This window comes from Aquarana catesbeiana, linkage group LG10 (assembly GCF_042186555.1).
Source record: "Aquarana catesbeiana isolate 2022-GZ linkage group LG10, ASM4218655v1, whole genome shotgun sequence".
In the NCBI taxonomy this organism is placed as follows: domain Eukaryota; kingdom Metazoa; phylum Chordata; class Amphibia; order Anura; family Ranidae; genus Aquarana; species Aquarana catesbeiana.
In genome coordinates, this window is record NC_133333.1 from 139,168,577 (window position 1) to 139,456,934 (window position 288,358).

General features: G+C 43.7%; 2 protein-coding genes across 2 annotated transcripts in view; both read left to right on the plus strand.

Moving 5' to 3' along the window:
• Positions 1-670: 670 nt before the first annotated feature.
• LOC141110923 (sulfotransferase 2B1-like) lies at positions 671-157,681 on the plus strand. Its single transcript, XM_073602723.1, has 6 exons — positions 671-808; positions 90,292-90,500; positions 96,460-96,586; positions 110,055-110,149; positions 113,836-114,016; positions 156,085-157,681. The coding sequence occupies exons 1-6, from the start codon at positions 673-675 to the stop codon at positions 156,198-156,200; spliced, it is 864 nt and encodes a 287-aa protein (XP_073458824.1). The 5' UTR covers positions 671-672; the 3' UTR covers positions 156,201-157,681.
• Positions 157,682-192,740: 35,059 nt separating this feature from the next.
• Positions 192,741-288,358, plus strand: part of LOC141110925 (sulfotransferase 2B1-like) — a 131,755-nt gene continuing 36,137 nt past the window's right edge. The window contains exons 1-6 of the mRNA XM_073602724.1: positions 192,741-192,870; positions 242,993-243,134; positions 246,769-246,977; positions 252,907-253,033; positions 255,042-255,136; positions 259,049-259,229. Coding sequence (XP_073458825.1) covers positions 242,999-243,134; positions 246,769-246,977; positions 252,907-253,033; positions 255,042-255,136; positions 259,049-259,229 — 748 coding nt within the window. The 5' untranslated portion in view covers positions 192,741-192,870; positions 242,993-242,998. The remainder of the gene's footprint in view (positions 192,871-242,992; positions 243,135-246,768; positions 246,978-252,906; positions 253,034-255,041; positions 255,137-259,048; positions 259,230-288,358) is intronic.

Here is a 288,358-nt window from a genome sequence, read left to right on the forward strand (position 1 = left end):
TCATTTGGTGGAGGGGGAGGGGGGATTATGGTGTGGGGTTGTTTTTCAGGGGTTAGGCCTGGCCCCTTAGTTCCAGTGAAGGGAACTCTTCAGGCATCAGTATACCATGATATTTTGAACAATTTTATGCTTCCAACTTTGTGGGAACAGTTTGGGGATGGCCCCTTCCTGTTCCAAAATGACTGCGCACCAGTGCACAAACAAGGTCCATAAAGACATGGATGAGCAAGTTTGGGGTAGAGGAACTTGACTGTTCTGCACAGTCCTGACCTCAACCTGATAGAACACCTTTGGGATGAATTTGAGCGGAGACTGCAAGCCAGGCCTTCTCGTCCACATCAGTGCCTCACCTCACAAATGCGCTTCTGGAAGAATGGTCAAACACTCCTAAACCTTGTGAACAGCCTTCCCAGAAGAGTTGAAGCTGTTACAGCAGCAAAGGGTGGGCCAACTCAATATTGAACCCTATGGACTAAGACTGGGATGCCATTAAAGTTCATGTGCGTGTAAAGGCAGGCGTCCCAATACTTTTGCTAATATAGTGTATGTGAGGGTGGAGGTCACGTCTGTTATAGGGGCAGGGTTTATATTTCTATAATTGCTGAATGCATTATATTGGAAATATTTCAATGTTTTAACAAATACTACTTTTTTTATAATCCATAGATCCAAATGTCAGTTCAATATTTTACATATAAAGGAGTGAACTTCTCTCCTGGAGCTTACAGCCAAGAAAGTCTCAATTTTGCAGAAAATGAATTCCAAGTGCAAGATGATGATGTCTACATTGTTACATATCCTAAATCAGGTATTGTATAATATGCCATCAAAGACCACATATGCAGTATACTCTACATATATAGGAAATATTTCATCTGACCATCGGTAAATCATCCACACATTCCTAATGGACACACCAAAGGTTCTCAGCATGCATCCAATTGCTTGATAAATCCTGGTGAGGCTTAATACTGTGAGCATTGCTTGTATTGAAGTGTCTGTGGTCACCCTTAAACATACAATGACTATCACTAAGTCCTACTACAATTGGCAAACTCAGGCAAAAGGTGAGATATCATTAAAGCAGAATTCCTGCCACAGAATTTTTTTATTTTTCTTTCCAGGCATGCCCTCACACTGCAGTAATAACACACATATACCATCTGTATATTTGCTAGTGGATAGTAATCATATTTTTTTTTCTTACGATTTTAGATGATCCTCTTCTGGCCGTTGCCACAATGAGTGTGGGCATATGAAGCCCAATTGCAACCTCTTTCTGGATAACCGATTGAGAGGTGCATGCTGGGTAACCAGCATGCACCTCTCGATCTCGCGCATGCGAGATGCTGCAGTGGCCGTAGCGCCGATTGTTTAGGAAGTTGCCATAACAACGGGTGGCGACGGAGGAAGGTCCGCCCTGTTGTTATGGCAACATAAATAGATCCGCCTTAAATCGTGTCATTTGCTGTTGGGGAATAACGCAATTTTTTTCACACAGTCCTGCCCACTGACTCCTGGGAAATGATGACTTACATTTCCCAGGAGCACAGGTGAGGGAGGAAGTGATGCGGAGCGCCGCGGAGCCGAAAGTGGCAGATTAGGAGCCACCACCTAGCAACAGGGCACTTCTGGTAAGTTTTAAAAAAAAGTCACTGCAAATGTTTTTTATTATTAATAAAGGACTGGGAAAATGTGAAAATAGTTTTCAGGGTGGAACTCCGCTTTAACAACTTCAGCCCCGGAAGAATTTCCCCCCTTCCTGACCAGGCCATTTTTTGCAATACGGCACTGTGGCGCTTTAACTGACAATTGGGCGGTCGTGAGACATTGTACCCAAACAAAATTTATGTGATTTTTTCCCCACAAATAGAGCTTTCTTTTGTTGGTATTTGCTCATCTCTGCATTTTTAATTTTTTTGCGCTATAAACAAAAAAAGAGCGGCAATTTTGAAAAAAACACAATATTTTGTACCTTTTGCTATAATAAATATCCCCCCAAAAAATTAAAAAAAAACGAATTTCTTCATCAGTTTAGGCCGATAAGTATTCTTCTACATATTTTCGGTAAAAAAAAAACGCAATAAGCGTACATTGATTGGTTTGTGCAAAAGTTATAGCGTCTACAAAATAGGGCATAGATTTATGGCATTTTTATTTATTTATTTTTTTTTTTACTAGTAAATCTGATCTGCGATTTTTTTTTTTTATCGGGACTGCAACATTGCGACGGACACATCGAACACTTTTGACACTTTTTGGGACCAGTGACATTTATACAGGGATCAGTGCTAAAAATAGCCACTGATTACTGTATAAATGTCACTGGCAGGGAAAGGGTTGACACTAGGGGGCAATCAAGGGGTTAAATGTGTTCCCTGGATATGTTCTAACTGTGGGGGGGGGGGGAGAATGTGGCTGACTAGCAGAGGTGAGAGATCGTTGTTCCTACTTAGTAGGAACACACGATCTGTCTCCTCTCCCCTGCCAGAACCGGGATTTGTGTGTTTACACATACAGATCCCAGTTCTCGCTCTGTCACGAGCGATCGCGGTTGCCCGGTGGTCATGGCGTCCGGCGTGCACGCGCGTCGCCTCAGGGGACACGCTGCAGGCACGTGCCTGCTACAGCATCTTAGAGAACCGAGGTACAGCTATGATGGCAGTGCCATCCTGCTGCAGTATAACTGTGGCGGCTGATCGAGAAGGGGTTAAGGAGCCCCCAGTCCCCAACAGACACAAATAGTAGACCACTCATGGAGAAAAGGATATAAATTGTGTATTTTCTCTGTACATAGCCTTTCGTTCATGTCAGGGTCTAAGATATCATTAGCATTTAAAATGTTTCCTGTTCATTCCTGCCACCAGCTGCTCAGCAGAGACCAGCCAAGATTAAAACCATCTATTGGCAGGCTGATTGTACCCAAGTCGATTCATCGATTGACTTGGATACAACCAGCATGTTGGATTTTTATGGGCAACTATGGCCAGAGGCTATAGCCGTTAGTTGTAATTACAGTGTTCTCTCAGCAGGGACGGCTTCCCATGCCCAGGGCCATCCTTTAGTGATTGTAAAGTCTTGTTTTTTTTTTTAAATAGTAAATATGTTATACATACCTGTTCTGTGCAGGGGTTTTGCACAGAGCAGCCCGAATCCTCCTCTTCTCGGGCTTGCCCCCTCTCTCTTCTGATTGGATAACTGACTTTGACAGCCACGGGAGCCAATGGCGTGCTGTTGTGTCTCAGCCAATCAGGAGGGAGAGTCAGGGATGGCCGGGGGACTCGTGGACATCGCTGGACAGAGATGGGGCTCAGGTAAGTATTAGGGGGTAAAAGTGTATAGGTGTAGAGCTAAAGTGCTAGGGTCAAACAGGCTTATGTCAGCCGACAACGGGGATGGGACCTTGTGGATCCTCCGTAGTTGGAACCTGCGGTATCCTAGGCTTTCATGGGAAATCCGTCTCTCCGGGCTCACAGAATTGTGGATAAGGGGGAGGATCTCCTTCACTAGATCCTCCCCCTTATCCACAATTCCGGGAGCCCAGAGGTGGGGCACTGCTACTGCCAGGTGCTGCTGACACTGTGCAGGGAAGGGGGTGAGCTGAGCTGATGTAAAGTCAATTTGGAGAGATGGATTTCCCATGAAAGCCTAGGATACCCCAGGTTCCAACTACACAATGGTGTCCCTAGGGGGGGCCAGAGGGGGCCCGGACCCCCCCCAACATTATGCTGTGCCCCACCATGTGCCCCCCCCCCCCCCCCCCCCACTTAAAAAAAAAACTTTTTTTTTTTTTTTTTTTTTACAAAAAGGCAATGTCTTTTTGTTTGCATTCGTAGCAGATGCGCCACATCTTACTGGGGCCGCCACTGGAGTAACACAGTCTCTATTGAGAGGTAGAGTGTCCCCAGTCAGCTCCTGCGGTTGATTCCTCCCCCCTCCCTCTGCTCGCTGACACTGCATAATGCGAGCGCTCACACAACTACAGCCACTCGATCTGCTCCTTCCCCTGCATCCGCATTGGCAGGGAGAAGAGCGAGTTGCAGGAAGGACTCCACCAGGACTCTCAGTTACTGAAAAAACAGAATGATTTCTCCTGTCCTTAGGACAGGAGAACTAGCCTGTAAATTCCAAGAGATGCCAGACCAGCGCTGTCAATAGCAGGGGCAGGACAGCAAGAGGAGGCTGGGAAACCCCACAGTGGCAGAACACCAGGGCCCAGTGGCAAGACAACCTTTGCAACCCTGATAGTTTTCCCACTGCTTTGGACCTTATATTTTCTTGGTATGCTGGTGACATATATCTCAGTATACAGTAGGAAGGGAGCTCACTGCAGAACATGCGAAAGGGCCCGTTGTGGGATCGTAGTAAAGGGCCTCAGGATATATAGATAGATAGAGAGAGAGAGAGAGAGAGAGAGATGCATTTTATAGTTGCCCCCCTACTTTTGTCCCTGTCCCCCCATATGCCCCCCCTAAATATGAAAGCTGGAGACGCCACTGCAACTATGGAGGATCCACAAGGTCCCATCCCCGTTGTCGGCTGACAACATAAGCCTGTTTGACTCACAGAACGTATGTTCTTCTGAGTTCAAACCATCCGGTAAGCCTGCATCTACCTCGGTGGTGGCTTAATCACATTGGTGTCTCTAATTTTCATCCACTACATTGGATATTTATGTGGGGATAGAAATCTTCAATCTATCAATTTTATTTTGGACTGCAATTACTTACTACACATTGTGGATTTCTGAGATTTTCACGGACTTAACTATATACTTTGCACTGATTTTTACTTTTCAGTTTTAGTGACATGTTATATATCACATGTGATATTTTTACAAGTCATGTATATTGGTTTATCCATTTAGATTGCTTATTTGATTTATTAAGATATTTTTATATACTTTCCACATTTATGGTAGGGTTGTGTCAATTTACCCTAGCACTTTAGTGCTACACCTATACACCTTTATGATTATAACAAAAATGTCTGTTTGTTGTGTTAGCTGCTATTATTAATTTAGGCAGCGCGGAGTACTTTATTACACTATATTAAGTATTAGGGGGTGTTGGGTTGGCTGCTACATGCCGAAGGTTTTTATCTTAATGCATAGAATGCATTAAGATAAAAAAACTTCTGCCTTTACGACGCCTTTAATAGCAGCATTGGTCCCTTGGCAAAGTAATGCATTGAGGGCCCCTACAAGCCTGCCCCAATTTGCGCACCTTCTCTCAAGAATTAAAGTATAAATAGTTGATAGATTCATTAGATTTGTTATTAGATTATTAGTTTATTGCATTTTACTGCAGCATGCCGAAGCGCAGCCATATGCTATGCTTGCAATGAGAATGGGATTCATAGGAAGCAATTGTTTCCCGAGTGTCACTGAGGTGACAGACATTTTACAATGTAGTAACATCTGTCACGGTATATAGTGTAAATTAGGCTACATTCACACCACATCTAGGGCTGGTGCGAATTGTAGGGGCGGTTCCTCTTGCAGCTGTTAGCAGTTGTCAGCGGGTAGGTGCAGCCTCCAGCCCTGTTCACTATAATGACAGGTCACTGGCAGCTGCACCCATTTGTGGCACTCTGCACAGGCAGTGATTTCCTGTGCTGGACACAGACAAATTGCATGCAGCAGTGATCACTGCAGGTAATCGCTGGCTGTGCAGAGAGCTGCGAATAGGTGGGGCCACCAGTGACCTGCCTTATAGTGAACAGGGCCAGCAGCTGCACCTGCCCACTGACAGCCGCAGGAGGAAATACAATGCGCACCAGCCCTAATCGCTGGTGTGAATGTAGCCTTAGCCCTCAATCAGAGACTCAGTGCAGCAGAAGGAGGGCCACCTGCAAATGTCAAGGTGGGGAGGCAGTTCAGACACACTCGCCAATTATCCAGCCAGGATCTAGCACTATGCACCTGATGGTAGTGTGTGTGTACTCCAGTTTAGAATCTGACCTTCACCCCTGCACATACACACAGGAAGCCCTTTGTCAGACTTGTACGTAGCAGACAGGTGAGCCCGATGTAGCAGGGGGAGGCCTCCCTTACGTATCTGGTTACCGGCCCCTGGTAGTATGGACAGGAGGCACGAGAGCACAGAGTGGTATGAGAGCCTGGCGGGTAGCTGCAGGAAGATCCCGGTTAAGATGGTTATGGAGAACACCAGTCAACTGGAGCACAGGCAGTGGGTGCAGAGCAGGAGTGAAGCGGGTTGGTCGGGTCACAGGCAGAGGTCGGCAGCAGGCGGGCAACGCAGTACAGAGGAGCAGGCAGATTCGTAGTCAGGACGGTCCGGGATCAGTGGCAGGCAGCAAACAAGGAGGAACAGAGACAGGCCGGTGGTCAGGAGATCGGAAACAACAGGAAACAGGAAGCAGGAACACAGGAAGCTGAAGCTCGGACAGCACCGAGCCCCCTGTGCAGATGGCCTAAATAGGCAGGTTGGCGCCAAACACTGGGCGCGCGCGCGCGCCGACGCGCCGCGATGCCCACCAACAGTGCATCTGCCCAAGGGAACTCTCTGACAGTGCCCCCCCCCCCTCAAGGGCAGCCTCCGGATGTCCAACTGTGCCAATTTGGAAGCGTGGGTACTCCTAAAAGACCTCAGAAGCTCTTCGGCATGTAAGTTGCCCTCTGGCTCCCAGGAGTTATCCTCTGGTCCGTACCCCCTCCATTTGATCAAATACTGCAACTGGTTGCGTCTTTTCCTGCAATCCAAAATAGCCTCCACCTCGAATTCTTCCTTGCTATCGACAATTATGGGTTCTGGTGGGTCAGTACTTCGACCAGCAAAAGTGTTGGGTACAACAGGTTTCAACAATGAAATGTGAAAGACCGGATGAATCTTCAGAGTACTAGGTAGATTGAGTTCGTAGGCCACATTGTTAATCCTCTTCTTGACTGCGAACGGACCCAAGAATTTGGGGCCCAATTTCCTTGAAGGGCAGGCCATTCTTATATTGGTCGTGGATAACCAAACCTGGTTGCCAGGTTCCAGGATGAGCTCTCCCCGCCTCTTCCTGTCAAACATCTTTTTATTATACTCTTGGGTCTTAGCCATGGTGTCCTGCAAGAGTTTGTTGTTACAAAGAAAGAAGTCCATGGTCTCAGAGACCGCAGGGATCGCACATTCAGGTAAAGACCTGGGCAGAAAGGACGGGTGGAATCCGTAATTGGCAAAAAACGGTGTTTGCTTAATGGCCGAATGTAGAGAGTTGTTATAGGAGAACTCAGCGATTGGCAGCAGAGAGACCCAGTTGTCCTGAGAGAAAGATGAAAAACAACGGAGGTATTGCTCCAAAGTTTGATTAGTTCTCTCCGTCTGCCCATTAGTCTGGGGATGATAAGCGGAGGAGAGTGCCAGCTCGATTTCCAGGGAGTTACAGAGAGCCTTCCAGAACCGTGAGGTGAACTGAACACCACGATCAGATATGATGTTCGATGGGACTCCGTGCAACCTGACAATCTCTTTAATGAAGACCCTTGCTGTCTCCATGGCCGAAGGTGTGCCCTTCATCGGCAGGAAGTGAGCCATCTTGGTTAACCTGTCTACGACGACAAAGATGGTAGAGAAGCCCTCTGACTGGGGAAGCTCTACAATGAAATCCATTGATATCATCTTCCACGGTCTTTCCGGGACGGGTAATGGCTTTAACAGACCCCAGGCTCTAGTCCGGCTATTCTTGTTCCGGGCACAGGTGGTACAAGATTCTACATAGCTCTTGCAGTCGTTCACTAACAAAGGCCACCAAAATGTGCGCTGCACTAACTCCGTTGTCTTCAGCACACCGAAATGTCCAGCCATCTTATGATCATGGCAGAGCTCCAGCACTGCCACCCTCAAATCTTCAGGGACTACGATTTTACCCTTGTGCCAAAAAAGACCATCCTGGGCCCTCACCACCTCTCCGGAACTTGGGGTCCAATTTAAAGAAGCTTGTTTTATGCGGGATAACAGATCCACTTGAAGCCAAAGAAAATTTCCGGATGAAAGAATGGTGTCCGGATGCTCAGGTTTGCCAGAATCAGGGAACATACGAGAAAGAGCATCCGGCTTGGTATTCTTGGAACCAGGTCTGTACGTTATATGAAACTGAAATCTGGAGAAGAATAGAGCCCATCTTGCTTGTCGAGGTTTCAGTCTTTTGGCAGTTCGGAGATACTCCAGATTTTTGTGGTCCGTATAGACCAGGATAGGGTGTGCTGCACCCTCCAGTAGATAACGCCACTCCTCCAAAGCGGATTTAATGGCCAGAAGCTCCCGATCGCCAACATCATAATTTCTCTCCGCTGAAGAGAGTTTGCGGGAGAAAAAGGCCACTGGGTAGAGAAGGGCCTTTGGGCCTTGCCGTTGGGACAGAACAGCTCCGACTGCGACCTCCGAAGCGTCCACTTCAAGGACGAATGGTAGAGCAGGATCCGGGTGTTTTAAGATTGAGGCGGAGGTGAACAGCTCCTTGAGTTTTTCGAAGGCAGATTGTGCCTCAGGGGACCACTGGAATCGATTCCCTTGTCTGGTTATTTCGGTGATGGGGGCAATTATTGTAGAGAAGCCCCTAATGAACTTCCTGTAAAAGTTCGAAAAGCCGATGAACCTTTGAACCCCTTTTTTATCGGAGGGAGCGGGCCACTCCAGAATGGCAGATACTTTCTGCGGATCCATTTTTATACCATCAACAGAAATGATTAGGCCTAAAAACTGGATGCTTTGAAGTTCGAATTGGCATTTTTCTGGTTTAGCATAAAGTCCATGCTGCCTGAGACGAGCTAACACATTTCTGACATGCCTGCGATGATCTGAAACTGAGGAGGAAAAGATCAGGTTATCATCTAGGTAGACAATAACATAAAGATCCAGGAAGTCACGGAAGATGTCGTTGACAAAATGTTGGAACGTAGCAGGTGCGTTGCACAGACCGAAGGGCATGACAAGGTATTCATAATGTCCAAATCTGGTGCGAAAAGCTGTCTTCCACTCATCTCCTTCTCGAATGCGGATCAGGTTGTAGGCACCACGGAGATCTAGCTTGGTAAAGATTACTGCGGATCCTAATCTCTGGAAGAGTTCGGGCACTAAGGGTAGAGGGTAACGGTTCTTGATTGTTACTTTGTTCAATTCCCGATAATCGATACAAGGACGCAAGGAATGGTCCTTTTTCTCCACAAAGAATATGCCAGCCCCGGCCGGAGAGGTAGATGGGCGGATAAACCCTTTCTTCAGGTTCTCGTCGATGTATAATTTTAGAGTATCCAGCTCCTGCTCTGTCAGTGGGAAAATCCTTCCAAAGGGAACTTCTGCTCCAGGTAATAGCTCGATTTGGCAATCGTAAGGCCTGTGAGGAGGTAAGGCCTCTGCTCCTTTTTTGCTAAAGACGTCCAGAAAGTCCCAATAGGGTGCAGGAACCACCTGTTGAAGCTCGGATTCGGTGTCTAAACAGAGTAATTGGGTAGACTCAGCAGAATTTGTATGTAAGCAGTGTTGTCGGCAGTAATGAGAAAAGAACTTGACTTCTCCACTGGACCAGTCAATGCTGGGGTTATGGGCCTGTAACCATGGCATCCCCAATATGATGGGAAAAAGGGGAGAGGAGATGGCATCCAGGCGCAGAAGTTCTTGATGGTTAGGGCCCATGGTGGCCAACAAAGGAATTGTTTCCTGCGTGACAGGGCCGGAGCGAAGAGAGGAGCCATCTGCGAGATGTACCGAGAGTCCCCGGACTTTGGACTGGAGAGGAATGTGATGGTTGGCAGCGAAGGTCAGATCAATAAAACAGCTGCAGGCTCCTGAATCAATGATGACTGTAGCTGGAATAATCTTTCCTGGAAGCTGTAGGGTGATAGACAGAGCAAGATGATTAACAGGTTTAGAGAAAGCAGGTGCACAAATTGAAGAGATGGGCAGCGACTTAAGCGACTTACGTGTCTTATTTGGGCAAGACCTCACGTAGTTTCCAGGCTCCCCACAGTACATGCAGAGATTGTTAACTCTTCGGCGTTGGCGTTCTTCTGGATCGAGAGAAGGGCGGAATAGCCCGAGTTGCATTGGTTCGGAGGTGTCAGGAACTGATGTGGCCGGTGCCGGGAAGGACTGGCTGGGAGAGCTTGGAACCTTGGGTAGCATCCAGGTAGGGCGGAATTGGCTGGTAGACCTCTCGGAGCGACGCTCTCTGAGGCGTCGGTCGATCTGAATAGCCAGATTGATGAGTTCATCCAAGGTTTGGGGTACACCGACCCGTGCTAACTCATCCTTCAGGGGATCAGACAACCCCATGCGGAATTGATAACGTAAAGCCGCATCATTCCAACCAGTGTCGGAACTCCACCGCCTAAATTCCACCACATAGTCCTCTGCGGCTCTACGCCCCTGTTGAAGAGCGTGCAGGGCGGCTTCAGCAGTCGCTGTTACCTGAGGATCCTCATACAACTGGGACATGACGGTGAAAAAGGCATCAAGGTCGTCCAGTGCTCCAGACTTCTGTTCCAGGAGGCGGTGAGCCCAGGTCTGTGGTTCACCAGACAAGAGGGAGATCACAAAGCCCACCTTGGTCGCCTCCAAGGAAAAAGTGCGAGGTTGCAGGGCAAAGTATAGCTCGCAGGCATTGCAGAAGGCACGAAATTTACTGCGGTCCCCAGCAAATCTTTCGGGTACGGGTACCTTAGGCTCTGGAGGTAGCATAACTACTGAGGGCGCAGATGGCGCTCCGGCCGATGAAGCAGCTTGTGGAAGGGTTGGAGCTGACAGGACCTGGACTTGTTCTTCCAGCCTTGTGTAGCCTTCCTGGAGGCTCTTCACAGCTTGCGTGAGACCCGCCAGGTGTCTACACAGTTCCTCCATGGGGGAGGTTCCCTGCTCGGGCTCGGACATGGCTGTCCGATACTGTCAGACTTGTACGTAGCAGACAGGTGAGCCCGATGTAGCAGGGGGAGGCCTCCCTTACGTATCTGGTTACCGGCCCCTGGTAGTATGGACAGGAGGCACGGGAGCACAGAGTGGTATGAGAGCCTGGCGGGTAGCTGCAGGAAGATCCCGGTTAAGATGGTTATGGAGAACACCAGTCAACTGGAGCACAGGCAGTGGGTGCAGAGCAGGAGTGGAGCGGGTTGGTCGGGTCACAGGCAGAGGTCGGCAGCAGGCGGGCAACGCAGTACAGAGGAGCAGGCAGATTCGTAGTCAGGACGGTCCGGGATCAGTGGCAGGCAGCAAACAAGGAGGAACAGAGACAGGCCGGTGGTCAGGAGATCGGAAACAGGAAGCAGGAACACAGGAAGCTGAAGCTCGGACAGCACCGAGCCCCCTGTGCAGATGGCCTAAATAGGCAGGTTGGCGCCAAACACCGGGCGCGCGCGCCCGCCGACGCGCCGCGATGCCCACCAACAGCGCATCTGCCCAAGGGAACTCTCTGACACCCTTTCACAGTGCTGTATGTGTGCACATCAGGGGGTGGAGTATAGGCGGGCTGCCATGGCAGGCAAAGCAGGGATACAATGGATCATGAGGAGGTGGAGCAGAATCCATGGCCTATTTAACACACTGTGTTGTGCACTAATAATCCTACTCATGTGTTCCTCAATATCTCACTCGCAGGATTTGTGCGAGTGAGTAACAGGATCGGCACAGCACAGTGACAGTCCTATGAACACACTCTTGGTTTCTCCCAGCTGGGCAGCAGGTCAAGCCGCAAAGACCAGCAATAGGCAATGATGACAACTTGGAGATTGCAGGCAGCAGGTGCACGCCACTGCTAACAAAATTACAGTTAGTTAATCTGTGTGTGCAGTGTACCATGCCACCCCAGCACTGCCAGCAGCTTCCCCCTAGATTCAAATGGGCCTGATGGGGCCCCACCACCATGCCACACAAAGCTCCGCAGGAGGGATTGCATAGTTGGCAACATTGAATAAAAAATATGTGGGACACTTTTTTGGCTGTAGGCGGAGTCGTACAATAATTAGGGGGCGGGGCATTCGTTTGTAGGCGTGGCTCAGAAAAATCATAAGTGCGGTGCGCGAAGCGCGCCGCGGCGAAAAATGGGCGTGTCTTGCGTGAAAGTGGGCGTGTCTTGCATGAAAGTGGGCGTGGCTTGTGTGAAAAGTGGACGTGGCTTGTATGAAAAGTGGACGTGGCTTAAATGGGCGTGGCTCAAGAGGGTGTGGTTAGAGTCTGAGATGAATGAGGGATGGAGAGGGAAAGGGGGAGAAGGAAAGGGGGAGAGGGGAATGACGGGACAGCAGGCCCAGATCCTACACAATAGAAATGTGTATTCTAGAAAGTTTAACAATCAGCAGATAAAGATACTCCAAACGCCTGGTGTTAACGCTTCAATCAGCCTGGCACCATGGTTGTTATGGTGTCAGGATGATTGAAGCGCATTATTTCTATTATTACATTGTAATATAAAATTAAATCATTCAACTCACCATAATGCCGAATCAGTGGGATCCCTGAGCGTGTCACTAGCCACGTCGCCTGCCACCAGCAGAGTCTGTCCTTGCATCAGGTGCCCCCGCCAGAGTCTGTCCTTGCATCAGGTGCCCCCGTCAGAGTCTGTATAGACCCCCTCAGTGCAGATCCCCCTCTATTATTGCAGCCCCCTCTATTAGTGCAGACCCCCCCCTCAGTTAGTGCAGCCCCCCGCTCAGTGCAGCCCCCCTCAGTTAGTGCAGCCCCCCCTCAGTGCAGCCCCCCTCAGTGCAGTGCAGCCCCCCCCTCAGTGCAGCCCCCCTCAGTGCAGTGCAGCCCCCCCTCAGTTAGTGCAGCCCCCCCTCAGTTAGTGCAGCCCCCCCTCTCAGTGCAGTGCAGCCCCCCCTCAGTGCAGTGCAGCCCCCCCTCAGTTAGTGCAGCCCCCCCCTCAGTTAGTGCAGCCCCCCCCTCAGTTAGTGCAGCCCCCCCTCAGTTAGTGCAGCCCCTCCTCAGTTAGTGCAGCCCCTCCTCAGTCAGTGCAGCCCCCCCTCAGTTAGTGCAGCCCCCCCCTCAGTTAGTGCAGCCCCCCCCTCAGTTAGTGCAGCCCCCCCCCTCAGTTAGTGCAGCCCCCCCCTCAGTGCAGCCCCCTCTCAGTTAGTGCAGCCCCCCCTGTTAGTGCAGCCCCCCCTGTTAGTGCAGCCCCCCCCTCAATGCAGCCCGGCCCCCGCTCAGTGCAGGAGCAGCCGGTGTTCTGCCGAGAACGTTCCACTCGGCAATGGAGGACCCCCTGTACTGCGCAGGCGCAGCGCTTGCGCAGTACAGGGCTGGGAGCTTTCAGCAAGACACGGCGACGACGCCGTGTCTTCTGCTCGCTTCAGTGGAGAGGGGAGGGGCCGTGCAGCTAAAGAAGGCGCTTCATTGGCTGCACGGAACGAGCCCCCTTCCCCTCTCCACTGAACACTAGAGGAAGAGAGAGCGGCGGCGCCGGCTGCCATTTTGCTGGAGCCCGCTGCTCCAAAAAAACAAAAAAAAACAACATTCCCGATTTTCCTCATGGGAAATCCCGAATTCGGGACACTCTCCAATCGGGACGAGGGTCCCAAAATCGGGATTGTCCCGGGAAAATCGGGACCGTTGGCAACTATGGGATTGCCCCATCAACACTAACTGTGTTAAAGGGGGAATTGAGCAATTTTCTTTCCTGAAGCCCATGGTTGCAAGAAATAAAATCGCATCATCTATGGCCTGCCTTACTTTTCAAAGGAAGAAGCTATAAGGTGGACACACATAAAATCCAATATATAATTGCTTTAAACACTATAATGTTCACAGCCAACAAGCCACAGATTGCTACCAGTTGGTTTGTCTGACACAGCTTGATAAGTATAGCGTTGTTGGTCAATTTTACATTACTTGCTTATTAAAATATATTTTTTTGGGAAAATATGTTTGTTAAAGAGGAAGTAAACTTCCTCTGCAGACATTGACCTATAGGTAAGCCTATAATAAGGCTTACCTATAGGTAGTGCACGGTTAGGAGATATTTACATTACATGCTGCCAGAGACATCACATGCGCATACGCTCTGAAGGAATGGCCACGGGTGCCGTTCCTTCCAAGCCATGTGCCATGAACGGTGGCTCCCATACGCGGAGTGACAGCATCGTGGCTACGGCTACTCACAGCGACAGAGCCCTCGAACCCGGAAGAAACTCCAGGAAAGATGTCAGCTATATCAGCGGTGTGCAGGCGCCGCTGGAGGGCTTCATTCTATGGTAAGTATTTCATAATGAGCTAGTATACGATGCATACTAGCTCATTATGCCTTTGTCTTATAGGTTTTTTTTTTTTAAAGAGTTTACAACCTCTTCAACTATTGTTATACTAAAAGTAGCAGTGTAACTCGAGATATAGCAGTAGCAGCCCACTATGGGGCCCTAGGGTGGGAAGGGAGCACAACTAGGGAGGTTGTCTCAGTTCCAGAAGAACTGAGATCAGATGCACAGGATCATGCTTTGGAAACAACCAGTTGCTAGTCACAGGTCTTTGGTTTGGGGTTTATATACCTTTTTAATTTTTTTTGAAGAGAAGAAAAAAAAAAGTGTTACAGAAGAAGTTTTCACATATAGCAGTAACATATTGCATATATAAACCAGACAGGTAACTTATAATGTTAAACAGGGGGTGGGTGCAGTGCTAGTAATAGTATATATATCCAATAACAAAAAACAGGAATTGTAAAATCACTTTCCTAAGGGTGGGCCTGTGATACTGACGTCATCACATTTTGTCTCTTCGGAGATTGATGGTACAGCAAACAGTAGGCGGAGGAAGCCCAAGGAGACGCCGCTACTCTGATCCATTGTGTTACACTGCGCATATAAGATCTTTGTCCTGTAAGTGCAATCTATTTGAGCGTATTAAATTATTCTCTTAAATACTACACTATGGGCGCATTTCTTGTTTATGTTTCTGAGTGACACTGAGCCAGCAGTTTGGGACATCCATATAGGTTTTTGGGAGACCGAATTCCCTGAGCTTGGTGAGACCGCTTTGGTGGCCATTTTTGCGGGTAAGGAGACTACATACTCACTTTGGGTGCAAAAGCCTTTTGGAGGAAGGGATCTTTTCTTTACGATTTTGTGTTAACATCTTGTCTCCACACCTGCACGGACATTTCTTGGTTCACCTTCCAATTCATTTGGGACTGTTTCAGTTTTACTTTTACTTCTTATTTTTTTATTTTTTATTGTTATATTCTTTTGGGATTTTGCCTTTGTCGTTTTTATAGATTTTTTTTCATCCATGCTTTTGTGAATTTTCTTCATTTATTTATTTATTAATATATACTGAGTTAACTCATATGAGCACTTTTTTAGGTTTCACACAATTAATTTTTGGTGTTTACTATCAATCAATTTTAGTATGTCAGCACATTATTTTGTTGCTATTAGCGTTCACCATCATTAAATTGAGTTTGACACTAACATAGATATCATTTTTATGCAGTTTTTCAATTTTAATGTATTTGAACTCTGCCTTAGTTTTTCCACTTTTAATTTCGGGTTTTTCACCATTTCTGAATATTTGAAAGTAATTTTACAATTCCTGTTTTTTTATCATTGGATATATACACTGTTACTAGCACTGCACCCACCCCCTGTTTTTCACTGATTTGAGTTTTGCATTTAGGACTTCTGGTGCAGGCAGCTTTTCTATTTGATTTATTTCAAACATTTTATTTTTATACCTCTAGCGCAGGTTCTTTTATTTAACTTATAATGTTAAGTTGATACTACTTTTTGTATAGAGCACATCATTCAGTAACATCAACAGAAATCACTGGATTGTTATTATATTTCCAGAAAGGCCACTAAAGTGATACTAATTTCTTGTTTTGTTTAAATTTAAAAATAACAAACATGTTATACTTACCTGCTCTGTGCAGTGGTTTTGCACAGAGCAGCCCAGATCCTTCTCTTCTTGGGTCCCTCTTCAGCCCTTCTGGCCCTTCTCCCCTACCGAGTGCCCCCCACAGCAAGCAGCTTGCTATGGGGGCACGCCGAGCCGCTGCTCTCTGTGTCTATTCAGACATGCCCTGCCCCCTCTCTCTCTCTCATTGGCTTACTGATTTTGATTGAGAACTTCGCTGCTGTCTCAGCCAATCAGGAAGGAGAGTCTCTTGTGCAACATTGCTGGATCGAGATGGGCTCAGGTAAGTATTAAGGGGTTGAGGTGAGATGCTGCACCCAGATGTTTTTTTTTCTTAATGCATAGAATGCATTAAGATGGATAAACCTTCTGCCTTTACAACCACTTTAAGGTGTTGGCCAGATGTTCCAAGTATCAACATTTGTTTTGTATGAATGTGATTGGATTGCCAAGCACTCTTCATATCCTTTATCTAAATTAACCTGGAGTTTAACATCAGTAACCTTAGCCACCCAGTTCCATCTCCATTTACACATAATAAATAATCTTGCAGCAGAAAATATGTGCATGACTACGGTCCTATATTTGTGTGGGAACTTATCAATTCCCAAACTAAGGATGGCTAGGGCTGGGGTGGGAGCCATTAGACACCCTGTTATGTCTGAGAGTAAGGAGAATGTTTTATTCCAAAAGCTGCAAATTTGTGGGCACTCCCGCAAGGCATGGAGTAGAGACCCAATTTGATTGCAACCACACCAGGATGTATTATCTTCTTGGTTAGCAAACTTTACTAGTTAGACTAGAGTAAGGTACCAAATGTGGTGGATCTTTTGGGCTACTTCCCAGTGATTAGTACATTTAATAGAGGTAGAATTATACAGTAATAGATGGCCCGTCACCATTGATCATTTGTAAATTACATGTTTAGTTCTTGTTTCCTTCCCCTTTGTGGAGAGCACTTGACTATTTTATATCTTTAGATTATAAGAGGTTGTATTGTGATTCCCTCTGTGACAGGTGAAGCAGACATGCAGAATGACCATGTCTTTTTGTGTATGTATAGAGAAGGGATAGAGTTTTCCTTTAAATAGGATGACATTTGTCTGTAGCCAAATAGGCCTTGAGATGGTATTGTGTGTGCCCTTGAGAGGTCTGCAAAAGGGGGGAGTAAGTTGTGTTGTAGTATATTTGCAAGAGATGTGGATTTTACTGCTTTCCAAGGGATGAGAGAAAACTGGGGTAAAATAAAATTAAATACCTCAAGGGGGACAGGAGTCATTGCATAGTTGCCAACATTGTAAAAAAATGTTTAGGGACACTTTTTTGGCTGTAGGCGGAGTCGCATTATAATTAGGGGGTGTGGCATGCGTTTGTAGGTGTGGCACGGGGAAAACGTAAAAATGTACCGCGCAAAGAAATGGGCGTGTCTCAAAGGGTGTGGTTAGAGTTTGAGATGAATGAGGGATGGAGAGGGAAAGAGGGGGGGGGGAGGGATGGAGGGACAGCAGCCTCAGATCCTACACCACAATAGAAATATGTGTATTCCAGAGTTTAATAATCAGCAGATAAAGATACTCCAAACACCTGGTGTTAGCGCTTCAATCAACCCGGCACTATGGTTGTTATGGTGTCAGGATGATTGAAGCACATTATTTCTATTATTACATTGTAATATAAAATTAAATCATTCAACTCACCATAATGCAGAATCAGTGGGAGCCCTGAGCGTGTCACCTGCCACGTCGCCTGCCACCAGATGCCATCATGTGCCCCCAGCAGAGTCCGTCCTTGCATCAGGTTTACACTGATTACTACACCACCAACTACACTGATTACTACAACACCCACCACACTACACCACCCACTACAACACCCACTACACTACAATACCACGCTAATTACTACACCACCCACTACACTATACCACCCACTACACTGATTACTACAACACCCACTATACTACAACATGAACACCCACTACACTACACTGATTACTACAACACCCACTACACTACACTACTTACTACAATACCCACTACACTAACCACTGCCTGGTGGAACATGGAAGGGCACCAGCAACATGCTGGGGAGGATGGAAACCCAGTCTGGAGGTCACGTGTAGCAGCTGTGTCCAGAGAATCTTCGGGACAAGCTTAAATCAGGATGAGGGTCCAAAAATCGAGATTGTCCCGGGAAAATCAGGACTGTTGGCAAGTATGAAAATGGTTGCGGCCAGACTCAGTGGAGGGAGATTTTTACAGCATATTTGGCAAGTACAGAATCACAGTATATATAAAATAATATGCAAAGTAGTTGGAGGGACGCTTCAGAATGGCAAATATATTTTTATTACAAATTATGTGAGCAGACTGCAGTTCCTCTTTAAGCTTCATAGCATACCTCCCAACATTTTACAATGGGAATGAGGGACACCTACTAGCAAACGTATGTAGGCATAGGACTGATCTGTGGAACTACAAGATTACACTACATAGTTTCTACCAAGTACTCCAGTGCATGCTGGATCTTGTAGTTCTACAGACCACTAATCTCCTGGTGTCACTAGTATCAGGGACCCCAGACCATGCTGAGTGATGCAATGTCATTATATAGCAAACAAGGTGTGCTGGCTCTTGTAGTTCTTCAGCCTAGTTATCTGTAAATGCTCGTTGTATAGACTAGTTTTCTTTGGATGCTGTCTCTTATACCAAGAACCCTAGATCATGCTGGTTCTTGTAGTTCTATAGACTAGATATCTGTAAATGTGGCAACATTTACCAAGTACCCCGGTGAATGTTGGCTCTTGTAGTTCTACAGACACGTGTCTCCTGGTGTTACTAGTATCAGGGACCCCAGATCATGCTGGATGATGCAATGTCATTATATAGCAAACAAGGCATCTTGGCTTTTGTAGTTCCTCAGCCTAGTTATCTGTAAATACTGTAATCATACCAAGTCCCCCAGTGCATGCTGGCTCTTGTAGTTCTGGAGACCACTTATCTCCTGGTGTCACTAGTATCAGGGACCCTAGACCATGCTGGGTGATACAATGTCATTATATAGCAAACAAATCTTGCTGGTTCTTGTAGCTCTACAAACCAGTTACTGTATCTAATGGTGTCTATGCTGGATAAAATGCTATTTTAGTGTAAAAACAAGCCAGGCATGCTGGCTCTTGTAGTTCCTCAGTAAATTGGTTTACACCCAGGGCAGGCACAAATAATAAAGCCATGGACATAAATACGACAATCTCAGGCAAACATCTCAGAGTAACTCCTTAATAAATCACCTTGGAAATACATGGCTCTTCCAGGAAAGCCACATTGGCATTAACAATAAAAAAAACAAGTATCTAGGCAGGTTAATTAGCATGACATTTTTCCTCACTCACTTTGCTTAGCTTTCTCATATACTGGAAGGAGGATCTGAGCCATCACTAGTAACCTGAAGGGGAGCGGTCACATGTTGCTCCATGGGGGTTGGCGGCGGATGATCTCTTCCTGCTGTGTTCAGTGGAGAGGGGAGGGGTCTCCAATCCCTGCAGCACTGAAGAGAGAAGCATATTGGCTGCCCTCTCCTCTCCACTGAACACAAGGGGAAACAATACTCCTCAGCGGCCATCTTTTTGTAGCCTGCTGCCGTTTTTAGCCCAAAACGATCCCGATTTTCCTGGGGAAGAAAAAACAAATTCCGGGAAAATAATCGGGACAGGCTAAAATCGGGACGAGGGTCCAAAAACCGTGATTGTCCCGGGAAAATCGGGACTGTTGGCAAGTATGTCATTGTAGCGTTGGGGGCACTGCAGCTTTAATTGTTGGGTGAGTTGTCTTGAAGCATGTGTTGGAGATGTAATGGGCATATAGATGGGTATTTAAAGCTCCCTTAGAGACAAAGGGGGTTATTTACTAAAGGAAAATCCACTTTGCACTGCAAGTGCACTTGAAAGTAAAGTCACTGTAGATCTGAGGGGGACATGCAAGGAACATAAAAAACAGCATTTTAGCTTGCACATGATTGGATGATAAAATCAGCAGAGCTTCCACTCATTTCAGATCTACCCCTTAGATTTAAAAGGATTGCACTTCCAAGTGCACTTGCAGTGCAAAGTGGATTTGCCTTTCGTAAATAACCCCCCAAGTTCTGTTCGATGTCTCACCGTTGTTTGCTAAATACGGGGTTAAGCCAGTGTTTAAAGAGTAACTCCACATTTGTTGAGAAAAAACTTTCCCCTCTGGATGATCTATGTACATTGCAAGGATTTTAACAAACTTTGTTGCAGATTCCTACCTTTTGTTATTCTTAAGAAATCTCTGTGTGTTCAGTGAGTCTAATTGGAGTGGTTTCATAATCATCAATCAGCACCTGCAGGACTCTAATGAGGAAAATTGCAGGGTCAGCATCCCTTTTAGATGTGATTTCCTATTGGGAGTATGACATTTTTGTTGCAGGGGATGCCTGAATTCTCACTTGCATCTTAGTGCAGACTTCTGGGAAAATCAGTGAGCCAATCACACAAGCAGGAAATTACATATCTGGGGAGCGTTCTGTACACATTCTGCGTACAGCACGCCTCCAGGTAGCCATATTGCATTGCATTGCATTTTACAGAAAATTACAGAGCTGCAGATTTAAAAGAAAAGGTAATCTTTAATAACATTCTATTACAATATGATTGTATGATGTACGTCGGCAGAATGGCACGGGCAGGCATATGGGTGTACCTGTACGTCCCTGCCTCCCAGCGGGAGGGGGGCCCAATCGGGCCCCCCCCCCCCCCCCCCCCCCCGGTGTCTGCGGCGGTCGGAATCGTTACAGGAGCGATCCGTGCTGAGGGGGAGGCCCCTGATTCATGGCCACCCCCTCGCGATCGTTCCTGACGAATGAAAAGCTTCCTCTGCTTCTGTAATGTAAACAGAAGCAGAGGAAGTGATGTCATCTCTCCTCGTGTCGGTCTTTTCGTTCCGGCGCCGAGGAGAGAAGACATCAAGTAAGTGTGCACCGTCACTACACGTACAGTAGAAAATGTAGGCACACAAATCACCCCCCGATCACCCCCCTGCACCCTCTGTCACAGTGACACCAATAGCAGTTTTTTTTTTTCTTTTACCGATTACTGCATTGGTGTCATTTGTGACTGTTATAAGTGGTAGGGCAGTTAGGCCCCTTTAGGTCTAGGGTTAGGCCCCTTTAGGTCTAGGGTACCCCCCTAACCCCCCCTAATAAAGGTTTAACCCCTTGATCACCCCCCAGTTAACCCCTTCTTCGCTTGTCGCCAGTGTCACTAAGCGATCTTTTTTCTGATCGCCGTTTTAGTGTCACAGGTGACGCTAGTTAGCCAGGTAAGTATTTAGGTTCACCGTCAGCGTCAGGTACCCCCATATACTACCTAATAAAGGTTTTAACCCCCTGATTGCCCCCTAGTTAACCCTTTCACCAGTGATCACCATATAAGTGTTACAGGTGACGCTGGTTAGTTAGTTATTTAGGTTCACCATCAGCTTTTTCTAGCGTCAGGTACCCCCATATACTACCTAATAAAGGTTTTAGCCCCCTGATTGCCCCCTAGTTAACCCATTCACCAGTGATCATCGTATAACTTTTACGAGTGACGCTGGTTAGTTAGTTTGTTTTTTATACCCGCCATTTATTACCCAATAAAGGTTTAACCCCCTGATCGCCCGGCAGGTGATATAAGTTAGGTTTTAGTGTCAGATAGGGTCTGCGTCACCCCAGGCAGCGTCAGATTAGTGCCAGTACCGCTAACACCCACGCACGCAGCATACACCTCCCTTAGTGTTATAGTATCTGAACGGATCGATATCTGATCTGATCAGATCTATACTAGCGTCCCCAGCAGTTTAGGGTTCCCAAAAACCCAGTGTTAGCGGGATTAGCCCAGATACCTGCTAGCACCTGCGTTTTGCCTCTCCGCCCAGCCCAGCCTAACTAAGTGCAGTATCGATCAATCACTGTCACTTACAAAACACTAAACACACATAACTGCAGCGTTCGCAGAGTCAGGCCTGATCCCTGCGATCAGTAACAGTTTTTTTGGAAGCGTTTGTTACATTTGCTGACAGTCTAGAAGCTTTTTTACCTGTGAGTCTCACTACTGTACCAGTAAATTTAGAGCCCAAAATGGCAAATCGAAGGTACAGTAGTGAAGAGGCCTACACGTTTCTGAGCATGACAGTGAAGAGGAAGTCACTCATCTGTCACATTCAGGAACAGAATACGAACCTGTAGACGACAGTAGCTCCATGATAGATAGCTCTGACGACGGAGTTGTGGTCCCTGCCAAGGTCAGGCATACCAGACCCCAATCTTCTGCTGTTGAGGTGCAAGAACCGCAGGGCTCTCGTATGGAGCAGAGAAGTACTAGCGCCGCTATTCCTTATGGTGAACTGGCAAGCACCAGCGGCCTAGTACACCCTGGTCTGTACATCCAGCACTGCAGTAACACGTGGTGACGTGGCGAGTCCCATAAGTGCAGTTCAAGCTGGCGAGGTGGCAAGCACAAGTAGTGTCCCGCTGCCACCAAGAAGACAAAGACAGGACCGTCGTGCCCATAGTGTCCTTCCTGCAGAATTCGCCAATCCTAATTGGGAGCCCACCACTTCTTCAGCACCCGTACTTCCCCCATTCACTGGCCAACCCGTCATTCAGGTGGAAACAGTTGATTATACGTCACTTGATTTTTTTTCGCTGTTCTTCACCGAAGATCTCTATAGATCTATTGTGGACCAAAGCAATTTGTATGCTGGTCAATACATCGCCGCTAATCCCCAGTCCTCCCTGGCCAGAGACTGAAAACCAATTACGGTTTCCGAATTTAAGACCTTTCTGGGCCTATCCCTCGACATGGGCATAAAAAGAGTGAGTTGCGGTCATATTGGTCCACTGACCCAATTCACCATATGCCCGTGTTCTCTGCTTCCATGGCCAGGGCACGATACGAGCAGATTTTCGGGTTCATGCACTTCAACAACAATGAACTCTGTCGTCCTGTGGAGACCCTGGATACGATCGACTCTACAAAATTTGGCCCCTCGTAAACCACTTCAACCAACGTTTTGCAGACTTGTTTACTCCCCATCAAGTTGTCTGCGTTGATGAGTCCCTGATTAAGTTTTCTGGCCGCTTGTCATTCAAACAGTATCTTCTCAGCAAGCGTGCCAGATACGGGGTCAAGATGTATAAGCTCTGTGACAGGACCACAGGCTATACATGTAGTTTTATGGTTTACGAGGGAAGAGATAGTCACACAGAGCCGACAAACTGCCCTGACTACATAGGAAGGGCTGGCAAGATTGTGTGGGACTTGGTGTCACCCTTATTCGGAAAGGGGTACCATTTGTTTTATTGACAATTATTACAGGAGTGTGCCACTTTTTAGTCACTTGTTTGATCTTCAGATTGGAGCATGTGGCACCGTGCGATCTAATCGACAGGGCTTTCCCCAAGGGCTTGTAGATTCCCGTCTTAGGCTGAGGGAGAGAGCCTGCTTGAAGTGTAATAACTTGCTCGCTGTGGAGGGATAATAAGAATGTTTTCGTTCTTACCTCCCTTCATGCAGACACGACAGTCCAAATTACTACGGTGTTGTGGAGAAACCCCTCTGTGTCCATAAATATAACCTCAATATGGGAGGGGTGGACCTCAATGACCAGTTGTTGGCGCCGTACCTAGTTGCCCGTAAGGCCAGACGCTGGTATAAAAAGGGTCTCTATACTTATTTCAATTGGCTTTGCTGAAAACTCATGTGCTATACAGAGCTTCAGGAGGGACTGGATCCTTCCTTAAATTCCAGGAAGAGATCGTCAGAGCCCTTCTGTTTCAAGACGGTGCTCCACCTCACCTTCCCAATCCAAATGCAGTAAGCCGGCTGCATGAGAGGCATTTTCCTTATGTCCTCCCGAGTACCCCTACCCAACAAGCCCCCCAAAGAAAATGTCATGTCTATAGAAAGTGCGGATATAGGCGTGACATCCGCTATTTTTGTCCCTCCTGTCCTGACAATCCTGGTCTTTGCATTGGTGAATGTTTTGAACGCTACCATACACTAGTTGAGTATTAGCGTAGGGTACAGCACTGCACAGACTAGGCACACATTCACAGGGTCTCCCAAGATGCCATCGCATTTTGAGAGACCCGAACCTGGAACCAAACCGTTACAGTTACAGTAATGCCCTGTACACACGGTCGGATTTTCCGACGGAAAACGTGTGATCAGAGCTTGTTATCGGAAATTCCGACCGTGTGTGGGCTTCATCGGACTTTTTCCATCGGATTTTCCGACACACAAAGTTTGAGAGCAGGCTATAAAATTTTCCGACAACAAAATCCGATCGCGTCAATTCCGACCATGTGTGGACAATTCCGACGCACAAAGTGCCACGCATGCTTAGAATAAATTCCGAGACGGAACTGCTCGGTCTGGTAAAATTAGCGTTCGGAATGGATATAGCACTTTCGTCAGCCTGCAATGTTTTAAAATGTTTAATGCAGCGCACTCTTCTTCTTCATAATGCTAGAAGAATGAAGTTGTTTTGCTGCTCATATTCACACAGTGTTCTCACAAACTTCTTTCTTTATTATTTATCGTGTTTTCATCAATATAATATTTTTATTTGTCACATCTACCGAAAAAATATTATTTTTTGGATGTTTTTATCTTAAATTTTTTTTTAGATTTTTTTAAAGCCTAATCTTGTGTTTTTATTTTTATTTATTTATTTATTTATTTTTTTACTCCAGAATATTTTTGGGTGTGTTTTGTGTGTCAAGTTACCACAACACCATTATTATCTTGTATTATTTAATCTCAAGGAGGTTGCTTGGTGTTGGTGTCTCTTGTTAATTTCACATTGTGTTTTTGAAATGTACCTGCCTCTTCACAAACAAACTGTCCTTTTTGAAGGAAAACACACATAGGCGAGTATAATAAATCAAACCAAAAATGTATTAAGGGGTCATAACCAAAGAAAGAGGGAGGCAACGCTGGAGAAACTGCAGAAATTGGTGAAGCCTTTGGCCCCCAGGGCACACATTATTTATTTTACTGCAAAATTGGTGGCCTGAGGAGTCCATATATAAGGGAGTACAATCTGGTCCAGAAGTCCAAGAGATCATGAACAGCAGCAGATGACATGTATGTCCCCAGGCTGTGGTCATACAAGAGCCTGCATCTTTTGTCAGACCAGACTGAACCCAGGCCATCACTCTCTGGTCTTCCTTCCACGCTTCCTTCCACGCTGTGTCTGTGGTGGTGGAGTTGTGGCAGGAGGAGGAGGATGGTCCAACTCACTCAGGTGGGTATTGGGTGTGATTTCGCCCCCTCAACCCCTTATTTAATGTTTTATAAATGAGTTCCTCACACATGAGGCATTGGCCCTCCTGCATGTCCTGCAGTTTTGTGGCAGCCACGGAGGCAAAGGCCTCTTCACGAGTGGGGTGGTTCTGAGGGACACAGAAGCCTCCTGAATCAGCCTGAGTGCTGAATCCTCCACGTTACTCCCCTTCCTGGGTCTTTTGTTTGGAAGGCGGAGGGGAGGGACCTGTGATTCTGTGAGGCTCCTACTGGGCCCGGCCTCCTCCTGGCTACCACTAACCCCCGCCTCCTCCTGGCTGCCACATTCCACAGCCTTCTCCTGGCTGCCACATTCCACAGTCTCCTCCTGGCTGATGTATTCCTGTGTATGAAAAAGGGACATAGTTTTAGTTTTTTCTTCATCAATCACACACAATTTTCAGCTCATGACTGTTGCAAATTGAATGTTAACAAATATAACAGATTCTTGCGCTCCCTAAGATAAGTGCTCCTCAGGCCACCAATTTTGTCTTTTAAATAGGGGATGGTTGCCGTGGGGACCACCGGCTTCACCAACTCCAGCAGTTTCTCCAGCGCTGCCTGCCTCTTTTGTTTATGATTATAATGCGGGTGTTTGACCTGCCATAGACAGGGCAGCACCCTGTACTTGTCTATGAACAGGGGGAGGAAGTTGTGGTCATTGAAGCCATCCATTTTATCTGCAATACACAAGACAAACCCTAATATCAGGCTAAACTCTCCTAATCTTGTCCCAATATAGGCCTCAATCTCTAAGCAGTATAGGCCCAAGTTTAAATGTTACTTTCGTTATCACGATCGGCGCTTACGATACTCCTTCTTCCGCTCACAGATCGTACGTACTACGCACGCGTGTTACGCTTTATATACACTGTGCATGCGTGAAACTCCGCCCGCCCCTGACGTTCTTTCTGGTCTATTCCCCGCCCCTTCTCGTTCAGTGCAGTGGGGAAGAGCACATGGCAGAGACACAACAGGTGCGTGCTAATTACAGCAACGAGGAGGAGGACAGGCCGGAGCCAGAAATGTCACGATCCTGGAGGAGATGATTTAAGGCCTCAAATATGTCCTTTGTAGAGATGGTGGAGATGGTCGACATCCTGAAGAGGGCCAACTATGACGGAAAGTATGGACCTTACCTCAACCCCAATGTCAGAAAGGCCAAGATCATGACTAAAGTTGTGAAGAGTCTGCACTGAAATTTTGGGGTACGTTGATCCAAGGATCAACTGAGGAAGCGGTGGTCGGACCTCAAATTAAGGGAGCATGATCAGTATAGAAGGATCAGGAGAGTGCTTCAAAAAAGTAAGTAGTTGTCCTGTGTTCCTATTCGTTATTTTTATAACGTTCATGCTGCTCCATGTGCTTTTCTTTACTGTTGTACAGTTTAAAATGGCAACTTTCATGCTCATGGACACATTATTCATTCGTAGGAAACATTGTTCGTTCGGCCAATAAAACACCATGTTTTGTCCAGATGCATTTCAATACATTTTTTCTGGCCTACTTCTCTTGAAATAATTTTGGTGTCTAGATGGGGTTGTAACTAGAATGAAATGCAAACTAGATTCTGTGTAAGGAGAGGACACTCAGCAGCTGTTTACACATCTGGACGCTGAAGCACTAGTGTGGGACACCAGAACACCCTTTTTATTAGGGGGCCCACCCAGGTGCTCCAGTGTATACTATATGGGTGACGCCATCTGTGAAGCTTGTACAAAACGGGTAAGTATTCAAGCTGGACAAAGGAAAACAATATTTCTTCATCTTGGAACTCTGCCAAAATAGACAATTGTACCCCACTTCCAAGCAATGTTTCATATTCCTATTTCTGCCATCAACTATCTGTGTGCTAAGTATACTTATTTTTTTTTACATAGGAGAAAAAAGACTCGGAGGACACCACTCATCAGAGGAGACAACAGACCCCCCACCTCAGGAAGAAGGGAAAATCCCCCAAAGCCAAGCAGAGGAGGAGGAGGGAGACGTGGTGAAAATTGTCACCACAACAGGTGAGTGTCTGCGACCACAGGCTCAGGTAAGAGATGGATGCCTGCATATTTATAATACATGGTGTGTTTTTTTCTATATTTTTAGGTGATCGTGATGTTGTGGATGAAGGTCATTTCACCAGTGAAAGTGCCCAGATCCTGATCGAGGAGATCATGGGGTGTAATAGGGACTTGGAAAACATCAAGCAAAACATCAATTATGTTCAAAACAAAATGAAGAACATAATTGATGTTTTAGGGAGAGTTTAAAACCCCTCAAAATCCCTTACTTCTTTCTGCTTTATTTTTTTGAAAAATTTTTGCACATTTTTTTGACAGATTCTAGAAAAGCCAAATTTTGAAGATGCACACAGTGTGTCAACATGTGCTATCTGCCATCATGGGAGATCAATGCATGGGTTTTGGGAGTGCAACCCCTTCCTCAATAATAAAGTAGCTGAGAGGAAGGGGTTGCACCCACAAAACACGTCCATTGATCCCCCATGATGGCAGCTAGCACATGTTGACATTCGGCAATTTGTGTGCATCTTCAAAATTTTGGCTTTTCCAGGGGTGACTTCACCCCATCTGAACGCAATATCAAACAGTTTATAAATACTCATGTCTGATATTGCCTTCAATTTTTACAAAAGTTGAACTTTGTAAGTTCCAGATTTGTGTATTTCTTGTTGGTTTTAAACATGCCTGTTTTACCTTAAAAGGACATTTCTACTTGTAATGTGACCTAAAAGATTGTTATACAACAAACATGTTTATTTTAAAAACCTTTTATAAATGCACATGTGATTGTGCTTTGATAAAAAATATTGAGAATCAACAATGTGTGGCTTCTTCTTTCAATGCTCAAAAGCATTTTTTTGTTGTAAAGTTGGTGTTTTCAGTGGCAATGGGTGTTATTTACTAAAGGCAAATCCACTTTGCACTACAAGAGTAGGCTCAAGTGCACTTGTAGTGGAAAATGTATTTTCCTTAAGTAAATAACACCCAACAGTGCTTTTTAATTTTAGACAATCACGCCATTTTTAGGACTCCCAAAATTTCAGTCAGGGTCAGCTAAAAGAAAGACAAGCAGGAAATCAAAGCAAATATTTGTTCAGTTTAAAATATTTTTTTATTTTAAAAATGTCTCAGACATTGTCTGGCATATTGATGGTCCCCCTACCCACAAAGTATTCCATGTATCTTAGACGGACCTCACGGGCACTCTGGGGGGGCAAGCCAGGACGGCCAGCTTCAAGCGCCGTCAGGGTTGGTTCATTGAGATTAATTCCGGCTTCAGGCCCAACTGAGCCAGCATAGTTCACAGAATTTCTCCTTAAAAAGTTGTGGAGAACACAGCAACACAGGATGATGTGATTGAGTTTATATTCCGCCATGTGTATTGGTGTAAGAAATAGGCGGAACCGGCTGGCCATTATTCTAAACGTGTTCTCCACCACTCTTCTGGCTCTGGCCAGCCGGTATTTAAAAACCCTCTGGTCCGGGGTGAGGGTCCTCATAGGCAATGGCCGCATAAGATGGGCCCCCAGCGCAAACGCTTCATCCGCAACGAAGACGAATGGGAGTCCTTCCGCATTGTCTTCTGGAGGTGGCAAGTCCAAGCTGCCATTCTGCAGACACCTGTAGAACTCGGTGTGGGCGATGACTCCACCATCTGACATCCGGCCATTCTTCCCCACGTCCACATACAGGAACTCTTAAGTAGCCGACACCACCGCCAACATCACAATACTATTGAACCCCTTGTAGTTGTAATAGTATGACCCTGAGTTGGGTGGTGGGACTATGTGGACATGTTTCCTATCAATTGCCCCTCCGCAGTTAGGAAAGTCCCACTGCTGGGCAAAGTGGGAGGCCACAGTCTGCCATTCCTGTGGGTTGGAAGGAAACTGTGGAGTCAAACAAGAAAAATAAATTTATCATTTTCTGCTTAAACATGGAAAGCAGATTAGACACAAAGATTCTTGGCCAACATCAGTATAACATGTATTTTAGGGAGTATTTAAAGACAAAGGTATACGGTCCACCTATCAGATCCCCCCCCCCCCTCTTAAAAAAAATTAGGGGGGGAGATGTTTTGGCCAGGTAACACTCTCCACTTCATTGAGAGATGAATGCCTAAATAATGTGTATTACTTTGGCCAGCCCCTCCTTACTTACACTATTGGCAGCCCACTGGACATGTAAGAAATGTCATAATACAAAGAGATAAATACACACTGTACACATTTTAGCACATTTTTACATTCTGATATTACCTATCAAGATAATAATAGGATACAAAAACTTAAAACAGTACCATTTGAAAGTATTCAGGCAGGCCCTTGCATTACATGCTTTGGGGAATTCACCCATAAATATTACCACAAAAGAGGTGGGTATAGTGTGTATGGGTTTGGGTAAGTCAGCAGATAGAGGATTGAGGATATATATAGGGGATTGGTATCAGCTGAGTTAGCAGTTGGGGGGAGGGAGGGTTCCAAATGATTTTGGGACCCAAAAAAAAGCCTCTGGCACTCTGCCTGAATTTCAAGCACAAATCACATTTTTACACATTTTAGGGGGTGTTTAGGGTAAAGCACTACTATGGAGCTAACAAAATACTTTAAGTGACTACACAAGGTGAATATAGGCCCAGGAGAGCATGCTGGGGAGGTAAGTGAAGGCAAATATGTATGAAGGACAAAAAAAATTACATAAAATTCCAGCATGCATGAGGACAAAGGGGACATTCACAGCATATACAATCATGGTAATTAGGGAATGAGGAAAGAAATACAATATATTAACAAACATTAAATACAATAAAATGTGATGTTAAAGGATAAAAATCTTACCTTAATATAGTCCTTCTGCAGGACCTGGATGATGGCAGAACAGGTCTCTGGCATAATGATCCCCAGAGCCCGGGGGGAGATGCCTGTCGAGAATTTGAGGTCCTGCAGGCTTCTCCCCATCGCCACGTACCACAGGGTGGCGACTAGCCTCTGCTCCGGAGTGATGGCTTGCTTCATGCAGGTATCCTGCCTGCTGATATAAGGGGTCAGCAAAGCCAACAAACGGTGAAATACGGGATCCGTCATCCGGAGAAAGTTCCTGAAATCGTCAGGATTATTCTCACGGATCTCACGGAGCAAAGGCATATGACAGAACTGGTCATGCTGGAGCAACCAATTCTTGGTCCATGAACTCCTCCTCGCCCTGTTCATGGACTGGGCTTGTGTCAAAGTAAGAACCCCAACACCAAGCCCCCGCACAGCACGAACTCTACAATGAATACTTACACGCAACATGGCTAGAAAACGGTCGGCTGCTCAGAACGAAGTAACAGAACGCACTGAAGAACAGCAAGGCCTGTGAAGAGTGACCTGAAAATCAGTAACGAACGAACAAGAACACATTGACAAAGTCAATGGTAACTCGCTGCACACACTGAAGACCAGATACAAACCCACAAGCACAAACTGAACAGCAGAAATAAGATCTGAAAACCACGAGTCTGAAAAAGCGTGAATCGTCTCTCACCAAACTTTTACTAACACAAAATTAGCAAAAGGAGCCCAAAGGGTGCCGCGCTTGGTACTAAACTGCCCTTTTATAGTCTTGTTGTACGCGTTCTTGGCATTCGGAAATTCCGACAACTTTGTGCGACCGTGTGTATGCAAAACAAGTTTGAGCCAACATCCGTCGGAAAAAATCCATGGATTTTGTTGTCGTTATGTCCGATCAATGTCCGACCGTGTGTACGGGGCATTACAGTTACAAATAAAAGTGTAAAAAAAAAAAAAAAAGTAAAAATTAAAAAAAAAACACAAAAAAAATATAAAATAAAAAAAACAAAAATATTTTATTGTTCTCTCTCTATTCTCTCTCTATTGTTCTGCTCTTTTTTACTGTATTCTATTCTGCAATGTTTTATTGTTAACCATTTTTTTGCTTTCAGGTACGCCATTCAGCTGCAGCGTAGATTTGACAGCAACAGCGTTTGCTCCCACGATACATAAAGCCGTGACTCCAGCGCTGTCGGAGGTGATTTCACCACCACAGTTAAAAAAAAAAGAGCATATTTGCTCAAGCATGGGGGCAGCAGGGGTGGAGGAGCGATTTGCTCCTAACTTTTGGGGCAGATGCCCCCATGCCTTGGCATATATATATATTTTAGGAACAGGTCGCGTTAAAAAATGTTTTATTTTTTTTTATGTTTCTTTTTGTATTTGCTTTGCAGGTATGATATGTCTTATTGTTATACTGTAATGCTACTTTGTTTTATTGTTAACCATCATTTGCTTAGCAGGTACGCCATTCAGTTGCAACGCGGATTTATTTATCTTGACAGCAACAGCATTTGCTCCCACGATACATAAAGCCGTGACTCCAGCGCTGTCGGAGGTGATTTCACCACCACAGTTAAAAACAAAATGGTGCATGTATGCCCGTAATTAGAAGTGGGTGGATGAAGGGAGGTATTCTAATGGTGGGCATGCCCACGATCAATCTCTTTTTTCGTTCAGCCCACAGGCTGCATGAAAAAAAAAAAAGATTACAATATATGCCCAACAAGGACCAGCAACGTACTGGTATGTTGCTGGACTTTGAGTGGTTATACCAGAATGATGCCTGCGGGTTTAGGTATCATCTTGGTATCATTCTTTTCAGCCAGTGGTCGGCTTTCATGTAAAAGCAATCCTAGCGGCTAATTAGCCTCTAGACTGCTTTTGCAAGCAGTGGGAGGGAATGTCCCCCCCCCCCCCACCGTCTTCCATGGTTTTCTCTGGTTCTCCTGTCCCAACAGGGAACCTGAGAATGCAGCCGGTGGTTCCGCCAGCTGACCATAGAGCTGATCAGAGACCAGAATGGCTCCAATCATCTCTATGGCCTAAGAAACCGGAAGCTATGAGCATTTCATGGCTTAGATTTCGCCAGATATAAACAGCGCCATTGGGAAATTGGGAAAGCATTTTATCACACCGATCTTGGTGTGGTCAGATGCTTTGAGGGCAGAGGAGAGATCTAGGATCTAATAGACCCCAATTTTTTCAAAAAAGAGTACCTGTCACTACCTATTGGTATCATAGGGGACATTTACATTCCCTGAGATAACAATAAAAATGATAAAAAATATAGAAATGAAAGGAACAGTTTAAAAATAAAATAAAAAAGCAAAAAAAAAATACTTTAAAAAAAAGCACCCTTGTCCCCCCCTGCTATCGCTCAAAGGCAAACGCAATCGTCGGTCTGGAGTCATATGTAAACAGCAATTGCACCATAACTAAAATAAAGTGTGGCGCTGAAAAGACAAAGTGTTCATTATTGAGCAAGACCCACCAAAATATCAGTCTGGAGGTCAAATTTTGCACAATAAAGTGTTTAGTGAAACAGGACATCTACCGATTGTATGTGAGATCTTATATATTGTAATAAGATCCATATATCTGTGAGGTGATTTCCTATGCTGAATATCTAATTACACATAAAGGGACTCAATAATACATAAACTATGAGTCAATGTGTGCGACTCAAAAAAAGGAGAATAAACAGAAATGTAAAACGTTCGTGATAAGATCTATATCTCTGTGGAGTGATCTCATATGTTGAATATCTAATTACACATAAAAAAAAACAATAATACATAAACTATGAGTCGATGTGTGCGACTCAAAAAAGAGAAGAATAATCAAACATGTAAAACATTCGTGTCAATAGTGTTACAATCAAAACTTAAAAAATAAAAATATAATCAAAAGTAAAGTGAAGGTCCATAGAAGGTTCTTGAGACGTGTGTCTAAAGAATTAGCCAATATGACTTGCACTAAAACTTATTATATGGGTCTCCCGTATCAGGGACTGGCTTCAGTGTAGTATGGTGACCAAACTTGTGATGTAGATAAGGACAGGTGAAAATACCCTTACCGGAATCTGTGGACTCACTAGCCAGCGGCTTGAGAGTCAAACAGGCTTACAGAGGAGCAGGGAATGATGGGTGCAGCACTGTGTCCAAAGTAGATGGAAAAACGGTGGAAACACTCACCGATCGGCCTCATCCAATCTCACTGGCTTCCAAACTCCATAGTATGGGACTGTATCGCAATCCAACACTCAATCTTCATGGAGGGGATGCAGGCCCTCAGGTAGAAGGATTAAAAAGAAAACTTCCACATAGTGTGAATCAGCTTTCAAAAAACTTTAATGAAAAGTTTTGCAATAAAAAGCACTCTGGCTCATGGAGACAAAATGGAGACCAGGTACAAAATGAATAAAATAAGCGCTTAATTCAATCGTGGCAAGACAGGCATATCGGATCCAACGCGTTTCGTCCGCTAGGACTTCAACTGGGGTATATGCCTGTCTGCCACTAACATGCCTATATATATATATATGAAATATGATCAAAAACTAACACCAACTGTTTGCGGCATGTGAGGCACCACTTCCGGGTACTAGGAAGATGGCGTCAGTAGTGTGATCAGCCAATCGTGATGGACAAATGTGGTATAGACAACCAGGCCTCGGTTTGGTTAAGCCAATGGGGTGCTACCGCAATACGTCGCGTCGCGCCCGCCCTACGTCAGTGCCAGACATTAGCCCCTCCACCAACCAAGCCTACAGGTCCGAACTCGTCACGATCCCATGTGACCGCCCCGACCACAGGGCCAATCACTGACGAATTATCAGTGGGAACCGTCAGCCTATCCGAGCTTACGCACCCCGCACATCACGTCGAAGGCCGTCCGTCAGGACGGCTGCCGGAAATAGGAGATAGGTCCGAAGTCCTTGGAACGTAAATGCGGTCCACGCCTCGGGATGAGTTATAACAGCGGAAGCTTTGAGACGATCCCCATAGGAACAATATGCATTTAAAGTTTCACATGACGCAAACAATGTTAAACGTACATACCGTCCTAAAACACCAATATTAGAGTCTAGAAAATGGGAAACAGAAACAAGCAATTACAGTTAAAATAATAAAAAAAATAATAATGCTCGTTATTCCCATATAAGGTACAGTTACAAGCAATTACAGTAAAAATAATAATAAAGCTCGTTATTCCCATATAAGGTACAGTTATATTACAAGGGCATAAGAAATGAAAAAATAAAAATATTAAATTGCATAGTTTCACTCTTAAAGGTTACATGAATCACACATAGGAACATCCTTGTGTATGTAGTGATCCAACTAAAATGGAATAACTCAAAATGTTGACTTCACTCATGTATCCTAAAAAAATACAACCATAATCAATAACCAAGGAGAATCCCCTGTGAAGTTGGACATTAATATAAAAAAAATTAATTGAAATATATGTGTGGACTGATCTCTTTTGGTCTGATTGTTGTGTCGGCTGCTTTATACACTTCGGTTGGCGCAGTATTATTATTTTTGGATATTTAGCAATTGCACCATGCATGTGAGGTATCACCGTGAAGGTCAAATCGAGGGCAGTAATTTTAGCAGTAGATCTCCTCCATAAATCTAAAGTGGTAACCTGTAAAGGCGTATAAAGGCTTTTAAAAAAGTATGTAGTTTGTCGTCGTTGCATGTTTGTGCGCAATTTTAAAGCATGTCATGTTTGGTATCCATGTACTCGGCCTAAGATCATCTTTTTTATTTCATCAAACGTTTGGGCGATATAGTGTGTTTTAGTGCATTATAATTTTAAAAAGTGTGTTTTTTCCAAAAAAAATGTGTTTGAAAAATCGCTGCGCAAATACTGTGTGGGAAAAAAAAAAAGGAAAACACCCACCATTTTAATCTGTAGGGCCTGTAAGGCCTTTGCTTTAAAAAAATATATAATCTTTGTGGGTTCAAAGTAATTTTCTTCCAAAAAAATTATTTTTTCATGTTTTTCATGTAAACAAAAAGTGTCAGAAAGGGCTTTGTCTTCAAGTGGTTAGAAGAGTGGGTGATGTGTGACATGAGCTTCTAAATGTTGTGCATAAAATGCCAGGACAGTTCAAACCCCCCCCCCCCCACAAATGACCCCATTTTGGAAAGTAGACACCCCAAGCTATTTGATGAGAGGCATTTCGAGTCTATGGAATATTTTATATTTTGACACAAGTTGCGGGAAAAAGACATATTTTTTTTTTTTTTTTTTGCACAACGTTGTCACTAAATGATATATTGCTCAAACATGCCATGGGCATATGTGAAATTACACCCCAAAATACATTCTGTTGCTTCTCCTGAGTATGGGGATACCACATGCGTGAGACTTTTTGGGAGCCTAGCTGCGTACGGGACCCCGAAAACCAAGCACCGCCTTCAGGCTTTCTAATGCCCTGTACACACGGTCTGACATTGATCGGACATTCCGACAACAAAGTCCATCAGTTTTTTTCCGACGGATGTTGGCTCAAACTTGTCTTGCATACACATGGTCGAACAAAGTTGACGGAATTTCCGAACGTCAAGAACGCGGTGAAGTACCCCACTTACGACTAGACTATAACGGGACAATTCAGTACCAAGCGCGCCACCCTTTGGGCTCCTTTTGATAATCTTATGTTAGTAAAAGTTTGGTGAGAGACGATTCGCGCTTTTTCAGACTCGTAGTCTTCAAATCATATTTCTGCTGTTCAGTTTGTGCTTGTGAGTTTGTATCTGGTCTTCAGTGCGTGCAGTGAGTTCCCATTGGTTTATTCAGTGTGTTCTTGTCCGTTCGTTACTGATTTTCAGGTCACTCTTCACAGGCCTTGCTGTTCTTCAGTGTGTTTCTGTTACTTTGTTCTGACCAGCCGACCGCTTTGAAGCCATGTTGCGTGTGCGTACTCATTGTAGAGTTCGTGCTGTGCGGGGGCTTGGTGTTGGGGTTCTTACTTTGACACAAGCTCAGTCCATGAACAGGGTGGGGAGGAGTTCATGGACCAAGAATTGGTTGCTCCAGCATGACCAATTCTGTCACATGCTTTTGCTCCGTGAGAATAATCCTGACGATTTCAGGAACTTTCTCCGGATAATGGACCCCGTATTTCACCATTTGTTGGCTTTGCTTACCCCTTATATCAGCAGGAAGGATACCTGCATGCGGCAAGGCATTACTCCGGAGCAGAGGCTAGTCGCCACATTGCGGCACTTGGCAACGGGGAGAAGCCTGCAGGACCTCAAGGTCTCGACAGGCATCTCCCCCCAGGCTCTGGGGATCATTATCCCAGAGACCTGTTCTGCCATCATCCAGGTCCTGCAGAAGGACTATATTAAGGTAAGATTTATCCTTTAACATCACATTTTATTGTATTTAATGTTTGATAATATATTGTATTTCTTTCATCATTCCCTAACTACCATGATTGTAATATGCTGTGAATGTCCCCTTTGTCCTCATGCATGCTGGAATTTTTTAACGTTTTTTTTGTCCTTCATGCATATTTGCCTTCACTTGCCTCCCCAGCATGCTCTCCTGGGCCTATATCCACTTTGCCTAGTCACTTAACAATGTATTTTGTCAGCTCCATAGTAGTGCTTTACCCTAAACACCCCCTAAAATGTTATTTGTGTCCTTAAATTCTGGCAGAGTGCCAGAGGCTTTTTTTTTTGGGTCCCAAACTCATTTGGAACCCTCCCTCCCCCCAACTGCTAAGTCAACCCATAACAATCCTCTATCTGCTGACTTTTCCAAACCCATACACACTATACCTACCTCTTTTGTGGTCAGATTTATGGATGAATTCCCCAAAGCATGTAGTGCAAGGGCCTGCCTGAATACTTTCAAATGGTACTGTTTAAAGTTTTTGTATCCTATTATTATCTTGATAGGCAATTGCAGAATGTTAAAATTGTGCTCCAATTTGGACACTGTGTATTTATATTTTTGTATTATGACACTTCTTACCTGTCCAGTGGGCTGCCAATAGTGTAAGTAAGGAGGGGCTGGCCAAAGTAATACACATTATTTAGGCATTTATCTCTAAATGAAGTGGAGAGGGTTACCTGTCCAAAACATCTCCCCCCCTAAAATTTAAACAATGGGCCATCAGAGGGGGTGAGGAATCTGATAGGTGGACCTTATACTTTTGTCTTTAAATACTAAAATAAATGCTTATAGTGATTTTGGCCAAGAATGTTTGTGTCTAATCTGCTCTCCATGTTTATGTGCCAAATGACTAATTTTTTTATTCTGGTTTGACTCCACAGTTTCCTTCCAACCCACAGGAATGGCAGACTGTGGCCTCCCACTTTGCCCAGCGGTGGGACTTTCCCAACTGCGTAGGGGCAATTGTTGGGAAACACGTCCTCATAGTCCCACCCCCCAACTCGGGGTCATACTATTATAATTACAAGGGGTTCAATAGTATTGTGATGTTCGCGGTGGTGTCGGCTACGTACGAGTTCCTGTATGTGGACGTGGGGAAGAATGGCCGGATGTCGGATGGTGGAATCATCACCCAGACCGAGTTCTACAGGCGTCTCCAGAATGGCAGCTTGAGCTTGCCACCTCCAGAAGACAATGCGGAAGGACTCCCATTCGTCTTCATTGCGGATGAAGCGTTTGCGCTGGGGGACCATCTTATGCGGCCATTCCCTATGAGGACCCTCACCCCGGACCAGAGGGTTTTTTATTACCGGCTGGCCAGAGCCAGAAGAGTGGTGGAGAACACATTTGGAATAATGGCCAGCCAGTTCCGCCTATTTCTTACACCAATACACATGGCGGAATATAAACTCAATCACATCATCCTGTGTTGCTGTGTTCTCCACAACTTTTTAAGGAGAAATTCTTTCAACTATGCTGCCTCAGTTGGGCCTGAAGCCGGAATTCATATTAATGAACCAACCCTGACAGCGCTTGAAACTGGTCGTCCTGGCTTGCCCACCCAGAGTGCCCATGAAGTCTGTATAAGATACATGGAATACTTTGCGGGTAGGGGGGCCATAGATATGCCAGACAATGTCTGAGACGTTTTTAAAATAAAAATATATTTGAAACTGAACAAATATTTGCTTTGATTTACTGCTTGGCTTTCTTTTAACTGTCTCCTCAGTTATCTTTTATTAATGTTCTAATTTTTTGGCCTTTTTCTTCAACAGTGCAAACAAAATTTTGTTGACACATGAGGTGACAATCTCTTCTTCGGCTAACTATTATTATTATGTTGTGGGTCTGCTACACATATACCTTGTTTTTTTTGTTAATGTATGTAATACATTACTGACAAAAATATTAATAATTTTTAACACCATGACCGAATTTGGAGAGTCATGAAAATGGCGTGATTGTGTAAAATTAGAAAGCACTGTTGGGTGTTATTTACTAAAGGAAAATACACTTTGCACTACAAGTGCACTTGAGACTGCACTGAAACTGCACTTGTAGTGCAAAGTGGATTTGCCTTTAGTAAATAACCCCCATTGTTACTGAAAACAACAACTTTACTACAAAAAATGCTTTTGAGCATTGAAAGAAGAAGCCACACATTGTTGATTATCAATCTTTTTAATCAAAGCACAATCACATGTGCGTTTCTAAAAGGGTTTTTGAACAAACCAACATGTTTGTAGTATAACATTTTTTTAGGTCACATTAAGTAGAAATTGTCTTTTTAAGGTAAAACAGGCATGTTTAAAACCATCAAAAAATACACAACTCAGGAACTTACAAAGTTCAACTTTTATAAAGTGAAGGCAATATCAGACATGAGTATGTACAAACTGTGTTTGATATTGCGTTCAGCAGATGGGGTGATGTCACCCCTGTAAAAGCCAAATTTAGATGATGCACACAAATTGCCTAATGTCAACATGTGCTAGCTGCCATCATGGGGGATCAATGGACGTGTTTTGTGTGTGCAACCCCTTCCTCTCAGCTACTTTTTTATTGAGGAAGGGGTTGCACCCACAAAACATGTATATTGATCTCCCGTGATGGCAGATAGCACATGTTGACACACTGTGTGCATCTTCTAAATTTGGCTTTTAACATACGTAAAAAAATTTTGTCACAAAAAACTGAAGAAATTTAGGGATTTCTGGGTGTTTTATATTCTCAAAACATCAATGATGTTCTTCATTTTGTTTTGAACATCATTGATGTTTTTGCTTTATGTTTTCTAAATCTCTATTACACCCCATTATCTCCCCGATGAAGATCTGGGCACTTTCACTGAAATGGCATGATCACCTACAAAAAAAACCCACCATGTATTATAAATATGCTGGCATCCATCTCTTACCTGAGGCTGTGGTCACAGACACTCACCTGTTGTGGTGACAATTTCTACAACGTCTCCCTCCTCCTCCTCTGGTTGGGTTTGGGGGATTTCCCCTTCTTCCTGAGGTGGGGGGGTCCCTGGTCTCCTCTGATGAGGGGTGTCCTCCGAGTCTTTTCTCCCCTATGTGAACAAAAATAGGTATACTTAGCACACAGATATTTGATGACAGCAATAGGAATATGAAACATTGCTTGGAAGTGGGGTACAATTGTCTGTTGTTTTTTTTTTTTTTTTTTTTTAAATCTTTATTTATCAAACAATTTTACAATAAATAATAAGACATGTTCCGTCCAAGACATTAAATAATTTTTTACATAACATTATCCAGATCTTATTGAATCGTTGCCATCTTAATTCTTGGAAGAAAGTCCTTTAATATGACCCTCCCCCTCCCCTCCCATCATCATTCACTCCAGCACAATCACACCAACAGAACAAAAAAAAAAAAAAAAAAAAAAGAGAGCCCCTAAAAAGGGGGGGCAGCACCTCCCATTATGTTCCATTATCTTTCTAGATCGACTATAACATCCCCGAGGAGGTCCTAAATTCTTCCCACCTAGCCCAAGTTTAAAGTATTTGCTCTTTTAGCCCTTTTTCCATCACCATTCTTTCTTCCAGGGCACGCATCTCCGTCATCTCACACTCCCACTCTTCCACAAGAGGCATACTTGTGTTTTTCCATTTTCTTGCTATAATAGTTCGTGCTGCTGTCAAGAAATATTTCAATAGTCCCTTTTTTATATTTTTTCACTGATCCCGGGATCATAGATAATATTGCGATTTGTATTTCCGGATAAAATTCAATTCCGGTCATGGCTCTATAAATCTCGAATATTTTTTGCCAAAAAGGTTGGACTTCTGAGCAATAATACCAAATGTGTGACATTGTGCCCTGGGCCTCCTGGCACCTCCAACAAACCTCCTCATTCTCGGATTTATTTTGTGTAGGTCCACAGGACACCTATACCATCTTGCTAAGATTTTATAGTTTCTTTCCTGGTGATTGGCAGACATTGAAAGTTTATGGGTTACGGTCATTGCCTTTTCCCAAGTTTCCCTGGGGATTTCCGAGCCTAGTTCTATCCCCCATTTTTTAATAAATGGTGCTTCTTGTCCTTTATTCTCTGATATTAAGAATTTATATATCTTGGATAGTGTGTGAATAGGTCTCTGTTCTTGTAGAAAATTTTTTTCCAGGGTTGTTAAGGGTCTATCTATTACGGCCACCTTTGTTAGGGAGGAAATATACCGTTGGAGTAGCCCATATTGCATTCATTTTTTCTTATGTTCTCCCCCCAAGGCCTCTAATGGGGGGAGTCTATTCTCTTTCAATGTTTCCACTATCCTAGTGTCTTCACACCTCTTCCATTTAAGAAACGTTTTAGCTTCGAGTGCTAGTGGGAATTCTGGGTTACTAAATAATGGGGTCATTGGCCTATTAAGGTAGATCCACTCTTTCTTTATCATGGTGTCCCATACTTTTAATGTTGACACCACCAGAGAGGGCATATCGCTTTCAAGTGGTCTTTGTTCTTTCTTAATCCATGGTATTGATTTTAGTTTTAATGTCGTGATTGTTTCTTCCAGCTTCACCCATTGTTTACTATCACTGTTGTGGAACCAGTCCATGACTCTAGTTATTAGTATTGCTCTAAGGTATGTTTCTATATCTGGAAGGGCGAGGCCTCCCTCTCTCTTAGACTTATTTAATACTGCTCTACTGATTCTGGGTGTCTTACCTCTCCAGATAAAGTTCCCTATCGCCCTACGTAGTTTTTTCAGGGTACTTGTTGAGGGGAAAATAGGTATCGCTTGCAGGATGTATAATATTTTGGGCAGGATATCCATTTTTATTATATTTATTCTGCCCATCCAGGAGAATATTCTTTTATCATATTGTTGTAATGATTTCATAATTTTTTGTACCATAGGAATATAATTATATTCCTGTAGTTTATTCAGATCCGAGGGGATATAGGTGCCCAAATATTTAATTGCATTTTTCTGCCATTTAAAGGAGAAATCCTTACCAAGGAGTTCCACCATCATGTTTGACAGGTTGATGTTCATAGCTTCAGACTTATTATAATTTACCTTTAAATTACTAAGGGCCCCAAATCGCTTGAATTCTATTATTAAATTAGGTAATGATATCAATGGGTTTGTGATGTATAACAGTATATCGTCTGCATATACTGACATCTTGTACTCCGTATTTCCCACCATAATTCCTTGTATGTTTTTATTTTTTCTATCCGCTATTAATAAGTGCTCCATCACCAGCATGTATAATAGTGGGGATAGAGGACAGCCCTGTCGAGTACCATTTGTTATAGGAATTACCTCTGATATGTTCCCATTCGCTCGAATCTTAGCTGTTGAGTTCTGGTATAAAACCATTATTTTATCTAAGAGTATGGGACCCAGCCCCCATTGTATTAAGGTCTCTCTAAGGAAGTTCCATCCCACCCTGTTGAATGCTTTTTCCGCATCAATTGCTAATAGACAGGATGGGATGGAACCTCTCTGTGCATGTTCTACTAATGTAAGTGTTTTTAGGGTGTTATCCCTAGCTTCTCTACCCTTTTATAAAACCTACCTGATCTAAATGTATATATGCAGGTATTATAGGGGTAAGTCTGTTGGCGATTATTTTAGAGTAAAGTCTGAGATCGATATTCGTTAAAGAAATCGGTCTATAGTTTCCACATAAAGTGTGGTCCTTCTCTGGTTTGTGTATGAGTGAGATGTACGCTTGCATGCTTTGTGAACCGAAGGGCGTTGATGTAGAAACAGCATTAAAGGTCTGCTTCATAATGGGGATGAGTTCTTCTTTAAAAGTTTTATAAAATCTAGAGGTAAAGCCATCAGGGCCTGGGCTTTTTCCGGGAACTAGAGAGTCTATTACGCTTTGTATTTCAGTTACCGTAAATTCTTGATCTAATTGTGTTGTTTCCATCGGTGCCAGTACGGGGAGCGGGTTTTCTGTTACATATTGGTGAATATTTTGTTGGAACCCTTTTGAATCGCCGTTGACTCCATGATTGGGTATGTTATAACGTTTCGTATAAAAAGTCTGGAACTCTTTTAAGATCTCTTTTGGGTCATACTTCATATCCCCTGTTTCTGACTTGATTTTCACAATAGGCGTTACATTTCTCTGTTGATGTAAAGCCCTTGCAAGCAATTTACTTGGTTTATTACCCTGTTGATAGTACAAGGAACGATTTATTGTCCCTTATTCGTAATGTTTGCTCGTTAGTCAATGTTTGAAATTCTGTTTTCAATTCTGTTAACTTTATTAATAGTTTACATATTGGATTTTGTTTATGTTGGGCTTCTATTTTAGGTATTTCTTTTAATAAGTGAATCATTCTATTATTTTTTAACTTTTTTAGTCTAGCCCCGTGTTTTATAAAGAATCCTCGAATTACACACTTCAATGCCTCCCATTGAATCGGCAAGGGTGTGGTATCCTTTATATGGTTATATGAAAAGTCTGTTATTACCTGCCGTATTTCTGTCACACAGGTCTCGTCATATAGCAGATTGTCATTGAGCCTCCAATTTCCCCTAGTGCTTTTATTCTTAAGTGGATCTAACATCAGAAATATTGGCGCATGATCTGACCAGATCAAGCTACCAATATCGGCAGATAGAGTCGCCTCCATCCCTAATTGGTTTACCAGGAAGTAGTCTAGTCTATGGTATGTCCTGTGGACTTTTGAAAAAAATGTAAAATCTTTCTCCGTTGGGTGTAACACCCTCCAGATATCTTTCAACTGGTGTTTTTTCATCATATCTATAAATTTTCTTCTCTTTTCCTTACCTATCTGTAGTAATGGGAGTGCTGTGGTATCTTTTTCCTTATCCAGAACAAAATTGAGGTCTCCCCCAATTATTGTTATTCCTTCTGCTTTTTCCATTAGCTCGGTAATCAGTTGTGTACCTACTTTATGTTGAGTTTGATTCGGTAAATATATGTTGATGAAAGTATACTTTTTACCATATATGACAAGTTTGAGTAAGATTGCTCTGCCATCTCCGTTTCGCCATTCTTCCAACACTTGGTGTGGTATTGTTTTATGTATTGCTATAGAGACCCCTTTTGATTTAGAGTACTTAAAAGAGTCATGATATCATGTAGTGTAGAATCTATTTTGTAGTTTAGGGAAGTGGTCTGCACGGAAATGCGTCTCCTGGAAAAAGATCACTCCTACTTTTTGTTTATGAAGGGAATAAAGAACCTGTGACCTTTTTGTTCCTGAATTAAGGCCTCTAATGTTATATGAACATATTCTCATCGAACTTCAAATTCTGGAAGGGCAATATAACCAACCGCAAAGAGAAAAAGAAAAAAGATACCCCTAAAAATTTGCTTCCGCCCCCCCCCACACACACACACACACCTACCCACCAATTACACTAAAACTATTTGACTTATATAAAGTCTATCTTACTATCTAGTAAGTTCCCTATGAGAGGGGCACCGGATTCTAACGCTCCCTGCCCGCCGCTTTGTCGGTGGCATACACTGCGTTTAAAAAGCTTGTATTCTTATACTTTTACATTGTATATTTTTTTTGAGAGAAAGGAGGAAGAGAGGAGTGAAAAAAAAAAAAAGGGGGGGGGGGAGAGTCCTATAGGCAGGGGGAAATTAAACGCAGTATCTCCAGGCATTAGCTACAATTGTCTGTTTTGGCAGAGTTACAAGCTGAAGATTTTTTTTTGTCCTTTGTAAAGCTTGAATACTTACCTGTTTTGTGCAAGCTTCACAGATGGAGACACCCCTATAGTATCCACTACAGGACCTGTGTGGGCCCCCTAATAAAAATGGTGTTCTTTTGTCCCACACTAGTGCTCCAGCATCCAAATGTGTAAACAGCTGCTGAGTGTCCTCTCCTTACACAGAATCTAGTTAGCATTTCATTCTAGTTACAAACCTATCTAGACATCAAACTTTGATTAATAGAAGTAGGCCCGAAAAACCGTATTGAACTTCATCTGGCCAAAACATCGTATTTTAGTGGCCGAACGAACAATGTTTCCTACGAACGATTAATGTGCCCATGAACTTAAAAGTTGCCATTTTAAAATGTACAACAGTAAAGAAAAGCACATGGAGCAGCACGAACGTAATGAAAATAAAGAATAGGAACACAGGACAACTACTTACTTTTTTGAAGCACTCTCCTGATCCTTCTATACTGATCGTGCTCTCTTAATTTGAGGTCCGACCACCGTTTCCTGAGTTGATTCTTGGATCGTCGTACCTCAAAATTCCTGTGCAGACTCTTCACAACTTTTGCCATGATCTTGGCCTTTCTGACATTTGGGTTTGGGTAAGGTCCATGCTTCCCGTCATAGTCGGCTCTATTCAATATGTACACCATCTGCACCATCTCAACAAAGGCCATATTCGATGCCTTAAATCTCCTCCGGGATCGTGATGTTTCTGGCTCCAGGCTTTCCTCCTCCTCCTCATTGCTGGAATTATCACGCACCTGCTCTGTCTCCGCCATGTGCTCTCCCCCACTGCGCCGAAAGAGAAGGGGCAGGGAATAGACTAGAAAGAACGTCAGGGGCGGGTGGAGTTTCACGTATGCGCAGTGTATATAAAGTGTAACACGCGTTGGTGAAGCCGGTGGTCCCCACGGCAACCATCCCCTATTTAAAAGCCAAAATTGGTGGCCTGAGGAGCACTTATCTTAGGGAGCGCAAGAAGGTCCAGGATTCTATGAGATCAGGAACTGCAGCAGATGACATTTATGTCCCCAGGCTGTGGTACTATGAGAGACTGCGATTTCTGTCAGACCAGACTGAAGTCGGGGAACCCCTCTCAACCCTACCTTCCACCCTACCTTCCACTCTTCCTTCCACCCCAGCTGAGGCTTCCGATGTCCAACCTGGGATTTCCAGCCAGGAAGAAGTGGAGGATCCCAGCTTGAGTCAGGTATAGCATTGTTCTACATATTTCTTAGCAAAACATAAATAATGTTTACTAGATGGTATTATTGAGCAATAATTGCTGATTTAATAAAGGCGTTTACATATCAATAAACAGTAGTGGGCAAAAATAATTTGGACAAGAATGAAAAATGCTGGGCTCAGAATGATAGTGTTTTCTATTTATTAACATTCAATTTGCAACAGTCATGAGATGAAAATTGTGTGTGATTGATGAAGAAAAAACTAAAACTATGTCCCTTTTTCATACACAGGAATACCTCAGCCAAGAGGTGGCTGTGGAATGTGGCACACAGGAGGAGGCTGTGGAATGTGGCCGCCAGGAGGAGGCGGGGGTTAGTGGCAGCCAGGAGGAGTCGAGGGTAAGTGGCAGCCAGGAGGATGCCGGGCCCAGTAGGAGCCTCACAGAATCACAGGTTCCTCCCCTCCGCCTTCCAAACAAAAGACCCAGGAAGGGGAGTAACGTGGAGGAGTCAGCGCTCAGGCTGATTCAGGAGGCTTCTGTGTCCCTCAGAGCCACCCCCACTCGTGAAGAGGCCTTCGCCTGCATGGCTGCCACCAAACTGCAGGACATGCAGGAGGGCCACGCCTCATGTGTGAGGAAATCATTTATAAAACTTTAAATAAGGGGTTGAGGGGCCAAATCACACCCAATACCCATCTGTGTGAGTTGCATCCTCCTCCTCCTCCTGCCACAACTCCAACACCACAGACACAGCCTGGAAGGAAGAGTGGAAGGAAGACAAAGTGATGGCCTGGGTTCAGTCTGGTCTGACAAAAGATGCAGGCTTTTGTATGACCACAGCCAGGGGACATGTATGTCATCTGCTGCTGTTCATGATCTCTTGGACTTCTGGACCAGATTGTACTCCCTTAGATAAGGAGTCCTCAGGCCACCAATTTTGCCTGAAAATAGTTGATGTCTGCCCTGGGGGCCAAAGGCTTCACCAATTTCTGCTGTTTCTCCAGCGTTGCCTCCCTCTTTATTTGGTTAGGACACCTTAATAAAGGTTTTTTTTTTTAAGTAATACTTGCCTATGTGTGTTTTCCTTCAAAAAGGACAGTTTGTTTGTGAGTAGGCAGGTACATTTCAAAAATACAATGTGAAATTAACAAGGGACACCAACCAATCTCCTTGAGATTAAAAAAGAAGATAATAATGGTGTTGTGGTAACTTGACACACAAAACACACCCAAAACTATTCTGGAGATCACCAAAAAATAAAAAAAAAATTTAAAAAAAAGGAGATCTGGATTTTAAAAAAATACAACAAATAATACCAAAACATTTTTTTTTTTTTTTTAAATAAAGAAATTTTTCGGTAGATGTGACAAATAAAAATATTATATTCATGAAATCACGAGAAATAATAAAAAAAGAAGTTTGTGAGAACTCTGTGTGAATATGAGCAGCAAAACAACTTCATTCTTCTAGCATTATAAAGAAGAAGAGAGTGCGCTGCATTCAACAATTTAAAACATTGCAGCCTGACGAAAGTGCTATATCCATTACGAACGCTAATTTTACCAGACTGAGCAGTTCCATCTCGGAATTTATTCTGAGCATGCGTGGCAATTTGTGCGTCGGAATTGTCCACACACGGTCGGAATTTACACGAACGGATTTTGTTGTTGGAAAATTTTATAGCCTGCTCTCAAACTTTGTGTATTGGAAATTCCGAAGGAAAAAGTCAGATGGAGCCCACACACGGTTGAAATTTCCGACAACAAGCTCCAATCGCACATATTCCATCGGAAAGTCCGACCGTGTGTACAGGGCATAAGGGTGTACATTTTTTATTTCACCCCTCACTGCCTATCACAGTTTCGGAGGCCATGGAATGCCCAGATGGCACAACCCCCCCCCCCCCAAATGACCCCATTTTGTAAAGTAGACACCCCAAAAAAAGCACAAAGTTTTGAAAATTGAAAAAAGAAAAAAAAAACACATTTTTCTTCATTTTCAAAAACAAATGAGAGCTGCAAAATACTCACCATGCCTCTCAGCAAATAGCTTGGGGTGTCTACTTTCCAAAATGGGGTTGTTTGGGGAGGGTTTATGCTATCTTGGCATTTTATGGCCTTAGAAACTGTGATAAGTAGTGATGAGTGAAATAAAAAATTTACGCCCTTAGAAATCCTGAAGGTGGTGCTTGGATTTCGGGGCACCGTACACGGCTAGGCTCCCAAAAAGTCCCACACAAGTGGTATCCCCGTACTCAGGAGAAGCAGCAGAATGTAGTTTGGGGTGTAATTCCACATATGCCCATGGCATGTTTGAGCAATATATCATTTAGTGACAACTTTGTGCAAAAAAAAAAAAAAAAGTTTGTCATTTTCCCGCAACTTGTGGCAAAATATAAAATATTCCATGGACTCAACATGCCTCTCGGCAAATAGCTTAGGGTGTCTACTTTCCAAAATGGAACAAAATATTACAGCGCACACATGCATAATGACATTTACCTCCTGCAAGGCTTATTTAAAACACCTAGACATTTTCAAAAAGCATTATCAAAAAATATGGGGATTTGGTCACACCATATTGCTATATGAGGTGTCATTGTGCATGTGTGCGCTGTAATATTTTGTTCTGTTGTATGGTCTTATGGCTGCACCATCTTTAATGCATCTTTTGTGTGCCCCCAAATATCTTGTTTTTAATTTCCAAAATGGGGTAATTTGGGGGGGGGGGGGGTTGTGCTATCTTGGCATTTTATGGCCTTCAAAACTGTGATAGGTAGTAAGGAGTGAAATAAAAAATGTACGCGCTTAGAAATAGTGAAGGCGCTGATTGGTTTTCGGAGCCCCGTACGCGGCTAGGCTCCCAAAAAGTCCCGCACATGTGCTATCCCCGTACTCGGGAGAAGCAGTAGAATGTATTTTGGGGTGTAATTCCACATATGCCCATGGCATGTTTGAGCAATGTATCATTTAGTGACAACTTTGTGCAAAAAAAAAAAAAAAAAAGTGTAATTTTCCCGCAACTTGTGGCAAAATATAAAATATTCCATGGACTCAATATGCCTCTCACCAAATAGCTTGGAGTGTCTACTTTACAAAATAGGGTCATTTGGCTGGGTTTTGTGCCATCTTGGCATTTTATGGTCTTCAAAACTGTGATAGGTAGTGAGGAGTGAAATCAAAAATCTATGCCCTTAGAAATCCTGAAGGCGGTGATTGGTTTTCGGGGTCCCGTATGCGGCTAGGCTCCCAAAAAGTCCCACACATGTGGTAGCCCCATACTCAGGAGAAGCAGCAGAATTTATTTTGGGGTGTAATTCCACATATGCCCATGGCATGTGTGAGCAATATATCATTTAGTGACAACTTTGTGCAAAAAAAAAAAAAAGTGTAATTTTCCCGCAACTTGTGGCAAAATATAAAATATTCCAAGGACTCAACATGCCTCTCAGCAAATAGCTTGGAGTGTCTACTTTCCAAAATGTGGTCATTTGGCTGGGTTTTGTGCCATCTTGGCATTTTATGGCCTTCAAAACTGTGATAGGTAGTGAGGAGTGAAATCAAAAATTTACGTCCTTAGAAATCCTGAAGGCGGGGCTTGATTTTCGGGGCCCCGTACGCGGCTCCCAAAAAGTCCCACACATGTGGTATCCCTGTACTCAGGAGAAGCAGCAGAATTTATTTTGGGGTGTAATTCCACATATGCCCATGGCATGTTTGAGCAATATATCATTTAGTGACAACTTTGTGCAAAAAAAAAAGTTTGTCATTTTCCCGCAACTTGTGGCAAAATATAAAATATTCCATGGACTCAACATGCCTCTCGGCAAATAGCTTAGGGTATCTACTTTCCAAAATGGAACAAAATATTACAGCGCACACATGCATAATGACATTTACCTCCTGCAAGGCTTATTTAAAACACCTAGACATTTTCAAAAAGCATTATCAAAAAATATGGGGATTTGGTCACACCATATTGCTATATGGTGCTTAAGCCCACTTACTGCGACAAAGTACCCCATGATTAGTGGGTCCTACACTATCCATAGACTGGGAGATCCTGCTTCTCTAAACCATGGGAGCAATGCACTCCTCTATATGGGAGAACTTGAGGTCTCCACCCATGACACAGGTGGACTCTGAGAGGCACTTGATGAGGGAGTGGGGTGCTCCTCACCCAAAAAGATTTGGTCAGAATCCATACAATAGACAAACAAAATATTTCGGGGGCACACCCTAAAAGATGCATTAAAGATGGTGCAGCCATAATCACTGGATCTCCCAGTCTATGGATAGTGTAGGACCCACTAATCATGGGGTACTTTGTCGCAGTAAGTGGGCTTAAGCACCATATAGCGATATGGTGTGACCAAATCCCCATATTTTTTGATAATGCTTTTTGAAAATCTCTAGGTGTTTTAAATAAGCCTTGCAGGAGGTAAATGTCATTGTGCATGTGTGCGCTGTAATATTTTGTTCTGTTGTATGGTCTTATGGCTGCACCATCTTTAATGCATCTTTTGTGTGCCCCCAAATATCTTGTTTTTAATTTCCAAAATGGGGTAATTTGGGGGGGGGTTGTGCTATCTTGGCATTTTATGGCCTTCAAAACTATGATAGGTAGTAAGGAGTGAAATCAAAAATTTACGCGCTTAGAAATCCTGAAGGCGCTGATTGGTTTTCGGAGCCCCGTACGCGGCTAGGCTCCCAAAAAGTCCCACACATGTGGTATCCCCGTACTTGGGAGAAGCAGTAGAATGTATTTTGGGGTGTAATTCCACATATGCCCATGGCATGTTTGAGCAATGTATCATTTAGTGACAACTTTGTGCAAAAAAAAGTGTAATTTTCCCGCAACTTGTGGCAAAATATAAAATATTCCATGGACTCAATATGCCTCTCAGCAAATAGCTTGGAGTGTCTACTTTCCAAAATAGGGTCATTTGGCTGGGTTTTGTGCCATCTTGGCATTTTATGGTCTTCAAAACTGTGATAGGTAGTGAGGAGTGAAATCAAAAATCTATGCCCTTAGAAATCCTGAAGGCGGTGATTGGTTTTCGGGGTCCCGTATGCGGCTAGGCTCCCAAAAAGTCCCACACATGTGGTAGCCCCATACTCAGGAGAAGCAGCAGAATTTATTTTGGGGTGTAATTCCACATATGCCCATGGCATGTTTGAGCAATATATCATTTAGTGACGACTTTGTGCAAAAAAAAGAAAAAAAAAGTTTGTCATTTTCCTGCAACTTGTGGCAAAATATAAAATAATCCATGGACTCAACATGCCTCTCAACAAATAGCTTGGGATGTCTACTTTCCAAAATGGGGTCATTTGGGGGGGTTTTGTGCATCTTGGCATTTTATGGTCTTCAAAACTTTGATAGGTAGTGAGGAGTGAAATCAAAAATCTATGCCCTTAGAAATCCTGAAGGCGGTGCTTGGTTTTCGGGGCCCCGTACGCGGCTAGGCTCCCAAAAAGTCCCACACATGTGGTATCCCCGTACTCAGGAGAAGCAGCAAAATGTATTTTGGGGTGCAATTCCTCATATAACCATGGCATGTGTGAGCAATATATCATTTAGTGACAGCTTTTTGTAAAAAAATGTTTTTATTTTTTTTGGTCATTATTCAATCACTTGGGACAAAAAAATAAAATATTCAATGGGCTCAACATGCCTCTTAGCAATTTCCTTAGGGTGTCTACTTTCCAAAATGGGATAATTTGGGGGGGGGGAGTTGTACTGCCCTGCCATTTTAGCACAGTCCCTGAGCGCTAAAGTTGGCAGTCATTAAAAGATCATCATTGTGTCATATCCAAAATTTAAAAATAGTCTGGAATCCAGTGCAGCTGTCAACTTCTAGGACAAGTAAACATTAAAAATACACAGCAGGCAGTGTTCAATGGGGCCAGAGGAATAAAAGAGCTAAAGATATGTAAATCCAAGTTCATTTATTTAAATGCACGCAAAAAATTAAAACACACAACAGTCAAATGAAAAATATCAAGTATAAAAAGACTTGATTAGAAAGCAACAATTTCATTGTTGAAATATACCGAATGAAAATGGTTACAGTACCGCCAGCTGCCAAGGGGTTAATATCGGCAAATATGTTCCATATAATGAGCAAGGAAGAGACTCAATACTCAAAATGTGCAGACGAGGATGTGGAGTGGGGAGCCACTGCTCTCTATACTACAAGTGTTAGTCCGACCACAGATGACACTCACGCAAGAAGGGATGTGGAGCAGCGCCGCTCACTGCACTGCAACAGTGGGATCAGCCACAGGTGTCACTCTCGCTCCGCATCAGGAAAAAGACTGTAGCCAATGTCATCACGGAGCTCACACAGCCGACATGCCAAACTTCCAGGCAGATGACCGGCATCCTGGGAGGCACTCTGGTCCATGGAAGCTGGATCCGGAAACAGGAGGACTGGGTCACAGCTGGAAGCAGGAGATCACAAGGTGCTGGATGGTACGTAGGCTCGATGTTGCCGTGGCGACCGTGACTAACATGTTTCACGCGCCTGCGCTTTGACAAAGTCATGGGAGCCTACGGCAACAGACGAATATAAAGGCATGTAAACATAAAGAGGGAAGTGCTCTCACATTTTGTAATATTAACCCCTTGTATATATTAATAAGGTGAACTGGCACACACATAAGGCATCAGAAGAAACGGATTCCAATACACCCACGCTGATAACTTGATAATACTAAAAAAAAATAAAAAAAGTGAAAATAAGAATAAAATAGAATAGAAATAAAATTAAAATAGAAATGAAATTAAAAATAATAAATAAAAACAATAAAAATGAAAAAATAATAATGATAAATAAATGAAAAAATAATGAAAAAAAATCCAAAACAAAATATAATTGCAATATATTGAAGAGTCAATATCAAAACTCATAACCATAATGAATGTGGATGGCACCAGAGTTGATACTCAATGTGTAATATGTATTGTATTATGTTGATACAAACACATAACGATCTATAAAAAATTATTATGTGTACCAATGAAGCCAAATATCAAATAAATAAATTAATTAATAAATGGAAGATTAAATGGCTCTAAAATTACTCTAAAATGGACAGGACTTAATAACATGTATAGAAATCTGAAAAATTTTAAAGTAAATGAATATATAGAAATTGTGTGTGTGTGTATATAATATAATATATATATATATATATATATATATATATATATATATATATATATATATATATATAGTAATGATACAAATAATATTTAGTGCCAAAAACAATCCACCCAAACAAAAATCTATGTGGACTGTAGTGGCCTTCTGCATATGATGACATATTGTTCCTAGGATAGCTTGCAAAACTGTAAACAAGCAAAACATGCCAAGCCAATACACTGTATTATTGGATCATGCTGAGGACATCAATTTCCTCATTGAGGCCCTTGGGCGAAAGGGAACCTAAACGGTAAATCCAAAAGGTCTCCCTTCGACAAAGAAGGGAGAACCTTTCATTGTCAGTAAGGGTGCTTTTGGGTATTGCCTCAATTGCTTGTACTTCTATCTGACCAAAATCCTTATTGTGTACAAGGCGACAATGGCGCGGGACGCTATGTTTAACACAAGCCTTCTTGGTTAGTCTGCGATGCTCCCCAATTCTCGTATGCAGGGTGCGTATCATACACCCTACATATAGAAGACCACATGAGCAACGCAAAACATAAATAACAAACTCTGTAGAACATGTAATAAATTGTTTGATTTGAAAAGACTTGCCTCTATTGGTTACTATCTCTGAGCAACCATGGGGAATGGATTGGCAAGTGAGACAACCTCTCTTCCAGCATTGAAAAATCCCAATCCTATTGTCAAAGTAAGTTCTAATATCGAACAAAGGTCCACTCTTGGGTTTTGTCAGCTTCCTGGGGGCAATAATATATTTAACCGTACGAGAGCGTCTAAAGGTCACTTGTGGCTTGGGAGGGAGTACAGGAGCCAAAATGTTATCAAGTTGTAAAATATCATAATGTTTATATATTATTTTGGAAATGGCTCTATTTAGTGTTAAATGTGGATACAAATCTAGCCGTATTGGCCATTTCTGCAAGCTTATCCTTATTGCTTTTAGTAGGGTGTGTCTTGTTTGTGAGAAAAGCATCCATTATCAAGTCACTTGGATATCCTTTCTCCTCAAACTTCTGCATATAACAACCTTGTGCCATATAATCATCTGTTTTAGTACAATTCCTTCGTAATCTACGGAATTGACCCTTAGGAATATTGTCCTTCCAGGTGCAATGATGGCAACTATAGTAATGAAGGTATGAATTACCAGATGTGGGCTTGCTGTGATTACTAGTAATCATCGTGTCTTTCTCATGAGACAAAATCAAATCCAGGAACACTAGTTCCTTCAGACTTTTCTCATGAGTGAAAGATAATCTGAATTAATTATCGTTACAATACGCTACAAAGGAAGAAAAAAGATCTATACCGCCACTCCAGATCAATAAAACATCAATATATCATCCATAAAAGACGATATATTGAGAAAACGGGTTGTCAACCCATATGCTAAAGTCTTCCCAGTACCCCATAGTCAGATTTGCATACGCAGGGGCGAAATTCGCACCCATTGCAGTACCTTTGCGCTGGAGATAAAAAAGATCTAAAAATGTGAAGTAATTGTGACGTAAGCAGAAATCTATGCTGGAAAGCAAGAATTCTGATTGTTTTGAATTCATCTCACCGTTTTTACTTAAAAAATACTGTACAGCAGCAATACCTACCTCATGAGGTATTGATGTGTACAGTGAAGCTACATCCAATGAAGCCCACATATAGTCTTCTTGCCAAGAATATTCCTTTAATACGTCAATAACATGGCTCGAATCTTTGATGTATGATATTAATTGACTAACCATCGGTTGCAACAAGTGGTCTATATATATTGATAGACCACTGGTGAAACTATTCATACTCGCAACGATGGGTCTCCCTGGGGGATCAACAAGAGATTTATGCACCTTGGGAAGGTGATAAAAGCAGGGAGTACTACACACCTTTTTCTTTGGTATTCAATAACACCATCTCTATATGCTGCCTCAACGAGATTGACCAGTTCCTGTTTGAAAAGGGGAAGAGGATCGGAGGGAAGCCTCAAATATGTGTCAGCATCTGATAACAACCGCTGGGCCTCTCGGAGGTAATCTGATATTCGTCTGTTGCCGTAGGCTCCCGTGACTTTGACAAAGCGCAGGTGCGTGAATCATGTTAGTCACAGTCGCCACGGCAACATCGAGCCTACGTACCGTCCAGCACCTTGTGATCTCCTGCTTCCGGCTGTGACCCAGTCCACCTGTTTCCGGATCTAGCTTCCATGGACCAGAGTGCCTCCCAGGACGCTGGTCATCTGCCTTGCAGTTCGGGATGTCAGCTGTGTGAGCTCCATGATGACACCGGCTACAGTCTTTTTCCTGATGCGGAGCGAGAGTGACACCTGGGGCTGATCCAGCTGTTGCAGTGCAGTGAGCGGCGCTTTTATCTCCACATCCCTTCTTGCGTGAGTGTCCTCTTTGGTCGGACTAACACTTGTAGTATAGAGAGCGGTGGCTCCCCACTCCACATCCCCCTCTGCACATTTTGAGTGTTGAGTCTCTTCCTTGCTCATTATATGGAACATATTTGTCGATATTAACGCCTTGGCAGCTGTCAGTACTGTAATCATTTTCATTCGGTATATTTCAACAATGAAATTGATGCTTTCTCATCAAGTCTTTTTATACTTGATCTTTTTCATTTGACTGTTGTGTGTTTTAATTTTTTTGCATGCATTTTAATAAATGAACTTGGATTTAGATAACTTTAGCTCTTTCATTCCTCTGCTGCCTGTTGTGTATTTTTAATAAACTAAAAGCTGCGTAAATTCCAGAAAATGTACCCTAGTTTGTAGAAGCTATAACTTTTGCGCAAACCAATAAATATACGCTTATTGACATTTTTTTACCAAAGACATGTGGCTGAATACATTTTGGCCTAAATGTATGACTAAAATTGAGTTTATTGGATTTTTCTTATAACAAAAAGTAGAAAATATCATTCTTTTTCAAAATTTTCGGTATTTTTCCGTTTATATTGCAAAAAATAAAAATCGCAGAGGCAATCAAATACCATCAAAAGAAAGCTCTATTTGTGGGAAAAAAAGGACGCAAATTTCGTTTGGGTACAACATTGCATGACCGCGCAATTACCAGTTAAAGCAGCGCAGTGCCAAATTGTAAAGTCCTCTGATCTTTGACCAGCTAAATGGTCCAGGGCTGAAGTGGTTAAAGGTCCTGTTAGCATGAAGCCAAAAATGGGATGTAATTATGAGAATACAGGTTTGTAGTGGGTGAAAGAAAAAAGTGGTGTACGTGGCGCTACCCTATTGTGCCAAGTGGTGTAAACAGGGTTAAAGGTGAGTAACCTCCCACCAGTGGAGGCAAAAATACCTATGCTATTGGAGCTAGGTTTATGTAAATATCTCCATATGTGGTGAATATAAAAGTGTAGTGTGGCAAAAACCATGCCAAGTGGAAAGAAAAAGGGTGCCTATGTGCACATATAAGCAGATATGTATATTCCGTCAAACAAGAAAGTGGAAAAATATGTAGTATAAAGCCATATCTAATAAACCAAAAATGTGAGCTAACATCATACATATATATTGTATGCCCAGCTAAATGGGTTTCCCCATCCATGCCCAGGTACGGCATGGATGGGGAAACCCATTTAAAAGGGAAGTGTGTTTGCAAGTATTTCTCAGTAGGTTTGTTGATTTGTACGCTAAGAACATTGGACTTGTATGCAGGGGCGTAACTATAAATCACAGGGCCCCGTAGCAAAATGTTGTATGGGCCCACCCTCACCCAGGGGCGGATCCAGTGTCTAGTCTCGGGAGGGGCACTGCCAGAAAATAAGTTTTTTTGTGGGCAATTTATCAGGGAAATGGCTGATGTTGGCGCTTCAATCATCATGGCACCATGGTTATTATAGTGTCAGGATGATTGAAACACATTATTTCTATTATTACATTGTTATAGAAAATGAAATAGTTCAACTCACCATAATGCAGAATCAGTGGGAGCCCCGAGTGTGTCACTTGCCACATCGCCTGCCACCAGATGCAGATTGTCACTTGTCACATGTTGCAGATTATCACTTGCCACGTCACCTGCCACAAGTTGCAGATTGTCCACTTGCCACGTCACCTGCCACAAGTTGCAGATTGTCACTTGCCACGTCACCTGCTACAAGTTGCGGATTGTCACTTGCCACATCACCTGCCACACGTTGCAAATTGTGCACTATTACCTGCCACACATTGCTGGTTGTCCACTTGCCATGTCACCTGCCACAAGTTGTGGATTGTCACTTGCCACGTCACCTGCCACACATTGCGGATTGTTCACTTGCCACGTCACCTGCCACAAGTTGCAGATTGTCCACTTGCCACGTCACCTGCCACAAGTTGTGGATTGTCACTTGCAACGTCACCTGCCACAAGTTGTGGATTGTCACTTGCCACGTCACCTGCCACACGTTGCAAATTGTCCACTATCACCTGCCACACATTGTTGATTGTCCACTTGCCACGTCACCTGCCACACATTGCGGATTGTTCACTTGCCACGTCACCTGCTATAAGTTGCGGATTGCCCACTTGCCACGTCACCTGCCACAAGTTGTGGATTGTCACTTACCACGTCACCTGCCACAAGCTGTGGATTGTCACTTGCCACGTCACCTGCCACAAGCTGCGGATTGTCACCTGCCACAAGTTGTGGATTGTCACTTGCCACATCACCTGCCACAAGCTGTGGATTGTCACTTGCCACGTCACCTGCCACATGTTGCAAATTGCCACTATCACCTGCCACACATTGCTGATTGTCCACTTGCCACATCACCTGCCACAAGTTGTGGATTGTCACTTGCCACAAGTTGCAAATTGTTCACCTGCCACCCATTGCGGATTGTCCACTTGCCACGTCACCTGCCACACATTGCGGATTGTCCACTTGCCACATCACCTGCCATAAGTTGCAGATAGTCACTTTCCTGCTAAGGTGGGGAATGGGGATTGTCACTTCCTGTGTTCCAGTCTGAGTCAGGCAGCAGAGAGATGATGTAATCTCTCTGCTGCCTGCACAGTGAGTGAGGGCGGAACTGCCAGGATGCAGGGCAGGCACCGGGTGGTGAGAGATGATGTCATCTCTCTGCTCCGCCACCCACTGATTGGCCAGTCCACCCACCGAGCCTCCCAGCTGGCAGCTTCCTGTCCATCCCTCCCCCCCACCGAGCCACCCAGCTGGCAGCTTCCCGTCCATCCCTCCCCCCCGCCAACCCACCCAACTGGCAGCTTCCCGTCCATCCCTCCCCCCCGCTGAGCCACCCAGCTGGCAGCTTCCCGTCCATCCCTCCCCCCGCTGAGTCCGCTCGCACAGTCAGTGTGACTGTACGTGCGCCAAACGGGTGATTTGCCGGGCAGCTTGGCGGCTCACCCGCCGCCCACTCACTTACCCGCTGACTCGCCGGGCCCTACTCGGCTGCGGGCCCCATAGCGCCCGCATGGGTCGCTATGGCGGTAATTCAGCCACTGTTTGTATGCATTTATCTTGTAGTAGGAAACAGCTTTAAATAGTTTAAACACTTTACATACCTCTGGAAGGGAAGAAGCCAGATCTGTCAGAGACAATATTATTACAAATTCTGGATGGACCCTCTGCACACTGCTATATACCCTTTCCAGCATACTATGCGAATGAAAAACAGGGATTTTTAGTTCACACATATTGCAATAAATGCTTAAGCTGACCAACTGCGTCAAAGTAATCCCTCCTATGGCCAGTCCTACACTGCTTTGCCAATGCAAATGCTAAGGTGGACACCATGCCAACCTAGGGCACAGAGACACAAGGTGGGGCAGAGCCAATAGGTACAGGTCTGGTCACTGACCTGCGCTACAACACAGAAAAGATATACCTGTTCTCAAATCCCAATAGCTTGTACATGTATTTAAACTATCAGATGCTAAAGGGACGTGACCACATATTAACACTACAAATTCTGGATGGACCCTCTGCACACTGCTATATACCCTCTCCAGCAAACTATGCAATGAAAAGCAGGGATTTTTAGTTCACACATATTGCAATACATGCTTAAGCTGACCTACTGCATCAAAGTAATCTCTGGTAATGGCCAGTCCTACACTGAGTTGCCAATGCAAATGCTATGGTGGACACCATGCCAACCTGGGACACAGAGACACAAGGTGGCCGGGAGCCATTAGGTTCAAGTCTGGTCACTGACCTGAACCTGGTCATAAGAGGAATTACTTTGACGCTGCTGGTCAGCTTATTATAAATTGCTACTACTTATAAGCTACTTATTATCAACTTGTGAGCTAACGTACGAACTGTAGCACTTATTAACTTTGAAGAAGTGAGGGCGTGGCCTAGCGCGGGATGTGATCAGACGTGTTCCTGTGCAGCTCCGGTCTCTCCATCTACCATCCTGCCACCATAGGTGAAAAACTAACATAATTCTCATCTACCCGGGCAAGAACGTTTTCTGCATCCCAGGGAAGCGTTTTGGTGTATGGGAAATCGGCGGGGGAAGAAGCAATCTCCGGCCACGATGAGCATCACTGCCTGCTTCTGCCAAGATGGCCACCGCAACACCATCCATGGGCCTAGCGCATCACCAGCCTCCACTCCTGATCTATTTGGAGACAGCCAGGATGCCTTCCCGCCACCTTCTTCCGAGATCCCGGACCCCCAGCCATGTCCCTGCAAGCGACCCCGGGTGCGCATGTCACGGATGACGGCAAGGGGCCTACACTGTCGGAGGTCCTCACTATCATTAAGGTAAACCATACAGACCTTATGGGGAAGGTGGACGGCCTAAAGATTGACTTAACGATCATGCGGCCGGACATGGAAAAAATACGTGGCAGGGTTACTGAGACTGAGCAACGTATTAGTGACATATTAGAGGACACCATTAACCTCATCCTGCCCACACTCAGTACCTATGGGGGAAGATTGCAACCCTGGAGGATAAGGTGGAAGACCTTGAGAACCATCTCAAGGAATAACCTGCGTCTGGTTGGTCTCCCGGAGCGGGTGGAGGGATCTGACCCCGTAGCCTTCCTGGAAAGCTGCCTTGAACAAGAATTTGGCTGCAATCAACTCTCCCTCTGCTTTGTGATTGAGAGGGCCCACCGAGTCCCTGGTCATCCCCTCCCTGAAGGTCACCCTCCACGTACGATGGTGATTCCCCTCCTTAATTACAGGGATCGTGATTCCATTTGGGGGCAGCCAGGAAGAAGGGAAGTCTTCGGATCAACAATGCTGTGGTGTCCCTGTGTCCTGACTACTCTGCAACAGTCCGCAACCGAAGAGCCAGTTACCAGCATGTCAAGCAGAAACTCCGGGAGCAGGATATCCGATATTTCATTCTGTTCCCTGCTACCCTCCAGGTTACCCACCAGGGGAGAGTTCATTTCTTCCAATCTCCACAGGTTGCCTTATCCTGGTGGGAATCACTAACCCACCCCCCTAAACCACCTGCTTGATGGAGGTCCCCACACTAAGCTGGAAAACCTGAATTATCCTCCTCTCCTTGCCCTTTCCCCTTATCCCTTTGTTACCCACTACCGAAACTCTGTTAACCTCCCTGACGGTAATCCTGAGTGTGGCTCGGGGTTAAAATTCAGTCCCATTAGCGGTAACCCCGAGCCACACTCGGGATTACATTGCATGATCCTGGTGCGGCGTTACTTACCTTGCCCCCAGGATCCTGCAATGTCCCCCGTGCTGTCTGCGGGCTCTGTCTCCTCCGAAGCCTCTCCGTGCCGGGCTCCATTCCCTGAGAGCGTCACAACGCACGGGGGCGGAGCCTGGCGGCAAATTCAAAAAATTGTAAAAATCATAACACATACAGTACTGTAATCTTACAGATTACAGTACTGTATGAAATTATTTCACATCCCTTTTGTCCCCAGTGCTTTGCCCAGTGCCCTGCATGCAGTTTTAGATTTGATATACTGTTCTTTCTGCCTGGAAACTGGAAATTGTCCATAGCAACCAAAAAGTGTCCCTTTACATCAAAAGTGGCTTTAGACCAGATAGAAAACAGCGATAGTAAATAAGAACACTTGCAGAATTGAGCGATAGTGAATCGTGGGAAAATTTATTTTATTATTATTATATATTTTTTTTTAATTATTTATATTTATTTATTATATTATAATTTGTTTTTGTGTTTCAAACTTTATCATACCCAGGATATCTACTAGACTCTTGTTTGGACAGATTTAAGTGTGTTATTGTTAAGAATTACAGGCCTACAATATAAAACGCCAAATTGCCATGCAAAATAATTGTACCGCTTTCAGCACCTAAAATCCGAAATAATCATACCGCCAGGGAGGTTAAGCGAAAGTTTGGTCTACCACACACATCTCCTCTGGGAGAATACCTGGCCTTCAGTGCCTGAGCAGGCCCAAGCTGCCTTGGGGTGAGTTACTTAAACCCCCCTGATTGTTTGTTTAACACTGACTATTTTGTTTTTCTGACATCTTTTTACATTCTGTTGCTGGCCATGCGCCCCACGCGTGGTATAAGTTCAGGGTATAAGCACACTCCCCTTTTTTGAAGCTGGGCAGGGGTAATGCTACCCTCACTGGGTAATGATTATGCTATTGTACATAGTTTTACTGTTGTGTGTATGCTGTATGTGTGGATGTATGCTTGTACAACACTACGAGCCCCATGACCTTCTGTAGCTGTGACCGGAGATGGAGAGCCCTATGTGAGTCCCCCTCCCCCCTTCCTTCCTGCCCTAGAAGTTTTAATATCTACCCTATGTCCACAGTAAACATTTGCTTGTGTAATGTCCACGGACTGGACTCTAAATTTAAAAGAGCATTCGTCTTCGAGGCCCTGAAGCAACGTAAACCACATGTCCTGTGTCTCCAGGAAACTCATCTCATAGATTCTAAGATTCTGGCCCTACAAAAACATTGGGTGGCTCATATCTACCACTTTACCTTTTCTAACTACGCCTGGGGGGGTTGCGATCCTAGTTCGTAAAGGGTTACCATTCACATGCCATCAAGTTATTCTGGACCCTAAGGGGCAGTATATTATTTTACATGTGACTGTGTATGGAATTCCCCCCTCCGGTCATGGCTGCAGTGTTCTCTGAACTCAGTGTGCATTTTGCCTCACCTAGCTGTCCCATGCTCATTCTTGGGGATTTTAACTCTGTGTTGCAGCCTGAACTAGTTAGGTTGAAACCTCTACAATCTGAGTCTGAATTGTTTCGTGTGTGGTGCAATACCTATGGATATGTGGATCTATGGTGCTGGAAATATCCCAGACACAGGGTGTTCTCCTGCCAGTCCAGGTCCTATGCTGCCCTCTTCAGAATAGACTATGCCCTGGCCACGGGTGACCTTTTACCCTGTGTCCAGTCCATAGCATAACTGTCCCAGACAGTGTCTGATCATTCCATAATACTGGTGGGTTTGACTTTGGGCCACAGACCCTCGTTTCGGGCTTGGAGATTCAGCCCTCTCTGGATCTCCACGCCAGAAATCTTGGAGTCCATCCCGATTGACATAGCCAATTTACTGGTCCCCCAACTCTGACTCTGCAGCCGGGGGGCCCTGTCTGGGACACCTTTAACGCGGTGGTCAGGGGCTCATATATCTCACGTATTAAACGGTACAGATCTGTTGGGCAGGCCATGCAAGATGCTCTCCAAAAAGCACTGGATGAGGCATGCTCCCGCCATACGGGTAGCCCTTCCTCCGAGACTCGTGGTATGCTGACAGATGTTCATCGGGACCTGCAGCTTCATATGGTGGATTTGACCAGGAAGCAACAACTGTACCTCTCTGCTCGCATTTAAGAGCATTGGGGGGGGGGGAACGGTAGGCTTCTTGCGTATCTCGCCCACATGGACTTTCAGGACAGTTCGATTGCCAAAATTCAACTATCACTGACGCATTGGCTATCAACCAAACCTTTGCAGAATTCTATAGCAAGCTCTATGAAGATACGACTGTACCTTCAGAGCAAGCCTTTATGGGTTTCTTTGAATCACTTGACTTTCCAGCACTCAGTACCCCCCAGCAACTCCTCCTAGATAAACCTATCACGCTAGAGGAAGTAACTACGACCATTCGCCTATTACCAACCAGTAAAACTCCAGGCCTAGATGGCCTCCCCTCAGAATTGTATCAGGCACAAATAGAGGACCTGGCTCCCAGGCTCCTTAAGACATTCCAGGACTCTCTTAACCACTTCAGCCCGGAAGGATTTACCCCCTTCCTGACCAGAGCACTTTTTGCGATTCGGCTCTGCGTCGCTTTAACTGACAATTGCGCAGTCGTGCAACATTGTACCCAAACAAAATTGACGTCCTTTTTTCCCACAAATAAAGCTTTCTATTGGTGGTATTTGATCGCCTCTGCGGTGTTTATTTTTTGCGCTATAAACAAAAAAAGAGCAACAATTTTGAAAAGAATGCAATATTACTTTTTGCTATAATAAATATCCCCCAAAAATATATTAAAAAAACATTTTTTTCCTCAGTTTAGGCCGATATGTATTCTTCTACATATTTTTGGTAATAAAAATCGCAATAAGCGTATATTGATTGGTTTGCGCAAAATTTATAGCGTCTACAAAATGGGGGATAGTTTTATGGCATTTTTATTTTACATTTTTTTTATTAGTAATGGCAGCGATCTGCGATTTTTATCTGGACTGCGACATTATGGCGGAGAGATCGGACACTTTTGACACTATTTTGGGACCACTGTCATTTATACAACAATTAGTGCTATAAAAATGCATTGATTACTGTGTAAATGACACTGGCAGTGAAGGGGTTAACCACTAGGGGGCGGTGAAGGGATTAAGTGTGTCCTAGGGAGTGATTCTAACTGTGGGGGGGAGGGGCTACACATGACAGGGATCACTGCTCTCGATGACAGAGAGTAGTGATCTCTGTCCTGTCACTAAGCAGAACGGGGAAATGCTTTGTTTACAAAAGCATCTCCCAGTTCTACTTCTCTGACATGATCGCAGGCACCCGGTGGACATCGAGTCCGCGGTCATGGTCACGCTCCCGCAGCACCTCTTCTTAAAGGGGACGTACCTGTACACCCTTTTGCCCACCAGTGCCGTTCTGCCGACGTATATCGGCGTGCACTGATCGGGAAGCAGTTAAGCAGGGGAAACCAAACCTGGCAAAGATAGGCTGCAATGTGGATCCTATTGTCCCATATCCCCCCTAAAAAATGATGCAAAAATTCTAGCAAAGATTCTTGCTCTTAAACTTCAGACGGGTATTCTATCTCTCATACCGCCGGACCAATCCAGTTTTATGCCTGGCAGGAGCACCTTTGATAACATTCGTAGGCTATTCTTGCATGTCCTTAGTGCACCACATGCGAAACATGGTGGATTGGTTCTATTCTTAGACATGTTGAAAGCCTTTGACACTGTGAGTTCGTCCTTCCTATGGGAAGCACGTAGGTCTGCGAGTGGCCTGCGAGTGCACGTAGGTCTGCGAGTGGCCTGCGAGTGCACGTAGGTCTGCGAGTGGCCTGCGAGTGCACGTAGGTTTGCGAGTGGCCTGCGAGTGCACGTAGGTCTGCGAGTGGCCTGCGATTGCACGTAGGTCTGCGAGTGCACGTAGGTCTGCGAGTGCACGTAGGTCTGCGAGTGGCCTGCGAGTGTACATAGGTCTGCGAGTGCACATAGGTCTGTGAGTGGCCTGCGAGTGTTCTGCGAGTGCACGTAGGTTTGCGAGTACCTGTGTATTGTCTTGAGTATTAGTATCAGGAAGCTAGTGGTTATGTAATTTGGACAGGGTATAATCCCCAATCCTCATTAAATTTAATAGGTACGATGCCCAGTGGGTGTGGAGAGGCGACTCTTTGTACATCTTGCGGCATGTATGCGTTCCTTGATCGTCCGATCAAGGGCGAATACTGGTGTGCAAAATGTAAGCACATTGTTTCCCTGGAAGCTCATGTTCTGAATCTGGGGAAGCAACTGTCAGCACTGAGAAGTCCCTCCATACTAAAGGAGAGCCAGGAACGTGCACGGCAGGTGGAGAGAAAGAGGTGCAGGCACTAGCAAAGAGTAGATGGGTGACAGTCAGGAAGGGTAGAGGGGGAAGTGCCAGGGAGGCCGATCCAGGACTGGAGCATCCCAATAAGTACGCTCCATTGAGTGACATTGGTGAAACCAGTCAGGGACCAGCACTGCTGGAGCTGAGGGACTCTCCAAGCTGGCGGGGGAAGAACTCCTCCAGTGAGAGTGGGGGGGCAGCGAAGGGAAAGGAAAGACAGATTCTGGTGGTAGGGGACTCAATTATTAGAAGGACAGAGAGGGCAATCTGTAACAAAGACCTGAAGCGCCGAACAGTATGTTGTTTACCGGGCACTTGGGTTCGGCACATCACGGATCTGGTGGACAGATTACTGGGAGGGGCTGGGGAAAACCCAGCTGTCATGGTGCACATTGGCACCAATGACAAAGTCAGAGGCAGATGGAGTGTCCTAAAGAATGATTTTAGGGACTTAGGAGTTAAATTGAGGAAAAAGACCTCCAAGGTAGTGTTCTCAGGAATATCGGCTATCACTCTTTTATCTGAGGCAGAGAGACAGCTGCAGACACACTTGGCTGCAGTAACCTCTCAAGAGATCTTCACCCCCCTCCACCCTCTCTAATACAGGACAGCACTTTCCCAGGAGGACGCAGACAGGCTGAATAATCTCCCTTTCATCCAGCCAGAGACAGGTCCACACATCCTACAATCCCTTCTCTAAAAATTTAAAGGAGAACACACACACCTTCTACTACCACATAGAACGCTTATACGTGGACTGGTATGGAACACAGAAAACCATATTCCCCATTTCAGGCCATCTTTTCCAACCAGCCATTATGTTGATGTACAGATTTTGGCCTACTGGCCCATAGAGACTGCGCCCTGGTTCTCAAAGGCTCTGATGAAGAGGTTATCCTCGAAACGCATTAGCCAACTCTAAACACCCGCCTCAATATGGGCTCATGATACTTTTAACCCAATTTTATCTTTAAATTTCCATGTTTTTTATATTTTGTTACCTGTTTGTATTGATACGTAGTATTGGCATTATTTAATCGCTTTTATTTGCCTTTTATTGGCTTATTCATTTGAATAAATGTTATACTTTTTTATGTGAGCAACTGATCACGCGCCCTTCATCCATCACTCTCCATATAGCCTTACCTGACCACCCCGGGGTCATTTTCTGGACAGCGGGACATGCAACACCATCTCTTTCAGCTTTGCTATAATTTCACAATACTACTTTTCTCAAACCCAAACAGACCCTCACAAGCGCAGGAGTAATTTTTCCTTGTCCACAATTTGCACTACCAGTACATCGATCCACACCAGAAAGGCAGAGGGAGATTAGGGAAGTAAACAAGTGGCTGAAGAGCTGGTGTATTAAGGAGGGGTTTGGGTTCCTGGAGGACTGGGCCGACTTCTCAGTCGATAACCAGTACTATAGAAGGGACGAACTGCACCTAAATGAAGGAGGGTGCAAATCAGCTGGGAATGAAGATGGCCAAAAAGTTAGAGGGGTTTTTAAACTAGGTGATGGGGGGAGGGTCCAGAGGTAGAGATAGTCATCGCGGAACATATTCCAGAGGGTAGTATTGGGGGCACTAAAGCACAAAAACCCAAGGTAAGTATAGTAGCAAGTCTTAGTTGCAATCTCAGAACACCCAATACGAGGACAATATGCAAACGGTCTAAACTATGTGGCATGTTCACCAATGCCAGGAGCATGGCGGACAAGATGGGTGAACTAGAGATACTGTTGTACGAGGAGGATTTGGATTTTGTGGGAGTTTCAACAGCTCTCATGATTGGCTGGCAAACATTCAATGGTATACCCTTAACCGCAAGGATAGAGAGGGTAAAAAAGGGGGAGGGGTATGCCTATATATCAAGAATAATGTACAAGTGAATGCGAGAGATGACATCACTGAGGGAGCTAGGGAGGAGGTGGAATCCTTATGGGTAGAGCTCCAAAGGGATGAAGCTAAGGGGAAAATAATACTGGGAGTATGCTATAGGCCCCCTAACCTGAGGGAGGAAGTGGAGACAGATCTCCTATCACAATTTGGATTAGCAGCAAGGATTGGAAGTGTTATTATAATGGGGGATTTCAATTATCCAGACATAGACTGGGCGGAGGGAACCGTGCATTCATTTAAGGCTCGCCAGTTCCTTAATGTCTTGCAAGACAATTTTATGGGTCAGATGGTAGACGCACCAACTAGAAATAAAGCATTATTGGATCTACTGATTACCAACAATACAGACCTGATCACGGATGTGGAAATACGGGGCAATTTAACCCCCCTGGCGGTATTCCCGAGTCTGGCTCGGGGTGAGATTTTAGTACCAAAAGCGGTAACCCCGAGCCAGACTCGGGATCGCATCGCTGGATCCTGGAAGACGCGACTCACCTTGTCTCCGGGATCCCGCAATGTTCTCCCGCTGTGTTCGGCGGCCGGATCTTCCGCCCGATCCACTGTGTGCCCTGGCTTCCGTTCCCTGCGAGCGTAGCGACGCAGGGGGTGGAACTGGTGGCAAATTCAAATGTATATAACACAAACACACTGATACATTGTAATCCTATTGGATTACATTACTAAATATAAAAAAATTGACCTCAGATTGCCCCCCAGTGCTTTGTCCAGTGCCCCTGCCTGCAGTTTTACTGTACTTTGTGTCTGGAAACTGCAGAGCGACCATGGCATCCAAAAAGCGCGCTTCAACCTCAAAAGCGACATATGACCTGCTGGAAAACAGCGACAGCGAGACAGAATCGCTTGCAGATGTGAGTGATAGCGAATCATGGGGAAGTTCGTCATCAGGCACGGAAAGCGATTTCAGCGATGATCCTGCGACTTTGCCCAGCGATGTGCGGACTTGGTGCTCGATTGATTGCGGTACAGAGCACACAGCACCCCCAAGATTCCCGTTTACCGGAGCGCCTGGTATAAAAGTGGAGGTTGAAGATGACAGCCCCTTGGGATACCTCCAACTCTTTTTGACTGATGAAGTCATAGAAATAATTGTTACAGAGACCAATCGGTACCAGGAACAACAAGCTGCTATACCGCAGAGGTTTTCAAGGAGCAGAAAATGGGAACCAGTGACCAAGGAGGACATCTGGAAGTTTCTGGGCCTAATTATTCTCCAGGGAGTGGTGGGGAAACCCCTGCAAAAGTGGTACTGGACAACCAACAAAATATTAGCCACTCCTTTTTTTGGCACCATAATGTCGGAATACAAATTTTCACTCATAATGAAATATCTGCATTTTCAAAATAATGACGAATTTGATGAGACTTCTCATCCAGCTCCAAAACTGAAAAAAATTTGGGACTTATATCAAATTATTCAGAAAAATTTCCAGCAGACCTATATACCAGACAGAGACGTCAGTATCGACGAAAGTCTTATGGCCTACAAAGGAAGACTTAGCTGGATACAGTACATCGCGTCTAAGAGAGCACGATTCGGCATAAAATCATTCATGCTCTGTGAAGCCAGCACTGGTTATATATGGAATTCGGTCCTTTACACCGGGAAAGGGACCAAATTCAACGACAGATTCAGTCAATATGGAATGGCAACCGCTTCTGTTCTCACTTTGATTGAGCCATTGTTGAATCAGGGGTACTGTGTAACCACAGATAATTTTTATACTTCTCCAGAACTCTAGGAGTTCCTTCTACAATACAAGACGGATGCATACGGGACTGTTAGAGCTAACCGGCGTGACATGCCGCCAACCTTTGCCAAAAAAAAGCTCACTGCAGGAGAAATAGTTGCCTGGCAAAAAGGCAAAATTATGGCACTAAGATGGCGAGATAAAAAAGATGTGTGCCTAATGAGTACCATTCACAACACCTCTACTGTCATGGTACGTACAAAAGTTGGAAAAGATGTTATGAAACCTCAACTCGTAATGGACTACAACAACACAATGGGAGGTGTTGACAGAGCTGACCAGGCCATGACTTTTTACCCTGCTATGAGAAAGCAACAAAAAAAATATTATAAAAAAATCTTCAGGCATCTTCTTGAACAGTGCCTGTGGAACGCTTTCATTCTTCTAAAAAAAAAGAGTGACAGGCCTGTGATTCATGCAGACTTCGTTTGGAAAGTTGCAGAACTCATATTTCTGAAGCACCAAACACCAACCACTGTAAATTGATCTGGACGTCGTGCTGCTGGCGTTGTGAACCCGGAACGTCTGACAGGTCGACACTTTATGGACCACATTCCACCAACGGAAAAGAAGGCTGCACCCACAAGGATGTGTGTGGTTTGCTGCTCTAAACGTGACGACACGGGAAGGAAAGTCAGAAAAGAAACCCGGTTCTACTGTCCTGACTGTGACGTCGGACTTTGCGCTGTACCCTGTTTTAAAATTTACCATACCCGAGACGTTTACTAAAAGCAATATGACTACTAATATTGCACTCTTGTTTGGCCAAAAAAAATGTCAGTGTTTTTGATTTATATTATTTACTAAAATTTATTGAATAAAAAGTATTATTACTATTATATTATTATTTGTTATTATTTATAGTTATTTATTATATTATAATTTATGATTTTGTGTTTCAAACTTTATCATACCCAGGATTCTACTAGACTCTTGTTTGGACAGATTTCAGTGAGTTTTTCCTAAGAATTACAGGCCTACAATATAAAACGCCACATTTCCATGCAAAAATAATGGTACAGCTTTCAGCACCTAAAATCTGAAATAATCATACCGCCAGGGAGGTTAAGTAAAAGCGATCACAGGTCAATTTGTTTCAGTATAAAGCACACAAATAGGAAACATAAAGGGAATACAAAGACACTGAATTTCAAAAGAGCCAACTTCCCTAACCTACAAACCTTGCTAAAAGGCATAAATTGGGATAAAATATTAGGAACAAAGAACACGGAGGGGGGATGGGTTTGCTTAAAGAGCATATTAAATAAGGGCATTAGCCAATGCATCCCATTGGGTAATAAATTTAAAAGAGTGAACAAAAGTCCTGGATGGCTTAAGTCCAATGTAAAAATGCATATAAAAGCAAAGGAGAAGGCCTTCAAAAAATACAAGGTTGAGGGATCATCATCAGCATTCAGACTTTATAAAGAATGCAACAAGAAATGTAAGGGTGCAATTAGGACAGCTAAGATACAACATGAAAGACACATAGCGAAGGAGAGCAAAAAAAATCCCAAGAAATTCTCTAAAGTGGAGAGCCACCCTAAAATAAAAAATAGCATGAAAAATCTTTTAAAAATTAAAAAGAAAAAAACATTTGAAAAATAAAAAATGTAAACTTACCTGAACCCTTGTTGCTAGGCAGTCTTCCTAATCTGCCTCTTCCTATTCCGTGGCGTGTCCTGCTCCTCGGTGGGCGGCCCTGTTGCCTTCTGGGAACTGTGTGTGTTCCCAGAAAACCACGGGGCCATTCACAGAGCACCGTGCCGCTCGCGCGTGCGCAGTAGGAAACTGGCAGTGAAGCTGCAAGGCTCCACTGCCTGTTTCCCTTAGTTAGGATGGCGGTGCCGGGACCCGAGAGACGGTTCGGCCTCGGGCGGCCAACATCGCGGGCACCCAGGACAGGTAAGTGTACTTATTTAAAGTCAGCAGCTACAAACACTTTAAAAAAAAAAAATTTCTGGCCGGAATCCTGCTTTAAGAATGTAAACAGTAAAAAAGGGAGGACAGACCATATTGGCCCCATAAAGAATGAGCCAAACCAATCTACTAACCTTCTATGAGGAGGTGAGTTGCCATCTAGATAAATGAAGGCCCGTAGACGTGGTGTATCTGGATTTTGCAAAAGCATTTGACACAGTTCCCCATAAACGTTTACTGTACAAAATAAGGTCCTTTGGCATGGACCACAGGGTGAGTACATGGATTGAAAATTGGCTACAAGGGCGAGTTCAGAGGTGGAGATAAATGGGGAGTACTTGGAATGGTCAGGGGTGGGTAGTGGGGTTCCCCAGGGTTCTGTGCTGGGACCAATCCTATTTCATTTGTTCATAAACGACCTGGAGGATGGGATAAACAGTTCAATCTCTGTATTTGCAGACGATGCTAAGCTAAGCAGGGCAATAACTTCTCCGCAGGATGTGGAAACCTTGCAAAAAGATCTGAACAAATTAATGGGGTGGGCAACTACATGGCAAATGAGGTTCAATGTAGAAAAATGTAAAATACTGCATTTGGGTGGCAAAAATATGAATGCAATCTATACACTGGGGGAAGAAACCCTGGGGGAATCTAGGATGGAAAAGGACCTGGGGGTCCCAGTAGAGGATAGGCTCAGCAATGGCATGCAATGCCAAGCTGCTACTAACAAAGCAAACTGAATTGTGGCATGCATTAAAAAGGGGATCAACTCCAGAGATAAAACGATAATTCTCCCACTCTACAAGACTCTGGTCCGGCCGCACCTAGATTATGCTGTCCAGTTCTGGGCACCAATCCTCAGGAAGGATGTACTGGAAATGGAGTGAGTACAAAGAAGGGCAACACAGCTAATAAAGGGTCTGGAGGATCTTAGTTATGAGGAATGGTTGCGAGCACTGAACGTATTCTCTCTGGAGAAGAAACCCTTGAGAGGGGATATGATTTCAATATACAAATACCGTACTGGTGACCCCACAATAGAAATAAGACTTTTTTGCAGAAGAGAGTTTAACAAGACTCGTGGCCACTCATTAAAATTAGAAGAAAAGAGGTTTAACCTTAAACTACGTAGAGGGTTCTTTACTGTAAGAGCGGCAAGGATGTGGAATTCCCTTCCACAGGCGGTGGTCTCAGCGGGGAGCATCGATAGCTTCAAGAAACTATTAGATAAGCACCTGAATGACCGCAACATACAGGGATATACAATGTAATACTGACACATAATCACACATAGATTAGACTTGATGGACTTGTGTCTTTTTTCAACCTCACTTACTATGTAACTATGTAAGCTATGGCACGGATGGGTTTTGGTTGACACTTTGTCCAGTGGGTTTGACTATTATATGCTGACCCGAGGGCGAGAGTCCACACCAACAAAGCTATTTCTGGGTCATTTTCCTTGCAGAGGGGTACAAGGCAGGGGTGCCCTTTCTCTCCACTTCTGTTTGCACTGGCCTTTGGCCCTGGCGGTGCGGCAAACGTCAGAGATAGGGGGCATCCACTCTGGTCCAATAGAAAAGAAGATCTCTCTACGCGGACGATGCCCTTATGTACTTGGATGGTAGAGAGAGCTCATTTACTAAACTGTTGCAGGTAGTGGAGGAATTTGGTGCGGTTTTGGGGCTTCGGGTGGGTTGGAAAAAATCTCAGGCCTTTCCCATAGGCTCTCCTTTTCCTATTGAATATCTACAGGGGTCACGACTCCAATTAACGTTCTCCTTCAAATACCTAGGTATCCAAATACATGGCGATCTCTCTAAATACGAAGAACTCAACATCACTCCTATAGTCAAACAGATGATGGAAAGGTTTCATACCTGGTCGTCACTGCCCCTTAATCTAATTGGCCGCATAAATATATTTAAAATTATTTTCTTACCAAAATTTCTATATTGTTTTAGAGCTGCCCCAGTTTTCCTCCCTAAATTTTTTTTGCAAAAGTAGACTCCACCCTTTCTTCGTTTCTGGAATGGCCGCCAGCCTCGTATAGCCAGGTCCTCATTACAGGTGGCTAAGGACGTGGGAGGCCTGGCCTACCCAAACTTAAGGAACTACTTTCTTGCTTCCCAACTGACCTACGTCCATGCTTGGTTACACTCTAACCCCCAAACTCCCTCCATAGTGCTCTTAACGACCCTCTTTGGACCTTCTACCGCTCTCAGGGACGAACTACATAGGTCAAGGAGATCCAGGGGGCTCCAGATTCTCTCCTGTTGATGTCAGTTTCATGGCTTGGAGGGAGGGGGGAAATATTCTGACACAGTCCTCTTTGGGTATCTCTCCAAAGACCCCATTGTGGCAGAATCCTAACCTCCCTGAGCTCTTTGGTCTCCCGGACTCGACATGGTGGGGTCGATTTGGAATTACTCATCTCTCCCATATAGTTGAGGATAATAGCTTACTACCCTTTGACCCACTCAGACTTAAATACGGTCTGGACAATAAATTCTTTTTTAAATATCTTTTACTAAGACATGCCATTCGGGCACAATTTGGGTCACTGGCCATTGAGCTCATGGAATCGTCTATTGAGGACTTTTTGTCGTTTTTGGAAATTGCCAAGTTGGTGACGACCTTTTATGGTCGCCTCCAGTTGGTTGGGGCGGATCCTTTCCAGAACTCTCATCGCAAATGGCTACTGTCAATGCCTGAGCTCCCTGAGGAGGACTGGGAAGAGGCAACCAAAATATGTTTTCAGGATATAATCAGCACTGCTGACCTACTGATCCAATTTAAGTTCATACACCATCTGCATTACACACCAGCCAGGCTGGTTCGTTTAGGATTGGGCCAGTTTATTGCATGTGCCAGATGTGATATGATTGCTGCTGATTTTTTTCACATGTTTTGGACCTGTCCTGGACTCTCGACCTTCTGGAAGGATCCATTTGCTTTTTTTGACCACAAGCTTCACCTACTGATACCTCATACCCCAGGGGTTGGACTCTTAGGAATTCTTAATGATCATGTTCCTCGTACAACGCCAGGACTTTATGTATACTGTTATTTTATGCACATAAAACCATGTTATTGCATTGGAAGGATGTGGGCCCTCTTTCAGCCCACGCCTTCTTTCATAACGTTCATAACGTCCTCCCCAAATTTAAATTGATATATAAAAGTAGGGCATACCCTAAGAAATTTTCCAAAATATGACAACCGTGGCTGGATGAGGATTTCTGGGGGGATGTCCTTTCCTCACAACTCACTCCGTGAGTCCTCCACCAATGTAACTCGGGAACAGTGATCTGAAGGTTGCCAACACAATAACCAGGGATTGCTTTGTATGGAACTTCCGCTACATCAGGGGATCTTGAAAATCCACTGTTGATATGGGATCGTATGTGTTGTAGGTTTAAATGTGTGTATGTATGAATGTTGTTGGGGTCTTTCTGTTCCTTCACAGACTGCCAGCTCAGTGTACACTAATTAGTACATGACTTGATAGAGTCATATGCACCCTACACACCTGTAATGTAAGTCTGTCTCTGTTTTTTTGTTGTAAAACTAAAATAAACACCTTTAAAAAAAACTTTGAAGAAGTGAAACAAGGTAACGGTAGCAGAGGATGTTTGATGTACCGTTACACATTACAAGTAAAAAATCAAAGGAGAAAAGAAAAAAACGTGCAACTTAGATGAAGTAGCACAAAGAGAGCGGAATTTAATCGTGACTTATAAATTGGGGTAAGTTAGCATGAGATCCATGCTCCAACGGGTGAGCCAGGGCAGAGTAGATAGGCATGTTGCCAGTATATGAGGCATATGTGCACATTTCCTCCGGAGGGTCCACATTTTCCCAGTTGAGCTGTGCCCGGTGACAGATTTGGGTGCGACTAGCTGGTTGTTCTGGAGGGTGTAGTATTTTCCACTTTCTCAGCAGTAGTCGGTTTGGTTTGTTTTGCAGCAGAACGCCTGAACATGTAAGTTCAGACCCAAGCCACGAACTCTAATAAAGTCAATGGGACCCGAGCTTGAAAAATCAAAAGTCCCCATTTTGAAGGCTTATATGCATGTTATTATAAATATAAGTGTAGAGATTGCGCCAACTCATCAACAATATGTATAGTGAAGCAGCCAACACAACAATCTGACTATTGTAGGTATATGAAAATAATAAAGTGTGGCGCTAACAAGTGACAAAATAGGTGTTATTGATCAAATAGCAGTGATATCTAGAGAAGAGGTACCACATCCTGACATGCGTACCTAATGTGTTAGTGATAGTTTTTATGGAAAGGTATACTCTCTTCACAAAACCCCATAAAAACAAAACAACAAAAAAAATAAAAACAATAAAGAGTTAAGTGCACACAACCACATATAGATGATGAAAGGTATATCCTGAACCTATATATCAATTAGGTATGAATAGTATATGTAGGATAACAAAAGTAACTCAAAAGTGCAATATAATAGGTATACAAAATACCACAGTATACTGTGTGTATAACCCAACAAAAATTGTGTTCATCAGGGCAAAACCAGAGTGTGAAAACATAAGTCCATAAGTAAAGTGGGTATGTGTAAATACTGAAAGTCCATTAATAAATAATTGGGGTGATCTCAGTTAACCCCATGACAGTCTGAATACGAGCAGTCTTCATGTAGGGTAAATGGGAACAGTTGGAAGTGTCCTTGAATGTAGGTGGATTCCTCACTCATTAAGATGGTATCAACCCAAAGGAGTAAGCAAAAGAATGCCCTTACCAGACAAGGTGGACTCACAGGCCCTTGGCGGTGAGTCAAACGAGCTTGTACCGTCAAGCGGTGTGGTGCGGCAAGCCGTGTGGTGGTCCTGGACAGAGTCTCATCAGATGTTGTCAGATGGTATGTCTCTGGAGGTGCCAAACCAGAATCGGGTACCTTCAATATTTAGCTTCGGTCATCAGGGGCAATCGCTTCCTCAACGGCCAGTTATATGGATAAGCAAATAAAAAATTTAAAAAAACAAAAGAAAAAAACTTCCTTTTTTTTTTAAACGTAGTAGCGTTTTATTGGTATCAAAATTATTTTCCAAAGATTTTCAAAAATGGGCAGTAAAAACTTGGCTCAAAAAGGCAAGACAATATAAAATTCAGCGCAGTAAATGATGGTAGGGGTATAGACATAAGAACCCGACGCGTTTCGTCCTCAAAGACTTCTGCTGGGGTATGAATTAGCCCCCCATCCACTGCGCTTTATATATTATGAACTCTAATCAAGTAAAACAGCTGATTAGCGCTATTGCACGGCATGACTTCCGGGTTTGGCGGCGTCACAGATGACCAACAGTCATGTGATGTTCCAGCGGCCAATCATATCCCCACAGAGCTGGTCAAGAACCAAGCCTCACTTCTGTTCTCCAATCAACAATGCGTCATTCCTATTCGCCTCTGTAGTCACATCCCGATCATGTGATCTGTTCTATATGGAGTGACGGAGGGCCGCTCATAGCTTGCGTATCACAGGAGATAGGAAGTGGGGGCTCACCAGTCCGAGACCAAGAACGCAAATATTGCGGCGGTCCAGGATAGTAAAATCTTTTTGCATCTGAATATATGTGACCCGGTCAACTTAACGGAAGTCAAATCATTAAATAATTTCATGTTACATATTAATTTAAAAATGCATGTGGCAAAAATGATTAATCTACTCGCACAGAAGGCATACACAAATAGATCTTAATCTAACGCTCCTATATAACTGTAATTAGAGCATGCCAAAAAATAATAAACATAAAAAAAAAATTAAAAGGTTTGTAAAGACAGACCATAATAAACAACCCGTATAGAGTTATAATCATGAAATATATACAAGTATGAGCCATTCATGAAAAAAAATTGGATATCAGAATGATATTCAATACAGACCTTAATAAGAGTGGAAGGAGCGGGGATATATATATTTACTATCTACATCATCACAATCAAAATCCATCTGGAACAAAATTCCAAATCATAGATAAATTCGCTCCGCATTGGAGGGGGAAACCGAATGTGAGGGGAGTGTCTAAACAAGAAACTTTTTGGATACACCTCATAAAATGCTATGTACCGTATGGACTCAACGTTGATTGGGATATCAATGCTTTCATCAATCAATCTTAGGCATTGGTACCCCTCCCATGGTCGGCCCGAGATTCTTTTGGATCACACAGATTTATGATTTCTTTTATCTTTATTTTTATTATATTTGATGTTATTCTTCTCTGCGATCTCCTTTGATCCCACTTTGATTGGGGCTCTGGAGTGCCTTTTATTAAGCCTCTGGCGAGGTCCTATTGAAATTCTATTCTAGCATCGAGGAGTTAAATATCTTCTTTGAACAATTTTATTATTTTTTATTCAGTAGTATAATACCAGTCACTGAGATCACCATATAAGGGAAAAACAAAATCCCTTTTTTTGCTATTCTCTGCATTTTTATCTCCAATTTATATATTCTTCTACTTCTCCTTCTTACTCAATACAATTATAACTTTTTTCTATAACTTTTTTCTTTATCTATAAGATTGTTTGTTGAGTGGTCTGATCGATTCTGGCTGTGATACAGATATATATATCCCCGCTCCTTCCACTCTTATTAAGGGCTGTATTGAATATCATTCTGATATCCAATTTTTTTTTCATGAATGGCTCATACTTGTATATATTTCATGATTATAACTCTATACGGGTTGTTTATTATGGTCTGTCTTTACAAACCATTTAATTTTTTTTTTTATGTTTATTATTTTTTGGCATGCTCTAATTACAGTTATATAGGAGCGTTAGATTAAGATCTATTTGTGTATGCCTTCTGTGCGAGTAGATTAATAATTTTTGCCACATGCATTTTTAAATTAATATGTAACATGAAATTATTTAATGATTTGACTTCCGTTAAGTTGACCGGGTCACATATATTCAGATGCAAAAAGATTTTACTATCCCGGACCGCCGCAATATTTGCGTTCTTGGTCTCGGACTGGTGAGCCCCCACTTCCTATCTCCTGTGATACGCAAGCTACGAGCGGCCCTCCATCACTCCATATAGAACAGATCACATGATCGGGATGTGACTACAGAGGCGAATAGGAATGACGCATTGTTGATTGGAGAACAGAAGTGAGGCTTGGTTCTTGACCAGCTCTGTGGGGATATGATTGGCCACTGGAACATCACATGACTGTTAGTCATCTGTGACGCCGCCAAACCCGGAAGTCATGCCGTGCAATAGCGCTAATAAGCTGTTTTACTTGATTAGAGTTCATAATATATAAAGCGCAGTGGATGGGGGCTAATTCATACCCCAGCAGAAGTCTTTGAGAACGAAACGCGTCGGGTTCTTATGTCTATACCCCTACCATCATTTACTGCGCTGAATTTTATATTGTCTTGCCTTTTTGAGCCGAGTTTTTACTGCCCATTTTTGAAAATCTTTGGAAAATAATTTTGATACCAATAAAACGCTACTACGTTTAAAAAAAAAAAAGGATTCACGCTATGTGGAAGTTTTTTCTTTTGTTTTTTTTTTTTTTTTTTATTTGCTTATCCATATAACTGGCCGTTGAGGAAGCGATTGCTCCCTGATGACCGAAGCTAAATATTGAAGGCACCCGATTCCGGTTTGGCACCTCCAGAGACATAAATAATGTGTGATAGGACCTCTGCGCTACTAAATCAACGTGTTAAATAATCACAAGTGTGTAGAATCATGAAAGTGATGCTGCAAAATCAAATAGTGCTCACCAAATCACCATCAAAGTATATGTTGTGAATAGGATTTCGCGCAGACACATATAGTGAATAAAAATAAATATAGATAGATAGATATTGGCTAATAAATCACATTAGTGGTATACAAATAAAGGTGATTTAAAAGTGTCCAATAGTGATATAAAGTGCAGGCTTCTGATTTTCAATTGGACAATATAGTGAAAGATCAGCTGGATGATAAACTTCCATATATAATCAGTGGTTAAATAAGTTCCTTCCCTTTATAAAAAGTCTCCCATTGCCCTTACCTTAAAGGGCTTAAGATAAAGCCTTAATGTAGATACAGGTGGTTTTCTGGGAGTAGTTGGAAGGTGTCCCCTGGTTGTGATTACTGGTAAGTGTATATTTTAGCCGCTTCTGGTCCGGGCTCCAATCCAGCCGAGCAAGGGAGAAAAAGGAACAAGAGGGCTTCCAATGGTGTAGTTCGTTTAAAAAGATGGTTTTATTATATCAAAAAAAAAACTTTCCAAAACGGTGAATAAAAACATACACACTGTGGATACAGTGTGGGGCGGTGACAGACAAAGATGGCGGCGGAACGCCGTCACCTAGTGCAAAGCTTCCGGTTCACACTGACAGCACTTCTGGGTTAGAGCAGTGTGTAGTGTCGTATGCGATGGCTAACGGGATCCTACGCGTTGCGTCACGTGATCCCTGATGAAGTCACAAGGTCACGTGATGCAACGCGTAGGATCCCGTTAGCCATCGCATACGACACTACACACTGCTCTAACCCAGAAGTGCTGTCAGTGTGAACCGGAAGCTTTGCACCAGGTGACGGCGTTCCGCCGCCATCTTTGTCTGTCACCGCCCCACACTGTATCCACAGTGTGTATGTTTTTATTCACCGTTTTGGAAAGTTTTTTTTTTTTTGATATAATAAAACCATCTTTTTAGACGAACTACACCATTGGAAGCCCTCTTGTTCCTTTTTCTCCCTTGGTCGGCTGGATTGGAGCCCGGACCAGAAGCGGCTAAAATATCCACTTACCAGTAATCACAACCAGGAGACACCTTCCAACTACTCCCAGAAAACCACCTGTATCTACACTAAGGCTTTATCTTAAGCCCTTTAAGGTAAGGGCAATGGGAGACTTTTTATAAAGGGAAGGAACTTATTTAACCACTGATTATATATGGAAGTTTATCATCCAGCTGATCTTTCACTATATTGTCCAATTGAAAATCAGAAGCCTGCTCTTTATATCACTATTGGACACTTTTAAATCGCCTTTATTTGTATACCACTTATGTGATTTATTAGCCAATATCTATTTATATTTATTTTTATTCACTATATGTGTCTGCGCGAAATCCTATTCACAACATATACCTCCAGAGACATACCATCTGACAACATCGGATGAGACTCTGTCCAGGACCACCACACGGCTTGCCGCACCACACCGCTTGACGGTACAAGCTCGTTTGACTCACCGCCAAGGGCCTGTGAGTCCACCTTGTCTGGTAAGGGCATTCTTTTGCTTACTCCTTTGGGTTGATACCATCTTAATGAGTGAGGAATCCACCTACATTCAAGGACACTTCCAACTGTTCCCATTTACCCTACATGAAGACTGCTCGTATTCAGACTGTCATGGGGTTAACTGAGATCACCCCAATTATTTATTAATGGACTTTCAGTATTTAAACATACCCACTTTACTTATGGACTTATGTTTTCACACTCTGGTTTTGCCCTGATGAACACAATTTTTGTTGGGTTATACACACAGTATACTGTGGTATTTTGTATACCTATTATATTGCACTTTTGAGTTACTTTTGTTATCCTACATATACTATTCATACCTAATTGATATATAGGTTCAGGATATACCTTTCATCATCTATATGTGGTTGTGTGCACTTAACTCTTTATTATTTTTATTTTTTTGTTGTTTTGTTTTTATGGGGTTTTGTGAAGAGAGTATACCTTTCCATAAAAACTATCACTAATACATTAGGTACGCACTTCAGGATGTGGTACCTCTTCTGTAGATATCACTGCTATATGCATGTTATTGGCCATAAAAAAGGGTATGGGGTACTGCCTTGTGGGACATTTTTTAAAAAGAATTGGTTTTACAGGAGCAATGATTTTAACGATGCTCTGCCTGTAACGTGGCGCATCTGTACCGTGTATAGAACCTACTGCAGCAAAACTGAGATAAAAAAAATTAAATTTAAATTGATTTTCCCGGCTGCAAGCCATAACCGGCAATACAAAAATGTTTTAAAAAAAAAAACAATGTGGGCCCCCAGTTCTATACCAGACCCTTATCCGAGCATGCAGCCCGACAGGTCAGGAAAGGGGGGGGGAGCAAGCGCCCCCCCCCCCCCCCGGATCATACCAGGCCACAAGCCTGCAACATAGGGGTGTGCTTTGGAGTGTGGGGAGCTTGGTCCCCCCACCCCAAAGCACCTTGTCCGCCTGTTGATGGGGTCAAGGGCTCCTTCCCAATAACCCTGGGCTGTGGTTGTGTCTGACTGTTCTTAAATAGGTAAGGGACAGGATCTGGTATGGATTTTGGGGGGGACCCCATGCCATTTTTCTTAATTTTGGTGTTGATTTCCCCTTAAAATCCATACCAGACCCAAGGGCTGGTATGGATTGGGGGGGACCCCCGCGCCATTTAAAAAAAAAAATTCTATTGCCGGTTAATTAGGCAATGTTTTTTTTTTCATTCAGCTGATGAATCCTTTGTTAAGGATGCGGTGCTCCTTAACAACCTATTGACTGTGTGCAGGGAAACATCCCGCCGAGCACACAGAAAATTTGGGTGTTTCTCAAACACCCAAACAGGCGATGTTTGTACTGAACTTATGCTCAGCCCGAACCGCTCGCCCATCCCTACTCAGCAGTGAAAGGCCTTTTTCCAATGTGTGAATATTATATGTTTTGTTGTTCCTGGTGACCACTATTTTAACTGGCTGACCCCATTTGTATGTAATATGATGGTTATGAAGGGGCTCGGTGATCGTGGAGGGGCTCTTCCTCCTCATCGTGGTGTATTCAGAGAGGTCATTAAAGAAATATAGGCCAGCATACAACTGCGGGTATGAGGCCATATTCCTCGTGGCTCTCATTAATTCCTCTTTCACATGGAAGAAGTGAATACGGACTATCGTTTCTTGTGGTACCGTGTCTGGAAGATGGGCTGGTTTTGGCAGGCGATGAATATGATCAATTATTACTGCTTGAGGTGTATCTGGTAGAAACGCCATCATGAGTTGCACAAAGTAATCATTCAGTGCTGCGGTTTGGATTGTTTCTAGGATACCCCTAATTTTCACATTTTTCTGTCTAGAATGATCTTCCAAATTTGCCATTTTGGCTTTCACTCAGTCCATCTCTTCCTCTTTCTTGCAGTGGACATCAACTAAATTGTTAAAGGATGTAGAAAATTTGCCCATTTTGGATTCTATATGAGTGACGCTCTCTCCTGGATTATTGCTTTCATTTTTGAAACTGTGCATTATATGAAGGATATCAGTGTGGATTTACTGTAGCTTTGCAGATATAGTAGCATATCCTTTAAAGTCATGTCCAGCACAGTTTGGTTGGACGTAGGGAATGCCACTATAGAGTTTTTGAGCCCAGTGTCCACAGGAGTAGATAATTGAGAAATGCTTACCTCATTATCTGTGTCAGCCTGGGTTTCGATTTGGCTGGGCTGCTTGTTGGTGAGAAGGCAGGAGAGCTGCAGTCTAACTGATCCTGTGAATGCAGCCGGTTTCCTCTGCTGTGTGAGTGAGCTGGCAGGCCTGTCGTTCCGTCACGCTGTGAAGCCTTGCTGCTGGCGCCATCTTGGCTGTGTTGTCAGGCAGGCGGAAGATAAAACTCTGTTAACTTGCATGGATCTGACCTCTCCTTTCTCCTTTTCAACATGCTGCCTAGTGTAGCTAAGGTGTGTGTGGGGGGAATCACTATTGTGCTGCGATCACCACCCTCGCTATATGCCCTGGATAGCTGCTGAGATTCGGAACACAGCTATTGTGGGGCCATGCCAGTTGACTTATGGCCACGTCCTGGTTTATATACCTTTTTAAAGGAGAAAAGGTTTATATAAAAATTACTGCGCGACCCAATAAATTGTATAAGCTGCTGACACTGCAATTAGACAAATTGTGTAAAGGAGTATGGGGTAAAGTGCAGCGCTAAATAATTATGCAAAAGTGCAAACAATAAGTAATATCACTACAATATGAAATTAAGAGCCAATGTCTGGTACCTGTAAACAAAAACACATAATGTCCATAAAAATGAATTGAAGAAAAACGTGAAACAATGAACTCAACATGCCTCTCAGCAAATAGCTTAGGGTTTCTACTTTCCAAAAAGGGGTCATTTGGGGAGGGGGTGGTTGAACTGTCCTGGCATTTTATGCACAACATTAGAAGCTTATGCCACACATCACCCACTCTTCTAACCACTTGAAGACAAAGCCCTTTCTGACACCTTTTACATTTTTTTTTGCTAGAAAATTACTTTGAACCCCCAAACATTATATACAGTGGGTTATTTAGTCAGCCACCAATTGTGCTAGTTCTCCCACTTAAAAAGATGAGAGAGGCCTGTAATTGTCATCATAGGTATACCTCAACTATGAGAGACAAAATGTGGAAACAAATTCAGACAATCACATTGTCTGATTTTTGAAATAATTTATTTGCAAATTATGGTGGAAAATAAGTATTTGGTCACCCACAAACAAGCAAGATTTCTGGCTCTCACAGACCTGTATCTTCTTCTTTAAAAGGCTCCTCTGTCCTCCACTCATTATCTATATTAACGGCACCTGTTTGAACTTGTTATCAGTATAAAAGACACCTGTCCACAACCTCAAACAAACACACTCCAAACTCCACTATGGTGAAGACCAAAGAGCTGTTGAAGGACACCAGAAACAAAATTGTAGACCTGCACCAGGCTGGGAAGACTGAATCTGCAATAGGCAAGCAGCTTGGTATGAAGAAATTAACTGTGGGAGCAAAAAATCGAAAATGGAAGACAAACAAGACCACGGATAATCTCCCTTGATCTGGGGCTCCACGCAAGATCTCACCCCGTGGGGTCAAAATGATCACAAGAACGGTGAGCAAAAGTCCCAGAACCACACGGGGGGACCTAGTGAATGACCTGCAGAGAGCTGGGACCAACGTAACAAAGGCTACCATCAGTAACACACTATGACACCAGGGACTCAGATCCTGCAGTGCCAGACGTGTCTCCCTGCTTAAGCCAGTACGTGTCCAGGCCCATCTGAGGTTTGCTAGAGAGCATTTGCATGATCCAGAAGAGGATTGGGAGAATGTCATATGGTCAGGTGAAACCAAAGTAGAACTGTTTGGTAGAAACACAACTCGTCGTGTTTGGAGGAGAGAGAATGCTGAGTTGCAACCAAAGAACACCATACCTACTATGAAACATGGGGGTGGCAACATCATGCTTTGGGGCTGTTTCTCTGCAAAGGGAACAGGACGACTGATCCATGTACATGAAAGAATGAATGGAGCCATGTATCGTGAGATTTTGAGTACAAACATCCTCCCATCAGCAAGGACATTGAAGATGAAACGTGGCTGGGTCTTTCAGCATGACAATGATCCCAAATACACCACCCGGGCAACTGATCTAGCCAGTCTCCAGATCTCAACCCCATAGAAAACCTTTGGAGGGAGTTGAAAGTCCGTGTTGCCCAACGACAGCCCCAAAACATCACTGCTCTAGAGGAGATCTGCATGGAGGAATGGGCCAACATACCAGCAACAGTGTGTGACAACCTTGTGAAGACTTACAGAAAGCGTTTGACCTCTTTCATTGCCAACAAAGGATATGTAACAAAGTATTGAGATGAACTTTTGATATTGACAAAATACTTATTTTCCACCATAATTTGCAAATAAATTCTTTCAAAAATCAGACAATGTGATTGTCTAGATTTGTTTCCACATTTTGTCTCTAATAGTTGAGGTATACCTATGATGACAATTACAGGCCTCTCTCATCTTTTTAAGTGGGAGAACTTGCACAATTGGTGGCTGACTAAATACTTTTTTGCCCCACTGTATTTTTTTAAAGCAAAGGCCCTACAGATTAAAATGGTGGGTGTTGGGATTTTTTTTTCACACAATATGTGCGCATTGATTTTTCAAACGCAATTGTTTTGGAAAAAAAACACTTTTTGAATTTTTATGCACTAAAACACACTATATTGCCCAAATGTTTTGGTAAAATATAAAAGATGATCTTATGCCGAGTACATAGATACCAAACACGACATGCTTTAAAATTGCGCACAACTGTGTGATAAACTTCATACATTTTTAAAATCCTTTACAGGTTACAACTTTAGATTTACAGAGGAGGTCTACTGCTAAAATTACTGTCCTCGATCTGATGTTCACGGTGATACCTCACATACATGGTGCAATTGCTGTTTACATATGACATGAGACCGACGCTTGTGTTCACATTTGCGCAGGAGAACGGGGGAACAGGGGTGCTTTTTTTTAATTATTATTTATTTTGCCTTTTTATTTTATTTTTATACTGTTCCTTTCTCTTTTTTTTTATCATTTTTATTGTTATCACAGGGAAGTAAACATGCCCTATGATAACAATAGGTAGTGACAGGTACTCTTTTTTAAAAAAAAAAATTGGTGTCTATTAGACTCTAGATTGCTCCTCTGCCCTCAAAGCATCTGACCACACCAAGATAGGTGTGATAAGATGCTTTCCCAATTTCCCAATGGCGCTGTTTATATCCAGCAAAACCAAAGTCATAAAATGCTTGTAGCTTCTAGTTTCTTAGACCATAGAGATGATTGGAGCCATTCTGGTCTTCGATCAGCTCTATGATCAGCTGGTGGAACCGCCGGCTGCATTCTCAGGTTCCCCGGTGGGACAGGAGAGCATAAGAAAACCATGGAAGACGGGGGGGGGGGGGGATTTGCTCCCACTGCTTGTAAGCAGTCTAGCGTCTGATTAGCAGCTAGGATTGCTTTTACATGAAAGTCGACTACTGGCTGAAAAGAACAATACCAAGATGATACCTAAACCTGCAGCCATTATTCTGGTATAACCACTTAAAGTTCAGCAACATACCAGTTCGTTGCTGGTCCTTGTTGGGCATATATTGTAATGTTCTTTTTTTTCATGCAACCTGTGGGCTGAACGAAAAAAGAGATTGATTGGTGGGTATGCCCACCATTAGAATACCACCCTGCATCCACCCACTTCTAATGATGAGCATACATGCACCATTTTTTTTTTGTGGTGGTGAAATCACCTCATACAGTGCTGGAGTCACTGATTTATGTATTGTGAGAGCAATCGCTGTTGCTGTCAAGATAAATAAATCAGTGATGCAGCTGAATAGCGTACCTGAAAAACAAACAATGGTAACAATAAAACATTAACTTAATAAAACAACTTTTTTTATTGCAATCTGTGCCAAAAAAAAAGAGTAAAAAATATATGCCAAAGCATGGGGGCAATCTTCCCCTAATGTTAGGGGAAAATCCTACAGCGCTGGAGTTGCTGTCAAGATAAATAAATCAGTGCTGCAGCTGTATGGCATAACTACAAAGAAAATGATTAACAATAAAACACATTAAACAGTAAAATATAAAAGAATTACATACCTGCAAAGCAAACCTGATAAAACATAGTAACAATAAAACATTGCAGTTAAGCATAAAATACAGTAAAACAGAGTAGAACAATAGAGAGCTAATAGAGAGAGAAGAACAAGAAAAACAACTATTTTTGGCTTTTTTATTTTATACATATATATATACCGTATTTATCGGCGTATAACACGCACATTCATTTTAAGAGCGAAGTTTCAGGAAAAAAACATAAATTTTAAATCAGGAACTTTGAAGCAAAATAAGGGTCAGTGCCCATCTGCAGCCTCACTATTGCCTTCAATGCAGCCTGATCAATGTCCATTTTCAGCCTCTCAAGTGCCATCAATGCAGCTTCACCAGTCCACATCAATGCAGCCTCACCATTGCCATCAATGCAGCAGCCTCACCATTGCATTCAATGCAGCAGCCTCACCACTGCCATCAGTGCAGCCTGATCGATGCCCATCTGCAGCCTAGAGGGGACAGGGAAGGGGGGACAGGACGAGCGCCGACAGATTACATACAGTGAGACTCTCCTATGATAGACAGAAATAGACAGAACAGTGGTCCAATAGCAGCCCAGGAAACGGGACTTCCTATTACAGAGGCCGCCAAGTAAACTGGAGATTCTCACTGTATGTAATCTGAAGGCGCTCGTCCTGTCCCCTCCGAGGCAGCTAAAATTGAAGTATTGGCGTATAACACGCACAAACTATTTGCACCCGATTTTCATGGTGAAAAAGTGAGTGTTATACGCCAATAAATACAGTATATTTTACTTTTTTTTTTTTTACACTTTGTTTTGTAACTGTAACGGTTCCAGGTTTGGATCTCTCACAATGCGATGGCATCTTTGGAGACCCTGTGAAAGTGTGTCCTATGACTGTGCAGTGCTTTACCCTACGCTAATACTCCACTAGTGTGTGGTAGCGTTGGAAACATTCACTGATGCAGAGACCAGGTTGGTCAGGACAGGAGGGACAATAAAAAGCGGGTGTCACGCCTGTATCCACATTTCCTACAGACACAACATCTTCTTTGGGGGGTAGAGGTACCACGGAGGACATACGAAAAACACCTCTCATGCAGCTGGCTCGCTGCATTTGCATTGGGAAGTTGGGGCATAGTACCATCTGGAAACAGAGGGGCTGTGATGACCTCTTCCTGGAATTTAGGGAAGGATCCAGTTCATCCTGATGCCTTGTATAGCACATAAGCGTTCAGCAGAGCCCACTGAAATAGGATTACAGACACTTTTACCAGCGTCTGGCTCTACGGGCAATTAAGTACGGCGCCATCAACTGGTCGTTGAGGTCCACCCCTCCCATATTAAGGTTATATTCGTGGACACAGAGGGGTTTCTCCACAACACCAGTCCCGTTGGAATTTGGACTGTGGTATCTGCATGAAGGGAGGACAGAACGAAAACATTCTGCAAATCCCTCCACTTCACTGCGAGCAAATTATTATCTCAAGCAGGGTCTCTCCCCCAGCCTAAGACGGGAATCTACAAGCCGCTGGCGTAAGCCCTGGCGATTAGATCGCATGGTACCACATGCGCCAATTCCACAATCAAAAAGGTGACTAAAAAGTTGCACGCTTGTGTAATAATTGTCCACGTACAAGTGGTACCCCTTTCCGAATAAGGGGGACAGTTGTTAGGTGGGTGTGGGATAGGCTTCCCTGAATAAGTGAGTTTTCAGGGATTTCCTTGTCAGGAACCATGAATCAGACAGACAGAAGTATAGTTAAATCACACTTGTTTAATAATAAAAAATAATAAGGTAAAACAGAGTAAATGTAGTCAAAACAAGCCAGAGTTCAGTAACCGGATCGGGTAGTCAGCCAAGCAAATGTCAGAGAGCCAGAGATAAACGTAGTAGTACAGCAAGCAGGATCAGGAGCCAGAAGGAACGTCAGCCGAGCAAATCTTCAACAGGAACGCAGGAGAAAATCTATGTGCTGTTGACAAAGGCGAAGGCAGAGATCAAATGCTTTAATTAGGCAGGACTGACGAGCAGAATCAACAACAGCTGGGTAACTGTGGAGAGAGATGGGAGCTGGCAATTAGCTGACAGCTGAGCGGCCTGCTCAGAGAAGGAAAGGCTGAGCCCAGCCCTGACACTCCTAAAGCTAAACAGTTTAGGGGCTGATCGCATATACCGGGGCAGGGAGTTCCAGAGGATGGGAGAGGCTCTGGAGAAGTCCTGGAGGCAAGCATGAGAGGAGGAAACAAGGGAGCTAGAGAGCAGGAGGTCCTGGGAGGAGCGGAGGGGACGATTTGGGCGATATCTGCAGATGAGGTTGGTGATGTAGATGGAGCGATGTTGTGGATGGCCTTGTATGTTGTGGTTAGCATTTTGAATTTTATACAGTGGGGTAGGGGAAGCCAGTGAAGGGATTGGCAGAGAGGGGCAGCAGTCACGGATCGATTAGTGAGGTGTATTAGTCTAGCAGCAGCAATCATAATAGACTAAAGGGGGGAGAGCCTGCATAAGGGTAGGCCATTAAGGAGAGAGTTGCAGTAATCATGGCGGGAAATAATTAAGGAGTGAATGAGTTGAGGCGGCAGGATTTAGCCAGTGATTGGATGTGGGGGCTGAAGGAGAGATCAGAGTCAAGGATTACAGCCAGCGCCCTGGCATGTGTGGAGGGATCAATGGTTGTGCTGTTGATTTTAATGGTAAAGTCATGGGGGGGGGGAATATTACAAGCTCAGTTTTAGAAAGATTGAGTTTGATAAAGTGATGCGACATCCATACCAATATGTCATTCAGTAAGTTTGAGATCTGTGAGGAGATCAAGGGGGTGAGTTGAGCAGTGGAGAGATAGATCTGGGTGTCATCGGCGTAGAAGTGGTATTGGAAGCCATGGGAGGTTATCAACTGGCCCAGGGAAGAGGTATAGAGCGAGAATAGGAGGGGCCCAAGGACGGAGCCTTGGGGTACCCCAACAGAGAGAGGAAGAGGAGCAGAGGAGATGGAGTTGTAAGTGAAACTGAAAGTGCGCTGGGTAGGAGGAGAACCAGGATAAAGCAGAATCAGAGGCCAAGGGAGTGTAGTTTGCTGAGGAGGAGCAGGTGGTCAACTGTGTCAAAGGCAGCAGAAAGGTCTAAGAGTATGAGTATGGAGTAATGGCCATTGGTTTAAGCAGTTAGTAGTGGACATTGTGGCCTATAAATTTACTGGTATAACTAGCGAGACTCACAAGAAAAAAGAGCACCTGACTGTCAGCGAATGCTTCAAACGCTACCAAAAATCTGTTGGCGTTTGCAGGGATCAGGCCTGACTCTGCGAACGCTGCAGTTATGTGTTTAGTATTTTGTAAGTGACAGTGATTGACTGATACTGCACTTGGATGGGCTGGGCGGAGGGGCTAAACGCAGGTGCTAGCAGGTATCTGGGCTGATCCCGCTAACGCTGCGTTTTTGGGAACCCTAAACTACTGGAGACGCTAATATAGTTCTGATCAGATCAAAGATATTGATCCATTCATACACTATACTACTAAGGGAGGTGTATGGTGTGGGTGTTAGTGCTACTGGCACTAATCTGACGCTGCCTAGGGTGACGCAGACCCTGACTGACGCTAAAACGCCGGGTGATCAGGGGGTTAAACCTTTATTAGGTAATATATGGTGGGTGCACTGATGCTATAAAAAAATAACTAACTAACCAGCGTCCCGTGACACTAATATGGTGATCACTGGTGACAGGGGGTGATCAAGGGGTTAAAACCTTTATTCAGTATTATATGGGGGTACCCTAATGCTATAAATACTGACGGTGAAACTAACCAACTAACTGGCTAACCCGTGACACTAATACGGCAATCTAGATCTATACACTGTATTAGTGACACTAGTGACAGGGGGTGAAAGGGTTAACTGGGGGGCGATCAAGGGGTTAAACCTTTTTTAGGGGGGTAACATAGACCTAATGGGGCCTTCTACTAACTGCCCTAACACTTATTAGTCACAAATGACAACAATGCAGTGATCAGTGAAAAGTGCACTTGGTGACACTGTGACAGGGAGTGAAGGGGTTAACTGGAGGGGGCGATCGGGGGGTGACAAGTGTACCTACATGTACTGGTGTTAGTGTAGTGTTGTGCAACTCATGGTAAGATGTTCTCTCTCCTCTCTCTGGAACGAAAGGTGTTCCATGAATGGAGATGACATAATTTCCTCTGCCTAGGTTTACACTTACAGGCAGAGGACAGTCTCTCATTCGCCAGAACCGATCACCAGGTCCAGGCCAGAAATCATTGACCTGGGCCTGGAGACTGATCGGTTCTGAAGCGAATCCGATCGCCGGGTGCGCGCGCACGACATATACCGACGGCAATTTAGCCAGGAGAGCCGACTTGCCGCAGTATAATGATGGCGGCTAGTCGGCTACTGGTTAAAGTGAATTCTCTGCACTGCTGCGTTGGTCCCTTATTGTAACTACCCAACAGCTCTCCTGCTGCCTGTCCTTAATTTAGACATACCTTGTGGATCAATTACATAATTGACCTTTCCAGGTGTCACATAGAGAGGTCACTGGGAGGCCTAATCAAAACTTTTCTATTATGCCCCATGAACTAAAGTTATGCTTCTGTCTGAAAATATACATAGACCACCTAATTTTATCTAGTTTATAAATATTTGATTATATAAAATTAGTGTACTGTACATACAATAATTTTATATTATTACTAATTATTGTGATATATATGTTTTTGAAGGCACAAACTGGATGATTGAGATCTTGAGCTTACTTAGGACAAATGGGGATCCTACTTGGTGTAATAGTGTTTCAATCTGGCTCCGATCTCCTTGGTTTGAAACTCTGGAGGGCCAGTCACAGATCATAGATGTTACCCCTCCAAGAGTGCTTTCCTCTCATTTACCATTCCACATCTTCGCAAAGTCATTTTTCACATCTAAAGCAAAGGTATGTTACTTAGTGGTTCTAAAGCCAAGAATTTTTTTACCAATGCTTTCCTTGCATGAAAGTGATTGTAAAGTCTCCTTTTTCCAATAAAAATAACAAACATGTTATACTTACCTTCTCTGTGCAGTGGTTTTGCACAGGGCAGTCATGGACATCGCTGGATCGAGAGGGAGCTCAGGTAAGTATTAGGGGGCTGAGGGGGGCTGCTTTAGGGAAAAAAAATTTCCTATCCTGAACCAGTGCTGTGCCCTTCTGCATCAGTGCTAGTATGTGTTTCCTCACAGGATACAGAGCCAGCAGCGGGAGCTATTGGCTCCTACTGCTGTCAACCAAATCCTGTGAGAAGGGAGCAGGGCAGGGTTGTCCAAGCCAGGCTGTGTGTGTCTTTGGACACACACAGCCTGGCTTGGGAGTGAGCCCGTAGGTGTGCCCACATGGCAAGTGACTTGCTATGGGGGCACACACAGAAGAGAAGGAGCCGAGAGGGCCGTCAGGGGACCCCAATCTGTGTAATATCCTTTACAACCGCTTTAACTTACATAATTGGCCAAAAGTTTATAGACACCTGGCCATCAAACCAATACAACCTTGTTGGACATTCCATTCCTTAACCATGTGCATTAATATGGAGTTACCCCCCCCCCCCTCCACCCCCCTTTGCAGCTATAACAGCCTCCAAACTCAGTGGCGGCTGGTGCTCAAAATTTTGGGGGGGCGCAAACAAACTGAAAAGTTCTGAAAAAAACCCCATCAATCGCAGCCACTGTGCCCATCACACGCAGCCACTGTGCCCATCAATTGCCGCCATTGTGCCCATCAAACGCAGCCACTGTGCCCATTAAACGCAGCCACTGTGCCATATCAAATGCTCCCACTGTGCCATATCAAATGCTCCCACTGTGCCATCAAATGTTGCCACTGTGCCCCATCAAATACAGCTACTGTGCCCATCTTATGCAGCCACTGTGCCCATTTTATGCAGCCACTGTGCCCATCAAATGCAGCCTCACTATGCCCCATCAAATGCAGCCTCACTATGCCCCATCAAATGCAGCCTCACTGTGTCCCATCAAATGCAGCCTCACTGTCCCATCAAATGCAGCCTCACTGTGTCCCATCAAATGCAGCCTCACTGTGTCCCATCAAATGCGGCCTCACTGTGTCCCATCAAATGCGGCCTCACTGTGTCCCATCAAATGCGGCCTCACTGTGTCCCATCAAATGCAGCTTCACTGTATGCCATCAAATGCAGCCTCACTGTCCCATCAAATGCAGCCTCACTGTGTCCCATCAAATGCAGCCTAACTGTCCAATCAAATGCAGCCTCACTGTCCCATCAAACCCCCCTCCCCCCGTTCTCCGCGGGAGGTCCGGACTGGCACTTACCTTGCTGTGGTGTCCTCTCCTCCTGCTGTGTCTCCCTCAGTGGGCACTGGCGGTGGAGGAGTCCGCTCCTGTGCCCATCACATGCAGCCACTGTGCCCATCAGTTGCCGCCATTGTGCCCATCAAACGCAGCCACTGTGCCCATCAAACACTCCCACTGTGCCATCAAATGCTGCCACTGTGCCCCATCAAATACAGCTACTGTGCCCATTTTATGCAGCCACTGTGCCCATCAAATGCAGCCTCACTATGCCCCATCAAATGCAGCCTCACTATGCTCCATCAAATGCAGCCTTACTGTCCCATCAAATGCAGCCTCTGTGTCCCATCAAATGCAGCCTCACTGTGTCCCATCAAATGCAGTCTCACTGTCCTATCAAATGCAGCCTCACTGTGTCCTATCAAATGCAGCCTCACTGTGTCCCATCAAATGCAGTCTCTGTGTCCCATCAAATGTGGCCTCACTGTGTCCCATCAATTGCAGCTTCACTGTGTCCCATCAAATGCAGCCTCACTGTGTCCCATCAAATGCAGTCTCACTGTGTCCCATCAAATGCAGCCTCACTGTCCCATCAAATGCAGCTTCACTGTGCCCCATCAAATGCAGCCTCACTGTCCCATCAAATGCAGCCTCACTGTGTCCCATCAAATGCAGCCTAACTGTCCCATCAAATGCAGCCTCACTGTCCCATCAAATGCAGCCTGTGTCTCATCAAATGCAGCCTCGCTGTCCCATCAAGCCCCCCTCCCCTCCGTTCTCCGCGGGAGGTCCGGACCGGCACTTACCTTGCTGTGGTGTCCTCTCCTCCTGCTGTGTCTCCTTCAGTGGGCACTTGCAGCGGCAGTGGAGGAGTGCGCTCCTGTGCCCATCACATACAGCCACTGTGCCCATCAATTGCCTCCATTGTGCCCATCAAACGCAGCCACTGTGCCCATCAAACGCAGCCACTGTGCTATATCAAATGCTCCCACTGTGCTATATCAAATGCTCCCACTGTGCTATATCAAATGCTCCCACTGTGCCATATCAAATGCTCCCACTGTGCCATCAAATGCTGCAACTGTGCCCCATCAAATGCTGCCACTGTGCCCATCTTATGCAGCCACTGTGCCCATTTTATCTAGCCACTGTGCCCATCAAATGCAGCCTCACTATGCCCCATCAAATGCAGCCTCACTATGCCCCATCAAATGCAGCCTCACTGTCCCATCAAATGCAGCCTCTGTGTCCCATCAAATGCAGCGTCACTGTGTCCCATCAAATGCAGTCTCACTGTCCCATCAAATGCAGCCTCACTGTGTCCCATCAAATGCAGCCTCACTGTGTCCCATCAAATGCAGCCTCATTGTGTCCCATCAAATGCAGCCTCTGTGTCCCATCAAATGCGGCCTCACTGTGTCCCATCAAATGCAGCTTCACTGTGTCCCATCAAATGCAGCCTCAATGTGTCCCATCAAATGCAGCCTCAATGTGTCCCATCAAATGCAGTCTCACTGTGTCCCATCAAATGCAGCCTCACTGTCCCATCAAATGCAGCCTCACTGTGTCCCATCAAATGCAGCCTAACTGTCCCATCAAATGCAGCCTCACTATCCCATCAAATGCAGCCTGTGTCTCATCAAATGCAGCCTCACTGTCCCATCAAACCCCCCTCCCCCCCGTTCTCCGCGGGAGGTCCGGACCGGCACTTACCTTGCTGTGGTGTCCTCTCCTCCTGCTGTGTCTCCTTCAGTGGGCACTGGCAGGGGCGGTGGAGGAGTCTGCTCCTCATACTTCCTCCGCTCGGGCACAATGGGAAAGAGAAAACCGGAAGTGACATCTAACTTGGATGTCAATCAAACCACCCGGCCGTAGTAATACACACTACGGGCTCCGAGCGGAAGCTGTTCAGCGCGATGGAATGCGCTGCAAGGCAGGACAAAAGCTCGCAAATGAAGCGCCTCATCTGCAATCTTGTGATTGCATAGACGTGGTGCTTCCCATAGTGCACTGTGTACGGCGCCCGAACACAGTGCGCTTAAGGACCTTTTTTTCAATTTTTTTTAAAGGGCCATTTAAAAAAATATATATATTTTTATTTATTTTTTTGTCACTGCCTGGAGGGGGGGCGGCGCCCATGCACCCACTATGGACGGGCCACCACTGTCCAAACCTCTGGTAAGGCTTTATACAAGATGTTGGGATGTGTCTGTGGAAATGTGTGCCCTTTTATCACCAAAGATTTTGAGATCAGGCTTTGGTATTGGATGAGAAGACCTGGTCCAAAATTGGCAATCATGTAAAAAATGTAGCAAAATCCTGGACCTCTTTAGACCTAATAGTTACCTCCAGGGTTAGGGAGAGCTGACATCCTTCAGTGTAGAGTGGGTTACGAGGCATTGTGGGTGTAATACACAGGTGGGTGTCAGACACTTTTTTGAATGCAAAGAGATTTATTGTCTCTTCAACAGAATATACCCTTGGGTATATGCAAAGATAATTAGCAGACTCCGAGACTTCTATAGGTAGACAGCTCTACAGGTGAAAGCCTCCAGCTGGATACCACTTCTGTATAGGTAGGATTACTGTCTCCTATGGCAACGATCTTATAGCTGTTACTAACGGTAATGGTATTCAACTATTTGCAACACGAACAGTTCTCTTTACCCCACACTCACTCACTGTGGGTCTTCACTCAACAAGCTCCCAGTCTTTCTCACTAAACTTCAGATCCACTAGCCACTGGATCCCCTGAGCTCTTTCACTGTAGCACTCAGTATCTTCCTCAAGCTTCACCCCCCGCTTCCCTGATGGGTCCCTGGCATGGCACTCACAGATACTGCTCAAGCTTCACCCCTGCTGACACGTTAGGTCCCTGGCTTGGCACTCCACAAGCGTTACCTTTGCTGTCCCACTGGGTCCCTGACTTGGCACTTGCTGAAGTTTTCCCACTTCTTCACTGTCCCCGGCTGCCAAGAAGTCTGCTCTGGTACTGGCCTCAGCTTACTCACAATGGTCTCTGGTAGCAAGGTGGATGGTCCCTTAGCGGCGACAGCTTTCCCTCTACCTCCGACCACAACTGGTTCCCCGGCCGTTACTTCTGGTTGGACTACAAGCCCGCAGTCCCAATCCTACACTGCTTTTCCTGCTTCTGGATAGGCCCTCAGACAGCCTAGCAGCCAGATGTCCCCGGGATAGACCTTGGGTTTCTGGCCTAGCAGCCTGGGGCAATACAAAACACGTCCACCCAGACAGCCGCCCAGGTGGAACAGAACCACGATCACCTGACTCTGCCTAAATAAATAGGTTCTCCCAGCAGGCCCAGGAACCCAAGAAAATCTCTGCCCATTGGCTGAGACACCCCATTCATTCCTAATCTATCCTTGCAATGCCCTTTTCTTATCTAATGTCACCAGATACCAGGCCACCTAGGGACAGAAGAGAGAAGTGCAGCAATTCCAGAATTTGGGCAAAAATCAATTGACCTCCTAACAATCGGCCAAGGCAACTATCACTTGGCAACTAAATTTAATAGCAATCCTGCCTAAACATCAGGGTGCTACACAAATTTATCCCACAAATGTTGAACAGGGTTATATGCAGGCCATCTAAGTTCCTCCACCCCAAACTAATCAAATCATTTCTTTAAGGACCTGGATTTGTGCATGGAGCTAGTTTATGCTGGGACAGAAAAGGGTCTTTCTGAAACTGTTATCTAAAGGTTTGGAAGTGCACAATGATCTAAAAGGTCTGTGTGCTATAGCATTGACAGTACCATTCACTGGAAACACCTGAACCAAGTAATTTGGAAGGATGTCCACATACTTTTGGCCGTATGTTGTGGATATGATCATCTGGTCTCCACAAACATTTGTCTGTACAGTATTACGTAAAAGGAAAAACACTTCCACGTTACACTATATACATATTACCAAAAGTATTGGGACGCCTGCCTTTACACACACATGAACTTTAATGGCATCCCAGTTTTGGTCCGTAGAGTTCAATATTGCGTTGGTCCACCCTTTGCAGCTATAACAGCTTCAACTTTACTGTCCACAAGGTTTAGGAGTGTGTCTATGGGAATGTTTGACCATTCTTCCAGAAGTGCATATGTGAGGTCAGGCACTGATTTTGGACGAGAAGGCCTGGCTCGCAGTCTCAGTTCTAATTCATCCCAAAGGTGTTCTATCGGTTTCAGGTCAGGACTCCCAAACTCGCTCATCCATGTCTTTATGGACCTTGCTTTGTGCACTGGTGTGCAGTCATGTTGGAACCGGAAGGGGTCATCCCCAAACTGTTCCCACAAAGTTGAGAGCACGTAATTGTCCAAAATGTCTTGGTATGCTGACACCTTGACTGGGATGCCATTAAAGTTCATATATTATATATATAGTGTATATACAGAAAGATAGTACTAGCATTGAACCAAACCTACATAAAGCACTTATTTCTTACCAATATCAAGTGAGGTCACTAGTCAGGGAACACCTTAAATCCAGTGAGACTTTTCCTCCTTTGTATTCAATTTTGTATCATATGTCTGTCTCTTGGTGTGTGAAAGTTGGCTCTAATTAATATTTATTTTTCGAAGATTATCTACGTAATGAGGAACCCTAAGGATGTTCTTGTATCCTCATTTTACTTCTCCAAGATGATTCGCATTTTTAAAGATCCTGAAAGTTTCGAAGAGTTCTTTGAAGACTTTTTGCAAGGCAATGGTGGGTATATACCCAATGACAAAATACTTGTTGTTGAAGCTTATTGCGTCTGTAGTCTGGGAAGCAGAGTAGTTAGTTGGACAGCAAACATACAGTATCTCAAAAAAGTGAGTACACCCCCTCACATTTTTGTAAATATTTTATTATATCTTTTCATGTGACAACATTGAAGAAATTACACTTTGCTACAATGTAAAGTAGTGAGTGTATAGCTTGTATAACAGTGTAAATTTGCTGTCTCCTCAAAATAACTCGACACACAGCCATCATTGTCCAAACTGCTGGCAACAAAAGTGAGTACACCTCTAAGTTAATATGTCCAAATTGGGCCAATTAGCCATTTTCCCTCCCTGGTGTCATGTGACTCATTAGTGTTACAAGGTCTCAGGTGTGAATGGGGAGCAGGTGTGTTAAGTTTGGTGTTATCTCTCTCACTCTCTCATACTGGTCACTGGAAGTTCAACATGGCACCTCATGGCAAAGAACTCTATGAGGATCTGAAAAAATAATTGTTACTTTACATAAAGATGGCCTATGCTATAAGAAGGTTGCCAAGAGCCTGAAACTGAGCTGCAGCATGGTGGCCAAGACCATACAGCGGTTTAACAGGAAAGGTTCTACTCAGAACAAACCTCGACCAAAGAAGTTGAGTGCACGTGCTCAGATTCATATCCAGAGGTTGTCTTTGGGAAATATATGTATGAGTGTTGCCAGCATTGCTGCAGAGGTTGAAGGGGTGGAGGGGTCAGTCTGTCAATGCTCAGACCATATGCTACACTCTACATCAAATTGGTCTGCATAGCTTTCGTCCCAGAAGGAAGCCTCTTCTAAAGATGATGCACAAGAATGCCCGCAAACAGTTTGCTGAAGACAAGCAGACTAAGGACATGGATTACGGAACCATGTCCTGTGGTCTGATGAGACCAAGATAAACTTATTTGGTTTGGATGGTGTCAAGCGTGTGTGATGGCAACCATGTGAGGAGTACAAAGACAAGTGTTTCTTGCCTACATTTAAGCATGGTGGTGGGAGTGTCATGGTCTTTGGCTGCATGAGTGCTGCCAGCACTGGGGAGCTACAGTTCATTGAAGGAACCATGAATGCCAACATGTACTGTGACATATTGAAGCAGAGCATGATCCCCTCTCTTCAGAGGCTGGGTCGTAGGGCCATATTCCGACATGATAACCACCCCGAACACACCTCCAAGACGACCACTGTCTTGCTAAAGAAGCTGAGGTTAAAGGTGATAGACTGGCCAAGCATGTCTCCAGACCTAAACCCTATTGAGCATCTGTGGGGCAAATGGAAGGTGGAGGAGCGCAAGGTCTCAAACATCCACCAGCTCCGTGATGTCGTCATGGAGGGGTGGTAGAGGACTCCAGTGGCAAACTGTGAAGCTCTGGTGAACTCCATGCCCAAGAGGGTTAAGGCAGTGCTGGAAAATAATTGTGGCCACACAAAATATTGCCACTTTGGGCCCAATTTGGACATTTTGACTTAGGGGTGTACTCACTTTTGTTGCCAGCGGTTTAGACATTAATGGCTGTGTGTTGAGTTATTTTGAGGGGACAGCAAATTTACACTGTTATACAAGCTGTACACTTACTTCTTTACATTGTAGCAAAGTGTCATTTCTTCAGTGTTGTCACATGAAACGTGTTTTGCTTGCGTCTATCTAGCAAGGTTACTGTGTGGTATAAGCAAGGAAGCTGAAACTTCTGCAGTGTGTATATGTGCTTTTATTATACAAAGATGCTGTACATACAAAACTATTACAATATTAGGAATACAATACAAGACTGACAGATATCTATAACAAGCAAAATGCCTAGCAAATGAACAGCCTATGGTCTATAACAGTACAAATACACTTAAAATGTACTTATCTTCTGTTACTGTATGTTCGTGATCTCCATTGACAACGATTCTTCTGGAGACCAGGCACCTCCTTGTATGAGTGGCTTCTGATCCTAAAGCATGATGGTGTCTCTAACATAGTTAGAGAGAATCAGAAAAGGGGATTGGGAGGTTTCTTATCCTTTATGAAGAGAAGGTGAGCCTCCTGTAATAGCAGTGAGGGCAGTGACAGCAGGAGACCGACGCCCATATGCACCTGTCACTGTATGGTGGGGGAAGTCATCTTCTCCTACACATGTAATGGCTTTAGATGATAGTGGAGCTGAAGTTACACTTTTGCAAGGAAATCCTTCCCATCACAAAGGAGAATTGATTTATGTAGAAGGTTTGGGAGGGCAAACTACACCAGCAGTTAGGATACGGGTGAAATTGGCTATTGGCAAGGGATCAGGATTTATGACAAATGTTTTGGTATCAGAGTTACCCGAAAATATTCTTGGGATGGATGTACTTCAAGGTCAGTCAATTTAGACTGAAAGAGGTACATTCACATTCGGGTATCCTGATAAAGAGTATCTGGTAAGAACGGTGAAAGCTGTGGTCAGAGGTCATGCGAAATGGACCCCTGTCTACATTCCTCCACCAGAGAAGTCAGTCTGTCTCAAGCAGTACAGACTTCCTGGAGGCCACAAAGAAATTGGGGAGACCATTCAAGAACTGTTGAGAGTAGGGATCCCTAGACCTGCTGTAAATTCTTTCTCGTCTCCGGTGTTCCCAGTAAAGAAACCTGATGGGACATATAGAATGACTGTGGATTACAGAGGTCTAAACAAAGTGGCACCTCCATTGAAGACGGCTGTACCAGATATGATCTCAATTGTTGAGAAAATTGCTAAAGATGCAGGAGAATATCACGCTGTGATAGACCTGGCTAATGCTTTCTTTTCGATTTTGATAGACCCAGAGTGTCAAGACCAGTTTGCTATGGTGTGGGACGGCCGCCAGTACACTTTCACCGTGCTTCCTGAAGACTATGTTCATTCTACAACGATTTGTCATGGACTGATTGCCCGAGATTTAAGTACCCTGAGTTTGAAAGTTGCTGTGTTTCACTACATTGATGACATCATGATCTCTGGACCAAAAGAAGAGGTAACTGAAGCACTGCACCTGCTGATACATCACATGGAGAACAGAGGGTGGGCTATCGACAAAGACAAAGTCCAAGGACCTGCCACTGAAGTGAAATTCCTGGAAATGATGTGGACTGGGCCGCAGAGGAAAATTCAAGAGACAGTTGTGCAAAGGCTCTGTCGCCCCCTACTACCAAAGAGGAGGCACAGAAGTTCATTGGAGTTGTGGGGTTCTGGAGATCGTTCATCCCACATCTTGGACTGATTCTGAGACCTATATTATATAGGCTATATATAATGTCACCAGAAAAAAGACTGAATTCTCATGGGGTTCAGAGCAGCGGACTGCATTCCTGGCTGCTAAATAAGCTATTTTGCAGCATCAGGGATTAGGACTCATGAGACAAGGAGTAGCATTTCAGCTGGATGTAGTGGAGCAGAATGGTACCATACCTTGGAGTCTGTGGCAGCCAAATGAAAAGAAAGGACTGAGAGCAATACCCATTGGATTTTGGCTGACAGGGTCACTGAAGAGATATACGCCCCTAGAGAAGTACCTGTTTGGGGCCTACACAGCACTTCAACATGTAGAGACCATTACAGGAAAGGACACAGTCACCATCCATACTGCATTGCCAATAGCAGGATGGGTGAGAGATAATGGACTGACCACTAGGGCAGCTGTAGCCCAGAACCAGACACTGATGAAATGGAAGTGGTACCTTCAAGAAAGAGGGGGTATTGCAGCTGGGGATGTTAGAGACATCATCATGCTTTAAGATCAGAAGCCACTCATCATACACGGAGGTGCCTGGTCTCCAGTAGAATCATTGTCAATGGAGATCACGAACATACAGTAACAGAAGATAAGTAACTTTTAAGTGTATTTGTACTTTTATAGACCATAGGCTGTTCATTTGCTAGGCATTTTGCTTGTTATAGATATCTGTCAGTCTTGCATTGTATTCCTAATATTGTAATAGTTTTGTATGTACAGCATCTTTGTATATTAAAAGAACATTTACACACTGCAGAAGTCTCAGATTCCTTGCTTATACCACAAAGTAACCTTGCTAGATAGACGCAAGCAAAACAAAAAGATATAATAAAATATTTACAAAAATGTGAGGGTGTACTCACTTTTGTGAGATACTGTATCTCTGTTTAAATGGACTTCTATTTAGGTGTAGTGTGGATATTTATAAAACAGAAATTTTATATAAAGGATGATTTATATAATACTTCCTATATGACTTGATTCCATGTATTCCTCACTTCACGCTTGAAATGGGTGTTTCAACAAGACAACGACTCCAAACACACCAGTAAGTGATTATCATCTTGATTTCAGACCAACATGATTAACATTATGGAGTGGCCAGCATAATTCCTGGACCTTAATCCAATAGAAAACTTGTGGGGTGACTGTTTCTGAGGAATAACCAAGAAATGCAGCGGAATTGTGGAATGTAGTGCAATCATCCTGGGCCGGAATACCTGTTCAAAGGTGCCAGAAGTTGGTCAACTCCATGCAACAAAGATGTTAAGCAGTTCTCATAAACAGTGGTTATATAACTAAATATTAGTTCAGTGATTCACAGGAAAACTAAATCTTCAAGCATTTTTCAGTTTATACAGTAAATGTTCGAGTTTGTAAAGAAAAATGCAGACAGTGCTATTTTTTTGGAAAAGCCCAATATTCCTTTTTCTTCTCTTCTGTAAAGCAATAACACATTTGAAAAAATATTCTTCATGTTTTGATTTGAAATAGACTGTGCAGTGTTCCGAAAGCTTTTGTGTGTATGGATATAAAAGCTATCATAAGGATTTGGAGCTACCATAAAAGTAAATGCAGGTTAGAAATGCACAGAAAAGTGCATCTCACACATATTGTTTAGACACCGGCCAAACCCATGTGTTTCCTTGACCATTTTAGGTAGAGTGAGTACTTTTTGAATGTGAAAAATCCTCTCTCACCATAACCTGTGTGGCTACACTGTGTCAAATCCCAGCGTTTATGTCTTGTTTTCTCAAAATCCATGATAGGTTGACATATGCGTTTGCAGTTCCAAGTGGAAATCGTGTTTAGGGTGTTATGCATTCAGGGATGTACAGTATGTCCAAAATACTGACTACCTGCATTATAGCATCCAGTACTCTGAATAAAAGAAACAAAGAAGGAAACTAATGCGCAAAACCAAGGCGATCCAAAGAAGCCAAAGAGGACTAAGAAGCTGCCACACATACGGCAGTGTTCCCACACAGAAAAACAATAAGGTAAATAGAGATATGTGGCGCTAACTCAAAGTGCATAAATGTGATGAAATAAATATAATCCAATTCTTCAAGTAAAGAGCAAAATCACATAAATAAAATGACTAAACATCCATTAAATTCATAAGAAGTGACATTGGATAAATAACAATGAAAATTCATGAAATATGACATCAAATAAATAAACAAATCCAAATGAAGGTGAATAAATCCAAAAATAGTCTAAAAGTGCATCAAGATGAAAAAAAATCACACGCTATAAAAATAGCCCCAATCGATCCAATTAATGTAATACAGTTGCAGCGTGAACAAAGTGAGTCTTCATAAAACAGTTAGTGCAGAAAATAGATGAAAAAAGTGCAAGTGGAAACGATGATAGGTGACAGATTCCTCTTAATAACCGTACTCCGTGGTGCGCCACACGTTTCCCCCAGCCTCCCACCTCTAGCAAAGACCCCTAGGGTCAAGTCGAGCCTGCAATCAGGAAGTGGATGAAACACCATCAATCGATCAGTCTCCTCCGATTGTCACAGGTCTGGCAAATCTCCAGTGGAAGGCCTCAAGTTCGGCTTATGATCCAGGAGATATAAAAAGTGGAATTGAAAAACTGGAAGCTATAAAAGATTGCGATAAGGCAGGCGGACAAGGGAGGGGCTATAGTTCTCCATTCTACGGATGCCTATAAAGAAGAGCTCAATAGGCAACTGAGTAATAACGATACCTATCAGAATCTGCCTAGTAACCCTACAATGAGATATAGAAAAGAATTTGCCAGAAGAAAAATACCTCCAGCCAAATATGTGTAGAATCCCTGTAATTTACACATTACCAAAGATCCATAAGGATAAAAATAAACCTCCAGGAAGACTCATTGTTAATGGGATACAATCTGTTGGTGCGAGGATCGGAGAATATATTGACTGGTTCTTACAGCCAGTGGTGAAAAAAAAACAGATCTTGTCTGAGGGACACTAAGCACCTTATTCAATTATTAAATGATGTCACCTTGACCAAAGAGCCAAATTTACATGGCAACAGTGGACGTTACATCACTATATACGATCATCAATCATGAAGAGGCCTAAGTGATTTAAAATGTGTACAACGAAGATTTATTTTGGATTGTTTGAGGTATAGTTTAGACTCCAACTATTTCTGGCATATGAATTTCTTCTTTAAACAGATATGCGGCATTGCTATGGGCGCAAAATATGCGCCGAGCGTAGCTAATTTATACATGTCAGAATGGGAAGAAGAGGCTTTATACAAAAAATTTCCACCTCAGCTTATTTTATTCAAACGTTATATTGATGATATCATTGTTGTTTGGGGTGTAGACAGAGAAAGTCTTTTGGACTTCCTATTTGGCCTAAACGATAATGATAAAAATATAAAACTTACCTGGGAGATGAGCGATGAAGAAATCCATTTCTTGGATTTAGTCATTAAGAAAGAAGAAGGAAAATTTACTACCCAGACCTTTTTTAAATCTGTGGACAGAAATAGTTACTTGCCTTTAGATAGCAGTCATTATACACCATGGTTGGACAACATACCAAAGGGCCAATTTATTTGATTAAGACAAAACTGTACAACAAAAGAAATGTTTATGAAGCTAGCGAAATTAGTTGGAGAGAGATTTGTGCAAAAAGGTTACTGTCCGGAAGTCATTGATGAAAGAAAGAAAGAAAGTTAATACAAGTCACAATTAGAAATACAGAATATAATAATACTATATCTCTTGTTATGGACTTCAATACCCAACACAAACAAGTCAAAAGAATTGTTAGAAAACATTGGGACATTATCAAGGCAGACCACCATCTCGGTGTTATCCATCCCGAGAAGCCCAGGTTTACCTACCGGAGGGCTCCAACCCCCAGAGACCACCTAGCAAGAAATGTGCTTGATCCACCTACCAAGAAAAACTTTTCCTTTTTTGAAGGGAATGGTTACTATCCCTGTAAAAATGTTACACTTGCCCTCACACTAAAGAAAGTAAGAAAAAGAAGAAGTTTAAGTTTTATCTCTACAGTGATGTCAAAAGAGTATCCAATAGAGTACTTCATATCATGTCGGACTGAGGGGGAAGTTTATTTATTAGAATGCCCGTGCCGGATCCAGTATATTAGTAGAATGAAAAGGGAACTTTGGAGGAGATTGAGGGAGCATGTCCAGAATATTAAAAAGGGGTTTGTTAAACACAGCCTGTCAAGACATTATGCAGAATTTCACAATAAAGACCCCTCATCCCTTTTGGTTTGTGGCATAGAAAAATATAAACCCTATTGGAGAGGAGACAATAAAGTGATTCAAATTAGCCAGCTTGAGTCCAAATGGATACATGAAATATGGACTTTGTGTCAGGAAGGGCATGCCAGCACCCAAGATGGCTGCCGAAGAAGATGACCTGTTACCTCTGCCTGTCAGGAAGGACATGCCAGCACCCAAGATGGCTGCCAAAGAAGATGACCTGTTACCCCTGCCCCTGTCAGAATGCCATTGGTGCACACGCACTCTGTGACAGCTTTTGACACCCAAACAGGCTACTTAAACTCAGTCAGTTTCCAGACTCAGTGCTGTCTGCTCTACAGCGTTCCTTGTGTATCTTGCAATTACCTACCTGACTTCCGTTCCTGTTGTAACCCGGCTTGCTTCCTGACGTTCCTGTTTCCTGCCTGCATCCGACCCCGGCTTGTCCTCTACTCCGCACCTGCCTGCTCCTTCTGCCACTTCGCTGCCAGTTTGCTGACGACCCGGCCTGTAATCTGATGCCGCTTCAGCCTCTGTTCCTGACGTGCCCATTTGTGTATGACCCAACCTGCCTGTACCTGCCTTCTCTTCAGCCTCAAGGGTGCCACCATCCCTTCTGTTGCACCTGCACTTCTGCCTGTGGAGACCGATTGTCTACTCGCTCCAGCTACCTGCCTACCACTGTTCTGGGATTCCTACAGACACCTCTACAGCCCGTCCGAGTGCTCCGATCCAGCTCCAGGTTCAGCGATCCCGCCAGGCACTCATGTGACTCTGCATCTCGGTGCTTCCTGTCAGCTCTTTCAGGGGCTCCAAGTCAGAGCTGTAAGAGAGGCTGTCCTCAGCATATCAGGCTCCATCACCAGGTACATGACAGTAGCAGGCAGCCATCCTGGATTGGCCTGCTCCCAGTGATAAAAAGGGTGTCCAACGTTTCATGGGGTTTGCACATTTTTATCGAAAATTCATCAGAAATTTTTCTGCAATCATATCCCCCATTACAAGTTTAACCAAGCAAGGTACAAGATTCTCTTGGTCTCTGGAAGCTCAGAAAGCTTTTGACACCCTAAAAAGACTTTTCACATCTGCATCTGTCCTGAAACACCCTGACCCAGCCTTGCCCTATGTCTTGGAAGTAGACGCCTCAGAAACAGCGGTCGGAGCAATATTGTCTCAGAGGCAGGGAGTTAAGGCTCTACTGCATCCAGTTGCTTTTTTTTCCCGCAAGCTGTCAAATGCCGAAAGGAACTACGATGTCGGGGACAGTGAACTTTTGGCCATCAAAGCCGCCCTGGAGGAATGGAGGTACCTTCTAGAGGGGGCCGCACACCCAATGTTGATCTATACCGATCATAAGAACCTCGAGTATTTAAGAACAGCAAAAAGATTGAAACCCCGACAAGCCAGGTGGGCACTATTCTTTTCTAGATTCACTTTTCACTTAACGTTCAGGCCCGGATCCAAGGATGCAAAACGCGATCCGTTATCACGCATGTTCAGCAAATCTGAAGAAATCTCATCTCCAGATACCATTCTATCCCCTGGGAACTTCCTGTTACTTCAAGGAGAGTTAATAAAACAAATTAAACAAACTCTAGTAAGGAACCCTTCACCAGCCGGGGTCTCTCTACTGGCAAAGGATGGGCTACTTTGGCATGAAGACAAGGTCTTTGTGGCGGAAGACCTCCGAATGGCCATCCTGGTGCGATGCCATGATCATGTGCTGGCAGGTCATTTTGGCATTGGCAAGACAACTGAATTAGTACAACAGACATTTTGGTGGCCTGGGGTGGAAAAAGATTGTAGGAAATATGTGGAATCTTGCACCACTTGCATCCGCAATAAAACCAGCAGATCCAGAGCCTGGGGTCTGCTAAAACCCTTACCTGTCCCCAGTAGACCTTGGAAGATGATCTCAATAGATTTTATTGTAGAACTTCCCCCATCTGAGGGCCACAACACCATTTTTGTAGTTGTCGATAGACTATTTAAGATGGCACACTTCCTGCCCATGAAGGGCACACCATCTGCTCGAGAAACAGCTCAAACCTTTGTCAAGGAGATCGTAAGGCTTCACGGGATTCCGTGCAATATTGTGTCTGATCGTGGGGTGCAGTTTACATCCAGATTCTGCTGAGCCTTATGTGATTCACTTGGGATTGAACTTTCATTTTCTTCTGCATATCAATCACAAACGAATGGGCAGACAGAGAGGACTAATCAAACCCTCGAACAGTACCTGAGATGTTTCTCCTCATTTTCTCAAAACAATTGGGCTTCTCTGCTTCCCCTGGCCGAGTTTTCTTATAACAATTCAGTACACTCTGCTACAAATCAATCTCCATTTTTTGCAAACTACGGTTTCCACCCTTCTTTTTTGTCTAATACAATTCCAGATTCCCCTGTACCAGCTGTTTCCGAAACTTTTAATTTCTTCAACGCCAATAACAAACTGCTACAGGAAACAATGGCCAAGACACAGGCATACAATAAGGAAGTTTTTGACAGGAAAAGAAGGGGAGAATTGATCTTGAACCCTGTTGATCAAGTGTGGATAGCAACTACTAATTTGAAACTGGCTTGTCCCTCGAAGAAACTGGGCCCTAAATTTATAGGACCATTTCTGGGGGAAGAGACGGATCAATGAGGTTGCGTATGAATTAGAGTTGCCTGAGTCATTTAGAATCCACCCTGTGTTCCACATAACCTTGTTGAAACCTGCCATTCCTGACCCCTTCCCAGGACGAAGTTCCGGCCCGCCTGAACCTGTAATTGACGGGGAGGAAGAGTTTGAGGTGGAAATAATCTTAGACTGCAGGAAGAGAAGAAATCAGATCCAGTTCCTGATAAAATGGAAAGGGTATGGGCCAGAGGACAACTCCTGGGAACCTGAAGGTAATATCCATGCCCGAAATTTGGTTCAAGCTTTTAAGAACTCCCATCCTGACAAGTGGGCCAAGTTGGGCATCCGGAGGCTGCCCTTTGGGGGGGGCAGTGTCAGGAAGGGCATGCCAGCACCCAAGATGGCTGCCAAAGAAGACAACCTGTTACCTCTGCCTGTCAGGAAGGGCATGCCAGCACCCAAGATGGCTGCCGAAGAAGATGACCTGTTACCCCTGCCCCTGTCAGAATGCCATTGGTGCACACGCACCCTGTGACAGCTTTTGACACCTAAACAGGCTACTTAAACTCAGTCAGTTTCCAGACTCAGTGCTGTCTGCTCTACAGCGTTCCCTGTGTATCTTGCAATTACCTACCTTACTTCCATTCCTGTTGTGACCCGGCTTGCTTCCTGACGTTCCTGTTTCCTGCCTGCATCCGACCCCGGCTTGTCCTCTACTCCGCACTTGCCTACGCCTTCTGCCACTTCACTGCCAGTTTGCTGACGACCCGGCTTGTAATCTGATTCTGCTTCAGCCTCTGTTCCTGACGTGCCCGTTTGTGTATGACCCGGCCTGCCTGTACCTGCCTTCTCTTCAGCCTCAGGGGTGCCACCATCCCTTTTGCTGCACCTGCACTTCTGCCTGTGGGGACCGGTTGTCTACTCGCTCCAGCTACCTGCCTACCACTGCTGTTCCTACAGACACCTCTACAGCCCGGCCGAGTGCTCCGATCCAGCTCCAGGTTCAGCGATCCTGCCAGGCACTCGTGCGACTCTGCATCTCGGTGCTTCCTGTCAGCTCTTTCAGGGGCTCCAAGTCAGAGTTGTAAGAGAGGCCGTCCTCTGCATATCAGGCTCCATCACCAGGTACGTGAAATTTGACTCCTTTGGATCATAACGTTGAATTCGACCTCAACTGTTTTATTTTGAATTATTAATTTTTCATTTTCTACTTTTTTATACTACTTTTTTATTCTCCTCCTCTTTGCTGTTACATTCTCCTTCCCTGTTGATGATTTTTTATGCGATTATTACTAGGGTATACCCTATTTGGTTCCCTGTACTTGCCTCCTTTGTTTGTGTCGTATGCTTTTATTTCCTCACATTTACCTATAGTGTGAAATTTTTTATCATTATCACTATTTATCCACAAGATGGCAATATAGGCGAATTAGAACAAGTATTTTTGCTCATGATTATGTTTCATTAACGAGATTTCATTTTCTTACCACTAGATGTCATCTGTCTGCCAGGTTTTAAGGTGTTTCTTGATGAATCACCACCAGATGGCGCTGTCTTATGGAGATTTTATATAGGCTTGTTTATATGGTTTTTTTTTTATTTTCTTTTTCTTTTTTACATTTTTTATTCGGATCTGTTATTAGGGGGTCTTTCTATTATAATTGCTCAGACCTCATATGGTTATTTATGGCGTCTACTGAGTGAGGATACACCTATTAGTATTCCAATCCAATCTACTGAGTGAGGATACGCCTATTAGTATCCCAATCCACTTTGCTGATTAGGAACGGACTATATAAATAGACACCTGATGCATGACTCCATTACTCTGTGATAAAGTCACGTGGGCAGTGAAGATACACGTCAGGGAAGAGTCAGGTGTCATCACTTCCGGCCGCGGCCGAGACCGGAAGTACTGAGATCTGTGCTGTTCATTTTATGCTGTATATGTAAGTTACTATGTTGTTTTGAATAAACCTGTTTTGAATACTGCAAAATGGGGATACTCCTTTCTAATGCATGCCTCCACCCAACTTGCTGAACTTGAGGCCTTCCATTGGAGATTTGCCAAACCTGTGACGATCGGAGGAGACTGATCGATTGATGGTGTTTCATCCACTTCCTGATTGCAGGCTCGACTTAACCCTTTGCTAGAGGTGAGAGGCTGGGGGAAACGTGTGGCGCACCACAGAGTACGGTTATTAAGAGGAATCTGTCACTTATCATCGTTTGCACTTGCAGTTTTTTCATCTATTTTCTGCACGAACTGTTTTATGAAGACTCACTTTGTTCACGCTGGAACTGTATTACATTAATTGGATCAACTTGTGGCTATTTTTATAGTGTTTCTGCACTTTTTTGCATTTTTATGCGATTTTTGTTATTGCATGTGACTTTTTTATCTCATGTGATTTTTTTTTTTTTTTTTTTTTTTTTTTCCATCTTGATGCACATAGACTATTTTTGGATTTATTGACCTTCATTTGGATTCGTTTATTTATTCATTTATTTGATGTCATATTTCATGAATTTTCACTGTTATTTATCCGATGTCACTTCTTATGAATTTAATGGATGTTTAGTCATTTTATTTATGTGATTTTGCTCTTTACGCATATGCACTTTACTTGAAGAATTGGATTATATTTATTTCATCACATTTATGCACTTTGAATTAGCGCCACATATCTCTATTTACAGTACTCTGAATAGCAGCCACATATTTCAACCTGTAATAGATTTTGAAAGACAAGACAAAAATAGCAGGACTTAACACACATGGACTAAACACAAAGTGTACATGCAGCATTATCGAAAGAGTTACTGTATACAAAGCACCTGGAACACTTCAATAGTACAGTGAGTAAAATGGTACATAATATAACTGGATACTAATATTTATAGGTAAAGTTGATCCAATATCCAATTGCCTCTTTGGGGATCAGGAAGGATTTTTTTCCCCTGCTGTAGCAAATTGGATCATGCTTTATTGTGTGTGTGGTGTTTTTTTTTTTTTTTTTGTTTTTTTTTTTGCCTGCCTCTGGATCAATTGTGTGTATGTTATGTATGTATGTATGTATGTATGTGTATGTGTGTATATATATATATATATATATATATATGTGTGTGTGTGTGTGTGTGTGTGTGTGTGTATGTGTATATATATATATATATATATATATATATATATATATATATAATTTCTCATTGTAAAATGTTTTTTTTCTTCCTTTTTATTGGTTGAACTGGACGGACTTGTGTCTTTCTTCAACCAAACTAACTATATCTGATTAATATGTTCATAGTTTATTTGCTTTCCATGTAGTTGTATACAGCTCATGGTTTGATCATGTGAAAGGATGGATGCAAATGAAGACAAATAAGAACTTCTTTTATATCACTTACGAGGAACTTCATCAGGTAAAGGGTCAGAATTATTATATTTGGGGTCCTTTCTGTGATGATTAGCTCTTCAATACAATTCCAATCTAGACTATGGTCCCCCAGTCTTTTTACTCAGGTAGCAGTTACAGTGCAAGTTTTAGTACTCTGTTAAAATAGAATGCATACCAGAGCAGTCTTGTGGGAAGGTTTAATTGCCATAAAAGACTGTGTCAACCAAAGAACTGACATCAACACATGTACAGACACCTGAGCCCAACAAGCCCAAGATGGCTGCTAGGAGTCAAACTGCACATGGGTCTACACAGAGTGCCTGTGGGTGGACTGACAGAGAACTAGAGTTGGGCGAACAGTTCGAGCCGAGCAAAAGTTCGGCCTAAATTTCACCTGTTTGCCCATTCGGCGAACACTCGATTTTGCAGGGCGCTTGGTAGGATAGTCATCTGCTGAGCCCCCCACAATGCACTGCACAGTGAATTCTAAGCCCTGATTGGGCAAAGCTTTGCCCAATCAGGGCACAGTGAATAGCTGGATGTTAAGGAGCGGGCCGGAAAGCCTCCAGGTCTGGTATGGATTTTAACCGTTTCCGGACTGCTCCACGTACATTTACTATAGCAGGGTGGCCCGGGTACGCAAAATCACTTACCTGTAAACAAAGCACACCGCTGATCTGTTAGGGAGGAAACGTGAGAGATCATGTTTCATCTAAGCTGAATCACGATCTCGCTCTTCCTCCAGTAAACCCTCTCCCCCCACATTTAGAAACACCTCCCAGGGAACACATATTACCCCTTGATCGACCACTAGTGTTAACCCCTTCCCTGCCCAGTCATTTATACAAGGATCAATGCATTTTGTTTTAGCACTGATCACTGTATTAGTGTGACTTAGGGTCAGATTTGACCCTGACACAAAAAGTGTCACTTAGGGTCAGATTTGTCCGCAGAAATGTCGCAGTCCCGCTAAAAAGCGCAGATTGCTACCATTAAAAATAAAAGTTCCTAAATCTATCCCGTAGTTTGTAGACGCTATAACTTTTGTGCAAACCAATCAATATACACTTATTGATATTTTTTTTTACCAAAAATATATAGCAGAATACATATTGGCCTAAATTTAATGAAGAAATTAGTTTTTTACATTTTTGTATTTATTTATTTTTTTGCATCTGTATTATAGCAGAAAGTAGAAAATATTATTATTTTTTTTTTTGTTTTTCAAAATTGTCGGTCTTTTTTTGTTTATAGCGCAAAAAATAAAAACCGCAGAGGTGATCAAATGCCACCAAAAGAAATCTCTATTGGTGGGAAAAAAAGGAGATCAATTTTGTTTGGGTACAACGTTGCACGCCCGCGCAATTGTCATTTAAAGCGACGCAGTGCCGTATCGCAAAAAATGGCCTGGTTAGGAAGTGGGTAAAACCTTCCGGAGCTGAGGTGGTTAAGGGGAACCCCACACCAAAAAAAAAAATTGTAGGCCCCCCAAAATCCATACCAGACCCTTATCTGAGCATGCAGCCTGGCAGGACAGGAAGGGGGGACGTATGAGCGTACCAGACCACATGCCCTCAACATGGGGCGGTGCTTTGGGGCAGGGGGCCTCTGCATGTTGATTGGGACAATGTCCTCATCCCGACAACCCTGGGTGGTGGCTGTGGGGGTCTCTGATCAGGAGGCTTATCAGAATCTGGAAGCCCCCTTTAACAAGGGGGCCCCCAGATCCCGCCCACAATGTCAATGAGTATGGGGTGTCAAAAATATATAGACAGATATATAGACAGGAGGCAGTTTTTGACAATTTCCCCCCCCCCCCCACACCTGCCACACCGCCGGACCTGAAAAAAAAAAAATGCTCTGGCGGCACCGAATGCCTGCTCTGCCATTTGACAGTACTTAAATGCACTGGTCAGTGATGCCACCTGGTGATCTGATGGGCTGCATGCTCAGATAAAGGTCTGTTATGGATTTTGGGGGGGACCCCACTCCATTTTTTATTTTGGCATGGGGTTCCCCTTACAATCCATAAAGACCTGAAGGGCCTGGTATGGATTGGGGGGGCCCCACGCTGTGTGTTTTTTTTTTTTTTTTTTTTTTTTTTTTTTTTTTGTTTTTTTTTTGTTTTTTTTAAACATTTTTGTATTGCCGGCAATGGTATTGTATTTCCAGCAATTTAAATAGCAATTTCAGTTTTGCTCCAGCGGGTTCTATACACGGTGCAGATGCCCCACTTTGGGGGCAGACTTAGAGGACCCCCCAGGCACTATATTTAAAGGGAGTTTTCCTTTTTATTGTTTCACTTTAGGCATAATTAAAATCACTGCTCCTGTAAAAACGATCTTTTTAAAAAAATGTTTGCATTGATACATGTCCCCCAGTGCAGTACGCGAGCCCTAATACCCTTTTTATGGCCAGTGACTTGCATATAAGCCTTCAAAATGGGGACTTTTGATTTTTCAAATTTGGTTCCCATGGGGTTCGGGTCCGAACTTTTGCGATGTTCTAGAGTTCTGGCGCAAACCGAACCGGGGGTGTTCGGCCCAACTCTCTAGAGAACTAAGTCAGCAGTAATTTCCATTTCATAAGTTTTACCAAAGACAGGGATCCATAGAAAACAAGTGGAGAAAAAGGAAAGGAGATAGTGTGGCTGATGAGAGCAAAAGACAAGAAAGAGGTAAAGTCATATGACAATACCTCCCATAAGCCACTTTTTAATAAGCCCACCCAGGCTCTAAGCCCCTAAAAGAGCACCAGACATAGGCTGGTGACATACAATGGGTGACATACACTATAGATTTCCTTACACATAAACAGAACAAAAGGTTAAAACGCTTTATTAAGACAACCTTTAGTAAAGCTGAAATTGAGCAAATTGTGCATTGTTTCAGTACACTGAGGCCAAATGTCCAAAAACAGTGGGAGCCCAGCAAATTGCTTGAGAAAGGAACCAACTTTTCATGGGGTCGATCCCACTAACTCCCCCCCACCCACATTAATGCTTAAACTCTCTACTATTTTTTCCAATTATGATTATTCTGTCTTTCTTATTATCATCATCATCATCATCATCATCATCATCAGTCTATCATTTCTTGAATCACATGATAGGTTGATATGTAAATATAAATGTACTCATGTAGCAGTATGACTGTATCTGGTACTTGAATACTTGCAATTGATGATCTGTTATTAAAAAAAGAAGGAAAATAAACTGAACTGAAAATAAAGTGAACTGTTTTTAACTTCACTGTGACCCACGATAAATGTTTAGGCACTCCTCAGGCTTACAAGGTCCAGTAAGTTGGATGCCGCTGACTAGTGAGGGTGCAGGCTGGGGATAGGTTTGTCCAGACCCAAAACACACTGTAGAAATAGAAAAAGCCCGGCCCCCCACACCTCTCCTGGCCCACTAGGGTAGTAGTTAGCAGGTAAAACCAGCCTCAATTCGATTCATCCAACCATTCCCCAATATGTTTCACCCCACCCTTTCTATTTTTACAGCGTGTTTTTAACTACAGTTATCAGGCAATATTTACTGGTATAATGTACCAATAAACTGAACAAAGAGTACCCAGGTTCATGCATTAAAGGGTTGTCTTTTTTTGTTTGTGTTTCAAACTATAGGCATATGCTGCATTTAAATTAATGTTAAAGATGCAATGCTTTGGAAAATGGATACTTCTACTAATGATTTTGCTCTTTTTCCAGGATCTCAGAGGAAGTGTGTTAAAAATTTGTGAATTTTTAGGGAAAGAATTAGATGAAGCACATACTGATTTAGTTGTAAACAATTCATCTTTCAAAGCAATGAAAGAGAACAAGATGTCCAATTACACTTTACTTCCTCAGGATTTTTTAGATCAAACCAAAGGTTCTTTTATGCGCAAAGGTAAAAATCTGATTTAATATATGCTGTCATTGTTAGCACCATCATTTTCATGCACTTTTCATGATTGTGGTTTATACAAAGAAATATGAATACTGGATGTCAGATGGATTATACAATATACCACATTTCTAATATAATTGAAGACAAAAAAAGTGACTTTAACGGTACAGAATGTATCAATGAATATAATCACCTGTAGCTTTCTTTTCGGGGGAGGGTGTTATGAGAAATGGCCCTCCCCAAACACGATATTACGCTCAACCTGTAGGTAAATAAGAGAGCCAGAACCTTCGCTAAGTGGAAGAGTGTGTTTGATAATAAAGTTGGCAGTGCATCCACCCAGAACAGGACCTCTGTATGCAGAGGGGATTCCCTTCCTGCGAAATTACCATTAATTTAATCAAAGTAGTTGGAAGAAGAGAAACCAGTGCAACCAACATATAACATTAACCATAGGTATATAGAAACACATCAGTATAGCAATAATACAAACTTTATATAATAAAAGGTTAATAATAGTACATACATCCAATGTACAAACCGGTAATACCAACAAAGGGCGCAACAGGTGTCCTGGTGGAATTGTGCACATATTCCCAAGTATACACAGTTATTGATAAAGACACCTCCAGATGAATGTTGCATCAAAGTCCAGTTGCAGAGGACTCTGAGGATGATCACGATGTGGTGGCCATCTTGGTGTTGAATATCTGAAGATAAAATCAGTGATGATGGGGAGATTTTCCAACCATTGTCCAACCAGCCTGTAATGTAGTCTCTCACTAGCAGAAACTGTATTGTGACACTAGAACTCAGGGTCAGCCTATCTACTCTGCCTCTTAGTTCCTAGTAGCTTCTAATCTGCCATACAACTGAGCTAACTACATGTGGGTAACCTGGCTTTAGCCTTAGCCTATAAGGGACAGGGTTAAAGTGTCAATAAACACATTTGCATATGCATGGACTAATAGTGCATTGAATTACTGTAGCTAACTTTTTTTTTTTTACATACATACATTGGTCACAAGATCAATAGCCTATTGCTCAGTGTGGAATATGTGGGTAGTACTAACTGCAAGAGTGTGATGAATCCTGCACACACCCTTGTGCCTGGAGCAACAGAGCCGATTGGTGCTCTAGTCATGTGGCTTCATGTATAAAAAGAAAAACGGATCCAAATATTATATAAGAAATGTAAAATAAAGGCTATAGGCATAACGATTGGATACCATAATTAAGAATGTTTGTTAAAATAAAGATTTTTATTAACTCATAGCGGAAGATGGAGTTTATCACCCCACCTGATATACCTGTCACATCCTGCAGCCTCTAAGTCAGCATGCCCAGAATAAACTCTTCCTGCCCAAACTACAGTACAATAAATTATCCATAGGCGGCGCTTTAAAAGACTTTACAGGTTACTAGTTTAGAGCTACACAGGAGGTCTGGTGTTCGAATTATTGCTCTTGCTCTGACGTTTGTGGCGATACCTCCTGTGTGGTGCGATCGCCGTTTACATATGCATGCGGGACCTATGTGCACATTCGCATTTGTGCATGAGCATGGGGGAACAGGGCACATTTATATTTTTTATTTTATTTAAATTTATTTTTTACACTGTACTTTTTTTTTTTTTTTTTTTTTTTTTTTTTAAGATTCATTTTATTGCTATCACAAGGGATGAACAACATCCCTTGTGATAGCATGGGCTGTGACAGGTCCTCTTTTTAGAGAGATCTGGGGTCTATTAGACCCCAGCTCTCTCCTTTTGCCTCCAAAGCATCTAATCAGAGATCAGTTTGATCAGATGCTTTTACAAGCCGGTAACGTCTTGTATGCAATAAGCCGGGACTGGAAGTGACTAAATCCTCGACGCTTCTGGTTTCTGACATCAGAAAAGGGGGAAGTAACTTCTGTTTCTATCATTCTTCTCAGCATATGCAAACTGGTTGCTTTGGCCCCAGGCTTTCTGGTGGAATGGGGAGCCCAAAAAAGGTGGCGGCAGGAGTGGGGGGACCCCCTTCCGCCCCCTATAAAAGTTATCAGGCAACTGTATAGCCACTCGGATAACATTTACTTTGTGTAGAATCACCGGCTAAATAAAATGGTACCGTCTCATGGTTGTAGCTGCTGTAACCATGATTTTGGTATAACCTGCTCAATAGAAGGCCATATCTATCTATCTATCTATCTATCTACACAGTGGAGAAATAATTATTTGATCCCATGCAGATGTAAGTTTGCCCACTTACAGAGAAATAATAATATTATAATAATTTTTATAATTTTTTCCCCACTGTATCTACGGCGGTATTGAGGTGGTTAAACAATATTTTATTGATTTATGGTTTTATTTATTCTGTCAATACCGTGACCACCAGTGTATTGGGGCTGCAGTCAGCAGTAGAAGGCCTGGTGTATCATTTTGGGAGGCTAGAGGTGGAAGAAAGAGGAAGTGCTGTCAATAGCTCTGTTGGAGCTGCCCCTACAAGATAAGCTGCAGAGTCAGGTGGGGCAGCTAGCTGGAGAGAAAATGGGGGGAAAAAAATGGAAATGCATGGCTTCCTTAGACTGAAAATGGAGCATGCGCAGACAGAGTGGCAATCTAATAGACTGAGGATTGGCCCACATAGTGCTGCCACTCTCAATAGGGGAGCCATATGAACTAGCAGGATCACCAGGTATTTACTACCTAATATTCTAGTTTTAAAAGAAACCTTCAGCACATATAGGGGGTCATATACTATAGCGCCAGGAAGTACTGGGCACTATTAAAAATAACAGCGCCCATTTTAGCCAATTAAAATTTCAACAGGCGAATGTGCGAATGAAAAAGAGCGCTAATAGCGGCAAACAAACGTTAGCAAATTCATATCAGTGCTAATTGGCGATTCTGCGTATATGCAAATGCCAATTTCTACTAAGTTATTATATAATATTATATAGTACTCCTATTTTTTTTTTTCCTTCTTTTGCTAACGAATGTAGTTATGAATGATAATTACTTAGTAATGTCTGTTATTCTGTAAAGTTACATGTATTAAACATTTAGGTTACCTATTTGTTGTATGTTTTTTTTTTTTCATTTAGGGGACTATAAAGCGGTAATTATTTATGTTCATAATACTACACTATTATGCAGGTCTTGTACTTAGCACAATGGCTTAGTGGTCTGCTCAGATGTCTCCACAGCACTCACGGTACAAGTTCAAATACCAGCCAGCCTACCATCCACCAGCTGTGTTTATTTTTTCAGTGCACAAGTGAATTAAAATAAACAAAGAAATGTAAACTGCCCGTTAGCTAGTGTGTGGTGTTTGGAATTTCACACCATAATATTATTAAATACTTATATACCATTGTATGCATTTGAAGAGTTAATAGAATCAGCCAAAATAAAGTGCATTGGCTAATTGGCATTCATCTATTTTCAGCATATGCTGCTTTGGCTAATTGTCATTTGCCTTTTTTTCACCAAATCAATCTTTTAGTATCTCTCAGTGGGATTTGAACCCATGAGTCCTTCAAAGCCTGAATTTTTCAAGGTAGAAGTGCTGATCACTAGCCTATTGGGCGTAGCACAATCGTACATAGAAAATACGTTTACTAGTGTTTGATGATTCTTCTCCCTGAGCTGTCTCTCCTGCCACTGCCACCTTCTCCCGCTGCTGTGTTCTTCTGCACAGCCGATTACCCGCTAATAAAAAAAAAAAAGCCTCTCTTATTCTGCAGCGGTCTTCTGTGGCCATCCGATAACATCACCCGGAGAGTCCGCTCCATGGCTATGTAAGAGACGCCACACAGCGGGTGACAACCCAGTGGAGGAAGACTGCCACAGAAGAAGAGCGGCTTTTTTTTTATTAGCAGGTAACCAGTGGTACGGAAGAACACAGCAGATGGAGAAGACGGCGGCGACAGGAGAGAGGGCTCTGGGAGAATACAGCTCGGGGAGAAGATGGAGGAGGAAGAGACAGCGTCTGGAGAAGACAGCTCAGGGAAGAAGACAGCTCAGGGCTATTTTACAATAAAGGACTTGTCAGTGGCTTTGGTGTCAGCTCGGGTGACACCAGAGCTTTTTTCTGTCTGGTGACCACCTCCGGCGATAGCCCCTTACGCGCGCTCACTGCTTTCACTTTCACACAAAACAGGTGACAGCGCCCCGGCGGTGTGCACAGTCCTCCCTGACCAGCATTATCTCTATGAAAGGGGGAGGGGGAGGGGGCGGGGGGATGATGTGCACGGCAGCTTTACCATCCCTGCAGCGGCTCCACTATCCCGGCCAGCGGCGGCTCCACTATCCCAGCCTGCAGCGGCTCCATTATCCCGACCAGCGGCGGCTCCTTCTACAACCCAGGGACATGTGTGCAGACTGCACACCTGACCCTCTGTAAGTTGAAGCTGCTCTTTGGCAGCAGCCTCCCTGTCCACTCTTCTGTCCTCTTTTCTGTCCTGTGAAGCATGTGGTACTTAACTTTGCACCTTATACATAGAGTGCTCTTGAGCCTTGCACCCTGTACATAGCGATCCTTGCACCCTGTACATAGCGATCCTTGCACCCTGTACATAGCGATGCTTGCACCCTGTACATAGCGATGCTGGCACCCTGGCTGTACATAGCAAACTTCTGAGCCCTACACCCTGTACATAGCAAACTTCTGCACCCTGTTTGTATCACATTCCTGAACGCTGTACTCTGTATGTAGTGTACTTCTGAACCCTGTGCATAATGCACTCATAGTATTTAACAATGCCTTTGTAAGGCCCTCCCATTGACAGCGCAATTCAGTCACACCTACCCTTTAATGCAGTGTGATCTCCCCCTGTGGGGGGGTTGTGGTGGGGGCATGGTTGAGCCTTGGGTGACACCAAGTGCATTGTGGCAGGTTAGTCAGGAGAGAGGCTTATGCGCTAACATGCCAAGTGTCTACTGCTCTGTCCTGCTTCTGCTGTCACTGTGGCAGGCTAGGAAGTGAGAGCCGTGGTGGTGTGGTAAAACATAGCATTCCCCCCCCCCCGCCGGGGGGCGTGACACCATGTTTTACCACACCAGGTAAAACCAACCCTGGTGACACCACTGGGACTTGTCAAAAACCAGCTATTGATTTTTTTTTTTACTGCTTTTTTGGGTGAACGGGTGGGGGTAAAATGTACCCCATACCTATTTACATAGGGGGCAGGATCTTGGAGGGCTTCCAGATTCTGAAAAAAACCCTGCCCGCAGACCGACAACCACCGACCAGGGTTGTCGGGAAGAGGCGCTTGTCCCCATCAACATGGGAACAAAGTGCTTTGGGGCATGTGGCCTGGTAGAATTCTGAAGGGGAGGGTGCTCGCTCGTCCCCCCCTATCCTGACCTCCAGGCTGCATGCTCGAAAAAGGGTCTGGTATGGATTTTGGGGGGGCCCCACATTTTATTTACATTTTGGTGTGGGGTTCCCCTTAGAGTCCATACCAGACCCGATGTTGTTTTTCTTGATTTTGGAATTCCACACCATAATATAATTGAATAAGTACATACCATTGCATGCATTTGAAGAGTTAAAATATGGAATAAACCAAACTGATGTGCATTGGCTATTTATGCTGCTGAGTACAATGCACGCTTTCAGGAGGTGATGCTGTCAGTGGGATTTGAGCTCATGGTCTTGAACCTTTTGCGTGCAGCAGGGCATACCACTATGCTACAGAGCTGAGCACATACCTACAAAGAAAATACATTTACTAATGTTTGATTCTATACAAAAATGTTTTGCATTTCAGGCATTAATATTATAGTAACAATCATGCTGATGTGGCATTGGCTAATAGACGGTCGCCTCTTTTCAGCATATGCTGCTGAGTCTAATGCGAGCTTTTAGTAGGTGATACCATCTGTGTGATTTTTCAGCCATTTGAGCACAATTATATTGAGAACATGCGTTTACTAGTGTTTGATGGTGGGACTACTTTATGTTCTAGGTATAATAGTACTCAGCACAGTGACTTGGGCCCCTTTCACACTTGTGCGACCTGAAAGTTGCACGATTTTGATGCGACTTTAAGCAATGCCTGTGTAATCTTGAGGTCTATGGATGCAAGTGTCACAGGGAAAGGCACGCAATCTTCCCGCGATTTTGCCGCAATTCCAGGGAATGCCTGTGTAAACTTGAGGTCTATGGACCTCAACTTGCATCAAAGTTGGGCCAAAGTAGTACAGGGACTACTCTAAAGTCGGTGTGACTTGAAGTCGCACAGATATGAATGGTACACATTCAAAATCATGGGGTATGACTTATCATGCGACTCTGATGTCCAAAGTCGCACAAGTGTGAAAGGGGCCTCAGCCCGACTTTGTGAGCGATTTCAGAGACATCAGTGCACCTTCCTGCACAGATATCTAGTGAAATCACATAGGTCCCAACTGTCCCTGATTTCGAACAAAGTCCCTCTTTCCTCCTCATTTGTCCCTCATTTTGTTCTGATCTGTATAGTTGTATATAAAATGCACTTTTTATCTTTCAAAAAGGGTTTCCCAGTGCTAAACCTTTCATCTAAATTTCTAAATTGCTTTGTTTGTAAATTTCCAAAGCCAATCTAAAGGAATATTATTGGTAAAAAAAAAAGCACTTGGAGGTTTAACTAATAAATAAATATATAACTTTTTTTTTTTTTTTTAATAATTCTCCTTTTTAAGAAGGTGTTTTAGGAGGTGTGTCCTATGCCTACATACTTTTGCTAATAGGTGCCTCTTATACCCATCTCAAAAAGTTGGGAGGTAAGAAATCACCCCCTGAAGTCGTCCAAAGTAGTGCAGGAACTACTTTTGGGAATCGTGGCGTCGCACCAATTCGGACAGTTCCATTGCCCTCAATAGGCGCCGATTTGACATGTCAATTCAGAACTATGTGAACATGGGTGAAGTTGCATAGATATGAATGGAAATCATGGGTGACAACTTTCCATGTGACTCTGAGGTCCAATGCTGCATGAAAAGTCATCCAAGTGTGAAAGTAACCTAATGAGATAATAATATAAGATAATTGATAACACCTTTGAAAAAGGCCCCATTTGCATTTGTGCAACCTTAAGGCCTGATTCACACCTGTGCATTTTTTAGTGCTTTTTGCATTTTGTAGATTTGTACTAGAGAACGTGTTCCATTGGAAACCATGTTGAGTGGACTGTAGGGCAAATCTGCAAAATGCAAAAAGCACTAAAAATGCATAGGTGTGAATCAGGCCTAAAATTGCACAGCTTTGCCATGACTTGAAGCAATGTCTGTAATCTTGTGGTGTATGAACCTCAAATTGCATCAAAGTCAAACGAAGGTAGTGCAGGGACCAATTTGCCCCACTTTCAGGATGCACAAGTGACAATAGGGCCAAATTCAAAGGTGTTATCCTTGAATCTCATTCACACTGCTGCGACCTGAAAGTCACACTATTTTGCTGCCACTTTGCCGCTGCAACTTGGCCCCAACTTCTGGGAATGCCTGTGTAATATTGCACCCTATGTACCTCAAGTCACACTAAAGTAGTACAGGGACTACTTTGAAGTTGGAATGACTTAAAGTAGCACAGATATGAATGGTTATCATTGAGAATCATGGAGTACAACTTTTCATGCAACTCGGAGGTCAAATTTGCTGGAAAAGTCACCCAACTGTGAAACAAGTCATAAATATTTTAATAGAAAGGAGCTCTCATTTATATTTGCATAGTCCTTACTGATTTACATCAGCAGAACAAATGCAGAAAATGATGTGTGCACATGGGCCAGAAGCAAATGTGTGGTGATGCCAAACAAATCAATTAACCCCACCCACACCAAATCTAACTACCACATCCACCCCTACATTGAGTACATATCCTACACTTACCCAAGCAAATCAGCAGCACCTCCTGTTTGCTAAAGAGGGACCTCGCCATGTCAGCCTAGATGGAGATCCTGACTAGCACAGGAACTTCTGGGTGATTACAATGACTCCTTTCAGGGTCAGAAGGTGAAGCCACGCTCTTTTGATCGCAACCACGATTAGTATTTTTTATTTTCTTTTATTTGCAGATATGCACATCTGTATTTCTACATATGATATTTGAAGGTAAACTTAAGGGAGTTTGATAAGAAATGATGTCCCTGGCATAGCAGCAGGTGAATTACAAAGACAAAGGACCAGTGTGAGCCCTGGTTCACACTGACAGCGGGAGGAAATCGTTCAGCTGAACTCACACAATTTCATTCCTGCATGTCAGTCCCAACTGCGGGGGGAATTTCAGAGACATCTGTGCAGGTTTCTGCACTGATATCGATACAAGTCGCACCAATTAGAACGGTGCAATTACCACCGATTTGACATGTCAAATTGCACCAATGTGAACCAGGGCTGACAAATACAACACTGCCTATCCACTAGTTGAATTCATTACCTGCAATTCTCCAAAGCTAATAAAGATTCCACCTTTATCACTTACTTGCAGGTATGCAGAAGCCTAGGTTTATATTGGAGCAATTTGTCATGCGATTTGAGAGATTAAATCACATGATGAGTCACAGCCTATTGGCAGGCAATGGCACTGTTCCAACCGATTTTGCGGCACCACACCAATTTGCAAAAGTAGTTCCTGCACTACTTTTTCTGCTTTCAGGTGTGACTTCAATAGAAATCTGTATGAAGCCACACAGATGTCTAACAAATCGCACCTGAAATCGCGCTGACCTTGCTACTTTGAAATTGCGTTACATCAAGTGAAGTTGCGCAATTTCAAAGTAGCATCAATGTGAATCAGGGCGGAAAGACTAGTTTTTTTGGTACAAATACATAATGAAATTATAAGGTATAAAAAGAGATTGCACTTCCCCAAAACCACCACCCCCAAAATTAATTAAAAGAAAAAATAAATAAACACCACAACAAGCTCAATACTGTACTTTTATTTTGCCAGCAGAAAAAATTATGTACATTTATTGCTTAAAAAAAAAAAAAAAAAATTCTACAGGATATATGGTGCTACATTTAGCAAAACAGTTAGCAATTGGGTTTTAAGGGTCCTGTTCATAGGAGTTTACAATCTAAAATTTGTCTAAACCTTAGGGCTCTTTCACACGGGGCGGATCAGTGATGATCCGCCCCGACAACACCCGCTTGCTCAGCAGGGATCGCTCCACTGATCCCCACTGAGCAGGAAGATGACAGGTCCGTCGCTGCACACTGTGCAGCAACGGACCTGTCAGATCGCCGCTCTCCCCTATGGGGGATCGGATGATGATGACGGACCGTAGAGTCCGTCGTCACCCGATCCAAAAACGGATGGAAAAGTAGCGGGTCGGATGTCAGCGGACGTTCATCCGCTATTCCATAGGGATACATGTATGTCCGTTTTTCATCCGAAAACGGAAGGATGAAAAACGGACATACGGATCGTCCGTGTGAAAGAGCCCTAAGAGTGGACACAGCTTTACCTTCAGTGTAACGGGCAACACATCACATTTTTATCTGCAAGATTATAGAAACATACTTAACAGTCATTATTCTTACAAAGCATTCCAACATTATATTAAAGCGGAGTTTCGCGGAAAAAAAATTTTTTCAGATGTCAGCAGCTGCAAATACTGCAGCTGCTGACTTTTAAAATAAGGACACTTACCTGTCCTGGGGTCCAGCGATGTCGGTACCCGAGACCGAACCGTCCCTCGATCCTCGGGTGCTGCCGCTGCCATTCTCACTGAGTGAATCAGGAAGTGAAGCATTGCGGCTTCACTGCCCGGTTCCCTACTGCGCATGCGCGAGTCGCGCTGCACGTCTACACAGGTCCCCGTTGTGTTGTGGGAACTGTCTATTTCCCACATCACAATGGGGGTGGGCGGGGGTTTTGTGGCTAGCTGCGGCTAGCTATTCCCGGAAGTGGGTGCAGATACCTGTATTATACAGGTATCCCCTAAAAGGTGCCAATTGTGACACCGGAGGGGGGGAGGAATCCGATAAGTGGAAGTTCCACTTTAGGGTGGAACTCCGCTTTAAAAAAGCCACATGTTCAAAATATAACACCCGCCACTACCCCACAGATACATACATTGGTGACCACGTTCTGCTGGAAGCTGCATTTCTCTGTACATGATTAAGCGATGAGATCAAAGAGCAGAAGGTCAGCACATGCTCCCAAGCCATGTTTGCATGGTCAGACATGAACAATACACACGCAACATTGACAGCATGGCCACATAAACCCACTTTTGATGGAAAAAATGCACAAGAATTTCAGCAAACAAGCTTAGTTGGGCGTTTGTCATCATGCATAATATCATTCCTTCTTCACCACAAATCACAGCAAAAAACATGTGCTTGTTAGCACACTGACACACCCAATAGAAGTACACGCCCACCAGTATCTTTCAACCTGTCTCTTCATGTATGTCTAAAGTGATTGCACCTGATGAGCAGGAACACATAATACTATTTGCAACTGTGTTAGCCCTTGGCTATGTGTATCAAATCTCCAACTACAGGCCAAAGATCGAAGTCTATTTGCATCCACATAAACAAAGCAACAGTTTTCTAATATGTACTTGTGCAGAGTAAACCCTACAATTTTAAATGTCCAAGTGCCTGGGCATGATTAGTGCCAACAACATTGGGGGTTAATTACGAAAGGCAAATCCACTTTGCACTACAAGTGCAAAGTGCACTTGAAAATGCACTCAAAGTGCAGTCGCTGTAGATCCGAGGGGGACATGCAAGGACAATAAAAAACAGCATTTTAACTTGCACATGATTGGATGATACAATCAGCAGAGCTTCCCCTTATTTCAGATCTTCCCCTTAGATCTACAACGAATGCACTTCCAGGTGCACTTTGATTTGCCTTTCGTAAATAACCCCCATTAACATCAGTCCCTGGCTGCAATGAGCTTCCAATCTCAAGTCCAAAATTAACTTTCTTACATTAGAGACTATTTCGACAGGAGACAAATAAAATGCCAGCATGTCTTTGGACTGTGGTGAGAAACCCACACAGGGAGAACATATAAACTTCAACACAAGCATTAGCATGTTGGGGAAACGAACCAGCAACCCCAGTGCTTCTAGACAGAATTGCTACCCACTTAGCCAGCAGGCAGCCTCAAACATGTTGTCTGCATCTCTGTGGTGTGAACCAGCCCTAAGTCCATAGCCATGCTCAGTGTCACAAGGCAATATACAATATATTGGCCTAAGTATTGGGACGCCTGCCTTTACATGCACATGAACTGTAATGGCATCCCAGTCTTAGTTCATAGGGTTCAGTATTGAGTTGGCCCACCCTTTACAGCTATAACAGCTTCAACTCTTCTGGGAAGGCTGTCCACAAGGTTTAGGAGGGTGTCTATGGGAATGTTTGACCATTTTTCCAAGTGCATTTGTGAGGTTGGGCACTGATGTTGGACGAGAAGGCCTGGCTTACAGTCTCCACTCCAATTCATCCCCAAGGTGTTCTGTTGTGTTGAGATCAGGACTCTGTCCAGTCCAGTCAAGTTCCTCCACCCCAAACTCATTCCTCCATGTCTTTATAGACCTTGCTTTGTGCACTTGTCCAAATCATTTGGTGGAGGGGGGATTATAGTGTGGGGTTGTTTTTCAAGGGTTGGGCTTGACCCCTTAGTTCCAGTGAAGAGAACTCTAAAGGCATCATCCTACCAAGACATTTTGGACAATTTCATGCTCACAACTTTGTGGGAACAGTTTGGGGATGTCCCCTTCCTGTTCCAACATGACTGCAAACCAGTGCACAAAGCAAGGTCAATAAAGACATGGATGAGCGAGTTTTGGGTGGAGGAACTTGACTGGCTTGCACAGAGTTCTGACCCCAACCGGATAGAACACCCTTTGGCTGAATTAGAGTAGAGACTGCGAGCCAGGCCTTCTCATCCAACATCAGTGTCTGGTCTCACAAATGCACTTCTGGAAGAATGGTCAAACATTGCCATAGACACACTAAACCTTGTGGACAGGCTTCCCAGCCTTCCCAGAAGCTGTTCTAGCTGCAAAGGGTTGGCAAAATACATTTTTAACCCTACGGACTAAGACTGGGCTGGCCATTAAAGTTCATGTGTGTGTAAAGGCAGGTGTCCCAATACTTTTGGCTAGATAGTTTATCTGGCAAGATTTACAATGGTGGTGGAACCCTCCAACACATAAATACTACATTCAGACCTAGTTTTAGGACCTGAGAGATGAGACAACTTCTCTACATGAAGTGGCATGTAACCTCTAAGCCACAGAGCTGCCACATGTGAAAAATTCATTCACATAAATACTGTATTTCTTTGGGCATACAGGTGATGGAATTACATTACTCAAGAGTTATTCTTCTTGATTTATTCTGTTATATTTGGTGGTTCTTTGTGGATGAGTGTACTGCAGAATAGTGATATTAGTAGTGAATAGTGATATTATCCTCATTTTTGGGAATTACATTTTGATTTTTTTTTTTCCAATTTCTTTATTAGGTTTTTTAAGACAAAAATTCATATAAAACAAATTCAGTCAGAGCCGGGTTGCCACTACCGGCCCTACTTATGCATACACCAACAATCTAAAATGAATACCTCCCTCCCACCTCTCGTCTCTCCAAGTACCTGTCTTCAGTCCCGCCCCCTCACACTCACTCCCCCAACCTTCCCTCTGCCATCCTTTCGGCATATCTTGGTGATTGCTTGTACTTTAACCAGTCTTTCCATTTCTTTTCAAACCCTTCTTCTCCTACTTCACCACTGAACCTTAGAAACTCCATATTATAAGTTTTGTTAATTTTACATAACCAACTCCTCAACGAAGGGCTCTTGGGACCCTTCCACTGTCTGGGGATTAAACTTTTTGCTGCATTTAGGAGATGGGGCAGCAATGTTCTCCTATATTGTTTGGACAGTCTGACCCCATGGAACAGATAAACCCATGGCTCCTCAGGTATTTTAGTAATTTCTTCTATTATTAATATTACTTCTTTCCAGTATACTTTTATTTTAGGGCATGTCCACCATATATGGGACATAGTTCCAATTTCCGCACATCCCCTCCAGCATAATTTAGAGTCATCCCTTTGATAATGGTGTAATTTATCTGGAGTTATGTACCAGCATGGCAAGCACTTGAAATTAATTTCTGTCGAGCTACAATCTGATGATGTAGCATATGTCAACCGCTCTAGTGGGAGCAGGCTGTCCTCTGACTTGATCGGTTGGGGGAGGGACCCCACAAAGTGTTTCAACTGTGCATACCCCCACCTGTTTACTTCCAATACATCTTTTTTATTAATCAATTCCTGAAAAGTGCATATTTTACCATTCACTGTAATATCTTTTAATTGTGCGTCTTTTTGCTTAATCCAATTACCAAATAAATGTTCTTTCCCTGGTGCAAAATAATATGTGTCGCTTAGTGGTATCAGAGGGGAATTATATCCCCACTTTTCCCTTTTGTGTACCGTGTCCCACATTGCCATTGTATCCGTGTAATCATGTGAGTGTGCTCGTCTAAATCTCTTATGTGTGTCGGAATCCATATCACTTTCCCTAGAGTAACCTTACTAATCCTACTTTCCAATTTGACCCACCTTTTTTCCTTATTTTTTTTTTTTACCCATTCAATCAGTGATATAAGAATTGCGATATAATAGATTTTTATATCCGGTACCCCCAAACCACCTTGTTCCTTATCTCTCGTTAGATACGGGGCTTTTTGTTCTGCCAAATAAACCTATGTAGTAGTGTATTTAATATATTGAAATATGTTTCTGGGATTAAGATTGGTAACATTTGCATCTTATATAATATTTTAGGGAGGATTATCATTTTAAAGCTGTTGATCCTACCAATCCAAAACCTTTGTCTAGAAGCGATTTTATTGAAATCAGATTTGATATCATTCAACAGAGTAATAAAATTTTGTTGGTAAATGGTCTCAAGTGAGGGTGTTATTTTAACTCCTAAATACTTTAACTCGGTGTCCCTCCATATAAATTGGAAGTCCTGTTTGTATATTCGTTCCTCCAGTAGCTTAATGCTTGTGTTAAGTATTTCCGATTTTGAGGGGTTCATTTTGAAATTTGTTAAATCGCCGTAGGTTTTTAAAGTTTTCAGTAGGTTGGGGAGGGTTATCCTAGGGCAGTGGTTCTCAACTCCTGTCCTCAGGACCCACTAACAGGCCAGATTTCTAGTTTTACCTTGGGGTGATGCAGACTAGAATACTGCAATCACTGATCAGCAAATTATATCACCTGTGATGTATTTCAGTTATCTTGCAAACCTGGCCTGTTAGTGGGTCCTGAGGACAGGAGTTGAGAACCACTGTCCTAGGGTTTGTAATGTAAAACAAGATGTTGTCGGCATATGCCGCTAGTTTATGTTCCTCCTCATCAATCTGTATCCCCCTAATATCGGGATTTTGTCTAACCCCTGCCATCAACGGTTCAAATGATAGGACAAACGGTAATGGGGACAGGGGACAACCCTGTCGAGTCCCATTATACATTTCAAAGGACCCTAATACTGTCCCATTAATTTTAATCCTTTCTGTAGGATGATTATATAGGGTGTTTATCCAGTGAATCATCTTAGGGCCAACTCCAAATGCCTCCAATGTGTTCTGCATAAATCCCCATCTACTCTGTCAAACGCTTTTTCTGCATCTATAGACAGTAGCAGTCCTGGGGATTTACTATCTTTTATCTTTTGTACTAGTAAAAGAGTTGTAATACCATTATCCCTACTTTCCCTGCCTGGGATGAAGCCCACTTGGTCAGTGTGCACCAAGTCATTCATTACTGTCTTCATTCTGCCTGCTAGTATCTTCGCGAACAACTTCACGTCGGCATTCAATAGGGAAATGGGCTGATAGCTTGAACACAATGAGGGATCCTTCCCTTCCTTTGGGATGATGGTAATCGCGGTCTCTAGTGCTTCACATCGTATCTCCCATTTAGCGCCTATCCCATTCATATAAGAACACATCTTGGGGACTAAAATGTCACTGAACTTTTTGTAATATACGGTCGACAACCCATCGGGACCTGGACTTTTTCCTGGCAGGTGACTCCTTTAAGATTTTAAATATCTCTGCTTCTGTTATGGGATCCTCTAAGGAACTAAGTTTATTCGGGGGTATTTTTTTTAGGCCAATTTCATTTAACAGAACTCTAGTGTTATCTAGCCTCTTTTTTACCTTATCTGGGGGATCTTTTTGAGTTATCGAGTATAGATACCCATAATTATCTTGAAAAGCATGCGCAATATCTGGGGTTGAGTATACCTTTTCCCCGTTACCAGTTTGTATACATTCGATAAAATTGGCCCTAGTTTTCTTTAACATTTTGGATAGATATTTACCCGACATATCTCCCCATTGGTACCTCTCTTTCTTGAGCCGATAGAAGAGCGTTCTGTTTTCCTGTTCGATAAGATCTTTTAGTTCCTCTCTTTTTAAGATAACTGCCAGTTCTGTTCCATGGTTACCTGTATTTTTATGACTGTTCAAGGTTGTGAATTTCTTTATATAACTCTTCACCTTTCTGCCTACTCTCCTTTTTTTTTTTTTTTTTTTTTTTTGCTACTCCTATTGCGATCAAGATCCCCCTAATATAGGCCTTGTGGGCCTCCCATACTGTGGCTTCTGATATATCATCTGAATTATTTTTTTTAAAATACAGCTCTAGCTCTTTTTTAATCCTGTCTTCAACCTCTACATCCTGTATCAGTTCTTCATTAAGTCTCCATATATTAGTCCTATTTTGTACACCCTCTATTTTCACTTTTATTGATACTGGGGTGTGATCTGAGAAGGTCACAATTTCTACGTTTGAACTTATCACCGCGTTCAGCATCCTATGCTCTACCAAAAATAAATCAGTTCTCGAGTACGTCCCGTGTACAGCGGAGTGGAACGCATAGTCACGTACTTTTGCATGTTGTATTCTCCATACATCCATCAATTGATGTTGGTATAATTTCTTTTTAAGTGACTTCCACTGTGCCGTCCCAGTACGCTGTGCACGGGACGTACAATCCACTTCAGGATCCAGACAGGAATTAAAATCCCCAGCCATGATTGCTCCGTCTACCTTAAACTCCATAAACTTCTCCACCACCCCTTTTAAAAACTTTATTGGGTTCCTATTGGATCCATAGATATTTGCTGTGGCGTACTCCACATCATTTATTCTACCCCTTTAAAGCAAATAGCGCCCTTCTGGGCCCACCATTCTCTCTTCTGGGGTGAACCTTACTCCTCTAGCAAATCCTATAGCGACTCCCTTAGCTCGTTTGGTTGGAGAGTACCCATAGTACCACGATGGGTAGTCGTGTGACCAAACTTTAGGATTTGAGTCCTGAGAGATGTGCATCTCCTGTAGTAAAACTACATCGGCTTTGGGGTGCTTTAATTCTCTTAAGTTGTTAAACCTTTTAGTGGGGGTATTAAGCCCATGTACATTGTATAATACTATTTTTAATGTGGTCATCCTGTATCCCGACATTCCCACAACCCACTTCCATCATTATATAACCATCTCATCTTTAGTACCCCTATTGTTTGTATCATCCATGTTTTCTATCTTTGTGGGCATTCAATAGACATTGATATTTTGACTCTTCTGGACCTTGGTATTTTGGCACTTCTAATATCCCATTTACTTTGAATTGGAGAGAAACCCCACCCTCCCCTAACCTGTCTCCCACCCCCTTCCCCCCCCACCCCTCAACCTATGGGGGACTTTGGCCTTCCCATGGCCCTGGGATCCGTGACCCACCCAATCCACACTGGATCACCTCCCTTGGAGGTTGAGCTCCATCTATGGTACCCACAACAGGCCACCGCCCCTCTAATTGGGGTGCCCATCCCCGTCCCACCCCCCCCAGACCTGCAACACTCTCCCTCTTTCAGCTCCCAGTTCTCCCAATCCTTCCCCCAACCCTCAACCCCCATGTCCAATCCCCTTTCTCTTTTTCATCCTCTCTTGGGCTTCTTCTTAGGTGGTTTCTTCATTTTTTCAGTCGGATACCATTGCTGTTGGTCCACCAATAATAAAAAGAAAAACTGCGCTGCAGAGCAAAAAAGGTCAAAGGTAAAAGCTGCACACAAAATACACCAATATCTGTGTATACCATGAAAAATAAAAAATAAAGTGCGCTAATTATATGAAAATACACACATAGATGTGAATACATGTGGGTAGTAGTAAAAACCACAATCTACTGAGAGCAAGTAAATGACTCCATGAGTGGTAAAAATATATAAGTGCAAAACATAAAAACTCAAATAAAAAGAAGAAACAAAAAATGTGTACATGTGAAATACAATGATATTAATAGCATGAAAATCTGAAAATCAAACAAACTCAGTCCATGGGTTCAAATATAAAAAGTTCATCAGTGAAAAAAAGCTTCCATCCACTATACAGCTCAGCAGCAACTAATCCCCCTATGAGTGGATTGACAAGGGAGAGAGATGTGCAGGATGGTGCACCATCCTGCACATCTCTCTCCCTTGTCAATCCACTCATAGGGGGATTAGTTGCTGCTGAGCTGTATAGTGGATGGAAGCTTTTTTTCACTGATGAACTTTTTATATTTGAACCCATGGACTGAGTTTGTTTGATTTTCAGATTTTCATGCTATTAATATCATTGTATTTCACATGTACACATTTTTTGTTTCTTCTTTTTATTTGAGTTTTTATGTTTTGCACTTATATATTTTTACCACTCATGGAGTCATTTACTTGCTCTCAGTAGATTGTGGTTTTTACTACTACCCACATGTATTCACATCTATGTTGGTCCACCAAACTAGATGTTTTCTCATGAGCTTCCCAGCAGCCTGGTATCTCAACTAGTGGAATGTCCAATTTGTTGCAGAATTTTTCCATATCTTCTGAAAATCTTAATGTTGCTGACCGGCCCTCTTTCCTTCCTATTAGGCAGGCTGGGAAGCCCCAGAAGTATTTGTATATTGTTAGTCCTCAGTAATTCCAGCAGGGCCTTCAACAACCTTCTCCTTATGAGGGTTTCCGATGCCAGATCAGGGAATATCTGTAATAAAGACTCTTCGTACGTGGCTGCTGTTATTTTACGTTTTGCCTACCTGCTCTTTGTCTTTATAATTATGGAATCTTACAATCACATCTCTTGGAATTTCACCTGCCATCTCTGCTGGTTTCATAATCCTATGTATTCTTTCAAATTTGATCTTTACTGTCTCTTCGTTCCCCAGCAGCGGGCCAAATACTTTGTCCATTTTTTTCCTGTAATTCCTCACCTGGCAGCTCTGGTAACCCTCTGATCCTTAAATTTTTCCTCCTGCTGCGATTTTCCTGATCTTCCATTTTATATCGTATGTACTTATGTTCTCTATGCATCCCCTCCATCTGTTCCTTGAGCTCTGTCATGGCAACCGCCCGGGAGTCCAATTTTTCTTCTGCTTCTTCAACTCTTTTGAGTACATGATTCATGTCCTCGTGCATGGTCACCAGTTTTCCCTGTATGGAATATTATGGACTCCCAAGCTGTGCAAACATCTCCACCATCTCATCTTTTGTTGGTAAGTGCTTTTCCGATCTTAGTTCGGGTTTGCTATCTTCGGTGGTCTCGTTGATGGCTTGTGATGAGGTATTGGTGTCTGCTAAGGATCTTCTCTGCCCAGTTTTAGGCATTGCCTCTGGTACTTTACTTTTAGCGCCAGACCGTTTACCCGGGCTGTCTTTGCCATTTTCCTGTGTCAGGTATTTCTTGATTGTGCCGGGGCTAGCACTTTGGGGGGGTGAGCTCCGGTCCCCTTCACCAACCTTCCCCTCTTTCTGTATTTGGGATAGGGGTATACGTCGAGATACCAAAAAAAAAGACAAAAAGGGGAACAGAAAAGAGGAAAAGAGAGCAGAACGGCAGTTTCTTTTTTTTTTTTTCTCAAAAAGTTTTATTGTTAGTAGGTTGGAACATACATGTATGTTGTGATACAGAAACATGTAGTACGGAGTATGATGTCTAACATGACATTTCAAACAGTTGCAATTTTAGAACATTAAACAACTTGGTGTGATCCAGTGACGAGATGTATAGGGTAAGGGTTGGCTCAAGTACGTCAGGAACTACTTAGCGTCTAGGAGTCTCAAGTTTGAGGAAAAAGGCATCGGGGAAAGTATCCAGGGGATGCACTCAAGCCCGTATTCGGGTCATGTAAATTTATGTCTGCGTGTGTTTAAAAGGCTTAGGGGGTGAGTCATCGTTTGTAGGTAAGTGGTCAATGAGAGGGGCGTAACTTTGTTCGGCTGGGTTGGGGTATCCTGTTAGGGGCTTGTCTAATGTGGGCAGTACTTATATCGTTGCGGTAGCGGGTTTCTGTATGCTGGTGAGTATTACTAGGTTCCTCAAGTGGGAAAAGGGGACTGGGGTAGGGGGTGGGAAAGGGGGAGAGGGCGGGAGAAGGGGTTAAGCAGGGAGAGGAGTAGGAAAGGGAAGGCTAGTGGGTGTAGCAGCGGTTTTAGAGGGGTGTGCCGAGGAAGTGGAGGGGGTGGGCATCTATCTCTCTCTCCTTCCATTTGGGGTAGCAGGTAGGTTGTTGGCTCTTTGGAATTCTGATTGTTAGAGTGGAGAAGGTCTGGGAGTAAGTGTATTTGACGTTTATTTCCAGTTGTGAGGTTAATCCTAGGACGTACTGGGATGAGTTGGTACCATTGGGCTGTCTGCAGTGATGAGGTTTCGGTATTCTGCTGTTGTTTGGAAGTGGGTCCAACAGGCCCATTTAGTTGAGAATTTGGAGGTTGTGTCATGTGCGATGCTGATGCTGGCGCTCCATTTCAGCTAATTTGGTGATTCTGACTAACCATTCTTTAAATGATGGGGTTTGTGTAGAACCCCAGTGAACAGGAATGCATTGTTTTGCGGCGTTTAACATGTGCATTGCTAGGTACTTAAAGTAGTTCCTGTGTGATAGTGTGGAATGGTGTAGGAGAAATTGTGCTGGGGAAAAGTCTAGTTGGTATGTGGTTATTTTTGTAATAAGTTGCTGTACCTCGGTCCAGTAGGTTTGGATGGCAGTACAGCTCCACCATAAATGCAGAAGAGATCCCTTTTCAAGGTGGCATCTCCAACACGTATCCAGGAGGTCCGGATTGAATTTGTGGATAAGGGTTGGGGTGCGGTACCATCGGGCTTGGACTTTGTATCCGTTCTCTTGTGTGGATACATTTACAGCTCCCTTATGTATGTACAGATAGATTCGTTCCCAATCTTCCGGGGGAAAAGGATCTGGAAAGGTCACCTTCCCAGGATGAGCAGGCTCGTCCTGTGTTGGAAGGGATATTTGAAAATAGGAGGGAGTGCATTGTGGAGATTAAGTGGCGCTGAGGTGATTTCCGTCGTGCAGAGGGTTTCAAAGGGTGTGAGGGGTCTGGAGACTTTGAACTTCCTCTCTAGCGTGTGGGTCTAGTGTGAGAGCAAGGTGAAAGTCCAGGTGTAGAGGGGTTCTCCCCCTTAGATGGGAGTTTTTCGGGGGGCGTGTCCGGACGTTCAACAGGGAGGACGTGTGTTAACCCTGCTCCGTCTAGGCTACTTGAATCTATAGCCATCTCTGCCCTTCCTCACCCCATCGAAGCTCCTTTTTCACCCCAGGGATATCTGGACACTTTTGGCTGCGGCCCTTGGGGAGTATTTAATCCATTTGGCAATTTGAAGCGGTCTGGGGCCTACAGTTAAGTCCGAGCCTCGGACGCCCACCGCCATTTTGGGGCCTACCTGACACCCGGAGCCCTCCTCTCTCCGCTGCTCTGGACCGGAGGCCTCGGAAAAGCTCCTGTGCAGCACCCTGGCTGCGGAGCCACCCGCACCTGCAATCCCCCCGTTCCGGCGACTACCATCCCGGAGATCCCTTCTCTGATACGCCGACCTCCGGAGGCCCGTCGCCATCTTGCGGCCTACCGCTCCGACCTACCCTACCTCTTGGAAAGCGGTGAGTACCTTGTTACTCTGCCATCTACCCATCAGCCGGCTTCCCTTCAGTACTGAGACAATTTTAAATAACTAGAGCCTCGAATCCGGGCTCATACGAAGCCGCCCGAGGCCTTCCCGCAATCGGTGCTCACCCGGCCGGACTCGACCGCCAGGAAAGTCCGCGGCTCCGGCCTACTCCCGGAGGTCGGCGGCCATCTTAGTACTCTAAGTGCTCCCTATCTACATCCACAGCCTCCACACGTTTTATACAGCCACTGCACCTATTCCTCTAGACTCTGCTCAAATTGGATCCCCTTGCTCTGTAGCTGAAGTGGCACTGCTAATACCCACATTTTATTTTCACGAAAATCTCTACAAATAATAACATTATATTGAAATATGAACGACACTGAGCAAATGTAAGTAAGAAGTGCCCCACACAGCTACCGGCCTAATAGTTCCAGTTATGCCTTCCAAATCAACTAAATCTCGTTCTGGAACAGGTAAAAGATCTGGTAAGAGGTCCCTGTCTACTCCAGTATCTGCAGGTTCCATTCAACAATATTTGGCTAACGCACGCGGCGATCAGGCCCGAACCTCGAGACCAAGCGCCTCTCCCTCATCTCACGTTGCCTCTGTGAGGGAAAGCTCTCCGGCCTCCTCATACTGCTCGGATCTCATGGATGACCCAGGATCCCCTGCTGGCTCCGAAATGACTACGCTGATGAGTGGTCTTAAAAAAGAACTTGCAGGTATGTTTCATAGCTTGGAAAAGTCTATTAAAAAAGAGATAACTGCAGTTAGAACCGACATGTCACACATCTTGGTCAGAGTAGAGGAAACGGAGCAACGGCAAGATACACAAGCCCTAGCCATTAAAGAACTGCAAGACACTGTTATCCAGCTAGCATTTGCTCATTGGGCCTCCCTATACAAGCTTGAAGACCTCGAGAACCGTAACCGCAGAAATAACATACGTGTCAGAGGTCTGCCTGAGGCCACTGGAGATAGTGACCTAGAACCATCAATACGTGGCATTTTCAACACCATTATGGGAAATTCTGTCACTGCACCACTCCGTTTTGATCATGTACACTGGGCTTTGAGACCCCGTAATGCTAATTCTGACCAGCCCAGAGACGTTATCTGTCGCTTGCATTACTTCGAGGAAAAAAATGCAATTATGATGAAGATGCGGGGTCTGCCTAACATAGATTTCGACGGGGCAATCATCACCGTATTCCCAGACCTCTCCAAAGATACTTTAGACCGCCGTAGAGCTCTAAAGCCACTCCTTGATCTCTTACGTTCAGACGGGATCACATATAGATGGGGCTTCCCAGCCTGCCTGATTGCCACAAAAAATGGCCGTTCCCATACACTAAGGTTCCCGGAGGAACTCGCAACCTTTTTGCAGGCTCTTAATCTTCCGCCTTTGGAACTCCCAGGATGGCAGGACTCAATTCCTAAATTCTCGAACCTCGCGGATTCAATTTGGAGAAAAACCCCTTCAAAGGCAGGACGCTCCTCTCTCCCAGGATCTGCACAAAAGCACGGTTGAATTGTGCAAATTTGTCCTTTATTTTTCTTTCTTTTCATTCAACCACATTCCACCAGTACAGATGCTTATTTTCCTACAGTTAACTGGCACCAAGTCAGATTTTAAATTTTTTGCAAATTTACCTGACTATACTTGGTAAACTCTGACCTGTGACTAGTTAGACCTCTGATCTCCTTTTATGTTTTTGTTGTTGTTTTGTTGCCGCATCAGTATGGTCTACAACATGTGCTGCCTTGTAGGAATTTCAATGTTTAAGTTGATTTTTACTCCTGCCTACATAACCCTTTTTTATTTAACTGGAACTAATTATTCATTTATAGTTATAAGTTATTTGTTTTTTTTTTTACAGACCGAGTACTGTCGGGGCACGTTTCTTTTATTGCCCCTCCCCTATAACATAACCCTGTCCCCCCCTCCTTCTGGGGTTGGTGAGTGCGTGCGACCTTAAAGCTATTTTATCCAATCCCTGTTCAAGGTTTTGGATGGCTGCTCGCTCTCTCTTTCCCCAATGGGACCACTGCAGATCTCTGCGTGTTTTTCATGTGTTTCCCACAAGTTCTTTAATTCATGTATATGATTTCTCCAAATGTTCACTCTCTCCTTCTTTTCTTTTTTTCTACTCTTTACTCTACTCTCTCCTCCTCCCCCCTCACCTCCCTTCCCCCTGCTGGCATGCATGGAAGCATAGGCTGAAGGATCCCACTTTGATGTAACAATGGTTACGTTGAAGTTCTTATCATACAATGTTAGAGGTCTTAATGTCGCAGCTAAGCGGCACCAAACATTTCGTGAACTGAAACAAGCCGCATGCTCTATTGCTTTTCTTCAAGAAACGCACCTAACCCATACAACTCCGGTTAAACTGTCCTCACCCCACTTTCCGCAATGGTACTACAGCTTATCTGACACTAACAAAGCTAAGGGAGTGGCCATTGGGTTTAGTAGAAATATATCCTTTCGCTTGTCTGACATGCTAGCTGATGATTCAGGTCGCTTTCTTTTTCTCAAGGGCTTCATAGGTAATACCCAATGCACCCTTGCAAATGTATATTGCTCAAACCAAAATCAGCCTACCTTTTTTTCACAAATTCTAACCAAACTATCACATTTCGCCAAAGGTCTTACTATTTTAGCAGGTGACATTAACATGTCTCTAGACCCAACAATAGACACGTCCCAAGGCCGTTCTAATATTTCCTTTAAACGCCTGAAATTTGTCAAAAGGAGACTCATGGACCTCCAATTAATGGATGTCTGGCGCCTCCTCCATCCCAAGGTTAAGGATTTCTCGCATTTCTCCACAACACACCACTCATATTCTAGAATTGACAATATATTCCTAGATCATTTTCATTTCCCCCTCTTACAGTCTACTCACATAGGTACCGCAACTATTTCGGACCATGCACCTGTTTCGATGACGTTGACTATGCCTTCCTTAGCACGCCGCACTAATAACTGGAAACTTAACGACTCCCTTCTTACTAATACAGCCGAGGTTTCCATACTGTCCTCTTATCTCTCACAATATTTTAAGGAAAACAAACCCTCTGACACCTCTCCCTCCTTTGTTTGGGAAGCTCATAAGGCTACTATTAGAGGCCGGTTTATCGAGCTTGGAGCCAGAAAGAAAAGGGAGCATGGTCAGCGACTCGAACAGGTCTTACATCAAATAGCTGATCTAGACAAGCAACATAAACTCTCTCTCCATATTGAGCATCTCCAATCCCTCACACTTAAATGAGAGGAATTAAAGTCTCTTCTTAATTTAGACACTAAGAGAAAATTCCAACGCATATCACAGAAATTTTATGAGTGGGGAAACAAACCAAGTAGATTACTGGCTAGATCATTAAAAGCTAAACAAACGCAGTCCTTTATTCCCAAAATTAAACTACCATCAGGAGAGATTGCCCATGCCACTCCAGACATTGCTAAAGCCTTCAAGGAGTTCTATGCAGATCTCTACTGTGTTAAAAATGACTTGTCCTCCTTACCTCAGAAAGAGAGACGTAAATACATGCTCTCCTACTTGAAAGAAGCTAATCTACCTAAATTTCCTGCGTCTATCCTTAAAGAACTGGAGGAAGATTTCTCGGTAGAGGAATTTCAGGCTGCCTTTAAGTCCACCCCTTCCGCTAAAGCACCCGGACCGGATGGGTTCACTATATTATACTACAAAACATTCAGTGACATTCTGCTTCCCCGTCTCACAGCTTATGCAAACCCAGTCTCTCGATCCTCAGGCTTACGTCCAGAATCCCTCTCCACTCACATTACTGTTATCCCTAAACCCGATAAGGACCCTACCCTCTGTAACAGTTATAGGCCAATCTCATTAATAAATACTGATATTAAATTATTTGCCAAAGTAATGGCAAATCGCCTGCTCCCCCTATTGCCTAGCTCGATCTCCAAAGACCAATCAGGTTTCATTCCCAATAGAGAAGCAAAAGATAATTCCCTCAGAGCAATTTCCCTAATCCAATATGTTCAAAGAAGCGCCCAGCCCACCCTACTTCTTTCCACTGATGCTGAAAAAGCGTTTGATAGGGTGGACTGGGACTATCTTAAGATGACATTGAGACATTTTGGATTGGGACCTAAGATGTATCACCGTATTTCATCCCTATACTCTAACCCATCAGCACAAATTAGAATCAATGGGACGTTGAGTTACTCTTTTGTTTTACATAATGGTACTAGGCAGGAATGCCCCCTGTCCCCCCTCCTTTTTGCCATTACATTAGAACCCTTCCTAGCGACAATTAGGAACAATGGTAATATTCAGGGCGTACAAGTAGGTAAAAGCTCCCATAAATACGCAGCTTATGCCGACGACATACTATTTTTTATTCAGCAGCCACGCATCTCAATACCTAACCTAATGTCAGCATTTTCCACCTTTCAGTCAATTTCCAACTTCAAAATAAACCTATCTAAATCGGAATATTTAAACATTAATCTCTCCCAGTCCGAGGTGACTTCTCTGAAGCCCCTCTTTCCCTTTAAATGGGTATCACAACATATGAAATACCTAGGTATTTATCTCACTCCCAACCCCCACTCCCTTTTCCGGCATAACTACATCCCTTTGCTTAACAGGATTAGGGAGGACTTACGAAAATGGTCCAGTTTATCTCACACCTGGTTAGGAAAAGTAAATATTATTAAAATGAATATATTGCCCCGCATACTCTTTCTTTTTCAAATGCTCCCACTGGGGGTACCAGTGGGGTTCTTTACTATTTTGCAAACCATGATCTCCCGTTTTATTTGGAGGAACAGTCACCCCAGGATATCTAGGGAGCTATTGTTTCGCTCCAAGGGAACTGGGGGACTGGCACTCCCTAATTTTAGGGCATATTATCAAGCGGTTATACTGTCTAGGATGGCCGACTGGAAATATGCTTTTAATTCAAAATTGTGGGTACAACTTGAATACTTTTTGAGTGGAGCTGATCTCTCGGTGGTTCCTTGGATACCTCGCTCCTGCAGGAGTCTTGACCGAACCACCTCAGCACTCACGATATCCTCATTAGATATATGGGATGCCCTACATAAAAAATTCTCATGGGGGTATGACTTCCCTTTAACACCTCTCCTTAATCACAAATATTTTTTACCAGGCTTATTAGATCCCGGCTTCAAATCCTGGAGACCGAGAGAACCTCTCCTACTACATCACGTCCTCCGTGGCAACACACTCAAACCATTACATATGATCCTTGATCCTAACCCTGCCACGTTTCTTGATAAATGGAGATATCATCAACTGCAATGTTTCTTGAGTTCTCTCCCTCACCCGCTTAGAAGTTTGCAAGATTTAAATCCAAATAGAAGAAATATTCCACCAAAAAGACCCTCCCTTACATAGTATTTCTCTATTTTATAAAGCTCTTATTGCTCTTCAAAACCCCGCCTTTCCACCCTTCCAGGCAAAGTGGGAAACTAAACTGATCTGGGCTCCCCCATCTCAGACAACCTAAAGGATAAGGTTTTACAACTAGCTCACACCTCCTCCCTTGCTTCTAAAATGGCAGAGGTCAATTATAAACTACTCACTAGGTGGCACTACACCCCCGTTAGACTACACCAAATGTTCCCTGCCAGTTCCCCATTGTGCTGGAGGAACTGTGGGAACGAAGCAACTCATGCACATGTCTGGTGGTTCTGCCCACTCATTCGCCCCTTTTGGTCGGCCATTTGCAATCTGATCTCACAGATTTCAGAGGTCAGTCTACCCATGGACTGTCCTTTTCCATGCCACTAAAACCCCCATAGGCTCATATAAACGTTCACTCATTCCTCACCTATTGAACACCGCCAAAGCTTTAATACCTACCTTATGGGGCCAAACAACAATTCCGTCAATAAAAGACTGGCTTCAGAAGGTAATGAAGTTCAACTCATGGAGAGTATTACCCATAACATTAAAGGGACTTCAGAAAGACATTCAATTACTTGGGCTCCCTGGGTAAAATTTCAGTCCACCCCCTCATATAAGGATATTATAGTGCAAATCCCATAGATCTACCATTTATACATCGCCAGCTAAATTTCGATAACTCAATATTTTGCACATGCATGCCAGCATCCCCCCCCCCCTCCCTTCCCATTTCACCCTCTATCTTATCTACTTTCCCCTTTCTCTCCCTTTTATTTTCTCTCCCATTATCTAGTTCTATGCATTTCGTTCTTTCTATTCGCTCTATTTTATCTCTCTTTTTTTAACTGAAGCAAGGTTTTTCATCTTGTTTTTATATTTTGATTCCTGTTTGCATAGAAAGAAGCCTTTTTCTACTCAATTACTACATTAATGTTCATCTTCCTTCTTGAATATACAGAGGTGGTTAATGTATTCCTGGCTTCTCGACACTCATTGTAAATCTCCGAGCTCTGAAATTGACTTTGCTTTCTCACCATGCTTGTACATAGTTTGTGATATAAGTATATCTTGTCTTTATTTTTCTTTAATAAAAATGTATTAAAAAAAAAAAAAAAAAAGATGGGAGTTTTTCCTGTGTTAAGGGTTTGCCTTGTGCAAAAAAGTGGTGTGCTAGTATCTTGCTGTGCGGCCAGATGTCTTTTAGATAGTCTTTTAGATAGTTGTTGTGCATTCCGGGGGGAAGTCCGGGTTGAGGCGTAATGAGGTGAGTGGGCCTGGAGTTGAGGATAGGGGCGTAGATTTGCAAGTTTCATAGAAACATCTAAGAGTTGGGCCAATTAATGGGTGGGTGCGGGTTTTGGTTGTATAATGTTTCAGGAGTAACCACGGCAGTGAGTGCAGGGGGGATGGTGTGACGGAAGCTTCAAGTTCAACCCAGTCTTTAATTTCATTGTGGATGTTCCAATCCAGGATTCTGGTCAAGTGACTGGCCCTGTAGTAATTACTTATGTCTGACAGGCCTATCCCTCCTTTATTCTTAGGTAGAGAGAGGTGGGAGTAGCTGATTCTCGGTTTCCGGTTGGCCCAGAGAAATCTGGTACACAGACTCTTGTAGGTCCGGAAGAAGGCTAGGGGGATGTGGGTTGGGGCTGCTTGTAAGATATATAGGATGCGGGGCAGTACATTTATTTTTAGGATGGCTGCTCTGTCGAACCAGGAAAAGGTGGGTTTGTTCCACCGCTTAAGATCACTAGTAAGACTGTGTAGAATTGGTAGATAATTCTTGAGGTATAAGTGTTTGAGAGACCTGGGGAGTTGGATGCCAAGATATGTTATAGCATCTTCCTTCCATTTGAAAGGAAAGTTGTTTTGGCATTGGATGACGAGTTGGTTCGGGAGAGATATATTCAGGGCATGGGACTTGGAGAAATTGATCTTAAGGTTGGAGATTAATCTGAACCGTTGGAATTCTGAGAGGAGGTTTGGGAGTGATATATGTGGTTCTGTGAGGAAGAGAAGGATGTCATCTGCAAAAGCAGCAAGTTTGTATTCTTTGAGGGAAGTATGAACACCTCTAATATATGGGTTGTGTCCAAGGCTATGTAGGAATGGTTCTAAGGTGAGTATGAATAGTAAGGGCGAGAGGGGGCAGCCCTGCCTCGTTCCATTGTGGCTAGAGAAGGCGTTTGACAGGAGGCCGTTGACTCGGACTTTACCTGTCGGGCTGGAATAGAGCGCCATTATAAAGCTTAATAGGCGTCTACCCAGACCCAGGGTTCTGAGGACTGCTTCCATGTAGTCCCAGGCCACTCTGTCAAACGTCTTCTCCGCATCCAAGGATAGGAAGAAGCCTGCTTGTTTGGAAGTGGATAAGAGGTGGTGTAGGTTTATGGCTTTAATGGTGTTGTCCCTGGCTTCCCTGCCAGGAACAAAGGCCACTTGGTCTGTGCTTATCGTTGAGAGGAGAAAAGGGAGCAGACGATTAGCGAGTATCTTAGCGAATATTTTGATGTCTACATTTAGTAGGGATATTGGTCTGTAACTCGTTGCGTGGGTAGGGTCCTTCCCTTCTTTGGGGATTACAGAGATGTGTGCTTCTAGCATACCAAGTGTGAGTGGATTCTCTGCAGAAAGTGAGTTAAATGCTTTGAGGAAGGGGGAGGACAGTATGCTTGAGAAAGTCTTATAGTATACCGCTGATAGACCGTCTGGTCCGGGACTTTTCCTCGGTTTCAGCTGCTTGAGTGCTAAGTCCCATTCAGTCATTGTTAATGGGAGGTCAAGTTTGTCTGCATCATCTGAGGTAAGTGATTTTGGGCAGTGCTTCTCTAGGAAGTTTTGTATGAGGGATGGCCTAGTTGTGGGTGCGGGCATTTGTGTTTCCGAGGTGGAAAGGTTATAAAGTTTTGCGTAGCAGTGTTCGAATTCTTGTGCTATGTCTAGATTGTTTTTTAATGTGTTCCCTGAAGAAGTTATGAGTTGGTGAACAGTTGCTTTAGTTTTTTGGCTCGTAGGGCTTGTGCTAGTAGGTGGCTGCTTTTGTTGCTAAACTCTTAAAAGAGTTTCTTGGATAGGTGTATTTTCTCTTTATCTTGAGTTCTTGAAGGGAAAGATTAATTTGTCGCAGGGCATGGAATGGCAGTTGGGAGGTTCCAGTGGATTTTTGTCAATGAGGGGGTCTAGGGGGACATTAAAGTCTCCTCCTAGAATAAGGATTCCAGATTGGTATGATGTTAATAGACGGGTTATCGATCTGAAGAACGGGACCTGAGAGGTGTTAGGGCTATATATATTGGCAAGGGTGATCGGTTTGTCCCAGAGGGTGTCCTTGAGGAAAATATAACGACCTTGTTCGTCAGCTAGTGTGTCTGACATTTGAAGGGGGAGGTGTCTAGATATCAGGATGGAAGTTCCCTTGGTTTTGGTGGAGGGGGATGTGGCGTGGTATATGTGTGGGTAGTGAAAGTTTTCTAATTTGGGAATGTTGTTTGATTTAAAGTGGGTCTCCTGCAGGAATATATCTGCTTTTAGACTGTACATGTTGGCTAGAATTTGTGACCTTTTTCTGGAATATTAAGGCCTTTTGCGTTAAGAGATATTATTTTAAGTGAGCAGGGCGCAGATGAGGTCATGGTAGAGGCCCTAGTGAGTTTGATGGTGATCAAATAGGGTGTGGGAGAGTCTAGTAGTATGAATTTGTATGGTGTGGTTTCGCCCTAAAGGCAGGCGGGTGGAGGGTTGGAGGGAGAGAGAGATGTATGTACGGCGTGAGAGAAGGTCTCAGAGAGGTCAGAGGGAGGTTTGGTGTTTGGGGGGGTGGGAGGTTGTGGGTGAAGGGGGGGCGAGGAAGAGGCGGTGGTAAGGAAGGGGGTGAGGAGAGGGTGGTAGGGAAGATGTGGGTCAAGTCCGGAAGTGAGGATAGGCCTGCTAGATCACCCTAGCAAGGGGGGTTCTGGATTGAGTCAGCGGGAACTACCAGAGTTCGCTGGATGAGGGCGTGGCAGATAGTGGTCTCTTGATGGGTGGGGTCTCCGACATCATTGAGGTCATGTGCTCGTATGGGGGAGTCTCTGTTAATGGTATTGTAAGGGAAGTTTGGGTGCAAGTATGCGGGATCCCCAGTGTTGGCTCTGTAGTGGGAGTAGAGGTATGATGAGGGTGGCAGGAGTGAAAGTTGGGATTCCCGCTCTTGGGGGGTGAACCCCTGTGCGGTCATGTTAGTGGGTTTCCCTGCGGTGAGTATAGGAGTAAAAAAGCTATAGGGAGGTAGTGCAATCACGACTGACTGGGATTTGGCGTGACAGTATAGGTTTGAAGTCAGATATAACAAGCGTGGTAAAAAAAAAAAAAAAATTACAAGAACGTGTACAACTAGTATGGGTAGACTTTGCGATGTAAAGAACACTCGAAAACATGTAGAAATATTCCGACATAAACTTTAACATTAACTGGGATAATTGGGAGAGATTCCGAGAGAGGGTCTGAGGGTGGGGATAGGGATAGAGGTTGGGTTGTGAGATATTTTTGACAATAAGCGTGTTGCTTGCGTCTGGTGATCTTCTGTGTTTTGGGTTCGCTTACAAGTTTCAGGTCTGGTAGAGTATAAGCAGTGGGGATGGTTAGGGTTAGGTTGGGTTTAAGAGGTGTTGTATGGTTAGGATATCACCCCCTCTGATGTTTTCCCTCGGAATCTCTCCTTGCTTATTAGGCAAAATGTGCGTCTCAACGAAACAAGGTATATGGTACAATGGTCAGGAGGGATTGTATTCTTCCGGCCGTATCTTGAGTGCTCATGTCACAACTAGAGTAAATAGTTTGCTTTAAAAATACGAAAGATATACTTACAGGTAGCGGTGCAGTTCTGTAGTGAAATAAAAGTGGGGAGTGAGGTTTGTAATATAGTGAGTATGGGAAAGGTTGGTAGGGGAGAGAAGAAGAAAAAGAAAAGGGGAAAAAATAGAAAGGGCTAGGGAAGGAGAAGGCAAGGGTTGGGAAAAGTAAGAATTAATGAGAGGTCCGGCAGAGGATGGTATAGAGCTGGAGGTATTACTCCCTTAGTTCACCACTAATTTAGCGAGTGGGCAATTGGTGGGGGGGAAAGTACTTGTTCGGTGGTCTTCCAAGAGTCTGCAAACCCTGGTGGTGTATAAGAGATGGTGTGCGTCGAAGAGCAGGGGCTTGCACAAGTGTCTTGGGATCCTCTCTGGAAGTCGTCGTCAAGCAAGAATAACCTTGATTCAGGGTTGGCAGTTAGTCAGGATTTGCCATGGCAAGGGTAAAGATGGTGAGAGTTCCTACGTGTGGCCGCTCCATGTTTACCTCTTCTCGGTCGCTTGTAGATGGTCGTTTTGGGTTGTGACAGTGGTGGTGCGGGACTCGTAGGGGGTAGGCCCAAGTGGGATTCTAGGTTGTATGGGTTGTGACCTCCTAGTTGCTAGATCGCATCTTTGTGTGAAGAATTGCATTCTTCTGAGCATGGTTCAACTTTTGAGATCTTCCAGAAGCTGAGATACTGATTTTGTTAATAAGATTGGAGTGTTGCAGATGCCATTAATCTCTTACTGGTAGGGTCGTGACGTGATGCGGGTTGGCAAGATGTTAAGGCATCCTGTTGGGGCGGATCTTCATGGAGTTTAGGTGCGAGGGAGGGTAAAGGTTGCTCAGAAGATAGAGACAGTTAATGATGTGAAGGTACCGACCTTGATCTGTTAATTGAAGGAGGAAAGCAGGGGTTTCCTTTAGGTGGAGAAACGTGCTCTTCTGTGTGCTGGAGATGCTGTAGGGCTGTCATTTCTCGGAGCGTCTTGTGCGGCTGGAGGTGAATGGTGCGGTATAAGTGAGCGTCTGCATCTCGGGCCATGTTGATCTGCATCGCTGATGTCTTCCCTGGAGGGGGCCCGTTGCAATGGTGGCAGACAAAAATCGCTTTACCAGTCAGGAAGGTCAATCGTGGGGATCTCTAGGGAGCCACAGAAGTGTTCTAGGTCCTCTGGGACTTTCAGATTTGCTGTGCGGCCTTAGTTAGAGGCTGAGAGGCAGAAAGGAAATTTCCAGCGATGGGTGATTGATTTAGAGCGTAGGAGGTCCAGGAGGGGCCTCAGCTCCTTTCTGCGTTGCAGAGTGATATTCAATAGGTCTTGGTAAATTTTAATTTCTGCGCCGTGGGACATAATGCGACCCCTGTTCCGTGCTTTCCTCAGGATTTCTTCTTTTTGAGGGAAGCTGACAAGGCAGCATACTACATCCCTGGGGGGATCTGTATCTCTGCCTCGTGGTCTGAGAGCTCTGAGTATGCGCTCCATTTCTATGGGGGCATCTTGGGGCCTTTCCAGGAGGTCATTAAAGAGGGCTATTGTGGCTTGGGGTAGCCTATTGGGCTCAATGCTTTCAGGCATGCCTCTTACCCTCAAGTTGTGGTGCCTGCCACGGTTGTTGAGATCTTCTAGGTGTCTGTGGAGTTCTCGCAAATGTATAGCATGGGATTCTGTTACTTGTTGTACTTGGCAGAGGGAGGTGTCATGGCGCGCTGCTGTTCTTTCACTGATTTCTCCAGCTTTTAGCAGAGTAAGGATTTGGGCGCTATTTAGTTTCAGGGAACTATAGTAAATTTGATTGTGGGAGTATTTTCTCACCAGCGCTATAGTGAATACCGTTTTAGAGCTAATTCGTGCTAATTAGCGCAAATTAGCGATGCGCGCGCTATAGTAAATGACTCCCATAGTCAGATATAATATTTTTGTAGCTAATGATGACATTTTCATTTTTGCGTTTAGTATCGCTTAAGGCCTGGTTCACACCTATGCATTTTTTAGTGCGTTTTCAGTTTTGCAGAAACACACTACAGTCCATTTAACATGGTTTCCTATATATGTAGTTCACATCTGTGCATTTTATGGAGAGGGCCAGGGACTTCTTTCTGATTTTTGGTTTCAATGGATCACAAACGTGTATTGAAAGACGCAAAATGCACCTGGAATATGCAAACTGCAACCTGCATAAGTGTGAATCAGGCCTTAACTAGAATATGCTAAATATAAACTCTATTGCAAGAAACAGGTTCACCTACTAACATACAGCAAGGTGACCACCAAACAATTCGCTTTATCACAGACCACACTACCTGGTATGTGAGATAACAAGGGGACAGATATACTTCTGTCACCAGTCTTTAAATATATACATACAGTATATAAACCCTGAAGCTATGGACAACAATAGTAAACTATTAACGTAGAATTATAGGCAAAAATGTTTTTTTTTATTTTGGATAGAGCAAGAGAGGGTTATAACCCCTGTCAGGTTTTTTTTTTTTTGCACCATCTGTGTCCCATTGCGGAGATTTCCCTTCACTTCCTGTCCCATGACCAAACAGGAAGTGAGAGGAAATTCCAGGAAATTAAAGTAATTCCCTAGAACTGTTGTCCCCTCTATTACTTTTCTGGGGGCAACTTTGACTTTCAAGTGTTACTTAGGCCCCTTTCACACAAGCGGACCGATTGGGTCCACCTGTCCATTTTTCCGGGGGACCTGATTGGACCACCCATTGTTCTCTATGGGGAGGCAGATGTAAATGGACATGTGTCCGTTTACACCCGCCTGCATCTGATCCGATCCAGTCTGCCAAAAACAGACGGATGAAAATTCGTTCCACATCCATCTAGCGGAATCAGATTGGATGACAGTTGGATGGAAATAGACAGGCAGTCCATTTCCATCCAACCGCCCAATAGAGAACGTCAGGCTGTGTCCATGTCCACTCAGCAGAAGCAGGGCGGACACAGACCTATCATGCGCCTGCTCAGCAGGGCTCAGCAGACAGATCACCCGCTGAGCAGACAGATCTGAATGACAGAGTCTGCCCCGTGTGAAAGGGGCCTAAAGGGAATTTTTTTAATTAAAAAATAATCATGTTATACCCACCTGCTCTGTGCAATAGTATTGCACAAAGCGACCCTGATCCTCCTCTTCTAGAGTTTCTGCTGGTGATCTTCACTTCTGTGTGCACCCATAGCAAGCTGCTTGCTACAAGGGCACACATGCGTGGCCGCTCCCGAGCTGTGTGTGCCAGGCTCCATAGACACACAGTGTGGCTTGGCACCACTCCCCACTTCCTTCTCATAGCACTTGATTGACAACAGCAGAAGCCATTTGCTCCTGCTGCTGCCACAGTCCCTGTGTGAAGAAGGAGAGAGAAGTGAAGAGATACAGGCTTGCACAGCGCTGGATCGATTGAGAACTCAGGTAAATATTTAGGGAGGTGGGTGAGGACAGAAAGCTATAAAATGTTTTTTACCTTTATGCAGGTAATACATTAAGGTAAAAAAACTTTTGGCTTTAGAACCATCTTAAATATAGAAACACTTGCCAAATAATCCCTGCTTCTGGCCTGGATAAAATACAGCGGCAGCTCCAGCATGGATGGTCATGTCGTTCAATTCTGTTTCTACTTCCTGGAAACTCCCTTTGATAAATTATCACAGTCCTCCAATCATGGTTTTTAACCCACCTAGCAGTGACAAGAAGTACCTGTCTATAACCAAATAACTCTGTGTTAATTAACAAACAACAACTATTTACAAATACAGACAGTAGAGAACAGCAGATCCTTGCTAAAAATAAGATTTATTAATGTTCATTACCTACTTAAAGCGGAGTTCTGCCTGCAAAAAAAATAAATAAAGTCAGCAACTACAAATACTGCAGCTGCTGACTTTTAAAATAAGGACACTTACCTGTCCAGGGCACCCGCGATGTCCTCACCTGAAGCGTACCCGTCCCTTGGCTCCGGGTGTAGGAGCCGGCATCTTCAGTAAGGGTAGCAGGAAGTGTGGCTTCACAGCCTGGTTCCCTACTGCGCATGCGTGAGTCGCGCTGCACGCTCTGAATGGTCCTTGCTGTCAGGGCCAATCCTAGGGTCACAGACACCTGGGTGCAGAAATATTTCTGACGCCACCACATGGGCGTGGTCATCTTACTAACTCCTCCCCTTTACAAATGTTTCTATGGCAACAACTCAAACACAAAGATGCTCCCCTAAGAAGTCATCGTTAACCTGGGATCCTCCCATGATCTTTTAACAATAAAGAAAATTAAGGAAGAGAATACACTAATGGGACCTCGAGGGGAGTCTCTCTGATGCATAAAGAGAGGGCTTCTGTTAGAGAGTCTGTTAGAAAAAGCCCCCAGACATACTGCAGACATAGTTCAGGAGATGGTCAGAGACTGCAGACATAGTACAGGAGATGGTCAGAGACTGCAGAAATACTGCAGGTGATGGTCAGAAACTGCAGACATACTACAGGAGACGGTTAGAGACTGCAGACATACTACAGGGGATGGTCAAAGACTGCAGACATACTACAGGAGATGGTCAAAGACTGCAGACATACTACAGGAGATGGTCAGAGACTGCAGACATGATACAAGAGATGGTCAGAGACTGCAGACATACTGCAGGAGAGGATCAGAGACTGTGGACATACTACAGGAGACAATCAGAGACTGCAGACATACAACAGGACATGATCAGAGACTGCAGACATACTACAGGAGACAGTCAGAGACTGCAGATCTACGGCCCTCTCACCTGACCCAGCAACGTTTCCTCTGATCAGGAGTCAGCTCACTCTGGGTTGCCGTGTTGACTCCGCTGGGTATCGCTCAGGTCTAGATTCTGGCAATTACTCCATTCCTTTCTTCACCAGGGAAGGCGCTAGGCTGTGTGGCTTTCCCTCTGGCAAAGGGCAGCGGGGTTCTCTCTCTCTGATGGCTTCCCCTTAGCAATGTCCTTTCCCTGGAGTCCTGTGTGCACTTTCCCAGGCTCCTGGCTCTCTCTCTCTCTCTCCCCCTCTCCCATTAAGCTGGGCATGCTGTGTGGGCTGCAGTTTACGGGTTACAATGGGGCCGCCAGTCCTCAGAACTACATGTCCCACAATCCTCTTCTCTGCTCCTTTTTTATTGTATTTCTTCCCTGGTCTATATGAAGGAGGGGGAAGAAACATAGTGGGCGGCTGTGCTGGCAAGCGCCGCTCACTAGTACAGCAGCACGGCTGCTCTCTCTCCACTCAGAGACACGGCGCCTCTGATCTCCGGCTGCTTCACTCTCCTCCTCTGACAGGAGGAGGGAGGGGGGATGGGCAGTAAACACAGAGAGCCCTCTTCCTGTTGATAACAGCGGTGGCACAGTCTCTCCTCCTCTGATACACTCCTGTCAGTTGCCGACAGAGAGAGCAAGCAGGATGGGGATCCGCAGCACTCGCTACATGCGCTCCGCCTCTGGACACAGACAAGGAGAGGAGGAGGGAGGGGAGCACTCTGGAGCTTCGGCGCCCCCACCTCTGCGGGCCCACTCACCCGCCCAGGATCGGCCCTGCCTGCTGTCTTCTGGAACCTGCGAGGGAGGGGCAGAGGAGGGGCCGGACATGTCGTAGTTTGCAGCGGATTCTGCGGCACTCTTTCACTGGAAGTGGGAGCAAATACCTGGATTAGACAGGTATCTGCTCCCCCTGAAAGGTGCCAAATGTGACACCGAAGGAGGGGAGGAACCGGATCAGCGGAAGTTCCATTTCTGGGTGGAACTCCACTTTAAGGGCCAAGCCTATTTTTCGGACTCAGTGTTTACAAGTTAAAATCATTTTTTTTTTTTGCTAGAAAATTACTTAGAACCCCCAAAACATATTTTTTTTCAGACACCCCAGAGAATAAAATGGAGGTCGTTGCAATACTTTATGTCACACCGTATTTGCGCAGCGGTCTCACAAGCGCAATTTTTCTGAAAAAATACACTTTTTTTAATCAAAATATAAGACAACAGTAAAGTTAGCCCAATTTCTTTTTTTTTATACTCTGAAAGATAATGTTACATTGAGTAAATTGATACCCAACATATCATGCTTAAAAATAGCGTCCGCTCAAGGAATGGCGATAAACTTTTACCCTTAAAAATCTCCATAGGGGATGTTTAAAAAGTTCTACAGGTTACCAGTTTTCGAGTTACAGAGGAGGTCTAATGCTAGAATTATTGCTCTTGCTCTAACGTTCGCGGCGATACTTCACATGTGTGGTTTGAACATCATTTTCATATGCGGTCACGTATGCGTTTGCTTCTGCGCGCAAGCTCGGCGAGACTGGGTGCTTTAAATTTTTATTTTGTTTAAAATTATATTATATAAAAAAAAATTGGGTCACTTTTATTCCTATTACAAGGAATGTAAACGTTCCTTGTAATAGAAAAAAAGCATGGCCTCTTAAATGCGAGATCTGGGGTCAAAAAGACCTCAGATCTCATATTTACACAAAAATACAATAAAAAAATAAATAAATAAAAATAAATGTCATATATATTTTTTTTTTTTTTTTACAAATTTTTTTTTCCCCTTTTAAGAGCCATGGGCGGAAGTGAAGTTTAACGTCGCTTCCACCCTCCAATGCTATGGAGCTGAGCGGGGGCCATCTTTCCCTCACCTGGCATGTAGGCAGTGAGGGGAGCGCACACGATCATCTCTGCCGTTACCGACGGCTCCGGAAAGCGGCAACGACAACCAGAGTGCAGCGGGAGAGGGGCCCTCTTCTGCCCCCATAAAAGTAATCACGTGGCGAATCCCCTGCTGAGACCACTTTTATCTGAAAGAAGTCATTTTTTAAAATATCGAGGTTATGGCAGCTAGCTGCTGCCATAACCCCGGTATTTAATGCGGAGTTCCACCCAAAAATGGAACTTCCGCTTTAAGGGAAGGTGACCCCTTGACATGCCACATTTGGCATGTCATTTTTTGGGAGGGAGCGGAAACCCTCTTTTTAGAGGTTTCCAGCTCCCACTTCCTCCCGGGGCACCGCGGCACTAGAAGTAAGTTCACTTCTCCCCCTCCCCATGACTCCAAAGCATCCCCCCCCATGTTGAGGGCATGTGGCCTGGTACTGTTCAGGAGGGAGGGCGCTCTCTTGTCCCCCTCTCTTTTCCTGTGGCCTGCCAGGTTGTGTGCTTGGAATAGGGTCTGGTATGGATTTTGGGGGGGACCCCTATGCCATTTTTTTTTTTAAATTTGGCGCAGGGTTCCCCTTAATATCCATACCACACCCATGCCATTTTTTTAAATTATTTTTATCTATATTGCCGAGACCCAACAATTTATTACAGCCGTGATCAGTTTTAAATTACTTTTTTTCCTTTAAAAATGTAATTTCGCTGTGGTACTGTTCTAAACACGGGAAAACTGCACCACTTTACAGGCATACTATAGACACCCCCCCAGGCACGATATTTAAATGAATATTTAATTTTTATTGTTTCTCTTTAAGCATTAAAAAAAAATCACTGCTCCTGAAAAAAATGGCCTTTTTAAAACTTTTGTTTGTATTACATGTCCCCATACCCCGACCCAGGTCCCTAAACACTTTTTATGGCAATAATATGCATATAAGCCTTTAAAATGAGCACTTTTGGTTTTTCATGTTAGTGTCCCATAGACTCTAACGGGGTTCTGTGGCTTTCGAATTTGCCATGGAACCTCGGCAAATTCGACTTCGAATGTTCATTGTTCACCGAACATCTGAACAACCTTGGGCTTATGCTAGGGCTGAACCATTCGCCCATCCCTAATTTTGACCAAGAAAAAGCATTGTTAGGGATTATACCAGAACATACCCTCCCAATTGAAATGCATGTGATGTAGTTGAGATCTATGTATATGGCTCGTAAACTTATGGGGCATACACACGGTCAGACTTTTCGTCTACAAAACGGACGCCGACGGACTAAAGCTGGCTGGTAATCCGATCGTGTGTGGGCTTCCCCGGACTTTCAGCTGACTTTTTCAGCCTCAAATCCGACGGACTTTAGATTTGAAACATGCTTCAAATCTTTACGTCGTAACTACGACGGACCCCGAAATCCGCTCGTCTGTGTGCTAGTCCGACGGACAAAAACCCACGCTAGGGCAGCTATTGGCTACTGGCTATGAACTTCCTTATTTTAGTCTGGTGTACGTCATCACGTACGAATCCGTCGGACTTTTGTGTGGTCGTGTGTAGGCAAGTCCGTTCGTTAGAAAGTCTGCCGCAAGTCCGCCGAAAGTCCGCCGGAAGTCTGTCGGACAGGCTGTCGGACTTTTGTAGACGAAAAGTCCGACCGTGTGTATGCCCCATTATATTACAAAAATGGATATCAGAATACTAGACATGTGCACTGACGAAAAATGTGTTCGTTTTCGTTTCATTTTTGTTTTTTTTTCTAGTTTTTCGGGTCATTCGTTGTGATCGCAATTCATAAATTTGTAGATTCTAAAAAAATCCGAAATTCAAAAAAAAATTCTAAAAAAATAGTAATTTCGAAAAAATTATTTAAAAAAATCTGAAATTTCAAAATAAATCTGAAATTTCAAAAAAAATCTGAAATTTCAAAAAAAATCTGAAATTCAAAAAATAAATCTGAAATTCAAAAGAAATCGGAAAATTGTTAAAAAAAAGGAAATTCAGAAATTGAAAAGAAATCGGAAGTTCGGAATTTACAATTTCTTTTCGAATTTCTGATTTTTTTTGAATATCCGAATTTTTTAAAATTTCTGAATTTCCGATTTTTTTCGAATTCACGATTTTTTATGAATTCATGTTTTCTTTAGAATGTACGATTTTATTTCGGATTTACGATTTTTTACGAATTTATGATTTTTTTTGACTACACTCAGATTATTAGAATAATGATTTTTTTCGAATTTATGTTTTTTTGGAATTTTTTTTTAGAATTTACAATTTTTTACAAATTTACGATTATTTTTCAAATCTTTTTAGAATTTATGATTTTTTTTTTTTTTAATTTTACGATTTTTTTTAGAACTTACGATTTTTTTAGAATTTAAGTGAGCCCCCTCTTTTCCTGCGGTCTGCCAGGTTGCATGCTCGGATAAGGGTCTGGTATGGATTTTTTTCTTTAAGCATTATTAAAATCACTACTCCCGAAAAAACAGTCGTTTTTAATACTTTATTTTGCATTGATACATGTCCCCTGGGGCAGGACCCGGGTCCCCAAACACTTTTAATGACAATAACTTGCATAGAAGCCTTTACAATTAGCACTTTTGGTTTTTTATGTTAGTGTTCCATAGACTTTAATGGGGTTCCGCGGCTTTCGAATTTGCTGCGGAACCCTTTCGAATTCGAATGTTCGTTCAACGAATGTCCGAACAACCTCGGATTTATGCTTGGGCCGAACCGTTCGGCCATCGTTAATTTTGACCAAAAAAAAAGCATAGGGATAGCGTTAGGGATTATACCAGAAGATACCCTCCCAGTTCCAGCATCGGAGCCTTCAAATCGTTGCGCATCCACCAGCAGCATGTACCTGACACTGTGGTCGAATAGTTCGGGGGGACTCCTCCATCCATGATGGTGGGGCTACAGAAGGAGTAACTGTGGACAAGGAGACGGTGGAATAGGCCGCTTTGGCAGCTGCATTGTAAACAAACTACTCTAAGCCTGAGTGACAGAGAATGAGGAGGATGAGGACGGCTTTGTTATCCACTCCACCAACTCTTCTGAATGTTCTGGCTTAAAGCGGGATTCTGTCCCTGAAAAAAAAAATTGAAAAGTCAGCAGCTACAAACACTGTAAACACTTTAAATAAGTACACTTACCTGTCCTGGGTGCCCGCAATGTCGGCTGCTCGAGGCCGACCCGTCCCTCGGCTCTCGGGTCCCAGAACCGCCATCCTAGGTAAGGGAAACAGGCAGTGGAGCCTTGCGGCTTCACTGCCAGTTTCCTACTGCGCACGTGCGAGCGGCGCGACGCTCTGTGAATGGCCCCGTGGTGTTCTGGGAACACACACAGTTCCCAGAAGGCAATGGGCCGCTTACCAAGGAGCACAACATGCCGTGGAATAGGAAGAGGCAGATTAGGAAGACTGCCTAGCAACAAGGGTTTAGGTAAGTTTAAAATTTTTTTTTTTTTCAAATGTTTTTTTTTAATTTCTTTAGGATTTTTCATGCAATTTTTTTTTTTTTAGGGTAGCCCTCCACTTTAATAACATGGCCAGCAGGAGAAAAAAAGGACAAGCATGCCCCACGGCCATCTGCAGAGGATGCACCATGTCCACAACCACCACTGTTGACTGCTTGCCCTCTTTTAGTGACCTGTGAGCCTCTCCTTGGTGGCCTTCCGGACATGATGTATATTTTGTTTTGCAACATCACACTGCACTGTATTGTGTACTGTGTATACCACCAGAAATGAACTAGAAACAGTACACCACGGAATGCACTGTAGATGTAGGCTACACTGGATGCAGAGTATATAAAATATATATATATATATACTACACTGCCACTAACTGAATAACCTCACCCTGTCCACAGTCAGGTGCATGCTTTCGCCAATCATCATACAGCAATGCACTGCAATCTCGCAGTGTATTATGGGGAGTTCCGTGGCACTCGAATTTGCTGCGAACGCCCCATAGTGTTCGGTCTTCGGCAAATGGGAGAACACCTGATGTTCGAGTCGAACATCAAGCTCATCCCTAATTCTGGCCAATACATGGCTTTTAGCAAATTTTTAATGTCTACTGACTTCCTGTCAGGAGTTCTGGTGTTCGGGGGGCCTTTAACAGACTAAATATACCTGTAGTAGCTTTTTGAAAGTGTGATAGTGACTTGCTAAACTGAATTCTAGCTTATATGTATCAACTGTTTTGTCCTTGCAGGGATCACTGGAGACTGGAAGAACCACTTTACAGTTGCCCAGAATGAATATTTTGATAAAGTGTATCAAGAGAAAATGAAAGATTTAAATATGAAGTTTTTTTGGGAAGACATATGATTTCAGAACACAAGACATCAGCGGAAAGCATCATGTTACTTTTTAATCAAAATGTATTTTTTAAATAATTTTATTGTTTGATTTTTATAAAAACCACTTGCCGACCGGCTCCTGTACATATACGTCGGCACTTTGAAGATGGATATCTCGGTAATGGCAGCAGCTGCTGCCACAACCGAGGTATCCATCTCTTCAGGAGCCAGTCATGTTTGCGATATTGGTGGTCTCTGCGGCAGATTCGCACCCCCCTCCCGCCGCTCTCTCGCGCCCTCCACCGCTTACCGGAGCCGTCGGCAGCAGAAGAGGCGATCGGGACCTGTCCGGGTATGGAGACGAGTGAGGGGAAGATGGCCCCCACCCGTCTCCATACCATAGCAGGGTGGAAGCAACGTCATAACGTCACTTCTGCCCATACGTCTTAAATGGCCATTTTTTCAAAGTCATTTTTTCAAATAACATTTTTTTTTTTTATTGCATTTTAGTCCAAATATGAGATCTGAGGACTTTTTGACCCCAGATCTCATATTTAAGAGGTCCTGTCATGCTTTTTTCTATTACAAGGGATGTTTACATTCCTTGTAATAGGAATAAAAGTGACCCAAATTTAAAAAAAAAAAAAAAAAACAGTGAAAAAATAAATTAAATCAAGTAAAATAAATAAGAGAGAGAAACAGATCAAAAGCCAACAGCATAGGTGTGTACTGAGCCTTATGCTGGCCACATGAATCAATTTTCAGACGAGAATATTCAGACAAAAATCTTTGTACATTCGCTGAATGAAAGAACAAACATTCTTAAAATGACATTATTTTTGAAGGAAGACATTGTTTTTGTTTTTAATAAAAAAATGTGATCACTGAGTCTGATGATATTTACCAGATTCGCCCTTTAATAGTATATACAGTATATATCCTCTAATAGTATATACAGTGTATATCCCCTCTAATAGTTTATACAGTGTATCTCTTCTAATAGTATATACAGTATATCTCCTCTAATAGTATGTACAGTATATCTCTTCTGTCTGTTATTCTCAGAGTGGATTCGATATTTTGCTCCCTAACCATATAGTTGGTTATTTATTTTTACCACTGCATAGAGATATGTAAGAATAAATTACCTTTTTAAAAAAACTTTACACATTAAGTAAATTATACACCACACTTTTTTTTTAAGGTTATTAACCGAATAATCGATTAATCGAAACAATAATCGGCCAACTAATCGATTATGAAAATAATCGTTAGTTGCAGCCCTACACAATATAAAAAAAGTGAATTTTTTCCAAAAAAAAGTGCGCTTCTACGACCGCTGCGCAAATACGGTGTGAAAAAAAGTATTGCAATGACCGCCATTTTATTCTCTAGGGTGTTATAAAAAAATGAATATATAATGTTTGGGGGTTCTAAGTAATTTTCTAGCAAAAAAAACTGTTTTAAACTTGTAAACACCAAAATCTCAAAATGAGTGTAGGAATAATGCAATAAACAAAATAAAAAACCTGCTGCTTTCCAGTTTATTCTTAATAACTTTATTGCTTTATACAAGTAGCATTTTCAAACACAATGGTGGTGATTTATTATAGTAGAGCATGTTCTCATTCAAAATTTTCACTTACCTTAGAGAATGAGGTGAAACAAAGTGAAAATTCACTTTGCAAAAAAAAAAAGATTTGCTTTGAAGGCTCGTTTACATGTGAGGTTGGGGGTGGTAAAACTCCACGGTTGAACTACACTTTTACTGCCCACAACCACTACCCCTTTTAGCTACAGAGGCAACCTCCATGCGTCTACACATACAATGATGGTTTGCTTGTAGTCCCAGGAGGAGTTATACCCACACTACGACCCAGTCAGTTGAATACAGATAAAAACACATGTTCGCCAGCACACCATGAATCTTGAATTGCAGTCCAAAACTTTATTGCAGAGAGATCACATTACAACAAAATAAGTGCAATGTTTCGGAGTCACGTCGGACTCCTTCTTCACATGCCTGACTCCACTACAGAGGATCAGGTGAATCAGGTGAACGGGGCCACTCTGCAAGCACCCCACAGCCGTATGCAATGCACGCGGTTGCGACGTGCTTGTGTGGTGATGAAGGGGTTAATGCAGACAGTGAGGAGGTGATAAAACGTCTCCTTACTGCCTGTCAAATGCTGTTGTTGAATGTGGATCGCTCTTTGGAGAGCACTGCTAGTGGGAACGAGCCCTTTAAGAGAATATGTGCTACTTCTTTGAAAATAAGGGACTATTCCAATAACCAACACCATGCAATCCACATCACATGTTGTCATGCCACCCTGTGCCCCTATGTAATGCTACAGAATATTGTACTAATCACTTAAATATCATCACCAGTCCATAATGTGTACAGCACCAGTTAAAAGAGAAGGGATTACTCCATAGGTTTTCCTTTAGGCTAAGCATCTAAAGCAGACTTTTCATCTGTTTTGAAGCCCCACAAACTGTCATCGCTCTGTGTCACTTATGTGCATGCAGGAGAAAGTGTTGTTCACATGGTCACATTGGCATCACTTCACGTTGTGCCAAAATGTATCTGACATGTAGCATTCGGCTAGCTTTATCGCTCCCCAAATGCCTCCATTCATGTCAATATAAATGTGCCACAAATGCCCCTCTGGCATTATCCGGCACATTTGAGTTGTGTTTAGAATGTGTACTAGCCGAGATGATAGTACAAGAATCCATACAATATAAAACAAAGATAGTTTATTGCAATGCAAAAGCATCAAAAACATATTTTATTTTGGGTAGCGTGTGGACATTTTTTGCGATACACACTGCGTCGCTTTAACTGACAGTTGCACAGTCATTGGTAGTTGGTGGAGTGGATAACAAAACCGTCCTCATCCTCTGTCACTCAGGCTAATAGTAGTTTGCCTTCCAACGCAGCTGCCAAAGTGGCCTATTCCACCGGCCCCTTGTCCACAGTTACTTCTTCTGTAGCCCCACCATTATGCACAGAGGAATCACCAGAATTATTTGACCATAGTGTCGGTTACATGCTGTTGGAGGATGAGCAGCATTTTGAAGCCTCCCTGGTTGGTTCCCTGGTTGAGAAAGGAAATAACGTAAGCCTAGAGAGAGGGGGTACCACAGAAGGACAAGAAACTGGCAGTCATGCTACCCCAGCTGCAGCATACTGCAGGTAAGTTTGCTCCAGTGACGAGGAGGGTGGGGATGATGAGGTCACTGACTGTACTTGGGTGCCCGAGAGAAGACAGGATGAAAATGAGGAGGAGGAGGAGGCACAACGCCAACGAGGCAGGGTTTCCTCCAGGGGTCAGCTTAACCTCCTTGGCGGTATGATTATTTCTGATTTTAGGTGCTGAAAGCGGTACAATTATTTTGCACAGAAATTTGGCGTTTTATATTGTAGGCCTGTAATTCTTAGGAATAGTTCACTTAAATCTGTCCAAACAAGAGTCTAGTAGACATCCCGGGTATGATAAAGTTTGAAAAACGAAATAAAAAATTATAATATAATAAATAACTATAAATAATTATAACAAATAATAATATAATAATAATAAAAATTATATAATAATGTAATCAAATCAAAAACACTGAAATTTGCTCAGTTGCAGAATTTTAGCTTTTGTTACTTTTAGTGTTTGATGACGGATCTCCTCACAAATCACTATCGCTCAATTCTGCGAGTGATTCTAATTTATTATCGCTTTTTTCTAGCTGCTCTAAAACCACTTTTGATGTAAAGAGACAGTTTTGGTTGCTATGGACAATCTCCAGTTTCCTGGCAGAAAGAACAGTTTTATGTATATAAAACTGCATGCAGGACACTGGGCAGACCACTAGGGACAAAGGGGATGTGTAGTTATTTGATACAGTACTGTAATCTGTAAGATTACAGTATGCTGCATCTATACTGTGTGTTTCACTTTTGAATTTACCGCCTGAACTCCGTCCCCGTGCGTCGCAACGCTCGCAGGGAACGGAGCTCGGCACTGTGAATCGAGCGAGACACGGCGGCTCGCCGATCACAGCGGGGAGACCTCGCAGGATCCAGGGGACAAGGTAAGTATGCTCTTCCTGGATCCTGCGATGCAAGCCCGAGTCTGGCTCGGGGATACCGCTTTTGGTATGTAAAATCCAACCCGAGCCAGACTCGGGAATACCGCCAGGGAGGTTAAGGGCAGCCACTCTATTGCATCACACCACAGAGCTCCGCAGATGCAGGGAGCTGCCGACTCCACGCTGACTTGCAAAAGTTCCTTGGTGTGGGCTTTTTTCGACACGTGTGCAGTAGATCGCACCGTTGCTGTTTGCCATCTATGTCTGAAGCGGATCAAGCATGGCCAGAACAGCAGCCGCTAGGGCACCACATGCTTGACAAGACATATGACAACCTGCTATGCAGTCCATGGGCAACAGCACCTGAAAGACCCACATCATAGAAAAAGGCGGCCTTCTCCTTGCTCCTCATCTGGGATCTCAAAGCCTACTATACCTCCAGTCCCCTCAAAAACCTGCACTGAGAGGAATGAAGGTATTACAATAGGTTCTGTCCCAGCCATCCACATGACTCAGAATCAAATGTCTCTGCAAATTTTTGCTGCATGGCCTCCCTGATTCTGCAAAGCCTGCGAAAGGACCCTAGGATTCATGATATCAAGGAGAGGGATCATTACTGGCTGGCAACCCATCTTGATCCACGTTACAAGGGTAAAGTTGCAGAACTCATCCTGCCTTCGCAGAGGGGGCAGAGGATGAAACATCTTCAGGAGGCCTTGAAGAAAAGTTTGTGTAACGCCTTTCCAGACCCTGGGAGGTTACCATTTCCTGGTGCTGGACAACCTGTTTCGGAGGCTTCGTTCAGTCAGAGGTAGAGCGGTGCAGAAGGTGGCCGGCTGACCGATGCCTTTAAACAAGTTTTCAGTCCTCAGCGCCAAGCAACCATCACCAGTGTCTGCATTATATGGTGCAGGATTATCTAGGGGCAAGAGCAGACTTGGAAACCTTTCCAACAGAGCATCCACTGGGTACTGGATCTTGGGGATGGACCACTGGCCAGAACTTGCTCAATATGCAGTCGAGCTACTGGCCTGTCCTGCATCCAGCGTGCTTTCTGAACACACATTCAGTGCTTCTGGAGGATTTGTAAAGGATCAAAGAGTGCGCCTGTCCACAGACTCCATTGATAGGCTCACTTTTATAAAAATAAATCAGTCTTGAAACAGCAGCTATCAAGCCCCTGATGCTGATGTAACTGATTGAATTTGCTATGGATCTGGGATCCCTTGAAGACTGCCTATGCTACCTATCCTATGCCTGAATCTTGATGATGCTAACTTCCAACAATATTTTTGGTTTAGGGCACCACCAACACCCAAGGCCCAATTTTTCTGCCTCTGTTTAACAGGGGCATGTAATTACAGTTTTTGAAATAATATTTAACAGCAGGGACCATTCCTGTGCAAAACAAGAGTAACTGTGAGAGATTACAGTGTTCTGGCATCACCCAAGGCCCAATTTTTCTGCCCCTGTTTAACAGGGGCATGAAATTAAAATGTTTGAAATAATATTTAACAGCAGGGCCCATTCCTGTGTAAAACAAGAGTAACTGTGAGAGATTACAGTGTTCTGGCATCACCCAAGGCCCAATTTTTCTGCCCCTGTTTAACAGGGGCATGAAATTAAAATGTTTGAAATAATATTTAACAGCAGGGCCCGTTCCTGCACCCAAGAAGAGTAACAGTGAGGGATTACCGTGTTCTGGCACCACCAACACCTAAGGCCCAATTTTTCTGCAGAGTATATAGCGCAGTCCGTATAGTATATATACTGCAGTTCAGAGTGGTATATATAATACAGTGCTGGGTATATAGTGCAGTGTACAGTATATAATATAGTGTATTGAAGTGGTTAAGGGGAACCCTATGACAGAATTAAGATAAAAAACAGCATGGGTCCTCCCCCCCAGTCCATACCAGGCCCTTTGGGTCTGGTATGGATTTTAAGGGGAACTCCATGCCAAAATTACAAAAAAAGGTGTGGGGTCACCCCCAAAATCCATACCAGGCCCTTTGGGTCTGGCATAGGTTTTAAGGGGAACTCCATGCCAAATTTTTTTTTTTAAATGTCGTGGGGTCCCCCAAAAATCCATCCCAGAACCTTATCTGAGCAAACAGCCTGGCAGGCTAGGATAGGGGGGTAAGCGAGCGAACCCCCCTTCTGAACCATACCAGGCAGCTTGCCCTCAACATGGGAGGGTGCTTTGGGGTCCTCCCCAAAGCCCCTTGTCCTCATGTTGATGGGGGCAAGGGCCTAGTCCCCACAACCCTGGCCCAGTGGTTGTGGGGGTCTGCAGGCGGGGGGTTTATCAGAATCTGGAAGCCCCCTTTACCAAGGGGGCCTCTAGATCCTGGCCCCCTATGTCAATGGATATGGGGTACGTTGTACCCCTACCCATTCACCAAAAAAAGTGTCAAAAAGTAAAAACCACAATACACAGTTTTTGACAATTTCTTAATTAAAAAAAAAAAAAAAGTGTCCCGCGATGTCCATCTATCTTCAATCCTGCCACCCGACGGACCCGAAGAATAAAAAAAAAAACCTCTGCCTCGATGGGAGGCGTCCCGCTGACTGCTGTCTCTTGGCTGTGACAGCTGTTATATAGGCAAGGGCGGGGGCACCCGGTGACGTAACCGACCCCCTTTCTGACATCATGTGCCATCAGAGGTGGGCGGGGTCATCAGTTATGTCAGCGGGTGGCCAAAACCTTGCCTTTATAAGAGCTGACACAGCGAAAAGACAGCAGTTGGCGGGAGGCTTGGAGGCAGAGTATTTTTTTTCAAAAACACTATTTAATTCATTTTTAATATTCAAAGCAAACTCCCCAATCCATCCATGTCTCTATGCTTTATTTTGTTAAGAAATCACTTTGAAAAACACCCCCTAGCATTTCTCTCTGTTGCCATCTTGAGTAAGGGCAAATGATTCATGTAACATTTACCAGTATCAAAACCAGCTCTTGGAACAATAGTCCACAGCCCAAACAAATGGCCACTGTCCCCACCTATAACTGGCCCTAACGATAAAAATATATGTATAACATAGGATAAAATATAGAATGCATATTTGGTTGTTGGTTGGGGTATGTTTGTGCCATGATTGTAGGTGTTGATAGCTTGATGGATAGGCAGTTCTGAGGTGATAAAACTATGTGATGCTTTGTGGAATTTAGGTGTCACAAAGTTGCACCATTAGAGTAATCTTTAGTTAGGTATAATGTTTCCATTGTTCCAGCTGTCGCGGTGGGCTCGTTTGGGGCCTCTGCTTCCCCTCTGGGTGGTCCAGGGCAAGTTGGATGGCATTTGGATGTGGGTTTTTTCCCTCTTTTGGGCTACAGTGAACATGTGACTCTAGCAATATTTACTGTTGGTAAGCCTTATTATTCTTTAATAGGAAAATTTATGTACAACTTCCAATAATTTTTTATTGAGTTTCAGCAAAGTTCCAAAAAATAACCAAACAATAGATAAACAGGCCATACTGCCTGTCAAAGGGAAGCATCGCTTCGAGGAATATAAACTCCAGACAAGAGGATCGATCATTAGAGTTCTGCAATAGACTATTATTAAAGGAGGAAAACTGAGCAGAAGAGAACATTATAGAATAAGGGGGAGGTGGTGGAGAAGGGGTTAGAGATGTAAATTTGGTGGGGAAAAATGGACGAGAAGAGGAACGGGGGCTGTTATTCGGACAAAACCCGTACACTTTAACAGCACACAACACATTTTTTTTGTAGTGTGCAGAACAAATGAAAAACAAAGGTGGCAACCCTAGGTGTCCGCATCAGAGTCCTCCGTACATCAGGTGCCCCATCAGAGTCCCCCCTTACATCAGGTGCCCCATCAGAGTCCCCCCCCTTACATCAGGTGCCCCCACCAGAGTCCCCCGTACATTTTGGCAGCACACAATTTTTTTGGGCAACCTTAGGTGTCCCCATCAGAGTCCCCCGTGCATCAGGTGCCCCCATCAGAGTCTCCCTTACATCAGGTGCCCCCATCAGAGTCCCCCCCTTACATCAGGTACCCATCAGCGCCCCCCCCCCTACACTTTAACAGCACAACAATTTTTTTGTAGTGTGCAAAACAAATGAAAAACAAAGGTGGCAACCCTAGGTGTCCCCATCAGAGTCCCCCGTACATCAGGTGCCCCATCAGAGTCCCCTGTACATCAGGTGCCCCATCAGAGCCCCCTTACATCAGGCGCCCCATCAGAGTCCCCCCCTTACATCCGGTGCCCCCATCAGAGTCCCCCCCTTACATCCGGTGCCCCCATCAGAGTCCCCCTTACATCAGGTGCCCCATCAGAGCCCCCCTTACATCAGGTGCCCCTATCAAAACCCCATCTTACATCAGGTGCCACATCAGAGTCCCCCCCTTACATCAGGTGCCCCCATCAGAGTCCCCCCTTACACTTTAGCAGCACACAACAATTTTTTTTGGCAACCCTAGGTGTCCCCATCAGAGTCCCCTGTACATCAAGTGCACCCATCAGAGTCTCCCTTACATCAGGTGCTCCCATCAGAGTCCCCCCCTTACATCAGGTGCCCATCAGAGTACCCCCCCCTACACTTTAACAACACACAACAATTTTGCAGAACAAATGAAAAACCAAGGTGGCAAACCTAGGTGTCCCCACCAGAGTCCCCCGTACATCAGGTGCCCCATCAGAGTCCCCCTTACATCAGGTGCCCTCATCAGAGTCCCCCTTACATCAGGTACCCCATCAGAGTCCCCCTTACATCAGGTGCCCCATCAGAGTCCCCCTTACACCAGGTACCCCCATCAGAGCCTCCCTTACATCAGGTGCCCCATCAAAGTCCCCCTTACATCAGGTGCCCCATCAGAGTCCCCCTTACACCAGGTACCCCCATCAGAGTCTCCCTTACATCAGGTGCCCCAACAGAGTCCCCCTTACATCAGGTGCTACATCAGAGTCCCCTTACAGTACATCAGGTGCCCCCATCAGAGTCCCCCTTACATCAGGTACCTCATCAGAGTCCCCCTTACATCAGGTGCCCCATCAGAATCCCCCTTACACCAGGTACCCCCATCAGAGCCCCCCTTACATCAGGTGCCCCATCAAAGCCCCCCTTACATCAGGTGCCCCATCAGAGTCCCCCTTACACCAGGTACCCCCATCAGAATCTCCCTTACATTAGGTGCCCCAACAGAGTCCCCCTTACATCAGGTGCTACATCAGAGTCCCCTTACAGTACATCAGGTGCCCCCATCAGACTCCCCCTTACATCAGGTACCCCATCAGAGTCCCCTTTACATCAGGTGCCACATCAGAGTCCCTCCACACATTAAGTCCCCTGTTACATCAGGTACCCCCAGGTATCCCTCCATGCATCAAAGTTTCTCTCCCCCCTTCCTGCTATACTCACAGATCAAAAACTGAAAGCAATCGTAGCGGTGCCCCCCGTGGGGTCGCTGCGTGTTTCAACACATTTCAGACATTCATTTTGGCACACTTTCCCAGACAATGAACAGTCTCTTGCTTGTTTTTGATGTTTCTATTAGGGGATTAAACTTGGATGGGGAAAAGGGACATGGGATGCCCAGATAATGAATAATTCTTAGTAGAATAAAAGTAGTTGAGTCTAGATCTGACAGTCTCTTCCTATGCACATCTCCTCCAGCTTGTAGCTCAAGCTGGAGTTAGCAGGCATGCTGATGCTAGCAGGTTTGGCCCAGACATGTTGCTCGGCGCGAACTGCACCACAGTAACTTGAGATTGATAGCAGGTGTATTGTCCACTGGTTGTCTATGGCAACAATAAAATCAACTACCAATGCCTCACTGTAAATGACTGACTTAGAAGAGTCCCGCCCGCAGGCACTCCCAGGCTGTTTTCCTTCACCAGGGGTAAAAGTAGACATTTTCACCCACCCTTTCCTGTTGTCAGGCAGAAGTTTATAAGAAAGTTCAGATTTTCTGCAATCCAGTGGGAAATGTCCGCGCCATGCAGAGCACTGGACGTATTTGTAATCCATGGGCACGATTGGGGTAATTGGGTAGCAGGAACAACAATACTGATGATCCTGAACGGTTGCTATTGTAAAAGCTGAATTGCAGGCAAACACATAGGGCGTCATTTACTAAGATGAATGCACTGCGCTGGTTCAGACCTTAATTGGTGCGCTGGATAGATCCTTAATCCAGCGTATGAACCAGCGCACACAAAGGAGTACCTGCACGCGAGAATGTTTCCAACGCGATGGGATCGCGCTGGTTCTCGGCGAGGTACATCTCGCGCTCGCTGCAATAATACATCTTCCTATTAAAGCAGCGCGAGAAAAACCGGCATGGGTTCCCCCTTCGGGTGCAAGCCAGGCTCTTCGGTCTGGTATGGTTATTAAGGGGAACCCCCTACGCCAAAAAAACGGCACGGGGGTCACCCCCAAATCCATACCAGACCCTTATCCGAGCACGCAGCCCAGCCTGGCCGGTCAGGAAAGGGGGTGGGGACGAGCGAGCGCCCCCCCCCCCCCGAACCGTACCAGGCCGCTTGCCCTCAACATGGGGGATGGGTGGTTTGGGGAAGGGGGCCCGCTGTCCGGTTCTTCTGTCGCTGTCCGGTTCTTTTCCGCTCCGGTTCTTCTGCCAGGCTCCCCGCTATCTTCTTCCAGCTCTTTTGCTAGCGGTGGCCCAGTCGTCTTCTTCTTCGTCATCGTCGTCGCGCTGCTGCCTTCTCCTCTCTTCTCTTCTCCCGATGTTGACACGACGCTCTCTCCTGCTGTACTGCCATCTGCGAGGTGTGTGGCGACTTATATAGGTATGGGGCGTGGTCACCGTGTGGTGTCACCGGGTGACCCCGCCCATTATGACGGCACAGTCCCGGGGCATGCTGGGACTGTGACGACATAAGGGGCGGAGTCACCGGGTGACATCACCCGGGTGGCCACGCCCCATGCCTATATAAGTCGCCACACACCTCGCAGATGGCAGTACAGCGGGAGAGAGCGTCGTGTCAACATCAGAAGAAGAGAAGAGAAGAGGGGAGAAGGCGGCGGCGACGAAGAAGAAGAAGAACAAGACGACCGGGCCACCGCTAGCAAAAGAGCTGGAAGAAGATAGCGGGGAGCCTGGCAGAAGAACCGGACAGCGACAGAAGAACCAGACAGCGGGAGAAGACCGGGCTCCTCCACTAGCAAAAGAGCAGAAAAAGAGCAGAAGATAGCGGAGGAGCCCGGCAGAAGAGCCGGAGAGCGTGGAGAAGAACCGGAGACCGGGAGAAGATACGGAGATCGCGGAAGAGACCCCCGAAGTCGGAAGAAGACCCCCAGAGCTGCCTAATAAATTACTTTAAAAACCTGTCTAGTGTGTTTTTTTTAATTGACACTTTTTTCCTAGGTGAATGGGTAGGGGTACGATGTACCCCATACTCATTCACATAGGGTGGGGGGCCGGGATCTGGGGGCCCCCTTATTGAAGGGGGCTCCCGGGTTCTGATAAGCCCCCCCGCCCGCAGACCCGACAACCAACAGCCAGGGTTGTCGGGAAGAGGCCCTTGTCCTCATCAACATGGGGACAAGGTGCTTTGGGGTGAAGGGGCCGCAGCGCACCCCTCTTCCCCAAAGCACCCATCCCCCATGTTGAGGGCATGCGGCCTGGTAAGGTTCAGGAGGGGGGGCATTCGCTTGTCCCCACCCCCTTTCCTGATCGACCGGGCTGCGTGCTCGGATAAGGGTCTGGTATGGATTTTGAGGGGAGACCCCACGTCGTTTTTTCAGCGTAGGGGGTTCCCCTTAAAATCCATACCAGACATAAGGGCCTGGTATGCCCCTGGGGGGGGAACCCATACCGTTTTTTTATTTAAAATTTGGCGTGCAGTTCCCCCTCAAGATTCATACCAAACAGTGCCAGGCATTGGCGGGGATCCAAGTCGGATCCCCCTTCAATACAGTCTGTACCCTGTCGGGTTGCTATGGAAATGCCAAACTGCAGCTAAACGCAACCGCAGCTAATCGCACTGTACCAACGCAGCTGATCACAGTGCCTGGAGTTAAATTTCACAGAAAAAAAACATGCTTTTAACTGCGGCAGTATAGCCGTCCGTGTGAAAGGCCCCTAAGGCCCCTTTCACACTGGGGCGTTTTTCAGGCGCTATAGCGCCTGAAATACGCCCTAAAGAAGTGGCTCTATTCACTCCAGTGTGAATCAGGCTTTCACACTGGAGCGGTGCGCTAGCAGGACAGTAAGGCTCAATTCACATCTATGCATGTTGCTTTTGAGTGTTTCTGCATTTTTTTTTGGTGCTTGCCGCGTTTTTGGACTGTCGTTTTTACCATGATTTTTCTGCGATTTGCGTTTTTATTTTCTTTTTTTTACACTGTTTATAGCCAGTTGCTAAGGAGGGGGCCAGAAAGCCGGCCGCCGCATCCTTAACCGATGAGTCATCAGCTGACTTCCCACTCAATGTAAAAAAAAAAAAGAAATGCCAGCTAAAAAAAAAACAAAAACGAGAAAAAAAAAACAGTGTGGGGTCCCCCCCCAGGTCCATACCAGGCCCTTGGGTCTAGTATGGATTCAGAGGGGAACCCCATGCCAATTTTTTTATTTTTTTAATGGCGTGGGGGTCCCCCCCAAAATCCATACCAGACCCTTATCCGAGCACTCAGCCCGGCAGGTCAGGAAAGGGAGGGGACGAGCGAGCGCCCCCCTCCTGAACCATACCAAGCCGCATGCCCTCAACATGGCGGGATGGGAGCTTTGGGGCGGGGGCGCTCTGTGCCCCCCACCCCACCCCAAAGCACCTTGCCCCCATGTTGATGGGGACAAGGGCCTCTTCCCGACAACCCTTGCACGGTGGTTGTCGGGGTCTGCGGGCGGGGGGCTTATCGGAATCTGGAAGCCCCCTTTAACAAGGTGGCCCCCAGATCCCGGCTCCCCACTCTATGTGAATAAGTATGGGGTACATGGTACCCCTACCCATTCACCTGGGGAAAAAAAAGTAGGGTAGTGTTAAAAAATACAGTAGACAGTTTTTGACAAGTCTTTTATTATTTAGCTCCGGGGGTCTCTCCACTCTCTTCTGCGTGCTCTCCAGTTCTTCTCCCGTTGTCCTGTGCCTTCTGCTGGGTTCTACTGCTCTTTTGCTAGCTCTTGCCTGGTCTTCGTCATCTTGTCCCCTCTTCTCTTCTTCCGATGTTGACTCGTCACTGTCTCCCGCTGTAATGCCGTGTGCGCCGTGCCCAATGAATTATATAGGCATGGAGCGGGGTCACTGGGTGATGTCATCCGGTGACCCCGCCCCCTTATGACATTACAGCCCGGGGCATGATGGGTCTGTGATGTCGCAAGGGGGCGTGGCAGTCTGATGATGTAATCCGGTTGCCACGCCCCCATCGTTATTTAAGAAATGCAGGACATCGGCGCCGACAGATCAGCAGGACGCAGCATCGGAGGAAGGTCATCGGCAGGAGCGGAGAAAGAAGAACACCGGACAAAGAAGACAGGAGAAGAGCGGAAGAAGAAGCAGGGGGAGAAGGAGAAGAGTGCAGGATTAAGATGCGGGAGAAGATGGAGGAAGAAGCGGAGAAGAAGATTTGTATAAAAAGACTCGTCAAAACAGTCTACTGTATTTTTTAACACTACACGACTTTTTTTTTACAGGTGAATGGGTATGTACCCCATACTCATTGACATGGGGGGGGCCGGGATCTGGGGGCCCCCTACGGTCCATTATCATCCGATCCCTCATAGAGGAGAGCAGCACTCTGACAGGTCTGTCTCTGCACAGTGTGCAGAGACAGACCTGTCATCTGCCTGCCCAGCGGGGATCGACGGAGCGATCCCCCGCTGAGCAGAGCAGGCTCCGTACACAGGGTACAAAGTCCCATCGTGTGTATGAGGCTTAAATACCAGAAATTCAAGTTTTCATATCTTTAAAGGTCACCATACATTGGCCAGTCAGTTAGATCTTCCATAAATTAGATTCAGTGCAAGAGCCTGTTTGATTTTCTACAATTAGAAGTAATTCTTACAGTGCATCTTCCTATTACCGCTTTAGCCTAATGCTCTCTTTCCACTATTTTAACCCCAAAGTTGCGTGATTTACAATGTGCTTTTTCGGCTTGTTTTCCACTATTGCAACTTGTCATGCCACTAGGGACTGAAAAGTTGCATCACAAGTTCTACCCCATGATTTACAATGAATACCGTTCATATGTGTGCGACTTCAAGTCGCAGCAACTTCAAAGTAGTCCCTGCACTACTTTGGTCCTGCTTTGATGCGACTTGAGGTCCATAGACCTCAAAAATACACAGGCATTGCTTCAAGATTTGGCAAAAAGTTGCGGGAAACTCACGCAACTTTGGGCTTGCAATAGTGGAAACCGAGCCTTAATGCCGTGTCATGTGACTAATTCAAAACATTTGAGAAAAAGTCGCACTGAAGTTGGAACAAAGTAGTGCAAGAACTTTTTTTGGAGTTGCACCAATTAGAACGGGGGAACATTGAAATACATGTGTTTTGACTTGTCCTGCGAATTCACATGTGTCAAGTCGCACAACAATTCGCAGTAGTGGAAAGAGAGCCTAATGCCACTTGGGACTGAAAAGTTGCATCACAAGTTGTACCCCATGATTTACAATGAGTACCGTTCATATGTGTGCGACTTGCTTACGCACATGCCGTATACACAGCGGGCACACATCTTTATTACAGAAATCCATATTTGGCAAGAAAATTAACCATTTGCTTACTGGGCACTTAAACCCCCCTGCTGTCCTGACCAATTTTCAGCGCTGATCCATTCTGAATGACAATTGTGCGGTCATACTTAGCCAAATGTTTTTGTTTTTTTAAGTTCCCACAAATAGAGCATTCTTTTGGTGGTATTTGATCACCTGTGTGTTTTTTTTTCTTTTGTTCAAACAAAAGAAAAGACAGATTTTTAAAAATAATTTTGTATATTTTTGGATATTTTGATATTAAATTTTGCAAACAGGTAATTTTTCTCCTTCATTGATGTACACTGATGAGGCGGCACTGCTTGGGATCACTGGTGGGCATTGATAGGTGGCACTGGAAGGTGGTACTGGTGGGCACAGATGAGGCAGAATTGCCTCTTCGGGACCAATGTCCCTTGCACCTAAGCCGGTGATGAGCTTTTATCTTTATTCTCATGCTGTCAGCGTGAGTAGAAAAAATAAACAGATCGGCCCTTACTTCGATCTGTGATCACCCGAGTCTCAGTGACTCTCGCAGCAGGGATCATATGGGGAGCCCGTCCTATTACAGCCTCCCAGAAATTCAGGTCCACGTTTGGCTATAGCACAGACACCAAGTGGTTGATAGAAAAACAGATGCAGATTTCTAGGACTGGCCAAAAATAATGTTTAGAGTCAAAGGCAACTGATGACTTTCTATTAAAGTTCTAAATGGGCCATTAACATGCATCACAATTGAACTTAGGAATGTGTCTTTGCAAAGTTAAACTCATTAAAATCCTTTCTTATTTTGCTTGGGGATAGACTGCAGAGGGATTATAAGTTTTGGGGGATGCCTACACCCCGATAGGGTGAAGACAGCTCCCAAATTTTGCCAATTTCGCATTCAAAATTATTCACTTCCTGTCACAAAGCCAAACAGGAAGTGAGGGTAAAACCCTACCAATGTATGTCCTTGGGGACACACAGGTCAATCTAAATAGTTTCCCTATTCGGGAAATTGCACTCTAGCATTTTGCCATGTATATCCCAAATTATTATGTATCTTGGGGTTTATTTACTAAAAGTTAAATCCACTTTGCACTACAAGTGCACTTAGAAGTGCAGTTGCTGGAGATCCGAGGGGGACATGCAAGGAAAAGAAAAAAACAGCATCTTTGCCTCTATATGATTGGATGATAAAATCACCAATGCTACCCCTCTGATTTTCATCAACTACACTTGTATTGCAGAACGGATTTGCCTTTAATAAACTGCAAAATACCTAATAATTTGGGTTGTACACAACAAAGTGCTAGAGTTCAATTTTCATAATGGGGGCACTAGTAGATTGACCTGTGTGTCCCCAAGGAAAAATATTAGGGTTTTACTCTCACCTCCTGTTTGGCTATGTGACAGGAAGTGAAGCCAATTTTAAGAAAAGGGACACAAAGTCCAACCTTTAAAAAAAAAAAAAAAAATCTTAATTTCCCTCAAATGTCCACAATTAGAATAGGATTGTCTTCAGCTTGATTTTAGTTCAGTGCTTCTTAACCCTGTCCTCAAGTACCCCCCAACAGGCCATGTTTGCAGGTTTCCCTTCATCTTGCACAGGTGCTTTAAATCAAAGTCAATGGCTTTGTATTTTGGACAGCTATTTTAGATAGGACATGTTTAGGAAATTTTATCTTATCAGGGGGGTACTTGAAGACTGAGGCAGAAAACCACTGCTCAAAAAGAAAACTGAATACTTACCACTCTGAAATGTTACTTTCCCGGTCACCATCCATGGCAGCATAAGCACAATCCATGCATGTCCTACCATGAAGGCACCAGGAAAGTAACTTAAAACTAAAAAGAAAATAAATAAATAAATGAAAAAACGGAAAATTGTATACTCACCTTTCCGTAATTTTCCTTTCCTGTCGTATCTTCATGGCAGCATACACTTTGGGTTGTGACTCCGCCCCCACAACCTGATAGGACTACATAGCTATAAGTTGTAGAGATGGCCCCTGCCCAGTATTCTCCGTATATATATCTCACCTTAGACGGGTGGGAGATTGTATGCTGCCATGAAGATACGACAGGAAAGGAAAATTACGGAAAGGTGAGTATACAATTTTCCGTTTTCCTGTCGCATCATGGCAGCATACACTTTGGGGAGTAACTCGCAAAGACTGGGTGGGAATTCAAACTAAGTTTATTAATCAAATAATAGAGGAATTGGCCTGGATAACGGATCTTCCGAAATCCACCGTGGATAAGCAGGCGGAATCCACCTTGTAATGAGACATGAAGGTGTTCCTGGAGGACCAGGTAGCCGCTCTGCAAATCGTCTCCGCCGAGACTCTACAATATGCCGCCCAGGAGGTTGCCACTGCCCTGGTGGAGTGTGCCCTTAAGCCCTCAGGTACTTGATGGTTACCCAGTGAGTAAGATCTCTTGATGGTCTTTACTAGCCATGAAGCAATGGTGCGTGAGGATGCCGCTTGACCTCTCCTGGAACCATGTGGGATAATTAGGAGGTTCTCCGACTTCCTGATGGATTTTGTTGCTGAGAGATATTCCATAACGGTACCCTTAACATCTAGTGGATGAGGGTCTCCTTGATCCGTGCTGAGTGCTGGAAGATTAATCTCCTGGTTAAAATGGAAAGATGAGGACACCTTGGGGATGAATCGATCCGAAGGCCTTAGGACTAGCCTGTCTGGAAGAACAACCAAATATGGTTCGCTAACCATTAGAGCTTGCATCTCTGATACTCGCTTCGCCGATGTTATGGCTATTAAAAATGAAACCTTCAGCGCTAGATCCCAGAGGGATATGCTCTGCGTTGGAAAAAAGGGTTCCTTGGATAATGCCTCTAGAACAATTGAGAGATCCCAGACCGGGAATGACGGTTTTCTGGGGGGCCTCAGCTTTAGACAGGCCCTCTGAAACTGAACCACCAGAGGCTCTTGCGCCCATTTAACTCCTGTCAAGGCGGACAGGGCCGATACCTGGACCTTCAGGGTGCTTGACCTAAGGCCTTTCTCTAGGCCTAATTGAAGGAATTCCAAGATCTGAGACACCGACGGGGAGGACGTGTCCCAACCTTGCTGTTGGGAGAAGGAGACAAATTTTTCCCAAACTCTTCTGTACGTGATGTTGGTAGTAGGCTTTCTGGCCTGGAGTAAGGTATCCACCACCTTCTGGGAACAGCCCTGCTCTAGGTACCTAGCCCTTTCAGTCTCCAGGCCATCAAGTGTAGCTTCCCCGGGTTCGGGTGAAGAAGATGTCCCTGGGAGAGTAGGTCTGTTGTCAATGGGAGAGGCAGAGGCTCTGCCGTGTTCAGCTGCATGAGGGTAGTAAACCATGGCCTCCTCGGCCAGAAAGGGATCACTGCTACCACCAATGCTGTTGACTTCTTGAGCCTCAGGAGGAATCTCGCTATGAGAGGCGTCGGGGGGAAAATGTACCCCAGGTGAAAGTTCCAGGGATGTTGGAGGCAGTCCGTCCCCTCTGCCGAAGGAAACGGTATCCTTGATAGGAATCTCTGACACTTTGTGTTCTCCGGAGTTGCTGCTAGGTCTATCTCTGGAGGGCCCCAGGTTCGGGATATGAGAGCATAGGCTTGTGGACTCAGAGACCATTCGTTGTTGGAGTGGAAATTTCTGCTCAGCGAGTCGGCTAAGGTGTTCTGGACTCCCGGGACATAAACCGCCCTTAGATCCAGCAGATTCAGCTGCGCCCATTCCAGAACAGGACGGACCTCCTGCAACATGGACCTGCTTCTGGTGCCCCCCTGCCTGTTGATGTAGGCAACAGCCACCTTGTTGTCCATCCTCAGGAGGACGTGCTTCCCCCTCAAGTAAAAACTGAAGGCCAGGAGAGCCTGGAACGCTGCTCTCATCTCCAGAACGTTCGACACTGTATCCTGTGCCCTGAAAGGCCAACGACCCTGAGCCGCAAGGTCCTGATAGTGAGCTCCCCATCCCTGTAGACTAGCATCTGAGGTCACGGTTTCTTGATAGGGAGTGATTATATGCCTGCATCTTCTCAAGTTGTGAGGTCGCACCCACCACATCAACGATTGCTTTACCTCCTGGGAGATGAGGATTGGTTGGGACATTGATGTGCCCTTCCACTGACGTAGGAAGGAGATCTGGAGAGGCCTCGAATTCCATTGCGCCCATTGGACCATTGGAATGGTGGAAGCTAGGGAGCCCAGGATACTGAGACACGTCCTGGCCGGGAGCATTGTAGCGGAGATTGCCCTTTTCACCTTTTGAATTAGAGGAGGGATTTTTTCCCCTGGAAGTTCCACTGTATTCTCCCTTGTGTCCAATTCGGCCCCCAGAAAGACCATTCTCTGTGTGGGATGGATGTTGCTCTTCTTCCAATTTATCAGCCACCCTAGGGACTGTAACGTGGAGACCAGGATTTCCCTGTGAAGGACAAGAGAGTCCTGGCTGTCTGAGAGAAGTAGGATGTCGTCCAGATAATGGTGGACCCTCAGCCCGTTTTCTCTCAGGTGGGCTATTACAGGTAATAGGACTTTTGTAAACGTCCTGGGTGCGGTAGAGATCCCGAACGGAAGGCTTCGGAATTGGAAGTGCCGATGATTTAGGGTAAACCGGAGGAATTTTTGGAACTCGGGATGGATAGGGATATGCAAATACGCGTCCTGGAGGTCGATTGACAGCATCCAATCTCCCAAGTTTATTGCTTGGAGGATTGATTGAAGGCTTTCCATCTTGAATGTTTCTTTTTTTTTTTTTTTTTTTTTTTTTTTTTTTTTTTTTTCTTGCCACTTCAGAAAATTCTTAGAGAGACTAATTCAGCTTTCTCGCTCATAAGTATCTCTTCTTATCTCTTCATCACTGTGGCGTATTTATTTTTATTTCCACGGGGGTTCAAGACAGGGGTTTACACAGAATAATTATATAAAACTTAGCCTTAGGCGTAACCCCTAATTTTCCTTCTCTAAAATTTTATCTTTATTTATGAAACTCTCTGTTTCACCTATCTAAAAGCCGAGAAAAAGAAAAGGCAAGAAAACCATACACGTATATATATATATATATATATATATATATATATATATATATAACCCCTCCCCTCCCTCCCCCCTCCCACCCCTGTGCACTGCCCATGGTCTTATTTAGTGGGTAGTTACATCTTGATTTTTTCCGCATAACTCCATGTTTTTTTAAACTCCTTCCAACATTTCCAATTGTCTGCTTCTCTCTTTTCCTCCTTATCCAAAGAAAACTGCTCCATGGCGTGGGTCTCTTCCACGGCATTTATCCAGTCCCACACCTCTGGACTTTCTTTTCCCCACCAGTTTTTGGGGATTAATCTTTTTGCTGCATTCAATAGATGTGGAACCAGAGATGTTTTATATTGTTTCACACTTCCTTCTATGCCGTGGAAGAGAACCACCCATGGGTCCTCCTTCACCTCTATTTTTGTAATCTCCTTTATCAAACTCAAGATTTTTTTCCAATATTTCCTAATTACCGGGCAATTCCACCATAAGTGAGCCATAGTGCCCATCTCTCCACATCCCCGCCAGCACTCTGCCGATTTCCCCTGTTGGAATTTACTCATCCTATCTGGCGTTGCGTACCACCTTGCCATGCATTTATAGTTCATCTCGGCCGTTTTTGTATCTGTCGCTGAGCTATGGGCTAGACGGAGCATTTTATTGATCGTGTTCGTGTCTTTTTGTGTTCCCAACTCCTTTTCCCAATTTCTGATGAATGTGGGTACCTCTGCTTCTTCTACTTTTAATAATAGTTTATATAGCTTAGATATTGTATTTTTTGTCTTTTCCGCGCAACATAATTTTTCTAATTCTGTCAAGTTTTCTCCAGATCTTATTGGTTGAGGTAAGTTTTTCACGAAGCGATCTAGTTGCATGTACCTCCATTCATCTATCACCCATGTGTCTGTGTTTTCTTTCAGTTCAGCTATTGTGACTATTTTCCCTTTTTTAAGTATTTCTCTGAGCTGTACTTTATCTTTTTTTATCCAGTTCCCCCCTATATCTCTTTTCCCTGGTGCAAAATATTCATTCTCCTTTAATTCTATCAGAGGAGAATTAAAAGTCTTATCTAACTGTTTATATGCTACCTCCCATGTTTTTAAAACTATTTTTGTTAAACCGTGTGTTTCCTCTACTATAGTGATTCTCTATATTCACCCATCTTTTTTCTTGGTTATCCCTAGCCCATTCTATTGCTCTTGACATAATTATTGCTTTGTAATATTTTAGGATATCTGGGACCGCGAGGCCTCCTTTGGCTCTATCTTGTTTTAGTGTCTTGAGAGATATTCTTGATCTTTTGTTCTTCCATATTATGTTAGAGATTATTGATTTCAACTTTCTAATATATTCCTGTGGGAGTCTAATGGGCAGCATTTGGAATTTATACGTGATCTTAGGTAAGAGGACCATCTTTATGGCGTTAATACGCCCCATCCATGAAAGAGGTTTTATCTGAAGTTTTTTCCCTTCCCTCCTTATTTCCTCTAAGAGATGGATATAGTTTTTCCTATATAACTTTTCCGGGGAGTTCGAAAGCATTATTCCCAAATATTTAATCTCTTTTTTCCAACAAAATTGGAAATCTCTCTTTAGTTTTTCCTCCTCTATTTTACTCACTTTTATCTTCAAAATTTCTGATTTCCCCATATTGACCTTAAAGTTTGTTATTTCTCCATACTGTTTTAATATTTTGACCAATCTTGGTAGTGTATTTCCGGGGTTACTTATATAGAAGAGCACGTCGTCCGCATAAGCAGCCAGTTTGTGCTCCTCTTTTCCCACCTTGAATCCTTCAATATCAGGGTTATTTCTAATTGTTGACAGGAGGGGTTCTAGGGCCAGCACGAAGAGAAGGGGGGACAGGGGGCATCCCTGTCTTGTCCCTCTCTTCATCTCGAAAGGTGACGACAGGGTTCCATTGATCTTAATGGCCGCCTTAGGTTTCCTATAGAGTGCTTTAATCCATCCTATCATCTTGGGGCCGATTCCAATTATTTCTAGGGTTCTAAACAGGAACTCCCAGGCCACCCTGTCAAACGCCTTTTCGGCATCACTTGACAAGAGCAGACCTGGGAGTCCCTCCTCCCTTCTCTTCTGGAGCAACAGTAGGGTTCTCACCCCATTGTCTCTTCCTTCCCTTCCCGCTATAAAGCCTACTTGGTCCGGATGAATCACCCCATTCATCAGTTCTTTTATCCTTGTGGCCAATACTTTTGAGTATATTTTTGTATCTACATTAATCAGTGATATCGGTCTGTAACTCGCGCATAAAGTTGCATCTTTGGCCTCTTTGGGGATTACGGTGATTGTAGCGAAAAGCGCCTCATTACTTAATTCATATTCATTTCCCACCCCGTTCATGTACTTACACATTTTCGGAACTAGTATGTCTTTAAATTTCTTGTAGTAATATGTGGTGAACCCATCCGGACCCGGACTTTTCCCCTGTGTACTATCTGCTATTGCTCTATATATCTCTTCCTCTGTGATTGGTTTCTCCAGAGCCTCTCTCGCATTTTTTGTGATTTTGGTTAATTTGGCGTTTTTTAAGAAATCCTCTATCTTCCTGTTTTTGCTTTCCTCCATTATCTGGTCTCCATTAATCTCCTCCGTATATAGTTCACTATAATAATTTTTAAATACTTCCCCAATCTCTTTGGTTTCATACACCATCTTCCCATGTTTATCCTGTATCTTTCCTATAAAGTTAAGGGCTTTTTTTTTCCTGAGCATTCTGGCTAAATGCTTTCCCGCCTTATTTCCATACAGATATCTTTCTTTAGCTATTTGGTTAAATTTTTCCTTTGTTTCTTGTTCCATCAGCTTTTTTAATTCATCCCGTTTATTTATCAGTGCGAGGTATGTTGTTTGGTGGTGTCCTCTGTGTTTTTTGTGTTCTTGTTCTAAGTTAGAAATTTCTTTTATAACATTACCCATCTTGTTTTTCCTTTCCCTCTTTCTCCTTACTCCCTCTTTTATTATTATTCCCCTTATGTAGGCTTTATGTGCTTCCCAAGTCACCGATCCCGATGTATCTCCTGTTTCATTTGTTTCAAAATAGTATTTTAGCTCTCTCTCTATTTTTTTGGAGATTTCTTCATTTTGTAATAGATCTTCGTTTATTCTCCATAATGATTGCCTCCCTTGTGCCCTATTAATCTGCATCTCCATCTCAATAGGGGCATGGTCTGATATTGTGATTATTCCTATTTTTGAACCTACTATCCTGTCTAAAAGTCTATGGTCTACTAATATGTAGTCGATCCTAGAGTACGTCCGGTGCACAGGGGAATAGAACGTATAGTCTCGTATTTTACCATTCATAATCCTCCAGATGTCTACCAGTTGATTTTTATGTAGTTCCTGTTTTATCTTCCTCATCTGTCCGTTATTCGTCCCCTGTGCCCCGGACGTACTGTCGATCTCTGGTTCTAAACACATGTTAAGGTCTCCCATTACTATGAGTTCTCCCTTCTTAAAATCCATTAATTTCTCTAATGTGCCCTTGAGAAACCTTACTGGGTTTTTGTTGGGGGCATATATGTTGGCAAGGGTACATTCCATTCCTCCGAGTATTCCTCTGAGGAATAAAAATCTCCCTCCTGGGTCCTGCATCATACCTCCTAATTTAAACTGTACCCCTTTAGCCAATCCTATTGCCACTCCCCTTGCTCTATTCGATATTGCATCTCCATAGAACCAATTCGGGAATTCTTTTGATCTTAATCTAATATTTGATTCATACGTTAAGTGGGTCTCCTGCAGGGACACCACCCCTGCTCCATAGGTTTGTAGTTCCCTCAAGATTTTATGCCTTTTTAAATTTGAGTTTAACCCTTTTACGTTATAGGAAAGAAATTTCAGTGTTGTCATTTTTCTAAATTTGCTATCTTTTGTGCCTTTAACCTGTCTTGAGCTACCCCTTTTTGTATCGGGGCAAGTGCACACTGTACTCCCCCTACTGCCCATTCCCCTTCCTCCCCCCCCCTCCCCCCATCCATCCTCCCCCCACCCTGAGCCACCCCTCCTTCTAACCCGGCATATGCATCATGTGCCCCCCCTCCTCCCCATCCCCCCCCCTCCCACCTCCCTCCCCCATCCATCTCCCCCCCTGGCCCCCTGTGGGCCCCTCGTTTGTTCGGCGCCCCAAACATCAGGGCGACCAACAAACCTATTTATCCCAAGGTATGGGACCCAGTGTACCCTCTCACCCCTTCCTTAGATTGAAAAATTTGAAGGGGTGTTGACCTGCTATCTTCTGTTTTACGTGATCTGTGTGCTCTTCCCCCCTAATCCCCCCCCGTCCAGCCCGGTATATCTGGTATTTGCAAGTCTAGTTTTCCACAGAACCCTTCCAGATCTTCAGGAAAGCGCAATTTCGCTGATCTCCCCTCTTTGTATCCTATCAGGCAGGCTGGGAACCCCCAGCTATATCTGATGTTTTGTTGCCTCATCTTTTCTAAGAGGGCTTGAATGTTTCTAACCGTATCGACCGGTTGAGGTTTTTTAGGTCCAAGACTGGACGAAGGTCCCCTGATTTCTTTTTCACTAAAAAAAGTGGGGAGTAGAAACCTTTGCCTCTTTGGGATGGCGGTACCTCCACTATTGCTTGTTTCTGGAGCAACTCTTGGATATACTGGACTAGGGATAGTCTTTTCTCTTGAGAAGGAGGAAGTCTGGTTGAGCAGAATTGGTCTCTTGGAGGACGACCTCTGAATGCCCACCTGTGTCCGAAATGAATGGTGGACACCGTCCATGGGTCTTTTATCATTCCCGCCCAGACCAACTTGAACTTTGTGAGTCTGGCACCCACTACCGCTGGTTGGGCGGGCGAACCTTCAAAAGGTCTTCTGGTCATTGGAGGCAGGGGTCTTGGGTTTCTGGAACTTGAGGAAGGACGTCTGGGGGTTCTTCCAGCTCCTTCTGTATTCCTTCCCGGGTCTATAGGATTTCGCATCCCTATATCTTTCCGGAAGATTACGTTTAAAGGGAGGTGGCCTTTGTTGTTTCGGCCTTCTGTCCGATGGTATGAGACCCGACTTCCCGCCTGTTACTTTAGAGATTGCGGTATCCAGCTTTGCTCCAAAGAGGTTCACCCCGTCATACGGAATCCTGCACCAGTTTGACTTCGAGGCGGGGTCAGCCGACCAAGGTTTAAGCCATAGCGCCCTTCTGGCCATTACGGAGGCTAACATGGACCTTGATGTGGATCTGATAGTATCTACGGAAGCCTCCGCCACGAAATCCCCCGCAAGGCTAAGTTCTTGTAAGGCCTTAGTGATCTGTTCTTGATCTGCGCCCTCAGTGACGAGCCTCGCTGTAGCTGAGGACCAGCTGGAGATAGCTTTCCCAACCGCCGCTAATGCCACCGCTGGTCTGCAGGCACCTCCTGCGAACAGGTAAGCTCTCTTAAGGTCTGTATCCACCTTCCTGTCAAGCACGTCTCTGAACGTTACTGCATCTTCAATGGGGAGCGTCACGTGCCTGGCTAGACGCATCAAAGATGCATCCACTACTGGAGGAGAAAGTAAAGGAGATACTTTGGGTTCCTTGAGTGGGTACAGTTTGGTAAGTCTGTTGGACAGACTGAACTTCTTTTCCGGATTCTGCCACTCCTCCTTAATGAGCTCATCTAATTCGTCGATGAATGGGAAAGCCTCCGGAACCTTCTTGAGGTTTGGGAAATACTTTCTCTGTTTAGGCTGCGTCTCCTCAAGCTCCTCCCAGTTAATTGCTTCCTTAACCGATCTGATGAACGGTTCTATGAGCGCAAAATCAAAGCCAGCTGATGCTTCCGGCTCTTCATCATCCGACGGGAGTTCTTGCTCTCTTGATGCACTGGGAATGGTGGGTGAGGTGCTATAGGCCGTAAACTCCACATCAGGAGTTGAGACCTGGGGAGTAGAGACTCCAGTGGGTTCTATGTGATCCGGCTCTTTCTCCCTGATGGCTTCATCTATGCACTTGCGGCAGGCTAGTTTGTCTGGGAGGGCCGTGGCCCCACATACCCAGCAGGCGTTCCTGGCTGGGCGGGAAGGGTGCGTAGAGGATTGGTGTCCTCGTGCAGGGGATCTTCTGCGGTAGGAACGGCTATGCCTTGAATGGGATCGACTCCGTCTACGACTCCCCTTGCGGCCTGAGCGACTTCTTCCGCGTGAGCGGCTGCGTCTATGGCCGGAGCGGCTTCTCCTGTGCGAAGATTCTCTTCGTCCTGATTTAGATGATCTTGCGGACCTGACAGGGCTGACCAATTTAGGTAGCATTAGTATGGTCCTGCTCTCTTTTTCAATCTTCTCTACTTACCGCTGGAATCCCCCCCCCCTTACCTATTAGGCTGGTGGTGATCTGCTGGGGCAGCGGCCTCCATAGGAGAGGAAGGTGAGTACCTGAGAAGGGTATAGGAAGGTAAGAACATGCAACCAGGCCCCAAAAAACAGTGCATAAGTATTAGACACTTACCCAGAGAGAGAGGGTAGCTTTAGGAATGCAGAAGGTCAAAACACAGCAGTCAGAAGTCTTCCAGGAAGCAAGGAGAGCTCAGAAATGACAAACAGGGCTTTTAAATTTGCCGCCATGGCCGCCGAGGTCACGACCCGCTTGCGCATGCGCAGTAGCAGCGCGAGGCGCCCGGCGCCATCTTGGAAACTGGCAAAATCGAAAGGACGCCCTGACGGCGCGCACCGCGCATGCGCGGAAGCGCCGAGACGCCCGGGAAGCCTGTAGGGAGGCACAGAGGGACCACAGAGCCCAGCAAAGAGGGAGAAAGGCAAAAAGTGAAAAAAGAGGCATGGCGACCGCTGCACAACAACTAAGCCTGTTTAAGGCTTATACTGGACCGCAACATACCCCCGAGATCACCAGAGCGGGGCTCCTTCCATCTAGCTCGTTTAGAGGCTGTATAGGTAAGGACTTCCACCCAGGAGAGGCTAGAACCTGGCTGGGGCGAATTCGGTAAGGGGGTGCTTCTGATATGTTCAGTCCTTCAGGTGAGGAAAAAAAAGAGAATACTGGGCAGGGGCCATCTCTACAACTTATAGCTATGTAGTCCTATCAGGTTGTGGGGGCGGAGTCACAACCCAAAGTGTATGCTGCCATGATGCGACAGGAAAGGGATTTTTTCCAAGACATGCCAATCAGCCTAGTTAAGCTGCAGCTGGGAAATCCGTTGCATGAAAAGAACACATAAAACAAAGAATTTGAAACAATTTTATTGGTCCAAAAAAAAAAAAAAAAAAAAAAAAAAAACCAAACAAAAAAAACAAAACAGGACTTGGAAAAGAAGCAAGGAAAGCAAAAATACACACATATTTGAGACACTAACAGAATAGGTTTGAGGTTTGATCCTTCTGCAGTGTAAATTAACAGGAGTAAAAAGGAGTGCACCCACAAATGGACATCTATTAAGGATTAAAACAACATTAGGCACAACATCTTGAGAAAGAATTTTAAAAATAAGGCAGGACAGACAGTTAAATCAAAGTGAACAACGTAAAAACAACAAAAATTGGCAACATAAAAAATTTCATGGTAAAATAACCACCACCCGAAAAAAAAACAGCAAACCAAAGGAATAAATAAATTGCATAAAAACACTTGTTTTGCAACAACATAACACACAAAATACAAATAGAAAATACATGTGTTAGAAACTCAATAAGGACACGCAAATGTACTCTCTTGCCGGCCACACACACTATCTTGGCTCTTTTCAGGGCAAAGTAAAGATTGCTATCTGCAAGCTTTATATAACAGGTTTGTGTGCTAATGAGGCAATTACAAACACATGGACAGTCCATAAAACACACAAATGCAAGTTCACCCAATGTAGAGACTGAACTTCAAAGTGGGTACACCTGTTAAGGATGTCCTTAAATTACTAACCCAAAAAACACACTCTGAGCATGCCCAGAAACATCCAAGTGCTGTTCACACACAAAAAGCACCACCAAAAAAAACCAAAGTCCCTGAGCATGCCCAGAACAACCCAAATGCAGCTAGCACAAAATAAGCCACCCCACTGTCCAAAATTAAGCACATTATCCAGCATGCACCAAAATTACAGATGGGACAAAACACCCCCCAGTCCAGGGGGGCAACTAAAGAGCCTAACGTGCAAAAGTTATACAACAAATACCATTGCAGCCTAAGGGAACTGACTTGGCAATTTTACTAGTCCCCACTTGGTTGGCTTATCTTCTAGTTATTGGCCTTAAAATGAGTATGGGGCCCAGGTCCCACCCTAAGGGACATATATCAATGTCACCAATTGGACAACCCCAAAAACGAAACAAGGAGAAATGCCTTTAAATATGTCAAATTGCTCAAGGGCCAGTTCACACCAATGCAGTCCAGTGCATATTTTATGCATCAAAAATGCATGGAAATTCGGTTATATGGTGTGCAATGGCATAGTTCACACCAGTGCTTGCCGTTCCAGTGCGTTCCAGTTCCAGAAAAACATTCATTTTTTCTGCACTGGACTGTACTGGAAAGCTGTAAAACACATCAAAAACGCACTGGAACTTACTTGTCCTTATTTAAGGTTAAGAAAAAAGAGGGGGGGAAAAAAGCACTGGACTGCATCAAAAACGCACCAAAAATGCACTGGAACGCATCAAAAACGTGTATGCAGAAAAGCACCTGGAACGCGTCAGGACTGCGTTTCTATGGTGTGAACTGGCCCTAAGGCCCCTAAGGGCAAGATCACACCATAGAAACGCAGTCCGGATGCGTTCCAGGTGCTTTTCTGCATGCAGGTTTTTTATGCGTTCCAATGTGTTTTTGGTGCATTTTTGATGCAGTCCAGTGCTTTCCCCCCCTCTTTTTTCTTAACCTTAAATAAGGACAAGCGTGTTGCAGTGCGTTTTTGGTGCATTTAGGTGCGTTCCAGTGCGTTTTTGATGCATTTTACAGCGTTCCAGTACAGTCCAGTGCATAAAAAATGCAGCATGTTCTACTTTTTTTTTTGGGAACTGGAAACACACTGGAACTGCAAGCACTGGTGTGAACTATGCCATTGAAAACCATATAACCTACTTTCCGTGCGTTTTTGATGCAGAAAAAAAACGCACTGGACTGCATGTGGTGTGAACTGGCCCTTAAGGAATAAAAGTTATTTAAAACTACTCGCGGCTATAATGAAATGTCGGTCCGGCAATTAGGGATGAGCCGAACACCCCCCTGTTCGGTTCACATCAGAACTTGCGAACAGGCAAAAAATTTGTTCGAACACACGAACACCTTTAACCACTTGCTTACAGGGCGCTTAAACCCCCCTCCTATGCAGACCAATTTTCAGCTTTCAGCACTGACGCACTTTGAATGACAATTGCACGGTCATACAATACTGTACCCAAATGACATTTTTATCATTTTTTCACCACAAATAGAGCTTTCTTTTGGTGGTATTTGATCACCTCTGCGGTTTTTACCTTTTGTTTAAAAACATGTAAAAAAAAATGAATTTAAAAAAAAAAAAAAAAAAAAATTTATTTTTTTATATTTTGTTATAAAAAATTTAAAACGGATCATTTTTCTCCTTCATTGATGTATGCTTATGAGGCGGCAGTGATGGCCACTGATAGGCGGCAGTGATGGGCACTGATGGGTGGCAGTGATGGGCAGCACTGCCAGGTGGCACTGATTGGCACTACAGGTGGGCATTGATAGGTGGCACTTGTGGGCATTGATAGGTGGCTCTTGTTGGCATTGATAGGTGGCACTTGTGGGCACTGTTAGGTGGCACTGTGGGCACTGTTAGGTGGCACTTTTAGGAGGCACTGATGAGGCAGATGTGCCTCTTCCACTTGGGGACCGATGTCCCTGACATCCGAGCCGGTGATCGGCTTTTTTTTCTACTCGCGCTATCAGCGTGAGTAAAAAAAAAAAACGATTACCGATCTTTTGTTTACATCATGTGATCAGCTGTCATTGGCTGACAGCTGATCACATTTTAAAGGGCCGGGAACTGCCCCTTACTCGGATCGGTGATCAGCCGAGTCTCAGTGACTCGGTGATCACAGCGCGCCCGGCGCGCGCCCTGCAGGGCGCGCGCAGGGAGCGTGCACAGGGGAGGCCGCCATATGACGTCATATGACAGCCTCCCGGGAATGCAGGTCCGCGCTGTGGCCATCATTCGGCCATAGCGCGGATGCGTAGTGGTTAAAGTCTATGGGACACGAACATGAATAATCAAAAGTGCTAATTTTAAAGGCTTAGATGCAAGTTATTGTCATAAAAAGTGTTTGGGGACCTGGGTCCTGCCCCAGGGGACATGGATCAATGCAAAAAAAAGTTTTAAAAACGGTCGTTTTTTGGGGAGCAGTGATTTTAACCACTTCAATACCAGGCACTTAGACACCTTCCCACCCAGGCCAATTTTCAGCTCTCAGTGCTATCGCAATTTGAATGACAATTGCGCGGTCATGCTACACTGTACCCAAACAAATTTTTTATCATTTTGTTCCCACAAATAGAGCTTTCTTTTGGTGGTATTTGATCACCTCTGTGGTTTTTATTTTTTGCGCAACAAATAAAAAAAGACCGAAAATTTAGAAAAAAAAACAAGTTTTTCTTTGTTTCTGTTAAAATTTTTTGTAAATAAGTACGTTTTCTCCTTCAATGATGGGCACTGATATGGCTGCACTGACGGGCACTGATACGGCGGCACTAATGGGCACCGATGAGGTGGCACCAATGAGGTGGCACTGATGAGGTGGCACTGACGGGCACTGATGATGGGCACTGATAGGTGGCAATGATGGGCACTGATAGGTGGCACTGATGGGCACTGATAGGTGGCACCGATGGTCACTCATAGGCTGCACTGATGGGCACTCGTAGGTGGCATTGATTGGTACATATGGGTGGCACTGATGGGTACTTATGGGTGGCACTGATGTGTGGCACTGATGGGCACTGATAGGTGGGCACTGATGGGCACAGATGGGCACTGATGGGCACAGATGGGCACTGACAGGTGGCACTGATGGCAATGACAGGTGGCACCGATGGGCAATGACAGGTGGCCTTGATAAAACATTGGGGGCATTGCTGGGCAGATCTGGGACATAATGGTGCCAATCAGTGCCCATTTGTGGGCACTGATTGGCACAGATTGGGCACATGTGGATGGCCATGGGGTACATACCTGGCCATCCACATGTTGCCCCTTCCCTGGTGGTTCTAGTGGCGATCCCTGGTGGTCCAGTGTGGTGATCTGAGGGGGGCTGCCAGGAGAGCCGCTGATCGGCTCTCCTCTACTCGCGTCTGTCAGACGCGAGTGAGGAAGAGCCGATCAACGGCTCTTCCCATTGACAGCGTGATCAGCTGTGATTGGACACGGCTGATCACGTGGTAAAGAGCCTCCGCCGATCGCCGCGATGCGCGCCCCCGGGGGGGCGCGTGGCGGCATGTTATCCTGCTGGACGTCATATGACGCCCAGTCAGGATAACAGAACCACTTCCCGGACGTCAATCCGCTATAGGGCGGGAAGTGGTTAATAATGCTTAAAGTGAAACAATAAAAGTGTAATATTCCTTTAAATTTCGTACCTGGGAGGTGTCTATAGTAAGCCTGTAAAGGGGCGTATGTTTCCTGTGTTTAGAACAGTCTGACATCAAAATGACATTTCAAAGGAAAAAAAGTCATTTAAAACTACTCGCGGCTATTAATAATTTGCCGGTCCAACAATACACATAAAAGTTCATTGATAAAAATGGCATGGGAATTCCCCACAGGGGAACCCCGAACCAAAATGAAAAAAAAAAATGACGTGGGGGTCCCCCTAAATTCCATACCAGGCCCCTGCATACATCACACAGCTCTCCCAACATGAAGATCTCACAGGATGGATGTCAGCTTTCTTCCATTGTGTTATATCTTCCCTTGGGTCACTAACCATTGGTATTTATGGTCGGACGGTCCCTTCGGTTCCACGTTGTGAGCGCCATTAGCGTCTAACATCCAATTTTTGGGTACAGCTGACATCCTGCCTTTCTAAAGGAGACATCTGCCTGTTTTTTCCAGCATTTGGTAAGGAGGCCTTCTGTGTGGTGACGGGTCACTCAAGTTTGCTCTTTTCACGAAGGTGGCATTTTGTCCTTTCCTGGTCACGATGTTGGGGCACTCTGCTTCTATTGTGCACAATTCAAAGTCTTTATAATATCACACTATGATATATTTTATTTTTTGATTTATACCGATATCTGCGTACCTGCTTTGAGTAGATTCTACACGTTTTGGTTCAAAGTACACGATCTGCAACCAGGCTGGGGTTACGGCCATCTGCAAGTTTTGGCTTGCTATCTGGTAAGCTTGTATTTCACATGGTGTTAATTTTATGCTGATTCAATTGACTGGTGAACTACCATCTACATCGTTGGTGCAATATTGAGACTTTTTTCATATATTTAATTTATTCATTTTCTTCACTGTGGACGTTATCTAGCGCGATTTTATCTTTTTTTATGGATATTAAGGGGAACCCCGGCCAAAATAAAAAAATGGTGTGGGGTCCCCCTCAAAATCTATACCAGACCCTCCAGGTCTGGTATGGATTTTAAGGGGAACCCCGCGCCAAATTTTTTTTAAAAAATGGCGTGGGGTCCCCCCAAAAATCCATACCAGACCCTTATCCGAGCACGCAACCTGGCAGGCCGCAGGAAAAGAGGGGAGGACGAGAGAGCGCCTCCCCTCCTGAACCATACCAGGCCACATGCCCTCAACATTGGGAGGGTGCTTTGGGGTAGTTGATGGGGACAAGGCCCTCATCCCCACAACCCTTGCCCGGTGGTTGTGGGGGTCTGCGGGCAGGGGGCTTATCGGAATCTGGAAGCCCCCTTTAACAAGGGGACCCCCAGATCCCGGCCCTCCCCCCTGTGGGAAATGGTAAGGGGGTACAAAAGTACCCCTACCATTTCACAAAAAACTGTCAAAAATGTTAAAAATGACAAGAGACAGTTTTTGGCAATTCCTTTATTTAAATGCTTCTTCTTTCTTCTATCTTCTATCTTCTTTCTTCTATCTTCTATCTTCCTTCGGTTTCTTCCTCCATCTTATTCTTCTTCTGGTTCTTCTGGTTCTTCCTCCGGTGTTCTCGTCCGGCATTTACCTCTGCGGCGTCTTCTTATCTTTTTCTCCTTGGGCCGCTCCACATCCATGATGGCATGGAGGGAGGCTCCCACTGTGTGACACTTCTCCTCTTCTGAAGGTTCTTAAATAACGGGGGGGTGGAGTCACCCGTGACCCCGCCCCCCTCTGACGCATGGGGACTTGACGGGGACTTCCCTGTGGCATTTCCCGTGACGTCAGAAGGGGACGGGGTTACGTAACGGGTCACCGGGTGGCCCCGCCCCCCGTTATTTAAGAACCGTCAGAAGAGAAGAAGCGTCACACAGCGGGAGCCTCCCTCCATGCCATCATGGATGTGGAGCGGCCCGAGGAGAAGAAGGGAAGAAGACGCCGATGCCGCAGAGGAAGATGGCGGAAGAGAACACCGGAGGAAGAACCAGAAGAACCAGAAGAACCAGACGAAGAAGATGGAGGAAGAAACCGAAGGAAGATAGAAGAAAGAAGATAGAATATAGAAGAAAGAAGAGGCATTTAAATAAAGGAATTGTCAAAAACTATCTCTTGTCATTTTTAACACTTTTGACAGTTTTTTTGTGAAATGGCAGGGGTACTTTTGTACCCCCTTACCATTTCACACAGGGGGAGGGCCGGGATCTGGGGGTCCCCTTGTTAAAGGGGGCTTCCAGATTCCGATAAGCCCCCCACCCGCAGACCCCCACAACCACTGGCCAAGGGTTGTGGGGATGAGGCCCATGTCCTCATCAACATGGGGACAAGGTGTTTTGGGGGGCTACCCCAAAGCACCCTCCCAATGTTGAGGGCATGTGGCCTGGTACGGTTCAGGAGGGTGGCGCTCTCTCGTCCCCCCCCCTCTTTTCCTGCGGCCTGCCAGGTTGCGTGCTCGGATAAGGGTCTGGAATGGATTTTTAGGGGGACCCCAGGCAATTTTTTTTATTTTGGCGCGAGGTTCCCCTTAAAATCCATACCAGACCTGAAGAGCCTGGTATGGATTTTTAGGGGGACCCCACGCTATTTTTTTTTTTTTTTTTGGCGTGGGGTTCCCCTTAATATCCATACCAGACCTGAAGGACCTGGTTTTGAATTTTGGGGGAACCCCACGCATTTTTTTTTCTGAATTTTGTTTGTTTTCTTAATGCTGTTTTTATCAAAGAACTTTTATGTGTATTGCCGGACCGACGTTTCATTAGAGCCGCACAAAGTGAACCAGTGTTAAAAAAAAAAAAAAAAAGTCTAGAGGTGCGCCCGTTCAACCTATTCAAATGCTTTTACGTTGCCTGACATTTACTAATATTTTGCCGGCGCAGTGAACCGAAGTATTTGAACAAGCGCAAATGCCGTTTGAGCATGCGCAGTGTATAAATTCACCTCCCGCAGTTTAAATGTATTTGCCAGCGCTGCCGGCTTGTTCAGAGAAAGTCACTTTCTCATTCTATTTTGGCCATATTTGTGACTTGGACAGTTAGTACTACACTTCCCCACATCACCCCACATCACCCCCATATTATTGGCACTTTCAGCTTGTTAAAGATGCCGTGCACCAGGTCTATAGTGGCGTACAGATCACCTCTTCCCATGCACCGGGAAGAGAATAGTAAATGGGGGATCACGCTGTGTTACCGGCGCAAATGCTTTGTAAATACGAAAATGTCATTTGCGCATCGGCGTGCACCGCAAGTCATGGCGCAAATGCTTCGTAAATCAGCCCCATAGTCTTTTCCCTTGTTTGAATCCTCTATGCAACGGGACAAGAAAGTCTCCCCTCTTCTGCATTGCTAGGGGCAATGGCCAGCAGGTTAACCGTGAAGGTGGATCTCAGTGGGACCTCCAAATGTAGCGGTGCCCTTGTGGAGTTGCTGCGTGTTTCAACATCCACACATTTCACCCTGCTGGTTAAACATGCATTTTGGCACACTTTCCCAGACAATGAACAGTCTCTTGCTTGTTTTTGTTGTTTTTATTAGGGGATTAAACTCGGATGGGGAAAAGGGACATGGGATGCCCAGATAATGAATAAAAGTAGTTTAGTCTAGATCTGACAGTCTCCTCCTATGCACATGTCCAGCACACTACTTGAGATCACTTGCTTCACTTCACTGTCCAAATCTAGATTCCTGTCACCATTAACACATGGCTAGGCCTCACTCTGAATAAGTCCTGAGGTTTTCCTGATAGCTCATTACAGGCAGGGATTTGCTGTCCCCTTTTGTTGTAGCAACCATTTTAGATGAGAAGAATAAATGTGCTAACTGACACTTGGTGGACTACTGATCCCAGCACATCCGATGCAAATCCTGCCAGCCCTCCTGGCTGCAGCGACTTGACTTCACAACAACCCCACAGTCTCTCCCTCTGGCTCCATATCCAACTCCTGGCATGTCTCTTCCAAGGCTTCCTACTGTGCTTTTCACTCACCGACCCTGGCATGGATCCCTCCTGAATGACTTGCCTGGATGTGCTCCCAACAGTCCTCTTTCCTGCTCCTGTTCCAGGACACCTCTGTATGACCATGTAGAGAGAGGCTCCCTCTTAACTCCTGAGCTCCTGATCTAACAAACACCCCCATAAAGGGGGTTCCCTCAGACCACGACAGTCTAACACTCCATCATTCAGTTCAACCACCCGACAACTCCTCCCACAGCAGGCTGACCATGGGTATATATAGGAGGCCTGCCCCCTGCCAATCCTAGTTGGGGATTGGTCAGGGCTCCCACATGCACCCAATGTCACTCCAGCTCTCCCCATGTCTCTCTCTCACTTACCTGCCCCCAGATCAAAACAAACTGGTCTAGCTCACAGCTAGGCCTGCCTAAATTTAGCTGCACTGGCAGTATACACAAAAACCACTACACTAACACCTACCTAAAATAAAAGGGTGCTACACAATGCAACTTCTCCTTCATCTCTCCAGTCTTCACTCCCCTGCAGTGCTGCACTGAAACTGAGCTGTGCCAGCTCTCTATCGCTTCCTGCAGGCTGGAGGGAGGAGAACACCCAGGCCTCTCTCCAGCTATTTTAGGAAGCCACAGTCCACTCTAAATTATGTGTCTAGTTTTAAAGTGGACTGAAAAACAGACACATGATTCAAACCCCTACTGAATACCCCCCTCCGAGTTGAAAAGTTACATAGAGGTAAGGCTTTCAGGCGATAGCAAAACATGGCATATTAAAATCAATTCCAAACAGGAAGAAATTTATAAGTGTAGTCGGCTCTTCTCGGCGCCGCTCACAGTCACGCCCAGTCCCGCCCTATGATGCACATAACACAGGTCCAATGGCGGGACTGGGCGGGACTGTGAGCGGCACTGAGAAGAGCCGAGTACACTCAGCTATGTGTATCTCGGCTCCGCCCAGTCACTGTGATCTCGGCGGCACTCGTTCAGCTCCGCCGAGTCCCTGCGAACTCCGCGGCGCCATATTTAAATCTACACGCTATGTGTATGTCGGCGGCGATCGCTCCCATCGATCACAATTAGCGGGGATCGGCGTATAACATGCACCCACGATTTTCCTCTGATTTTAAGGGGAAAAAAGTGCGTGTTATACGCCCATAAATACAGTATCTTCTCTAAACGTGCATATCCACTTGGATTGAACTGAATCCACATTCCTTCTCTGCAACTAATAGTTCCAAATAAAATGCCCAATAGCAAAAGAAGAGGTGGGACAATTGCATGTTGGAATTTAGCTGCTATATAAAAAAGGAGTAAAGTAGCAGCACAGCTCAGATTGCAGAGGCTTGCTACAAAGTACAAGATCCTGGCACAGTAGCAGAATACAACTTTAACAAACAAAGCTCTTTTATCCATAACTGGTGACCGGAGTACAGAAGGTAATCTCTCCTAATTTATTCTCCTTTACCTTTAGATGGGGATGTATGTTTTTTTTTTAATTTGAAGGATAACGTATTAAAGAAATGTATATGCTATTTTAGAATAAAATTATTTTGAATGAATAAAGGAAAATGCAACCCCCAAACATCACGTTTTCGTGTAATTGGCACTGATTATTTTCCCTGAAGTGACTTTAATCTTGCAAGGTTTATCCAGCTTGAACCCTGCAGTCAGGGAGGCAGCGATCACCTCCAGATTACTGCACCTCTTTTTGCAGGGGTACTTTAATTAATATCCAAGGAGGGGTGGACGTCTTTTGGTGGAAGTGATGATTGATTGATTCTTTTATTTTGGGTGGAGTGTAGATGCTTTACTGGAAGTTTTAATATTGTTTGTGTCTGGCTGGGGCAGTGAACCTTGTCTATATATCCTATTTATCATGTCATCGGGGCAGAAAGGGAGGAAATGCTACATTTGCCATGAATAGAGGGTACATTTTACAATGGGGAGAGTTGTTCTGGTGATAACTAAGAGGGTTCCCTGCTCACTTTCAATAGATTTTGCCTCAGAGGTTGTAATACAGTATTTCCTACACATTACTTCACTGCTGGTTTCCCCTACAAGGAATGGCAGGGGGTAGCACCTGAGAGCCAATTGAAAATTTGGTTGGGGTGCCGACATTGCGGGATCCCTGGACAGGTAAGTGCCCTAATAATAAAAATCAGCAGCTACAGTATTTGTAGCTGCTGACTTTTAATTTTTTGGTGGGGGGGCTGGAGCTCCTCTTTATCATATATACATATATGTATACTTAAGCTGGCCTTAGAAGAATTCCATTCGTAAAATGTCATTTTCAGAACTTTGGATTATCCAAGAGTTAAAGGGGACAGTTAACAAATTAACAAATGGTTTCAACCAGAATAAGTGAAAAAAAAAATCATGGGGCAAGTATGGAAATTTGTTAACAAATCTAATGGGAATACATTTCTAATTGTTGAATTTGCTTCCGGACAAGAAAAATTGCAACTAGCCTTATGCACATGCACTTGTCAAAGTTAATCTGGAAGTGGAACATTCATTCTATGAAAATTGAAAAACTGGCATGGTGCTTGAATGAAAAGTTGTTCTAAATTAGTTGAGTCCATGAAGGCATCATTGAATGGCCAGACAAACTTTCTTGTCTGAAAGTTCAAAAGAAATTCTACAGGTATAAGGTCAGCTTTACATAGTTCCAAGCTGGACCAATGTAAGTATACAATAAGGATCATTCCTGGCGTTCAAGTCATATTTAACCCTCAATTATTAATTCAGGCTGGATTCACACTATTGCGAATTTGATGCGGCTTACACTGCATCCAAATCGCAGAACATTAGAAAACATGTTATTTTCAATGGCTCTGGTTCACATACAGTATCTGACAAAAGTGAATACACCCCTCCCATTTTTGTAAATATTTTATTATACCTTTTCATGTGACAACACTGAAGAAATTACACTTTGATACAATGTAAAGTAGTGGGTGTACAGCTTGTATAACAGTGTAAATTATGCTGTCCTCTCAAAACACACAGCCATTAATGTCTAAATCGCTGGCAACAAAAGTGAGTACATCCCTAAGTGAAAATGTCCAAATTGGGCCCAAAGTGTCAATATTTTGTTTGGCCACCAATATTTTCCAGCGCTGCCTTAACTCTCATGGGCATGGAGTTCACCAGAGCTTCAGAGGTTGCTACTGGAGTCCTCTTCCCCTCCTCCATGATGACATCACAGAGCTGGTGGATGTTAGAGACCTTGTTCTCCTCCCCCTTCCATTTGAGGAAGATCCACAGATACTCAATAGGGTTTAGGTCTGGAGACATGCTTGGCCAGTCCATCACCTTTACCCTCAGCTTCTTTAGCAAGGCAGTGGTCATCTTGGAGGTGTGTTTGGGGTCAGTATCATGTTGGAATACTGCCCTGCTGCCCAGTCTCCGAAGGGAGGAGATCATGCTCTGTTTCAGTATGTCACAGTACATGTTGGCATTCATGGTTCCCTCAATGAACTGTAGCTCCCCAGTGCCGGCAGGACTCATGCAGCCCGAGACCATGACACTCCCACCACCATGCTTGACTGTAGGCAAGACACACTTGTCTTTGTACTCCCCACCTGGTTGCTGCCACACATGCTTGACACCATCTGAACCCAATAAGTTTATCTTGGTCTCAACAGACCACAGGACATGGTTCCAGTAATGTCCTTGGTCTGCTTGTCTTCAGCAAACTGTTTGCAGGCTTTCTTGTGCATCATCTTTAGAAGAGGCTTCCTTCTGGGACGACAGCCATGCAGACCAATTTGATGCAGTGTGTGCCGTATGGTCTGAGCACTGACACCCCCCACTCCTTCAACCTCTGCCTCAATGCAGGCAGCACTCATACGTCTATTTCCTAAAGACAACCCCTTGGATATGACGCTGAGCATGTGCACTCAACTTCTTTGGTCGGCCATGGCAAGACCTGCTCTGAATAGAACATGTCCCGTTAAACCACTGTATGGTCTTGGCCACCATGCTTCAGCTCAGTTTCAAGGTCTTGGCAACCTTCTTATAGCCTAGGCCATCTTCATGTGAGGGGTGTACTCACTTTTGTGAGATACTGTATGTGCAATGCATCCGCACTCCGCATTGCACAAAATTCATGCTCGTTTTCTGTGCGAATTGCAGGCACATAATCTTCAATGGGAACACATCTGATTCACAGATGTGTTCCATTCTGAACAGGAATGCTCTCCCCCCTCCTCCTACACCTCCTCCCTCTCCCAGGTCAGCTTATCCGCAGCTACAATGGAGAGGAACCGCTGAATCAATCATTTTTATCTTCGCACAGACAACGGAGCTGCAATTTGCACCGGACTAGTGTGAACCCAGCCTTAATCTCTTACTGAGTATGCAGCTTGTTTATTTTTAGTCCTTGCCTATGTTTCAGTGTAAGCGGGTGCCATGACTGCTGTCCCAGGATTAATGTTTTAGGGAGACTCCTTTGGCCTCATGCATACTGAACATTTTGCTAATCTCTCCTAGATGCCTTTTCTCCTGGCAGTTGTGTTTTGGCAGCAAAAGCGCCTGACAATTGTAAATGTGTGTAACATGTTTAGCAGCCAATGGATGATTCTGTTTTCTTTCCTCCTCATCGGAGGAAAGAAAATAAATCTCACAATTCCCCCATCAACACAGTCAGTGTTGATGGGGGAATGCCTCCCGCAGCACTATTGTGTTATAGCTGCTGGCAGTAATTGCATGTACAAAATGCGACAGGCTGGTTGTACCCAAGTCAGTCGATGGATCAACTTGGGTATTATCAGCATGCCTATAGAGGAATCGAATCTCGGCCAGTCCCTGCTGAACCACCTGAATTTCGACCCATGTATGGCCGGCGATAGGAGTGTCAAGCGCTTGGGTGTTGCTGTAATTCAGCGAATTGGCCAGAATAATCATTTATTCTGGCCATTGGAATGAATTAATATGCAAGCTCTAAATGTGTCTAGCATTAACAGGCGTTTAATGTGTTTTCATGCATGTAGCATCTGTAGCACCCTCTAGTTAGGTAGGTGCTAGAGTGAGGATTTTTCTGGAGAGTAGGAAAATTTAGGCAGGTCTAGCTGGTGGCTAGGCCCTTTTTTTTTAATTCTGGGCTTCGAGTGGTTCAGGGCAGGGCTGAGTGACTTACTGGTAGTGTCACTGTCACCTTCCCCTTCTTTCTAGAAGGTGCTAGAAAGAAAGGAGGAGAGGTGGAGCTGCCTGGGGTATTATAAGGAGCCTTGACCAATTGCCAACTTGGATTGGCAGGGGGCAGGCATCCTTAAAGCCCAGCTGGGGGGGAGTTGTTGGGTGGAAGAGCTGGAGTGGGAGAGTGTAGAGGCTGTCTGGGCCCATGGGGAGCTCCCCAGTCTGAGGGGGAGGGGGGGGGGACCCTGGGCCTGGGCTCAGGTGCATCCAGGAGGAGAGAAGAGATCCTGGAGGAGAGGCACATGAGAGAGCAAGGAGAGGACAGCGGGAGAGAACACTGCTAAGAGACTCCAGGGAGGACAACTGGTCACAGCCAGGAAGGCTGCTGAGTGGAGCACAGTCGGGAGGACTGGGGAGGCACATCTGAGAGAACTGGGAGATTGCAGTTTGAGATGGGTGCAGAACCAGAAGAGAGGACTGTGGCAAGGGCAATGAAAAGAGGTCATTGCAGCCAGGCTGGCTGGCAGGACCTGAAGAGAGCTATCTGGGATTGGTAGCTAAGCAAAGGACAGTTAGCACCTGAACTATTTCTACACCGCAGGGGCCGAGGGTCCCTGCCCGCAAAAGGCAATTCACTGAGGCCTGGCTGAATTAGTGTCAGGCCTACCATGAGGTGCTAGCTAGTCTGGAGAAGTAACAGTCTGCAGCAAGTGAAGTGCTGGAGGAGTAACGGTATGCAGCAAGTGAAGTGCTGGAGGAGTGAAGGAAAAGAGGTCTTAAGCAAGAGTTTGTGCTGGAGAGTTGTTTGGAGTGTATATACTGGAGTGTATACAGAAGTCCCAAGCAAGTTGCACTGAATATTCCTGGGCATCCCATAATTTCCCATCCAAGTTCAATCCCCTCAATAAACCCCCCAAAAAAAAACAAAGCTTATGGGCTGTTCTATGTCTCTGAGTGTCTGAGAGATGGATGCTGGGTTGGGCAGGGCGACAGGTGAACCACTACATTCAGAAACCCTTACGGGGGCATGGCTGCACATCCTATGGAGTCACCCATGCATGCAGGGACTAGAGCTGTGTCTGTCTACACTGTGGGCCTCAATAGAAACACACAGCCCTATAGCCTAGAATGGCAAGGCACTCCCTTGCTCCTCTCTCCTCCTTCCATCCCTCTTCTAAGCTAATAGAGTGACTGGAGACTGCACTATCCACTGTCAACTCTTTCCTGTGATGACTTGAAGTTCAAAGAAGCTGCACTGACACAGCAGAAGCTAGTAACATTGAAAAATGTAAAGTGCCAGTGCTGGGGTAAGAATGTTAACAAATATTGAACAGGGGAATATTTATTTTATTATGCTCAATGAGCTAGTCCAAAAAACACAGCAACACATGCTTTGCCGGGAGTACGTCTATTGACGTCCTCCCATGCCCGAGCGGCCTACGCGCCCCCTGCAGGGCGCGCGCAGCGCGCTCTGTGATCAGTGAGTCTATGAGACTCACTGGATCACAGATTGGAGTAAGGGGTCGATCCCGACCCCTTACCATGTGATCAGCTGTCAGCCAATGACAGCTGATCATGTAATCTAAACAGAGCCGGTAATCACCGGCGGCTGTGAGAGGGACATCAGTCCCGATCACGGAGAGCTGCCGCCAGCTCATCTGTGCCCACCTGTGCCACCTGCCAGTGCCACCTAGCAGTACACAACACTGCCGCCTACCAGTGACTACCAGTGCCACCCATCAGTGCCCACAGTGCCACTCATCAGTGCCCACAGTGCCACCTATCAGTGCCCGCAGTCAGTGCCTCATCAACAGTGCTGCCCATCAGTGCCACCTACCAGTGCCCATCAGTGTCACCTACCAGTGCCCATCAGTGCCACCTATTTGTGCCCATTAGTGCCAGCTATCAGTGTTACCTATCAGTGCCCATCAGTGCCACCCATCAGTGCCACTCATCAGGGCCCATCAGTGCCATCTTATTAGTGGCCATCAGTGCCGCCTTATCTGTGCTCATTATTACCGCCTTATCTGTCCCCATCAGTGCCGCCTTATCTGTGCCTATCAGTGCCGCCTTAACTGTGCCTATCAGTGCCCATCAGTGCAGCCTATCAGCGCCCACCAGTGCCGCCTAATCAGCGCATATCAATGAAGGAGAAAAATTACCTGTTTGCAAAATTTTATAACAAACTATGAAACATGATTTTTTTTTTTCAAAATTTTCCATCTTTTTTTGTTTGTTTAGAATAAAATAAAAACCCTAGCTGTGATTAAATACCACCAAAAGAAAGCTCTATTTGTGTGAAAAAAATGATAAAAATTGAATTTGGATACAGTGTTGTATGACCGCGCAATTGTCATTCAAAGTGGGTCAGCGCTGAAAGCTGAAAATTGGTTTGGGCAGGAGGGGGGTTTAAGTGCCCAGTAAGCAAGTGGTTAATATTACTTTACTGTATAAGATTGGTGCCCAAAATGACCGTAGGCTTGGCTTGGAAATCTTGAGATATTGGAAAGTTATTCATAATTAGATTCTCTCTAGGACCCTGATGATTTTTATATTTGTGTTTGGCCTCTAAACACCAATTCTATGATTGATAAGCATAATTACATAATTGTATCATATAACTGTAGTTATAAAGCTTTAGCCCTTTTACTGCCAGAACCATTGCCTCTCCCAACCCCTGGAGCAAAGCAATTCTTAGGTAGTAACCAGCTAAAATGTGTGTATATATATGTAGCGGGCACCTACTTTTAGGTAGGTGACCCTTCCTGCTAGTTTTCTATGTCAGGGAAATTTAGACAGGCTTGTGCTATTACAGCAGGCCTGTTGTTGTCAATTCCCATTTTTTTGAGTAGCAGGCAGTTTGTGTGTTAGTCTCGGCCAATCATTGATTTGCTTGGTAATCCTGGGACTCTCATATAAAAGTGGGGTCACATGGTGTCCAAAGGGGGGTTCGAGTCCAGTCCTGCTCTGAGGAGCGAGATAGCCAGCCTGGTTCCCGGAGGGGAAGGTGGAGGTTTTTCCCCTCCGGGAAACCAACGGGGCTTCACCTTAGCGAGAAGGGTGAAGAACCGGTCCTCATGGAGGAACAGACGACATCTTACAGCATGTAGTCGCTGATGTCATTGGCCGCCCCTGCGGGGAGGGGAGCGGGCCACAAAGGAGAAGAGGAACTAAGAATCATTGCGGGAGAAGTAGAGACAAGCTGAAGGAAACTGGGTGATCGATCGCTTAGGAGCGACACACGGGCTATTGATCAAGTGAGTGAAAAGCCCCGGGAGGGGTACTGTCCAGAGGCTGAGGGATGTTGGTACGCAAGTCAGCAAGACAGGTGGTTGTGGCCTGTCACTTTGGGTTCAGCATTGCCCCAGGATTCCAATCAGTCAAACGGGAGAGGTCATTCAGAGTGACCCTTTTTAGCTCAACTTGGAAGTACCATGCGGATGGGAAATAGTGGTAAAAAGGTAGCGGTGAAGCTGCAAGCACATATATAGAGATACAGACTGTTCTTAAAAGTTCTGCAGATAAAGACGTTATTCAGAGTGACTCTTTATTGTTTATTCTCTATCAAGAAAATCTACTTCCATCTTCCCTGACAAATTAATCATCCAGTTTTGAATCACTGTCACCCGCAATGTTATGAGTCTTTGCCAGTGAAACAAAGGAAAGATCAGAAATCAACCCAAGAGCATCTCAAAGAAAGTCCTTTTCCCATCCCAGTTTATGTTGATGAAAAAAGCATTAAGAAAAAGCATCAAGGACTGTGACTTTTAAATCTATGGGCTGCGAGGGTTAAGTAGTAAGCGTGAATTACGGATATAACAAATATTTAGCCGCTCCTTCGGGGGTAAGCGCTTCATATATATAAATTCATTTGAAATTTTAAATATAAAATAAGACTTGATGTCTTGATCGCTTATTGTTTTGCGGCCTGTAATAATATTACCTGGCTCATCGATACCTACTCTACAGGCTACAAGTTTTGTTTATTATTATGCGATTTATACTGTTGGATGTTTTTACATTCTTAGCAGCTACATTCTAGCTCTCTTCTAACTTCTTGGCAATTTCAAAAAGTTCTCATATGCCATGTTTTGTACTTTTACATTTTTTCAATAAAAATCTATTAAAAGTGAAATATTAAAAATAAAATCAAGAAGTTGATTGCTTTAAAGTATACATCCAAAGAGACACGACAAGTCTGTTTTTGCATGCTTTCAGCACTAGCCCTTTAGGTGAAAGTGGCAGGTTTAGCTAATCTTTTAAATGCTACAGAAAGCATCATGTGTATTTGCAAAACCCTATGTACAAGCCTGTTATCTGCTGGAGATGTTCCGTGACAGTGGAGGAGAGTGAACTCAGTCTTACAATACAAACAGACTCTAAAGATTCCTTGATTAAAAGGAATTCTAGATGGCGTGAAACACTAACAAAAAACCTACAAAAAACTGACAGACATTATGGTCTCCAAAAAAAACCAATAAATTACAGAGGGATATAGAAGATTAAAAAATGGTTAGAGTATTTAAATGGAAACATAATAAACCCTTCACTGATTCCCATAGTGGCCCTCTTCCCAACACATCATTTCACAGTAAAAAAAATATCAATATGGAAACCAACCGGTTTCTTCACCCCCATAGATACACCACATACAAAATATTGCTCAAACTACAACAGTAGCCACTGTGGAGATCATACCACATGATCTTAGGCCAATTCCCACATCCAATGACATACACATCCAATGACATATCTGTTTATGTCTCCCCATCTCCCAATAATCCACATTCCCAAGCAAGAGTACTCCCTATGGATGTTCTTCAGGCACCCTTATCTCCAGTTCTTCCCAATCATTCACCATACCTATTTATAACTGATATAGCCCTCTATCTAGAGACTTAGAAATCTTTGCCAGTAAGAGTGGCTCCAGTGCACCAGTGGCCACTATCCCTGATGAGCTAGACATATCTGCTGGTCCCAGAATGCCTATCTTCAATACAACACCAGAGAATTCTTCTTTTTTAGTGCTATCTCCCACAAGCACAGTGAAAGAAAAAAACAAAAAAAAGAAAACTCAGAGGGAGAAGAGGAGGAAGACTGGTTAAGGCTAAACAACAAAAAAGAAGGGAAAGAGAACAGTTGGAAACCTTAGATAGTACCATCAAAATTTTCAACCTATCCTCCCACAGCCTCAATGGCGCTGAAATGTCCCTCCTCAGAAAGGGGTTAAGTTTTGCCCCTTCCAGTGGTCCAAATCAGTTCGGGCTTTTTAAAGATTTACACAATTTCGCAATATTTCGCATATTGACACTCAAATGCCATTTTTCAAAGTCTACGGTTGTAGGAATTAATCAGGTTAAGGCAACCAGCCCCTAACACCGGTGTGAACAACACATCTCACCATTCGAATTTGATTCTACTATCATCCACATATTAGGAGAACTTTGGGAGGAAGGATACACTGACACTCACTCAACCAACGGATTGGTATACAGACCCTTTTTTCCAACCAAGTCCAAAGGACCTTATATAGAAACTTACTTTCAAGCAGTGTACCAGGATTTCAAGGAAATTTGCCAAAATAATAAAAGCAATAAGCATAAAAATCTAATGCCTATAGAACATAAGGCACTGAAAGCTATTGAAGCTAACAATAAAATAATTATAAAATTAGCCGACAAGGGAGGCAGTATAGTTGTGCAGGATAAGGACAACTACCTAAAGGAGGCCCTTCCGCCTCCTTTTGGATAATAACACCTACACCATTTTTAAGAAAGATCCTCTTCCTGAATACCAGCAGATTTTAAATTCCCTAGTCAATAAGGCCTTTGAGGATGGGGTTCTAGATAAAAAAGAAAAACAGTTTCTATTACCCAGCATCAATAGCACACCCTACTTTTACCATCTCCCCAAAGTTCACAAATCCTTAACACATCCACCAGGACAGCCTATTTTAGCCACTACAAATAGTTTTACAAGTGGGCTTTCACATTACATAGATTTCTTCCTCCAGCCTATCAATTTGGGACAGGCCCAATTCCTGATTGAAGGGACAGAATTTTGTTTACAGCACAATTACTTTACGTTTCTAGATCAATTCTTTCTCCAGCTCCAGGGCACTGCCATGGGGGGCTAACTTTGCTCCATCCTATGCAAACATCACAATGGGGTATTGGGAAGAGTTGGCCATCTGGAACTATAATCCCAATGCCCGTCACATCATGTATTGTGATTGATACATCGATGATATCCTCATCATCTGGAATGGTACGGTGGACCAATTCTCTTCCTTTGTGTCCCATTGCAACACCAATGAACTTGGACTCAAATTTACACACGTGAAAGACCTGGACACACTCATCTTCTTAGATTTAGAGTTATCACACAAACAAAGTAACATAATTTCCCAGAACCATTGTAAATTCTTTCTTTTTATCGTTTTTCATATTGAAAAAATTAAAAGCATACAGCATCATGAGTTAACATATAATATCTAGGGATGGGCTATCTGTTTGAGTCATAAAAGTGTTCGGGGACCCGGGTCCTGCCCCAGGGGACATGTATCCATGCACAGCCGTTTTTTCAGGAGCAGTGATTTTAATAATGCTTAAAGTGAAACAATAAAAGTGAAATATTCCTTTAAATTTCGTACCTGGGGGGTGTCTATAGCATGCCTGTAAAATAGCACATGTTTCCCGTGTTTATAACAGTCAGAGAGCAAAATCACATTTCTAAAGAAAAAAAAAGTAATGTAAAAGTACTAGCGCTAGTGCCGGCTATTAATGAATTGTTGGCCCCAACAATACACATAAAAGTCATTGAAAGTCATTGAAAAAAAAAATGCGTGGGGGTTCCCCAAAATTCCATTACCAGGCCCTTCAGGTCTGGTATGGATATCAAGGGGAACTCCGCGCTACAATTTAAAAAAAAAATGGCGTGGGGTTCCCCCAAAATTTCACACCAGACCCTTATCCAAGCATGCAACCTAGCAGGCCACAGGAAAAGAGGGGGGGACGAGAGAGCACCCCTTCTCCTGAACCGTACCAGGCCACATGCCCTCAACAAGGGGAGGATGTCCCCATGTTGATGGGGACAAGGGCCTCATCCCCACAACCCTTGCCCAGTGGTTGTGGGGGTCTGTGGGTGGGGGGCTTATCGGAATCTGGAAGCCCCCTTTAACAAAGGGGACACCCAGATCCCACCCCCCTATGTGAATTGGTAAGGGGTACATTGTACCCGTACCATTTCACAAAAAGAAAATGTCAAAATGTTAAAAAAACACAGGAGACGGCTTGGGACAAGTCCTTTATTAGAAATAAAAAAATAAAAAAGAGATTCCAGCGATGTAATCCAATAAATTCATGCTCCTACTCCAGCGATGTAATCCAATTCTCAATCTCCAGCGATTGATGATCTCCAGCGACTCCAGTGAGAAACACGCACAGGATCCTGCCTCCACCGGAGGCACCCAGCCAATGACGCGGCGCCAGCTTGACAGCTCTTATGTAGCTGAGGGCGGGGCCACCCGTCATGTGACCCCATCCCCCTCTGATGCAACGCAGGATTCCTGTCACGTCACTGGGAAACCCCGGCGTTTCCCCTTTTGAGAGGGGGATGGGGCCACCCGTCACGTGACCTCGCTGGAGTCGCTGGAGATCATCCATCACTGGAGATCGAGAATTGGATTACATCGCTGGAGTAGGAGCATGGATTTATTGGATTACATCGCTGGAATCTCTTTTTTATTTTTTTATTTTTAATAAAGGACTTGTCCCAAGCTGTCTTCTGTGGTTTTTTAACATTTTGACACTTTCTTTTTGTGAAATGGTAGGGGTACAATGTACCCCTTACCCATTCACATGGGGGGGCCGGGATCTGGGTGTCCCCTTTGTTAAAGGGGGCTTCCAGATTCCGATAAGCCCCCCGCCCGCAGACCCCCACAACCATGGGTTGTGAGGATGAGGCCCTTGTCCCCATCCACATGGAGACATTCTCCCCATGTTGAGGGCGTGTGGCCTGGTACGGTTCAGGAGGGGGGGCTCTCTATTGTCCCCCCCTCTTTTCCTGCAGCCTGCCAGGTTGCGTGCTTGGATAAGGGTCTGGTGTGGATTTTTGGGGGAACCCCACGCCATTTTTTTTTTTAAATTTTGATGTGGAACTCCTCTTAAAATCTATACCAGACCCTTGGTCTGGTATGGATTTTTGAGGGGAACCCCAGGTCATTTTTTTAAAAAAAATTGGCGCGGAGTTCCCCTTAATATCCATACCAGATCTGAAGGGCCTGGTAATGGAATTTTGGAGGCCCCCCAACCATTTTTTTTTTTTAATTTTGGCGCGGAGTTCCCTTTACTATCCATACCAGACCTAAAGGGCCTGGTAATGGAATTTTGGGGGACCCCCACGCATTTTTTTTTTTTCAATGACTTTCAATGACTTTAATGTGTATTGTCGGGACCGACAATTCATTAATAGCCGGCAATAGCGCTAGTACTTTTAAATGACTTTTTTTTCCTTTAGAAATGTCATTTTGCTCTTGGACTGTTATAAACACAGGAAACATGCGCTACTTTACAGGCATACTATAGACACCCCCCAGGTATGAAATTTAAAGGAATATTTCACTTTCATTGTTTCACTTTAAGCATTATTAAATTTCACTGCTCCTGAAAAATTAGCCGTTTTTAAAACTTTTTTTTTTTGTATTGATACATGTCCCCTGGGGCAGGACCCGGGTCACCCAAACACTTTTTATGACAATAACTTGCATATTAACTTTTAAAATTAGCACTTTTGATTTTTCATGTTCGTGTCCCATAGACTTTAACGGTGTTTGCGTGTTCAAACAAATTTTTTGCCTGTTTGCATGTTCTAGATGCGAACCGAACAGGGGGGTGTTCTGTCCATCCCTAATAATATTGTGTAATACAAGAACACAATTATTATTCTATATTCCCTCTCCCTCCCTCCTACCCAACCTAATCCCACCCCCCTACCACACATCACTCAATCATAATTCATACATGACTTCATATCTATTGTTTGACTATATAGCCAAAGAGAAAGAGTACATTTTCTCCATGGGCAAACAAAAGGTATAGGAAAGAAACCACAGAAAGAAAAAAGAAGGGGGTGACGGGGTCATGGTGGTGAGCAGGAGAAAATTCCCCACAGCTCACCCCCATCCCCTCATATGGGACACCCCATGTCCTCCAGCCAAGGTCTCCACATTTTCTCAAACGTTCTGAGATTGTCTTGTCTAATATACATCACTCTCTTGCTCCAAACCATTGAATTAATGGTTTCAATCCAATTCTCCACAGTCGGGGGGGTCTGAGCCTGCCATTTCTGTGCAATTAATTTTCTCGCTTGGAACAGACATCTCAACACTGCTACGATGGTACCGGGCAAGACTCTATTTTCCTCCAAGCTCCCTAATAGGCATGTCTTGGCCTCAGGTTCTAATGAGCTCCTAAAGATTTTATTTATCCTAGCTATTATCTCCACCCAATATCTAAAAAGCTTTGGACACTTCCATACCATATGGATAAGGTCTCCTGTCGCCTTACACCTGGGGCACTCATTTTGTTTCCAACCAAGTTTAAACATTTTTTGGGGGGTATAGTAAACTGTGAATTAGAAACAGGTGAGAGAGTTTCTGCGAAGGGGAAATCGAGACTAGGGCTCCTTGTTCTAAAATCTTATCCCATTGTACCATAGTTATTGTCCCTACGTCTCTCTTCCACCCCTGTCCACTCTTAAGAGGTCCCACTCCGCTTATAATTCTATCCCCCAGACTAGCATACAACTTGGAAATTAAACCTTTAGTTGAGGCTGAATTAATAATTTTCAGGAGTATGGGGATCTGGGTCCACTCCATAGTTTGAGACCTGAACTGTACTTGAATGGCGTGCCTTATCTGCAGGTATTTATAGAACGCCTTATTTGATATGTTGAATTCCCTTCTTAGATCTAAAAAAGACTTCATGAGGTTATCCTCATATAGCTGAATTAAACGGCTAATACCCTGCCTTTCCCATTCCCTGGGTCTCTCTATACCCCTTATTTTGGCCAGGTTTTTGTTATGCCATAAAGGGGTATATTCTGTTACCCCATTGTACCCCATTAGTGCCTTCGTTACCTGCCACACTTTACTAACTAATTTTATCGTCGGGCATCTGTAAATAAAAGAATCTGCCTCTAGTGCCTCCACTAGTGTATTGTGTGGGACCCCCATTATCATCATTCTATTATTAGAGTTCCCACCACCTAGGGTTCCACAGCCCACTAGGTGTTGCAGCTGGGATGAAAAAAAATATAATCTCAGGTGCGGAATCGCCATACCACCTTCTCTAATCGGTAATTGCAAAGTATGCAAGCTAATCCTAGATTGGCCCTTTTTCCAAATTAATTCCCTAAAGAGGGATTCTATTTTCTTAAACCACTTCTGACCTATCCCGGTCGGAGAATTGTGAAGCAAATACAATATTTGCAGTAGCCATATCATCTTTATTAAATTACAACACCCTGCAACAGATAGGGGAAATCGGCACCAAATGTCTCCCTTTTGTTTTAATTTCAATAGCAATGGGGCTAAGTTATTGTTAACATACTGATTTATGTCAATGATAATCCAAACACCCAGATATTTCAACTTGGCCTCTACTTTCAGGTGGGAAGTTCCCAGTAGTATCTGATTGCCAAGTGGATCAATCGGTAACAGAGCCGACTTATCTCAATTGATGACCATAACTGAATTTAACGAGGTTTCAACATCCCCAAGGAAAAACAGGACATCATCTGCGAACAGCGCTATCCTGTCCTCTTCTGACTGGCGTCGAAACCCCTGTATGTCTAGCCTTGATCTAGTCATAATTGCTAGGGGTTCAATTGCAAGGGCAAACAATAGAGGAGACAGGGGGCAACCCTGTCTCGTCCAGCTCTCTCCAGCTGGAATACTTCTGAATATTCCTTGTTAATTTTAATTTTTGCTCTTGGTTTGCTATAAAGTAGCCTCACCCAACTAATAAAAGAGGGGCCAAACCCAAATCGCACTAGCACGTTCCATAGATAGTCCCATTCTAGGCTATTGAAAGCCTTGGCAGTTATCAGTAGGAATCTGCATGTTTAAGAAGACTCTTCTAATGTTAATGCTAGTTGATCTATTGGGGATAAAACCCGACTGATCCGGATGTATCAACCCTTGAATACATCTATTTAAGCAGGTTGCTAAAACTTTAGCCAAGATTTTTACGTCAGTGCATAGTAATGAGATTGGGCGATAGGAGGAGACATCCAGTTGGTCTTTCCCCTCCTTGTGTATTACGATAACAGTGGCTTCCGACACTGAGGTATGGAGCCTCCCATTGGTTAACGCCCATCCCAATGTTTTCAGCAGTTCTGGGAGTAGTGCCTCACCATATCTTTTATATATTTCTACTTGGAGCCTGTCTGGGCCTGGTGATTTTTGGCTGGGCATCCCAGCCATTGCCCGTTTTATCTCCTCTAAGGTCACTGGTGCCTCCATATCTATTCTATCCTGCTCTGACAAGGACGGGATTGACATTCCCTGGAGAAAATCATCCATTATTTCACCCCCTACTGCCCTGTTAGATTTATACAAAGACTTGTAATAGTCGCTGAATACCTGCATTATCTCTATCGCATCGGTAGTGATGTCTCTGCTTGGTGTCCTGATCGCCGAAACAGTAGAGGGGGGAGTATTCGATTTAATCAAGAGGGACAGCATACGACCAACCCTTTCCCCCTCTCCAAAATGACACTGCCTCTGAAATATTAGTCTATTCTCCATCCTCCTGGTAATAGCCATTTTATAGACTTGTTGCTTATCTAGCCATTTCCTCTGCCTGTGTGGGGTTGGATCTTAAACATATTGCTTCTCTGCCTGTATAGCCTCTTTTCTAATATCCCCTTCCCACTCTCTAGAGTTCCCCTTAGTTCTTGCCACTTGTTGGATCAGGAGGCCTCTGAGATAGGCCTTCAAGGAGTCCCAAACCACATCCGGCAGTGCCGTACCTGCATTGATTTGTACAAATTTGTTTAGTCTAGACACCACTTCTCCAGAATTGCCAATCAATTCCAGCCAGTGCTAATTTTCCATTCTCTAGAATGGGTCTTGCCCGCAGCACTTATTGTCAGCACAAGCGGGGAGTGATCTGAGACTCCTCTTGGACCATAGTCTATATTACATATTGTTGATATTGCCTTCCAATTACCCAGGGTCATGTAGATTCTAGAGAGAGTGAGATAGGAGCTTGAAAAGTATGAATACTGCCTTTCTTGTGGATAGCGCATTCGCCATATATCACTCAAGCCCATTTCCTCTGGGAATCGGGTTAGCCAACTCTCGCCTGCTGTATTGGACCTGTGACCCGACGGGAATCTATCTAGGCTCTTTTCGAGCTCTTTACTTAAGTCATCCACCGCTATTATCGGGGTTCCTGCTTTATCCAGCACGAACTCTAATAATTTATGTAGAACCTCTAGCTTGAATGGGGGGGTATAAATATTTATTTATTATTTTAAATAATTTGTTTTCAATCGAGCAGAGTAGAAAAATATATCGGCCCTGTTCGTCAATACAACTCTCCCTGCAGGAGGACGCCACTCCTCTCCCAGCCAAAATAATTACCCCTCTTGAATAGGAGGAATAGACCGAATGGCATTGGGCTTAGGACCGTAGCTCTCTTAATTGGATCCCCTAGGCCCTGGACATTCCATGAGGTTATACTAACTCTCCTTTCTTGCATGGTGAGATAACAAAAAATAAATCAACACTAAAAACCAACACAAAATTAAATGAAAAAATGGTAAACCTAACAATCACACATCTCTCGATCTCAAGTGAATTCTCCAATCTGTGTATTTCTCCCTCTCGCCATATCCTTCCCCTCTTTCAATTTGTACCTTTCAAAATACTAATGTTAGTGGTGTGTGCTTCTTAACCCTCACCCTACTCCCATCCCCACCACCCACGACCACCCTCCCCCCCAACCCACCCATACCCATCTGGGCCAACCCTAAGGGCTTCACCTGTGACCTTGCCATTCCTCTCCCATCTAAGCCCTCTCATATTCCAAACCGGTGACTTTAATATAAAATATAACCATGGGAGCCCCATGAACTCTCTTACTCCCCTACTTACAAACACACACCCAAAAAAAAAGTGCCTCTCCTCCTCCACTCCCTCCAATCTAAACAATCAAGCCTATTTCCGTGATATAACAGTGATATTTCAGTGTTGTTTCCATAATAGTGCAATCAAAACCCTAGAAAGAAAAATAAAGAGGAGGGGGGAGGGAGAGAGAAGGGCCAACGAACCTGAAAAGGTATAACAAACCTCAACCTATCCACCCCCCAATCAGAATAGGTCCATACTCAACATCTTTTACAGGTCCTTCTTGTTTTCTTTCAACCACTGCTCCACTTCAGGCGGTGAGGCAAAGAACAAAGTTCCGCCCAATGCTGTCACCTGCAAACGGGCTGGATACAGCAAAGCATATGCAAGCTTATATTTCTGCAAAGTTTGCTTGATTGGTATAAATTCCACCCTGCGCTTCTGGAGATCCGAAAAGTCTGGGTACAACGAGACCCTAGCCTACGTACATAATGACCCCCATTTCTCTGGCCTTTTGTAGTAGGATCACCTTGTCATTATAATTAACAAGTTTCAGGAGCAGTGGCCTGATATATTCGCCCGACTGACGGGCCCTAGAATGAACTCGGTGGGCACTTTCAATCGCGAATAGTGATGTAAAAGTGGCGGCCCCAAAAATTTCCCTAAACCACCCCTCAAGGAAAGCTATAGGATTGGGATCCTCATTCCTCTCTGGTAAGCCTATCACTCTCACATTGTTTCTACGGTTTCTGTTTTCCATTTCATTGAGTTTAGCAGCCTGTTCCTATAGCCCCTTGATTTCTTGCTTTAGTGGGTATAAATTGTCCTCGACTGTGCTTAGTTTCTCTTCTAAGGCAGTAGTCCTCTCTACGGTCTTGCACAATACCTGGCTCATTGAGAGTAATTCTTCCTTAATACTTTTTAGCTGACTATCGAGACTGACAATTGAGTCATTGCAGGCATTAACGGCAGAGAGAACATCCCTCAATGTCGGCTCCTCATCCTCTAAAATAAGACTGGCCATAGTGGCCGCCCCAGCCGCCGCGGGTTTTGTTGATACAGTTCCTGTTTTACCTCCCCCTGTCCCCTTAGTACTCACGGTTTTGTTGCTGGATTGGGTGGTAGGGTTTAAAGGATACCTGGCCATGTCCTTGACTCCTTCTATCTGATGCAGACCCTGCCTGGGTTTTAACTTGTGCTGCTGTGCCGCTACCCCCCCCCCTTAGTGGGTGACAGGGAAGCAGTATGGGCAAAACGTTCCAATTTAATTTCTGCGGCTGCTGCCGCCTGATTCCCTTTCTCCTTCTCCTTTGCGGAGCATGTCATCTGCTTCCCATCCTGGGGTGGCTGCTCATCAGTTGCTCGTTTTTTACACATGTTAAAGCTTCAGTTGTTAAATTGGCCAAGGATTATTGGGGACTATTGTTGCAGAGAGGGGGGGGTATGAATCTCTGAGTGGGTCTCCCCGCTTCCCCCGCAGCGCTCTCACCGCACACACCACTATCACCTCTCTCGCCGTAACAGCCAAACAGTCCAGTAACGTGTCAGTGAGTCCCGCATGATCTCACGAGAGCACGGGCGGGATAACGGGCAGCTTCGCTCACAGCACTGCTACAACTCTGGGACGGCTTCAGCTCACCATCCAGTCTGGGAGAGACAGCAAAACGGCTTCGGATCCACACACTGCACAGCAAGAGAATCCCCACAGGGCACCAGGGAGGAGACGGGCAGCCCCCCAGACAAACCCCTCAGCAGCCTCCAAGTCGCCAGGTATGGCAAGCTCTCCAAGCGGTTCAGTTCAGTGTGGGGATATAGAGTGGAGGAGAAACACCATACACTCTCACTCACTCACTCCTCCCTCCATCCGGTCATGCCCCCCAGAACCATTGTAAACCAACTAGTGGCAACTCTTATTTACACTTCACAAGTTGCCATCAACTCCTGGCGCAAGAACTTCGTAGGAGGTCAATTCCAAAGGCTACGTCAGAATTGTACTAAAGATGAGGACTACAGACATGGTCAGACACTTGTAAACAAATTCTTAGAAAAAGGCTTCCCAAAACCCCTATTAGATGAAGCCTTTCAAAAACACACCATTAACCCCCCCCCCCCCCTCCACTTCTAGCAAAACTTGCAACAATAACTAAATTAATACAATCAGATTCGTTACTGGCTATAATGACCAACACAAACAAAATTACACAGATTACTAGGAAACACTGGAGTCTCTTAACACTAGATCCCCAGTTAACTAATTTAATACCAGAGGCCCCACAAGTCACTTTTAGAAGAGCCAAATATCTTAAAAACTCGATTGCTCCGAGTTAGCTGAAAACATGTAGGACACACACTTCAGACATTCGCTCATGTTTCGACAATCGCACAGGCATTTTTCAATGTCGTAAGAGAGGATGTCTGACTTGTCAGTTCATTTCTCATGGAAAACAAAGTTTTTCTGACAAAGAAGGGCAGGTTTTTACCATCAGGCAGTTCATTACGTGTTCATCTGAATTCTTTATATACGTACTTCGATGTCCATGTGGTTTACTGTATGTTGGATGCACCATACGCACACTGCGAAAGCAGGTGGGCAAGCAAAGAAGGTTCATCAAGCGTTGGTGCGACAAACATAGCGTCCCCCGACATTTTTGTTACACCACAATAAGGATATTAAATGCCTCGAGGTGATGGCATTTGAGTATATCTCAGACAGAACTTTAACAACCAATGAGAAGTTCGCCCTGCTTTGCAAGAGGGAAGCTTTTTGGATTTATTGGATTTTTAAATTAAATACCTTGTCCTCTTATGGGTTAAATGAGGAACTGGCGACCAATAGCTTAATACAGGAATAAACAAATTGCTCCTTTATAATAAGCCATATTCCCCCCATTATCCTTTCCCTTACATTTGTCGTTCCCGGATTATGTTATTGGTATTTAGTAATTGTTTCATTAATTAGGAATTATCAACAATATAAACATACATGTGTTTGTGATTAGTCCATCACAACGCACACAGATAATCAGACATGTGTTTGGTTCTAGGTTTCCGGAACGCACGCGCGTTATAACTAAATGCACCATAATAAATTATGATAATCATGTGTGTTCTTAAAATATGAATACACATGATTAATTTATAATCTATAATAACATTTATTTTCTTTTTAGTTACTAATCTACCAGTAGTATTAACTAATTTTATAACATATCCTATAATAAATCTAAAATCATCTAACACAAATACCATTTAGTTAACAAGATGACTTAGCCATTTTTGGGATTCACACCGAATATTTAGAATTTTTAGTCAATATAGATATATAGATTTTACAGTTCATTTAGAACATTGTAATACTAACTTATGGATATTTTATTATAAGTATATTACAATTATTAAATCCATCCCTTATATATGAATGTATACACACATATACATGCATATATAACAAAAGATTATCAGTTATTGTCAAATCATGTAGTATCAATTTATGTTCATTCTTATTTTTGCAACATCACATCAATTATTTTTTTATATCACAATTATCAACTCAATTTTGTCCACTGTGATTTTCTTTTTCCTTTTCTCTATTTTTTTTTTGTTTTACAAATTTTGTACATTAAAGCGGATTTCCACCCTATTTTACTATTTTTATTAACTTGTTCTTAAAGGAATGACCACCCCTCCACTACTCGTTTTTGGATAATGATTTTTTTTATTTTGACTTACCTTATGCAAAGTACTGAGTTTACTTCCGTCCTACCTCGGCGGCGGCCCACGGCGTCATTTCCTCCTTCACCTCACTGTCTTCTGGGACCTGTGTGTCCCAGAAGACAACGGGCCATTCAGAAAGCGTCGCTCCACTGCCGTTTTCCCTTATTTACAATGGTGGCGCCTGCACCCGAGCCGATGGACGGATCGGCCTCGGGAGGCCGACATTGTGGGCTCCCTGGACAGGTAAGTGTCCTTATTAAAAGTCAGCAGCTACAGTGTTTGTAGCTGCTGACTTTTAAAACAACTTTTTTTGCAGCTGGAACACAGCTTTAGTGAGAGTGAGTATAATCAAAATAATCTGTAAATGATAAGCATTGTTTTTGTTTTTAATATGATTTTATCATATAGAGCATTAGCAACATAATAGTGTAATCCCGGAGGGAAGGGTAAAAGGTGTATCCACAGCCTAGCACATGTCCCATTCCCCTGTCAACTTCTGGTCTTCTGGTATTTTATGCCCCATTGGTCTGTCCCATCACATGACTTGACAAAGCGCTGTACGCGAAACATGTCGTCACGTTGACAGGATTACGTACATGATCTGCCTCCCTGTGCCTTCTCTCCTCTTCCCCCATTGGTTTTTGCTGTGTCCGGCGACACACGCGAGTGATGTCATTGCTAGACGCCGCGGCCGAACAGTGCCACAGCAAGAAGATTCGTGGAGCTGCTGGCGGGGCACTTACCATCCTCAGCACGGATCAGAGGCTCCCTGTCATCAATCCACTCTGCCGTTGGGGTTATCAATCACCAATACCCACAACACTGATGGCTTTTTCAGTCACATGCCCAGTCACAAAGCACCGCCTCTTCATTCATGATAGACGGGACACTGATTCAATTTCCCAGCATTGTATCAGTGTTCAGTTGACCGTTCATCATGGATGAGGAGGCGGGGCTTTGTTACAGTGGACGGCCGCCGAACAGTTAAGACTGCAGCTGCATGACACAGAAGGAAACACCCGCTGTTTGTGATTACACCAGGCTGAGTGACAATGCAGACTCAGCCGGGAGATCGTGCCGCACTCACGGGTGTCCGTGAGCCCGCCATCAAATGCGGGAGTATCCCGCAAGTCGCGGGAGACTTGAGATGTCCGAGCATGGCCCCATTGACATTTTAGACCTGTGGATAGACCATTGACTGTTTGGGATGGCAGCCGGCAGGTCTCATGTAAGTTTATATTTAAATTTTTGTCAATAAACTACCTTTTAATCAAGGAATCTTTAGAGCAGCTGTTCTCAACCTGGGGGTCGCGACCCCCTGGGGGGTCGATTGCCGATTTGCCAGGGGTCCCGAATGCTGGCCGAGATGGACCCGAAGATACTGTGTTACGGCGGAGTCTGTCCATCTCCGTCAGCGAGATGTCACTTCCGGGAGAGGGGAGACCGCACGGAAGTGACGTTCCGTCAGCACCATCTTGGTACTCTTGTCCGCAGTGAGGCTACACTTAGAAGTTGGCAAGTGGACATCTTTTTACACCCACCGAAGTCCGCTTGCTGAGGACGAGTCTACCAAGACGAAACAAAACGTCTTTTCCGGTTAACACAGACGGCTTGCTGATTCTGACGGAACACCAGTGATTTGGTAATTCAGAGATACTAATTAATTAAAGCATTTTTGTACATCAATTGCCGCCACTGTGCCATCAAACGCAGCCACTGTGCCCATCAATTGCCGCCACTGTGCCCATCAATTGCCGCCACTGTGCCCATCAATTGCCGCCACTGTGCCATCAAACGCAGCCACTGTGCCATCAAACGCCGCCACTGTGTCATCAAACGCAGCCACTGTGCCATCAAGCGCCGCCGCTGTGCCCATCAATTGTCGCCACTGTGCCATCAAATGCAGCCATTGTGCCCATCAATTTCCACCACTGTGCCATCAAATGCAGCCACTGTGCCCATCAATTGTCACCACTGTGCCCATCAAACGCAGTCACTGTGCCCATCAAACGCAGCCACTGTACCATATCAAATGCTCCCACTGTACCATCAAATGCTGCCCCCGTGCCCATCAATTGTCACCACTGTGCCCATCAAACGCAGCCACTGTGCCATCAAACGCCGCCACTGTGCCATCAAACGCAGCCACTGTGCCATCAAGCGCCGCCGCTGTGCCCATCAATTGTCGCCACTGTGCCATCAAATGCAGCCATTGTGCCCATCAATTTCCACCACTGTGCCATCAAATGCAGCCACTGTGCCCATCAATTGTCACCACTGTGCCCATTGTTTCGGAAATATTTATACCTCACTTAAACGATTAACGATACAAATATAAGTGATTAAACCTTTGTCTATATAAGAATAAAAACGAGCGATAACAGGGAAAAAAGATAAACAATTATATTTATTTACACAGAAAAAGAAAGTTAGAATAATTAGAATTTATCATATATCTCTAGTGATGGCATAAGTACAGTGTTTGCTCTAGGCTGCAAAGTTAATTTAGGCCGAACTCATAAATGTTTGCAATGGACATATACAAGATATACAAAGTCATAAGACAAATCCTAGGATACAAAAAGGTTAGAAAGAAAGATAGACATAGATTCCAGTATACTTTACGCAGACAGCATATCCCTTAGATGTTCTCGGGTTGGACCGTTTGTAACCATTTAGCCCTCTCTCTTTTATATGCATTCTCCACCAATCAACAGATGCAACATATTGATTGGGTCAGAGATGTCTCAAAGTCTGGTTGGCTACATTTGAAGCCCCTTTGCTAATTCATGCTCGGACAGTCAGAGATGTCTCAAAGTCTGGTTGGCTACATTTGAAGCCCCTTTGCTAATTCATGCTCGGACATTGCTGTTACATTGCGACCCCCTCGGTGCCTATCAGTCTATGAATTAATGAACAATCTCCTTTGATCTCCCAGCCCAAACAGTCCCGACAGTATTATGTTAATGGCCCCCTGGTGAGTTGATTCAATTAACGCCTGGGGACCACCAGTGTATTGGAAGCATGTTAATGCCCCCCTGAAGAATGGATGCCTTAAGGTCTGCCAATACCCTTTGATCCAATTACCGCCTAGGGGGCTTCTCGGGTTCACATCAGTGTAACTACATTCCTTAAGGTGAGCTTTGTTCTATCATGATATTAAGAAACATACCCATATATAAATATATATACCCACACATAGCTAGATACATATACACATATATATATATATATATATATATATATATATATATATATATATATATATATATATATATATATATATATATATGTATATATATATATATATATATATATATATATACATACACACACATACATCCTATGGGGCAAGGCAGTTTAATTTGAGTCCTTGCAATGGTCCTCTTGAACCTCATTGATATAAATATGAAATTCAATATCTCCAGCACATTTCCCCCTGAAGTTCATTCTTGAACTTATGTCTTCCTTCAATGATCTTGCACCCACCCACAACAGCCCAGAAGCCCCAACCCTTCCCCACCACCACTGCGGCCTCCTCTTCCTTTCTTGAACACGCCGGAACTCCTCAAGGTATAGCAAAGAAATCCTGGTGCTTTTGAGACTTCACATCCAAACCATGAGTGTCTGTACTGCAATGTTTCATCGCCCCTCTGCCTTGGAGGAGCGGAACTCCAACATTGATGGCGGGATCCTGGCATATCTAGTCCTGTATCTTTGTAAGACCATGTAACGGTTGCATCGATTGGATCGGACCGCGAGACAGCACTTTTCAGCATGGTGAAGGAAAGTCCAGGAAAGTCTTATTCGTGACACATTTATCTCAAGAAATAACTTGGTAGTCGCTGCTTCTTCAGGTGGGGTCAGGCGGGCCTCCACACAGTCGTGCATGAATACAAAAAAGAGAAAGGAGAACGTTAGTGTACAGATATTGGAGAAATGCTGGACAGGAGCAGAGTGTTGGCCATTAAGACTAAATACTCATAAAGGGTGTAATGTGGACAAGTAGAGTGGGTTCCCCACAGGGTACAGAGTCTGAGCAACAGCCAGTATCATCCATGGCCCTTGATGGTAGGGATAGACAATACTGTCTGTTATTGCCAGGTCCCTGAGTTCACCACACCTGCTCACGGGGCTCAGGTTAAAGTAGTAGGTAGACTAGGGGAGGTGAAATTACATTAAGACATAAAACTGGATGTCCAGGGATACTTTAGTTAAAATATGGTACTTGCGGGCAGGCAAAGTCTTTTTTAAACAAAAATTATATGACTGATGTCTTAGTTACATTATCTTGAGAAGATAGATGATAGAAATCAAAGGAAAAAAAACTCAGAGAGCATAATATTAAAGAAGAAAAAGGAATGGAAGAGAGGTGAGTAATGAAAATGAACAGGAAAAATAGTGGGAATAATAATGAAAAAAAGAACAAAAAACGAAAAAAACTACAGATTGAACGCTGCTCCAACCAAGACTGTTAAAGAGCCTTGAATCTGTATATAAAAAAATGAATACATTGGTTAATAAAAAAAATAAAAAACAAAAAACAAAACAAATGTTTTTCTTAAAAAAACTCCTCTCCCATTAACAGTATTTTTGCAGGTCAAGTACACAGATATTAACAACAAAAGGGAGAGAAAAATAAAAAAATAATAAAAAATGATTAAAACTTTTGGAATTTAGGTAAACCTGACTGCACTTTATTACTAAAAATTGAAGAGGCTTATCCCTGGAGCAAGAAAAATATAGTTCTAGGGTCCTCTCTTAAATGCGCAACTTCTTTGTACTGGTCTGGATTGGATATGGCTTCCTCAGAGATTTGTTTCTGAGTTAGTGGCCTTTCTGTTCCTTGAGAGAAGATACCTTGTTGAGGTACACATTCTCATAGCTTTGGCATTCATTCTCCTGATAGTAACGCACATTATTACCTGCATCAGGAAAAGCAATAAAGCTGCACAGGTTAGGGCAACAACAGGGTGTAGCAAAATGTTTAGGAAAGCTGTAGCGTTCAGACTATACCCAAATAAACTTTCCCACCAGGAAATCTTAGCGTCTGCGTCTAAAGCGTGGGATACTTGGATCAGTCTATTTTGATCATGGGTGAGTCGTATGGCGGCTTGTTTCTCAGCATCTCTTAGTACATTTAATATTTCATCCTGTTGTCCGAAATCCATCAGCCAAGCTTTTAACTCAGCCTCAAATACCAGAGGAAGTTTCTGTAGGTGTAAGGGGATGTCAGGTTTGCTATAAAACCTTTCTTCAGGGGTGATCAGGGTACAACCCGGTGTTCCTGCTATATCCATGCCACGGGCCAGAGGAGGTGTACTATAGACTCCCCCGAGGTAGTGTACCCTACTGAGCACCATTTAACCTGATGCTGAAAACAGTGCATCATTAGACATGTGATACTAGCACCAGTACCCTGGTCTCCAGTCTCAAATAGTTTTAACTTTGTTTAGGACCAGTTGGGACACTACCCCGGCATCCATTAGACATGACCCCCCCCCGTGCCAGCATTGTTGCCTTTTCCCATAGCACAACCCCTACCTTCCTCTAGCACTTATCAGTACCAGTCATCTGAGGCTGTCCATACTCAAACCATCGGAACAAGATGGACTCCAGGGTGTAACCCAGTAGAGTCTGATAGGATAGTACCCAGATTGACCGTGATATCTGCACAATGTTCCATCCCTGCCATTAGGGATGAGAACAGTGCAAGTAAGATTTTTGAGGATCCTGGAACTGAGTCATTCACCAATCTATTACGACTCATAGGCAACTTGGATACTACCCCCCCCCCCCCCGTCTGTCCTTGCAAAGTGATGCTGGACAGAGCAAGTTGGCTTTCCTAACCCCTTCCCTGATTTGTAGGACGAGACCCCCCCAATGTGATCCGGAGTATCTCCAGCTCCATAGTGCTTTAAGGTACCCAGTTCCCCACCTCCAGCTCCAAAGACAGTCTCCATTAAGCCTCTCTTTCCTAAGGATGGGAAATAGTCAGAATACCCGGATTGAAAACCACCTGCCACCAGGTACACAAGTTTCTTTATAGAGGCTGCACACCTTATGGGGCACTGGTCTTCTTGTCATGCAGGACACAGACCACTAGTTAAGGTACGCAAGGAGTCTAGGACAGGAGGGACAAATATGGGTATTCACTGAGGAGAATACAGCGTGCCCACACAACTCCATCCCTGTGCCTGGATTTCAGAGACCATGCCCAGGGTATACAATGCACCTCTACCTATGGTTAGGTTCAAGGAACCCTCTAGTTCCCTGATTAACGTTACATTGGTATTCCTTAGGACACAGAAACAAACTCATCTATGTCCCAAATAATACCCAGGTGCTTCCTTCCCAGCAATGACCTCTCCATCCAGAACACAGAGTGCAATATACACAATCTTCCTGCACAACTCTTCTCCAGGCTCTCCCAAAACTATATACTCTCAACTTGTATGCCATCAGGCAGGCCCTCATACTACACATCTGAAGGTAAAACTGAAGGAAATTGGAAAACAAAAATTGCATAATGTGTATCCAACTCAAGGAACTTCTGCTACCAAACACAACTGGCCAAAGGGCAAAGAAAAATCCCTTGCAGCACTGAAGCGCCGGGATCACTGAACAGTAGTGGGTACACGAGCCGACCGATGTGCCCCTTAAAGCCAGGAAACCCAATTATCGAATCTGAGGAATAAAACACCAATAAAATTTAGTAATAAATATTCCATTTTCCTCCTAGAAACAAAATAATCCAATGGTTATATACCTGTAACAAGACATTAGCATATGAAACACAAATATACAATACATTATATTACATAAACAGTGCACTTTTTTTTTTAAGATACCAAAAAATTGTTGAGCTCAACTTATCATTAATATGTATTACTTAATACACATTAATACCACATGGATTTTTTGTTTTATGGTATACCAATAATTCCCAAAAAAAAATGTATTCACCATGGTTGAAAAAAATTAGCAATCCGTAAAAAACCTTACCATTTGTCAACAGATCATAATACCTCACCACAAAGAATCTCTCCAGTACTGTTTTCCTGAAAAACAAAGTCATTTTAGTACATGTATCTTTCAATTCACTAGTACAGATAATTATCTTGGCTCAGGTCATTTGCATGTCAATACAGTTCCCTGTACCTTTTCACAGACCTGGTGAGAAAGAAGGGGGGTCATTTGGGTAGGCTGTCAGCAGCTGAGAAGAAACGTCACACAACACAAAATATATTGCATATTCCACACACTCACACAAATGGCTAGGTTATAGATGAACTCTAGACATCACACATATCAGCATGTTTTCTATAATACCCGGAACTTCTTCTTAAACCCATAACATCTGTTTGGTAAGGTTGAAATTCTTTCAGAGATCCATCCCATTTCATTAGCCCCTTCTAAGGAGTTTGGAATGGAACCCCTGACCCAGGTGGCCCATACTTCCTACCTCTAGGCCATGTGGCGAAGCGTGCAGAGTACACTTCAAAATCATGTCTTGTGGTCCTATATGGATTATGCTTACCGACTTTTTGACTGGAACTGGATAGACAGAATCTCGTGATGTGACCCAGTAATCCGCATAAGTGGCATTTTATCTTATTTAAAGTGGTACAACACCTCTTAACAAAGGGCTTTGTTTTAGATGACTGTGGGATGGACTTTTCTGCACTCGTAGCTTTTACCTGCGGCTTACAAAATATAGGGGCAATTTTTAAAGAGCTCTTACCTTCCTGGGATTTATTCTTGTTGATACATACCTTAGGTGTGGAGGATGTCCCCCTGAATTCAGACCTACCCAAATCAGTTACCTTGTTATCTTCTCTATCTGAAAACTGATCCAACGGCTCCTGGCACCTGACAGATAATGGTATCACCCCACCTTTTGCATCCTTCAGTCTCTTTCCCAACTGATGAACGTCCTCCTGTAATCTTTTGTTTTCTAGTACTAATTGCTGGTGGATAGCCTCAGAATTTAACATAGAAGCTTCTAAAGTACTGATGTTACCTTTGGTTATTTCTAGCTCTTCTTTTAGGGATGTGTTTTGCACTTTCAAATGTTCATACTGTTTCGCTAACCACCTGGCCGCAAAGATTAGCGGCGGTTTTCCCGTGCGCTTACTACAGCTTTTTTCAGTGAGATTTAATTTCACATCCTCTCCCGTCAGCGGGACAGAAAGTGTCCCTTCTGCCTGGAGACCTTCCTCCCTCAATGCCAGCATGGCCATTTCATCTCCTTGTCTTGCTACTCTGCCTTCTTCTTCCTGTACCTCCCCATCCCCCTGTAATCCACATTTTACTGAGGTATCAGACTTGTGTTGTGGCTCTACCGTTTTGTCCACCACTGAAAGGTAACAATTCATGTCAGCCCCTGAGCATTCAGCTGACAATGACAGGGCAACTGCATAAGGCCCAAGTCCTGACAACTGCTCCTTGTCTCCCTGAAAATCACTGTCACCACTTGATGGGGGTTGTGATGGTTTCCGCTTGTCCCTACGTTCAAGCAATGTTTGGAATGATTTCTCCTTAAATCCCATAGTAATAACATTCACTTCCTCTGTTTTATTTGTTGACTCCAGCATCCATATAAATAACGTATCTTTTTCATATGGTCGTGTCATCTTTCTGTGATGAGCACGGTACAGATCTTCCCAAGCTTTTGGCTTAAAAGTACCTCTTTTAAAATACTTCTTCCCAGTCCAGCGAGCCCAATCTTGAATATATTTCACAACCCAAGGTCCATATTTATCTATCATCTCTTCCCTCGGGGTCAAGTGGTAGGGTTCCCCACGGTTAGACGACCTCTTTGAAGCGATTAGATTACCCATCCTTTACGGACTCCGGACCTTGAACTGATTACCCCAACCTTTTTACAGGTTGCCTTTACTTCAGAGGTAGCTACTCTCTGACCAAGAATTGGGTTGACAGGTACCGCCCCTGTCACCCTTGCCGATTTTTTTTTCACTACTTGTCAGGCCAATTCCCTGTCCTGGCTATAGTCCTTCAAAAAATTAGCCTGGAGATTTCCCAAACTACATAATAGTTTAATCCCCCCGTGGACTTTTCTGAAGTACTCTAAAAGAAATGCTTAACAAAAGGCTTTTACTTCTGTTACATCAAGAATTATTAGCACGAACTTGGATAATCAGGACCCTATGCGTGCTTGTAGTACAGGAGGTAGTTAACTGATGCACACCTAATTGCAATACGATTTGTAGGAGTTACAACATTACAGATCTAATCACAAAGCTTACGATCCCCAGTTAGTAGTTTACACAGAAAGATAGATACATACATCGAAGATCATTCAGTGTGTACTAGGTCCACAGGTGCAATTCGATCTCAAAGACCGGGAAGCGTCTTGACCTAGACTCATGCAAGGGTCAACCAGAAGCGCTTGTTGGCAGAAAGGCCCAGATCCTACTTCTTTCCACTGCTTTCAAGCGTCCAATCAGAGCCCCTTATCATTCACGCAGACACCCTCCTGCAGTGTTGGCCCAACCGAGCAGGATGCCTTCTCATACACTCTCAGTACAATTTTATTTCACTTATACTGTTCATATCAGTCTCATCAAAGTATTAGTACAGACAAAAGGTTATATATATATAAACAATGTTCAAAGAAGCTTGCTAGTTTGGGTGTTCATACAGGGGAGACAGACATACAAACAAAGACATAAAAATGCTTACCGTTTTTTGAGTTAGACTTGTCCTCCACCCGCAAAATCACTCAAACGTGAAGCTTCCTCACACGGGGCACCATATGTTTCGGAAATATTTATACCTCACTTAAACGATTAACGATACAAATATAAGTGATTAAACCTTTGTCTATATATGAATAAAAATGAGCGATAACAGGGAAAAAAGATAAACAATTACATTTATTTACACAGAAAAAGAAAGTTAGAATAATTAGAATTTATCATATATCTCTAGTGATGGCATAAGTACAGTGTTTGCTCTAGGCTGCAAAGTTAATTTAGGCCGAACTCATAAATGTTTGCAATGGACATATACAAGATATACAAAGTCATAAGACAAATCCTAGGATACAAAAAGGTTAGAAAGAAAGATAGACATAGATTCCAGTATACTTTACGCAGACAGCATATCCCTTAGATGTTCTCGGGCTGGACCGTTTGTAACCATTTAGCCCTCTCTCTTTTATATGCATTCTCCACCAATCAACAGATGCAACATATTGATTGGGTCAAAGATGTCTCAAAGTCTGGTTGGCTACATTTGAAGCCCCTTTGCTAATTCATGCTCGGACAGTCAGAGATGTCTCAAAGTCTAGTTGGCTACATTTGAAGCCCCTTTGCTAATTCATGCTCAGACATTGCTGTTACATTGCGACCCCCTCGGTGCCTATCAGTCTATGAATTAATGAACAATCTCCTTTGATCTCCCAGCCCAAACAGTCCCGACAGTATTATGTTAATGGCCCCCTGGTGAGTTGATTCAATTAACGCCTGGGGACCACCAGTGTATTGGAAGCATGTTAATGGCCCCCTGAAGAATGGATGCCTTAAGGTTTGCCAATACCCTTTGATCCAATTAACGCCTGGGGGGCTTCGCGGGTTCACATCAATGTAACTACATTCCTTAAGGTGAGCTTTGTTCTATCATGATATTAAGAAACATACCCATATATAAATATATATACCCACACATAGCTAGTGTTAGAGAAATTATACTTTAAATGTCAGTTATGAAAGACGCCATTTTGTTTATCATGGCCTAGAAATAAGCTATGAATTTAGGATTGCGCTAAAACTAGTAATAAAATGGAGTCAGCAATATAATATGCTTGGATATGCAGTTTTCTGAATGTATCCTGTATTTTTGTGTTGGCTTGGGGAGTTTTCAAGTCAGTATCCTGTAACCATTGTTATATGCAGATAACAGTCTGTAACAGAAACTTCCACCTTTCCTGTTGTGTCTAGAATAAAGTTGAAAATACATGAGACTGGGCATTTTAAGACAGGAAAGGGGGGTGTCCAGGGCTTATAAAAAAAGACATGTACCACAGTATTCTCTTCAGAAATGATGAAGGCTGCATGAACGTGTAATTCATTTCTCTTGCATATGCAATAAATATTACCTTGATGCCCGAGGACGGTCTGAGATGGTGAAATTATTTCCCTAACAATTTGGTCCTTCGAAGAGCCGGGAGTCCCCTGAGAAGCACTGGCCAACAGTGACCGATGACCGTACGGCAAAACTGTAAGTCCTCCATCTCAAATTAGATGTTAAAAAGAGGCCGGTCCGCTGAATTAGTGCCTCCCGGGCAGCGACTTACCGGATCAGCACAAGAGACCGCTCTCGGGACAAGGTAAGATTTTTATTTTTATTTTATTATCAACCTTTTGTGTTAGACTTGATTAGGAATTTGATGAATAAGGGATTTGAATATATACATACAATATAGAGATTGATTGAATGTTTATCTGTTTCTGTCCTATCTGCTTACTCTTGTTGAGGGGAAATAAGTGGTCACATATTCCCCGTATAGATCCGTCTGTGGCCATCCTGGATGGGCAGACCTAGTGACTAGCCTGCGTTTTGGGAAGACACGCTCAGGGCGACCTGGCGGCAGTCGAGCACTGCGGGTGTTCTCTCTTGTGTGTTTTTGTTCTCTTGTGTGTTTTTGTTTCTTCTGGTTAATTGTCATTTGATATAGGGGTATGGTCCCATACTAATATCCGGGTGCAGATAAAGGAAATTTGTCGATTGGATCTTAGATCCAGACAGCCTTGTAAACTGCAGAAAATCCCTTGGGGACACATAAATACTCCTAGATCAAAACCTAAAAGTACCCCCTGTTGATACAAGGGTGTGGCCTGATAGCTTTCCAGGCATATAAATACCCTTGGATCAAAAATACTTCCAGATAAAGAACCCCCCGTTGATACAAGGGTGTGGCCTGATAGATTTCTAGGCATATAAATACCCTTGGATCAAAAATACTTCCAGATAAAGAACCCCCCCCCTCCGTTGATACAAGGGTGTGGCCTGATAGATTTCCAGGTAACAAACAGAGGACATTTGGCGGACCGCAGTGTTCATGCCAGCCTCATATGTTGTATTAATCCTGAGCAGGCACATAAATACCCTTGGATCAATGACTGAAATATTAAATGTTTTGGTAGGATGAAAGAACAGTCGGGAGAATTCAGTTTCCTTGTAATTCTGTAAATGCTCTCTACAAGTTAGTGAAGTATCAAGTAATGATAAAAGAACAGTCGGGAGAATACAGTCTCCCCGTAATTCTGTAATTCTCTAAGACACCAGTGTTTTAGCAATACACAAGATCAGTAATCTAGTGATATATCATGACTAGAAAGTCTGTGAGTGATTGCAAGTGATAAGATACTGTGTGCGTGTGTTGTGTCATTGTGAGAAGACATTAACAAAAAAAAGAGCTCCGTGTGCACGATAAACAAAGTAGGTATGATCCATGGAAAATCTTTTGGTGTGAATGAAGATGTTAAGTATATGTGTAGTCTAGACAAAGAGAATGTGACATTTCTTTAAATGTGGAAAACAAAGTATGATTTTGATGCGTTTTTAAATAAGGATTATTGTGTAATACTGTGTAGAAAGCTTAAAAATGATGCCGGCATGAAAATAAGAAAACAGAAGAAATTAGGCCTTCCCCAGGCAAAGAAATGGCTTGAGGAGGCTAACCATAGGTTAAATTCAGAAAACCATAAAAAGACTATGTTTTTGAACAAAGAGGAGGACAATAATATGACCGTCCTCTGAAGTTTAGTTCAGCAAGTATTGACTGAACAAAACGTAACAAACCAAATGCAACCTGACTCTCCACTGTTTGTTGTTCCCCCGTGGTCACCTGGGTCACCCGCAGATGCAACCAATTCTCCTATGGCTGCAGCTAAAACCCCTCTCAAAATGACTCTTGCTGTCCAGAGGAGTCCACAAGGGACCCCCTTTACAGCAACTGTTACAAAATTTTTCGGGGACCTGGTGAACCAATTGATATCCCCCTCAGCTGGGGAACAAACAGAATGTGGAGAGGAAGAATTTCCACTAATTGAAGTTCCCAAACCTAGGGCAGGACAAAATGTAGGAGGTATAGTAGTCCCCAACACTATGATGGTCTATCGCCCCTGGACCCCTGAGGATGTTAAAAAAACTACTGAAGGGGTACCACATCCCAAGGTTAACATAGCTTAAATCAGGGATGGTATCATGGGAATGATTGCTAACTATCATCTTATTGGGAGAGAAATAGAGCAGGTCACGAGACAGATCCTGGGTCCCGACTGGCATCATGTAGTGGGAGATTGGAGTGGATTAAACAATCAGGGAGTTGTGTTGCCTCATGATGATGCAGCACTAGAAAACAGGAGGAATGCTCTTATAGCAAGGATAGAGAATAGATGGATACGTCGAGCCGACTGGTCCATTATAAATCAGTGTGTGCAGGGAGAAGAGGAAACAGTGGACAATTTCATTGTTAGGATGAGGGAGATTTTCAATAATCACTCAGGAATAGAAGTCCCAGTAAATCAAGTAAACGATAGCCCATATGAGCAACAGCTAAAGGATGCAATCTTGAAGGGGCTGTTTGCCCCTATATCAAGTTTGTTATCAAACACATGATCAACCATAGGATCTGCAGACTTCAGGGGCTGATAGAGTATGCGAGGCATGCTGAGCGGCACTTCCAATCAAAAAAGAGAGTAAAGAAAGGGAAAGTGTTCATGTAGATGAAGGTAATGATGTGTATGTCATTGAGAAGGAGAACAGAAGGATAGGAAACACCTGAACAAGGCCCCGCATTTAGGACTATGAAAAAAAAAAGAGAGAGGGGAGTGTTTCTGTGAGGTAAAAGAGGTCACTTGGCAAAAGAATGTAGGTCAAACAGAGAGGAAGATGCATGAAGATGTTGGTATGTCTGCAGAGAGAGAGATACAGAAGAAAATGATGAGAAAGAATCTGAAATTTTGGATGTGTGCACTGTTGAAACTTGTTTGCATGCTAAAGTCAAGTCAGAAATAATCTTGGTTGTGAAGGGTAGATGGCTAACATTTCTCTGTGATACTGGGGCTTGTAGGACCCTAATACACCCGCTGGATATGAAAAAGGTAAAGAAAAAGGTGTAGTATATGTAAAATCTGCAAAATGGGTTGATGCACCAGGAGGTCATGTCTGAAGGCCTTACTGTGGAAGATCCACAGACAGGTAAATAGGCTCAGTGTAAAATTGTCATTATGACTAAATGTCTTGTTAATTTGTTGTGTAGAGACATGTTGCACGCTCTTGATATTTCTGTCATACCAGTGGAGGGAGGTCTCAGAGCCCATCGGCTGTGTGAAAAACAAATCACAGCCGTGGATAATGAGCCCTGATACTGGTACAGCCTGGAATTTGCAAACTGAGGGATTAAATATACCCAAAACCCTGGCAGAAATAATTGACAAAGAGTCTGTGAGGAAAAGGTATAAGGTCCAGACAAACCTCTATTGCACCATGTACTACAGAAAGACCTCTGGGCCTGATAAGTCCTATGAGAAACAGTTAATGAGTCTCACTAACACTGAAGTTCTATTAAAATGTCTGTACTGTGATAAGGAAGGAAATAGCGTGGCTACTTGTCTCCTACCATAGCCTATTCTGCAAATATACAGGCAGGATACTGTACCTCATGTTTCGGTTACCCAGAACCCCAAGGTATATTGGCATGAGCTAGGAGAACTTATCACGAACTGGGTCCAACTGACAGATGAGAAACTAAAATCCAGAGGGATTCAGAGGTATAGGAGGCATAAGGGAGAGAAAGATGGGTGGAGACTCGTGCAGGATTTACAGGCAGTCAATGGGGCCGTATTACCGAGGGCCCCAGTGGTCCCAGACATGCATGTCCTCCTGAACGAGCTCTACCCAGAGAACGAGGTATTTTCTGTTATTGATAACAGTAATCCTTCTTTTCCATTCCCTTACACAAAGACAGTCAGTTATGGGTTGCATTTATGTACACGGGAAAAAAAAAAAAAAGAGGTACACATACACTAGGTTATCCCAGGGATATTGTGAAAGTCCAACTACCTTCTCACAAAGAATGTCCAATAATTTGTCTCGGTTTGTACCTCCCAGTGTGTTAAATTCTCTTGTATGTGGATGACATTCTGGTAGTAATTTATGTAAAATTACCATGGTTCTGATGCATTTCCTCGCAGACCAAGGTCAAAAGGTCAGCAAAGACTAATTACAACTGTGGAAAGAAAAGGTGAAATACCTGGGTTACATTTTATCTCAAGAAGGTAGACTTTTGCATGAGATCTGAAAAGAGGCCGTCCTTCAAGTCCCCAAATCACATACCAAAAAAAGAAATGATGTCATTTCTTGGCATGGCAAATGTCTGTAGAGCATGGATAGCAAATTATGCTATGGAGGTGGAGCCTCTTTCTGATCTCATCTATGGTTCACTAATGTCTGCAAAAGATTCCATTCAGTGGAATGTGCAAGCAGAGGATGCATTTACGAAGGTAAAGCACCTCATTGTGGGTTATGCTTAGCCTTCCTAATTAACCACTTGAGCCCCGGACCATTATGCTGCCTAAGGACCAGAGGTCTTTTTCCAATTTGGCACTGCGTCGCTTTAACTGCTAATTGCGCGGTCATGCAATGCTGTACCCAAACGAAATTTGCGTCCTTTTCTTCCCACAAATAGAGCTTTCTTTTGATGGTATTTGATCACCTCTGCAGTTTTTATTTTTTGCGCTATAAACGGAAAAAGACCGAAAATTTTGAAAAAAAATGATATTTTCTACTTTTTGTTATAAAAAAAATCCAATAAACTAAATTTTAGTCATACATTTAGGCCAAAATGTATTCGGCCACATGTCTTTGGTAAAAAAAATGTCAATAAGCATATATTTATTGGTTTGCGCAAAAGTTATAGCGTCTACAAACTAGGGTACATTTTCTGTAATTTACACCGCTTTTAGTTTATGACTGCCTATGTCATTTCTTGAGGTGCTAAAATGGCAGGGCAGTACAAAACCCCCCCAAATGACCCCATTTTGGAAAGTAGACACCCCAAGGAAATTGCTGAGAGGCATGTTGAACCCATTGAATATTTATTTTTTTTGTCCCAAGTGATTGAATAATGACAAAAAAAAAAAAAATATTTACAAAAAGTTGTCACTAAATGATATATTGCTCACACAGGCCATGGGCCTATGTGGAATTGCACCCCAAAATACATTTAGCTGCTTCTCCTGAGTATGGGGATACCACATGTGTGGGACTTTTTGGGAGCTTAGCCGCGTACGGGGCCCCGAAAACCAAGCACCGCCTTCAGGATTTCTAAGGGTGTAAATTTTTGATTTCACTCTTCACTGCCTATCACAGTTTCGGAGGCCATGGAATGCCCAGGTGGCACAAAACCCCCCCAAATGACCCCATTTTGGAAAGTAGACACCCTAAGCTATTTGCTGAGAGGCATATTGAGTCCATGGAATATTTTATATTTTGACACAAGTTGCGGGAAAGTGACACTTTTTTTTTTTTTTTGCACAAAGTTGTCACTAAATGATATATTGCTCACACAGGCCATGGGCATATGTGGAATTGCACCCCAAAATACATTTAGCTGCTTCTCCTGAGTATGGGGATACCACATGTGTGGGACTTTTTGGGAGCCTAGCCGCATACGGGGCCCCGAAAACCAAGCACCGCCTTCAGGATTTCTAAGGGTGAAAATTTTTGATTTCACTCTTCACTGCCTATCACAGTTTCGGAGGCCATGGAATGCCCAGGTGGCACAAAACCCCCCCCCCCCAAATGACCCCATTTTGGAAAGTAGACACCCCAAGCTATTTGCTGAGAGGCATGGTGAGTATTTTGCAGCTCTCATTTGTTTTTGAAAATGAAGAAAGACAAGAAAAAACTTTTTTTTTTTCTTTTTTCAATTTTCAAAACTTTGTGACAAAAAGTGAGGTCTGCAAAATACTCACTATACCTCTCAGCAAATAGCTTGGGGTGTCTACTTTCCAAAATGGGGTCATTTGGGGGGGTTTTGTGCCACCTGGGCTTTCCATGGCCTCCGAAACTGTGATAGGCAGTGAAGAGTGAAATCAAAAATTCACGCCCTTAGAAAGCCTGAAGGCGGTGCTTGGTTTTCAGGGTCCCGTACGCGGCTAGGCTCCCAAAAAGTCTCACACATGTGGTATCCCCGTACTCAGGAGAAGCAGCAGAATGTATTTTGGGGTGTAATTTCACATATTCCCATGGCATGTTTGAGCAATATATCATTTAGTGACAACTTTGTGCAAAAAAAAAAAAAAAAAAAAAAAAATTTGTCTCTTTCCCGCAACTTGTGTCGCAATATAAAATATTCCATGGACTCGACATGCCTCTCAGCAAATAGCTTGGGGTGTCTACTTTCCAAAATGGGGTCATTTGGGGGGGTTTTGAACTGTCCTGGCATTTTATGCACAACATTTAGAAGCTTATGTCACACATCACTCACTCTTCTAACCACTTGAAGACAAAGCCCTTTCTGACACTTTTTGTTTACATGAAAAAGATATTTTTTTTTCCAAAAAAATTACTTTGAACCCCCAAACATTATATATTTTTTTAAAGCAAATGCCCTACAGATTTAAATGGTGGGTGTTTCATTTTTTTTTTCACACAGTATTTGCGCAGCGATTTTTCAAACGCATTTTTTTGGGAAAAAACACACTTTTTTAAATTTTAATGCACTAAAACACACTATACTGCCCAAATGTTTGATGAAATAAAAAAGATGATCTTAGGCCGAGTACATGGATACCAAACATGACATGCTTTAAAATTGCGCACAAACGTGCAGTGGCAACAAAATAAATACATTTTTAAAAGACTTTAAAAGCCTTTACAGGTTACCACTTTAGATTTACAGAGGAGGTCTACTGCTAAAATTACTGCCCTCGATCTGACCTTCGCGGCGATACCTCACATGCATGGTGCAATTGCTGTTTACGTTTGACGACAGACCACCGCTTGCTTTTTTTTTTTTTTTTTCTTTATTATTTTTTTGCTTTTTTATCTTATTTTTAAACTGTTCCTTTCATTTTTTTTTTTTTAAATCATTTTTATTGTTATCTCGGGGAATGTAAATAACCCCTATGATAGCAATAGGTAGTGACAGGTACTCTTACCTCAAAGCATCTGATGACACCAAGATCGGTGTGATAAAATGCTTCCCCAATTTCCCAATGGCGCTATTTACATCTGGCGAAATCTAAGTCATAAAATGCTCGTAGCTTCCGGTTTCTTAGGCCATAGAGATGTTTGGAGCCACTCTGGTCTCTGATCAGCTCTATGGTCAGCTGGCTGAATCACCGGCTGCATTCTCAGGTTCCCTGTTGAGACAGGAGAGCCAGAGAAAAACACGGAAGACGGTGGGGGGGGGCATTCCCTCCCACGGCTTGTAAAAGCAGTCTAGAGGCTAATTAGCTGCTAGGATTGCTTTTACATGAAAGCCGACCGCTGGCTGAAAAGAATGATACCAAGATGATACCTAAACCTGCAGGCATCATTCTGGTATAACCATTCAAAGTCGTGAATGGCGTACCTGAAGACAAAAAAATGGTTAACAATAAAGCACAGTAAACGGTAAAGTATAAATAATTACATACCTGAAAAACAAACATGATAAAACATAATAACAATAAAACATTGCAGAATAGAATACAGTAAAAAAGAGCAGAACAAGAGAGAGAGAATAGAGAGAGAGAGAACAATAAAACGACAACTATTTTTTTTTATTTTATATATATTTTTTTTTTTTTACACTTTTTTTGTAACTAACTTTTATAACGGTAACCGGTTCCAGGTTCGGGTCTCTCAAAATGCGATGGCATCTTGGGAGACCCTGTGAAAGTGTGCCTAGTCTGTGCAATGCTGTACCCTACGCTAATACTCAACTAGTGAATGGTAGCGTTCAGAACATTCACCAATGCAAAGACCAGGATTGTCAGGACAGGAGGGACAATAATAGCGGGTGTCACGCCTATATCCGCGCTTGCTGCAGACACAACATCTTTTTTGGGGGGCGTTGGGTAGGGGTACCCGGGAGGACATAAAGAAAATGCCTCTCATGCAGCCGACTGCATTTGGTTGGGGATGTGAATGGGGGAAGTACGGGCGCTGCAGAAGTGGTCGGTTCCCAATTAGGATTGGCGAATGCAGCAGGAAGGGCACTATGGGCACGACGGGCCTGTGTTTGTCTTTTTGGTGGCAGCAGGACACTACTTGTGCTTGCCACCTCACCAGCTTGAACTGCACTTATGGGACTCGCCACGTCACCAAGTGTTACTGCAGTGCTGGTTTGACTACGACCGGGGTGTACTAGGCCGCTGGCGCTTGCCAGTTCAATAAAAAGCTACCAAAAAAACTGTTAGCGATCGCAGGGATCAGGCCTGACTCTGCGAACGCTGCAGTTTAGTTTAGTGTTTTGTAAGTGACAGTGATCGATCGATACTGCACTTGGGTGGGCTGGGCCGGGCGGAGGGGCAAAATGCAGGTGCTAGCAGGTATCTGGGCTGATCCCGCTAACACTGCGTTTTTGGGAACCCTAAACTGCTGGGGACGCTAGTATAGATCTGATCGGATCAGATATTGATCCGTTCAGATACTATACCACTAAGGGAGCCGTATGCTGCATGCGTGGGTGTTAGCGGTACTGGCGCTAATCTGACACTGCTTGGGGCTGGTGCTTGCCAGTTCACCAAAATACTACCAAAAAAACTGTTAGCGATCGCAGGGATCAGGCCTGACTCTGCGAACGCTGCAGTTATGCATTTAGTGTTTTGTAAGTGTCAGTGATCGATCGATACTGCACTTGGGTGGGCTGGGCTGGGCCGGGCGGAGGGGCAAAATGCAGGTGCTAGCAGGTATCTGGGCTGATCCCGCTAACACTGCGTTTTTGGGAACCCTAAACTGCTGGGGACGCTAGTATAGATCTGATCGGATCAGATATTGATCCGTACAGATACTATACCACTAAGGGAGGTGTATGCTGCATGCGTGGGTGTTAGCGGTACTGGCGCTAATCTGACGCTGCTTGGGGCTGGTGCTTGCCAGTTCACCAAAATACTACCAAAAAAACTGTTAGCGATCGCAGGGATCAGGCCTGACTCTGCGAACGCTGCAGTTATGCGTTTAGTGTTTTGTAAGTGACAGTGATCGATCGATACTGCACTTGGGTGGGCCGGGCGGAGGGGCAAAACGCAGGTGCTAGCAGGTATCTGGGCTGATCCCGCTAACACTGTGTTTTTGGGAACCCTAAACTGCTGGGGACGCTAGTATAGATCTGATCGGATCAGATATTGATCCGATCAGATACTATACCACTAAGGGAGGCGTATGCTGCGTGCGTGGGTGTTAGCGGTACTGGCGCTAATCTGACGCTGCCTGGGGCGACGCATATCACCGCCGGGCGATCAGGGGGCTAAACCTTTATTCGGTAATAAACGGCGGGTGCCCTCACACTAAAAAAAATAAACAAACTAACCAGCGTCACCCGTAACACTTATACGGTGATCAGTGGTGAAAGGGTTAACTAGGGGGCCATCAAGGGGTTAAAACATTTATTAGATAGTATATGGGGGTCCCTGTCGCTATATAACGCTGACGGCGAACCTAAATATTTACGTCCCTAACTAGCGTCACCAGCGACACTAATACAGCGATCAGAAAAATGATCGCTTAGCGACACTGGTGACAGGGGGTGATCAAGGGGTTAAAACTTTATTAGGGGGGGTTAGGGGGGTATCCTAGACCTAAAGGGGGGTAATATTCACTGTCCCAACACTGTAACTGTCACAAACTGACACCAATGCAGTAATCAGAAAAAAAAAAAAAAAAACTGCTGGTGTCAGTTTGTGACAGGGAGGGGGGGGGGGATCGGGGGGCGATCGGGGGGGGATCGGGGTGTTTTGTGTGCCTGGCATGTTCTACTGTGTGTGTAGTGTTAGTGCACTCACATTGATGTCTTCTCTCCTCGGCGCTGCAACGAAATACCGAGCCGAGGAGAGATGACATCATTTCCTTTGCTGCTGTTTAGCATACAGCAGCAAAGGAAGTTATCTGATTGGCCGGCGGCGATCGCGAGCGGGGGGCCACGAACGGATGGCCTCCCCCTCATCTCCGATCGCCGTGGGACCAAAGACGACCGCCTCGGGCACGGGGGGGGGGTCCGATCGGACCCCCCACCCGCGGAAGGCAAATCACGTATATATACGTGATTTTGCCTGTCCGTGCCACCTTGCCGACGTAAATCGGCGTGAGGCGGTCGTCAAGTGGTTAAAGTAAAACCTTTTATCAGACTGTAGATTGTAAGGAAGGATCTCACTGATGTTCCCTTTCTAGATGCTGACATTACCTTTTGTGTTGATGGGTCTTGTAAAAAGGATGATAAAGGGGTACATCAAACGGCATACGCTATAGTAACACATGACCAGGTCATTGAAGCCAGACCCCTTCCCAGTTCCTACTCTACACAACAAGCTGAAATTATTGCCCTATCCAGGGCCTGTAGTCTAAGGGAAGGGAAGAAAATAAATATTTATACAGACAACCAATACGCTTTTTCTACTATACACATATTTGCCCAGCAATGGAAAAATAGGGGTATGATTACGTCCACAGGTAAACTAATCTCACATAGAGATCTTATCCTGGCCCTTCTAGAAAATGTACAGAAACCAACATAAGTGGCTATTTGTAAATGTACAGCACACAGAAAGGGAACAGATCCAATTGCTCTAGGGAATGCACTAACAGACAAGACCGCAAGGGAAGCTACTACAGGACCGCAAAAAACACACATATACTATACAGGTCCCCAAGAGAATGGTGAGGTACGGAAAGCTATTGATAAAACATGGTTATCAGAAATGCAGAAAACATCACCGGCAGGTGAAAAACAAAAGTGGTTATCTAAAGGGGCAACGCTGGTCAATGGTATATACACAAGTACAGAAGGTAAACCCATCTTACCTACATCACTATTTAGATATGCTGCATTATTGAGTCATGGGCAAGCCCATATCTCAAAAGGAGGGATGGTGCAGGTGATCAATAAAGTGTTCACAACATATGGGTTTACGAATGACTCTAGAGATTTTTGCCTCCGATGTCCGCTTTGTAACAGATACCATGCTCAAGGTGCCCTAAGACCCTTAAGAGGTCATTTCCCACAACCCTCTTATCCCTTTCACACTATATGCATGGATTTTATGATTATTGTTGTTTATAAAGTGGGCGGAAGCTTTTCCTATGACACACCCAAATGGGCAGTCAGTAGCCAAAGTACTTATTAAAGAGGTGATTCCACTTCATGGGATTCCCTCTGTGATTTACAGTGACAATGGCTCCCATTTTGTAAACCGAACAATACAACAAATTGGTAAATGGTACAATATTGACCTAAAAAAACCACTGTGTCTACCACCCACAATCTGTGGGCACAGTGGAGAGACACAATGGTACCTTAAAGAATAAACTAAGAAAATTGTTGAAGGAAACAGGGAAAAATAAATGGGTTTAGTGTTTGCCAATGGCATTGTTGAGTATAAGAATTACCCCTACTGCTAAAGGACTAACACCGTATGAAATGTTGTATGGTAAACCTTATTATATTCAATAACTAGCCACCGTTCCTCTCCCTAAAGAGGAAATAGACTTGACTTGTATAATAAGAATGTTCTCATAAAATATAACTGGGTCAGAATGTGTAAATGAGAAAAGAGCTACCCTAAGACTAAGATGCAAAGTATACCCCCATCAGTACAAGCATTACCAGGAAATTTTACTTGTTTTTCTAAAAATGACAGTAATGGTACAAATGTTGGCACACTGTCCCCTGAATACTGTGCAATTACAACCCTTACTACAGACATTAAGTATGAACTAAAATGGTTTCAGGAACAGAAACAGCAATTGGCTGATGTTTGGTGTTTGTGTGGAGATAAGAGACTAAGGCCCAGACTGCCACCTAGATGGGAGGGTAGTTGTGCCCTTACACGATTGCTGCTTCCCTTTTATATAGTTCCTATGAGTGATGAATCAATGAAACTACCAGGTAAATACTTTTTTTTAAACGAATTAAGCGAGAAACACCACAAGGATCATTTGACAATCAAGTGTATATAGGTGTTCCACGAGGAGTTCCAGATGAAATTAAAGCGCAGAATCAAATAACAGCCGGACTCACCTCACTCTTCATATGGGTCCAGCCCAACAAGAACGTCGACTGGATAAACTACATCTACTACAACCAGCAGAGGTTTGTGAATTACACCAGAGATGCTATCAAAGGTATAGCAGCACAATTGGACGCCACCTCTTTGACAGCGTGGCAGAACCGTATAGCGTTGGATATGTTGCTGGCAGAAAGGGGCGGGGTATGCAAAATGTTCGGCACCTTCTGCTGCACTTTTATTCCAAACAATACGGCACCTGATGGAAGTATCACCAAAGCCTTACAAGGCCTACAAATGCTATCCGAAGAATTAGCTGAGAACTCTGGTGTAGAGAACCCCCTGACAGGACTTTTCGGAAAATGGCTTGGTAAATGGGGTGATCTTGCAAAAAGTTTGCTTATCTCTATTGTCATGGCAGCCGCAGTTCTTACATTGTGTGAATGTTGCTGCATTCCCTGTATTAGGGGAATTCTTCAAAGACTGATTGACACATCTTTAACACAAACTATGCTCCTCCAGAGCGACACGGAACTATACTCGGAACTTGATGATGAATTTACAACTCTCGCTAAGGACTTATCTGTCTAAATGATAATACCTGGTAAAATGAAAAACCTGGAAATTTGAATTATTGACATTATTAGTATAAAAGGGGGGAGATGTTAGAGAAATTATACTTTAAATGTCAGTTATGAAAGACGCCATTTTGTTTATCATGGCCTAGAAATAAGCTATGAATTTAGGATTGAGCTAAAACTAGTAATAAAATGGAGTCAGCAATATAATATGCTTGGATATGCAGTTTTCTGAATGTATCCTGTATTTTTGTGTTGGCTTGGGGAGTTTTCAAGTCAGTATCCTGTAACCATTGTTATATGCAGATAACAGTCTGTAACAGACACTTCCACCTTTCCTGTTGTGTCCAGAATAAAGTTGAAAATACATGAGACTGGGCATTTTAAGACAGGAAAGGGGGGTGTCCAGGGCTTATAAAAAAAGACATGTACCACAGTATTCTCTTCAGAAATGATGAAGGCTGCATGAACGTGTAATTCATTTCTCTTGCATATGCAATAAATATTACCTTGATGCCCGAGGACGGTCTGAGATGGTGAAATTATTTCCCTAACAGCTAGATATATATACACATATATATATATATATATATATATATATATATATATACACACATATATATATATATATATTCATATATACATACACACACATACATCCTATGGGGCAAGGCAGTTTAATTTGAGTCCTTGCAATGGTCCTCTTGAACCTCATTGATATAAATATGAAATTCAATATCTCCATCACACCATCAAACGCAGTCACTGTGCCCATCAAACGCAGCCACTGTGCCATATCACATGCTCCCACTGTACCATCAAATGCTGCCCCCGTGCCTCCGTGCCCCCGTGCCCCCGTACCATATCAAATGCTCCCACTGTGCCCCGCCGCCCGCCCGCCGTCTGCCCGGCACTTACCCTGTGGGGCATTTTACTCATTTGTGGTCATATTTCACAAACAGTAGAAGGGTCTTAAAGGGGCATTAAATATCAGGATTGCTTTACATACAGAGTGCAGAGTTCATGGGGGTTACAGAGCAGTTACAGAGTGCAGGGGTGTCACTTGTAAACACAAAAACCAGACTTCTGTGTTTACAAGTGATTGTGATGAGCAGGCACCAAAGGGTCTGAGCCAGAGGTGGTGGAACTGAGTTCCACCAAGTCCCCCCTGAAAAAAAGCCCTGATAAATCTATTGACCATTTTCTATATCTTTTATTTACACCCTGGATAAGTTCCAGAATGCTGTAATAGTATCCCGTGGGACAGAAAAACATGAGGTTGCTAAAAGTCTTCTAAAGAAAGCAGCTGAATCCTTCTATTCAATCTAGTTCCTAGTTCTTTTCATGCATATCTAGTTTCTGTTAGATAATCATGATGCATCCAGTATATACTATATGTTCACATGCCATGCCTTGTCTTGGTATCATTACCAAGCAGGCAAACTAAATGTTTATCACATAGATTATCAACCAAGAAACCTATAACCTACGCTAATGTATTATACGTCGTTTTGTTTTGTTTTTTAGACAGATAGAGCTTTAATTTGGTAGCAAATTTGGATACAATTTTCCTTCTTTCCTTTTACAGGCAATAAATAGATAAAAATTTGAAAACAAAATGCAGCTTCCTGTAACTTTTCAGAACAAAATGTTCATGTAAATTACGCACCTCCATAAACTTACCTCAAAATGTAATCAACAAAGTCTGCACATTTAAATGATATCACATTAGTGGGGCTTTTATGTAACATAGCACAATGAAATGCATTTTACTTTAGTACTGTAGTGCTTTATTCCCCTTACGATGCTAATGCTACTTTACGACACACACAGGGAAAATAAATGTTTTTTGTAAATTGTTATGGTAATATTAACAAGGAATTACATCAGGTTGGCATGGGTAAAAATTAGCACAACAGCGCAGAGTGAATTCTTCATAGGCTTGGGATCGCTAAAAATTAGACTGACATTGTGTTCTTTAACGTGAGCATTTGATGCTTTTGCTGTGGCAGCAAATGTCATCCAGATCATCCAACGATATTGTTGTACTGTCGATTCCTCAAGAATGTTTTGAGGAACAAAACAACCAGCTTGGGGTGTTGACTTGGCCTCCAAATTCTCCAGATCTCAAAACAATCAAACATCTGTGAGGGCTTTACCTTGCAACTTACAGGATTTAAAGTGCGAGTAAACCCCCATTTCTGACTTTTACCTATAGGTAAGCCTATAATAAGGGGGACTGTAAATTTCTGCTAAACGTGCACCGTTTAGGAAATATTTACTGTAAATGCAGCCAGTGACGTCACCGGTTCTCTGAAGGAAAGTCCACCCAGGCCGTTCCTGCAGAGTCCTGTGCTGTAAGCGACGGCTCCCGCGTGCAATGCACAGGAGTGATGTTATAGCAACTCACACAGCCGAAGTCCGCAAACCCGGAAGGAAGACCAGGTGAACAATGAAGCCCTCTCAGTGGTGACAGTGTAGCGCTGAAGGGCTTCATTTTCAGGTAAGTTTCACATCATGTGCTAGTATGCGATGCATACTAGCACATTATGCCTTTACTTTGCCGGTTGGGGGAAAAAAACGGCCGTTTACTACCACTTTAAAGGATCTGCTGCTGATGGCTTGGTGCCAGATGACACAGCATACCTTCAGTGGTCTAGTGGCGTCTATGCCTCAATTGGTCAGCAAAAAAGACTGTTTTGGTGGCAAAAGGGGGACCTACTAAATATAAGGTGGGTGGTCATAAATGTATGGCTTATTGGTGTATCTAAACATTTAACACACTGCATAATTATTTATTTGTTTTACACTTTTTTTTCTTCAAGGGGTGTATAGACCTGGTAAGTGGAGACAAGATCCAGACCCCTCATGCAGCTACAGCAGGAGATCACTTGAAATAGCCATCAGCCAGCAATTGATCACTATAGCAGTATATATAGTAATATATCAGCTCTGCCCAGTTCTCCTGGAAGGAAGTGTGGTGAAGTCATAACAATCCTGATACAAACATTACGTGGAAGAATAGTGTTTGCATTAACATCTACAGCACACTTTGATGGAGTGATCTGTATTAGCATCAGAAGCCCATGAGTTGATTGTTTCAGCTCCCAGGTATAGTGCTGGACTTCCGTTGTCTGCATTTCTGCGTAACCCACCTCAACATAGTGCTGCAATGTCAAAACAATTGTTTTCTAAGTGCCCTTGCGTTGAGCCTGCATTGATCCATGCAGGTCAATTAAGTTCAATGGACATAGTATGAACAAGCCCTACTCTTGCCTTAACTTGTTACTTCCTGAGCTAGAAATGCACAATATAAACTCCCTTGACTTCCCCATAACGTTGACTAATCACTTATTGATTTCTGCATTGACTTTGCTCTTTGTTCTGCTTCACTGAATAGAACAATGTGTTCCTTGGCACAGAGTTGTTTATATTGTTACAGAGCTTTATTCGTATATTTTTCCCTGTCTTTTACAGGTGTGTTTTTTCTTTGCAAAATTGACACTGATGTGGCAGGGTCACTTTATTCCGCTTTTACACTGGGTGACGTTGCTGTGGCATATCTTTGTAGAAAAAGGGCCACAGATATAATTAGAAAAGGTACAATTTCTGGGGAAATTGTGAAAGTGTTCTTGCCTCTACAACTGGAGTGGGCGGAGTAACTGGGTGGGGTGGAGTGGCTTGAGTAACTGTGAAAAGTGTTAAAAAGCTTAATATTTTAAAAAGTATAAATAGTAGTAAAAAAGTTCCATCATTCGCTGAAAGAGCTGAACATTTTTTTCAAAAGTAATTTTTTTTTTTCAAAAATGAATTTTTTTTAATCAAAAATGATTTTTTTTTCTTCAAAAATGATTTTTTTTTTCAAAAGTATTTTTTTTTTTCAAAGGTAATTTTTTTTTTCAAAAATGAATTTTTTTTATTTCAAAAATAATTTTTTTTTCGAAATTATTATTTTTTTTAAAGTAATTTTTTTTTCAAAAATAATTTTTTTTTTTCAAAAATATTTTTTTTTCAAATATATTTTTTTTTCAAAAATAATTTTTTTTTTAAAAGAAATTTTTTTTTCAAAAATATTTTTTTTTTTCAAAAATAATTTTTTTTTTTTCAAAAATATTTTTTTTTTTTCAAAAATTATTTTTTTACTTTTTTCAAAAATTTTTTCATTTTTTTCAAAAATATTTTTTTTTTTTTTACATGGGGCGGTCATAATGTTTTGGCTGATCATGGGGTGGTCATAATGTTTTGGCTGATCATGGGGTTGTCAGCTTTTGTCACTTCCCACTCTAGTTTTGAACATTTCGCCATTCATTCCTATGGGACCAATTTCGCCGCAAAAACGTCATTTCGTGGACCATTCGGCAAAACATTCCACAAAGTAATAACACACCAATCGGGAACAATCCGCTCGTTTCGGTATATTATTTGTCTCTGTAGTGTGAAAACTGTGGGAGGAGTCTACAAGCATTATCAAGTCTAGCAGATGAAGTCACGTGCATTTGGAGTGTTTCAGCATCTTGTGTTTACAACCACTGTTTCCTAGCAACGCTCATGCCCTGTTTATGCTTCCCAAATACTGCTTCATCAAAACTGCCCCATCAGAATTACCCCATCAAAACTGCCCCATCATATTCCTCTATTATAAATCAGTACATGGTGTGTCTGTCCCCTCCCCCGGGCTCTGTAATCAGCTGAGATGCTCCAGCCACCTTCCCCCCCTGTGTATAACAGAAGCTTTGGTAACCATGGCAACAAAACAAACACTAACAGTACACTCTGATTAATGGCTAAAATTTCCTGAAATGACCTCTAAACAAATGGCCGTATTTTAAAAACTATACATCCTACAGCGAAGATCTTTATATTGTGAGAATCACAAGACCCAGACCTAGATTTTGATGTATAGTATGTCTCTGAAATATTAAAAATGAAGGCACAGTCGCAGTTTAGAAATTGCCCTTCAAATTTGGAGGGGGCTAGAGTGTAGTTTCAATGAATGTCAATGGACGGCGTGAGTTGCAAACAAATGGTCATATTGTGAAAACTATCAGGACTATGGCTTAGCTGTGGACATGTTTAGTGGCAGCAGGGATAGCTGAACGTTTTGATATAAGATTTGTGTAGGTGGGCTTGAAAATGAGGGAGTGGCGGCAGTTTAGAAATCATGTTCTGATTTTCCAGCTTTTGTCATCTCCCACTCTAGTTTCCCCATTCATTCCTATGGGACCAATTTCGCCGCAAAAACGACGATATTTCGTGAACCATTCGGCGAAACGTTCCACAAAGTAATAGCACACCATTTGGGAACAATCCGCACGTTTCGGTATATTACTTGTCTATGTAGTGTAAAAACTGTGGGAGGAGTTAGGGTGGTAAATTTGGCTATAATAATAAGAATAATATATATGTGAGATAACAGTAAGTGGTCTTGCTATGCAAGAACACTTAATGAAGGAAAATATCTGTGAGCAACAAGCACATCTGATGTTAATGCAGCATTTTTAGGAGACAAAAGATAAGGAAATGTGATTGTATTGAAGAGTTGTACTGAGTGTTTTCGCTTAGACATACACTTACCCTGTTTGACCAATGAACTCTGACCAAATGATAGTTTGATTTGACTTTTTGAGACCTTTGGGAGCAGTAGTTATCTCTAATCTCTATGTAGGTAGTGTAATCATTACTGAGCAGTTAGCTCTAGATTGTGTCATTGGTTTTGTTCATTTATAACATTTGTATTTTCATCTCATTACAGATAAACATGTCATTTGATCATTTTGAGTACAAAGGAGTCAGACTTGCCCATAAAGTTCATTCAGAAAAGAGTATCAATTATGTGGAAAATGAATTTAAAGTCTCAGATGATGATATTTTCAATGTTACCTACCCCAAATCAGGTAAATAAAAGCAAATCTATTAGTTACAAGTCTACAGTAACTGTTGTTTTGAGTGCTTTAGCCATTGACATATCTACTATAAGGTTTGGCCTATACTGCCAGTATGATCACCTACCGAATATGTCCCCTCCAAAGGCAGCTCAACTCTCCAAAAAAAACATGGCAGTTTAATCCAACATAGCTATACTTCTTAAAATGCAGTACATTTTTGCAGTACAGTCACTTGAAGTGTAAAGAGACAATAATCTTCTCAGTCTTGTGCCTGCTAAGATAGTTGGCAGCTTACTGAGTGAGCATGAAGAAGGGGTGGGTCTGTCTAAGGACTAAATTAAAAAGAAGTACAGCCAAAGCTCTTCTGTGCATCACTGGAGTGCAGTTCATTCTGCACTCCTGTGACCCGTTTTCAGCAGACAGTGGGCTGAAACCTGTTGTTCGCTGACGTTACAGAGCCATATGGTCGTGATCTTTTCCAAGCCTGGCCAGCACCTGGCTCAGCCTCTCAGTGAGCCACTGAGAGGCTGAGCCAGCCATTCCCACCCCCTCCACATCCCAGAGCTCCAGTGAGCGCAGGGGGGCAGAGCAGAGAGCTGATGATTGACAGTCACCAGCTCTCTGTACATAAAGCAGTGAGAACTGAGCAATTAGCAGTTTTGATTGCTCAGTTCTGAGTCTTAGAGCCAGTGTGGGACAGATACAGCCTCAGACCAATGCTGCATCCACCTAGGTAAGTATGATTTCTCATAGAAAAAAAAAAAGAAGAAAACTTCTTGTCCAGCTTCCCCTACATACAGGGAAGCTAGATTATACCATTAACAAATATATAAATAGTTACACTGAATTGCCACTACATGTCATCATCAAGACTCTTGGAGTTTCACTACAGAATGATTTTGTTACTGCAGACTGGAGAAAGCAGTTCTATTCTGATTCCAATTGTTGTATTAGTGACTATCCCTTTCTAAGACCTCTATGATTGGTCTGTATATAGTAGAGAAACTGACTGCAGAAAGTCTTCGTCAAATAACTGAACTGACAGCAAACACGCAAAATCCATGAATGACTTTATTGCATGCAGAAAGCTGTGGCATTACAATAAAATGCTGTAGATTGATGTAGTAGTCGTTTAGGTGATCAAAAAGGAGTATTGGCCTTTCCTAGCCCCAGTGTGTTTCTTGTAGGAGGAAGGATGCAATACACAAGCCCACACTCAGGAAAAGGAAATACAGAAAATAACATAAAATACAAAAAATGTATACAAGGTGGCAACATAATGAAAACAATTAGGCTTGGTTTACCCTGGGGCAGCTTCAAAGTTGCCCGACACTGAAGCCGCCCCACACAGCGCAACTTCGGCATGGCTTGCAAGCGACTTCTTTAATAGAAGTCAATGCAAGACGCTCCGTAGTCACTCCCAAGTAGTGCAGGAACCTTTTTCTAAGATTAGAACAGTTCCATTGCACTTAATGGACTGACAATTCACCCCAATGTGAACCGACACTTAACCTGAAAACAACGCAGGCTGAATACACAAATGCATTTTCTATATCCTGCAGAGGCGGCACATGTTCCACTGTCACTTTTTCCATAAAAAGTGGGATTATTGTTTTTCCATACAATATTTATAAGGCAGAGAATGCATATGTAGCACACCCCCCGTAGGGACTGCTGGTGAACTTGGATCCCCCACTCCTGCCCAGCCAGGCAGAACGAATTTTCACAAGCACCCAGAATCAGAGAACAGTCTGTGACTTTGTTTTTGTTATTTATTTAGGGGTTAATAACTAGAATAGGAATGGAAGGCTATGGGATGTCCACTTGACTTCAGCAAAACTTTAAAATCTCAAGGCTAACTCTCACACCTGTCCTCCCCACTGACTCTTCACCAACCCACCCGGCTGACTCTCAGGAGATCTCTCGGGAAGGATGACGACTTAAAGTGATTCTAAAGCCTCTTTTTATTTAAAAAAATACAGAAAAAAAACCCTAACGGGGCTTTAAAGCAGCCAATAAATACGAGATGGATAATCAAAGTATAATTTTATTGGTACAAAAATATTATGTAGCAAAATGATTCTGACCTATAGAGTCAGGACATGAACTGGAATACAGTATGCAATAAAAATATAAAAAATACAAAAAATACAACGGACAGTGCCCATAATCGGGAACAATGTGCAATACAGTGTATAGGACAACAGAAGAATGTTAGCTATTAAATATTAAAATCCTGACGCGTTTCGACCCTGAATGGGTCTTCTTCAGAGGATAATTGTCAACTGTGGAAATATAATCATGTATCAGACAAAATATAACGTTCAACAATAGCAAACTTACATATATAACTCACAGTGCATCTATTGGTCTTGTATAATTACCAATCACACAATTCCCGATAGTGTTGGATGTTTCCGATGAAAAAAATATATATATATATGGTCCCTCCTGAGCCAATGTCTACCCCAATGCTGGGTCAACTCCTCAAATGGCGGGCGGTGGGCCAGGCATGCCTTACGAGGAATCGTGCGTTTTTTACCTCCCACACAAAGGGGAGGGGAGCAGGGAGAGGCGGGCAGCAGGCACTCACCGCACCCTGGGTGAAGTGACGAAGGTACTGCAATCAATTTAGAACAGAAAAACATTAGTTAATGCTTATAGGGGAATATAAATTCCCCTAATAAGGGCATGGTAGAATGTAAGTGTGGGGGCATGCAGGGGCAAACAGCCTCTTTTTATTTATTTTTTTTAAATAACAAACATGTTATTACCTCCTCTGTGCAGTTGGTTTTGCACAGAGCAGCCGGGATCCTTCTCGTCTCAGGTCCCTCTTCGCTGCTTCTGGCCCCTCCCTCCTGTTGAGTGTCCCCACAGCAAACAGCTTGCTATGGGGGCACCCAAGCCGAGCTGCCGCTCTGTGTGTCCATTCAGATAAGGAGCGGCCCGTTTGCCCCCCCTCTCCTGCCTGGCTAACTGACTTTGATTGACAGCCGCAGGGGTCAATGACGCCACTGCTATATCTCAGTCCATCAGGAGGGAGAGTCTTAGACGGCCGAGGGACTTGTGGAAATCGCTGGACAGAGATGGGGCTCAGGTAGGTATTAGGGGGTTTTGGGGAGGTTGCTGCCCACAGAAGGCTTTTTATCTTAATGCTATGTGCGCCGCATTCTTTCTCTCAGCCAAGCCACGCCTAAAAATGAATGTCCCACCCCTAATTGAAATAAGACTCTGCTTACATACAAAAAAGTGTCCCTATTAATTTTTTCAGAATGTTGGCCACTATGCTACTATCACTGTTCGTCACTGTGCATCATTATTTGTAAACTGATCTTAGGTAACTCTAACTTAGCTGAAATCCTTTTAAATCTGTGGGAGTGTGGATGCAATCCTCCAAGATTCACTATATAACACAATGCAGAAGATTTAATAAAACTGGAATTCTCAGAATTTGGTGCAGCTGCGCATGGTAGCCAATCAGCTTCTAACTTCAGCTTGTTCAGTTCAGCTTTGACAATATAATCTGGAAGCTGATTGGTTTCTATGTAGAGCTGGATCATATTTTGCACAGTCCAGTTTTAGTAAACCACCCCCACAGGCTTTTTTTTGTTATCCATATAGATTGTGTTTGGATTGTTTACAGGTACAAATTGGATGATAGAGATCTTGAGTTTAATCAAACACAATGGGGATGCAACAATATGTCAGAGTATACCAAGCTTTGAAAGAGCACCATGGCAAGAGACTGTTGAATTTCAAGAACAAGAAGAAAAACTTACCCAGCCAAGAATTATATCCTCCCACCTCCCCCACCACTTATTTGCAAAATCGTTTTTCAAATCCAAAGCAAAGGTGGGTATGAGACAACCTGACTATTATATATGCTTTGAAATCTAAATTACTGCCTTAGGAACTGTACAAAAGTTAAAGCTAGCATTTACTTACCTTTAAAAGGTACCTATATCCAAACTGGGTATGTGGTATTAAACTCACTTTTGACAAAACTGCTGACAGGCAGGGTTTTTATGACATAAATAACATGAAAGAATAAAAAGGATTCCCTGGATCAACACACGCAGTAATGAATTTCAGACAACAGACAATGCAAGGTTTGCTGTCTTGGCTGTGTCAACCATACCACCGTGGAATAAACAAAAACAATATCTGGTACAGTCGTTAGCCAATCACCACTAGCTTCCTCAGAGCGAGCAGGGGTTTACCTGCATCATCTTTTAATACCATTTACTCAATGTAGAAATGCATTTTCACCACAAGATGCCATGCATTAACACTTCTCCTCCATATTCATCACGCTATTATAGCTAAAATACCACTGAGTGCTTACAGATCAAATATATTGGTGATTCTAAGTACGGACAATTCTTGTAATTTTCAGCAAAAAGGAGGGGGTGGACACAGAACTTACATAAATAGCCAAAACAATAGGGAATAAATGAACAAAAAGGGGCAAGCTCATCTTAAAGAGATACTCTACTGGGGGCATCTGGCAAGTAATTATCCAACTATTGAGTACCAGTTGAAGGTCCTCCAGGAAAGGTTGTAAACTACATTCTTTGTTGAGGCCACTGGGAATTAAAGTTCCAGGTCTATAAATTCACATTTTTTCCTTATGTTGAAGAATGGCATCAAAATCACCTCTTCTAGTAAGTAAATTTAGAACACACAGTGGGAAGAACAAGTATTTGATACACTGCCGATTTTGCAGGTTTTCCTACTTACAAAGCATGTAGAGGTCTGTAATTTTTATCATAGGTACTCTTCAACTGTGAGAGACGAAATCTAAAACAAAAATCCAGAAAATCACATTGTTTGATTTTTAAGTAATTATTTTGCATTTTATTGCATGACATAAGTATTTGATCACCTACCAACCAGTAAGAATTCCGGCTCTCACAGACCTGTTATTTTATCTTTAAGAAGTCCTCCTGTTCTCCATTTATTAACTGTATGAACTCATTACATGTATAAAAGACACCTGTCCACACACTCAATCAAACAGACTCCAACCTCTCCACAATGGCCAAGACCAGAGAGCTGTGTAAGGACATCAGGGATAAAATTGTAGACCTTCACAAGGCTGGGATGGGCTACAGGACAATAGGCAAGCAGCTTGGTGAAAAGGCAACAACTGTTGAAGCAATTATTAGAAAATGGAAGAAGTTCAAGATTACGGTCAATCTCCCTTGGTCTGGGGCACCATGCAAGATCTCACCTCTTGGGGCATCAATGATCATGAGGAAGGTGAGGGATCAGCCCAGAACTACACGGCAGGACCTGGTCAATGACCTGAAGAGAGTTGGGACCACAGTTTTAAAGAAAACTATTATTAACACACTACGCCGTCATGGATTAAAATCCACTGTATATGCCCTTCACTCTTAAACCACTGGGGTTGCCCTGATGAAAATGGGCAAAATGCACTGCAGGTGGAGGCTCATCATCCTTTTTTTTTTATACTTTTTACGTGTTCACCAATTCTAACACAAAGTGGTCTCTAGTGTTTTGTCCACATAGGCCTTATTGCTTGGGCAGTATAGCATATGTACTACTCTAGTCATAGAGCAGTTAATGAATTTGTGGATCTTGAAGTTCTTTGTCGCGTCAAGATTGGTGAACCAATCGGTTTTATGGACATATTTACAAATGTGGCAGTGTCCACAAGCATGCATCCCACAGATAGGTGTGAGATCAGTCAACCAATTTTTAGTTGGAGTTCTCTGGTACTCAGAGTGAACCAAGGTATCATTAAGATTATCGGCTCTACGTGGGGTCATTAGAGGTCGCAGTCCCACTATAACCACAATAAGCGGAGATCTGGTTAAAATGTGCCAATGCTTTTTGAAAATGGTCTTGACTTGATGCCACTGGGAGCCATCTTTGGCGATAATTCTTGAGTGCTCCAACTTTTTAGTTAACCCAAAAAAAGATGAAATACAGATCCTGTTTCCTTAAAGCAGATTAAACAGCACAGTGCTTGTGCTATGTAATCTGCCCCTCTCTAAACTGTAAAAAACCTGGATCCTGCCACTTTTACAGTGGCCACTGCCAGCCTGTCTATTATAGGCAGGCATACCACACTGTGCAAGTCTTTTATTAAAATGAGGTTTGCAAATACATTTTTAGAGCTATCTTCAGGCTGCCTCACGGCCGCTTTACATCTCCAATACATGGCTTCTGTAGAGAGGGCTGAGCGGCCACTTGATCTCCCCAGCTGACGTTAGAGGGAGATCTCAGCCTCTCCTGCAGTAGCCATGTATTGGAGATGTAAAGAGGCCGCAAGTCACGTGACCGGCCTGAAAATCGCTCTAAAAAGCTATTTACACGCCTCATTTTTATAAAAGACTTACACAGTGTGGTATGCCTGCCTATAATAGAGGGGCTGGCAGTAATTTATCATTTTGCATTAACAAACACTTTAACTTCATTTTCATTTATTTCTAATTTCCCCACTAGTTTCTCACTTTTACACTTACCGCCCTCTTCCTGGCTCTCCTTATGGTGTTATGAGAATATCCTTGTTCCCTACAGCGTTGGTAAATATCTATGGCTTTATTACTGAAGTCCTGATTTTTGGAACAATTCCTCCTGATCCGCAGGAATTGACCAGTTGGAAATCTGTTGATCAGGGAACTAGGATGGTGGCTTTGTGCCTGTAGGAGGGTGTATGCCACTGTCTCTTTTTGATTCTGGTAATGAATTTAGTTCCTTCAATAGAGATTTGTAAGTCTAGGAAAGGCAGTGTCTTCTCATGATGGGAGTAGATAAGTTTGATATTTCCCTCATTAGCATTTAGTTCGTTCAGGAATTTCGCCAGTTGTTCAGTGGTACCACTCCACACCATGTGAAGGTCATCGATGTACCTCAGCCACATGTGGCAGTGGCTGAGGTACATCGGGGATCTATACCTGACCTCCTCTTCCCAAAAACACAGATGAAGGCATGTGTAAGTTGGAGCCTATGGTGCTCCCATGTAAGTACCCCTTAGTTGTTAATAACTAGTACCTAAAAACTGGAAGAAATTATGGGATAACATGAAGGTGGGGGTATTCCTCTTCCAGGAAATAGGATACTGTTTTAAGCCTCAATCATGGGGGATATATGTGTATAGTGTTTCTACATCTATACCCACTAATAGGGCTCCAGTAGGCACCGTGAGATTCAGGAGTTTAAGTAGGACATCACTGGTATCTTTAACAAAGGTGGGAAGATGGTTAACCATTTCCTTAATTAGTGAATCCACATATTTCCCTATATTTTTTCAAGCAGACCCTTAATCGCATACACAATCGATCTTCCGGGGGGCTTTTGTAAAGATTTGTGTACTTTAGGAATAATATAAAAAATTAGAATATTATAATCTCCTACTAGCAGGTACTCAGCTTATTATTTATAGATCAATCCTGTTTCTAACCCTAGGTTTAATTTAGAATTTAATGCATCCAAAAGTGCGGGAAATGGGTATCCCATGAGACTTCTATAGGTGGTAGTATCCCTGAGTTGACTCAAGACTTCCATGTCATACATAGACTCACCCAGGAGAACCAAATTACCACCCTTATTGATCTTCTTTATTACTAGGTTTGGGGCTTCGTCTAATTCTTTAAGGGCTTTACATTCCTCTATTGATAAATTATCAATACAACACCAGTTCCAATTGACCTTTTCTAGATCTATTTGGACTAAGTCAAGGAAGAGGCTCAGCCATTTATGCTTAGAGAGAGATGGCATTTTAGTAGACCGGATACGAATACTAGAAGGTTGTCTAACCGGTTCAATATGTTCTTCATCCATTTCGCTATCTATGTTCTCATCCAGGAAAGGGAAATTAGATTATTCAGAGCGTCTTTGTCCCCCTCATCCAATGTTTTCTCCAGATTGGGGCCCAAAGTAGAGTCCCTCCTTTCATGCCAAAAACGAAAAAGTTTTGCAAAAACATATTTAGGTCTACAAAGACTTCAAATTCATTTATTGAAGATGTTGGGGAGAAGGATAGCCCTCTTTGTAATAACTGGATGTGATGCTCATTCAACTGAAAATCAGACAAGTTTACCACCTTCATATTATGTATTACAGGCTCCTTAGTTTCATTATCTAATATTTCCTCCGATTTCTTTGTCGAGTACTTCTCTAATTTCCATTTACCTCTATTCCTTTTCCTTTTTCGTCCATTAAATCGTGTCCTCCTTCTTTTCCCTTGTGTTTTTTGGTCATTATAGTTTATGGCTTCGGGCTGGTCTCTTTTATCTCTACTCCTTCTAATAAAGTAACTGATTTTTCTGCATTATCATTTTCACTGTCTGACGACGACTGTGTTTGTTTAAAGGGAGTACGTGCTCTCAACCTAAAATGCCTATATCTACTTTGGCTTCTCTCCTAGTCTAATACATTTTGTTTGAATTTTTCTTGTTTTGTAATTCTTAGGTTCTTTTGAATTCTTTCTATTTATTTTTTCAGGAATTCATTATGCCTCTCGAAATCTTGGTCTTCCTTTAATCCCTTGGCACCAATAGTAAGCCTCATATATGCTTACTGTTGGTGCCAAGGGATTAAAGATGGTGGTGTGGAGGAGGGGGGTCGGCCATTCATTTAGCAGTTTAGCTCTTGGCGGGTGGGCCTTTACGCCGAGCGCCTGCATATATGTGGCCCTGTGTAAACAACTTACCATGCTGAGAGTGTCTAGCTGGCTGGGATCCTGATGCAAACTTGTGACCGGGAGCTTTCTGATCATGTGACCATAGTGACAGCCAATCACAGCGGTCACATAACTGAATGCCTGCCTCCTGGCTTTTAGAACTCTAATGCCCCGTACACACGGTCGGACTTTGTTCGGACATTCCGACAACAAAATCCTAGGATTTTTTCTGACAGATGTTGGCAAACTTGTCTTGCATACACACGGTCACACAAAGTTGTCGGAAAATCCGATCGTTCTGAACGTGGTGACGTAAAACACGTACGTCGGGACTATAAACGGGGCAGTGGCCAATAGCTTTCATCTCTTTATTTATTCTGAGCATGCGTGGCACTTTGTCCGTCGGATTTGTGTACACACGATCAGAATTTCCGACAACGGATTTTGTTGTCGGAAAATTTTATATCCTGCTCTCAAACTTTGTGTGTCGGAAAATCCGATGGAAAATGTGTGATGGAGCCTACACATGGTCGGAGTTTCCGACAACAAGGTCCTATCACACATTTTCCGTCGGAAAATCCGACCGTGTGTACGGGGCATTAAAGGGCCAGGAGGAGGTCGGCGGGAAGGGGATTAAATTCAAACACGTGTGCATATGCGTTACTAAGCTGCAATCGTGCGGTGTTAGGGACACATGCTTGACAGATTTATGCGCATGCACACTAACGCTGCCAGGCAGTAATGCTGACTGGCAAGCTGGCAGCATTTGTGCACATGCGCAGATGTCCTGGTGCATGTGCGCATATGTGTGTCAAGTTTCTGCCAGTACCTGGATACCTGTCATGTATAAGGGCATGTGCGCTGGGATTTGTGTGCGTGTGCAAAAATACTGCCAGCATACTGTTTGGCAAAAGCCCTGAAGTGCTTCTGCCAAAAAGATAAGGTGTAAAATAGAATACAATTTTTTAGCTTTTCTGTAAGAGGGGGCAGATAATAGTAAGTAAGTTTAGTTCCCCTTTATTTTTATTTTTTAATATCTGCCTTAAAAGCCAGCTTTGTAGCACAGACAAATGAAAACAGAGCACCTTTGATTGCTAAAATATCTGGAATTCTTTTGGTTCTTTTCAGATTATATATACAATGCGGAATCCAAAGGACATAATTGTTTCTTTATTCCACTTCACCAAGATTCTTTACATTTTCAAGGAATCTGAGAATTTTCAACAACTGATAGAGGACTTTGTGAAAGGGAATGGTGAGTTTATGACGCAAAAGAATACACAATACAACACAATACAAAGAATTTACAAAAATTTGAAGTAAAAGACAGGTGCAGGAAAAAAAAACATTTAAACCACTAAGTTATTCCTTTATATATTGTGTGATTGTGTGTCAGCTAAGCTTGTGTAATTATGTGAATGAGCTGACTCTTACTTCACCCTGTATATGGTACTGCAATACCAGATTTCATCCTAACCCGAGCTTGGTTTTTATACTAATATGTCACATTGCAGAAATTCAGGTTTGCAATGGAAGCTAATGTACAGTGGGAGGTGGGGTGTGGGTGGTTGGGGGGCGAACTTGAAGAAGGGAGAGATCGCCAGCTGGATGGCACCAGTGTTGCCAGTGTGACTGGGTTGCCCATAGAGCAGGCAGGAGTGGGTGCTTTGACAGATTAGGTGGCCACATACTCTGAATCTTTTACATGATAATGTCAGGAGGTGCTCATCTAAGTGCAGATTTATTGAATCCTAAAACAGACCTATCATTAAAGAAGTATTGAACCTAAAAACAAAAGCTTTATTTTCACCCGTTGATCTGGCCAGTAAGGCTACTATTTTTCAACTCCCTTTAATGGACCAAGATATCCAGCAAAAGCAGCAGTTAGAAGGATGACACAAACTATATAACACAGACAGGGATTCTTACAACGGTCAGCTTTTATTAATTTTTGTAAAATCCTTATGCCAAAAGAAATAAAAACCTGTTGCTGTAACTAGTTCAAAAGTCTGTTAGTTAAAGAGGTTGTAAACCCTATAAAGAAAAAAGTTCCTCCACCCCAAACTCGCTCATCCATGTCTTTATGGACCTTGCTTTGTGCACTGGTCCAAATCATTTGGTGGAGGGGGGATTATAGTGTGGAGTTCTTTTTCAGGGGTTGGGCTTGGCCCCTTAGTTCCAGTGAAGGGAATTCTTAAGGCATCAGCATACCAAGACATTTTGGACAATTTTATGCTCCCAACTTTGTTGGGAACAGTTTGGGGATGGCCCCTTCCTGTTCCAGCATTACTGCACACCAGTGCATAAAGCAAGGTCTATAAAGACATGGATGAGCGAGTTTGGGGTGGAGGAACTTGACTGGCCTGCACAGAGTCCTGACCCCAACCCGATAGAGCACCTTTGGGATAAATTAGAGCGTAAGCCAGGTCTTCTCGCCCAACATCAGTGCCTGACCTCACAAATGCGCTTCTGGATAAATGGTCAAACATTCCCATAGACACACTCCAAAAACTTGTGGACAGCCTTCCCAGAAGAGTTGAAGCTGTTATAGCTGCAAAGGGAGGACTTACTCAATATTAAACTCTACGGACTAAGACTGGGATGTCATTAAAGTTCATGTGTGTGTAAAGGCAGGCATACCAATACTTTTGACAATATAGTGTATGTATGAATAATCCTAAAATTTACCATAAGGGGCTTAATACTGTACTAGTGGAAGGTACTTGGGGAGTGCTAAAAGTCCATGGGTTAGGGGGGCAAACTACTTGTCTTGCCCCGGGCGCTTACAACCCACGCTATGCCACTGCCAATTCCCATATCCATACATTTGAGGTGGATGGGGGAATGCTCCCCGCTGTGCTATTGTATTCTTACAGCGGGGAGACTCCCCTGCTATCAGAATACACAGAAAGGGCTGCCGCCACGTATGGCAGGCAGCTGCTGATCTAGTGGCTTCTATCCAACAGGGTGATTTAATAGAAGCCAATTAATGGATCAACTTTTGTTAAACTGCAATGACCTCACATGGATTGAAATTTGTCTGGTCCCTGCTGAAACGGCTGAATTTTGAATCATCTACGGCACCCTTTAGTGATTTGACAACATCAAAAGGAACCAGAAAAAAAGATTTGTTACATCCACTTAAGCCTACTCTACAGTATTTCCAACTATAATTTCTTGATTTAACAAAGGTGCATATTATTATTTATATATGCTATCATGTTGCAACTTTATTGACTAATAAGTTCTATTCATTTTTCCAGCTCTCTATGGGTCTTGGTTTGACCATGTCAAAGGCTGGATGCAAATGAAGGACGACAGCAGATTCTTCTTTATTGCATATGAGGAGCTTTTACAGGTATGGAAAGGCAAGGAAATGAATTGAACATACACTCATTCCTCCTGAACTGAAACAAATAAGCTAATGATATGAAAAAGCACTTCTGAGCCCTTGTTAGGATACAGTTTCACCAACTTGCAAAATTGCAGGTAAAAGTACAGGACAAACAAGTACATTACATTTTTTGCAGCATTTTCAATTCCATAAATGCTTTTTCATTCACTTGCAATGTGCCTCTGATTTTGCTACAAAATATTACTATTCAAGGAAGAGTTAACACACCTACTGTACTCTGATGGGTACATCTACTGTAATTACTCTCTGTGCTGGCATAACATCTCCACACCTCTCTAGACCTCCCCACACAAACTTTTATGAGATATCTTGATTGCTCAGATACTGCTGACCAGTAACTCTCCTGTTCCAGCAATTAGCTCCCCTGCGCAAATTCACACAGCAAAGTTCTATTTGGAGTCCATTCTAGGATCTAATTTTAACTGAAGCCCTGATAAAGGAAAATTTCTCTGACCCCCAATGTGTGGTGGCTATTTTTTTAGCACAAAATAATAAATACATTTTAACTTTGATTTTTTAACTATATGACATTAATATTTACCCAAACTAGGTTGTATATAAAGTCCAGTATTGGTAACAATCATGCAGGACACCAAATGTTAAAATTCTAAGGATTAAAATAATCATATTTTGTTTTATTGTAGCCTGAAATTAAGACAGAAACAGTTTTTGTTTTATCCAGCTGTAGTTCTACTTATGCTTATAGCATCCAAGTGAAAGATATAACACCAACTTACAAGAAAATAAATATAAAATAAAAACCAGAATCAGTTGAAAAAGGCATCACACCCCTCCTAAAAATGACTTGTAAACTCCATCAGGTGTAGCTAATCACCTTCTCAAATGCACACAAAGCCATTTGACTTTCTGTCAACTGTGATCAGCTGTAGTCATTTTGATTAGCTCAGTGTGAAAAGAGCTTTCCTGGAGTATTTCAGTTCCTGATAGTGCAACTGAAGCAAACAATCAACTATGGGTGACAAAGCACTCTCTGGGATAAAGTTGTGGATAGGCACAAGTCAGGCAATGGACAAAAAAATGGATGGACAAAAAAAAGTAAAAGGCTTTGTCAATTCCTAGAATGAGTGACGTCTATTATTAGGCAGTGGAAGGTATTTGGTACAACACAGACCCTCCCTGCATCAGGACGTTGCTCCAAACTGGATGAAAGGGCCAGGAGGAAACTGGTCAGAGAGGCTACCAAGAGGCCTACAGGAACTCTGAAGCAGTTGCAGGAATTTATGACAAAGAGTGGTCATTGTGTGACAACAATATCACAACTTCTCTACAAATGTGGCTTGATGGGAGGGTTGCAAGAAAAAAGCCACTCCTCAAGAAAGACCACATGCAGACATGACTGAGCTTTGCCAAAACGCAACTTGAAGATTCTGAGGCCACATGGAAAAGGGTGTTATGGTCAGATGAGACTAAAATTGAATTATTTGGCCTCAACACCAAACAATATGTCTGGCAGAAATCCAGTACAGCTCACCATCCAAATAACATTCCTACAGTAAAGCATGGAGGTGGTAATATCCTGTTATGGGGGTGTTTCTCTGCAGCAGGGACTGGAACAATTGTCAGGATAGAAGTAAAATGGATGGGGCAAAATACCATCAAAATCTTAAGGAAAAGCTATTGCCCTCTCCTAGAAAGCTGCCAATGGGAAGGTTTACCTTCCAACATGACAATGACCCAAAGCACACAAAAATTACCACACAGTGGTTAAAGGATACAAAGGTGAATGTCCTTGTATGGCCTAGTGAGAGCCCAGACTTAAACCCCTTTTAAAATATGTGGAATACCTTGAAGACTGCAGTCCACAAATGGTCACCATCAAATTTAAGTGAACTTGAGCAGTTCTTCAAAAAAGGGTGGGCAATTATTGCAAAGTCTAGATGTGCAAAGTTAGTAGAGACATATCCCAACAGACTAAAGGCTGTAATTAAAGCAAAATGCCGTTTAACAAAATACTGACACAAGGAGATGATCCTTTTTCCAACTCAGTGATTCTGTTTTTAATATATTTTTTATTTTTTTATGACGTGTTGGTGTTAAATCTTTCACTTGGATATTATGAGGTGTAATGAGTAAATACAGCTGGATAAAACAAAAACTGTGTCTGTCTTAATTTCAGGCTGCAAAGCAACACAATTTGATTAATTTAAAGGGAGTGATTCTTTTCTATACCCACTGTAACCCCTAATAATGAACTACTCTTATTTGCTCCTTGTTGATCCCTTAACCACTTGCCGACTTTCACACGTGATTTACTTCGGCAGAATGGCACGGGCAGGCAAAATGGCGTATCTGTACGTCTCTTTGAATTTGCCACCTAGCGGTGTGCACCACGGGAGTGTGCCCGCGGGTCCCGCAAACTCGATGTTCGCCAGTGGCCTGCGATCGCAGCGAGGAGAGGCAGAACGGGGCGATGCCTATGTAAACAAGGCATTTCCCTGTTCTGCCTAGCAACATGACAGGGAACTACTGCTCCCTGTCATCGGGATCATTGATCTCTGTCATGTTGTAGTGAGCCCATCCTCCCTACAGTTAGAACACACCTAGGGAGCACACTTAATCCCTTGATTGCCCCCTAGTGTTCAACCCCTTCCCTGACAGTGTAATTTATACAGTAATCAGTGGCTATTTGTAGCTCTGATCGCTGTATAAATGTCAATGGTCCCAAAATAGTGTCAAAAGTGTCTGATCTGTCCACCATAATGTCGCAGTCCCGATAAAAATCGCAGATCGCCATTACTAGTAAAAAAAAAAAAATAATAATAAAAATGCCATAAATCTATCCCCTATTTTGTAGACGCTATAACTTTTGCTCAAACCAATTAATATACACTTATTGTGATTTTTTTTTTACCAAAAATATGTAGAAGAATACATATCAGCCTAAACTGTGGAAGAAATTTGTTTTTCTATATATTTTTTGGGGATATTTATTACAGCAAAAAGTTGAAAATATTGCTTTTTTTCAAAATTGTCAGTCTTTTTTTGTGTATAGCACAAAAAATAAAAACCACAGAGGTGATCAAATACCACCAAAAGAAAGTTCTATTTGTGGGAGAAAAGGACATCAATTTTGTTTGGGTACAAAGTTCGACGACCGCGCAATTGTCAGCTAAAGCGATGCAGTGCCAAATCGCAAAAAATGCTCTGGTCAGGAAGGGGGTAAATCCTTCCGGGGCTGAAGTGGTTAAATATACATTTGACAAGGTTTTGTTAAATCTGTTCAATAGGTTTAAAAATACCTGTTGATCCTGCCCAAAATCTAGAGCAGGGTTTCTCAACCAGGGTTCCATGGAACCCAAGGGTTCCTTCTGAGTTTGCTAGGAGTTCTTTGAGCAATGAGCAGTTTCTGCCTCTCACATAAGTTCCCACTGACACCATTGATCTTTTTAGCTATCTGTAAGGGGGTAAAATTCTTCCCAATGACCACAAGTATAAGGAGCATTCTTCCCACTGACCTTCACAATAATGTTTAATGGGTTTTAGATATAGTTATTTTTAGCAGGGGTTCCCTGAGACCGGAGAGTTATTTCAAAGGTTCCTCCATGTTGAAGAGAAAAGCTGAATTAGAGCTTTCCTGCTGTGTCCTGTCCCCTCCAAGGGGTTATCTCAAGCAGTGTTAGCAGCCTTGCTGTGGTTACCTCTCACCGTGTTATAGATATAAGCAGAGAAGAAGGTGTTCTGTAGTCTAAACACACTTGCTATCCCAGGGTCACAACACTACTTCTTCATAGATACAGTACAATGAATGAGCATTGTCATTCTGCATTATACTGATTACAATATTACTGTATACTATTGATGCAAATAGAAGTTACACTGAAACCTTATTTTTAGGACCCTCGTGGAAGTGTGGTGAAGCTCTGTAAGTTCCTAGGAAAGCAGTTGGATGATGCTCAGATTGACTCCGTTGTAAAGCATTCATCTTTCAGCAGCATGAAGGAAAACAAGATGTCTAACTGGACTCAATTAACATCTGACATTTTAGATCACACAAAAGGCTCCTTTTTACGTAAAGGTATGTGGGTAGAATTCCAAGTGATATTCACTTACTTGCAAAGAAAGTAAAAAGAACCTGAAGCCTAAATAGTTTTTTGTTTTGTTTTATAGAGCATAGGGATTCATTAGATCCCCTGTAGTAATTCCTGTCCTGGAAACACAAAAGGAAAGGAGATAAAGTCTCTTCAAATTAGGGGACTTTACCTCTTAGGGCTCATTCACACCAGCAAGCACACGTTATGGTCTGTATAACTGCTGGTGTGTGTTGTGTAGGGGAGGTGCAATGCGTTGTTATGCATCACAATGCTTACATGTTTTATTTTTTACTTTATTTAAAGGTAACGAAAAAACAATTAATGCATGCAACTCGTTGTGGCACGCTGACATGCTGCATTTTTAAACAATGCATCCCAAAGCACATGTATGGTGTGTAAAAGGCCCATGTGTTGAGCCTGCATTGATCAGTGTGAATCAATGTACCTGTTGTGAACAAGCCCTTAGACAGTTGTCACCATAATGGTTGTCTCTAGTAAAAGGTTTTTCTTGTATTCCTGTTCTGGGGGTGACAGTAAAATTCTGGCGTCCCCATCACTTTCTGCTCAATTGAAAGCAGTCACTAGGACTAAGGCCCGGTTCACACTGGTGCGATGCCAGCCATCGCATGTGATTTGCACCATATTGCTGTGCAGATCACATGCGATGTCTGTGCGATGCGATTTCAGCCATACACACTGTAGGGCTAAAATCGCATTGCACTGCACCAAAATGGTGTAGGACCCTTTTTTTGGTCCGCACTGGAATCGGATCGCATGGGTGTTCACAAGATAACAGCAAATTTAACAAACCTGCTCCCCATTCACACCGGAGACCTTAACACTGATGAGTCACAGGACACCGGGGAGGGAAAATGGCTAATTGGGCCCAATTTGGACATTTTCACTTAGGGGTGTGCTCACTTTTGTTGCCAGCGGTTTAGATATTAATGGCTGTGTGTTGAGTTTTTTTGAGGGGACAGCAAATTTACACTGTTATACAAGCTGTACACTCATTACTTTACATTGTAGCAAAGTGTCATTTCTTCAGTGTTGTCACATGAAAAGATATAATAAAATATTTACAAAAATGTGAGGGGTGTACTCACTTTTGTGAGATACTGTATATATATATATATATATATATATATACATACATACACTCTGTATCCAGTGTAGCCTATAACTACAGTACATTCTGTGTACTGTTTCCTGTTTCTAATACACTTCAGGCGGTGTATTAATAATATATATATATATATATATATATATTATTATATATATATCCTCTATATATATATATATATATATATATATATATATATATGTATATATATATCATTATTATATTCTATCCCAACGCACCTTCAGTGTCACTTACAATTCTACTTCCTCCACTCCTCTTCCCTTCTCTGTCGGGGTCCCCCAAGGTTCTGTTCTTGGACCTCTTTTGTTTTCAATCTACACCTCTTCCCTGGTTCAGCTGATAGCCTCTCACGGCTTTCAATATCATTTCTACGCTGGCGACACACAAATCTATCTCTCCACCCCTCAACTCACTCCATCAGTCTCCTCACTCATCACTAACTTACTAACCGACATATCTGTATGGATGTCACACCACTTCCTCAAACTCAACTTGTCCAAAACCGAGCTTATAATATTTCCTCCCCCACGTGCCTCTTCCCCTGACTTGTCTGTCAAGAGCAATGGCACAACCATCCACCCGTCCCCACATGTCAGGGTGCTAGGTGTTATCCTAGATTCTGAACTCTCCTTTCGGCCCCACATCCAATCACTTTCCAAAGCTTGCCGCCTCAACCTCCTCAACATCTCTAAACTACGTCCCTTTCTAACCAATGAAACCACAAAGCTCCTGATTCACTCCCTGGTTATCTCTCACCTTGACTACTGCAACTCCCTCCTCATTGGCTTACCTTACATAGACTATCCCCCCTTCAGTCCATCATGAATGCTGCTGCCAGACTCACCCACCTTACAAACCGCTCTGTGTCTGCTACCCCTCTCTGCCAATCCCTCCATTGGCTGCCACTCGCCCAACGAATTAAATTCAAAATACTAACAATAAGTTACAAAGCCATCCAAACTCTGCACCCAGCTACATCACTAGCCTAGTCTCAAAATACCAACCTAATCGCCCTTTCCATTCCTCCCAAGACCTCCTGCTCTCTAGTTCCCTCATCACCTCCTCCCATATCTGCCTCCAGGACTTCTCCCGAGCCTCGCCCATCCTCTGGAATTCCCTACCCCAATCTGTCAGACTGTCTCCAAATTTATCCACTTTTAGGCGATCCCTGAAAACTTTCCTCTTCAGAGAAGCCTATCCTGCCTCCATCTAACAACTGCACTATTTTCTCCATTATCTCATCCCCCACAGCTATTACCCTTTTGTATAACTTGACCCTCCCTCCTAGATTGTAAGCTCTAATGAGCAGGGCCCTCTGATTCCTCCTGTATTGAATCGTAGTGTACTTGTACTGTCTGCCCTAATGTTGTAAAGCTCTGCGTAAACTGTTGGCGCTATATAAATCCTGTATAATAATAATAATTATATATATATATATATATATATATATATATATATATATATACCGTCTAAGATAAGATATATATATATATATATATATATATATATATATATATATATATATATATATATATATATATATACACACATATACTCTGCATTCAGTGTAGCCTATACTGTATCTACAGTGCATTCGGTGGTGTACTGTTTCTAATACACTTCAAGCAGTCTACACAGTATCTAATACAGTGTGTACAGTTTCTACTACACTTCTGGTGGTGTACACAGTATACAATACAGTGCAGCCATTGTACAGTTTCTAATGCAGTGTAGGCGGTGTACACAGTATCTAATACAGTGTGTACAGTTTCTACTACACTTCTGGTGGTGTACACAGTATACAATACAGTGCATCCATTGTACAGTTTCTAATACAGTGCAGGCGGTGTACACAGTATCTAATACAGTGTGTACAGTTTCTACTACACTTCTGGTGGTGTACACAGTATATCAGTTGTCATCAACCCTGACCTCAGGGCCCACTAACAGGCCAGGTTTTATGTATTACCTTGGGGAGATGCAGATTACAATACTGCAATCACTGAGCAGCAAATGATATCACCTGTGATGTATTTCAGTTATCTTGCAAACCTGGCCTGTTAGTGGGCCTTGGACAGGGTTGATGACCACTGCAGTATATAATACAGTGCAGCCTTTGTACGGTTGCTAATACAGTGCAGGCAGTGTACACAGTGCCTAATACAGTGTGTACAGTTTCTAATACACATCAGGCAGTGTATTAATATATATATATATATATATATATATATATATATATATATATATATATATATATATATATATATATACCCTGTTTCCCTGAAAATAAGACCTAGCGTGATTGTCGGTGATGGCTGCAATATAAGCCCTACCGCCCAAATAAGCCCTACCCTGTTTCCCCGAAAATAAGCCCTACCCTGAAAAGAATACCTACAAGGACTTTAACTAGGGCTTATTTGGGGGGTAGGGCTTATATTGCAGCCATCACTGACAATCACGCTAGGTCTTATTTTCGGGGAAACAGGGTATATATATATATATATATATATATATATATATATATATAGTCTAGTATAGACCTATATATAATCTGCATTCAGTATAGCCTATATATACAGTGCATTCAATGGTGTATACTTTCTAATACACTTCAGGCGGTGTACACAGTATCTAATACAGTGTGTACAGTTTCTACTACACTTCTGGTTGTGTGCACAGAATACAATACAGTGCAGCCTTTGTACAGTTTTTAATACAGTGCAGGCACTGTACACAGTATCTGATACAGTGTGTACAGTTTCTACTACACTTCTGGCGGTGTATACAGTATATAATACAGTGCAGCTGTTGTACAGTTTCTAATACAGTGCAGGCGGTGTGCACAGTATCTAATACAGTGTGTACAGAATACACTTCAGGCGGTGTAATAATATATATATATATATATATACAGTCTAGTATGTATTATATATATACTCTGCATTCAGTGTAGCCTATATATACAGTGCATTTGGTGGTGTATACTTTCTAATGCACTTCAGGCGGTGTACACAGTATCTAATACAGTGTAGTGTGGTGTTGCAAAACAAAAAATACATCATGTCCAGAAGGCCACCAAGGAGAGACAGATGCTCACAGGCCACTAAAAGAGGGCAAGCAGCCTCTGTGTCTACAGTCAACAGTGGGGTCATGGACATGGTGCATCCTCTGCAGGTGGTTGTGGGCAACGCTTATCCTTTTTTGCTGCTGCTGCCCGTGTTATTGAGCCACAACATGCAGAAGAGTTGGTGGAGGGGTTAACAAAGCTGTCCTCATCCTCCTCATCCTCTGTTACCCAGGCTCAGAGTAGTTTGCCTTCCAACGCAGCAGCCAAAGTGGCCTATTCCACCGGCTCCTTATCCACAGACACTGCTTCCATAGCCCCACCATCATGCATGGAGGAGTCCCCAGAATTATTCGACCACAGTGTCGGTTATATGCTGCTGGAAGATGCGCAGCGATTTGAAGGCTCCGATGTTGGTTCACTGTTTGATGGAGGGGGGTAACATGAGCCTAGAGACAGGGGGTGCCACAGAAGGACAAGAAACTGGCAGTCATGTTCCCCCAACTGCAGCATACTGCCAAATTTGCTCCAGTGATGGGTGGGGGGAGATGATGAGGTTACTGACTGTACATGGGTGCATGAGAGAAGATAGGAGAAAAGTGAGAAGGAGGAGGCACAACTCCAACGAAGCAGGATGTCCTCTAGGGGGCAGCTTAAGGGCAGCCACTTTGGTCTTTGATAAAGCGCAGGAGCATGAAACATGTAAGTCACGGTCGCCACGGCTACTTTGAGCTTGCGATCCGCCTAGCTTCCTGGTACTCCTCGTTTCCAGCCCTGACCCTGCCTCCCGGCTTCCTGATTCAGTGCGCGCCATCCAGAGTGCCCTCCAGCACGCCAGGTTCCAGCCAGCCTGATCAGCCAGCTTGACCAAGGTCGTTCAGAGGCGCGATCTACAATACACCTCCTGGATCACAGCGAGTCTGATATCCGGAATACAGCCACTAAGTGCACCTTAGAGAGCTGTGTCTCTCCACCTCTATTTTTCTCCCTGCACATTGAGCCTTCGGGTCTGAAAATTAGGATCGGAGCTTGGAGCACACTTGCTGACATTAACCCCTTGTCATCTGGAAGTCATGGTGGTATCGTATATACTAATTTTCGATTTACTTCAACCATGATAATGAGTTGTGCTTATGAAGTCTAATAATTTTATCATCTCATTTTTTCATAGACAGTTGTTTTTAATTTCAAATCTCAGCATGCATCCAATAAATTAACTTTATTGATTATACCATCAACAATAGTTCTTTACTACTGGTCCCTTTGAGCGCTGCGTTTTTGTTTATTTCAGAGATTCTGTCAGCTCTGCAGGGGCAGGCTCAGAGGTGATTGACGCCACGCCAGCTTCAGCCAGGAATGGTTGTATGCGATGGTGCAATGGCACCAACCTTCTCTCCTCCGACAGGGACACTTGACTCATGTTCCATGTTTGGCACACGTCTTGAATTTGGTGGTGCAGCAGTTCTTGACCAGGTACCCAGGCTTACAAGATCTCCTGAGGCATGCCAGAAAGGTCTGTGGTCATTTCCGATGGTCATACATTGCCGGTGATTGGCTGGCTGACATTCAAAGGTAATGCAACCTGCCCACCAACCGCCTCATTTGTGACATGCCAACCAGGTGGAACTCAACGTTGGCAATGCTGCAGCAGCTGTACACAAAGCAGAGGGCCAACAAAGAGTACCTGTGTGAGTATGGCACCAGGACAGGGTCAGGAGAGCTTGGCTTCTTTTCGCCACGCCAGTGGCTACTGATCAAGGATGCATGCACTGTCCTGTCACCATTTGAGGAGGCCACAAGGATGGTGAGCAGCGATAATGCATGCATCAGTGACACTGTCCCTCTAGTCTTCCTGCTGGACCACACTTTTCATGGAATCAGGGACTGGGTACTCGAGGCAAAACAGCGGGAGGAAGAGGAGGACTTCCTTTCCTCTCAAGGCCCCTTTTATCCAGATAGCATTCCTGCAGGCCGGCCAAACACACAGGAAGAAGAGGAGGAGGACTGTGTCAGCATGGATGTAGATAACACTCAGCAGCTGTCTTCAAGGGATGGTTTTCAGTCCCCAGAAACACAAGGAGTTGTACGTGGCTGGGAGGAGGTAGTTACGGATAATGTGATCCTTAGTGACCCAGAGGACTCAGAACTGAATGCCTCTGCAAACTTACGCTGCATGCCTCTCTGATTCTGCAAAGCCTGTGAAAGGACCCTAGGATTCGTGGTATCAAGGAGAGGGATCATTACTGGCTGGCAAGAAACAATAAATTGGGGTAAATGGCGCTACCTCCTTATGATTGATAATAGGGTGTGAGCAGAGAGGAAAGAGAGGGGGATGGGTGCCACACCACCAGTGGGTCTGCCGCACCTATACTAAAAAGTATATAGTCCCACCTCAAATAAATCCCCAGTAATTCAGATATGAGTGTGTCTGTGGTATGTCACTGTGTGATATTTGTATCCCGTGCAATGTATGCTCCCACACTCACTTATACCGCCATAACTTCAAAATTAAATAAAATTAATTGTATATTTGAATATAGTGTGAACTAAACAATAAGTGACAGATATATCCCAATAAATCCACTATACAATATCCTTATAGTGATTACCTTGTGTATCCCTAATAGTACCAGCTGAGATATCGGGCTTAGTGCCAATATAGGAAATGTAGTGAAAACATTAAATTATAACCATAGTCATAGGTATATCACTATGTGTATATGGCACATTAAGTGAAACCACACTGTGCAAACACACTATGCATCCATAGCAAGTATGAGGCAAAGTTCACATAAAATGCGCAAATATTAGTCCATATAGTGTACATTGAATCTTCTTCAAAGAAATGTGACAGAAATCAACTGGTGACTTAGGTGCTCGCAGTATCCACTGGTGACTATGTGCTCCCCCTCAAGGGTCCCCACTCACCGAATCCACTCACCCCAAAGGGGCAATGCGCAAATAGATGTAACTGCTGCAGTCAATACGCCACCGTAGTTGTTACAATTCCAGGGATGAGCCTGTGGGGACTCCTCTATGACGAAACGCGTATGACGGCACCACGCACGCTACGTCATTTCCTGGCATGATCTTCTGATGAAGGGCGTTATCTACAATAGCCCAAAAACGTTTATTATGTATGCCTGATTTTATTGATGTCGTGGTGATGTCCTTTTGAAGATTTCAAAATAAATACGGTTTGTGCAGCAACCCCTTGTTTTTGGATTATTTCTATGTCGAAGCCTGTGGGAGGGCTTGATTGCTAAGCACGGCCATCTGAGACTGTAGTGCACCTCACCCTTCTGATTATTTATATATATATATATATATATATATCTTTATATGCTATTACTGGCTGGCAACCCTTCTTGATCCACTTTACTAGGGTAAACTCATCCTGCCTTCGCAGATGGAGCAGAGGATGAAACATCTCCAGGAGGCCTTGAAGAAAGGTTTGTTTAACGCATTTCCAGACCCTGGGAGGTTACCATTTCCTGGTGCTGGACAACGTGTTGCTGAGGCTTCCTTCAGTCAGAAGAAGAGCGGTGGAGAAGGTGGCCGGCTGTCCGATGCCTTTAAACCATTTTTCATTCCTCAGCGCCGAGGTCTGATCGGTTCAAGCAACCAGAGGAAGGCGGGGTCACCAATTTACGTCACCGGGTGGCCCCACCCTCAGCTCTATAAGAGCTGTCACCAAGAAGAAGTGTCACTCGGCGGGAGCCTTCCATGGAAGCGGAGCTGTTGTGGTTTTTTTCTTTTTTCGGCTGTTGTCGGGGTTGTGGGGATGAGGCCCTTGTCCCCATCAACATGGGGACAAGGTGCTTTGGGGGCTACTCCAAAGCACCCTCCCCATGTTGAGAGCATGTGGCCTGGTATGGTTCAGGAGGGGGGGTGCTCTCTCGCCGCCCCCTCTTTTCCTATGGCCTGCCAGGTTGTGTGCTCAGATAAGGGTCTGGTATGGATTTTGAGGGGACCCCTACACCATTTTTTAAAAAAATTTTGGCACAGGGTTCCAGTCTGGTATACATTTTGGGGGGCTCCTACGCCAATTTTTTTTAAAATTTGGCACAGGGTTCCCTTTAATTTTCATACCAGACCTGAAGGGCCTGGTATGGATTTTGGGGGGACCCCCACGCAATTGTTTTTTACATTTTTGGTTCAGGGTTCCCCTTAATATTCATACCAGACCCAAAGGGGGGGAACCCATGCAATTTTTTTCAATGAGTTTTATCTATATTGCCGAGGCCCAACAATTCATTACAGCCGCGATCAGTTTTAAATGCCTTTTTTTCTTTAGAAATGTAATTTTGCTGTGGTACTGGGAAACTTTATAGGCATACTATAGACAACCCCCAGGCAAAATCTTTAAAGGAATATTTCATTTTTATTGTTTCACTTTAAGCATTATTAAAATCACTGCTCACGAAAAAACGTCCGTTTTTAAAACTTTTTTTGCATTGATACATGTCCCCTGGGGCAGGACCCGGGTCCCCAAACATTTTTTATAACAATAACTTGCATATAAGCAATGAGCACTTTTGATTTTTCATGTTAGAGTCTGTGACGGGAGGGCCCGTGGAACCCAGAATTCCTTGGAAAGTGTGGCATACCCTTATTTCAGCTCCCCATTATGTCTAAGTCACCCTGTGCTTTCCTGGCACAGGGTGAGTGAGAAAATATATCTTGGACTACTTAAAGAGGAAGTAAACCCTAATGGGTTTACTTCTTCTTTGTTTCACTGCAAAGGTAAAGCATAATGGGCTACTATGCATCGCATAGTAGCCCATTATGTGTCACTTACCTGACAAGGAGCCTGCAAAGTCACCGCTTTCCCCTCTTCCACGAAGCATTGGTCTTCCTTCCGGGTATCGCTGCTCCGGCGCTGTGAGTGGCCAGAGCAGCGATGATGTCACTCCGGCACATGCGTGCTGGAGCCGTAAGGGATGGCATGTTAGCCTTCACTAACGGCATGCTCAGTGGGCATGCGCTGTTGTGTACGGCGCGCATGCGCCATAGACATCGGTGCCCCTTTTTAGGAAAATATCTCCTTAACCGTGTAGGTTGAGGAGACATTTCTTGCACCTACAGGTAAGCCTTAATCTAGGCTTACTTGTAGGTTAAAGTGGTCTGTAAGGGTTTACAACAACTTTAACCACTTGACGACTGCCTCACGCCGATTTACGTCGGCAAGGTGGCACGGACAGGCAAAATCACGTACATATACGTGATTTGCCTTCCGCGGGTGGGGGGTCCGATCGGACCCCCACCCCCCGGTGCCCGAGGCGGTCGTCTTTTGTCCCACGGCGATCGGAGATGAGGGGGAGGCCATCCGTTCGTGGCCCCCCCCTCGCGATCGCCGCCGACCAATCACATCATTCCTTTGCTGCTGTATGCTAAACAGCAGCAAAGGAAATGATGTCACCTCTCCTCGGCTCGGTAATTTCCGTTCCGGCCCGAGGAGAGAAGACAGGTATGTGAGTGCACAACACTACACACACACAGTAGAACATGCCAGGCACACAAAACACCCCGATCCCCCCCGATCGCCCCCCGATCCCCCCCCCCCCCCGTCACAAACTGACACCAGCAGTTTTTTTGTTTTTTTTTGTTTTTTTTCTGATTACTGCATTGGTGTCAGTTTGTGACAGTTACAGTGTTGGGACAGTTAGTATTACCCCCCTGTAGGTCTAGGATACCCCCCTAACCCCCCCTAATAAAGTTTTAACCCCTTGATCACCCCCTGTCACCAGTGTCGCTAAGCGATCATTTTTCTGATCGCTGTATTAGTGTCGCTGGTGACGCTAGTTAGGGACCTAAATATTTAGGTTCGCCGTCAGCGTTTTATAGCGACAGGGACCCCCATATACTACCGAATAAATGTTTTAACCCCTTGATGGCCCCCTAGTTAACCTTTTCACCACTGATCACCGTATAACTGTTACGGGTGACGCTGGTTAGTTTGTTTATTTTTTATAGTGTCAGGGCACCCGCCGTTTATTACCGAATAAAGGTTTAGCCCCCTGATCGCCCGGCGGTGAAATGCGTCGCCCCAGGCAGCGTCAGATTAGCGCCAGTACCGCTAACACCCACGCACGCAGCATACGCCTCCCTTAGTGGTATAGTATCTGATCGGATCAATATCTGATCCGATCAGATCTATACTAGCGTCCCCAGCAGTTTAGGGTTCCCAAAAACGCAGTGTTAGCGGGATCAGCCCAGATACCTGCTAGTACCTGCGTTTTGCCCCTCCGCCCAGCCCAGCCCAAGTGCAGTATCGATCGATCACTGTCACTTACAAAACACTAAACGCATAACTGCAGCGTTCGCAGAGTCAGGCCTGATCCCTGCGATCGCTAACAGTTTTTTTGGTAGCATTTTGGTGAACTGGCAAGCACCAGCCCCAGGCAGCGTCAGGTTAGCGCCAGTAGCGCTAACACCCACGCACGCACCGTACAGCTCCCTTGGTGGTATAGTATCTGATCGGATCAATATCTGATCCGATCAGATCTATACTAGCATCCCCAGCAGTTTAGGGTTCCCAAAAACGCAGTGTTAGCGGGATCAGCCCAGATACCTGCTAGCACCTGCGTTTTGCCCCTCCGCCCGGCCCAGCCCAGCCCACCCAAGTGCAGTATCGATCGATCACTGACACTTACAAAACACTAAATGCATAACTGCAGCGTTCGCAGAGTCAGGCCTGATCACTGCGATCGCTAACAGTTTTTTTGGTAGTATTTTGGTGAACTGGCAAGCACCAGCCCCAAGCAGCGTCAGATTAGCGCCAGTACCGCTAACACCCACGCACGCACCGTACACCTCCCTTAGTGGTATAGTATCTGAACGGATCAATATCTGATCCGATCAGATCTATACTGGCGTCCCCAGCAGTTTAGGGTTCCCAAAAACGCAGTGTTAGCGGGATCAGCCCAGATACCTGCTAGCACCTGCATTTTGCCCCTCCGCCCGGCCCAGCCCACCCAAGTGCAGTATCGATCGATCACTGTCACTTACAAAACACTTAACGCATAACTGCAGCATTCGCAGAGTCAGCTTTTTATTGAACTGGCAAGCGCCAGCGGCCTAGTACACCCCGGTCGTAGTCAAACCAGCACTGCAGTGACACTTGGTGACGTGGCGAGTCCCATAAGTGCAGTTCAAGCTGGTGAGGTGGCAAGCACAAGTAGTGTCCCGCTGCCACCAAGAAGACAAACACAGGCCCGTCGTGCCCATAGTGCCCTTCCTGCTGCATTCGCCAATCCTAATTGGGAACCCACCGCTTCTGCAGCGCCCGTACTTCCCCCATTCACATCCCCAACCAAATGCAGTCGGCTGCATGAGAGGCATTTTCTTTATGTCCTCCCGAGTACCCCTACCCAACGAACCCCCAAAAAAGATGTCGTGTCTGCAGCAAGCGCGAATATAGGCGTGACACCCTCTATTATTGTCCCTCCTGTCCTGACAATCCTGGTCTTTGCATTGGTGAATGTTTTGAACGCTACCATTCATTAGTTGAGTATTAGCGTAGGGTACAGCATTGCACAGACTAGGCACACTTTCACAGGGTCTCCCAAGAGGCCATCGCATTTTGAGAGACCCGAACCTGGAACCGGTTACCGTTATAAAAGTTAGTTACAAAAAAAGTGTAAAAAAAAAAAAATATATATATAAAATAAAAATAAATAGTTGTCGTTTTATTGTTCTCTCTCTCTCTATTCTCTCTCTCTTGTTCTGCTCTTTTTTACTGTATTCTATTCTGCAATGTTTTATTGTTATTATGTTTTATCATGTTTGCTTTTCAGGTATGCAATTTTTTATACTTTACCGTTTACTGTGCTTTATTGTTAACCATTTTTTTGTCTTCAGGTACGCCATTCACGACTTTGAATGGTCATACCAGAATGATGCCTGCAGGTTTAGGTATCATCTTGGTATCATTCTTTTCAGCCAGCGGTCGGCTTTCATGTAAAAGCAATCCTAGTGGCTAATTAGCCTCTAGACTGCTTTTACAAGCCGTGGGAGGGAATGCCCCCCCCCCCCACCGTCTTCCGTGTTTTTCTCTGGCTCTCCTGTCTCAACAGGGAACCTGAGAATGCAGCCGGTGATTCAGCCAGCTGACCATAGAGCTGATCAGAGACCAGAGTGGCTCCAAACATCTCTATGGCCTAAGAAACCGGAAGCTACGAGCATTTTATGACTTAGATTTCGCCGGATGTAAATAGCGCCATTGGGAAATTGGGGAAGCATTTTATCACACCGATCTTGGTGTCATCAGATGCTTTGAGGGCAGAGGAGAGATCTAGGGTCTAATAGACCCCAATTTTTTCAAAAAAGAGTACCTGTCACTACCTATTGCTATCATAGGGGATATTTACATTCCCCGAGATAACAATAAAAATGATTTAAAAAAAAAAAAAAATGAAAGGAACAGTTTAAAAATAAGATAAAAAAGCAAAAAAATAATAAAGAAAAAAAAAAAAAAAAAAAAAGCACCCCTGTCGCCCCCTGCTCTCGCGCTAAGGCGAACGCAAGCTGCGGTCTGTCGTCAAAAGTAAACAGCAATTGCACCATGCATGTGAGGTATCGCCGCGAAGGTCAGATCGAGGGCAGTAATTTTTGCAGTAGACCTCCTCTGTAAATCTAAAGTGGTAACCTGTAAAGGCTTTTAAAGGCTTTTAAAAATGTATTTATTTTGTTACCACTGCACGTTTGTGCGCAATTTTAAAGCATGTCATGTTTGGTATCCATGTACTCGGCCTAAGATCATCTTTTTTATTTCATCAAACATTTGGGCAATATAGTGTGTTTTAGTGCATTAAAATTTAAAAAAGTGTGTTTTTTCCCCAAAAAATGCGTTTGAAAAATCGCTGCGCAAATACTGTGTGAAAAAAAAAAATGAAACACCCACCATTTTAATCTGTAGGGCATTTGCTTTAAAAAAAATATATAATGTTTGGGGGTTCAAAGTAATTTTTTTGCAAAAAAAAAAAACTTTTTCATGTAAACAATGAGTGTCAGAAAGGGCTTTGTCTTCAAGTGGTTAGAAGAGTTGGTGATGTGTGACATAAGCTTCTAAATGTTGTGCATAAAATGCCAGGACAGTTCAAAACCCCCCCAAATGACCCCATTTTGGAAAGTAGACACCCCAAGCTATTTGCTGAGAGGCATGTCGAGTCCATGGAATATTTTATATTGCGACACAAGTTGCGGGAAAGAGACAAATTTTTTTTTTTTTTTTTTGCACAAAGTTGTCACTAAATGATATATTGCTCAAAAATGCCATGGGAATATGTGAAATTACACCCCAAAATACATTCTGCTGCTTCTCCTGAGTACGGGGATACCACATGTGTGAGACTTTTTGGGAGCCTAGCCGCGTACGGGACCCCGAAAACCAAGCACCGCCTTCAGGCTTTCTAAGGGAGTGAATTTTTGATTTCACTCTTCACTGCCTATCACAGTTTCAGAGGCCATGGAAAGCCCAGGTGGCACAAAACCCCCCCAAATGACCCCATTTTGGAAAGTAGACACCCAAAGCTATTTGCTGAGAGGTATAGTGAGTATTTTGCAGACCTCACTTTTTGTCACAAAGTTTTGAAAATTGAAAAAAGAAAAAAAAAAAGTTTTTTCTTGTCTTTCTTCATTTTCAAAAACAAATGAGAGCTGCAAAATACTCACCATGCCTCTCAGCAAATAGCTTGGGGTGTCTACTTTCCAAAATGGGGTCATTTGGGGGGGTTTTGTGCCACCTGGGCATTCCATGGCCTCCGAAACTGTGATAGGCAGTGAAGAGTGAAATCAAAAATTTTCACCCTTAGAAATCCTGAAGGCGGTGCTTGGTTTTCGGGGCCCCGTACGCGGCTAGGCTCCCAAAAAGTCCCACACATGTGGTATCCCCATACTCAGGAGAAGCAGCTAAATGTATTTTGGGGTGCAATTCCACATATGCCCATGGCCTGTGTGAGCAATATATCATTAAGTGACAACTTTGTGCAAAAAAAAAAAAAAAAGTGTCACTTTCCCGCAACTTGTGTCAAAATATAAAATATTCCATGGACTTAATATGCCTCTCAGCAAATAGCTTGGGGTGTCTACTTTCCAAAATGGGGTCATTTGGGGGGGTTTTGTGCCACCTGGGCATTCCATGGCCTCCGAAACTGTGATAGGCAGTGAAGAGTGAAATCAAAAATTTACACCCTTAGAAATCCTGAAGGCGGTGCTTGGTTTTCGGGGCCCCGTACGCGGCTAAGCTCCCAAAAAGTCCCACACATGTGGTATCCCCATACTCAGGAGAAGCAGCTGAATGTATTTTGGGGTGCAATTCCACATAGGCCCATGGCCTGTGTGAGCAATATATCATTTAGTGACAACTTTTTGTAAATATTTTTTTTTTTTTTTGTCATTATTCAATCACTTGGGACAAAAAAAATAAATATTCAATGGGTTCAACATGCCTCTTAGCAATTTCCTTGGGGTGTCTGCTTTCCAATATGGGGTCATTTGGGTGGGTTTTGTACTGCCCTGCCATTTTAGCACCTCAAGAAATGACATAGGCAGTCATAAACTAAAAGCTGTGTAAATTACAGAAAATGTACCCTCGTTTGTAGACGCTATAACTTTTGCGCAAACCAATAAATATATGCTTATTGACATTTTTTTTACCAAAGACATGTGGCCGAATACATTTTGGCCTAAATGTATGACTAAAATTTAGTTTATTGGATTTTTTTATAACAAAAAGTAGAAAATATCATTTTTTTTCAAAATTTTCGGTCTTTTTCCGTTTATAGCGCAAAAAATAAAAACTGCAGAGGTGATCAAATACCATCAAAAGAAAGCTCTATTTGTGGGAAGAAAAGGGCGCAAATTTCGTTTGGGTACAGCATTGCATGACCGCGCAATTAGCAGTTAAAGCGACGCAGTGCCAAATTGGAAAAAGACCTCTGGTCCTTAGGCAGCATAATGGTCCGGGGCTCAAGTGGTTAAAAGGAGACAGTAATATTTATCCACAATATCTCCCAGGATATATGTAAAGACTTTGATTCTGAACTCCACATGTTGAGAGAGCTGATCACATTGGCCTCTAGAACTGGCTAGGAACCGGACAGTCTACTCCTACTATAGTTTGTTGCCTACTAGGCTGAGGAGGGGGGGTAGATCACTGTTTGTATTGTTAATTGTAATTAGCTCCTGCTATTGTGTTTATACTACTGTGTGAAGCTCGGTGACCACAAATCTGCCCAAAGGTCATGTCTCTGAGTCACCTAGTCTGGGTAAATGATTTAGTAAACTAGCTCATGTTAATTAGGTTACAGTTGTATTGTTAGAGTAATATGAGCAGGAGGGGGGAACCTCCTCTTTAACGGTATATAAAGACTTGTAATTTTGGTTCTAATAAATGAGTTCATGTTAGCAGCTAAGCAAGTCTCGTCTTGTTTTATGCTTGGGAGCGGTTGGAATATCTGATATCTGTATCCAGACTGGGAGGAAGTGGTATACTGACGGAAGCACTCAAGCGGAGTGTGGGACATTCCGTTACAGTGTCCCATAGACTTTAACGGTGTTCCGCGGCTTTCGAATTTGCCAAGAACACCTCATATTATTCAGTGTTCGCCGACCGTCCAAACAACCAAAGTTCGGCCCGAACTTATGCTCGGGCCGAACCGTTCGCCCATCCCTATCTGTGAGGGGTTACAGTGTTGTGGCACCACCACCAACAGCACCACCCAAGGCCCAATTTTTCTGCCCTTGTTTAACACGGGCATGTAATTACAATTTTTGATATAATATTTCACAGCAGGGCCCATTCCTGCACCTAACAAGAGTAACTGTGATGGCTTACAGTGTTCTGGCACCACCACCAACACCTAAGGCCCAATTTTTCTGCAGATTATATAGGGCAGGCCGTATAGTATATTAAATGCTGTTCAGAGTATATAGTGCCTGGGGGACCCCCACGCCATTTTTTTTTTAATTCTGGTGCGGGGTTCCCTTTAATATCCATACCAGACCCAAAGGACCTGGTAGGGATTTTGGGGGGACATCTACGCAATTCTTTTCGGTATTTTTGGCACGGGGGTTATGGACTGGGGGGGGGGGCCACGCCAATTTTTTCAATGATTTATATCTAAATTGCCAGGAGACGACAATACATTACAGCCGTAAGCAATTTTAAATGACTTTTTTCCTTTAGAAATGTAATTTTGCTGTGGTACTGTTATAAACAGGGGAAAGACTCGGTACTTTACAGGCAGACTAAGGAGACCCCCCAGGCACGATACAGGCGGTCCCCGGGTTACAAACAAGATAGGGTCTGTAGGTTTGTTCTTAAGTTGAATCTGTTTGTAAGTCAGAACAGGTAAATTTTTTAAGTGTAACTCCAGCCAAAAAAACAATTTTTAAGTTTTTTTGGATAGCATAGGGAGGGGTTAACACCCCTGTAATGTTTGTTTTGCTGTCTGTGCCCCTGTTCAGAAGATTTTACCTCACTTTCTGTCCCAATGACAATTGGATTTTGAAAATTTTGGGTTGTTGTGGAAACAAGGATTGGTGATAAAGCTTCAGTGGAGGCACCTTTTTCCCATTAAAAACTCTTACAGGAGTGAATTTCCCTTCCTAGGGGTAGATTTCCTCTCACTTCCTGTTGTCTTCCTCCATTTGTAAGTATGAGTCGTTTATAAGTCGGATGTTTTTAACTAGGGGACCGCCTGTATTTAAAGAAATATTTTATTCTTATTGTTTCACTTTAAGCATTATTAAAATCACTGCTCTCGAAAAAACGGCGATTCCCCTGGGGCAGGACCTGGGTCCCCAAACACTTTTTATGGCAATAACTTGCATATAAGCGTTTAAAATAAACACTTTCGATTTTTCACGTTCGCGTCCCAGACTGTAACGGTGTTTGCGTGTTCGCCAAAAATTTTTGCCTGTTCAAATGTTCTGCTGCGAACCGAACCGGGGGGTATTTGGATCATTCCTACTCGTCATAATGAGCATGTGAAAGGAGAGCTGTTATCATCACAAAAATATGTTATTTAGGCTGGAAACTAAAGTAGTTGATAGCTTATCAAAAGTGCTAATTTTATTCTGTGGTTAGACCCTTTATTAAAGGCTCTGTGCAACCAGTAGAGCTTTGTTGTCACTTTGACAGCTGTTTGCTGTGCTTTATTTATCCGTAGTGCCCAGTGCTCCTGATGCAGAGTGGGTTGCTGTCATACTAATAGCGGAGTCCTGCTGATTACATTGGGAGAGCCACACTTTCTCACTGTTACCTACAGAACTGAGCTGCCACTTTTAATGCTTGGTTGTGTACAGTGTAGGAGATTGTCAGGCAATGAGAAGGCAGGAGATGGTTCCACATCAGCTGCATCCTCCACAGCACAATGCCTCCCCTGCCACTGCCTTGTTCTGGAACTGCCCTCTAATTATTTTACATCCATGCTTTTTTGTAGGCCATTCTAGCATGTTATAGAAAAACACCTACTATAACTTGTCTTTAGATGGAGCTTGCAAATTAGCAATATTTATATTAGCACAGTAGCAGCACAGTGGCTAATTGGTTAGCACTTCCGCCTAGCAGCACTAGGGACGTTGGTTCGAATCCCAACCATGGCACTAACTGCCTGGCTTTTGATTGTTCTCCCTGTGCCTGCATGAGTTTCCTCCAGGTACCCCGGTTTCCTCCCACACTCCAAAGACATGATGGTAGTTGCATTGGCTCCTGTATAAATTGTCCCTAGTGTGTGAATGTGAGTTAGGGACCTTAGATTGTAAGGTCCTTGGGGACAGGGACTGATGTGAATGTAAAATATATATGTAAAGTGCTGCGTAAGTTGACAGCACTATATAAGCACCTGTAATAAATAAAAAGTAAAATATTAGGTTTGTTCAGATATTCAGAAGGTACATATCCTAGTGGAAACTGAGTCAAGTCCAATAACAGCTTGCTTAATGTACTGTAGCATAAACTTAAAACTCTTTTAAGGTCACAGCTAATGATTATAGTAGATATCTACTTCTGTACTGCCCATTTGCCAGTCCATCACATCTCCTGCATAGCCAAGATACCCACCTCAAACCTATCAATAATTTATTGAAGTTTCTGCTGGGTACCTATCCCACTGAAAATTTCTAAGCTCCATGTGTAAAATAATTCCCATAATCCATTAAAGTGGTTCTAAAGCCTTAACTTTTTTTACTTGAATGCATTCTATGCATTAAAGCAGAGTTCCACCCAAAAGTGGAACTTCCGCTTTAAGCACGCCTCACCCCCTGGCTTGCCACATTTGGCATGTCATTTTTTTGGGAGGGAGTGGGTACTTAGTTTAGAGTGGGACTTCCTGTCCCACTTCCTTCTTTCTGCTCTTGGCCGCCTAGGCGACTCCTCCTCTCCCCCTAGGCGGCCCCTCCCTGCCAGCAATCTTCTGTGACATGTGTCAGGTCCCAGAAGATTGCCTGGCCACTAGCAGAGCGCATACCTACAAACTTGGAAATGAGGGACACCTATCAGCAAAAGTATGCAGGCATAGGATACACCCCCTGCCACGCCCCCTTAAAGGAGAATTGTACAAAAAAACAAGATTGGTTAAGCCCACAAGTGCTTTTTTTACCACTACTATTCCTTTATATTGGCTTTTGGAACTTAGAAATGCAACAATTTAGAAATTGGATGAGAGGTTTAGCTCTGGAAAACACTTTTTGATAGATAAAAAGTGCATTTTATATACCTCTATATAGATCAGACCAAAATGAGGGACAAATGAGGAGGAATGAGGGACAGAGGGACATTGCTCCAAATCAGGGACAGTCCCTCCAAATCAGGGACAGTTGTGAGCTATGGGAGCGCAGCGCGACTGGCGCATGCGCAGTGCGCGTGAAGCCAAAAGCTGTCATGGCCAGGTGCCCACAGTGGCTATGACAGCGCCGGCGGAGAGGGGGGGAGAGGAGCAAGGCTATGGGCGGCCGCATCGCTGGACCGTGGGACTGGTGAATGTCTGTTTATTAAAAGTCAGCAGCTACACTTTTTATAGCTGCTGACTTTTAATAAACTAAAAAATGTGTGGAACTTCGCTTTGTAAAAACCTTCTGTGCTGCAGATTCCCCCCTAGCCCCCCTTATACTTACCTGAGCCCAATCCTGATAAAGCAATGTGCACAAGAGCAGCGGCTTTCGGTGCTGTCTCCCTCTTCACTGGGCAGTTTGCTGTCAATCAAATGCTGTGATGAGGGAGCAGGGGGCAATGGGTACAGACAAGGCAGTTCTGGAGCAAGCCAGCATGAGTGCCCCCATAGAAAACGGCTTTCTATGGGGGCACTCACTGAGGAGAAGGAGGCTGGAGCACCAGCGAGGACCTCAGAAGAGGAGAATCGGGGGTGCTCTGTGCAAAACCATTGCACAGGGCAGGTAAGTATAACACATTTATTATTTTGTATTAAAAAAACAAAAAGGAAAGCTTTAATTATACTTTAATCCTTGTTTCTTTGCAAATGTATCTTTGCATGTTATATTTATATCTGAAGGCTGCTTCCAGGTTTCACCCTAAAACTTTATTCCAGTAATGGCAATGTAAGCCCTATTACCAACACCTATATCCTTGGATGACCAACAAATGTCTGTGATAGTTAAGTCCCTTTAGTCCCTTGGCTCCACCACCGCTAAAGAATTAACCACACTCCTTTTTTGTGGACTGCTGCCTAACCAGGTTCCTTTGCCCTAATCTGTCAAAACAATTTAAAAGATGGGAGACCCACACTAGTTTGTATAGTCCATAAAAGATTTTATTCTGCAACAATATTCTAGACTGTACAAACTAGTGTGGCGCTCTCAGAGAGTTAGAAAATCCGGCATCAACTTGCATGATTATGAAATGGTTCAAGCTTTATTAAAGTAGAAGTTCACCCTAAAGCTAAAATCTCTAAATCTACTTGCATCCACAATCTAAGACTAACTTATCTAGCCCTGTAAAGAAGAAATCGCTATACATAACTTTTCTTTTTTCTTTTTAAATCAAATCATTGTTTTATTTCTTTTATAAACAAACATCATAAACAACGATAACAACATACACCCAGCACGTATAGAGAGGGAATAATAAAAAAAAAACCCACTCCTGGCCCCCATGTCCCCCCCTCTCTCCCCATCGCTCCCACATCTATTTGGTCCCCTCTCACCGTACATCCAGAATATCAAACCATCTTCTCCATATTTTTTCAAATTTCCCTAGACTGCCTCTATGTAAAAAGGTATATTTTTCCTTAATTATGGTTTCCCTTACTTGCATTTTCCATTCTGCTACTGTAGGTGCATATGGTGACAACCATTTTTGTGCTATAAGCTTACGATAACTATATTCAGGTGCGCTACTAATGTCACAAACGGACTGAGGGAACTCCCTCAGCCTGGATGTGTATGTGAATTATACCTTAGAGCAACAATAGTAAATAACAAAAAAATTGTAACAACACAAATGTTGGGTATTGCACCTTCCAGTGAGGTAATATGTGAATGATTACAATATAACAAAAAAGTCCACTGAAGGAATAGATAGTTGAAGGAAGGCAAGGAAAGTCCTGCAACATAAATATATGTGTATGCTACTTCCGGTTCCGGCGCCACATGAGGAGGAGGTACATAGCTCCAGCTCCCGCATCGCTCCCCACTAATCTGCCTTCCAAGCCGGCTACTGCTCTGAGGAGATTCCCCCCCGCACTGCTGACACGTAGCGGGCTCCCATGGATCGCTTTGTGGAGCGATCGTACGCCCGGGCGGTGACATCCACGATCTCCCCCGGAGGAGATACAGCGGCAGACACAGCCAAGATGGCGGCCGCCCCAGGCATGACGGAGCAGACACACACGCAGCCACAGCCACAGCCACAGCTCCCCTCAGCTCCAGACATGACAGGTATGGACCCTACCTCCCCTGCTGGAATTGCACAAGCAGTAGTTACACTGCTGGGCCCTACTCTCACAGCTACTGTTGATGCCGCAGTCCATAGAGGGTTAGAGCAGCGCACATTGGTTTACAAGCACAGGCACAGAGAATCAATCAGGTGGAGGATAGGATATCCTCCCTGGAAGATGAACTCACAGCCTCTTCTGCAGCGGTGGCACGTCTCACAGCTACTAACAGGGACATTTGGGACAAACTCGACGATTTGGAAAATCGTTCGAGGAGAAACAATCTACGCATCATTGGCTTGCCTGAATCAGTGTCCACAGCACAGCTAACAAATATATGCGCAAAAATCATACCAGAACAACTGGGCCTTCGCATTCCCTGCACTATTGAATGCGCGCACCACATAGGTCAATTCTCAGAAACCCGCGCCAAGCCCCGCCACGTTATTGTAAAGTACCTCAATTACGCGGACAAGAATGCTATAATGCAAAAGTTTCGCCGTTCACGTTCTTTACTGGTTGATGGCGCAAAACTCCTACTTTTTGCAGATTATTCCATGGAGGTGATGAAACAACGTAAAGCGTTTTCACCGATCTGCTCAACCCTACATCACAACCAAATCCGATTCTCCTTAGCCTACCCAGCTATTCTCCGCATCCAAACACATGAAGGAGAACACCTCACATTCAACACACCTGAGGAGGCGGAACTATTTCTCACCACTTGAGGCACCGAAATGGAGCATAGCAACACTGAAGAGAATTCACCATTGTCATCGCCATCGACAGCAAAGGCACCACCCAAACATCAACGCAGCCCCACCAAACCTCCATACAAACGCAGCCACTTCACCAACCAGGAGGACCACTCTGACAATCGCTGAAGGACTCCAGGAACTTTCTCTAGCCAATAGCGCTTCCAAGGATGGGTAATATTACCCCCCCATTATCTCTAACCTGGTCTCTTCCTATTTTATTTGTTAGTCTTTTTTTACTGTTACACACTGATGCTATTACTTGCTAGCTTAAGGTACTTTTCTAATGCTCCCCAGCCTGGTTTACAACCCCCCAGCGTCCACATTTTGTTTGCCCAAAGGGTCAACCTAGGGACTCATGTGATTTCCACGGCTATCGAACCCTCACTGGGCTGACCCTTTGACCGAGCCCCTTTTATTATCTTATCTGAGCCTACCTTATGGCACAGATTCAAGCAGCCATTTCCCTGACCCTCCTTCCCTTGTCTACCCCTCTCCACCACCCCTACCTACCCCCTCCCTCCCCTTCCTCCCCTCTTTCCCCATCTCTTCCTACCTCCCTCCACTCCTCTTGGCCAACATCATGCTCATATGTGAGGAGCTAGCGGGCCGCTGAGAGCCATCATGGTTAGTTGAACCCCATGTGGAAAAAAGTGAAGTACACTGTTTGTAGTTTGTTTCGCTTTAACCAAAACTTTGTCTTGTTACAGCTCAATTATTATTGCTTAACAGTTATGCAATTCATGTTTGCCTTATTAGTACCTTTCTTTTTATGTGACCTACAACATTCGGGTGATTCCTGTATGGTTGATACTGTACATATCAGGAGGCTTCTTGACAAGCCTCCCACTCAATACAATAATTATCTTCAGTCATGTCTCTCTCAACCGATGGGAGTCACCTGAAATTTATTTCATGGAATGTTAAGGGGCTCCGATCCCCGATTAAACGTATGTCCATTCTTAGACATTTACGACGTCTCCGGGAAGATGTGGCTCTACTACAGGAGACATACCTCTCCGCAGACGATTCAGCACGCCTTCAAAAAATGTGGGTAGGATCTGTATACGGGTCTCCTACAGTAGGCCGTAAAGCTGGTGTAGCTATTTTAATACACAAAAACCTACGACACTCTATCAGAGAGGTGAGGGCTGACTCCATAGGCCGCAAACTGACTTTACATATGACCATAGGCGACAAAGCAGTGGCTGTCACCAATATATATGCTCCCAACTCTCCAGACACTTCCTTTTTCCAAGACATGGTACAGTGGGTTCTCACTGCCCCTGAGGTGTTACATTTAGTGGGCGGGGACTTCAATTCGGTCATGTCTACACTGACAGATCGCACACATCGCCCTACGCAAAGGTCACATTCCGCTACCTTCCATACACCAGACTCTACCCCCTTAGCGCATTCCATTGACTCTATGCATTTTGTTGACATCTGGCGACTGATGCATCCAACGGACAGAGAGTATACCTTCTTCTCGCCCCCACATAATACCTTTTCTCGTATAGACTACTTCTTTGCCTCCCGAGCCTTAGTCTCTGTAACCAATACCCCAGACATTAATGATGCCAGAATTTCAGATCACAGCCCTATCGCAGTTCACATGACTCGGACCACACCCTCAACTCCTTCCCCTACCTGGCGTTTCCCTTCATATCTGGCGAATAATGAAGACTTCCGACACGTGTTGAACCAAACATGGGAAGAATATATCTCCACAAATGGAGCACATATTTCTGACATACATATTTCAAACCTCTTCTGGGAAGCTGGTAAAGCCTTCCTACAGGGTAAAATCATTTCTTACACCGCTCAATTTAAAAAGCACACCCGACAACAATATATGCAAGCAAGTGAAGCCTTACGCGTAGCCCACGAAAAGCTAACCCTAAACCGCACCTTAGCTAACATACAGGAATGGAGACAAGCCAAGTGCGCCTTTGATCTCTGGGCAGAACATCACGAAGCTGCTAAAACTTCGTACTCTACTCTTCACTTCCACAAGTTTGGCAACAAGGCAGGCAGATTGCTTGCCAGATTATGTTCAGGACCAAGACGTCCTACCCATATCTCAACCTTGAGAAATGCCTCCGGCTCGCTAGTTACCTCGCCTGCCGAAGTTAGTAAATTACTTGCAGACTATTATACTGATTTGTACCGTGCAGACCCAGCGGATCAACTTGCCGCGGAAGCTCTGCTAGCCAAGATACGCTTGCCCAGGCTTCAAACGGCGCAACTGGAGGCACTTAATGCACCTATCACTTTAGAAGACATACGACACACGATCAAATCTATGGCCTCTCCTAAAGCTCCAGGCCCCGACGGGTACACTGCGGAATTTTTCAAATTAACGACTGACTTTATTCCCGACACCCTGAAGCATGTGTATGCAGCCATGTGGGACGGAGGTCCATACCTCCCCATAGGGACACAGGCCCATATCAAATTAATTTCCAAGAAAGGGAAAGATCCCTTACTTCCAGGCTCCTATCATCCAATTTCGTTAATTAATGTGGATGTAAAAATCCTCTCTAAAATAGTAGCATCACGCTTAGCTCTCTTGCTTCCGTCCCTCCTACACCCAGCCCAATCTGGTTTTGTCTCAGGACGATCAGCTACACTAAACATTCGTAAGGTCCTAATGACTCTAGAATATGCTAAAACACAACCCGATCAAGACGTCGCTATCATGTTCCTAGACGCGGAAAAAGCCTTTGACAACATTGGTTTCTCATGGCTTTTCACGGTAATGGAAAAATTTGGCTTTTCAGGTCAAATCACAAGATTCCTCTCACAAATGTATGCCTCACCAACGGCACGCCTTGTCACCCTGGACTTTATTTCAGACACTATCCCCTTAGCGAAGGGAACACGACAGGGCTGCCCCCTATCCCCGTTATTGTTCAACATTGCGATTGAACTTTTATTTAGAATCCTCAATTCAACCGAGGGGGTTAGTGGCATCACTATGGGAAACCAAACACTCCGATCTGCACTATTTGCGGACGATATTTTATTGTTTTCTACCGACCCCGTATCAGACTTTGACAGACTTAAACAACTCTTTGCGGCCTTCCGACTCTGCTTTGGCTTTCGTATAACCTTTGATAAGAGTGAAATCTTAGCACTACACCCACGCCTATCTACTAAATGGAAACATTTGTCCCCGCTGACCATTGCATCTCAACATATTACATACTTAGGTATCCATATAGGACGGGATCCATTCTCTTTATATGTACTCAATTATCCTCCCTTGGTTGCCAAAATTGTTAGGGAATTGGAGGCTTGGGGTGCCCTTCCCCTCTCGCTTTTTGGGAGATGCCACCTTTTTAAAATGGTCTCATTTGCACGCCTGCTCTACCCCATGCAGACCATACCTCTTCTACTGAGGCACTCAGATGTACAAAAACTCCAAAAGGCATTGACAGCTTTCCTATGGTCTAGCAAAAAACCACGCATTGCGCTTCAAAAATTATGTCTCCCGAAGGGCGAGGGCGGGGCAGGACTCCCCAACATTCGTTTTTATAACCTAGCCTGCTTACTTAGACAGGGCCTAGATTGGTTAACAGGAGGATCCAAATATTCCAACTACGCCTTAGAAGATTCTATGGCTTCCCCATACGATCTTACAGGCATCCTCCACTCTAATCCTAACAACCTGCCACATCACCTCAAAACTAGTGTACTTTTCAGAGATACTGTCATCGCCTGGAGGGAGGTCAGAAAACTACTTGGATTGCCCTCTAGCATCTCTAAACATCTAAGAATACAAGGCAACCCTATGTTCATACCTTCCACTTTACATAAAGCCTTCACCCAATGGCAATCCAGAGGCCTCATAAAGATAACTTCGATATATCAAGATAAGCCAGGTAAATTCAAACCCTATCACACCTTGATGCGGGAATTCTCCCTGCCACCAACTCACAGTTTCTTCTATCACCAACTCACGGATTATTTGAGATCCTGCTGTGGTCCTGAGTCGGATCCCCTTAAACCATCCTTCATTGATAACATACTTCAGAGCAATGATTACTCTATTTCCAACATCTGTTCTCACCTCATTCAACACCAATCGCGGAAGTACCGCCTTACACCTTTCCAAAAATGGACCCACCTACTGGGGGACGAAGATTTACCTGACAAAATCCTTGAGGGATATAGGCTTATCCGAAAACTTACAATATCTGAAACATGGCGTGAGACTCAATTTAAGATTATCCACAGAGCATACTTCCCATTCCGTTTCCACAAAGCAGACCCGTCTCAAGCGCTCTGCCCATGGTGCTCACTACCGCGCCCCACACTGCTCCACAGGCTTTGGGAGTGCTCTGCTATTACCAGTTACTGGAATGATGTGATAGCCTATATTAACAAAATCGGCCATATCCGTTTACATAGTGACTGCCTACTATGCCTGTTTAGCATTCCACCTTCAGCCTCCTCCTCGTCCGCACTGGACTTACCAAACATACCACACTGGGCTCATATCTGTCTTCTTGTAGCCCGCAGGACTATCATGTCCCAATGGATTACGACAACACCGCCTAGTCTACCCGCGGTTATAAAAGCTATGACGTCACTATTTTATTTGGAAAGATTGGACCTCGTTACGTCAAATCTCCGTTTTACCCCACGATTTTTCAAGCGCTGGAGAAGGTTTTTGGAAGCCACATTCCCTCAACAGACCATCCAAGACATAATGTATCCATTTCGTTACACAGCATGGTACCTGACGAGGGATATTACTAACACACTTGGCAAACTTAAAATACCTTCAGCGTCTGACCCTTCTTCATTTAAACCACCATAAGCTGTTTACAATCACCTAAGGCTCCTTGACATCCACCAACTTCATTTATCTCACCCTGGGACTATCTCCACCCAAACAAATGTTTTAACCAGATCATAATGTAGGTTATCTAGTTAGACATGTTCATAAGTCACCTCCATTCCCTAAAGGTACAAAGGTTTAAGTTAAACCCTTTCTGGCAATCTCTTGCCAAATGTTCGTGACAAGATGGTAAATGTGAATTGCTTACCCCTTTCTCCCTCCCCCCCCCCTCCCTCTCCCCTGTGTTCCCTCTTCCTGTGTTTAGGTATAACACGCATTCTGTACCAAGAATAATTGTATATCCATGCCTTACAATTGTTTTGTACAATGTTTTCTTTGAATATATTTTGAAAAAATCAATAAATATTTTTCAAAAAAAAATATATGTGTATGCTTCCTGGGTAAATTAATCCTTTCTCTGTGAACCAGATTCTTGTGATAAAATGAGAAAAGGTGGCCGCTTACCAGATCCGTGGGAGCCCTATCACTGGGGTCTTATGGGCTCATAGAGTATCCAGGAACAACTGATAAGATCCTCTTACTCAGTCATCCATCCACCCGGGATCCGCCACTGTCATCAAGGTAGCAGTGTAAAGAAATCCCATACACTGGAGCAGCTGGTCAGATGGAACAGCTGATCGGATCACACAGACTCACTCCTTCACAGGCGCTGTTAGTTCTATGCAGCCGGACTGTCTTCAATAGTGACTCTCGCCGTATATGAATTAAAAAAACAGAAGAAACTTCATAGTGTAATAGGTAAAAACTTCTTTAATAAAACAAGAACATGGCCGGCATCCAAAATGTTAGCAGAAAGTCAAAAAAATACGGAAAGTTTTAGCAACACTGCTGCATTCAGGCTAGTCAGCTGCTATGTGGTGACGTCAGGTTTCTTAGCTCCCCCTACGCTGCGTTTCTCCGTAAGAGGCATCGACTGGGAAAGGAGGCTGAAACCAGACATCACACACCACACCTTTTTAAGCATCTCAGCAGGCAGGATGACACCGGAAACAAGATTGGCATAATTACCCAATCAGTTCACAGTGTAATCAAATCCATTACAGGTCTGTAAGTGTTAATATGCTGTGCCAGATATATATAATGAAAGCAGTCACACTACCACAATAGCACTTGCCGGAAAAAAAAAAAAAAAAAAGAATAATCAAAAAGTTATATATAAAAACATATTAAAATTAATACATAGAAGTTAAAAGAACTTGGTATTGCTCCAAATCTTGTACATTTCATAAAAAACAGCAACCTCAATTATTGTGTTAAGTAAGATCATAACTTCACAAAATGACATTTGGAACCAAAAAAAAAATATATATATATTAATGATAAATGGATGCCACCAGCTAATACACATAATGGAATAGATTTGATATTAATCAAAGCATTTGTGCTGGGACATCGCATGTCACTCATTCACCTCCTCCTAAGGGAGGGAAATCTCGTTGTAGACAAGGCGAGACATCCGATATCGGACAAACCAAAGAGAGTAGATATCATTTAACGTGTGTAATAACTTTATAGGACCTCAAACAGGATGCATGTGAATGCATAAAAGGGAAGATTTGTTTGTAGACAAGGTAGGATGTCCGATATCGAACACACCGGAGAGAGTAAGTATCATTAACCGTGTTACACTAACTTTATGAAACCTCAAAGGAATGCATGAAAAGGGCAAAAAAATTATTTATTTATGTATTTATTTTTATTTAACAAAGGAAAAAACTCCTCTGTTACATAAACAGTGGAATCTATCTAGCAAGGGAGCAAGCTATTGGACGAATGAAAAGGGAAGGGGCTAAAGGACAAAAGGGGAACTCTTCATCCTAATAATATGTCTTAATTACAGAGATGGAGGGATGGTTTTAGCTGTTGTCAATATAGTAATTTATATCCTATTTTATGTTCAGTCCCCAAGAGCTATAAGACATCCTGACAGTATATTTTATTTACAGAGATGGAGGGATGGCTTTAACTGTTATCTATATAGAAATTTATACCCCATTCTATTTTCAGGCCCCAAGGGCTATAAGATTGCTTATCGAATATCCAGCGGGTTTCGCGATGTGAAATATTCATATGCATTCACATGCATTCCTTTGAGGTTTCATAAAGTTAGTGTAACACGGTTAATGATACTTACTCTCTCCGGTGTGTCTGATATCGGACATCTTACCTTGTCTACAAACAAATCTTCCCCTTTTATGCATTCACATGCATCCTGTTTGAGGTACAATAAAGTTATTACACACGTTTAATGATATCTACTCTCTTTGGTTTGTCCAATATCGGATGTCTCGCCTTGTCTACAACAAAATTTCCCTCCACCTTTTAGGAGGAGGTGAATGAGTGACATGCGATGTCCCAGCACAAATGCTTTAACTAATATCAAAT

Excerpts from the sequence above, each read along its gene's own strand:
- LOC141110923 (XM_073602723.1), top strand. The coding sequence starts at position 673 with ATGTCAGTTCAATATTTTACATATAAAGGAGTGAACTTCTCTCCTGGA. Across the intron at positions 90,501-96,459 it reads TTTTCACATCTAAAGCAAAG|ATTATCTACGTAATGAGGAA; the intron begins GTATGTTACTTA and ends TATTTTTCGAAG. Across the intron at positions 114,017-156,084 it reads AGGTTCTTTTATGCGCAAAG|GGATCACTGGAGACTGGAAG; the intron begins GTAAAAATCTGA and ends TTGTCCTTGCAG.